Below are 288,358 nucleotides of genomic sequence, written 5' to 3' on the forward strand. Positions count from 1 at the left end.
CAAACAACAGTAGTGTGTTGGCGCTAGATGCCCATTGGCACTGTGTCTCCATGTGATGATGTCTGGCTGTAACCCCAATCCTTGTGTTGGGAATTGAAGTCCCCTGCATAGAAGGCAGGTGCAGGTACCAGTGGGAGTGAGTAAATTCACACCATCTTATGTCTTCTGCAGATCAGCTTCCACCACCTCATGGCAGGAGGTGGTGTTAGGAGGACGTGTTAGATGGACGTGGTATTATAAGGAGGTGGAAGCTGATCTGCAGCTCAGCTTACACCACCTCATGAAAGGAGGTGAAGTTAGGAGGAGGTGGAAGCTGACCTGCAGCTCAGCTTCCACCTCCTCCTCCTCCTTCAAATACCACGTCCTTCTAACACCACCTCCTAACACGACCTCCTTCCATGAGGTGGTGGATGCTGCAGAATCTGCAGAAGACGTAATGATGGTGTGAATTCACTCACTCCCACTGGTGCCTGCACTTGCCTTCTATGCAGGGGACTTCAATTCCCAACACAAGGATTGGGGTTACAGCCAAACATCACCACATGGAGACACAGTGCCAATGGGCATCTAGCACCAACACACTACTGTTGTTTGACCCAAAAGAGCCCCCAAGCTTCTTCTCTGCACGATGGAACACCCATACCAACCCACACCTGGCCTTTGCCGTGTGTCAGCAGTGGAAATACGTCAGCACCTCAATCCTGCAACTGGAACGGTTCACAAAGGAAGACTCGAATACACGCTGAAGGGTGAAAAAGTGCAGTCTTGTTGACTCGTTTTGGAAGAGATGGTTGAGTACCTGTCTCTGCCTTAAGAGCCACAAGCCTAAGCCGTTATATGCAAAGACATTACCCCATGTGTCGCCACATACCTAAGCACGCTATTACATCCACACACACACACAAAGACATTCCCCCATGTGTCGCCACATACCTATGCCGCTGCACGCTATTACACACACACGCAAAGACATTCCCCCATGTGTCGCCACATACCTATGCCGCTGCACGCTATTACACACACACACAAAGACATTCCCCCATGTGTCGCCACATACATATGCCTGCTAGGCTGCTACACGTGATGACATTCAGTGTATATGGTAAAACAATCATGTCAGATCATTGTTATAGTGGTATAATAATGTTAAGATACAATACAGTGTAGTGGTGTACTGTACAGCAGCAATCCATGGTCATGCTCTGAGAGGAGGCCTGGTCCACGACTCCATGGTCACACTCTTGATAGGCTCTGTGAAGAGGCCTGTCCACGGTCACACTCTTGATAGGCTCTGTGGAGAGGCCTGGTCCACAGTCACACTCTTGATAGGCTCTGTGGAGAGGCCTGGTCCACAGTCACACTCTTGATAGGCTCTGTGAAGAGGCCTGGTCCACAGTCACACTCTTGATAGGCTCTGTGAAGAGGCCTGGTCCACAGTCACACTCTTGATAGGCTCTGTGGAGAGGCCTGGTCCACAGTCACACTCTTGATAGGCTCTGTGGAGAGGCCTGGTCCACAGTCACACTCTTGATAGGCTCTGTGAAGAGGCCTGGTCCACAGTCACACTCTTGATAGGCTCTGTGGAGAGGCCTGGTCCACAGTCACACTCTTGATAGCCAGTTGGGGGTCCATAATAGAAGTCCATGGAACTGAGTGGGAGACAAAAAAGACTCCGGGGAGTGGCTCCCCGGATGATGAGTTAGTGGCAGGTTTTACTGGACCGTGAGTCTGTACAGTGTTAACAACAACCGCACCGATGGGAAATTAACCCACACAACCAAGGGGAGGAGAGGGGGTGAGAAAAGGGAGGAGGGGACGGGCAGGGGGAGATGGAGGGGGAGGAATGCAATCAACTTGCGACCGCAATGTACACCTGTATTGGAATGCAAACAAAGTTGCGAATAGCCCACATACCAATGCCGCTGCACGCTATTATTCTCACACACATACCTAAGCCGTTACATGCAATGACATTCAGCCACGTGACGCCACATACATATGCCTTGCTAGACGCGGTACCATTCTACCACAGAATAGACACATATTTATGCCACTGCACGCTATTTTCTCACACACATACCTATGCCGTTACGCGCAATGACATTCACCCACGTACGTGACGCCACATACATATGCCTGGGTAGACGGGTACCATTCTACCACAGAGTAGCCACATACCTATGCCGCGGCTGCACGCTATTACATTCACACACATACCTAAGCCGTTACGCGCAATGACATTCACCCACGCGGCGTCACGTGGGTGAATGTCGTAACAGGTTAGGTATGCCGCTGCACACTATTACATTCACACACATACGCCGTTACACGCAATGTACGCATGCAATCACAGTTGCGACCGCAATGTATTCCTATATAAGAGTGGGACTAGAGGCTAGCAGCCTTTGATACGCTCCTCGCGAGAGACTCCATCGCCTTCCGTACGAGAGAGGATATTTAGCCTTACAACCCAGATATTCTCAGTGATGTCTGGCCTTAAAATCCAGACATCGCATTGAGACACAGCTTGTAGATCGGCTATTTTCAAATGGCTGAAATGTATATTAGGGATAAGGTGGGTAATGTAAAGTTTTCAAATTAATGTTGCTCAAAATTTCAAACTAATGTAAAAATGTAAGTAAAAGTTCAATATTTGCCTCTGTGAAGGCTCCGTGAAGAGGCCTGGTCCACGGTCACACTCTTGATAGCCAGTTGGGGGTCCATGATAGAAGTCCATGGAACTGAGTGGGAAACAAAAAGACTCCGGGGAGTGGCTCCCCGGATGATTAGTGGCAGGCCTTACTGGACCGTGAGTCTGTACAGTGTTAACAACAACCGCACTGATGGGAAACGAACCCACACAACCAAGGGGAGGAGAGGGGATGAGAAAAGGGAGGAGGGGACGGGAAGAGGGAGACATGCAATCACAGTTGCGACCGCAGTGTACGTATGCATTCAGATTGCAATCACAGTTGCCCCTTACATAAATGTTGCTGGTGAATCATGATATTGACTGTCTCACGTTATAGGCTACTACACGGTGCATGATGATGCCTTGATCAAATGAGTTTGAGACGGTTCAAGGAATCATCCGGGAAGCTGGAGAAAAGACCCCCTCCCCCCCAATACTTACCTGATTTCTGAAATAACTTACATGAGCTACTCGCCTGATTTCAGGAAGAACAATTACGTGACAAATACTCACCTGATTTCAGGAAGAACAATTATGTGAGAAATACTTGCCTGATTTCAGGAAGAACAATTACGTGGAAAAATTCAGGAAGAACAATTACATGAGAAATACTCGCCTGATTTCAGGAAGAACAATTACATGAGAAATACTCGCCTGATTTCAGGAAGAACAATGACATGATAAATACTTGCCTGATTTCAGGAAGAACAATTACATGAGAAATACTCGCCTGATTTCAGGAAGAACAATGACATGATAAATACTCGCCTGATTTCAGGAAGAACAATTACGTGAAAAATACTCACCTGATTTCAGGAAGAACAATTACGTGAAAAATACTCACCTGATTTCAGGAAGAACAATTACATGAGAAATACTCGCCTGATTTCAGGAAGAACAACTACATGAGAAATACTCGCCTGATTTCAGGAAGAACAATTACATGAGAAATACTCGCCTGATTTCAGGAAGAACAATTACATGAGAAATACTCGCCTGATTTCAGGAAGAACTATTACGTGAGAAATACTTGCCTGCCACAGAAGAACTATTACGTGAGAAATACGTGCCTGCCTGCCACAGAAGAACCATGGCCAACCCTGAGACAACAACAACTTGTGTTGTGAGCTTGTAGATCTGCTATTTTCACAGAATATTTGTCTTTTACTACATGCTACATTTGTCCACGGATGCCGCATTAATCTTATATATCGATGACTAAACATTGTAAGAAGTGTAAGAACTAAATCTAAGTGTAAGAAACTGAATGCAGGAGAATGAGGGTGTGGTTGGAGGGGCATCGTGAACTACAGACCTTGGTGAAGATGCTCCATTTGAGCACAGAGCTGACGGACCTCAGAGATGAGACTGGACCTGTCTGCTGTGGGGACAGAACCTCTCTGTGCTGAGACTGGACCTGTCCGCTGTGTGGACAGAACCCATGGCCTCTCTGTGCTGGGCATCCTACAGAAGGAAACACAAAGGCACACAGTCTGTTTATTAGGGGAAATAAGACGTGTACTAAAATACCCATTAAGACCTGAGGCGAATTCTACAAATGCCTTCTTTCAAGATTTTTCGAAACTGTTCAAAAATAGCTCGCAGCGTGGCACGAAGTATTCGTCCTCGTTGTCATGGCGCTTCAGAAGCACTGAGAGAAAAAGTACCACTTAACACCAAACCTATAAAAATAGTAATTGAATCATACGTAAGGTAAGAACCTAACAGTGGAATATCTATATAATGAAACTACGGTATGTGTATATCTATATAATGAAACTATGTGTATACACTATATAGTGCTACGTCTACATGAAGTGTCATCTAAGTTACATAAGTTGAGCCTATGCATACGCCTGTAGGTCGTCGAGGCTAGGGCAAGTGCTACAGCAATTGCTATGGGCTAAGATGAGTCTGAACTCTGAAAGTGTTTTTTCCGACTATGGGGGAAGATTGGGAGTGAGTCTGCAGTTCTGATTGTAATGGGAAGTGCATTCCATAGTTTTGGAGCCAGAAGGGAGAAGAGTACAATACTTAAGTAAATGTACTTAAGCCTTTTGTATTTGATTTCAGCAATGGGTGACTTACCTGATGCCGTCTCTCTCCAGTGATAAACTACCACTGATGGCGAATAAATAGTGAAAATGTTTAACCCGTTTAGACTTGAGGACACATCTGTGTCACCTTATAGCTCTTAACCACTATTTTAAACGTCATCTGTATACTCTTTCGCAGCAAACGTTTTTAACTTATTTGCTTCTGGGGGGGGGGGGGGGAGGTTCCTGGCGTGCATTCACCCATTATGGACTGAAGCCCATTCTAAAAAGCCTTCTTAATCCTGACCTAAGTTTTCTTCCCACATTGTAACCAGGGTAGTGTTGGTATCAATATGCATTAGGTATAACGGTACATGTTCATGTTATGAACAACTAGAACTGCACTCTGTCGAGTGCCTACTTGCTTGTTGCACACTAGTAGGCCATAAATGGCCTACTAGTGCACAAGCAGAGCGCGCAAGTACTGTCGACCGCTACAAACTGTCAAATCTCAGCTTCTTAATGAAAATAAATGCCTCTACAGTATGTATATGTAATTTGTAAGTTGATTAGTGGTATAATGTGGTTACTTTGCGTATGCCCTGTTTGATGCGTATGTATCGTAGCAGCATATGACGTCAGGGTATAACTGGTATAACTAGCTCTCAATGATGACGTAATAAAGATGTGGATTAAAGGACCCAATGCCAGGGTGTAATTGGTTTTCGATGGTGACGTAATGACGATATGTTTTAGTGTCGGGAGGATTAAAGGTAATGCCCCCATGTATACATGTATGTAATCTGACACCACTGCCATATCAAGCACAAGTAGTCATTACATCATACGCTGGCACGGCGCATACACATCAAACGGCGACATACGCATCGAAGCACTGGACGAAAACTATTACTTGCGTGCTCTGCTTGCGCAAGTAAAGAGGGGAACTGTTATGATATAGCTGCATAAATTAAGCACATTGATAACCATGACATGATGATTGTCTACCACTATCAGAGGGACTGACTGTAAGTACAATATGAGATGCAAGCGTGTTCCTGCTCATTCTGTTCTTATCATGGTTTCCATAATCTACTAGAAGACATCTAGATTTACTGTCCTACTGTATATATTCCTGTTAGCATGTGTTAGCATGTGTTTTCCACGCCTGCGACTCGCAATGGATCTTCACTAGGGGTGTCAACAAAAAATCGATTCGAATTAGAATCGCGATTCCCGTTATGAACGATTCAAAATCGATCCATAATTTCCCCAAAAGAAACTGCTTACAGTTAGTTTTCACTACATGGTGTTTGTGATATGAAATGTAAGCTTACTTAATCACAGTAAACATCATGTCTTCAGTCATTTTCAAGTTACTGTAGTTCAGATCAGCACAGCTGTATTGTAGTATTGAATCGAGAATCATTTTGAATAGACAATCGTTTTTAATCTGGAAAAACAAATGCTTTAGAGTTTAGAATGAAAATAAAAAAGACTTCTAGATGCTTTAGAGATGGTCGCCCTTTGAATCCTTACAGTCAGTACCACCACAAGTGTCGCAAGAAACTAGCTAACTCAGCCAAGTAGTCAACTCACAATGCATATCTTAGAACTGTTCTTTTTCTTATTCAATTGGGTTGGTTTACTCACCATATTATGGCGTTCTTTTGTAAAGGGGTCCAAGGCCTGCATCCGCTCCCCATCACCATGCGTTGGCATTCCACCTAAATAAGATATATATTTTATAAACACCATTTTGCCAAATGAAAGGCTGACTATATGTACTATATCTGCTGTCGGGAGGACACCACCTAACTCCAAAATGATCATTTTTCAGGAAATTAAGAAAGTAAAAACGTATATTTTTTAAAGCAATTAATACCTCATCAAAGTTGGTGTTGTAACTTTATACATTGTCAATTACGGTTTCAGGGTCCAATGGAGTTAAGAGTTTTTGTCCAAAGCGTTTCTAACTACTTTCCATTGGTTCAATATTTTCGAAACAACACACAAGACGTAAAGGGTGTTACATTTTTATGATTTTTTTATGAAAACAAACAAAAAAAAACGACCTAAAAAAAATTGAGTTAGGCGATTTCCTCCCGACAGCAACGAAATTGTGATGTTTCACTTACCGAACGCTATCCGAACACAGCGAAGAGCAGCACTCGTAACCATCTGAGTGGGAGTGGCGGCAACCGCAGGCATCGCTGTCACAGTAGAGGTACTTTGTTACAAGGAAAAGTCCACTATTACAATTCAGTAAAAGTACAAAAATATTGGCATAAAAATTTACTTAAAGTAGCAAAAGTAAAAGTACTAATTATTTAGAATTATTTCAAGTTTTCAAAATGTATAACAATCTTTTGAAAATAGCCGATCTACAATCTCACAATGCATCTCATCGCGACACATTGTGAGGGGGGAGGGGGAGGAAAGAAGAACATTTCAGCGCTTTCTCCACATAAGGCACAAAAAGGGTTTCACATATTTGAAGCTTGTTTCACAAAAGCACAGTTGTTGGGTTTCTCCTAGCTTAAGAGAGGTTATTCTGAACTTCTAAAATGCAAGTTCAAGCTAGCCAAGAACTTCGACAGTGATCTCCAAACCCAACTAAACAAGCTAAGAAACATTCTAACTACCATAACAGTACAAGTAAAAGGTTTCACATATTTGAAGCTTGTTTCACAAAAGCACAGTTGTTGGGTTTCTCCTAGCTTAAGAGAGGTTATTCTGAACTTCTAAAATGCAAGGCCAAGCTAGCCAAGCACTTCGACAGTGATCTCCAAACCCAACGAAACATTCTAAAAGGTGGTTGCACACCAGCCGCATTTTTCGGAAAACCGATGGAGAAACGCCGCTAAAAATCTACACTTTAGAAACAAGACCAAATAAAACAACTACACTTTAGAAACAAGGCCAAATAAACAACTACACTTTAGAAACAAGGACAAATAAACAACTACACTTTAGAAACAAGGCCAAATAAACTACACTTTAGAAACAAGGCCAAATAAACAACTACACTTTAGAAACAAGACCAAATAAACAACTACACTTTAGAAACAAGGCCAAATAAACAACTACACTTTAGAAACAAGGCCAAATAAACAACTACACTTTAGAAACAAGCCCAAATAAACAACTACACTTTAGAAACAAGCCCAAATAAACAACTACACTTTAGAAACAAGGCCAAATAAACAACTACACTTTAGAAACAAGACCAAATAAACAACTACACTTTAGAAACAAGGCCAAATAAACAACTACACTTTAGAAACAAGGCCAAATAAACAACTACACTTTAGAAACAAGGCCAAATAAACAACTACACTTTAGAAACAAGCCCAAATAAACAACTACACTTTAGAAACAAGGCCAAATAAACAACTACACTTTAGAAACAATCCCAAACAAATGACACTTTAGAAACAAGACCAAATAAAACTACACTTTAGAAACAAGACCAAATAAAACTACACTTTAGAAACAAGACCAAATAAAACTACACTTTAGAAACAAGACCAAATAAACAACTACTCTTTAGAAACAAGCCCAAATAAAACAATTACACTTTAGAAACAAGCCCAAATAAAACAACTACACTTTAGAAACAAGCCCAAATAAACAACTACACTTTAGAAACAAGCCCAAATAAACAACTACACTTTAGAAACAAGCCCAAATAAACAACTACACTTTAGAAACAAGCCCAAATAAACAACTACACTTTAGAAACAAGGCCAAATAAACAACTACACTTTAGAAACAATCCCAAACAAATGACACTTTAGAAACAAGACCAAATAAAACTACACTTTAGAAACAAGACCAAATAAACAACTACTCTTTAGAAACAAGCCCAAATAAACAACTACACTTTAGAAACAAGCCCAAATAAACAACTACACTTTAGAAACAAGCCCAAATAAACAACTACACTTTAGAAACAAGCCCAAATAAACAACTACACTTTAGAAACAAGCCCAAATAAACAACTACACTTTAGAAACAAGGCCAAATAAACAACTACACTTTAGAAACAAGCCCAAATAAACAACTACACTTTAGAAACAAGCCCAAATAAACAACTACACTTTAGAAACAAGCCCAAATAAACAACTACACTTTAGAAACAAGCCCAAATAAACGACACTTTAGAAACAAGACCAAATAAACAACTACTCTTTAGAAACAAGACCAAATAAACAACTACACTTTAGAAACAAGACAAAATAAACAACTACACTTTAGAAACAAGGCCAAATAAACAACTACACTTTAGAAACAAGCCCAAATAAACAACTACACTTTAGAAACAAGCCCAAATAAACAACTACACTTTAGAAACAAGGCCAAATAAACAACTACACTTTAGAAACAAGCCCAAATAAACGACACTTTAGAAACAAGACCAAATAAACAACTACTCTTTAGAAACAAGACCAAATAAACAACTACACTTTAGAAACAAGCCCAAATAAACGACACTTTAGAAACAAGACCAAATAAACAACTACTCTTTAGAAACAAGACCAAATAAACAACTACACTTTAGAAACAAGACAAAATAAACAACTACACTTTAGAAACAAGGCCAAATAAACAACTACACTTTAGAAACAAGGCCAAATAAACAACTACACTTTAGAAACAAGCCCAAATAAACGACACTTTAGAAACAAGACCAAAATAATCAAGTAGAATAGTTGACCAACCAAACCGACCAAACATTTAGTTGTTGTATGTGTTAATTACAACAACTGACAGGAAATAAGTGACGAACGAAGGACTGTCTTACCCGTTATATGTTGTCAACTGGAGAACAGCATAATTCGACCAACAGGCCATTGGTAGAAAGTCTAGAAACTCTTCATCTCAACTTAATTCTTCTCACCCAACTAACAAAGGCCAAAGCTATATTATATTATATATATGTTCTGCAAAGAAAATACCTTTTAATGTAATGTTTGTTTCTCCTCCTCAAATCCTTGCAGTGTCCTGTGTTGTTGTTTTCTGTTTGTGTTTGTAGCTACTTTCCCGCGCTAGCCAGGTGAAATCACTACACTCATGCGCGAGTGTCTCTGACGTAAAGTGTGTGTGTGTGTGTGTGTGTGTGTGTGTGTGTGTGTGTGTGTCACTCACTGCACATGCGCCAGTCGCGCTAAGCATTCTGGGCGTAGCAGTCCTACAATACTACTGCTCAGTGTTGCCATGTCAGCTTATTATAAGCGACTTTGGGCTTGTTTTTCCAGTAAAGTTGCTTAAGTTGTAAATATTGGGTGGTTGCGGTTTTGGGGGGTTTTGTTTCTAAAGTGTCGTTTATTTAAATCAATGTTTAAACATGTTCATGTCCGCAGACCCCATCTGAAAATATTGTCTGCCAGGCAGGAGCCAGGGACCAGTGGCGTTTCCAGGAATTACAGTTTGGCCAGGCAAGATTTGTTAATACTCGTGCAGCTAGCCTAGTAGCCAAAAAGTGAACCCGGACATGTTGAGTACACCAACGTTTTATGTTAGAAATGTTTAGTATGGGTCCCCAGACTCCCCACTCCCAGCATGTAGAAACTGCCGGATGCTAACTTAACCATTAACTTAACCATTAACCTATAGAAGGCAAAATATTCAAAATTTCATCATGCTTTATCTAGCATGTGATGTGTAAAACTAGGGGGTTTTCATGATGCTGAATCCATTCCAAGCATTAGTTTTGAAAAAAAAACACTCATTGGGCTTAAATGTGCTGACATCATCAATTTGTGATGATGGCATTGGTCACATATTATGCCAATTATGAAAATTGCCCATTATGCAAGTTAGCATCCGCCAGTTTCTACATGCTGGGGACCCATACTAAACATTTCTAACACTAGAAAAAGTGCCCTTCTGAGCACAGGTCTCCACCAGGAGGATAGGAGTGTGTGTGATGTTTGGCAAAATGTTTAGGAGTAATATAATCATGTTGTGTGTGTGTGTGTGTGTGTGTGTGTGTGTGTGTGGGTGGAGCCCAGACTGTCAATCAAGGACTCACCTGGTGGGGACGGGGCTAGCAGACTGCAGAAGGGTGAAATCATCTCACCCCGTGCGAGCAGACAAGTGGTAGGACAGGGAAGGGGTTGGGAACAGACCCAAGACATGACATGTTTTTTACCACTCTCATTAATTGACCGGGGTCTCCCAGGGTCTAGATACTCTGTCCCCTCCTAACCTTTTCCCCTACACCAAATGTCTGTGCCGAAAGTTGGAGATCTGCCATTATGCCAGAATGTTTCCCTATTACGCCATGCCCATAAAAGGGATGCTAGGGTTCATGAGGTTAAACTGATTTAGAGGCCAGGATCAGCACAGATTACAAACTCCTTTATGTGAAGCTGGGAATGACTATGACTAGTGCATGGACAGCTGCAATGTAGCCATATAGCATAGGCTACATGCTCAACAGCTCATTTGTGGATGGCTATGTTTTAGGATTTTCAAAAGTTCACATGAATTCTTCATGTTTATCATTTGGAATCTTGAGATTCAAGACGTGCGTATGACTACAGAGGACAATGCCCTTTCAGTTATTTCATTGAACGAATGATAGTAATATGCATGTCTCTAGTGTCAGGAACTTTTCCAGCACATAAATTCCTCAATAAAATATACTCAACGGTCAGGGGATCTTAGTATAATCTGATCGACAGGAGGAATTGACTTTAAAGAAACAGGTTTTTTATGTTTGTTTGTTTCTGAACAAATATCCAATATTGGAAATTTTTTCTAATATTCTAGCCCACCAAAGAAATCAGGACAATGCTTAAAATTTCGGACCGCGTCCTTGGTATTTTGGCATAACCTGATCAACAGTAGGAATTGAATTAAAAAACAAAAAACACCTTTTTTCTGTTTTTTTCTGTTTGTTTCTGAACAAATATAAAATATTGGTTCGTTTTCCTAATTTTCTAGCCCACAAAAGAAATCAGGACAATGCGTCAATTTTCTATTAAAAATAAATAAAAATAAACTGTTGTATATCTTGTATATATCTTGTATGTATGTATGTATGTATGTATGTATGTATGTATGTATGTATGTATGTATGTATGTATGTATGTATGTATGTATGTATGTATTGTATGTATTATATCTAGTAACTTGTATATCTAGTTTATCACCCTTTCATCAGTATTTTTTCACGCCAGGGTCAAATGAAGCACTGTGCAGCATGAAATCCTGAATCGTGTCTTATGTGAAGTTTTGTCTTGAGGCAACACTGGGACCATAGAGTTTATAAGACTGGGACTGACTGCAACCCCTATGAAATATTCCCCAGTGACCCTACTGGAGTGAATTTCACTGAACGTTTCAATTCAGATGCTCAAACATGTGGAGGAGGTGCGTGCGTGCGTGCGTGCGTGCGTGCGTGCGTATGTGTGTGTGTGTGTGTGTGTGCATGTTTAGAATCTGGTACTTATTTCTGTAATTGTCTATGCATGGTTGTTTCAGAAACTCCTCCACATTCAATTCCTCTCTGCATCCCTCCTCATCTCTCTCATTCTCCATCCACCCTTTATGTTCCACTCTATTCCCTCCCCGATTATTACACCCTCCCATCAATCCTCTGTCCCTACAGTTTCTCCTTCTACCGCTCTTATCTCACTCTCTTCCTCATTTATTTATCCCTTCCCTCCCACTCAATCTTTCTTTCCCACTGTACATCCTTGTCTCCCGCTATGTTCTGTGTATCTGTCCCTCCCTCTCTCCATCCATCCCTGTTTTTCTCTCTCGTTCCTTCTATACGGACAGGATCTGGATGATTTCAGAGAAGCGGGGCATCTGTTTTCAGTGTTTAGCCCGTCTCAGCAGATGTGTAATTGCTAATAAGGGTGGAGTAAGTGGAGAAAAGAGGCTTTGCCCCTGTAAGCTGCTGCCATAAGCATCCGCCTGGCAGCCAGACGGCTTCCTTAAAAACCACACAGAGAGGGATCCATCAGTGGCTCCAGACCCCAGCCCAGGAGGACGCCTCTGCACTGGGATGGATAATGAGGTTTCCCAACTGGGGCCTCATTTCCCCGATTCTTTTCATCTTCTTTTCTCCTACGTCTCACAATTTAGTCATTCTTTCAATTCTGAAGACCCCCTTGTTCTGAGCGGCCATCAGCTGGGTGAAGATCATGTAATGAATTTCCCTGCTGAATTATAGGTCCCCTCCCACCTCCTTGTTCTGTAGTTCCTTATCGCTGCTATCCCCTACTCGTTGGTCTTACTCTTGTGAGGGTATAGGAGTGTCTACTCTGATGCACGTGTCACCCCACTGACCAAGTTCCTTGACCAACCTAGCAGTTGCGACTATGGTGCCGTGACAGAGAATGCACTCCCCACCTGGCTTGAGGCTTCACAGTTCATACCCTCAAATACGGGCGATTGTGTTTGTTGGGACACACAGTTATAAGGCTGTGAATGATTCAAAGCCCTATAGTCTCTGCAGTGGTGGGAAGGATCAGAGTGCCCGACAAACTGGAGCCTCATTTCTTTCAAAATAATTTAGAGATTTATTTTAGAAACTCGAATCTGAAACAATTATGAACAAAAAAATATATATATTTTTACTTACGACCCATAAAAACATAGTTTGGGAAACACGGAGCATCGTGATGCATCATGCATCATGAAGCTGTTATGCAGTTATGCAGAGCAGTTTAAAATGAGTGAGCAGATAAGCCCCCTGCTCCAGGACACCTGGCTGCATGGCTCACGCATGCATGTGAACATTCAGGTGCGGGTGGTCTCATTAACCGCTAGACCTCTGGAAACCGCCTATCGCACAGAATAATAAATGAACATTCCAATGTTAACTTCACCCATTTAAAACACAATTACACTAAAATCCAATTACTCATGTGCGTCATATTTTGGAATTTAAAGTCATTGTAGTATGGAAAGTGGCTAATTCTGGACTGCAGGATTAGGGGCCTGCCAAACGCACGCAACTCTGTTTGGCAGGAGAGACCTTCAGGGCTACGGCACTCCAGCGGTCCAGCCAACAGAGATAAGACTTTTTTATTTAAAAGGAGAGAGGGCAGTTGCCGTCATATTATACAGACAGATTAGTAGGAAAGCTGAACAAATTAAGACAGTAGAGGAGGCACAGGGGGAAGGCTTTGGGGATGGGGGGAGGGGGGGTGTAGTACAATTGGTTCCAGAGACAGCGAGCAGAGGGGTCTTCTTTCATTTACAGTTCAGTGTTGAGCCTGGCTTTGCCATAACATATTGGTGCAAGATAAGAGTGTGCGGTGCGCGTGTGTGTAGCGTGTGTGTGTGTGTGTGTGTGTGTGTGTGTGTGTGTGTGTGTGTGTGTGTGTGTGTGTGTGTGTGAGAAATAAAAAGAGGTTAGGAGAGTCGGTGTCGGTGAGGCAGTGAAATAGGAGCGAAAGAGAATTAGAGGGAAGGATGGAAAAGAGAGGGAATGTGAAAGGAAGAATGAAAGACGACAGTGGGGAGACTTTACAAGAGTTTTCTAGCAAAGTATAAATGAATTGCATTTTTATAGAGCTTTTCCAAGTGCTCAAAGCGCTTTACAATGGTTCATTCATTCATACATTGGGAGGTGAAGCGGCGAACAGTCAACGCCAGCGTCCTCACTTCCCACATTCACACACCAATGGTGGCAAGCTCACACCGACCGACTCATTGGAGGCAGTGTAGGGTTCAGTGTCTTGCCCAAGGACACTTCGACATGTAGACAGGAGGAGCTGGGATTCGAACCTCCGACCTGCGGATCATTGGACGACCTGCTCTACCTCCTGAGCCACAGCCGCCCCAGTATAAAGAAATGCCTGCATCTTTTCCCTGATGCACACACGTAAGCGCACGTACGCACGCACAAACACACACACACACACACACACACACACACACACACACACACACACACACACACACACACGCGCACGGCTGTCTCTCCACACATGCAGCTTGTGCCTGGAGAGATATGGAGATGATTACAAGGGTGGAAATGAAAAATAACCCGTGGTTTGTGCATCTCGCTGATGAATGGACCGCACATCCTAAGTTCCTAACATCATCAACGATGAGTTTGGCAGAAAGTACAAAGAGTTTATTTCCATTCATACTGTTTTGAGATCCGAGCCATATTTAAAAACGGTTGCACAAAGTTGCACATAGTCCAATGTGTCAAAGTATCCAAGATTATGACACACGCGAGACAAACTCGCTTGATCCGAGTTCTGTCTGTTCTGTCATTGAGAACAGACAGATATATTTTAATGAGATATTTTTATCTCGTTAAAATAATTTGAAGTCACACTGATGATTCACATCATCAGTGATTTTCCCCAGCTGTGAGATGAACCGATGAACTCTCGCTGTGTTTAGAAACCTCCTTAACTCCATCCAACCATATCCATTTGTGACTCAGAGAGTGTGCAGATGTTGTTCACTCTCTGAGTTAAATGAACACTCAGGTTTATAGAGTGCACGGTTTGGAGCAGGCATGCAGGATGCAGACTGCAGAGTGTGTTTGAGGACACATCTGAGCCACATATTGCTATTGGCAGCTCTCCCCTCCATCATTCAATCCCCCACTGTCAGATCTCCACATCCTAAACAGGTGACAAGTTCGATTATTATCAAACTACACTGCAATATGGCACATCGCTTAGTTGGAGGTGCTGCCATCGTTTTCCTGCATCCAGGATATATATATAAACAGTATTCCCACAAACTTGAGTAAGAGGAAAATTTGTGTCTGTGAAGAGCTTTGTAAAGTGTTTTTTGAAAAGTGCTATATAAAGTTGATTTGTATCTCTCTCTCTCACACACACACACACACACACACACACACACACACACACACACACTATGCATAACCCACAATCAAGGTGAAACAAGACAGCGCCAGCCCACTACAGTAACGGTTATGGCCACCACACACTCACAGAGACAACCCAGCGCTGCATCCAAACTGTAACCATACAGTTGGAGACTCCGCCTAACAACCACATCTGGGAAGAACACAACATCAGAGCCATCAGACACAGGCACTAATGGAACACAGCAGGCTGGAAGTTACCGGAGTCATTTCTGCACAATATCGCCCCCCTCTGGTCTTCCTATGTAATGTTAGTGCCATCACTGCTTTGTCAATGCTGTCCTCTTGAGGCAAATTGGTGAATTAACTCTGTCCCTTGGTTAAAAAGAAAAAAATCTTAATTTTGTTTGGCAAAAAATATGCCATCTCCCCCTAAACCTGTGCCAGTCCAGCTAACTTATTTCAAGTCGTTCTGAATAAGCATGTGGCAATTAATGATGAAAAAAAGTTAAATGATGAGAATAACATTCTTTCGTGAATATTGTAAAACTTTAATATACAGTGCTTTGTATATCATTACTAAAAACACAGGTGGTAAAAATCAAATTGAAAACAAATAACTTACATTGTAGTAAAAAGCTTGAGATTCCGTTCCATTTTCATCATTTAGTTGAACCCCATAGGAAAATAGCATAGAAAGTATGCAAACATAGAATTAATATATATATATTTCATATTCTTTAACTAAATAAACCTTTTTTTCTCCTCTGCAAATTCCCTTAATATGTCCAGATGAAATGAGGAAGGTTACAGCTAGGCTTGTCGTGGCAATTTCAATTTCATCCGTAATTATGTCAAGCAGCATGAAAACCATTTCTGAACAATGGCCCCCCTGACAATCTGGCAACACAAGAACTTCCAAATATAAATTATAACATAAAAAAAATGTTTTTTGTTTTCTCTCGATTGGATGACTATTTTTTAAAGTTCTGACCTCGAAGCACGCTCATAAACACACACACAGTGCATAGACCCAGTAATATGTGAGGATTTAATGGGTAATAGGATAGCCGTTTCTATTATGCTCTCTCTCCAACTTCCCATTGTAATAGTTTATAAAAAACAAAACACCTTCAGCCCTTTTTGCTGCCATGGCGACAGAATGTGACTTAAGGTTAATGGGGTCTTAAAAGTGATATGCTGATAGGCATCAGACCAGTCAGTGAAATTATAGGTTGGACAACTTGACTCTGAGAAAACCATAGATGCACCTTGGGGTCCTTGTGACCCACAAGGAACTGTTGCCTTTGTCTTTCTGCATCATTACAGTCATTAACATTCATTCTAATGATTCTACAGGCTACTGACAGCACACAAATAGACGTTCGTAAGGTAATGGCACAACAAACTCAACATCAAAATAAACACTCCAGATTTGACCATGATGTGTAATGAAAACACAAAATAAATACTTAAGATTTAGTTTAGTCACAAATTGAAAATACATATTTTGCGGTTAACCTTGCGGTTTGCAAGGTTAACACTATATGAGTGTTAACCTTGCTCAGTTATCATTTTGTTTGTATAGTTACCCACATTACAACAGACCCACATCAGTGCTTCCAGTGAATGTCAGGGCAACCACAGAGAACATGGTAACATGGGTCAAGTTGTTCTATTGCACATAATCTCTGCTTTTATCTCTCACTTTGTTCTGGCTTCTCACAGTTACAAAACAGGCAACAAGGAGCAAAAACAATAAAAAACTTGTATAAAGCTGCAAATCTTTTTTTGCAGTTGAAAACCATGTTGTAATAATAAACAATATGAATATTCACAAAAAAACAATTATAGATACACTGGCAGATTAAAATAATAATAATATAATAATAATTAAAATAAACAACGCTGTAAAATTGATTGTCATTTCAAGATGAAACGCGCTGAAAACATTACAGGCATCAACACAGAAACAAAATGTAGAAGGGGATGTTTAAAAATAAAAAATAAAAGTGACAAACGGGGCATTTCACAGAACGCAAGCCGAGTGAACGGCACATAGAATGATAGGAACCCATTTGGTGTGCATCATGCTTTCATAGTGAGCTTTTGGCAGCCATGTGGGTGGAAGGGATCCGACCAGAAGGCGACAGCTTGCAGGGCCTATAGGCCCGGCTGTGTCTGAAGTGATCCTTCACATGGAGAGAAACTGTGACAACAGCCTGTCTTTATAAGTCTCCCCACCAGGTTTCTGCTGTTATGTATTCGTTTCAACATTGCACTGCTCCTGTCGCCAATTGCACCCTATTCACAATAACGATCATATGTCAAAATGAGTGCAAATGAATGCATACTGTGGCTCATCATGAGAAAGGTAGGTGGGTGGGGGTACTGTCTAACAATTCCCAATGTTGGCTGAGCAGGATGAGGCTCAGAAAGTGCAGAGAGCGGGCGGGGTTGCAGACTGCGTTGGGTATGTGAAGTCTGGATGGCGGCGCAGTGGCGTTGCTTTGACATCATAGAGCCATGTGTGTATACGCAGTAACTCTTGAAAGCTTTTCAAGCACGGTAAAGAGAGAAAGGGAGCTTCTGGGAAGCACACACAACGTACCTACACAGTACACACAGACACACACCTACACCCAGGCTCAACAGCACAGGTCTGTGAACGGTTCAAGCTGGGCGGATCCCATTGTGCCATTAAAAAAAAAGACACAACGCTGTCCACGAGAGACTCTCTCAACCCCTACGTGAGTACTTCTTCCATGTCCCTGCAGAGACAAATGGAGTGTGGGCTGCTGCTCACCCAGCTTTAGCCTTGGATATGCAGCAGAGGGATCCTCCTCTGAAGGAGATCATAGATGCAGGACTGCTGGCCCGTTTTGTAGAGTTCCCGGATATGGATGACCAGCTCCTCTTGCAGTTCACAGCAGCTAAGCATCCGGCGCAGAAGACTCAGTCCAAGTTGAGTCTCTCAGGCACATAATCCCCATCACGCACCCTTTTTCTCCCGAACGGGAAGGGACGTCTTACATCTCAGTGCCAGTCCACGTCGTCCTCCTCGTCCTCCGACGAGTCGTCGCTGGAGCTTTCACCCCTGGCAACCTGCCGTGTCCCGTTCTGCTGCCGTGCGGCCAACGCGGCCTCCGCTGCAGTAGCGGCGGCTTGGGCCACCGCCCGCTCCTCGGCCTCCTTCTGCCGCAGCGCTGCTGCTTTCTTCTCTTGCTCGGCGTGGCTCTTCATGTGGGCACTGCGGCTCTTCACTTTCAGGAAGATTCTGCATGGAGGGAAGGGGAGAGGGGGGTTAAAGGTCAGAGCGGGCCTGCTAGTCATTTAGTGGTTGGCTAGCTTTGGGCACCGTGGTGGGAAACTAAGTATTGGAGGAATTAACTTCCTGGGAGGGTAGAAGGGACATTGGATACTTTTATCTAAGAAGTAATGACATCTGCTCCGACCAAATAACTACCTAGAACAGAGTAAGTCTCTTGCTTTGGAATCTTGTGATATATTTAATTAAAATGTGTACAGGTGCCTGGTGGTTCAGCCAGTTGGTGCACAGACTACACTACAGTATATGCTCCTAGTGCGCATGAGGACCTGGGTTCGAATCCAGCCGCCGTCTCATCTGGCATGCCTCTCCTCTCTCTCTCTCTCTCTGACCATGGTTTCCTGTCTTTCTACATTCAATAAATCATAAAATGCCTCAAAATAAATAAATAAGAATTGTGAACACACCATGAGAAGTACATCAAGATAAGAAGGCGTGTTCAGATCATGTACACAGTCGCTGGGCAGAGTTGCATTGGCAGGGGGCACGGCATGCCATATCCGCTGCTCTGTGTTTCAGTTGCTAGGAGACGGCTGGCAATAACAGGCCTGGCGTTGCCATGGGAGATCTGGCTAGTTAATCAGAGCAAGTCAGGCAGGTATTATTGTGTCCTGCACATACACACCAAGAGACACTTGGCGCTATTTACTGACACCTTGTCCAATCGCTGGAAGAGTGTCACTAGTAATACCCGGGTGCCTGCTCGGGCTGGGGGATATGACCTCAACTCAATATCACAATTATATTCAACTTTTGCCTCGATTACGAGTAATGCGCAATAAAAAGAAAGCAGTTCTACAAGCTCAAACAGCGGGTTTTGCTAATTTTGCACGCCACCATTGTATATCAAAGTATAGATAGAGCACCAAAGTCAAAGTCTGACATCACTGCCGCTAGAGGGTGCTCTCTCCCTGGGCCACAGCGTTATTTTTTGGTATTGGAATTTCCGTAAGGGAATCTTAGATTGCGTCAAGTAATAACTGTTTTCCAGAAATAAACAAATCACTGCAGCCATTTTACTCATATTGATGAAGCATCAACTGACGGTGAGAAGATACTAATTTATCTGACGTTATCAAATGGAACTGAATATCATAAACGTCACAGTCACATACCTGACAAAATCGCCACGGTGGTTTGTTTATTTTGGAACACAGTTTTTATATGACGCTATCTAGGATTTGCCTATGCTATGGGGATTCCAATACAATAAATAGCCCTGTGACACAGGGGTAGTGGGAGTGACGTCAGGACTTCGGTACTCTAAAATAAAAATACAGGGCTTTAGTTGTTAATCAGACAAATCTGTCTCTAATTATGAGATTTTTCTAAGGGAAAATTATACCAAACTAGGGCTGCAACTATCGATTATTTTCTTATTGCTCGTTTGAATTCATTTGAAAACTTTTGGCTTTAATGAGTAATGCTGTGCCTAAAATAAGGATTTGTTGTTCTTTTGAATGGAAATGATTGATTATTTTGTATGCTCCTAGAATACCACCTGCCAAACACTGCTAGATTCAAAGTGAGTTGCATTGCATGCAATCCCAGCAATTAGCCACACTTAATGTGTCCTATTGCATTAGGAAGGTTAGTTTTGCATAAGTAAGCAGAGTCCCCTAAGCAACAGGACGACAGTGAGATGTTGTGTTTATTCAGATCCCCATTAGCCAGGACCCAGCTGACACACAAAGCCTTTTTTGAGCAGCAGAGCACTTTGGAAATCATGTCCAGAGCTCTACACATGCACTGTCAGCAAGACGCTTGTGGTTGTGTCAATCCAACTCTTTGCATAGGAAAGTGATGAGCAGCGATACTCTCCAAAAGTTGAACTATTTTCTACTTGAGGCACCCAGTGCGCTTCACAAATGCACGCTGGTAAGAGGAGGACATCTAGCTTGTCTTTACCATAGAAATGCATGGCAGGAAGGTGCGCTTTCTGTGGACACAGCCCTTAAAACCATAAGACAATAGCATGCATGGCTATGTTCACAATGTATAATGGCATGCAATTCCACCCTGCACAGTAAAATCCTCAGCGTTGATTTGTAGAGTGTACAAATGTAATGTAGTTCAAATGGATTAATGGACAAAGAAGTTTACTGTGCATTCACTGCAACTATAAACTATAACTCTGTTGCTTAAATGCACTGTTGCATGATTGCTGACTCAGTGCTCAAATGCACTGTTGCATGAGTGCTGCCTCAAAGCTCAAATGCACTGTTGCATGCTTGCTGACTCAGTGTTCAAATGCACTGTTGCATGTTTGCTGACTCGGTGTTCAAATGCACTGTCGCATGCTTGCATCCTGTGATTGAATGCTGAATGTATGCATAGTATATCTGCATATTTTCATCTTATGTTACCAAGTCTGCATCGATATTTTTAGACAAATATTTCCAAGACAAATTCCTATACAGCTATAGATAGGGAGGACATTCAATATCACTGATTTATTTAATCCTCCCTAATGCACAAATTAAGTGCATTAGGTATTATGTAAGCAAGTTATGCAATGCAAATTTCTGGTGCTGTGTCGTAATGGGATTATCATACAATTTGGAAGCAAATACACATTTACTGATTTCTTGAACATTGCAGCTTTTCTTGTTTCACACATCATTTATTTGTTTAAATACCATTAATTTAAGGAGAGCGACTCATGTTTTGTGTAACTTAATTATATTAAGTAGAACTAGGTGTCACTGTCTACACATTGAAATCCATACCTTATCTTAACTCAGTGAGTTACAACAACAGAACTGAATTTGCATGGCGTGTGATTCAAATACTGACCTGCCACATTTCTTGCAGGGGAACTCTCCCTCTTGGTTGGGAGGGGCTTTACTGGCCGCAGGAGGGCCGGGCTTGCGTGGTTTGGGTATGGAGCTGGGAGGTGGTTTGGGTATGGAGCTGGGAGGTGGTTTGGGTATGGAGCTGGGAGGTGGTTTGGGTATGGAGCTGGGAGGCGGGGGTTGAGGAGGTTGGATGACCCGGGCAAGAAGCTGCTCCCTCCCTACATCCTCTTGGCCTTTCCGAACCAGCAACGCTACAGCCTGCACACACACATTGAGTGAAACTAAATTTAAATTGTATCGAGTGTCAATCATACCAGTCGTCACAAATAAATACAGTCACATCATGTAAAGGTGTTACAATACGTCATTTTTTGATAATGCAAGTGCTTGCAAGTGCAAGAGCAAGTGATTGACATACACGCTGGGTCCAGATACAATTTTAACGTGCACTGTCTTCTTACTTTGAACTTTCTTTGCACTCACTGTATTGAACATAGTATTTTCAAAATGTGTTGTATTATTGGATTTTATGCTATACTGAGGGAGGCTGTGATGCTTTTCTTTTCAAGGTTCAGAATGGTTAGAGGAATGTGTTTTGTCAACGAGATGGTACATCTCAAGGGGTTTATCCTAATAAAGAAACTTGATATCAAAATTCCCAAACTAACATGAACCCTATTGAAATCTAATGCCAATGCTGCTCAATGTCAGCTGAAATGGGGCACAGCTGACGAGCCAAATCAACTAAGAACCTGAGCACTTTTGTCAACAGCTTATTATGGACGCTAATCGAGTTCATGTGCAATCTGAAAAATGGGATAAAGGTTTCTTGCGGGTCATTGTTTGCTGACAGACATGTTGAGGTTACACAATCCAGTCCAGGAACGTGGACGGCAGCCAAAACAACAACTAATAATAATGACCAGTAGAGGGCAGCAAACCTATGACCTCTCTTAACTGTGACATTCTTGTTGAGTCAGACTAGGTTCAGCATGGCAGAGCAGAGCAGGCTTAAAGCAGGCTAGTACATGCCATGGATGGGCTTGTTCCAAAATGAGTTCAAAACAGTGGGTTGCGCACATCCAGTTCGTTGCTGGTGCTGGACAAAGAGTGATAGTTCAAAAGAATAAAAGTCTACACAACAAGAAACAATTACATGATGTTTCATCATGTAATTCTTTCTGTGTTTTTTAAGTAAACACTTGAGGAGCAATGCTGTTGTGCAGACTTTTGTTCTTTTGTTCCTAAATGAAAAAATGTGAAAAATATGAAAAAAGGGAGATACCAGTATGAAAGCATAGACAGGATCAGATTAAAACTATGGTACTTATTAAAACATATAAGGGGATTCCGTAAAGAGATGGCACTCCCCTTAGTAGAGTGAATGATGAATGTAAGGAATATACAGTTTAAATCATGTCCCTTGCAATAAGCATCCTGTTAAATGAAACGTTAATGTGTGTCTTAATAGCTGATATTTTGACCGCATTCTCTGCTGTCGGGCAGAAACCAGAACATTTTCAAATTATTCAGGAAATGAAAAAGAAGGAAAAAACAAAAACATGTTTTTAGAACAACACAATACTGCCCCATCAACTTGTCACAGTGACTGTATACATAGTCAGATACTTGAATGTGTCCTTAAGTTATAATATAATAATCACTTTACCCAAAAACAGCTCAAGTGGAGTTAGGAGGCTTTTGACAATTTTCTCTACCTGACTTCATCATTCTCATCGATGATGGAAAAAAAACAACTATCTCCAGAGTTGGAGTGGTTTGACCAACAGTTTGAGGATCCAATGGAGTTAGTCTTGCGCATTTAATACTTTTCAATGGTTCAATATTTGCACCAAACCCAAAATCCATGCACAGGGTGGTCAATAGCACTGATTTATAAAAATAAAAAAAAGTTGAAAAATGGAGCTGGTTTCTGCCCGACAGCGACGATGTATAGAAAGAATCATTCATATATTCATTCCACATGCATGGCTTGTGAGTGCCCTCCCACTCACATTCTCAGTGGCCTGAAGGTTCTGTGTCACTCTGTTGGGACCGACTTCCGGCTTCCTGTCAGCTGACCCCTCCCACTTCCTGCTGTCCTCCTCCAGCCTCCGACACTCTAATCTCTGAGAACCCTGTTGGGCCAAAGGAGCACAAATCTTATTATTATAAATATATATATAAGTTTGTCTCATTTTGAGGAGAAAAAGGACTATTAAGCGTGCATGCGGCCGTGTGCACGTCGGATCCGCGTGGAGGCTGTCTAACATGTGAGTAAAAGCAAAGAATAATAATAATTAAAGAAAGACGAGTTCCCTCGTTTTGGCACAGGCGGGTCGTGGAGAGAAGAACGAGGTCCCGCGTTCTTGGCATACATTCGGTTAAGGTGGTTTTTCATTTTTAGTTATAGCAGCGCGGCAGTTTTTGCGGCTTCTATGGAACCCAAATGACTGAAATCAGTCGTGGCGACTGAGAACTCTGAATCCACGTGAATGTGATTGGTTGTTGCCTAACCTTGTGGTCCAGGTCCTCTTCAGTGGTCCTGGTCTCTGGGACCTCGGCCTCGCCGTACTGCAACGTTCCGCTACGACCGATCTTCACATGCTTCTTATAGGTGTAGTAAAACTCCACACACTGAGACACCGTCTTAGTGCTCACCTGTGAACACAAACACTTATTACTATTGAGTTCGTCATTATGTAAATTGTTTATATAATTACACAAAAGAAAAACACTGACACAAATGCCAGGGAATGGAGTTTAAATAGTGTTATTATTTTTTACATCATGTTCCAAAGGAAGGTTTACTGAACATACAGTATGTTATACCAGTAAGACGCCCTGAGGGTGAGAAGCGACCTCGCCCTTTAGGGCGAGGTCGCTTCTGGCGTGCACGCATCTGCCTGGGTGACGGCAGACTGCTGGGCTGGTGCTTTGGCATGGAGAGTCAGATCCACATATGGAATGAATTCTGTACTGGCCATTTAAGGAGCGTGTCTTGAGTGTACAGGGTTTGATACGGTCAGATCAACATATGGAATGTCAGAATAGGTCAGCTCCATATATGGAGATCTAAGGGTGGCAGCGGGGGGCAGCGTCTTGAGTGTACAGTGTTTGATGATGGCACAGGTAGGGCCAAACCTTAATTTTCGGGCCAGTTGAATGGACGGATGGGTGGGGAGGGTCAGAACAGGTCAGCTCCATATAAGGAGATCTAAGGGTTTGAGGTCAAATGTAGAGTTGCTGGCCGGCTCCATATATGCAGATCTAGGTGGTGATCCAGTCTTCTCCATGTATGGCTATCCAGGGTTTGATGAGGTCAGTGTCGTGATCTTCATATAATGGAGGCGGCCATATATGGAGCGTCGACCATATATGGTGGCGTGACATGTCACAAGGCGGAACAGGCTGACGGCCATATATGGTGGCGTGACGTGTCACGAGGTGCAACGGGCTGACGGCCATATATGGTGGCGTGACGTGTCACGAGGCGCAACGGGCTGACGGCCATATACATATGGTGGCGTGAGCTGACGGACAGGTTTTCATAGTAATCTGAGACCTACGGTCGCAATAAGCAACATGGCAGTGATGATATAATGTATACATTACACACATACATTCACATCTGGGAGCAGAACAGCCTTCTACTTATTGGCCACCTGAGCTAGTCAAAGACAAAGACGATGATTTTTTGGTTTTGTTTTTTAGATCAAAGTTCCTTCAAGGACATGAATAATGGCTAGAGGCCTTTAATCCATTGACTTGTTTAATAAACAGGATGAAGCCTTTAAACGGCAACACGTTTTCACATTCTACCTCTATTACAGAGTATGATGGCTTGTGAAAATACCCAACAGTCTCCCATCAGAAAACCCATTAGGTTGACCACTCTAAGCAAGCTGCTACCCCCGTGTAAACCTGCTAATGTGTTTATAATCTACAGGGTAGGGAACTTGCACTATTCACCAGCTAAATTCTAGCAAGTGACTCTATTGTACCAGAGAATTTAGCAGGAAGCAAACACTACTTCCCATCGCATTTTAGTTGGTCTCTCCATCTAGGTTTCCAACTTCAGTTCCCAAACAAGATATCTTGAAAACGTCTGCCTTGTTTATCTTTGTAGGTTGGAAAGAATACAGCTCAATTCCATGGCAAGTTATGGGATGAACTGACAATTTGGTTGAAAATGTTTAACCTTCTTGTACTGCATCCATCTATCTTTTATCAGCCATTTGTCCTTGCAGAAACAAACAAATACAGGCTAAACAACATGTCAGCTGCCAGCCAGCTTTACTACTACAAACTGTTAATATTTCCTCTGGTCTGGGGCCACACATACCACTTTCTGCACCATGAAGAAATCTTTCTTGTAGGTTGTGATGCCTTTGTTAAAGTGGCGTCTCTCAGCTGGGGTCCAGCTGTCTGATCCTGAGGAGCAGAGAGACACACACAGGACACAGAGAGAGAGAGAGAGAGAGAGAGAGAGAGAGAGAGAGAGAGAGAGAGAGAGAGAGAGAGAGAGAGTGTCAGATAGAAGAAGAGAGAGAGGAGGGAGTTGAGAGAAACTGCATTAGTTAGGCATTAGAAAAACTTGACCGGTCCAAGTGTGTGTCAGAGCGTGTGCAGACACCGATTACCCCCCACTCTCACATAAACACACACAGAGTCCACATGCACATGGCTGGATAAACAAAGGCTCCCCTGTTTTCTGCTTGGGATTAACCACATGCTGGAAACGCACCCCTCCCTCTCTTTGTCTCCCTCGCTCTCCATTTCCTCCCATCTATCCCTCATCGTGGTGACCCTGACAATCCTCCAGTCACCGCCCCATGTCCCCTCCGTTCCTCATCATCACACCAAAGCCTACTGTCCTCCCTGCCCACACACAAGCTGTCTCCTACCACCCCAGCTGTACTCTCGCTGCTGCAGTTGCTTTTGTACAGATACAGGGTAACAGAAGGGGGGTGGGGGCTGCACAATATCCAGCTAGGTTGCAATGTAGGAGGGCAGCACACAAACTAGATAACAGAACAGAACACACCCACGATGAAATAATAACACCACACGAGATGAAGTAATAACACCCACGCACACAGGCGCACACACACAGGCGCACACACACAGGCGCACACACACACACACACACACACACACACACACACACACACACACACACACACACACACACACTTGCAGAGACATGCGTGAAGTGATACAGGGATCAGCCTTGGGTTAAACAGTATTTGCAAAGAAATATTTCTGTTTGTTTTAACATGTTTGCTGTACCAGATGGGTGGGGTCTACTGCTTAGATAGAACATAAGCAGTGCCTTCCAAGTTTAGAAAGTATTTGAAAGTCAACTCAATCTGCTCTTCTGTGACTGACGCTATTCGACGTGCCCATATGTAGTCACTCAACACCCCACTCATCTGCTGTTCCATGCAGCTTTTAACAAACGCTTTGAAGTAGTTACATATACAGTACACAAACAATATATTGTTGCTGTCGGGAAGAAGCCTTATAGGTCCATATTTCGTCTGTTTATATATTCTTTAAATAAATGAATGCAATATTTTATACTATGACAATTATGTTGCGTAAAAAGTACCAAGAATTGCTGATCTACGACGCATCACATCGCAATTATTATTAATTATTATTTTGCTTTGAAAGTAGTTAAGTCTGTGAGTTTTATAAATATTTAGCCAATTAAAAGTATTAACAAGCGCTTCGTGTGACTAAATAAATAATAACTACATTGTATCCATCTGAACACAGGGTAAAAAAAAATCCATTTCCGAAAATCCAACGGTTTTGGACATTCACGTTTTCCATCCAACAGCAACAATACAGTATATAGGCTACTGTACTTACACACACATAGTATTTCATTAGTAGTGACCAATACAGTGGGTGCTTGCTTACCTGAGTAGTGGTATTCTGATAAGTGATGAGGCTTTGGGAATATGGGGTTCTTCAGCATTAGGAGAGACAGGGCAGCCTGAAAAAGCAAAACAATGCATAATGTCAGTTTTCATCACATTGAAACTGTACAGAGACTGCACACAAAATACACTGCAATAACTCCCATTGTGTGCCTTATGAGTCTTTATGTAATGGGTAGTTGCAACCAAGTCATCTGATTGGACTAACAGGCACTCCAGCCCTAGTTTATGAGCTTGTAAAGCACCACTCTGCAATGCTGTCAAACGGATGCTGAACAAAGCGACTGGTAACTAGGAAATTAAGTTTCATGTTAGCATTGTGAACACCCTGTACCCTGCACGCACGCACGCGCACACGCACACACACACACACACACAAATACCGTTGCGATAAGGGAAAACTTTAACATTCTCATTAAAGCTATTTTGTCTTAGTTGACTGTGTGTGGATGCTAAAAGAAAAACGGTGAGGCTGTCGACTGCAGAAGAGTGGGAGCTTTGACAGACCCCCCCCCCCCCCACACACACACACACATCACCCCTACCTCACACACCCCCACACAGTTTCCTTGACAACTCTGGACCAGTTGCTGGTTGCTAAGGCCTGCAACCAACAACCACTTCTACACTTGTCCGGGGGCTCGTATACATTAGGGATTTAATAACAGAAGTATGATCTAGGAAGTATCGGTTATATGAAGCACATATGAATGAACTTGCTTCTAAGGTATTGTGTTTTGGTTTGACTTGCACCAGTCTGAGCACCTACTGCAAAGCCTGTAAGTGAGGATGGCGACAGGTGTAAGAGAAGAGATAACAAGCTAGTTACAAACAACTAGCCCCCCCCCCCCCCCCCCCCCCCCCCCCAAACACCATTGTAAGGCTTTGTGCCATTAAAGGAACTTGACGTCTCTCATCCAGCAGTCATTAGAACACAACTTTGTGAAAGAAATGTCTTTATGTATATTTATAATAGCCATGTTTTTGTCTGATTACTGAACAGCACAGCACACACTGAACTTTTGTCCTACTCCTAGTCATAAATATTCATAGGAAACCCTGTAGACTAAGCAGAATTATATCACATAGACCTTGCACACAGAAATGCGTGCTATTTTGTTTGTATGCATTCCTTGCTAATCCTATTAGTTTCCCTGATATATAAGTAAATGTGTATTAACCAGATAGTGACCATGTGATGAAAGAAAGAAAGAAAGAAAGTAAGAAAGAAAGAAAGATCACCTGAAGCAACGCCTGGCAAAGAAATGGGAGCAGTAGTCACAAAAAAGAAGCAAAACAACAAATCATAGCTTGACATTGATCGCATCTCCCCACCCGCTTTCCTTACAGACTGAAATCTTTCCCCTTGCCAACTTGGTTGAAACGAGCCTCTGTGGATACAAACCCTGCCCTTTACTCGGCAGTGTTCAGACAGAGAGGGAGCTTTCTTGTGTGTGCTAGGGACAGCGTTGAGAATATCAGATAACAAAACAAGTCAAACCGTCCGGGAAAACATGGCTACCAGTGAAAACCCAATAGCCCCCTTGTACCACAACTGCCTGGACTGTGCAGCTGGTGTGCACTTCTTAACCACTTAAATCTCAAACCAAATATGTTGCTGTTCGGGGTCCAACAGGGCTCTATACTAGGTACCCTCTACTCTCAAAATCCCTTCACCGAAAATTGCCCATCTCAATGCATGTCTGAGTTGCAAGACTCAAGGCGGGAGCTTGTAAACCTGGTACTATTGCAGAATGTTCACCCATTTTCAGTGAATGTTTGACTATTATGACATGCCCAGAGATCCAGAATTGGGATGCTAGGGTTCAAGTGGTGGTTAAGTGCTGCCACTATCCATTCCACTTCACCACTGGACCATTCGGTCATCTCAGTCTGCCACAGAGTTTCACTGAAACTCTAGCTACAACTCATGTCCTTTGTATAAAAAGGCTCACAGATGAGGCCTGTATAAGGTGCATTGTGCTAATCTCCTTTTGATGAAATAAAAAAGAAAAAAAGCTCCCAGTGAATTCTATCAACTGTGAATTCACTGGATTGCTTCTGGGTTATCATGCGCTACATCAACATACAGTACATTTGTTTTACAAAACTGCCAAAGTCCAACAGAAACAACATAAATTCATGTCATCTAGGGTAGATACAGTACTTCCAGTAAGGTATGTTACAACCCCCAACCCCCCCCCCCCCTTTCCCCTCACTGTATATGTTTCTTTTCCCTTTTTACCTCCATTATGATGAATTCCTGTTCTGTTCTTTGTCTATATAGAAGTGTCTATTTGTACGTCTCTAAATGTTTTGATGAATTGAACATGGTGGACCCTGTTGTAAACAAGTGTAATGCTTAATTGGGTCGTCCACTCACAGTTAACAGCCTTTGTATTGAGTTTGTGCTTGAAATGTACTGTAATTCTGCAAACTGTTCAATCAATCAATCAATCAAAAGGTATGTTAGTGAAACAGTAGAAAACCATTAAACTTTGCACACTCACTGTTATATGGATCACTGCCATGTTCTGTTACTGAAATGCTGCCATGTTTTGTCTCAATTAATGGTGGAAAGATAGTGTGCTGGTCTTAAGAACGTATTATTCCCTCATAATTGTACCAGCTAAATTACCCTTTACAGTACCTAGGGACATTTTAGCAGCGGAAGGATCGTGCTATTGACAGCGATCAAATGTGCAGATATTTCCACTGATTCACAGAACATGCCTCCTGTAAGAAACCTTAGCAGATGTTTTAAAGATCAGTGAAACTACACACATGTCTGCATGATCACTGTGTTCAGTGCTGTTCAAACTAAAACAATACGATTTTGTCATGCCCATCATAAATGCACACGCTAATATCAAGACATTTTATATCAAGACCAGCAAGAACAGGGAAAGAACATCTTCAACCACAACAACTTGTGAGGAAACAAATTCAGCTAGGCCGAAGGACTCTAAAAGAAGCATTTGGAGCCCCACTTCGCCGTAACAGCATGAGAGCTCAGATGAATAAATAACAAGATGCATCAGTGAATATAAAGTCACTAAGGTACATTTTTCCTCCTAAACGATGGATAGTGGCTCGGAGGCTGCGTACTTCTCCTAGAGGTACACGTTTCCCCATTTGAGGAAACACTGCTTTAGTCAGACAGTACTACGAGCTCTGTGCCAAAAGCTTAAGTTTCACTAAAACAAGCAGAGTGCATCTCATTAACCACAGATGGGTGGATTTTGCAAGAGCTCAGAGCTATATACTGTAACAGTCAAAGCTCATGTTATGACACGCAAATGGGAAATGGAATTATTATATAATGATTTTAATAAATATTGTTTTTATATTGTGATAGATATCGTATCGTAGACTTGTTGTAGTGATATTATCGTATCATGAGGGTTTGTTATTGTTACATCCTTAACAGTAAAGTTAATATTTGCATATATTTGGTCAATAGACCAATCAGTCAGTTCGGGAATTTCCCATAATGCCTACCATGATATCACCGCCGCACTCGTACAGACAATGAAGCGCTAACTCCTGGTTTGTCCCGCCGCCACTCACTGCACTGGAGCAGGCCAGGTGCATAAGGTCCTCCACTGAGAGAGAGGAGCGGAGAGAGAGAGAGAGAGAGAGAGAGAGAGAGAGAGAGAGAGAGAGAGAGAGAGAGAGAGAGAAAAGCATGACTACAGAAGAACATCACAAAGCACTTATAGATGTGATGAATAGTGCAGCATTGTCCTGAGTGGATGTTCTGGGCTGCTATATACAATCAACACGTGACATGCATCACTGCAAAATGAAATGGAGTTGGAGACACCCCTCAATGGCCTTAGACGTCTTCCAGACACAAATCAGAACAAACAATCTAAGCAAAAAAGGAAATGTTTTGTTTTGAGATTATTATTATTTTATGGCATTTCCGCTTTATTCGATAATATAGTTGAGAGAGACAGGAAAGAGAAGAGAAGGGAAGCATAGGATTATTTACCCTTCTGCCGGAAGTCTGGTTTTTCCTCAAGATCGTGTAGTGGAGCCCAGACCAGTTCAGCCTTGTGCTGGTCCAGGTGGACATCTGATCGCTGCCTCTGATCTGGAATCTCTGCCTGGTACCGAGGCCCAATGTTGATCCGCCTGGGGGACATGACATGACATCAATGAGTGACAGACAGTGTGGAAGTATGTGACAGTGTGAAATTATGACTCACTAATGTCGGTTTGAGATAACACACACATAGTATTTCATGGCAATCTTGTTACGGGCAAAATGTTTATTTAAAAAACAAGAATCCACTTTCTGAATTAAGGTACTTTCAGACGGGCATCGATTAACACAGACGTTGTCACCTGGATCAACGAGGGGTCTGCTCATGAGGGGCGCGTTAATCGCTGCCCATCTGAAAGTACCTAGAAATAGTGAAATGGGAATGTAGAATAATAAGCTAAAGCCATGTGCCTTTTTGGTTATGCAGAAATTAAGGTCTGTGGTTAATGTACTAGTAAACGATATTAGTAAATACGATATTTTATCGTATGCTTTCGTATTTAGTTCTAAGACATAAATGTCAACTGAGAATTTTTTATCGATAAAACAATTGTTACGAACTCAAAAGTTGACTCTGTGATTCTGCAATCACAAGTCTTTCAAAAGCAATTCAGAGCTAAAATGGAAACTGGAAATGGAAAATAAGCTGTAATCATGTTGCATCATGTTGGCAAACTATTCCTATCCAAGGATGTTACTTTCCTCCCACCCTCCCTTGCCCCTCTCAGGCCTCATAGCCTGCAGTATTTCCAGCTGAGTATATGTGTATTCTGGCAGCCTACCCCCAGGGTGAGTGGGTGGGCTGGGGTAAGCTAAGCCTGTATGGCTGGGTGCATGTATGGGAGCAGCAGCAGGCTGGGCCGAAAGTCTGATTTATGGGGCGCTGGCTGCTTCTTGTCCCCGCCTGACTGTTCAACAGCTGGTACCAGTCAGTGAACGGCTCCCACAATGCATCCTGGTTTCTCCCAGTCCCTTTCCCCACCCTAGCACACTGATTTTGCTGGTAAATTGACTCTATCTGGGTCAAATCCAATGGGATCCAACTCTGTTCCTTTCAAGCCCACGGGAATCAGCACACACTCTTCTGCCATTCCAACTTTCCAAACAAAATAATGTTCATGCTATCATTGGGAGCAGACACACAGACAGTTGTGGCACTAGCTAGTTTTGAGGCTGAGTCAGCTTTTAGGCTTTCATTCAGTAGTTAATAACGGGGGCCTGTTCTGACAAGAGGCACTTTATTATCGAAGGGGAGATTGGACAGTGTGGTGAGAATAGAGGGAAAAATGTCTATGGCTATAGCTAGATGCTTGACAGGGAAGGAGATACCAGTGGCAACAGTGGTAGATTGCAAGCTTCTTTGGAAGGGCGGGTTATGGTTTTTCAGAAGTCACCGTTATTCATTCCGGGACTCCTTTCAAGACTTTTCAAGTCTTGATCCCAGTGTGTACAGTTTGAGAAACCGAGCAGAGCTGCTGTTGATGATTCATAGCAATGCTACTGCAAGTTTCACTATTTCACAATTCGTTTCACCGAGGAATGACAGCCACAGCTCTGGTCTTTTGTAAACAGAGGAGGGTTTGGTGGAGGGTAATGTGGATATGCAGACTTGCAGAGTACTCACGGCTCTATGCTGACTGGAGTGGCCTCGCCCATGGCTGATAGGATAGGAGGTGTGATGTCACAGCTGTCTAAAGGAGCAGAAAAATAAAATATCCACTCAATAATATCATCAAACCATATTTCTTGTAAACAGTGGTAATAGATGTCTATTACAGGTACAAGACTTGTCACCTTTGAGAGGGAGTACGCCATTCAGTTACCGTTCCATTTTCACATTACAGTCAAATATTCTGACTTTTCACTTGTAACACTAAGCTAATCATTAGATTGCTACTCCAGAAAATAATGAACATTTATATTCCTGACTAGATAATAGATATACACTGATATTCATGGGCAGGAGGAAATAATTGTTTCCTGTGATTGTTAAATTATGATTCAACTTGTCTTCCAGAGGCTAGATGTCTGAGAAGAACCAGCAAGTGAACAATGCAATCTAGATCCAGGAAGACCGGAGGGCTTTTTTTAGACTCACTGGAGCGTAGCAGGCTGCGTGTGGCTGACTTGGGAGTGGCGGGCGGAGGCAGACCCTGGCTGCTGGCAGCAGCAGAAGACAGGAAGGTGGAGAAGTAGAGACCGGAGCCCTCGCGGACAGGGCTGAGGATGGGCGGCGGGGTGTAAGGGGGCATGGTGAGGGGGTTGTCGGCCATGCAGCGGACTGGGGAACGCAGGTGGCTCTGGTAAGGAGTGATGGTGGAGTAGACAGACGGGGCGATGAAGGTGCCGGGTTTAGGGGGCGGGATGAAGAGAGGCTCGGGTCGTGGTCGGCGCTTGGACTTCTTGCCGTCGTCTTCTTTCTCGCCCTCTGTCCCGCCATTCTGGGGAGAGGTACAGTGATGTCAGGGTTTTGTTTTGGACATCCATTATAAATGTATTTTAGGCTGTTTTTGTTTACATGAGACAGTGTAGACAGGAAGCCGACTACAATGTTAAATGTAAAGAAAAGACACTGATGCAGTATAGGTAGTGTGCGCGCGCACACAGTACACACACACACACACACACACACACACACACACACACACACACACACACACACACACACACACACACACACACACACACACACACACACACACACACACACACACACACACACACACACACACACACACACACACACACACACAACAGCACTCCCTGGATTATTTATCCAGGGAAATCCTTGAGAGAGCAAGATATCTGTGCAGTGCAGTACATACAGTAATGTACCAGTACCATATAGTCCACTCTATCCTGTACTATGGATAAGCCCTGTTAATCTTCCTGATCTGGGACAGGGCACCCAGTTCACTAAATCTACCTCAGCTGAAAGAGAGTAGGGGACAAAGGGTGGGGGGCTGAAATGGGGGCAGACGGATTCAGGAACATACTGGGGTGGGGTGCCGTTGATCGGGAGAGGGAAGCTAAGCTAAAAATAAAAAATAAAAAAGGAAGGATGGATGGAGATTGTGGCAAAGATTATAGAAGAATAAAGTGTCACACAACAAAATGTACTTTCACTTCCATTTAAAAACAGAAATGTACTGAAGGCAAAATCCCACTACTTCCCCTAGTCTCACTGCCACCAGAAAGGCATTGAAAGTAAAAATGTAACACTGGACTCACCTGGCCTGAGCTTTCTGACAAGTTGTTTCTGTGCGAGCGTCGCCGGGTGACGATGACAGAGGGCTTATGGTCGGCTCTGCCCAGGTCCTGGAAGTTCTGGGGTCTCGGGGGCCAACCGGTGGAGTCGAGAGCTGCCCCGTCCTCCCTGTTTGGGGATGAGGGGTCGGGTCTCCGCACTGGTACAGACACAGGGATGACAAGAGGCAGGAGGCTGTCATCTCTTGGCCGCTTGACATTCAGACCCTCTGCTTCAGCGGGGCTCCATGGCCTATGTGGCTCCTAAGGAAGATACAGGAAGGGGATGGGGGGGGGGGGGGGTCACCTGTTAGGTTACAGTGTCTGTAGTTTTGTAAACTATACATAGGGTGGAAACCTCTATGATGTTGTGGATGATCTGTGTTTTTAAATTCCACTGATAGATTTCCAAACCAATCTGGATGAGTAATCAGCAGCTAAATGTGGGTATTATGATGAATTCCTGCTTTGTTTTGTCTATATAGAAGTGTCTATTTGTACTTCTCTAAATGTTTTGATGAATTGAACATGGTGGACCCTCTTGTAAACAAGTGTAATGCTTAATTGGGTCGTCCACTCACAGTTAACAGCCTTTGTATTGAGTTTGTGCTTGAAATGTACTGTAATTCTGCAAACTGTTAATAAATATTTCAATCAATTCAATCAATCAATCAATCAATATGTGTACCCCTAGGGGTAAGCAGAAATACTACAGGTACATGAGAGGCAGTGGGATTTTAAATTTAATGGTAAAATATTGATAACCTTTATGTGAACCTGCTGATCTGTAAACCAAATTACATAAAAACTTGACTTAAGCCCTAACCACACCAAAGGGTCGAGACGGTTTTAGCGTTGTCCCAGTGGTGTGATATGAGTCCTGTTGCACGTTGACGTGCGTTGTCCCTAGTGGTTCAACGCATGGACATCAATGGCCCAAACCACACCAAAGGGTCACCATGCAACTCCTTGCAACTGTTTGGACCCAAGGAGTTGCATGGCGACCCTTTGGTGTGGTTAGGGCTTAACACAACTGTTATTGAATAGGAAGCTATTGTGCACAATATTTTAATATAGTGACATCAAAACTGGTTATGCTGCTTATTGTTTCAAGTAAATCTGCTAAGGAGGTACTCAATTTCTTTGTAATGTTATATTCTTCAAAAGTTTTTTATCAATCATTGATAGTCTCATATGCTAGCTATGAGTTTCACTTGTATTTCATTGCCATTACTATTTTAATCTTGATGAGCTAGGCACTTCAGATGATTCTGCATTCGCATTCACATTATAAGAACAATTTAAATGAACACAGGCTAAATAAGGGCTAAAGCACAAAGCCCCCCCCCCCCCCCCCCAATATAATAATTATAATAATAATAATAATAGGGCTTGCTCATTGTCCAACCAAGCTGACGGTAAAACTACTGAGAATCAGCAAGCAAATGCGGTATGAATCAGAGAAGTCAATACAACATCATGAGACTGATTTATGCATGCATTATTAATAGGAAGAAACCCTAAATAGAAAATATACTTCTGAAAATGCATTAAGACAAGGGTTTGGGTGGTATATTGCACTCATTATCTGTAAGATTTCCACAACAAGATATGATGACATCCAAAATAATTCTGCCAGCTGAAACTCAATACTTTATTGAAAGATAAGCTGCTCTGGATCTTGTCAAAGGGTATGCCTGCAATGGCATTCTTCACATTGCTGCATGCAGTAACCATAATGATTGGGCATGAGTTGCACCAGCGTGCGTATGCATTTGAGTAATCATCAACTTTGAAGAACACTCTGAAGCCATGAAAACCAAGACCACATTGTGTGTCAGATGAGGACTGTTGCACGATGTGGCCATACTGCGCCAACGCATTTAGCAGCGGAAGGAGAAGCGTGCATATTTAGGACTGTGGTTGCGAACTTGCGCTGGGTCCCTTGTTCATTATTCCCAATGGAAAACTCCAGCCCCTACACCACGGCTAGGGAGAAAGCAGTATTCTGCTGAGCATTGCAAGCAGAGCAGGCCAGCCCCCCACCCCTGTATGAAGGGGGAGGGTGCTGCCAGGGTGGAGTTTCACTCTACCGTGGGGGGGATGGGGGATGGGGGGTGTACACTACAGGCATGTAACCGACACAGTCACACAGCCTCTCTCTGTATGTTTCGGTCAACTTGTGGGGCGAACCCAGGGCATGGCCATGCTAAAGCAACAGCTAGTCTAAAAGCTAACCTAAAACTACAGCCATATGACATTTCAAGCCATTTTGGGGGAAATCATAAAAACGCAGCAGTCTGCAGGGACCGTTACTCAGTATACTGATTGCACTGTGTACAAAGAGAGATACAGACAGAACGATCTACATAGACAGAGTGGACTGTACCATTCAGCTGTGGTTTGTTGTGTTCACAGGGTGTTGACAGTATTTTTTTACTGAAAAAGCATTAATTACAAACAACACAAATCCTGGCAGGCTTTACCTGCCACTAGATGTATTAGACCTAGTTTGTTCCCATACCCGTATTTGCTTGGGGAGCTAAAAATCCCATTGCAATTATACCCTGACTTACCATAATCAAAATGGATTCTTAGCTCTCACAAAGTGGCCCTGAAGCTATAGTAAAGGCATTTAGCTTACAGTGATAGATATACACTAGCGTAAATACTATATGCTCTGTCACACAGCCTACAACTTAGTCAAGTTTTTTTTTAATACGTAGATTTTCAGGTTTATTAACAGTTGAAAGCATAAGTAATGATTTAGAAAGAGAGAAAATAGGACAGGGACAGAGAGACACAGATAGCAGCAATATCCGATATACAGATTTGGACTAGAGTACTAAAGCTAGACTAAACATTCACAACCTTACAAACGCACCATGAGAGTGCCTTAACCCACTGACCCACTGCTGCTGACATCCAGCTTACTCACCTTAACCACATGAGATGGCAGAGACTCCATTTCTGAGGCCTTCTGTGCGAGTGTTTCCAGGTTCACTTCCTGAGAGACCCTGCGCTTCCTGCGTGTGCTTTGGATGACCCCTGTCGGCGCCGCCTGGATCTCCACTGCACCGTTCTGGGAGGAGCCTGGCGGCCCCGGGCCCAACTGATCAGAGGAAGAGATGAGGAAGGGGTTGTCGGACGGTGCCCCACCTTCCTTGGAGAGCCGCCTGGATCTGCGAGGCTGTAGCTGGGGCTGCGACTGAGGCTGGAGAGAAGGTTGCAGGGACTCACTAGGTTCCTGTGGTTCTGGCGTGATGTCCTGGATGATGGGCTCCTGGACCTTTGGTGGGGCAGGTACAGTAGTCTCCTGGGAGTGTACCACCACGGGAGGCTGTGCGTGTGGGTGAGGGTGTGTGTTTTGTGAGCTGGGGTAATAGTCAAGCACATGAGGGTTTTGTTGTGGCAACTGCTGATGTTGCATTTGCTGCTGCATTTGGTGCTGCTGCTGTTGCTGTTGTATTTGCTGCTGCTCATGGTGTATGTGTTGTTGCTGTTGCATTTGTTGCTGCTGTAGTTGTTGCTGTACATGTCGTTGATGGAGGATCTGCTGTTGCTGCATCTGATGGTGTTGCTGCTGCTGTTGCATTTGCTGCTGCTGGATAATGTGGTGTTGCTGTTGCCGATGTATTTGCTCTTGCTTCTGTTGCTGCTGCAACTGGTGTGGGGGCTTTGCCTGTGTTGAGTAATTCAGGTTGGGTAAGGTTGTTCTGTTGCCCTGGAAGGTCTGGTAGTAGCCTGCTAGGTGCTGTTTGGGCTGGCCAAAGGCTAACTGAAACGGCTGTAGGACTGAGCTGCCCCCTGGGTTGGACACATTGTGTTGCTGAGCATTGAGTGCCCCTGGTTTAAGAGGTTGCTGAAACGCCTGGGATTGCTGCTGCTGTTGCTGCTGTTGCTGCTGCTGTTGCTGCTGCTGCTGTTGTTGTTGTTGTTGTTGTTGTTGTTGTTGTTGTTGCTGCTGCTGCTGCTGGTCCCACTCCAGGTCCCTGGCCTTGGCCACATCTCTGTAGACCTCACCAGCAGGGTTGGCCCCTACTGGCTTGTCTGGAGCCCTGGTAGGTGGTTGTTGCTGCTGCTGTTGTGGCTGCTGCAAGCCAGGGGTCTCGTGCAGCGCTTTTGAAAACGTCCCAGCCTGGGGCCTTGAGTCAGTCACATTAACACCTCCCAGGTAATTAGCAAAGTTCTGTCCCCAGTTAGCCATTGCAGTCCAAGCTACGGCTCTCTGTTGCTGGGGCTGAGGCGGCTGTTGTGGCTGGCCAGGCTCCTGGGGAGCCCATTTCAGAGGCACTGTTTGCTGATAGTGACCCCGGCTCTGGTCACCCTTATCCGGGCTGAAGATGACCGAATTGAGATACATGTGAGGGGCCTCTGGGTTGGAGGACACAGTGCTAGCAGCCTCGCTTTGTCCGGGCTCTGAGGCAGGGCCACTCAGACCATAGTATGGGCCCTCTGGGTGCTGAGATGTTTCCTTCATCGTTAAGCCTTGGTCGGTGAAAAAAGTGATGCGCTTTCCTGTTCTCTTAGTGCTGGGCTTCTGCTGGGCCGGTACGCTCATGGCCAGCATGAATGAAAATGTGTGCAGGTTTATGGACTGGGGGGGGTTACAACTGCAAGCAAAAGATATTCCCTGCCCCAACAAGTCCACCAGCTATTATTTATCTATTTATTTATTGAAGCTAATTATTATTTGTATAAGTCCACTATACAATGAAACAGCAAGGAAAAAAATGCTTGCGTATAGCCCTTAACAGGGTACATACAATAGCATAAAAAAGGTGGTAAGAGCAGTTGTCTGGGTCAAACAAGGTACTCTTCTCTTCCCTCTGCTGTTGTACGTGATCTACTCAGTGGCCGGCTTGAAGGAGTCCATGTGTTCTGCTGATTCATGTACAGCTCCCTGTGAAATGAGAATGGGAGAGGGGGGAGGTCAAGCAGGGTGCACTCAAACTAAAGAGGTCCCCTGCAGGGGGCTTCCATTGTCAGCCCCGCCTCAGCGATGTCAAAACCTGCCGTTTGCCTTTTCAACAATAGACCTCGGCTGAAAGGTACTGGGTGGGAGAATAGGAGGGGCGGAGAGATAAGAGGGGGTGGGCGGGCTAAGCTATGTCATTATTAGCTAAACTCACATGACACTGGGATATGGGCCTGCAAACAGTCGATTGTACAGATAGATGATCTAGCTCTTTAGGGACCCGGGTGGGAGTTTGGAGAGATGTCTCAATCGATGGTTCCTGAAAATTATGTTGTGGGGTGATATTACGGCAGAGTTTATGACAGCCTGGGCGTAGCACTGAAGCTCATGCAGGAAACACTGACACTGCACATAATTGGACAGACTAAAATAAATCTTGCACTTCTATCCTTGTGAAGCCGTTTGAATGGTTTCCATTGACAACGTCAAGCTCCCTAACCAGAACCCTAACATCACTTATACATGACTACATCTGACCTTAACCTAAATCTAATTATAAGCTGAAAACTATGTCCCAACACTAAAACATTCCCATGACAAGTGTCCTCACTTCCCAATTCCCATTATTTTAAGCTCTGTATATCCTTCTGAGGACATTTTGGTTCTCACAACGATTATCAGGCTACAAAAGAACACATGGGTGCATGGGTGTGTCAACTCAGGTTCAATATGTGGAGTTAATTGGTAACTGGAGCACTTTCTCCCTGTGCACTCTAAAAACATTAATTACTACAGCTCACAGAAACCTTCTGCACTTTTCTTGAAGCCCCCCTGTGGTTTTTGTCGACACCAACATAGAAAGAAATGGGTCAAAAGCAGTTGTTGAAACGCTACACAAATTACTCTTTACAACAGCCTCTGACTCATCAGTCACAGAAATAAAGGGAAGCCAGTGCCCTTTGAACCATGCATGCATCCTCAAAAGGGAAGGGCAAATGAAAACTGAGCACGGCTGAGTCATTACAAAAGGAAAATGTAAAAAATGAAAAGTGAGTGCTGAATAGTCTTGTAAGTCAAAGCAGCTTTACATGCCTTGCAAGAACTGGTACTCAGAGAGACATTTGCACTGCCATGGCAACAGATTGCAGAATATAAAAAATATCTGGGGAAATTATTGTTAAGAGTTTCAGAAAGATTACGACACAATTGCATTTGCCTAGTGATACGATGCATAGCTTAACTCAATATCTCTTAACATTTGAAACACTGCCTGTGGCAATATTTTGTATCAGATAACATTAGAATGCTTGTGTGGCATTAGCAATACTTGAAGCTTTCCTGCAAAGGCAAAAATGGGCAAACCTTAACCTTGCCTACTGCAGAATTTTACACAATGCAATTTGTCAGGATGACATGCATAAATATAGGAATCTAAGATATATGCGGGGTACACTGAGGCTACCTCTGACATCTGAAGAAGAGATGTCACCCTTTACTCTGGTGCCCCACTAATGTAACAAGCGAGCATGCATGCGCACGCACACGCGCGCACACACACGCGCGCACACACACGCGCACACACACACACATGCACGCGCACACACACACACAAACACACACACACACACACACACACACACACACACACACACACACACCTTAAAATAGACAGCTGCAGCTGTTCAGATCCTGCACTGGCTCCGCTGTGGGGCAGCACACAGACTGAAGAACCTGACTGACCAGGGCAACAAAAACGTGGTGATCCAAACTGCTATGTCATGCATGCTTATAACGTGCTATATATGCATTGTGTAAAGGCCTACTTCGCCATAGTCTGAGGAGCAATTATATAGATTTTCTATATGTGTATAATGCTAAATCCCAAAATTGTAATGCACAAGGAATATCTTTCTGCAGAATGCATGCACCAACGAGCTGTGTTGAAGCAGTTATTTTAAATGAGACGCTCGGTGAGCATGCAGACAGTGTAGTGCACAATAGCCGCACACTGACTCTATCTGAGGTGAGGGATCATGACGCATCACAGGTACAGTATTACACAAGCATCATGGGTTTAACTCAATAAACAAGGCGACGCGTTAAATAGGCGTAAATCCATTACCGTTTCCCAATTTAAACCACCCCATGCCACCCCAAGTCGCGGCGAAAGTGAACATGCAAGAGTCAAGACAGACATGATCTTGTAGTTACTATAGTTAGTAGACTACAAGTGTGAATTGGGCTATCAGACAAATGGAGAAAGAGAGAGAGGGGAAAAACACCTACTACTATATAGACCTTTCCCGGACCCCCTCCTCTGTTGCCAGCTAACTCAGCGCTATTTACGAGAAGCCCTTTGTTGCAGAAAACGGATTATCCAGTTACTAATGCCACTGCAACCCAGGCAACAATGCGCCTAGAAGCAGTAGCATGAGTCCCGAGTTGAAGTATTGGAATACAATAATGGCATGGACTCACTTATTACTCATCTGTTACGCCACACGTCCAATATAATCCACTCTCTGTGCGGAAAATACCCTTTATTCCTATAGTGTATATACCAGTGATAATAAGCACATACAACGATGTGGTCGAACAATAAGTGAAGTGCAGAGGGGGTCCGTGGAAGGGAGAGAAGGTAAACAAACTTTGTCAACAAACTGTCGCCAAAATAATCACATGCTTGTCGATCACACTGCACTACAACCAGCAGCAACGATGAGGTTTTCAGCTCGGGTACTTACGGTGTCTGTCATAATAATAGCTGGTGTAAACAGCGTTGTTGGCCGCAGATCACCACCAACTACAGGTCCTCCAAGCAGCCAACAGGGCCGTGCAAGACTGAGCCCCGATGATGACTGCATACATCCCCAAGGTTGACTCATGCAACGCTGACCTCACGACTATTTTTCAAGTCAAGAAGCAGGGGTGGACTCTGGGTTTGCGGAACACCAGCGAGCTATCCGGTCCAAAACGAGGCGCCGATCTGCAGAATCGCGGAGGCCACTCCGCCTTCGTTGCACATTATTGCACTACGATTGCACGAAAACACTCGCTCGCCTCGCATTGGCAATGCGGCCTTTTCTCTTCGTAGCGAAACAACACATTTCTCCCCGTCTTGTGATCATCTCTCTCTCTCCCTCTCTAGCCTGTTCGCCACACCCACTTCCATGCCCATATATGGTCTTCCCCTTGCATGCAAACCGCTGTAATTTACGGAGCAAGCTCACTCTCAGTCCATGCGGGAAATTCCGACACAGTCAGTCAGTGGGGCAGAGAGGACCCCGCATTGTTGGCCCCATGCGTGGTTACGAGTTTCCAAACCGTTGAGAACACAAACACAAGTGTAGTTTTGTTTTGTCAGCGGGCTAAATATCCAGATACATAGCCCTAGAGTAGCCTACACTGATTTCCATTTTCTAAAATGCAGCCCACAGCATTCCAGTTTCTATTAAAGAGGAATCACACACATTACATCTATAGCTGTGAAATGACTATTTGCAGCATGTGGTTAAGTGGTTTCGCCTCAATCTGGTTTTGTGTCATGTAACTTATGTTTAATATGAGGCCTATATGTACAGTGTACATACAATGATCATAACATAATAATAAGTCTACTGCACATTTCTCTCTCTCTCTCCCCCTCTCTCTCTCTCTCACACACACACACACACACACACACACACACACACACACACACACAATTATATATATATATATATTATAAACTAACTAGTTTAATACGTTTTTTTATTTATGCACGCTTACTTACCTACCTTTTCAGACAGCATGGCTATGGGCATGACCAGGCATGTGCCTGACAACATGGTGATGGCGTGGTTGCTTAAAATAACAGACATTTACATGTCGAGTCAAATTAATACACCTGACCTGCCATTATTGTGTCCCTGTCCGTTATCGTTGCATCATTATACAAGCGCGACTCTTTTCCTGCCATTACCTGTGCCCAGAAATAAATGGCCAATCTTAGGATATCAATTCCGCGCATGCATGGTGGCCTGGCGGACATATTAACAGTACACTGTAAGATCCCGTGCATTTGTGCAGGATGGAGACATGGGTGATTTGATATGTAGGCCAATGAAGGCCATATACCCATATTGCACGAGGCTGTCGCTTGCCAAAAAGAACGGATCTACAAGCTAGGTTAGCTTGTGTGTAGTCGACTCGACACTGAGCTAAACAACTGTTACATTATAATTGCACATGAACAACATAAGGTATCGAGCTTTACCATACATATATTAAACCATGCATTTCCAGTACTTACATCATGTAATCGTAATAACGCGATGTCCTCTGCATGATACGACGCACACATGTTGTTGTCTTGTTTCACGCCATTATCCCCATTGTGCTGTAACATTTCCTCTGCTGCCTGCTGCAGCTGTGTGTTATAACGTTAGATGACAGAAGAAGAAACCCCCTGAAACTTTTACCCCCCCCCCCCCTTTTTTTCCTCAGCAAAGCGTCACTCACTTCCCAGTTCCACTTCTTTTAAGAAACGTCCATAAAATCTAAACTTCACTGGGACCAAAAAAAAGCAACGATTAACGAAATAATAATCCTCTATTGTTGTTAGGGAACGATCTGTTACAAAAGCACCCGGCCTGCTCGAGTGCAGTTAGCTGTTGTTGAATCAGTTCATCCGCTGCGCTCTGGATAAACTGGCCGATTATGCATGCGAGCCAGACAGACATAACAACAGTGCCAGAGCGAGGCCGCGTTCCATTTCTTCCCCTGCACGATGCTACCTTTGCGGCCTTGCGCCACCTTAGTCGATAGATGGCAGTGATGGTAGTGAACAGTAGTAAACACAACGGACACATACGGCTGTGTATTTTAGCAGCTAGTTGGCTACAGTGTGCACTGTGCTTGCTTATAACGGCTGTACCGTGTCTCCTGTCTTAAGAGTTTGGTGAATTGATTCTCAAGGACTCTCTCAGGCGTCGGTCGTTGCATATGTGAATATGTTGCAGGTGCAAAGAGTGGTGTTAAACTCTCGACCTGGTATGTATGTATGCATGCGGTATGTATGTAGAGTAGACCAGGTTGTTGTGTAGCCAACTTTTATAGAGTTATGTAACTCCTTCTCTTAATTAAGGTACAAATGGGGTGCCAGTTCCAGACAATTTCCGCCTTGAGGACGCTACTCTATCACGCGACGTGAAGCAGGGAGAGGTCCTCGTGCGAACATTTTATCTCTCTGTCGACCCTTACATGGTAAGTTCATTGGTAACTTTACATCTGCATTATTTTTTATGAAACAATCATAGGTTTGGGAGCAATAAGCAATATTAATAAATAATCCCCATTAGTGTTGAAATCCTGCAAGTCAGTCACACAAATGAATGGATTTACAATTATTGTCATCCGTAGTCAAAGCATGGCTGTCTCCAGCACTTGAAGGACCACTTAACCCATTTTCAACCACTAATCTTCAAATATTATAGGTCCTCAATAATGCTCATTAAAAGATAGCACCATTCTGTCTACTTTGCCTGTGTCTCTGAGGGCTGAACAGATTTGAATGGAAACAAGCCACAGTGCTTTTTTTGTTCTTTATTTACCGAGGGTAGTAGCTGAGCGCAAGTGCTAATTTCCAGCAACACATAGAAAGACACAGACAGACATTACACATTATATTAAAACCTGGGAGCTGCCCAGTACAACCACAGTCCTATACTATTGGCCACTAAAGCAGCTCCACTGGAGCAGTTGGGGTTCAGTGCCTTGCTCAATGGCACTATAGCAGCCGTTCAGGGAATCTAACCGACAACCTTCCTGCAACAAGGGGCTCAAAATGCATTGCAAAATGCAATCTGTGGGTTCTCAAAATGCACTTTGTGCTCAAACACGAAGATTTATGTATATTTCTGCACAGTAATGAGCAGGATAATATGTCTATACAGGTACTACCTTAGAATAGATGTAATGTAGACCTATTTGACAGTGCATAAACATAATTGCCTTGAGATTAACAACCGTCAACGAGCACCAGCTGGAAACACACACACACACACACACTCACACACACACACACACACACACACACACACACACACACCCTCTGCAGTGCTCTAGTCTATAGTCTAAGCTCTAAAGTGACTGAAGTTCTCTCCAAAAGCCCTTGAATATGATTAAGTATTACTGTCATTATGGTAATCTCTTCATATCGCACACACCTTTCACACAACTTTCATTAGCCCTCTTATTTTTCTCATATTTCTCATATTTTTGTATTAATGCAAATACAATGGCTTATATTTCAGCATTCTAACTTTCTAGGAAAATAAATGCTGTAGTTTATTTTAGCTTGGATTCCCCCTTGATGATGTCATTGGTAGGCAGGTTCTGAACTCGACTGTCCACAACCCACCACTGACACGTGAGTAGACGGAAGTTGTGGCATTAGGACCAATTATGAAGATAAGGTTGAAAATGGGGGTAGTGCTCCTTTAATTGTTCTGCAACTGATTTTCTTCACACCAGAAGCAGTTAGAGCTGTTGTTTGTCACAACAGTGTCGCACAGAAATAGTGAAAGTAGCTGATCTTCAAGATCACTTGATTAAAATTTGATTATAAGTGTTGCATCCCTGAAGCTAAACCATTCTATGACACCATTTGTATTGTGTGATTCTAGAGATGTCGTATGAATGAGGACACAGGTGCTGAATACCTGACACCTTGGGCCCTGTCTGAGTGTGTTGATGGTGGAGGTGTTGGGGTTGTGGAGTCCAGTTGCTGCGACACCTTTTCTGAGGGAGATACAGTGACTTCGTTTAACTGGCCTTTCCAGACCCATAATGTTATAAAAGCAAGTCTTTTACAGAAGGTAATATTAGTGTATGTATACAGTGCTTGGTTGTTGTTAGATCTAGGTTATACCATGTTGCTCTGCCGGTCTGCCGCTATGTAATACTCTGGATGTGTTCCATACCCATACCCCAAATTTACAGATCAATTTGATTGATTGATTGAAATATTTATTAACAGTTTGCAGAATTACAGTACATTTCAAGCACAAACTCAATACAAAGACTGTTAACTGTGAGTGGACGACCCAATTAAGCATTACACTTGTTTACAAGAGTGTCCACCATGTTCAATTCATCAAAACATTTAGAGACGTACAGATAGACACTACTATATAGTCAAAGAACAGAACAGGAATTTATCATAAAGGAGGTAAAAAGGGAAAAGAAACATATACAGTGAGGGGGAAAAGAAGGGGGGGGGGCGGTGGGGGGGGATTCAGATTTTACGGGGGCCCGTTTCGAATTGCAGCCGTCCGTAGGTGCCCTTTGAGAGCGGTTTTGAAGGAGTCAAGGGATTCACATGTCTTAATGACTGTTGGTAGGGCGTTCCACATTTCTGTGTAATTCTTCAAGAAAACATCGCAGCTTTGTGTGTTTGTGTGAATCATAGCGATGATTTGGCTGATCACCCCATAGCGATGATTTGATTGGCTGAGCAAAGTACATATTGAGGATAAAAATCACACCCGTGTGAAGTGAGGGGTGCTCTTATCATCGTAGACAGTGTCCTGATACATTTCAATGTTTGTGTCAGAGAATTTGTCATCATGACGTAACATGTCTATTTGTAAAGATTTGTTTTTGGCTTTTCTGCCTTTATTGATAGTGTCAACTGAAGACTGACAGGAAAGAGGGAGAGAGAGACATGCAGCAAAGATCATCATGAACAGGACTCGAACAGCGACGCGCTGTCAGGCCAAAGCCTATATGTGGCATGCGCCCGGACCACTGTCTATTGCTAAATTGTTATTTGTGTAAGACCGAAATAGCCATCCACATGATCTAAATTCTCCATTCATTGTCAATGGGAATTTAAAATTTGTGTAGAACAAAAATAGCTGATTTGCTCGTCTACATATGACGTAAATTCTCCATTCATTGTCAATGGCATTTAAAGTTTGTGTTAGGACAAAAATCTACACTATAGCTGAATATAGGAGGGGCTAGCGCCCCTGAAAAAGTGAGGATAGAAAAGTGAAGACACAAATTGCGATTGGCTGGAATGTGATGAGGTATGATGATGTATGATGACAAGAGCGCCCCTCACACGGGTGTGATTTTCTTTTGTTCAAATCTTTGCTTCTGGGGGTCCCTGGAACAACATATTTTGAGACATGAAAATGTTTTGAGAACCACTGAAAACAGAAAATTGTTGGGATTTAGAAGACATTAGAAACGGCATCAGGTTAAATTAACACTCAAGTTTTTGCCGTGCACTCAAACTGTCATAATCTTTCTACCACAGGTTGATCCCCAGCTCGTTGACGGACATTTGTCCCACTTGTTGGGTGCAGTTGGCATGACAGGCCTCACTGCATTTCTGGGCATGAGAGAGAAGGGTCATGTGGTCAAAGGGGCTAATCAGACCCTGGTGGTGAGCGGAGCAGCTGGGGCTTGTGGGTCCATAGCTGGGCAGGTAAATCCAAAGTGTACAATAATAATGCATTTTATATACAGTATACAAGTGAATATAACACTTTTTTGAGTGGTGTAAACCACTCCTACAACTGGCTTTTTTGTGCAGAAAGAATGAGCATGGTTGCTATGTTCACCCTGTTCATGTTCATCATGAAATCACACCCGGGTGAACAGGGTGAACATAGCAACCATGCTCATTTTTTCTGCACAGAAAAAAAACCCTGTTCACCCGGGTGTGATTTCATTACGTCAGACATGATTTCATTACGTCAGACAGGCTATAGAAAATCATTGTTTCACTGATGATGGTATACACGTGGCATTCTGCGGATACGTGCTGAGCACCGTACTTGAGTTTCTCAGAATCAAAAATGTTGCACAGCATTTTGGCCCTCTGTGCATATGCATCCTGTTCCACTCCCTTTGTTGCAATTGTCCTAACTAAATGAAACATTTCATTCCTGTGAACTTCTCCGTTGACATAATTGCAAAAAGTCGGACTGTCACAGAATGCACAACTGAGACACTGGCAAAATGAATCAAATGCACAGGTATTGGTCACTCCAACGTGTGTTTTTCCAACTGTTTTTCCAACTGGCTGGACTTTTGTGGTTACCATTTCTTAGCAGACCAATTTTAGTTTTTTTCCTTTTAACTGTCGAGTCTTCATGTAACCACTCAGGGCCAGGGATAAGATAAGTCAGGTTCCTCTTTTTTGGTGGAAGTCTGCCTTTTTTGGTGGAGGTCCTCTCCTGCTGCTCAGGCGAAACCACGTCTCTACACACAGGGAGGTGTGGAATGTCTGGGCAAAAGATACAATTAGACAGTAAGTATTGGCAATTTGGCATACAATATAGCCTATACTCTACCATTCAAAATGGAACAAATAAGGAGACTAACCAACATAATTAACCAGAACTAATCTCCACATAGAAGTTAGAACTCCCTCATAGGTAGTACACTCTAGGCTCTCAGTACTAAATCAACTTAACCAAAATGAACAAATTAAAGTCCACAAACCGGCTCTGTGTAATTTGATGTATGGTTTTAAAATCTTATCCAGGAGTCTGCGCTTGTGGTAAATTTCCTCCTTCAAATGGAAAGCTTCGTCCTCGTACTCTGTCAGAATGCTTCCAAAGGTCGAGAATAATTCTTCAGCGGCTGCAGACAGTCGCTCATTGACCAAGGACTTCAGTGTTTGCAGTAAAGCCATGTCTTATTTGTGACAATCCAAAATCAGCTCCCTCTTCAAATCAAGGACAGATAATGATCAGAACCATCTTCTGTTCATATAATGATGCTGAATGTTTACAAAAGATGGAGCAGCTGTGATTGTTCTATTGTTCTCCTCCTCGGCCAATCCCAAGCAGTTCTAGTGGTTCCACCTCAGGCTCTCTAGTATAAGAAGAGCGTGTAGTTGTCAGTTCTCCACAACTCCTCCAGGATATCAATCATTTCAAACAGAACTGACTGTGGACTCCAGACTTCTGCTGAAGATGAACTCTCTCAATCCCACCAGGAACAGTTCAGCTGACCACCTGGAACCCAGAGACCATCAAGATATCTGTAAGTTATAGTTTGTGTTTATTTGGTTTTATTATATTTTATCCTTTAGCTTTGTTGTAGGTTAGATTTATATCACCTTTAGTCGTCAGTCTTTCAATATCTGTTTTTATTGTATTGTGTTTATCTTGAGGTTATCTTGTAGGTAGGTAGTTTTAAATGAGTCTGGCCATACATTGAATGAACATTTAAAATGTTCATTCCTAGAAGTGTTCATTCCTAAATGATTTAATCGTTCAACTTCTCAACTATCTTCCTTTTGTCTTGTTTCCAATCCAGTGTTGGATATTCCTTCTAGCTTCCCCGTCCTACCAGCAGTCAACGAACAAAGAAGCTTGACCAAACCCAAACAGCGCAGCTGTGACCAGTGTGGAAAACACTTCCGTAGAAAGTCCAGTGTGTGTGTTGCGTGTTGCGTCATGATGATGTACAATGATAATAGCGCCCCTCACTTCACACGAGTGTGATCTTTTATTACAGATTGTGCCTTAACTGTTGAACCGCTGTTCTTTAAACCAATTGGTTTTTGAGGGGCATATATTTTATTTTAAATTATATTTTGCTATAGTGTAGATTTTTGTCCTAAGGTCCTAACATTAAATGCCATTGACAATGTATGGAGAATTGAGGGGAACAGAGTGGCATTCCGACACACTGCTATTCCGACTACGTGGCTACGGCGTGCGGTTAAGGTTGGGTTAGGGTTAGAGACAGGGTTAGAAACAAAAGCAGACTTAGTTAGTCACCAGATAATGCACACCCTATGGTGTGAATAGAGAAACCCTATGGATGTGATCTGTGTGGGAGAAGACGCACCTTAACAATCACCAGAAAATTCACACAGTAGAGAGACCATACCACCAGTTTTGGAGATGCCTTGTACTATGCACACAAAGTTTGTACACACATGGTCTAAATCCATGATGTAGTCAATGTGGAAGTTGTTTTACTGTATGAAGCAGGCCAGATCATGTGAAGAGCTTCACACTGCGCACTCGATTGCAAGTGTTGATCATGCGGTGTATCATTTCTGCATATTTTTATTATCACGATTTTTCTTGTTTTCTCTTCCCATGTTACTTTTTGAGTGGTGTAAACCACTCCTACAACTGGCTTTTTTGTGCAGAAAAAATGAGCATGGTTGCTATGTTCACCCTGTTCATGTTCATCATGAAATCACACCCGGGTGAACAGGGTGAACATAGCAACCATGCTCATTTTTTCTGCACAGAAAAAAAACCCTGTTCACCCGGGTGTGATTTCATTACGTCAGACATGATTTCATTACGTCAGACAGGCTATATAAAACCTTACACCACTCAGTTCACACGGGTGTGATTTTTTATTTAATACACATATGCTTTACACATGCAGGGTTTTAATCTAAAATGTGACATCTTTCTTACTGTACCCAGGCCAAATGTCTTCTGAATGTTACTAATGTTAATAAACCATTTACTTAAAAGAATGTACTTTGTTTTTACAATATTGAGTAAAGAGCATCTGCGTTCCAACTTTGTTACAAGTTTCCATAGAAACTTGAGAGACCTGCAATAATTTGGAAAGAGAACCAGGCATTTGTATTTTTATTTTAATGTACTATTTACTATGAACTTCTCATGATTTGGGGAGATTTCTATATTTATCCCTCTCCCCCCCATAAATTGCTTTGGCAGCATTATTAACAGTCCTCCTGAGTCCTTGTAAGCATTTACTTGGCAATACTAAGCATATCTATATTATTTAATAGGACCGTGGACAATACTAGCAAGCCATTTTCACCTAACATCAAGTGTTAACACAAAATATGGGCCTAGCCTGACACTCCGCCTAAATTTTCATTTCGTTTCACTTCATTATACATCGCACAGAACAGAATTTTTATAATGCGTGTGGCTAGCGATTCAGGGCTGGGAAAATCATTAAAATGTCAATTGAATAGAGTTAATCCTAGTGCAAGATAACCTTTGGAGGCCTGGGCCAGCCGAGTGGTCCAGGCACCTAGGCTGGTAAGTCCCGATCCTGACAACCTTTGCTGCGTCTTCCTCCCCATCTCTTTCCACCTTTCCTGTCAAACTACTGTTAATCTATCAATAAAGGCAAAAAGCCCCAAAAATATCTTTAAAAAAATATATATATAACTTAGTTGAGATATCTGGTGCCTCAATGTGCATGTGACAAGAAATTATCTTGAAATTGAAGTGAAACCCTAATAATATAAAAAAAAATCTCATCCTTCTCTTTTCAAGATAGGGCGTCTGGATGGCTGTGCGAGGGTGGTGGGGATCTGTGGTTCCAATGAGAAATGTAAAGTTCTCGTAGAGGATCTGGGTTTCTCTGCAGCAGTCAACTATCGTCAGGAAGACATTTCCACCAGGCTCAGGACGTGCTGCCCTGACGGGATAGATGTTTACTTTGACAATGTGGGAGGCCCCATTAGTGATACTATAATAGCACAGGTACAGTTATGGACACACTACACCTACTTGGATCAGAGCCCTGATCCAAGAACTTCCTTATAATAATCATTTCAAGTATAGCTTTTACTGCAGGAAATAGATGACATATGGGAGTTGGAAGATTTCACTGAACTGCATATTCCTCATGCATCTGCACGTCAGTCAGTTGTGTAGAAGTGCTGGACACTCATCTTTCCCCACTTCCCCTCCACCTACAGATGAATGTTGGTGGTCATGTGGTCCTGTGCGGTCAGATATCTCAATACAACAAGGATGTACCTTACCCTCCGCCTCTGAGCAAGGAGACACAGGAAGTTCTACAGAGCAGGAATATCACTAGGGAGCGATTCATGGTGTTGAACTACATGGATCAAATTCAGGCTGCCCTCATTCAGCTCAGCCACTGGGTTAAATCTGGACAATTGAAGGTGAGGGCTGTGTGTGTGTGTGTGTGTGTGTGTGTGTGTGTGTGTGTGTGTGTGTGTGTGTGTGTGTGTGTGTGTGTGTGCGAGTGTGTGTCTGTGTCTGTGTGTGTGTGTGTGCATGCGGACTTGCCCAACATTAATAATTGTCTGCATTTATCAGGTCTTGGAAACAGTGGTGGATGGCATTGAGAATACAGGAGGTAATGTGTGATCATTTATTACCTTATGATCACCCAGCAGAATATCTGTAACATTACTGTTGAAATTATTATTTTGGTGTATTCACTCGTACGAAAAAAAGATATGCAGTCAATTTTCTTCCTTTACTGTACATCAAGTGACTATTTTCAAAGCGGTAACTTTTGGAAATTAATTTAATTCAAATCAATACAGAAATATTCTCTTGTTCTTTTGCAGAGGCGTTTTGCTCCATGATGAAAGGTGGAAACATTGGCAAGCAGATCATTAAGATGTGATTGAAGCACCCACACTATGAAGAGATTCTGTCATATTTCCTAACATTTCTGGGGGGGGGGGGGGGGGGGGGGGGGGTACAGTATATGATTGAATTCAGAATGTTTTTAACTAGCTGAAAATTTGGAAGTTTATGCAATCACTGATTTAGAATTTGAACTTGCACTGTACTTACACGTAAAATAAAAACAAGTATGAATTGTAAATCAGTCGTATAGCAGTAGTTACAGTTTACATAGGCCTAATTGATATACTTTAGTGGCCAAAGTATTGTGGTAATGGCAAAGGATTATAGTAGCACTTTCATGTTATGAAGAAAAAAACTGGACATCTGATTTATCATAATGAACAATTTATTCCACAGCACTATAAACCATTAATGAAATCAAATTGTGGTTTCCTCTCATTTGTCACAATTAAAACATGTGGCATGTGTAAAATCATTGATTTCTTAATATATATTGAAGTAGTAGTTTTTACCACAGAAGAGGATGTGGAAAAAGTCTGATTTACATCAGTCCGTACAGTCAAAGTGAACTTTTCTGGTGGTTAATCCTCAATGTACAGTACAAAACAATTGTCTCTATTTATGATTGGTGGCATTTCGTGCTGATGACAGTAGAGCTGTGAGGCGTATCCCTTTTAGACAAGGCATTGGTGCTTATGATGATGCTGAAAAATAACAGTCCCATGCATAAAAATGGGGAAACTGAGCTGAACTAAAAGAAAGGATGTCCGGGTCACCGGGTGGCGCAAGGATACATTTCCTCCCCACCACCGTGGAGGGACTGGGGTTTGAATCTTCCACAGTGCATTCGGCTTGGGCCGGGCACTCCAATGAACACAGTTGGTCGTGTTTTCAATGGGAACCCGGGCGGGGATGGCAATCTCTGTCACTACAGGTTTGTCGGGGTGCCTGTTCAGCAGGGAGTGGAACTGAGAACGTATTCCTCTGAATGGGTTATGCCCTCCCAATGAAACTCCTCACTGTCAGGTGAAAAGAAGCAGCTAGCAACATCCGGTGTATTGCAGGAAGGCTGTGGTTGTCTCTACATTAAAACGCCTGGGTCCATGAGGCTATCTTTTCACCCTCTCCAAGACCAACCAGTAGGGGTCAGCAGTGACAGACTACGGGGGATTTGGAATTAGCATAATGACCAAATTGGAAAAGAAAGTGAAAAAAAACATTGATCTGAGAATACTGCCCCCCAGAGGATTTGTCAGATAACTTTTGAGAGGTACCGAATGAGCATCTATACAGATTTTAAAAAGTTTTCTCAAAACAGAAATATAATCAAGAGATCTGTGAGAAACAGGTGGAAAACATGCCATAATTGAAGGCATGGTCCCTTTCACATGGCTTTAAAAAAAATACAGTGGTCCAGTGGTATATAAGCTGTGATGGGCCACATCATTCCCAGTAGCTTCCAATGTCCTTGCAGATTCGAATTAGGATGTATAAGTTAAACATTTGTCTTATTACAGCTTTGAATACAAAATAAAATACATTTTAAACTAATATAGACCGAGAGTTATGGATGCAACTATGAATTCTGGATGACTGCCAGAATACTGTCACTCTGAAGGCTAGCAAAAATTAGTTTTTTGTAAACAGACATTAGGTTTTTATACTGGCCGTGGTGACTTTGTCTTTGTCAACCAGCCCATGCACGAGATGGAAGCATCCAGTGCTAGAAACACTGCCTCTGATGGTCACCCATAATAGATCCGTAGTTGCATACATAACTGTTGCTTGCTCTCACACACTCACAAAAGGAAGTTACATTCTGAACAAGGATGATTTCACAAACAAAGCTGGAACATTTTACTTCATATTCTTTGCTTAACTTCAGACTTCAGACTGATTGCAAGGGAGGACAATCCTCCTAGATTAAGATCCCCACCAAGTGCAGTGATACAGACATGGGATCACACAGTAGTACAAACAAAATAAATAAACGGCATAAATACAAGTGCATCTCATTTCACCACAGCTATAATCACATTCATCATTTCTTAAACTTCTTTTTAGCCACCACACGTCTACATTGTTCAACATGGTTTATATCACTGAGCTACTGAAGTATAAAAACATCAGTTACTGGAAAAACTACTGGGTCCAGCCTAATGTTCAAGTGCTCACTTTCCTGAGAAACGCACAGCTGATGTAGTGTGACATTTAGCAAGGAGTATGAGGAGTCAGGCCAGCCTCTGTGTCGTCATGTTTGGCATTACAACAATACAGTAGTCCAGAAATTAAACGGCAGGACATTTTTGCCCAGGCAGGCAAAAAGGTTTGCACACACACCATATTTTAAATATTCATAGATTAATGAAGTACTGTTTTGATCTGTGTGTAGGCGTACTAAATATGTACTAGTAGTAATAAACATTTTGTATAAAATGTAACCACTTGAACCCTAGCATCCCATTCTGGGGGGGCGGGGGTGGATAAGCCCACAATGTGTACATTTTCAGCCAAGAGATTGATGACGAGGGAAAAGTAAAGAACATAACCCCGGTCAACTACGTACCAGTTGGTGTTGATACAATATACTCCTTGCTCATTGAGGGTTACCAATGTGTCAGTAAACACAGGGGGGGATCAGTGCTTTGGCACATTCAGCCTTCAACAGTGAGGAGAATGGGTTTGAATCAAAAACTTAATTTCGCTCTTATTCATCCTTTGGCAGAGGTAAGGTGGCAGTTGGCCAAGGCAACCCTTCCAAAAAAGTGCTAGATCTAGAGTCAACGAGTCAGCTTATTTTTGTCTGAGACCATGGCAGAACACAGCTCTCATATAGTAGTATCATCTGCTGTATACAGAAGACCAGTTCCCATACAGCAAAACGCTATCCTCCTTCATTATATCCAAGTTTATAGTTTTTCTTTTTACACTGTACACATGCTATGAACATGGCCAGAAACAATAACATGCATATTAAAACAATACTACCTAGAAACAGGATAGTGATATAAAGTGACTTTGGAAGGAGGTGAAAGACAGGTGAAGGGAGTACAAATGCTGTGTGTGGAATGGGGGTGGCATGTGGGTAGTGCAATGACAAAATATATAACCGTGAGGAGAGGAAAAATAGATTTTTAGACTTGTTTCACACTGCTGTTGTGTGGCGATCCTCACCCACAGTGTCCACACTCCACAAAGATGAAATAATAGTTACAGTTGGAGGCCATCGATATTGTCCTTTTCTTTTTGCTGAGGTTTGCGTGATCTGCGCAAAAGGACAGTTAACCCATTTTGGGCGGGAACCCCTTTTGGTGTTTTAAACATTATGTTATAATTTAGCTGCTACGAGCTTGTAGGTCTGCTATTTTTGAAAAATCGTGAAAATTTAGAAGGATTTTTTCAGGATTTAGAAGGATTTTTAAAAGTTTTGAGGTCAGGCCTAAATGGGTCAAATGATAAGGGACAATATCGGTGGCACCCAACTGTATGTTGATGTGTCATGCATTTCCCCTGTGAGCTTCTGTGTTGTTGTGCACTTAAATTGTGCGTGCTCCTGTTTGAGATTGTCTATGACAAAGCTGCTATGCTCTGATGACTGTGACTAAGCAATTTGTACATGCAACTCTGTGGTTTTGTACAGTATGTCGCACATAGTTACAGATATAAACAAATGAGACGAACTCTACAGCTTGTGTATTCACTAAACTGTATATTCCGTCAACTAGGATGGATGAATGTTCGGTTTGCTTTGCTGGGTGAACCGCCAGTGCCGCACAGACTCACTGGAAGCAGTCTTTTGAGCTTTCTGTAATGGCTCTCGATTTCACCGGAATCAGCGCAGCACAGAAACGTGCAAAGCAGTACAATAATAATAAATTAAAAAAATAAAAAATCCAATGGCGCTAAGGCCACAAATACAGCGTGCGATTTTATAATGATTCACTGGTTGCTGATGTTTTTTTGTTTGTTTTTTTAACATAGCTGTAGAAATATATTAATGTTTATATTTATTTATTATGTCTTCGTGTGTCCACACTCCTCAGGTTCTACAGGACCTGTGTTGGAGCTGAAACGGTTTGTAAAAGGACAGTGGTTTTCAAAGTGGGGGCTGTCATAGGGGCAGTGCTAATTGGAAAGGAGAGGAAATATAAAAGGTTTTATCAATTCAAATTCAATTAAACCTAGCATCCCTATTTTGCATTCATAATATTTTAGGGAAGTAATTCTCCAAATTTTGACAAACATTTCCTTTGTTTTTGTGATTACGCAATAGGGGCCACAGCCAGAGAGGCCATGGTTATTTGGGGGTCCTTGGCATGGAATAGTTTGGGAAACCCTGTAATTAGACAAAGGAAATATCATTCATGATAAGTTGGTCTGCTTTACTTGTCTTGTACAGACCAGTGTTGGGGAATACAAATAAAAGCCTGCCCACCATGGCAACCCATTTCATTTGAAACGGTTGATACAGCTAAACGTAAGTGAGGCTCAAGGAGAACTGGGCTGGCACAGTGCAACAAAATAAAATAAAAATAAAAACAAATGTTACTGTCAAGAGGGAGAGGTGGTCTTGCTGTTGTCACGGAGATGAGGTGCCGGGCCCGACCAGGCACGGTAGACCAGAAACAGGCTGAGGCCCAGCGCCCACGTGCGGACCGGAGACAGGAAGAAGGCCAACAGGCCGTAAGTCTCAAACAGGAAGTAGCAGGAGTAGGCCTGCCAGGTCAGGAGGAGCAGCATGGCCGCGTGCACCGTGAGGGTCCGCCAGCGGCAGCCTGGCCGCAGGAAGTGGGAACGAAAGGTGTTGCCGCGGCAGCGCTGGTTCAGGCTCCAGCACAGGTAGCAGGTTAGAGGCATGTTGAAGAAGAGCAGCTGGACACGAAGCAGGGAGGAAGGAATTCATCTTTATAACTGCACACCATGAATGAGTCCTTTTTTGAACAAGTCTATCCGCATACATTTAAATTCATTGCACAAGCCGACGAAGCAACCAGCGACATAGTGGCGCCCACTGCTTCCCCCCCTCTTTCTTTTAGAACACTCCTTTACGGCCTTTACCACACCGACTGAGGTCCTACACCCAGATTAACTCTTTTGGTGGCGAGTATTAATGATTTAATTCAATAGCCAGTGCTTTCAACATTTTAAGAGCCACTGCAGGCACGATGTGCCCAGGATGTAAACAAAAGCACATGTGGTATAGTCAGAGCAACCTCTCTCCTTTCACATGGAGAGAAAAAAGATCTACTGCAACAATTGGTTCCTCGGTTAGGAGGGAAGAGAGAGGGGGGGGGGGCTTGTTTTGACCAAAAACAGCCTGGGGGGGAAAAAAATCCCTTTTTCTTGATCTAGACTAGGGCAGCGCCATTCTTTTCCCCACTGCTGGTGCATGTCCAGTAGTGTGTGTGAGAGGACATGGTGGTGTTACAGTAAGTACCCTCTATTGGTTAACCCTGACAAACAACAAAAGCCCATTCTCGTTTTCTCGCTTTTGGCTACAGGAGAGTTAAGTAGGACCGCCCTCCATCCTTTGCATTGGTTCCGCAATGCAGGTTTTTGTTTTAATGTCCGAACTGTTACCATCCACCTCTAGTCCACACAGAAATAGAACGTCACCAGACTTATCAGTGGGCGGAAATCTCGGAAAGTCTGGCTACGCAAGATTATCCCCAGCCTGCTTCTCACCTGTGAACACGGCATATCAGGGCATATCTGGCAAAGCTAGAGGCACCGCTGAGGTCTCCACTGTCTCCATGGTGGTAGGCAGGAACCTAACCCCTGCACTACACAGACGCCTCATCTTATTTTATTTCTTTTTTGCCTGGTGAGCCCATTATCTTTTGTTTCAGCATAAGCAGGAAATGTTATACATTAGATGCTGTCAACACACGCCATCTATAGAAAGGTCTACTTACTTGAATGACGCCAACAACGTAAGTGAGACTGCCCTCCAGGAAGTGGCCATCGATGAATACTCCAAATGCGAAGCAGGCACCACCATGCCCATCTATCATTTCTCCTATGAACCACGGGCCTGTGGGAGGACAGAACAAGCCCACGACAGCCGTCATGACAGAAGAAGGAGAACTTTTACAATATCAAAATGTATTGTACACCCTATAGTACTACTCTTGTCTGACCGACACAAAGGACTCACCCAATGCCGTACACAGGTTGAAGAGCAGTAGAGAATAGTAGAAGGTGTTCATCTTACTGACCAGGTGCAGGGAGAAGCAAGCTTGAGAGGACAGCCCTGTAGATGCTGGAGAGGAATGGCAGTAAATGAGATAATTATAGTGACTCAATGACGTAATGAACAAAATGACTATTTTGATTAAGTTCTTTCATCATTCTTTATTGGGATCCCCATTAGCTTCCGCTGCTGCGGTCACTAGTCTTCCTGGGGTCCACAAGTCATGGTTGAGAAGACGGAAAAAGCATGGTTTATACATTTTGCAGCTCAAGCTAGAGGTGAGACAATTCTCTGTCAGCTCACTCTCACTGGCTACTGCAGGTTTCTGCTCAATATGCCATGGCTGTTTAGAAAGGGATCTATGATATCAAATCAAAGAAAAGTGTCCTGCACACTATCTGAAACTTGCAAAAAAAGATGCTATTTATTAATTCAACATGTGTGTGCGCACTGTGCGGGACCTTTTTCTTTGATTTGAAAACATGTTGTAAATATTACAGACTCTGTCCCAGTGATGTGGTTGACGTACAGTAGCAGCATCAGCTGAGCTGTGTGGTTCGTTCAATGCATGTGGCACACAGCTGTGCTGTGAATGGTCTACTTATGTGCGGACAGATACACATATAGAAACAGAGATAGCTATAGAGACAGACAGTGTTTGGATGGGAGGTGTAACTGACCTCTGCCAGAGGGAACAGGGAGGAACCTGAAGAGCAGCAGTGTAATGACATTCAGCAGCATGATGATGATGAAGGCCACGCGGCCCAGGATGTAGTGGTCCGTGAGGAGGATGAAGGACTGAAAGAGGCCGAAGCTGGGCGACAGGTCCTCCTCCAAGGTGAACTCCTGCTCCCGCACTGTTGACCGTCCTGCAGAGTCCTGACACACACACACACACACACACACACACACACACACACACACACACACACACACACACACACAAAATATATATCATAGTCATGATTCCATTGCACAGAACATATACACACACACACACACACACACACACACACACACACACACACACACACACACACACACACACACACACACACACACAGAACATATACGTCAAACACAAATAAACAAACCATTCCAGAGTCTCAGCATGTGTAGTAGAACAGTACCAACCTCCACTTTGACCTGGATGCTGTGTAGTCCAGTGAGGTAGAGAGAGGGGTCCCACAGCACCACATACAGAGGGCCCCCAGCAGGACGACCCGCTCCTACCGGCTCCCCGTCCACATTCACATGCACTGCTGTGACCTGAGCGTCAGAAAAGGCCAGAATTCTGGTGGAAAACAGGAGGAACAGAAGTTAGAATAGTAGTGAAAGCGGTTGCCGCCTTTGAGTGGAGTATGCATGGGTCTGCTCTTATTGTAATGATTTGGTGCCTATGATAACTGTATTGTCTGCCTTTTTAATATATGTATTTATATACTGTATGGATGTATTTCCTGAATGGGAGTCTATCAAAATTCAAAAGCCACTTATTGTCATTATGGTTCATTGTTCTTGCCATGTCTTTGTATATTCAATCTTTTTATTTATAATAGTGTTGTGCCTGAGCTGTTTTTCTTTTCTTTTCTTTCTTTTCTTTTGTTGTTTGTTATTATGTTCTTGTTGTGTAATGTCTGTTTGTTCTTAAATTTGTTAAAACCAATAAATATACTTTATAAAAAAAAGAATAGTAGTGAAAGCTGATGTAAACCACACAAGAAAGCTGTACTGGGGTGGCAGGGTAACAGGAAACGAAGAAAATCAATGTCAATGTACTGTCTAGAAAACTGAACTTTAAAGCAAAGATCCTGAATACTCACATCCCTATACAATATTTTTACTGTCATTCAGATGAACAGGTGGTCAAATATAATTATGATAAACAATAACACTGGCTGAAAATTTTAGACGGGCGTTACATAAATCAACAGATAATGCATAGTTTGAAGAAGATGGAGAGGGCAGTAGTGTGGGAGTCTGTCACAGTTCAGGATGACACACACACAGAGGGGAGACCTGATGTGCGTTGATCTCTGTATTCGACCCAGAGGCTCCAGGCCAGGGTGCAGGTACTGTGCCTCCTTTGGGTTGGTGATGATCACAGCAGGCCACTGCTCAAACGTCAGGTCAGAGAAACTCAGCATGTCATGGTCAAAGGCTAGAACTCTATACCTGCAGCAAGGCATTCAAACAGGAATGAACCATGAAATAAGGGGTGTGAAACAGTTCGGTCGATTTATAAAACAAATAGGTCGATTTATAAAACAAATAGGTCGATTTATAAAACAAATAGGTCGATTTATAAAATATTCAATTAATAATCAATCGTTATTTAAGGCTACACGTTTAAAAAAAAAAGTCAATACAAAACAAAATAAGCAAGACTATTTCTGCATGACACTGTTGCCTGACAAAGTTAAAAATAACACTTAAAAACGATTCTCAATTATTCGATGAATTACAAAAGTAATCAACAAAATAATCATTAAGAAAATAATCGAGCCTATATGAAATGTACCAAATTGAGATGCAAAGAACGTGAAAATGACAAATAGAAGGAAAGAACCAAAGAAAGAAAAAAGGAATAATGAATGTCATGCTCAATATGATATCCTGTATTACCTGCGGTTGTCCATCCAGTCCCCCAGCTCCAGCTCCAGGGTACCTTGGGGGTGTCGGCTGTGCAAGACTGGCATCAAACCTCCCAGAGTGTGCAGGTGTCCACACAGATAAGCGACAGCTGAGCTGTGGGGGGGGGGGGGGGGGGGTATACTTAACTACAGTACTGTATATACTGTACACCACATGAAGCAAACTATGTGTCAGTAGATATGTAACAGTAGCAACAGTAGAACAACAGCCTTATGTTTGCAAATAGCGGAGGTATACCGATTCATTAATGCATTCCACTGTTAGTTACCTCATCACGTCCCTGACTCCAGGAGAGGGAGAGATGACAGTAGAGGTGGTGTAGTGACCAAACCAGATGGACTGGTTGCTGCTAAGACTCTCAGCCCTAAACGATGCAAGCAAGTTCATCTGGGTCTGGGGGCCGTTGGCAGGGGTAAAACATAGGTGAGGAGCTTTTGTCACTCTGTGCTGGTTGGTAAATGGTAAATGGTGCATTTATATAGCACCTTTATCCAAGGCGCTTTACAGAGATTGTGCATTACATTCACCCATTCAAACGCACATTCATACACCGATGGCAGCGGAAACCATGCAAGGCACCAACCAGCACATCAGGAGCAATTAGGGGTTCAGAGTCTTGCTCAAGGACACTTCGACAGTAACTCTGGGGGAGCCCAGGTTCGAACTGGCAACCTTGCGGTTACCATCCAGCCACTCTACCCCTGAGCCACCGCCGCACCTACGTTGTTGTACAGTAAGTGATGCATTTTCACAGAGGAGCACTCAACCATCTCACCATAGTACACACTGTAGTTACAGCAGGTATACAATTATTTGCATACCTTTCTAAGCCACACACAGACACACACGTATAGAAAAAGCATTTTACCAGACAGATCAGAGTGCAGGGATTAAAACAGATCCAAACTGAATAAACGAGGGAGTAAATTACTTATGATGCCTACAGCTTATATATTATTCACTGATTGCATTTTATTGTGTTATTCTTCCTGCATACTCTGCTCCACTCTCCCACCCAGCAGGCCTACCTGGTTAAGAATCCCAAAGAAATTATATGGCCTCTTGGGTCCTGGTGTGAGGGTAGCATCAGCACAGATGAAGGAATAGTTTCCAAAGGGAGTTTTGTGAACATAATGGAAGGAGCCAACTTTCTGATTAGCCGAGTACTTTCTAGAGAAACATCAAAGTAAAGAAAGTCAAAGTAGTAAACAAAAGCACAGTTTGGAACTGAGCCAGCGGCTGGCTTCCAGAATGATCTCAGGGATAATCTAATTCACGAAGCTATAGAGATGAATGAATGAGGGAATTTGTCTTGCAGGAGATGACCACAACATTAGAAACATTAATGAAACATGACATCAATCAGCTTCAAGAGCAACAGAACAATTGAGGCATGAAATATTGTTCATGTCAAAAGGACAGGAGCAGCAGTCTGTCCACGTAGGCTGTTGCTTCTATTTCTGTCTTTCAGATAGCTCAGATAGCTTGGATTAAAGTCAATAAAGGGGCCTGCTACCACTCATGTTTCAAAGACAGGCAACACAGTACAGAGATGTGCACTACTAACAGTCAGATAGACTAGACGAATCATACTTTCAGTTTAGGGGTTCAACATTAAAAACTAACGTTTTTAATAAATTCAATTAAATAATCGTCTAACGTTAACTACTTTAACCTGGCATCCTTTTTAGGTATGTTTACATTTCCGACTAATAAAGTATTCAATCAATCAATCAATCAATCAATCAATCAATCATATATGTCATTATAGACTGAATAGTTCAGAAATAGTGAAAATAGCCAAGCTCACAATGTGTTTTCTATTTTTTCAATATTGCACAACATTGCAGAAGGAGGAGAGGACACTGGAGCGTATAGAAAACAACCTATGCGACATTTTCTATACTAGCACCCAATAAAAAGGCTTAAAATGCCTGTGCTGCGCCAGTGTCCTCTCCTTCTGCAACATGTGTCCTTGTTCCTGTGATGCATCGGAACAGGCGGACCAGCCGTTCCGCGTTGGTAGACTCTCTTTGTTCTGTGTGTGTGTGTGTGTGTGTGTGTGTGTGTGTGTATATATATTAGAGGTGTGCACTGCCTTCACGATTCAATTCGATTACGATTCACGATTCAATTCTACGATCCATCGCGATGCATCACACTTTTCTATATTACTGTCAATACAAGAAGTCAAATATACTGAACATATTTTATTTAGAATTATATAATATTACCGTATATATATTATTGTATTTACAGTATAATATGCTATAATCGATTATGTCATGTTGCTGCATCGATGCAGAATCGTGAATGGCCGAATCGTGATGCATTGTTGAATCAATTATTTGACACCACTAATATATATAATTTAGATATAGTTGCATGCATCCCTACTTCAGTTAATGCCTAGGCCCTCTTCTAGACCATGGTGTAATGGTGTATTGACCACACCATATTACAGACCTGTAATAGTTGTTGACGCTGTCCAACGAGATTATGTTGAAGGCATCTGTTGGGAGAACGGAAATGGGGTAAGACACTGAACAGTGAGCTCCAAGCACATCAGAGACAACATGAAAGCCCAGTGACATTTAACCGTTATGAACACCAACAGGACAGACCAGACCAATTATAAAAATGACAGAGGGCAGTTCTTTTTAGTTCCCTTGCCGTTTATAGGAAAACAGAGGGTAACAGCACAAAGGAGGGAATGTAGCCTACTAGAATTCAATCCCAGGGCAGGAGGGCTATGTGTGTGTCCAGAGGGACAGTGGATGGGGGTGTCTTAACCAAAGAACAACAGTCCAATATTCACATGAAGAATTTCCTTCGAGACAATGGATGTTTAATTCCAGGACTACATTTCCTCGTGTTACTCTGAGTCTGAGATATCGATCGACATCATTCCCTCGTCGTTACCAGAGAAGAAGAAGAAGAAGAAGAAGAAAAAAAACCATGACAAACTGACAGGACATTTGTTAAACAGATGTGATCAATAGTATAAGAATATCTGTCAGGAAAAGAAATGCCTCCGCAGATACAATACCATGGATTTTTCTAGTCTGTACCAAAGTGGGGATATCTTGTTTCGCATCTAATAGCCCACGATCCAATAATGGGGGGGGGGGGGGGGGGCTTTTTTCATATGATGCTACAATAAACAGCTGAATGGACAATGGACTCTTCCCATTCTCCAATATGCTGTATCTGTTTCTCTGATGCTAGTTCAGTTCAAGGAACAGCATCATGCAGAGCAAAGTTACAAATTGCTGTGTTGGTTTAGACTGATGAAAAACTGGGCTAGAGATTTGCAGAATAATGCTTTCATTTTCAGCACTCAAATAAACGCTCCAAAATATGTGGGTGGTCAGTGGAAAAAATGACATGCTAATTAAGTTCAAGATCAACATAACAACGGAAATATCAACATAACAAAGGATATTCTCTGACATGCAGCTTCATTATGTAGGCAAGAGATTCATTCTGATGAAGCAAGAAAACTTGTTAGAAATCTAGTGTTCAGAGATGCTTGTAATTTAAAAATCAACATTTTGTGATTTATTCCCCCCTACAGATTATTTACATACAGTAGCTCTAGCGGTAATCACCATGATTTCCACGGATGTCGATCCATTTTGTGCGCTCCATCACTCTGGACCTCTTCAGTACATTGTAATAGGCCTGCCACTCCACCTCATGCTGAAGAGACCCAACCTTACTCTCTGTCTTAGCATCTGTCAGATCTCCTGTCATACACAAAGAGAGAGAAATATTGATGTTTGACGATACAAGGTCAGGGATAAAGCACATTCAGTACTACTGTCAGACAGATCTATGACTAAGAGTCAGAACAATTAGGACCCCACCCACTCCGGTAAGGCAAGGTGCAGCCACAGTGCATACAAGACTCTTCCTATAGGCATCTGATTATGTGAAAAGCATCAAGTTTCCATGTGTAAAAACATGTCAAAATAAGTTACTTAACAAGCAGGAGAGAATGATCAATTACCCGTTGCAAGCACCAGAGCTGGTTTGATAATGTCAATGGTTTTGGTGCAGAACTTTTCAAAGTCTGGAATGCGTCTTGGGTCACGGAATCGGCTAATGTGAATGTCAGAAACCTTGAATCAAAAAACAAAACAAAACAACAACACCAAAATATGGGTGAATTAACAAGGCCTGATATTAGATGAAATATCATAGCAGAGTGACAATAAGGAATTATCTCAGATCCGCCTTGCTTGTCCTCCTTGTATAATAACCAGGTTACTATGTACACAGTGCGAGTATACCAGCAGAGTTCAAAGTCTTCACTACTGTGGTCGACTCGTGCTGATTTATTTTTTAAATGATAGCTCGAGTCTCCGGTCAGTGACCCAGTTTGTCAGGAGTTAAAATAGGTTGGCAGGGCATCAAATCCAGCTATAGCCAGCAATTCACTGTTAGATCATGTCCTACTTAATTCATAGCTTTGACAATGTTAGTCAATAAATACTCGATACGAAGTCAATGCTCTGTCAAGTCAATTTGACAGTCCATATAGCTATAACAAGACATGAATAACGCCTCCCTCACCTGTATGAACCAGAATATATTGTCCAATTCGCCATCGGGATAAGGTGGCAGAGCCCCCCCGGACACATCTCGGGCAGAGGGGCGCTGGATGCTCCGCTTGGGGTGCCAAGCCGTGTCGTAGCTGTCCAGCACCCAGGAAGTGATGCACGCCAGGGCCAGTCCAAGCAGAACCAACAACCCGAACAGCCTCAGCATCCTCCTCCTGTAGTGGCGAGAGGTTCGGCTAACTGCTGCTGCTTGTCCTGGACACAATAGCTAGCTAGTTACTTACTGGTGGTTGTGGTGGTGGGGACTAACTACTATACAAAGCACACGAACATTAACTAGCTACATGGCTAGAAGCCGAGGCTCACACCGCTGTCGCTGTGTCCATCGCAGCCCGGAGGGTGGCATCGAGGCTCAACGTTCATCCAGAGCTCCGTTCAGGTGTCTTCTTGTCAGTGGGGAGGGGTAGAGGAGGAGGTGGTGCTGGAGGAGGAGGAGGAGGAGGAGGTAGCCTGCTGCTAGCTCGCTAAGCTACCAGAGCCACCACACTGACCGGCTGGACTCGGAGTCGTCATAGCTAGAGTCGTCATAGCTGCATCCTCCCACAAGTCTTTGCGGGAAGTGTCATTTTTTTGGGGTCGCGTTCCAAACAGATCACTCCCATCTCTGATCCATCCTCTGCCCAACTCCTAGACAGCTCCGCTTTGAAGCTCTTCTGCATCTCATGGTCAGGAATACAGGCATGCACCCACTGCCTCGTGTGTTTACATTATATAACATGCTATATTTTACTCACACTCAAGTCAACACATAAATAATTGCTCAACACTTGACTTTAATGAGTGGGCTAAAACTAAAAAAGACGCGTTCACGCGCTCTCCGATTGGAAGGCTCCGTGAGTCCGTGCACGAGCTTTAAAGACCCACTGCGCGTGCACGCGAGGCTGTTGCGAGGGGCGATCGAGTCGTGAGCGCGCGCGCAGGAAGGTTGATCTTCAGAGAGAGAGAGAGGGAGAGATTGTCGTCAACGTCACGGATCTGCAGCGATCGAGAGAGAGAGAGAGATGCTGAGGTGACAGGGCGAAGGAGAAAAGGGGACGATCATATATAGCCTAAACACATTTAGTGCCCTCCCTTATTTATAATAATCACACGCACGCAGCAGTCACCATTGTGCTGGACGTCCATTCGCCATGGGATTCCGCTCCTCGACGTCGCTGCGGTCACATCAGCCTCCGAACGTATAGAGGATTTGTTGTAAGCAAGCAACCAACCACACCCGGCACGGCCCGGCCCGGCCCGGCTCCGCTCGGATCAAGGACCAAGGTAAGGAGGAGGAGGAGGAGGATACACAGCGGCCATGCAGTAGGAATGACAGGCAAACGGCCCTAATATTATTTATGATTTATCATAGACCGCAGCGATACTCTTTCTTGTCTCGACTCTCGACACAATATTGCACGAAAATAGTCAGTCGGGTCTGCAAGCGCACACACCGCGTCGTGGTTGGATGCAATGCGTGCGTGGTGACTGGTGCGTGAGGCTTGTGTAGACTATAATTCTATTTTTGGCACGCGACACCCTCGTACGACGGATAATACGTTATAAGCATCATTCGGACTAGTAGCTAAAGAGTAGCTAAATAGCCCGTCGGCACTCTGGAGACTAGATAATCTGATGCGTTGAGTTTGTTATGAGCTGGCGTTGGCCTGTGCTGTGCGTGTACGCGCATCAGCAAATCTGCTGTGCTGTAGCTATGCAACAGCTCCCACACACACACACACACACACACACACACACACCATGCAGACAGACTGTCCAAGGGACAAAAATGTGATGTTTTTTTGTTTTTTTTTGCTGAATAGCAGCATGACAGCTGGCTCAAACGATACTGCAGTCTGCTATCTGCCATGCAGAGTCCATCGAAAATCGACCTCGTCACAGCTGTGTGCGTATAGGCATTTATATTTATATTTGTCCAGGCATTTATTAATTTATTTTTGTACTAGACCTACATACACAGGTGTTCATAATCTATAGGCTATTATAGCGACTGCATTTGTTTAATTTGAAAGCACTCAAATTAACTTAACCATCTATCTTGATACCCGGCTAACATTTCACCTACTCAGACAGTCACTCTTCCATTATTATGTATGCACTGACGCGGGTTTATTTACTGCCGCATTACCATGTTATGTAGCCTACAGGGCTTTCCCTGGCTGTAAAGTATGCATCGCAATCATGCTGTGAGTTGGATGGAGCCAGAGATGAGGGCCTCCACTCTTTGGCACCTCTCCAGACTTCAGAGGGGGGCTGTCATTGTCAGGCGGCAGGCCATCGCCACCACCAGCAATCCATCCATCTAGCAAGTCTACTCTCTTCAGTTCTGTACAGGGTGGGGGTGTAATTAATCACATTGGCATATAGAGATGTATGTGACATTGCAACAAATTAACAATATACTGTACTGTATATATACGGTAGGCTATAGATAGATAAAGATACGTACATTTTAAATAAAAAAAATGCCAACACCATTTATCTCTCAAATGAATAAAGGTATCTGCAGTGCTCTGTATTTATGTTCTATGTATGAGCAGCTATAGGGTACAGTCAGTACAGAAATACACAGATGACTGGCAGTCTTTTATGATGGTCCATGGTTGTATTCCATAATTGAATTCCATAATGGAATACAACCTCTCTCTCTCTCTCTCTCTCTCTCTCTCTCTCTCTCTCTCTCTCTCTCTCTCTCTCACACACACACACACACACACACACACACACTCAGATGACATAGCTCTCTGACTCTGACATATTGTATAGCTAATGAATTAGATCATAGTGAACAGGAAAGCTGTTTAGATGATTTGAATGAGTTGATATGCTATAGGCCTATTTACAGTCAAACTTTGTGGGCGCATGCATAAGTGTGTAATGTGTATCCACATGTGTGTCTGCATGCAGATTTTCAGAATTGACAAAAGTTGAACCTTGTTATGTCACGACATAATAAGTAGTTCCAAATCAAACTTCAGATCAAAGTAGTTGTTTTTCTCCTTTTTTGCTTAATATTTACTGACAAAACATCTCTCTGGGCTGGTTTTAAAAAGCACAGATCTTTGGATGTGCTCTGTCACTGCATGACGTTTCATGGCTTTATAAAGCCATGTTTCCTGCAGAGCAAAAGGCCAGAGGATAGGACAAGCTGCAGTCAGCAAATGAAAATGGCATTGCACAGTACAGTCAGCATGTGATTCACTGTGAGAGAGGAGCGCTTGTTATTGATAATGGGTCTAATTACTGAAACAAAGCCTGGCTGTTACTGGGGTTTTTTTCTGTTAGTTTTCTTTTTTTATGATGATTTGTATGGAGGAGAAGGAAGAGGTTGAAGAAGAACAACAGTATACCATGCGTCTGTGAGGTGTGAGATTATATCTGTGTGTATGCGTGTGTGTGTGCGCGCGCGTGTGTGCGCGCAGGCGTGCGTGCGTGTCATGGTGAGGTGGCTATAGCCTGCTGAATTCCACACATTGGATGATTGTCTCTTATGCTTTAATTCCTGTCTAACTCAGGGCTGATTTGCAGAAGAGAAGTAGAGTAACCTTCTTTCGCACAAACACAACAAATCCAATGGGGGGGAAACATGACACCCCACCCCACCCCTCACCCAGCACCCACCCTTATTTGTATTCTTTATAAATGTTGACAAAACACCCACCATCTGTGTTGGTCTACCTTGAAAGAGCCAGAGAGATAGCAAGCGCTTTGGATAAAAGCTATAAATGCACCATTTAATGATTTTTCTGCCTTTATTGATATTATCAAGTGAAGACTGACAGGAAAGAGGGAGAGAGAGAAGGGGAGAGACATGCAGCAAAGGGCATCATGAACGGGACTCGAACACCTATACGTGGCATGCGCCTGGACAGCGGGCCAGCGGGCGCCCATAAATGCACCATTTAGTTTAGTTTTAAGTTAGTTTAAGTTTAGTTAGTTTAACATGCAAATCCCTACAGAGTAGTGGTCAAATCCCAGTGTTTACAGCAAGCTACAGATCATTGGGATTGAATGGAGTTGAATCATATCACTGCATGTTTCATTTTCTTGTTTGGCTCAAAAGCCTTGTTTTGTCTCGTCCATGTCAACACCGATTCAAATGGATTTTTTTGGCTCATCACTTTACACACATGTCCCAAAAGTTTATTTAACCTTATCTACTAAGACACACAGACCATCAGAATCAGAAGACTCTGGATCTGTTTTTTGTCCAAGTATGTTTACATACTAGGAAAGTAGAAAGTAAGGCATATTAGTACATTAAAATCACACCCTTGTGAAGTGAGGGGCGCTCTTATCATTGTACATCATCCATTCATTGTCAATGAGAATTTTGTGTAGGACCAAAATAACCCATTTGCTCGTCCACATATGACGTAAATTCTCCATTCATTGTCAATGGGAATTTAATGTTTGTGTAAGATGAAAATCTACACTATAGCTAAACATATACATTGGAATATAAGAGTATAGTTAAGACTAGTGGTGGTCTAGAAAATACGTATATAGCTTGTGAATAGGTCCTCAGTTACAGCATCTCTTATGGTCTTATCTGAAATGTAATTTAATAAAATATTGAGTTCATCACCGTTTAGTACGCGTCCGAGCGATTCCCAAGCGCAAGTTGAATTTGGAGCGCTGTGATTGGTTGTAGGAAGTAGGAAGCGCTGGGCTGTGTTTTGGACCGCACACAAGTGTTTATGCCTACTAGTACTCTATGACTAGTACTAACCCTATCTCTAACTCTAACCTAAACATAACCGCAAGCAGGGGAGCAACGCATCCCTCACCAACCTTAATCCAATCTTTTTAATGCACCCCTCACCAACCTTAATCCAAAAACTATTAACGTACCCCTCACCAACCTTAATCCAAAAACTATTAACGTACCCCTCACCAACCTTAATCCAAAAACTATTAACGTACCCCTCACCAACCTTAATCCAAAAACTATTAACGTACCCCTCACCAACCTTAATCCAAAAACTATTAACGTACCCCTCACCAACCTTAATCCAAAAATTATTAACGTACCCCTCACCAACCTTAATCCAAAAACTATTAACGTACCCCTCACCAACCTTAATCCAAAAACTATTAACAAACCCCTCACCAACCTTAATCCAAAAACTATTAAAAAGTCCACGGTAGTAAAAGAGGTGGTGGCAGTGGGGCGCGAACGCGTGAAGCATGGTATTACAAGTCAGTGTAGTAATCCACTAGGCTAGCGAGGCAGCTGGCAGAATGGGGTTTTGTGTTTATTAGAAGGTGAGGTTCCGCCCGTGCGGGCGGCGCTTTCCTTGGCTACTAGTAGTAGGGCGGGGCGGTGGCCGGCGTGGTACAACGAGCGCTCCTTCCCTGAGAACCTGCTTGGGAATCGCTCGGACGCGTTTAGTACCTACCACAGCATTGTTCTACTACCTGCAACAATGCTAGATGCTTCCAGGCCACCTCTCACCCGAGTGTCACCCTCTGAGTCAGTTTTCACAGTCTTCTTCATTTCCGTGTTATGTAGTCAGCTTGTCCTTATGGCTCCCAATGCATGATGACGGGATTGATTTCATCCTTGATGTCATTTCACTGTAACTGAATAGTGTTGTAAACACTTGTTGCATAACCCTAGATCTAGATGTCTGTAGAATGATTGATTGGAAGCTTGTTTTTTACCGGATCCACTGTGGATTGTTTGTCTGAAACCAGACCAGAGGAAGTTGAAATTGACAGCGTGTTGTTCACCTGAGAGACATGGTTATCTATCTCTGAGGTGACTGTTGGATAATAAACGTCCCCAGACAGTGCTTTCACAGGGGGTCTCTCATTTCAACCTGATTAAGGCAAGACAATATCTTTGGGAGGAAAGCAATGTGCAGAGTGTAATAATTTCATCACTAGTTGTGTTCCTCAGTTCCAGCAAGTGAGAATCAGAGAACTACTCTAGCAAGCACTTCACCGTGGACCATATTCCCATTTCCCAGTCGCCATTTTGCTATCTTATGTCTGTCGCATCAGGGTGGGGTTTCACACCCCCAAGTTAGTATGATGTAAAGGAAAATGGTCATGTGAATATGGTCAGTGGGTGGGGTTGGGACCATAAACTGTAAAAAGGTTGGGACACAGAAATGGGTCAATGTGTTTTGGAGAAAAACAATGTCAGTGAATAGTGTGTTATCTGAAACTTTGGGTCACTGAAGCATGAAAATTGTAATGAGTAAAACACTGATCCATGCTTTGCAGAAACCAACGTGGCAAGGTGACATATTGCTTATATTAGCCTAATGCCAATTTGGCTATGCATACAGTAGCTTGTACTTGTTTGTATACTTTCAGAATTTTGCCTCTGGGCTACTTCCAGACAAGACGTAGCCTACTTCTTATCATGGCGTCAGTTGGCGAGTTGGCTGACTGACTTGTCTGAGGGAGAGCTTGTCTAGAAAGACAGCTGCAACCAGCAGGTGTAACAGCTGTAGCTAAGGCAATGCATTACAAACCACTCACTCCTAATCCAACAGATTCATTTTCACCCATTGAAGATAAACTTTCATTCTCTCTTTCATGCAGCATACAACCTTGCCTACTAATATTACTTTAGTCACACTTAAGGCTATGGTTAGGAGCTTTCATTCTTCATGCTATGGCAATTTGTAACACTAGTTATTTCACTAGATTTCACTAGACTTTTTATGAATAAGCCATGTCTCCAAAACATATTGAGATTTTTTTCAAAGGTTCTATTTTCTTCACATTCAGGGGTTATGGAATGTGTTCATAAGTGACAATTTATTTTATGATTAACCAGAGAGATTATTGTGTTTCCCATGGGCTTCTCCTGTAGGATTCTCCAGCCCAGATGACCAGCCCAGTCTAAGGCTGTAATAGGTTGCAGCAGAAGCACTGAGAACAACGGTCCTGGTCCACTGACGGGATGAGCGGGGGAGCGGAGCAAACTGACATCCTAAGTGTGCTCGCTCTGGTTAAAGAACGATGGAAAGTGGTAAGTTGTATCTGCTGTGTGTGTGTGTGTGTGTGTGTGTACTGTGTGTGTGTGTGTACTGTGTGTGTGTGTGTGTGTGTGTGTGTGTGTGTGTGTGTGTGTGTGTGTGTGTGTGTGTGTGTGTGTGTGTGTGTGTGTGTGTGTGTGTGTGTGTGTGTGTGTGTGTGTGTGTGTGTGTGTGCGGGAGATATGACAATGGGTGGTCTGTCTCTCTGACACGGTCACAGCCTGTCCCTAACCCATCCTCACCAGCCTCCCTTCATCCCCACAAATTACGATTGAGGTCCACAACACAGTACTCCCTCTGTCCCCCACTTAACAATCAAGGTTCAAGGTTGTACTTTATTGTTACATCTTGTGTGCAGGTACATAAGAGCAAAACCTATTTTTGTTTGGCTTCCTTTAGTTCAAACAATGCAGCAGCATAGCTAATAACAACAACAACAACAACAAAACAATGCCTATCACTGCATATAAGAAGTCCTTCACCTTCCCCTTGTCTTCACTCGCGGCCTGGGACAGTATGGGATCACGCCTCTGTTGTACAGGTAGTGCTGGCGCAGCATTGGAAGGGAGATACTTAAAATAAACTGTGTTGAGCTATTTGTGGCAGTGCAGTGTGCTACAGGCAGAATAAGAAGCGGCTGCAGCAGCAGTGAGTCTGCCCCAGCCCCCAGGGTCCCCAAGTCTCCTGCTGCGCTGCAAGCCTGGATGCCATGTGAGGCTGCTATTCCTCTCTTTGGCAATTCAGCTCAGCTCCACTTCCTGTCTACTTCATTGAGGAGCGCACGCAGTTACGTAACAGTCCTGCAGCTAATCCCTTGACTTGACTTGAGAGAGTGAGGGAGAGAGAGAGAGAGAGAGAGAGAGAGAGAGAGAGAGTGTGTGAGTGTGTGTGTGTGTGTGTGTGTGTGTGTGTGTGTGTGTGTGTGTGTGTGTGTGTGTGTGTGTGTGTGTGCGTGTGTGTGCAACTTATAACATAACATGTACTAGGACAGTGAAGGACACGTAGTGAGCTGTTAATGCGCTACTTGCTACTACTTTCTTCGGAAAACCGATGGAGAAACGCCGCTAGAAATCCAAAAAACGCGCTCGGTGTGTGGGGACCTTAAGGCACTCTTCTGGCAAGAAAGTTGAAACGCCTTTATTCTTTATAATAGGAAAAGCGATATTAGAAAACAAGGGGATAGAACCCATACACAGCAATACAACAGGCTGTTGCGTGGGTTGTATCCCCTATTGTTTTTAATATTTCCATCATGAAAATAAAGGCTTTAAATAAATGCTTTTTGACTGAGTGCCTTGTATTGTTTCGCCTAAGCCATCTGGTACTATTAATTATTAAAATGGCCAGTATGATTTTTATTTTAATGAATGATACTTTCATCACTGTAACAGAAACCAAAATCATGCTATTTATAAATTAGATTTTTATTTAGCAACCACATGAACGCTAGTGTCCTGATTCCAGGAATAGGTGAACATTCACCAAAAAAGTTGAATATTTGTCAAAAAGTTGCAGGTCTACATGCTCACAATGCATCAAGTTGGGATAACTTGTGAGGTGTTGTGAGCTTTTAATTAGTTCGGCTATTCTTGGCAAAGAGATTTCGTGTAGAGAGGAAACAAAAGGGAAGGGGCCAAGTACAGACACCTGTGAAATCCCGGATCAACGAAGTATAGAGGGGTTTATATAGTTCAAAACATTGTGATAATACCACTGTTGAATTGGGGAAAGGGAAAACATGGCCGTACAAATCAGATTTTCCCGTAATGTTTCATCCTCCTCTTCCTCCAGGCGAAGAAGATCGGAGGAGGTGGATTCGGGGAGATCTACGAGGCTTTGGACCTGCTGACCCGGGTCAGCGTGGCGCTGAAGGTGGAGTCAGCCCAGCAACCCAAACAGGTTCTGAAGATGGAGGTGGCCGTGTTAAAGAAACTCCAGGGTCAGTCCAAACAAAGGAAAGCACAAATGAATGCATTTAGCGAGCGGCCCACTCTCCTTTTGTACCATGCTTTTTTAAATTAAAATATTATTTATTTTAAATTATTGTAAGCATTCCTGAAATCCATATAATAATTTAGTCGCCACTCCCTTGGAGTATTTTATGGAGTCACTGTACATTTGCACATATGTGAAATTTGTCCTCTGTTTTTACCCATCCATCCTAACTGGGCGCTATTAATACAGTGCCTGGGGAGCAGTTACTGTAGGTGTTAAGTATCCCAGGGACACATAGACTGGGTGAGCCGGGGGTGAACTGGGGACCTTCCTATTTCCCAGGCGGCCTCTCTTCCCATCCAGCTATGGCTGCCCAAACACGTTGCATGCAATGGGAGCATTGTAAGCTTATTTACAGCGAAGAGATATGGTGTAGAAGGAAAAAAGGAGGAAACGAACCGAATATAGACAAAGGGTTTAACTGGTTAGACTTTGGACATCGTGTTTATGTTGATACAGAGACATCGGGTGAAGATTAATTATGAACACTAACCAAATGAACTTCCAGGACAACCCGTACTCTTTTATTGTAGAGGGACAGTGTAGGATTAAGACGCTCAAGGGGAGATATTGAGCAGGACTTACAGGAGGAAGAGACTGGGGTATTTGACCCTGGGCCAGGCATTTGTGCCAGAATTCCAAGGAGGCAGACTTTCTAACTATACTCAACCATCGATGGATTCAAATTACATTTCTGGGCTTGATTGATCTCGACCTGACACGGTATAACCTATTGAGTTGTCCCTGCTTGGCATGCTTTTCTTGCCTTCCTGGTAGACAAAAGCAAAAAGATTTTCAATAAAAATGCTGAATGGAATGGAAGGGTTTTTCCGTCGGTACAAGAAGACTGTCATGCACAGTAAAATCTTGAGTGTTCATTTATCCATTTTGTAGACTCAAGGCCCTATCTTCTGCCGGGCTCAAGTTGCCACAAACAGGCAGAGCAATTGTCATTGCTATGTGTATCTTCTGACCGACGCAGTTGTAATCTTTATGCCTGGTGCCCATGTTGTCTAGATACATGATCTTGCTCCTATCCTATTTAGTGTCCATGGTGCGTCTGGTCTGGCACAATCAGGGTGCACTGCTACCTTATTCCCAGATTCAAGGTGGTCTTATGGTGCAGATATTTCCTTATTATTTAGACATTTTATTGTTCATAGAAATATGTTCAAATACCTCTCATCATGTAAGAATCCAAATTGTGACTCCATAGCCTCCAGGCATTCTTTACCTGTCTATCTGTAACTACAAATGGAGTTCCCAGGGCACACAATGACACAGAGCGCATTCTTGCTGTGACTCTGTCAAAAATGACCTAGTTGAGAATGAGCATGTGAATATTAAGCTTCAAGACATCATGTATGTCTCTTGGACATGAAGAGAGCAGGTCAGGAGACATTAGGCTAACGTGATTCTGACCGCAGTGATTCTGACTGCAGATGCATGTTCACTGTGTTTGGTTTACCTCTCCTTTCCAGATGAAGTTCTGGGGCCTATTTCACGAAACTTGGATTAGCGATTAAACCTGGATTTAACAGATATCCTGGTTTATTATAGCCTGGATCAGCGATTAACCGGTTTCATGAAAACTGGTTAATCTTGCCAGATTAATTTGGCCAGTTAACCTGGATATGTTGAGGCTTGATTCGGTTTCATGAAAGCAATGCCACATTAGTTTCCATGGAAACTAATGCTTTGGACTTAACCTGCTCCGGACCAGGCTAACAGGTTTAACCTAATCCTGATGTCTTTACTGTTCATTAAGCAGTCAAACTGATTACAAACCAATGATGTTTTCCACACTTATTCAATTATTATGGGTTTATGTTGCCTTATTTTTATCGGTCTGCATTAAAGGACTAATTTAAGCACTATATAAAATCAAAGAACCAAAATATATAGGCTGCACAACATCATGACAGCTTATGAGCTTGTAGATCAGCTACTTTTGGTGAATGTTCCCCAGAATAGGTTTGCTGTCGTTCAAGTGGTTAAGAAGAATTATTATATTATATTATTTTTTTTTTTTTTTGTAAAAGTGAAAACCACTAAATATTACCATTACGCATTGTTTTACAACATATTACCATTGTAACGTTTCACCCACTATTGAACCCATGACCCACAGTTCACCTGTCTGGACAACAACCCCCTTCCCCAAAGGTAGCTCCCTCAGAGGAGGGAGTTATGGCCAAATATCACAATGCGACAATATCATTATGCTTACAATATTAAGAATTCTGTTTTAAGTTAATAGTAGTGGTAAAATGTAAACTATATTTTTGGGGTAGTTAATCATTCAGTCTATCCACTATTGAGAGTATGTTCTCTCTTTAATTACAGCAGCAGTATTTATTTTAGAAGCTTAAGTCCTTGTATCAGTAAATCTTGAATAGATTAGTAAAGATACTGAGATATACAGAAGGGGGCAGTAATGCAACTATTAAGGATGCAAACTGCCATAATACTCCATGAAGAAGAAGGATCAGTAAATCTGTGTTCCACCAAATGGGTCTAGAGACAAAAAGCCAGGCTGTCTTTAGTGGAACGGAATAAACCAGGCTGTACAGAACAGGATTTAACAAGCCTGGTTTTGGCTTAAATCCTGGATTAGTTAATCCAAATTTCGTGAAATAGGCCCCTGGTGAGCAGAGAGCTTTTGTTTACTAACATCTACTAACGTAGAGGCTCAGAAGTACTAATGTAACGCCCAAAACAAACCAAACTCTGAACTAATTCAGAGAAGCACTGTGCAGCTATAGCACTAGAAGTTTTCCGACATACTATTGGTCCGACTGTCATTAGACAAGCACGGGAGCAGCGCATGTTCGACCGCATGTCAGACCTTTGGTGTGTCGGATCTGTGTGTGCATCCCTATCTAAATACCCTCAGAGTTAAATTGACACTCAGGATTTTACAATGTAGATTACAATAACAACCTCCTCTGGGATCTGGACAGGACTGACCTGACTCATAGCACACTTGCGTACAGTGCTGCTTTTCTATTCTGTGGTCATAGCCTCAGCCACTCAGCTCAGTTTGTTTCAGTCTCTGCGATGCGAAACAAACCATGATTCATCAAAAAATGAGGAAATGCTGATATATATCCTTGTCACGTATCCCATTCGATTTAAGGATTATATTCCATAAAAGGCGTCATATCCTTTATAATACTTTATATATTATTTTGGGGTGGGAAACCATCATTATCTTCAGTTTACATTTACATATATCAAATGTAGATACAATAGTTATACATTTGTCAATCAAGCACTTAATTTGCTCACAATGTAATGTCTGTTTTTCCTTTTCTTGTATACCTGTTAAGGGCCTTCAAATGTTTTGATGACTGGTATCAGGGAAAAGGGGTAGATTTAAGTCCTCAAACAATGTCAAAGGTGTGGTACTGTGGTTTCATGACATCTTTAGGGATGTCTATGCCAGTATCAGTATCAGTATCACGTGCGTGCATGCGTGTGTGCACGCCCGGGTGTGTGTGTGCGTGCGGACACTCCCAATCCTTCATAACGAGCAAAGGATCAACTTTTGTTTGCTGTGTTTATCTTTTCCGTTCTTTCTTCTTAACCTTGTCTTTTTACCTCTCCTCCTCCTTCCTGCCTTTTACCACTGCCTCTTTTTCTTCTCTCTCTCAACCCTCCCTTTCCCCCTCTCTTGCTCTTACTGTCTCTCTCTCTCTCTATTCTCTCTGTGGGGAAAATCAATGTGTAGGGATCATGTTTTCCATCCTAATGGCAAGCTGAAGCATTATGGTTCTGTTGCATCCTGAGGGAACCAGGATGTAACCTGAGACAAGCTGAACCCCATCCCCCAAACACTGTGTACCCACCCCCACAATAAGACAATAAACATTGACCCAGAATCGCATAAACAGGAATATGGGTGGTTTTATGTCGGGCTAATAATAAACGTTTCTTCTTCCTATGAGCTGTTTAACCCCTAAACAATAGAAGGTTATGGTGATTTTCTTTTTGTTGCCACAGTTCAGAGGTGTATTGAAGGGATTGATTGATTAAATCAGACATGCATGTCAAAGTTAGAACATGTGTTCCAATATGGTCCAAATGTGTTAAAAGACAACGAAAAAACAAACGACAGACATTACACTTAAAACCCAGCTTCTATAGGCCCCTCTTATATTTTAAAATATGTGTGTGATGTGTAATTTAATATGCCCATATTGCTCAAATGCTGCAAGGGTCAGGAATTTTGGTTTCAAATGGTGTGTTCGTAAAAGGTGCCTTGGATGGGGTGCGCTGACCATAATCACACCCAGTTTGATTCTGGCTGTCCCTTCTCCTCTCTACGTTCTGCCTCTCTACTATCTTTAAAGAAAAAAACAAAACCTACCTTGCCTGTACAATATATACATTCTGTACTGTGTATACAGTATATTACAGTATATACACAGTGTTCTGAGTTGTTCCTCTGTGGTGTATCAGTGTGAAAGACATTTGGGTGTGGCTGCCCGTCAGGCTGGCAGTACAGTGTCCCCCAGAGACAACACAGTATACTGTAGGTACACATACATACTGACACTGTTACACCAGAGTAGGTACATGCACATCTGATACACGCACATGCAGTCAAGACACGCACGCACACACACGTACACGCATGCAAACCCCCCCCCACACACACACACATACATCACACGCGCCCATTGACAGGCATACACATTGCGATGCAGACACACTTAGTGTTATACATTCACTTACAGTATGTAGTCATGCACACACACACACACACACACATGTGCACGCTCGTGCGCAGGTCGTCATGCAGTCACGCACTATAAATCTGCAGGTAGTCATGTAGGGACGCTGAGCTCAGGTTGATCGAGGGAGGGCGATATACTGTAGTCTGTAATGACGGGGAAAGGGCAGGAGAAATATGGCCCCACGCCCAAAGTGACTCATACAGCAGGTCATCTTCTGATGACACTGTACTGCTGATCCTGTTAAGTGTCCGTCATTGAACCCCCTGTTCTCCCAGGAGAGCCTACTTTGCAAACCTAATGTTCTCCTTCCACCTCTCTTAGGTAAAGACCACGTGTGCCGCTTTGTGGGATGTGGGCGAAACGACCGCTTTAACTACGTTGTGATGGAGCTTCAGGTGAGTCTAAGTTGAAATAAATAAGATAAGATAATGTGAAGCTTTCTAATAATAAATATAGTAAATAATAATATAAATATTTGGTTTATGCAGATATACAGTACACAACAACAGGCTGGTAATCAATCACCCCCCCCCCCCCCCCCCCCCCCGCTCCCCCGGATTATTATCGTTATTATCACCACTAATCAGACACATTTCAAATCCTCTGCTGTGCAAGAACTCTCTCTCTCTCTCTCTCTCTCTCTCTCTCTCTCTCTCTCTCTCTCTCTCTCTCTCTCTCTCTCTCTATTATATTATATAATGTATCTGGGTACACCGTGTGCCAACTCATCATCACCATGTCACTGAAACTAATGGAGAGTTTGTCACAGTCGAGTGTCCTTGATCCTTAGCTCAGGAGGTCACATGTGGCCCTGTGGGAATTAGTTGTCTGTCCTGTAACACTGTCACTGATGGATGAAAATTGCACCTGTTTTATTGCGAAATGTTTGGGTACTGTTTTATGTACTGTAGGACTTCTTCTTGATTAAAAAAACATTTAATTGGTCCTATAGACTCAATGTTTATTAGGGTTCTTTTGATAGTGGATGAGTATTAGCCAATGACCTGTAAGTTTTCCCTCAGTAACTGGTTTCAAGAAATGGTTGATTTCTGGGTAATGGCTGCCTATGGATCTGACAATTGTAGTTACAATAGAAATTGGAACTTTGACCTTGCACTGTGACTTTGACCCATGACCAATTTGTACAATTGCACGCACCACTACTGACTACTGTAGTGGACTTTTATTTTATTTTATTTTTTTATGTTTTTTTGTGGCTTTCGCCTTTATTTGATATTTTTTATGGAGGGATAGAAAGTAGGCTGACAGGAAATGGGGAGAGAGATGGGGGGGGGGGGGGTGACATGCAGTAAAGGCCGTCGGGATCAGGAGTCAAGACTGGACCACCAGCCAAGGTGCCTGGACCGCTGAGCCACGGCCCAGGCTTGTAGTGGACACTTTTTCATGATTTGCCGCCTCTAAGCTGCCTCTAAGCCAATGGGAGACTTACCCATGAAACCCATAGTCTAAACAACATAAAAACTCATACTCTGAATGCCGCAACGCAACAGAAGCTAATGTTATGAGCTAACTGGAACTAGAGGAAAGCCGTAACAAAACACAATGAGTGAACCAACAAAAGAACGTCGGAAACAAACAAAAACGGGTGCTGCAAGAGCTTGTTGCACCTGGCAGTTATGACTGAGTCATTCTTATTTTTATACTGCAGCTCTGACTCCGATCCCTATCCTGAACTCATCTGCAAGTTTGATCCAAATTAGTTTTACTGTCAGAGCAAACGCAGTAATTACGATACCAACAAAAATCAAGATTTCTACAGGTACCAGATAGGATTGTGCTATTCTGACTTGTATATTCCAGGGCCGTAACCTGGCTGACCTGAGAAGGAGTATGACCCGGGGAACCTTCAGTGTTAGCACCACCCTCAGGCTTGGGCGTCAGATCCTGGAGGCCATTGAGAGCATCCACTCTGTGGGCTTCCTGCATCGTGACATCAAACCAGTGAGATAAATATTTATAATCAATATAATAATAATGATAATACTGTAGCAGCCTAAACCTGGCCATGGCAGTGGAGAATTTGACTTTTGTTTATCTGGCACTTTTTCCTGCATTGTGGCTTTGACCGTCATCACCTTACTTTTGGCCAGTGTATATGTTTCTGATTCAGGAATTATTGATCTCATTCTAAGTTGCACTTACTGTAAAATGCTCTGAATAAGAGAGTCAGCTAAGTGCCTGAAAGGTAACATAATGTAAATGTGTTGTCTTCTGAGCTGCCATGCTATTATCTCCCCGCATGGAAATGTAATTGATTCTCTCAGGGATACATTAATATAATTATAATGTATAAATCATTCAATCATGAATCATAATACAAATTTAAAAAAAAAAAAGTCTGGGTAATCTGTTTTATTCAACTGTCGTCTCATCACTTCTGTGACATTATCTGCCTTGGTTTCAGTCCAACTTTGCCATGGGCCGATTTCCCAGCACCTGTCGAACGTGCTACATGCTTGACTTCGGCCTGGCTCGACAGTTCACCAACTCCTGCCAGGAGGTCCGACCAGTGAGTAAACATCAACTATATATATGTGAAGAATATGATAGTGTACGCCTGCCGTCCCTATTTTGGGCATGTCATTCTAGGTGAAGACCTCCACATAGCCTACTGTATATGGTTAAAGTTATTAAAATAAATAAATAAAAGCAAAGGTTTTGGGTTTCTGCGGCTTCTGTTTGAATGTCTTTATTGGTTTAGCACACTGCATCAGCAACTGTGTTTGATTTCCGTTTCCCTTTTCCTGTCAGCCCCGTCCAGTTGCAGGGTTCAGAGGGACGGTCCGGTACGCATCTGTCAATGCACACAAGAATAAGGTCAGTACAAGCAGGGCTTGTGTGTATGTGGTCACTGTTATCCATCCATGTTCCTCCAAACGTTATTCCAGATTGAAGATAAATCTAAAATTATTTATTCATCCTTCATCTGCATGTATCGTTACAATACATTAACTTATAGCCTATTATAGGCTGTTAATATAGTAGGTAGCAAGGGGCCAAGGTTCATGAACCCCCCTAAATCATTCTAAATTATGAAAATGTGAGTTAACAACAAAACAGACTACATGACCGCTGCGTTTTTGGTTGCTGTCTGTATTCCCAGTCCTGTTTGTCTGGTGTCCCATCACCACGTTTCACGTTTGTGTTGCAATTCTACAGGAAATGGGTCGTCATGATGATCTCTGGTCGCTCTTCTACATGCTGGTGGAGTTCCTGGTTGGCCAGTTGCCATGGAGAAAGATCAAGGACAAAGTAAGGACGGCCAATCTTCTCTCCCTTCTGGAAACTAATCAGCCATGACTACGTAGCTGTGTGATAAGTGATAAAATATGACATATGATGTGTGTGTGTGTGTGTGTGTGTGTGTGTGTGTGTGTGTGCGTGCGTGCGTGTGTGTCTGCGTGTGTGCGTTTTCTCAGGAGCATGTTGGGAAACTGAAGGAGACCTACGACCATCGGCTAATGCTCAAACACTTGCCTGCAGAGTTCAGTGTGTTTCTGGACCACATCGCCAATCTGGATTACTTCACCAAACCTGACTACCAGGTGACTTGCTCTTGGCCAGTCTTATTTAAATAGCACATTTAAAAACAACAGCCAAAGTGATTTCCAATCAAGAATGACCAGCAACAATATGATAGCCATATAAAAGCAAAAATTAAAATATGTAAGTACATTTACTTACAGTAAAAACAGTAAGTACAACTTAGAGTGAGATCAATTCCTGAATGAGAAACATATACACTGGCTAAAAGTAACCTGTAACCCACCGGTCAAAGCCACAATGCAGAAAACACAAGTAAGAAGTAGGAAATAGCCCAGGGTCCAAAACGATTTTGGGTATTAACTGAGTTAACTGGGTTAATTCATTCATGAAATTAATTAGATTTTTCAACGCAATTAAGGCTTACAAATTGAGTTTATTGATAGGTTACTGTATCTCAAAGTGTCTTATGTGGACCAACAATTGTTGACAGAATGTAATCATCATATAGCTCAAGTAACTGAGTATGTGCTGCTGTTCTTTCCTTTGGCTTTGTTAACAGTTGCTGATGTCAGTCTTTGACAACAGCATGAAAACGTACAACGTAGTGGAGAACGACCCTTACGACTGGGAGAGGACCGGCACAGATGGCACTCTGACTATCAATGCCAGTGCCACTACACCACAGCACCACACACGCCTCACGCCAGCACACATGGGGTGAGTTCAGAGGAAACTGTTGGGGTTTTATGTCAGGATTCATGAAGTCTGATAATTTAGGAAGTAGTTCTTCTAAGCTGGAGATAAGAACCTTTTTGTATTTATTTCATAATTATCTCTCATTAATACATCAGCTGAGAACTATGCCATTTTTATATTGCTTAAAGTTCCAGTTTTTGCATAGTTTTATGCAAAAAAGGAAAAAAAAGTAACATTGAATGAACGTTTTAACCTCAATCCCTAGTCTGTTTAAATGTACATGTCACCAAAACATTGCTGTTTGCATTCATTGTGCTCCAGTATGGCAAATGCTTCTGTGATTCCTGGGGACCTGATGAGGGAGAACACAGACGATGTCCTGCAAGACCATCAGCTCAGTGATGGGGAGAACAACCCGGCTCCAGACCGCCTGCATGGTTCCCCCGTTCCTCCTCTCCGCAATCAGGAGGCCGATGTATGGGAGGAACTGGATCGCAACCGCAACCGAATCAGGACTGCTGTATGGAAGGTACATAAAACATATGTATGAACCTACAATCTCCACAGGTGGGAGGGGAAGGAGGATTACTTATTGAGTATAGAGAGTGCTTTTTATAACCAAACAAGGCAACCAAGGCATATAAACTGCATGGCTGTGCTTTAGCCCAAGTTTGTTTTGGGCGTTTGCAGCAGCACCCTCTGGTGGACAGATTTGTGGACAGAACGACATACATAGGCTGCTACACAAGTCAAACAGTCTTATTAGAATAGTTTCACACATGGTGCCTCTGGCTCCAACAAACATAATTGCCCGTGTTTGTGGGTGGGAGGCCGGTTGTGGAGGGAATAGCGAATCCTAAGGGTTGTTCTTCAGGGAGCGGAACTGGCACGGACACTCCCCCAGAATTCCTCACTGGACACATGGTTGTACAGCCTAGCTCCCAAAGACCAAACAGTATGGGTCAGCAGTGACAGGGATTTGGAATTTTGTCTCATTTTGCCAAATGAGAATCAACATTGAGTCATAGAAAATAGCACATACAGTATATGTTTGTGATATAAAACATATATGATGTTTTATACCTGATGATAAATAATAAATATAGAACAGTTATAAATACCTCATCCACACTACAGTTATGGCTTTTTTTAGGCTGCCACAGAGGAGGAGCACAGTAACAACCAGGGTCCTTACGCAGGACCCAGCTTGGGTTCGCCCATCAAGGGCCAATCTGAGTTGGTGGCCTCTGACCGTGACGCCCCCCTGCTGAGGAAGCTCCGCAACATCCACAGCTTTGAGCTGGAGAGGAGGATGGGTCTGGAGTCCAAACCCAGCCCAGAGCGTTTCCTGGAGGCCTGGTGAGTCCACCTTCTATCCTCCCATGCTCATGCTTACTTGTAAATTATAGTTACAGCAGTGTTATTTTTTATTGTGATTTATTTGTGTATTTATTATTATTATTATTATTATTATTGCACCATCGAAAGGGGGTCACTCTGTCCCTCACTGTATTTCCAAGTTTGACTTTCTAGAATTTGTTCAATCAAGACTTGACCTTGACCTAATTCATGCCCAAATACAATACAACAGAACAAATAAATACAGTGTCACCCCACCCCCCATTGTGTGTGTCTGTGTGTGTGTGTGTGTGTGTGTGCGTGTGCGTGTGCGTGTGCGTGTGCGTGCGCGTGTGCGTCTCGTGTGTGTGTGTGTGTGTGTGTGTGTGCGTGTTTGACTCCAGCTCGGTGAAGCAGCACGTGGGGCACAAGCAGCAGGTGACGGAGGTGGTTGAGGGGACTGCGGTGGTGCCTGTAACCCAGGGTGAAGCTCTGCCCACTGGGGAGCGACCTGAGAGAGTCTGGCATTATGATGAGGAGTTCATGTCTGGTGGAGGCTCTCCTAAGCCAGTTTCCCCCGGTACCCCAGAGCAGGGTGAGGGGGCTGCCAGCAGCGGGGGCTTTGTGGCTCTCAATCTGAGCTCTGGCAAGCAGGATGTGGACTCTAGGGAGTGGGTGATGGTGGAAAGGCCTAGTGGCTCGCCGGGGGCAAAGGCCGCCACCACCTGCCCCTCGGAAGAGGACGAGGAGGAGCCGGAGGTGCTCCAACCAGAGGAACAGTCTCCTGGTTGGGAGAGGGGCAGCCCCAGCTCTGGCAAAGCTAAACAGGACACATTAGTGTCTTCCACGACAGGAGCCCCCAAGGTGGACAGGCTGGAGCTGAGTGTCGACCATCCAGGGAACCTGCCCCCCATCACTCCCACCAGTCCAGCTGATGCTTTGGCTGAGGGAGTTATCACTCAGGTAAGGCCCTTTGAACTTGACTTGAGTTCCATTTCATGACATAACATACGTTATACTGACCACATTCAGCATTTTACTAAGTTAAAAAGCTGCAGTCAGAGTTCTAGCCATAGAACGTCAGTGGTCAATATCATATAAGTAGTTTTCCACCAGCTGCATCTTGCTCTAAGTTGAAGCAAAATGTTAACTGCTTTCTGTGTGCTTGCTTCTGTGCTTCTGTGTGTTTGTTAGCTAAATATACTACTGAGACAGCTCCACAGCTTTAACCAGATGGAAGGTAAAGGGAGAGAGCCCAATGGCTTATGCATTTTGATTTGCATTTGATGTCACACATTCAATTGGTCTTATTTGCATTCACTCATTTGCGATGCATTTGGTTGAATTTATTTAAGATTTGCTTTAGTTTGATTTCAAAGTCAGTGGTTTATTTCTGGAATTACAATTACCAATGACTTGCTCCTTTTGCTATTCATAACCTTCAGTATTCAGCCAGTCCAGATTCCAGCTCAACAACGTCTAATGCCATGCACCTTTCATTCAAATGTCGAGCTGGTCTTTTTATACAAGAGGAATGAATGACTGTGACCTGACCCTGCTCACCATCATCACCACCAACACCACTACCACCAGAGCCACTCCCTCTAAGTTCCATATGTACACTACCTCACTAATCCCCTTTACATCCCCCTCTTCCCACCCCATCAGTGCCCTTTTAATCTTTCTGTCCCCGTTTGGCCAAAACCCAAAACACCCTACCTACTCTCAAGCGTCTCAGCACTGCGCTACCCCACCTACTGCTGTCCTCACTGTCCTGCCCCTAAGAAATCCCAGTCCCTCACCTATCTCACCACCCTCCTACTTCCTCTCTCCATCTCTCCACCTTTCTCCACTCCCCAACCCCACCGTCTCTCTTAGTTCCCCACCTCTCCTCCGTCTCCGCTGCCCGAGGAGCTCGCGGCCCGGACCTCCAGCCCCATCCTTCTGCGCTCTCCCAGCCCGCACACCCTACTGACCACCCTGTCGGACCCCCTGCATCAGCGGCAGCCACTGGGCATGCGGCGCAGCCAGTCTGCTGATCAGCAGCAGCCAGAGCGCCCGTCCTCTTCCTCCTCCTGCCATGCCTCCTTACCGCTGCCACCTTCTCCCGCCCCTGGTGCCCGCTCGCCCGGACGCAGGAAGCTGCCTGCGATCCCAGCGGGGGCCGCCAACACCAAGTTCCCCTCTGTCATACGCATCACCCGAGCCCAGCTGCAGCAGGTGAACGGCCAGCCGCCATCCCTGCATAGTCAGAGAGGGAACCTTTTCATCCAGTCAGCTTCTTATCTCTCTCACTCACTCTCATCACTCGCCATACACCGGCTGTCAGCTGCTTTCCAATGTTTTTTCTTTCCTCATTCTTTTTGGTTGCTTTTAGTTTGGGCTTTTTTCTTCTTTTCGTTCAGCTTTGTTTGGTTTTGTTGACTTGGTTGTTGTTTTGGTTGTCAGGCGGCTCTCTCCAGAAACCAGGAAAGGGCATTATGCAGGCCAGGCAGAGCATGCTCAGATGTGCCCTTGTGTCTGGACATGCTGTTGTTGTTGTTGTTGTTGTTGTTGTTGAATTAGTAGGCGTGTGTCAGTCTGATTGTTGGCATGTGTGTTTGGAATGTGGAGTCATGACTACAGGTTGCATGGTCTCTTTTGTTTCAGATCGTCTTTGTCTTCTCGCTCCTTCTCTTCCTCTCTCTCTCCCTCTATTTGTTTCTCACCCTCTCTTCGTTGAAGCCCCCTGCGAAGTTGCGTGAACGTTTCCTGTCCTACTTGCCGGTTTAGTACTCACAGCTTGACTGACACTGCCATAGCACTTGTGTGTGTCAGTCCGATAATGGTAGCTATGGCATTGCATGCGGTTGCCAAACTAATCTCCATTTTCAATACCCCATAATATAAAAATTCCTCTTTTTTTGACACATCACTATCAGGCTCTTGCTGCAGAACTACAGCACAACTCGACATGTTGTAGTCGGTCAGCAACAGGCCATTGACAATTAGAATATTACTCCCATTTTATAGTGTGGCTCTACATTTATACTGAAACCTGTGTCTCCTTCTCTTCCCTTCCTCTTCTATCCCTCTACCTCTCCCCTCCCCTCTTCCAGCTGACGGCCCAGCGACCCTCTGGGCTGTCCTCGCAGTCGGGATCAGACACCGTTCCCCAGTGCCTCCTGCTGGAGAGGCGTGGCGATGTTGAGACCCAGCAGGCCCTGGAACACACCGCCGACATCCACTCACCCCAGGACCATGTGCCCACCCAGCCGGGCACGCCCACTGACCCACTGGCAGAGACCCTGGTCAACGGAGACAGCCATACCAAAGTCCAAAGCCCCGTGCCAAGCCGAGTGTCCTCCCCTCGCTCACCCCATTCCCCTCACTCTCCACGTTCTCCTCGCTCGCCCTCCTCTCCACACTCTCCCCTCTCCCCTCACAGCCCTGTGTTTGCAAACGGCCACCTGTCCCCTCCTGTTCATGGCCAGGGGGACATTAGCAGCAGAGCCTTCTTCTCCAAACCAAAAGACAATGGGAATGACTCTGGCTCCCCCAGCTGTGCCACCGAGCCCCAAGTAGTGGAGGAGATTGGAAGAGAACAGAGATGGGCTCTAGAGGAAACCAATGGCCCAGCCTCCTCAGCCTCCTCCCCCATCGCCCCCCGTAAGAACCCCAGCCGCAGGCAGAGCCGCATCCCCGTGCTGGAGCCCTCCAGCTTGCTGGAGCCTCCTCCTCCAGGCTCTGCTAAAGAGAAGCTCCTGCAGAAGAGAGCGAGCCTCCATGGCCCTGCTCCTTCTCCCACTGCCTCTCCGTCCTTGTCCACTGACCGGCGTGGCCCCATGGCAGCCTCCCTTCCCAGGGACCAGCTGTCCTCCGCCTCTGACCGCTCCCAGGATGAGGACTCCCTCCTGGGCTCCCATTCTGACCGACAGGGAGATGATGCGCCCTCTTTGTCCTCCTCCTCTAGTCCTCTGTCCCGCAAGAGCAGGATCCCTCGTCCGGTCAATCCCACCCCTGCTCCAGAGCAGCTGGCTGCCCACTTCCTGCCCCGCCCACCGCCTGGGAAGCCACCAAGCCGCCCCACAGCAGAAAACAGGTTGGTTCTTGTATGATTTCATTAAAATAATCATGAATGAATGACTAATCACTTAGAGGTAGCTTCATTAAGACCATAGTTCAGACCAAAGAAGTTGAAACTTGCAGCCATTTGCAACAAAATATCAATACAAATGAATACTACCATTATACCAAGACGAGACCCAATTCCTCAGTCACTCCAACGTTGAAACACAGTTAATTTGTTTTGTCTTATATTGTCCCACGACTCCCACCCAGACTCAGGCGTTTCCGTATCCGAGCAGGCAGCAACAGCGACTCAGACCTGCTCAGCTGCCTGGCACAGCTGATGCATGGCTCCCGCGGCTCGCCCCTTCACCACCGTTCCTCGGCCCAACATGGAGGCTCTAGGATGGGCATCTGCAGCCTGACCAGCTCCCCTCACCACCACCACCATCACCGCAGCTCCAGCGCCTCTCCACGCAGCTCCTCCTCCCTGCAGCGCTCCGTCAGCTCCTCGCCCTCCCGCCACGAGCACCGTGGGGGCGGGGGAGGTGGCTGCAGCCGCTCGCCGCCCAGTTTCTCTGGCTCGCCCCCTCCCCGGCGTTCTCACCCCCACCACCAGGAGACCTGCTGCAGCCGTCAGACCCGTGTGGGGCCCTTCCACCTGTCCAGGGGGAAAGGCTGTTTAAGCCGGGAGGGCAAATGCTCCAGCAAGCTCAGCAGATAGTCAGCCACCCGACCGCCCGGACGCTAATGCCGCAATAGCCAACAGCAGAGGAGAGGAAGACAACAATCGGGATGGGGAAAGAAGGGGCTCCCTAAAACTATAGGTGTTTCGTCTGGGGACTGCCCCTTACACCCTGCGTCACACACGCAGTGTTGTGTGCGTGATTCGCATTCTCGTCGGCTCGCACAGGGTCGTCTTGTCAAGCTAAGCTAAACTAAGCTAGGTACTTTGAATGTTAAGGTTTCTGAACCAAAACGATGTTTCATATCAAGTACTATATGCAATTTCAAAATAGATAATAACTGATTCCCACCCTATCGGTATGCAACTCAGACAGTGCACTGGTCAACGCCAGAGGCTGCTTGGCGGGGGCACTCGTTGGGGTTTGCCTCTAAATGCCTCACTGTCGGCCCGCCTGCCTTGTTCAAAAGCATGCACTGCTATGTCCTGCTATACCACTCCCATCTGAGTGAAACACCTATCGTTTTAGTGAGTCCCTGGGAAAGAAGGCCACAATCAGGATGATGAATGTCCAAGTCTTCCTGTTAGAGTGTAGTTGGTCACACAAGAGAATTATCACTTCCCTCCTCGCCTTGGATCCTCACCCACTTCTCCTACCCTCACATTGTCTTTCCATTTTGCACACTGTTTTGACTCTCCTTTATGTTCCCGGTTCGATGGTACCTAATCGAAAGGGGTGGGAGGGACGTTTTTGGGTACTTAGTTAAGATTGTCCACCATGTTGTAGAGTAAAAGTAGTATAGCTGTAAAACTAAACCAATTGCTTTCCTAATAAAAGGAAGTACATATTGTTTATCAACCAACGGACAGATCAGTGGCCATAACTATATAAGTCAGCTCTGGTTATTCAGTCTGTACCACAGTAAGCAGTAACTCATTTAACCCCATTATTAATGCACTTGTCTTATACTGATGGTATATCAGTATAGCTGATCACTACTTATAATTGAATACTAGTGCAATGTCAACCCAATTATCTCCTTTGCATTGGAGAATGCAGGCAGGGTATCACTTTTACTGTACAGTATGAGATAGATGCATTAAGCCAGAGTAAATGTACAGTACTATTTATTGAAATGTTATTATTTATTATAACTCTTAGCAGTGGTTAAGGCTTCCCACCCCGCCTCAGATCGTAGATGTATGGTCCTGTGTCCCTGGCATTAATATTAAAGGTTTATCAGGAGTTGCTTTGAGGTGACCCTTTATAACAATCATGTAAAGCTTTGTGGGGGACACACACCTACCTGTGCCTACTGACTGATGTATACTTGTTTGCGTGTGGTGGTGTTGTGCACCGAACATAGCAGATCTAAAAGCTCACAAGCGCAATGTGTTATGTGCTTGTAGATCGGCGGTTTTCAGTGCACGATACCCACGCGCAACTATGTATAACTCAGGCTTACCGTGTTGCTAAGTTAACACTGATTGAGTCACAATTACTTTAGCTTTACTCCTTTACGGAGATTGCTTAGAGACTGACCCCATCGACGTACTGTAACATGTTTCTCAATACTCTTCTTACAGTAGTGGTAGGCCTAAAGAACACAGGCACATTTATTATGAAACAGAAACACTAATTTATTATTAATGTCTAGACACAGATGTGTCTCAGCGTGTGCCTTGGCACTTTGGGCAGCTTTTGGGTTCACTGCGGTATGTTTGTAATTAGAACAAAAGGGAGCCAAAAACAAATAGACTTAGCATTAATTTGTGCCAGTTTGTTAAGACAACCCTTTTCACCTTGATGTAACAGTATTGTTTTTGCCAAAAAAAAAAGTGAGTGTTGCAAAGGTTTGTAAATCAAATCTCAGTTTGAGCAAGAGTTTACTTGAATAATGAGTATTTACTATTTGTGATGATGAAAAGGGAAACTTTTGAGCAAAGCCAACTTTAACTGTCGTGTGATATTTATAAAGGACCAATGACTACTTTTCCGATAACATTATTGGAAGAAATGTGAATTTTAAACGGCAAGAAATAGTCATGTCATGCAATGTCATTATTAAGTACTGGTTTTCCACATGTATGCTACTGTATGCCATACCAAATTATGTTCCATGCCTCTGAAGTGAAGGAGAACGTGTTTTGTTTTTATCCATTTACCTTGCGCCAGAGAATGTCTTTTATACAAAAACGACAAAGTAGCTCTAGTATTGTTTTGAGAGCCACTTACACTATTTATTTCATGTTCCTTACTCAAAAGCACCCTTCTTGCCACTCCTCTGCTTGTATGATACTGTAATATAGCTCCCAAGCTTCCAATTCTACGCTTTGCATGCTCCAAAGAGAAAAGATTGTGGGGAAAACCTCATCAGAACAATCTTCTGCGATAAAATGCCATGCCTGGTTCCATCAACCTCCATTTAACTTATGAAGATTTGTGCTGTCAAAGAGATTTCTTCAACATATTACATGTGTATTTTAATTGCAATATACTGGTATTATTTGACCCGGCCCCCCCTTCATTTTCTTCCACTTTCTGCAAAATTTCAGTTTGCTACTTTGCTCTTAGTCTCCTCTCCTCATCTGATCTTAAACACTATTTAAAAGCGTTTCAAAACTAGAATGTCGCTTGAACACGACTGCCTGTATATTTTCATCAGTGCATTTGCCTGAAGACCATCTTGCATACATAATGCATACAGTTATCCAGAGAAGGCTTTTGTTTTTGTTGTGTTTTAAGAACATGCATTTTAGGAGACTACAGTATACCTGGGATGAGAGCCACAGTATGGTATGGCTGCACATATAGATAAGAACAATGATATTACAGTTATTTTGATTGATATTGAACATGTGAGTATTAAACTTTCTAATATACGTATGCTCTAGTATCTTAACTAGGCATTGCACTGTAGACACGCGTTCTCTCTGATTTGTTGGGCTCGTGTGGATCGCGCAGGTACCTGCACCAATCTCCTCGAGCAGATAATGATGACTCATCCTGAGGTCAGACAGTGTTCAGTCAGTCAGCCGCCTTAATGTTTCTTCTGTCCCCCTCCGTGCATAGCGAGGGATGACTGAGCCTTGTCTGTCTGTGCTGGAGATCATTCCAGTGATTGGTCAGCTGACCCTTCGGTCAACTGTCCCTTGTCTTTGGAATGGCATGTGTGGTCTGTCGCTATGGCTGCCTATGGCTACATTTGAAATCAAGGCAGGATTTTGCTGTTGACGCTTTCAGATTCAATAGCATTGTTGCTCATTTGTGATTGCTATGGCTATACTGGAGAGTGCTCTGTTTCTGTGAGAATTGAATGATTTAATAGCAAACTTGTGGGAAACAAGAGCACAGTGTGATGACAGATACTTTAATACAGGTGCTTGCTAATTTCCATATATTGCCAATGATCAATCTTTGAATTCATCCTCTTTGATTGATTTTAAGCTTAGAACTTTCAAGGTATTTCAAGCTTACAACCTTCCGAACACAGTTGCTCAGACCTTTCAATATATACCTGTAAATGTTTAAAGTATTTATTTAAACAGAATCACTATTGTAAACGATAACTTATTTGCTAAAAAGCTTTGGTTAAAGTGAGAAACGGACACTTAAACAGTTCTGTTTTAGGAAAGGATAATCGTATTTCCTCTCTTTGTTTTTAATCTTTATTATGATTATTGCACAAAGTGGTGTGTAATTGTAGTACTAGTGTTACCTTACCAATCAGATGAGTATTTTGTCACTTTTTTGAGTGGCTTGCTGATGGCAAGGGAGTCATACACAGTAGCTTGCCAGTATCTCTCTAATGTGCGTCTAATCCAGTGGTTCTCAACTGGTTTCACAATTGCACTCACATTTTGTGTTGACCATGAAGTAAATTAAGGACCGAATATATTAAATAATACAATATTCCTCTGTTAAACTTGCCCTGTCAGAACATCTTCCGTTGCAGGTCAGACAATTAACACAGCAAGGCAATGTTTTTGAACAAATAGTCAAGGTGCAACTAATCAAAGTTTTGGAGTGTACTGTCACACTCCAAAACTGATATTGGAATACTTGTTTATAAATAATACTGACAACAATTATTTGATAATAATTTGATCAGATTTGATAATTTCCCCAACCACCGGTATGACTTCAACTGTTGAATGTTTATTTATTTTTTATCTTATTAATATTTTGTTTTGTTTCTGAATGGTTGATATTGTTTGTGTTTAATGCAATGTATGTTAGTTATGGTTTTGAAATGTAACTGTACAGTCGCAAGGAAAGAATGTATAAGTGGAAGTTTTGCATTGTACATAACTGTAATTATTTATGTTTATTCTATCATTTGTATCATATCAATGCCTTGTACAGTGTTTCTTTCTGTTGGTTTCAAATTATTTTGTATTTTATTTTTATAAACTGGTTATAAATAAAATACTCATTCGGCATGCAAACACAACTTGTTCAAGCATTTTATGCATTGACCAAAATGACCACAAAGTGATAATTATAGTTCAAATATATATATATAAACTATGGCGATGCCCATTGGGTATGCATACCCTGTTCTCTGATGAAATGGTTCCTCCTTCAGGAAGCCTTAGGGTTGAGAAGAGCAGAGCGTGAAGAAAATGTTTGGACATTAGATTACTTTCAATGGCCAGCCATGGAAACTAAAATGGCTTGGTTTCATTCTTGAGGAGGATTATATTTCAAAAATTATAGACCAATCAGACAAATACAGGTATACTTGTGGACATACCTGGCTCTGAAAGGCCATATATGCCATACAAAGCTGTTTTCCTCCTGCCAAAAAGTGATTGCAGCACCTACCTGGTAACTGATAGCATGTTTCTGCCTCAAAATTACTTGGTTTCTTTCTTCAGTGTTATATTTCAAACATTATAGCCCAGCCAGACCAATATAAGAATGGACATTAAATGCAGTATACGCCAGTATTACTCCTGACAAAAAGTCATGGCAGCTCCTACCCGTTTACTGAGAGATTGTCTGCCTCACAATAGTTTGGCCGGTTTCATTCTTGAGGGTTAATTTCATTAACATTATAGTAGGCCAATCAGGCATAACAGTGGACATCCTTATTTTATAAGTGAGTGAGTTTGATACGCCCGTGGACATATTCCTGGGGTTATATTTAAAGCATTATAGCCCAATCATACTTTACCAGCCATAGGCTATATGCATGCCATAAAAAGCTGTTTTCCTCTTGCAAAGTGACTGCATGCAGCACCCACGACTGGAATCATGTTTCTGCCTCAAAATGATCGACTTGGTTTCTTTTTCTTTCTTGAGTGTTATATTTCAAACATTATAGCCCAATCAGACCTATATAGGCTACATATATAATATGTACCCTAATATTATGTAATAATAATATAATGCTACAAATCACTGTTCCCCCCCAGTACAAATGCTCATTATGCTCTCAGGTGTCATGATGTGACCGTCAAACAAATATTCTTTATTGTTGTTAGATTAGATTCACAATATTGTAGCTGACTATAGCTGTGGTCTGTTTCTTACAAAAATGGCAAACCATCATTCCCAAACTGGAATCCCTTGTTGAGGGGCCTCCAAAGGTGCTTTCACTTCTGCAGGGGGCGCAGTCGCAGAAACGCCCAAAGTTGCACCATCTGTCATACAAAGTGTTAGGGTTAGGGCTAGATCTACAAAGTAGAGTTTGTAGATCTGCTATTTTCAAAAAGTTGTGTTTCTATTGTATACATTTTAAAACTTGTGAAATGGGACAATTTCAGGCATTAAATTCATATTTTATATAGAATAATATAACAATGTGTTTATTTTACTCAAGATGGCTACTACTCTACCTGTGGTGATTAATAGGAGACCACATGGCATGCACGAGATTAAGAAATCAGATAGCTATTGTTGAAATAACAAACAATTCATGTTGGTGATGTCACTAAAGGGCCAGTTCATTATTGTTATGGAGGGGAGAATGACTTGTGTAATGGGGTCGATTGCGACTGTTATTGTTATATGATGCTATTTTAATGATTAATCATCTATTTATTCACAAACTGTGAGTTAATAGAAACTTTGGCCATTTAAAAATACTTTACACTTTTGAGGGTGAGTTGGAAAAGGGGTGAGTTATCCAGTTACCGTCCTTGATGACTGCACTCCTGACTGACAGAGGCGAGCCCTGGGAAGACAACCCAGTCTTATCTGGCGAAGATCATATTTCTAGTTAAATAAGTTTAGTTAAACAGCTTTGGCATCGTGTTGATTCTAGGCCTACTTGGGAACTTGCGCAAAACCATTACAGACTGACATATGGGCAAATCAGAGTGGTGGGGAAACATACCCAACTATAAAAAGTGCCCCTCGGGACACAGGTCTCCACCAGGATATGATCGTTTGTGACACAGTACAACATATACAAACAGTATATTACTATATTCATAATGCTTAGTAATGTTATAAAGATGAATGCATGCTGTGGCTGGCATACATTACATGACATATCCGGCGTGATTACATGACTATAAAGATCACTTGTGTGATATTTTGATAAAATCTGAAGCACTAATAATGAAATGCACCACCTTCCTAATTGTAATAAATAGATCTATTTATAGCAGCACTATGTTTGTATGTTTGCTTACTTACTATCGTGTGTGTGTGTGTGTGTGTGTGTGTGGGGGGGGGGGGGGTCTGCTAGGGTCTTAACTGTATTACTTTGTATATTAGAGACAGAGTTTAATTGCCAGTCAAAGCAAAGACTGGAGGATGGCACGTCCTTGCCAAGCTTTTCTGAAGTTCGGACACGCTTACCCCAGGGTCCCTGAGTGCTTATTCCACTCTCCATGGGAGGCAGATACATACCCTCCGTTCACGCCGTGCAGCGCTCCGCTTAAGTGTTGGTGAGATGTTTCAAAGATGCATAAAGCGGCTATAGGAGACAACGAAAACGTGGGAGAAATCGCTGTGCTGATGCCGTTAAGTATTTTTAATCTTTTTTTGAAGTTTTGGCTGCTCTGAAATTCTCTCTTGCTCACTTCCTTGACTTTCTTGTTGACTTCCCATTGTACCGCCTCCCGAGCGGCGACTGGCTAGCTGCACGTCCTAGTTACTGCCTCTGATTGGCCGACTGCGTACATGCAGGATGTTTATAATGCTGTTGTGTCATGGGAGGTGGGACATGGGAAGTGAGGAAGAGAGAATTTCAGAGCAGCCAAAACTTCAAAAAAAGATTACAAATACTTAACGGCACTTAATGCGATTTCTCCCACATTTCCGTTGTCTCCTATAGCCGTTTTATGCATCTTTGAAACATCTCACCAACACTTAAGCGGAGCGCCGCACGGCGTGAACGGAGGGTATGTAGCCTACATCTGCCTCCCATGGAGATTGGAATAAGCACTCAGGGTCCATGGGGTAAGCGACGTCCGAACTTCAGAAAAGCTTAAACGAGGGTTCCGAAAGGGGCTTGGGTAAACCAAGGCCCTTTCGGCAATATAAGCAATATATACTTCAAAACGTGCGGCTAGGCCGGGAATGACGTGCACACACACACCCTTACTTGTCTGTAACTCTGAGTGTGCACATGGAACCAAATGGACCCTTACAGGTCCAACACTGTTTTTGAGTGGTGCAAGTGCAACCACTCCAAGGAACAGCTTTGTCCCTATGTCAGACTGGTCTGATTTTTTGTTAATCATCAAATTAAATGTGGGAGGTCGGCAAGAGAACGTTTAAAAAAATCATAGCAAAATATATTCCTCAGCCTAATAGGAAAGTCTGTGAAAGATTTCACGTAAATTGCATGCTCCGTTCATGATTTGAGGCTTTTTATTCAAAACGGGCCAATCCTGCAAACTTTGAAAGCCAATGTTAGCCAATTAGGATGGAATCTGAAATATCGGACAGATCCGTCTTGAACACATGACTATAGAGGTACTGTGTAACGATTTGCGGGATTTTTGGACAGAATCTGGAGGAGTAATATCAAAAATTGTGTTTTTCAAAAGTCGGCCTCCTCGTGGCGCTATAACAGGCCGTTCTGGAAAATTTGGGGCAGAGGTTCATCGTTGGCATTGATTGATTGATTGATTGAAGTATTTATTAACAGTTAGCAGAATTACAGTACATTTCAAGCACAAACTCAATACAAAGACCCAATTAAGCATTACACTTGTTTACAAGAGGGTCCACCTTGTTCAATAATTAATTCATAAAAAATCCATCGACCGGGTTAACGGTGCCAGAGATTAGCTGTACACAGACGGACCGTCGGACGGACGTACACAATCACACACACACACACACACACACACACAAACACACGCACACACACGGACGGAGTGCAAAACATACTCTCTCCCCATGCCTTCGGCCTGGTGGAGAGCTAAGTGAGTCGTGACGTACGTCATTCCCCTTTCCCATCAGTCCTGCAGCCACGCACCTCTTCGCCAGAATGGCGGCTCTTTTGGAATCGCTTCTTCTAAAGAAAGTGGAGCTTAACAGGGCCTTGTATTGGCTGAAAAATACAGAGGTGAGTACACAGTAATTAAAAGACGCACGGGTGTAATGTTCGACATAAGGTGGCCTTAGCATTATCCGAGATATGAGATGACATCACCCACAACCGATGTAAACAAAACTTTTAGCTAGCATGCTAACTGGCTATGCTATTCGTAACGTTGGCTGGTTGACTACTACGTTCGTTGGCAAATTACTTTGCTTCAAGTCACTAAAATTCAAGAATTCTAAATGAACCTAAAACGCTCATGATACCTGTTCGCTATCAACATATAAGTTACAACTCCCCAAGCATGCAGGGCTTTAACGCTAGTCTAGAGTATATTCAAGTTCAACCTAGCCCAAGCAACTTCCATTCAACCCGTGTCCTTCTGTGAGCGAACAGGGTACTATCGGAAAGATACAGATGTTCAAGTTGGGTTGGACTATGAGTCTATATGAGTTATACCCTGTACAGTGTATAACATGTATATAACGATGCAATGAGACATAGCTCTGTTTATAAAATGCTGTGCCCCCTCCAAATATACTTTCCCCATTTTCAACTGTTCTTTTGAATTACATTGAATTGAATTAAATTACATTGAATTGAGTCGACATAGTATTTTAAAATGACCAATGTTGATTATATGATGAATTTGATTAGTATTGTCTTACATATTGTCATCCAGCAGACGTAAACATACAGACTTGTTGTTTTTTCCAACAGGAGGGTGAGTGCTTGTCACTCAGTGAACATGTGGCGACAGTCCATAGGCAAGAGTTTGTCCCTTTCCTCTTGAACTTCCTGAGAGAGCAAAGCAGCCGAGCCCTGACCCATGGCCCTGCAACACCTGCTAAGACCCCCAGCTGTCCCAGGTCGGATGCATCTCAGGGCTTCTCCAGCGAGCGCAGGGGTGGAAGGTCTGCAGGAGGAGGTTCTCGTAATGCCAGCAGGGTTCAGCTCTTTTCCCCTGCTCCCTCTGCGTCTCCAGGAGCAGAGTGGGAGCCTGTTGGCCAATCTGGGTCCCACCAGTGGCTCAGTGGGGTCAGCGACTTAAGCAGCCCCTCGTTCAGTTCGGCGTGGAGTCCCACCTGCAGGCCCCCAGGTTCAGAGCGCCGGCCAGCCCAGAGGATCAGTCTCGGGGACTACTTGGTTTCCCCTCCCGAGGTGCAGCACAGCCCCGGCCTGCAGCAACCAAAGGGTCGCAGGAAGGGTGGTGGGGGTACAGGGACAGGAGGACAGGGGAGACATGGAGGGGGACGTGCCGGACACCAGAGTGAGGACACGGGACGATGGGAGAGTAGTGGGAGGAGATCGGGTGGTAGAGGGGGAGGAGGACTAGGGTACAGTAGGGTCAGTGAGCAGGTTTCACCTTCTCAGACGCCAGGTCAACTCAACTTCAACAATTTGGAGGAATTCCCCCCTGTTGGCTCATCACCCGTTTCAACCCCGTAAGTAGCGTACACAGTGATAACAATTTCATATCAGGAATCAGGATAATTTCGATGCCATTCATGTGTTAATACAAAATCACACCCGTGCGAACTGAGTGGTGCAAGGTCTTATATAGCCTGATCAGCTGTGGTCTGACGTAATGTCAGTGACCATAGTAACCATGCTCATTCTTTTGAGGGACAGGTACACAAACACACACACACACGGGTACTAACAAAGCCAGTTGTTGGAGTGGTTTGCACCACTCAAAAATATGAATCGTCTTTAATACATGTTTAACGATATTCATAAATCTGACTATATACAGTATATATATTTGGACAGCAGATTGTCTTTGAAGTGTAGTCCACTGACTATTTATTTATTAGTAACTAGACCTAAACAATTAATTCAGTCTGATTTCACGGGACATGCTTGCTTGGCTCCCTGCATATTTCCTTTACTGTCTCTAATGTGACCTCCAGAATGACCAAGCCATCTCGAAGAATAAACCCAACACCGGTCAGTGCTGAGAGGCCACATTCCAAACCAAAGAGTTGTTTCACCTCCACCCCATTCAGCAAGCCCTCCACCCCTCCGTCAAGTGGAGAAGCCCCAGTGCTGGAGGGGCCACTGTCGGTAGGCAGCCCTCTCAGTCTGCAGGAGGAAAGGGAACTACTCAAGAGGGAGAAGTAAGTGGACATAACCCACCATCTTTTTTTTATTCTTTAACTCATTAAGAGCTGAGGCCAATTCTACAAATGCCTTCAAAATCAGAATTTCTCAAACGTTTTCCTGCCAAAGACCCCCAAATTAATATTTAGCCACGGACCCCCATCTGGAAATGTCTTGTGCCAGGGACCCCCAGAATCTAAATGATTATTTTGATTTAATCCCAAATAGCGTTACGTTACATTTTACCCACTGTACTAAGTTAGTTTATCTACTTCCAGCAGGTAGACTGATCATATTACAAGTTGCTTAAACACTAAGTGGCTCTTATTTTGAAATCTGCCCAGTTTTTAGAGGAGATTCTATTTTTATTGCATTTTGATGCTGGTCAAAAGTAAATAAACTAATGGATAGGTTGGACAGTAAATTGCAGGAAATTCGTAGGAGTGGGAACTGGGATATACATAAATACTACTACATACGTTCAATCAATAACACTGATCGCCTACATGGGTATGCAGTGCACACAGTCAAGCCATGTTGTTTTATCATCACTTGTCTCCAGGTCTAAGCGTGCTCAGCAGTCCCCTCTGCCCTCCTCTCTGGAGCTGTCCACCCCTACCAAGTCAGGGCTGAGAATGAGTTCTAAGGTTACCCCAGACACACATGCGCAGAGTCCAGAACCCACCAAAGTCACCCTTACTTCTGAACTGGACCTCCTTGCAGAGCTGTACTGCATCTGCATTTCTGGTAAATAACCACAAGGGGGGGCTAAACTTTATTAATCACTTTGTGATGTTAGAATATTTTCATCCAGTGTTTAGTTTAAATAGGATAATGTTAGTAAGATAATGAAAAAGCTGTATGATTTAAAAGTCAGGCATGAATTAAAAATACAAATACAAGATTAGATACAGATTTTAAGAAGGGATGTAACTCGCAACACTTTTTTCTTTGAAATGCCTTTTATAATCCCTGCCTCCCTTGTGTATTTATCCTTTTGAATCTTTTTTCAATAAAGTGCTCAATCAATCAATCACTCAATCAATCAAACCTGATATTATTTCTGTCTTAAAGAAAACCTGGTGCCAAATATATTCCTGGAGCTTTTCTTTGTGGTGCAGTTGCTTACATCCCGATCCCCACCCACGTCTGAGGAAGATGAAGAAAGTCTCTGTGGTGCGGTCAGCCCAGGTTAGTATTGAATTGCCTTTTTGAGGGGCACTAGCCCCTCCTATATACAGCGTTTGTCCCCAAACGTCTCAATATTTGCCATTGACAATGAAAAGAAATTAAGTCAAATGTCTGCCAAATATGACGTAAATCTTGTCCCCACACATTTCATATTTGCCATTGACAATGAAAGGAGAAATTAGGTCAAATGTCTGCCAAATATGACGTAAATTTGTGGCAACACAAACCACCCCTCACTTCACACTGGTGTGATTTTTGTTTTGTTTTAAATGATCTGTTTGAATGAATGTACATTGGCCTATAATATGATTTTATATTAAGTTCTGAATGAATGCAGTACTGTCAATGATTACCCAGGCCATTTTTCTTTCTTTTTTCAGGTGTTCTGGAAAGAGGTTATCTCAGGCGCATACACAACTGTGTGTATTTTGCAGTGAGGGTGCTGGAGAACCAGTTTCAGTGAGTCATAGAATTATCTTGTTTTCAGTGTTTATGGCGTTTGTCCCATATGCACAAGTCCTTATATTTAAGTGTTTGTTGTTGATCCACACGTTTGGCCCATGTAGTCTCACACACAAATGCAGAAGTCAAGGCCTTTTAGCTTATTGTAATGTGTTCGTTCGTATCTGTATTTGCATCCTTTATTGCTCCACAAAGTCTGTTGAAAAAAAAGCTTGCTAAATGTACAGTACATTATAGATAAAAGCAGAAAATATCAGCTTGCCAGGGTTATTGCGCTGACAATGTGTCGATTGTTAATTGCCGTGTTCAGGTTTCGGTATCCAGCAATGGTTCCTGTTGTGTAGACCAGAGCTTGATCAGTTAGAGTGAGAGCGTCACAGAGACACTGCTAGGCACGGAAATGTGAACACGCTGAGCGACATGTTGTGAACGGCTGTGTGCAAGCTGATAATGCGGCTTGAAGCGCACATTTTCTGCTTGTTAAAAATTTGACTTGAGTAGTAGGCTATTTGACTACATCACAACGTTTTCCATTGCGATATTTGTTCGATTACTAGGGTCACATTCCTAACTAGTTTTCTTCATGTGACAGCTTGGTAGCTCAGCTAGACAAGTGCACATTACGGCTGCTGGCTGAGAACGAGAGGGTGGCCTGTTTCTCTCCAGCTCTCAGGGACCGCCTGACACAGGCTCAGGACACCAGCACAGCCAAGGTACAACACATACATGCTACTTTTACATAGAATTCGGCATGTAATGAAAATTACAATTGAAATAGCAAGGTTGGTATTGTAATAATAATTACAGTAACAACCTACCATTGTTGTTTTTGGAATTTATCCAACATGCCATTCATGTTTTTCCCTTCCAGCTCTCTCCTTCAGTTTCCACATTCATCCATTCAGTCCCATTCCAGCCTGCCACTGACAATAGGTCCAATTTCACCAATGATAAGTCCTTCCACATCTTTAAAAAGCAGAGGTAATGTACTAGTATATACTTTATTTATACTTTGATGTGCATTCTATTTCTAGTAGTACTAGTAGTAGTATAAGCATTTGTTACATATTCTAGTTTAAAGACATGGAGAGTGACATGTAAAATGCATGGGTGAATTCCTGTCTGTGCATAAGACATTTTTTATCTTTTTGCATTATAGGGATATTTTCTATGCAATCTTACGAGAGTGGGAGGACTGTCACAAAGAACCTGGGTGGAACTTTGAGGTGGTTTTAGGCAACAGGATCAGGTAAGCCTAGTGAGCCATAAAGTTCCACATTCTTTGTGATAAGACTTGCTAGCTGCAAGCCACCTGATGCTAAAATGACACAATCTTTCCTTTCAGAGCAATGGTGAGTCAACTGACGTCTGCAGGAAACCACTCACATTTTGCCCGGCTTTTCCTCAAGCAGCTGGAGCAGGTAAACCGTTTGTTGGAAGGTCACTCACTTGTTGGTTGAAGCACTAAGCATTCGGGAAACCCCAGCAAAGTCACAGGCATTATTTTCCCAGTACATTCTAAAAGGGATTGGGATTGGGATAAAAAAGAAATACAAAAAAACGTGACAATTTCCTTGGTTCCTTTCCTCCAGATGTGTAAGGATCCCCGTGTGAACAGCTCTCCCGGGGACCCCCCCGACGCTGACCTACTGGGCATGCTTGGAGCTGACAGCCTGGGACGACTGAAGCGTCTGGAGGAGCGTCTGATTCAGCCCCAGGGCATCACTGGACCCTGTCCCCCACCGTCGTTTCCTGGCCACCAGGAGTTCTTCAGGGACTTCCTTCAGATGGCCAGCTGGTGAGAGATGAGAGATCTCAAAGTATAAAGTTGGAGCTATTGCGAAGATCAAATATATTGTCACAGTCTAATTCAAGTAGTGTTATTGTCTGGCCAGAAGTAGATTCCCGCTTGAGGGGCAGGCAGGGGGGGGGGGGGGGGGGGGGGGGGGGGGTTAAGATACAGTGAGGTCATGGCCTACATAACTTTGTGTCACAGTACTGCGAGCTTGTATATTGCGGTCTCCAAACAAAGTATGTATAATACAAGTGGCTCAAACTGGAGACCCCAGCATAAGGAAAGACATCACAAAAGTGGACAAGTTTAAACGGTTTTTATTAACCACTTCCCCACATAAGTATTAAATCAACAAACAAAATATCAAACAAAACACATACTGTTAGGTACTTTACCAAATCAGGAGAAAGAAAGGAGACCTGGAGATGCCGGCCAAAACAGGAGAATGAGGGGGGCCCAGGCCACCCCCTATAGGGACGTCGAAGCCGTTTCCCCCCTCCCCTAACTTAAACCAAATAACTAATGAGAACGAAAACTATAACTGCCGGCCATCCCCAGGCCAAACTAAACTAAATAAAGTTTAACTGCAAAGTATTGGCATGGATTGTGACTGAGCTGTTGCTGGGTCTGTGTCTCCCTTGACACTGAGCTGGCATGGCTTTTATAGCAGAGGGCTGCAGCAGAGGGTGATTGGGGAATCTGCTGCAGGTGTGCCAGCCTGGGTGTGTCAGTCTGAGTGGGGAGGAGAGACAAGATTAGGCACAGACAATGATTGAATGACTTGAGTGTGTGTGTGTGTGTGAGTGATGTCATGGCCACACGCAACACCCCCACCATATGATGGTGAATACCGGGAGTGCAACGTGAGGTGATTCACTCATCAGAAAAAGAGCGTGACAATGTGTCGGCCAGGACATTATCCTTGCCACGGATATGCCTGATCTCCACATTGAAATACTGCATGAAAATAGACCACCTCATTAACCTTCGATTTGTGTTCCGCATCTGGTTCAGGAAAACGAGAGGGTTGTGATCAGTAAAAACGAGGGTAGGCTCACTGGAGGAACCCACATAAACCTCGAAATGCTTTAGGGCCAAAATAAGCGCTAGCGCTTCTTTTTCCACTGTGGAATACACACGTTGATGCCGATTGAATTTTTTGGAGTAATACGAGACCGGGTGCTCAATCCCATCATCCCCATCTTGAAGTAGGACCGCACCCGCCCCCGCATCACATGCATCCACAGCGAGTTTAAATGGCCGCTCGAACGCCGGTGCAGCAAGAACTGGAGCATTAGTTAGCAAGGCTTTAATACAATCAAAAGAATGCTGACAGCTCGGAGACCATTTGTAGCGTACTTTCGGGCTCAACAAGTCGGTTAACGGGGCTGCAACGGCAGAAAAGTTTTTGCAGAAACTTCGATAATATCCTGCCATTCCTAGAAACCGCATTAGACCACGGCGAGTGACAGGATGAGGAAACGAGAGGATGGCTTCCACCTTAGAATGGACAGGCTTAACTTGACCTCGACCCACAATTTTGCCGAGGTATGTCACTGTAGCCTGCCCGAACTCACATTTGGCAAGATTTAAAGTGAGATTGGCCTCACTCAACCTGCCAAATACTTCACGAAGTTGTTGGATGTGTTCGTCCCACGTTGTGGAATAAATGCAAATGTCATCCAAATAAGCCTCGCAGCCCGATAAACCCGACAAAACTGTGTTGACCAAACGCTGGAACGTTGCTGGAGCGTTTCGAACACCAAACGGCATTACAGTGTACTCTAGAAAAGCGTCAGGGGTCACAAAGGCAGATATAGCTTGAGCCCTAGGTGTTAACGGCACCTGCCAATATCCTTTTAGTAGATCGAGTTTAGTGACATATTTGGCACAACCAACTTTATCAACACAGTCATCTATCCTAGGCAGAGGATAACAGTCAGGTTTTGTGACCCCGTTCACCTTTCGATAATCGGTGCAAAAGCGATCCGAGCCATCAGACTTTGCAGCCAAAAGGCAAGGTGAACTCCAAGCACTTGTGCTAGGTACAGCTATGCCATTTTCCAGCATGTAGTTCACCTGCTTTTGGAGACGAAGCCTTTTTTCGGGATTAACGCGATATGAGTGTTGTTTAATTGGCGGGGAATTACCAACATCAATGTCATGCTGCAACACATGCGTACGGGTCGGCACGTCTGAAAAGAGAGTTGCATTAGAGCCAATTAAGCTGATCACATCCTCACGTTGAGACTGAACCAAATTTGGAAGACAATCATGAAGTTTAGTAAGCATTTCTGAATTCCTAAGTCGTCCATGAGTAACATCAGTGGAGATACCTACAATATCATCTTGGTCGTCCTGAGATTCAGAGGGAGGAACACTGGCATTGCTAGACAGTGCCAGAGTTACCTTGTCAGGATCACCATCTCCACTTGACAACTCGGGTGGCACATTGACCTCTGTGCCATCAGAAGGGTTGGAATCAGGCTGAGACTTTCTGTCAAAATAAGGCTTCAACATATTAATATGACACAGCCTACTCCGTCGCCGACGTTCAGGGGTGTCAATGATGTAGTCTCGATCGCCAACCTTCTTTTTGACCAGATAAGGGCCACCATAACGTGCCTGCAAAGCAGAGCCAGGAATGGGCAACAAAACCAGAACTTTATCACCGGGACTAAAACTCCTGCTTTTTGCATCCTTGTCAAACCACCTTTTCATTTTTCCCTGGGCAACGGTCATGTTTTCTTTAGCCAATTCACAAGCACGGTGAAGTTTGAAACGGAATTTGGACACATAGTCAAGCAGATTTTGAGGTTTGCTGTCGCCCAGCCACTTCTCCTGCAAAAGCCTCAGGGGCCCTCTGACTGTGTGTGCAAACACCAGTTCGGCGGGACTAAAGCCGAGGGATTCTTGTACCACCTCACGAGCGGCAAAGAGGAGGAGATGAACACCGTCATCCCAGTCTTTTTCGTACTCAAAGCAGTAGGTACGCAACATAGACTTTAATGTCCTATGGAAACGCTCGATGGCTCCCTGACTTTCTGGGTGATAAGCACTCGAACACACATGAGTGATGTTAAGTTGTTTCATGACCTGCGCAAAAACTCGTGACATGAAGTTTGAACCCTGGTCAGACTGGGCCACCCTAGGTAAACCGAAAATAGAGAAGAATTTGACCAAGGCCTTAACAACAGCTGGGGCTGTAATGGAACGCAACGGGATGGCCTCAGGAAAACGAGTCGCTGTGCACATTATAGTTAAGAGGAATTTGTTACCACTCTTAGTGCGAGGCAAAGGCCCAACACAATCAATTTGCACATGCTCGAACGGTTCACCAATAACAGGGATTGGATAAAGTGGGTATGGAGAGATGAACTGCTTTTTAGCCACCTGGCATACATGACACGTTTTGCAATGTTGACGCACATCACCCTTTAGGCCTGGCCAGAAAAAGTACCGCAAGATACGATCAAAAGTCTTGTTAATCCCCAGGTGACCAGAAAGCGGGTTATCATGTGCTAGTTTCAACACCTCACCTCGGTATGTCTGAGGGATAACAATCTGTTCCACCACCCCCCAAACATCATGGCCAGACAGCCGCGGAGGTGTCCACTTACGCATGAGCACCTCGCTTTTCAGGAAAAGCCCCGTTGACAAATCTTCCAACGCCTCTCCTGAAACAACGCTTTCAAAGAGAGGAGCTAGTGTCGCATCCCGTTTTTGATCAGCAACTAGCTGCTCACGTGACATGCATATTTTCGAGTCAATTTGAGGCAAAACAACAGAACGGGTAGGGGCCCCTGGAGAGGCAGGTGGAGCAGCTGAACAGTCCACCAGAAAACTGTCAGACAGCTCCACCTCAGCCTCCAGCTTCTGACGCTCAGCCATTGCCCGTGTCATAGCACAGACTGAAAACACTTTGGGAAATTTCAATGCCAAATCGTCAGAGTTCTCCGGCAGAGGAACAGCAATTACCTCTGGAGTAATGAGCATTTTACCACCAGCCAAATCATTGCCCAAGAGAAGAGTGACCCCCTCGATCGGGAGTTGAGCACGGAGCCCAACCTTAACACACCCCTTGACCAAATCAGAATCAAGAAAAATGTTATGGAGCGGCAGGCCCACGAACTGCATATCAAACCCCCTCACCAGCACATCAGATTTAACTGCAGACTTTTCTGAAAATGGCAACACGTGCTCTAGAATTACAGACTGATTGGACGCAGTGTCCCTGATGATATCAACAGGTACCTTAGGGCCCCCCTCTGTCAGAGAGACAAAACCTTTCATCAGAAAAGGCTGAAATTCAGGGTCAGGAATGCGCACCGGCTCTACTGCAACAGGTGGCACTGAGGAACACTGACTTTTAATCAAAGCAACAGTTTTAGGTGGCTGATTCTTGTTTTTGAGAGCATAGCATTTATTTATGGTGTGGCCAACTTTTTTGCAATAGTTACAAGTAGGCCTTTCTGTAGCCCCCTCCCCACCCTCTGACTTGTCTGGCTTCCCCTCACCCTCCCGTTTAGCAAAGAATTTTGCTGAGACTATGTGAGAAGAATCTGATTTGTCTGAGTGGGAACAGTTAGGCTTCCGCCATGGAGGATTGGAACTACGCTCCGAAGACACATTAGTCTTGTCAAAACTGTCCTTGTGGGTGAGCACATACTCGTCCGCAAGGACAGTTGCAGCAGAAAGAGTAGTAGCCTTTTGCTCATTAACATAGGTTGCAATCCTATCTGATAGGCAGTTCTTAAACTCTTCTAGTAAGATGAGCTCACGCAGCTGATCAAACTCTGTGACCTTTGATGACTGACACCATCGGTCAAATAGGGCCTCCTTCTCTCGGCCAAACTCTGCAAATGTATGATTGTCAGTTTTCTTAAACCTGCGGAACTTCTGCCTGTAGGCTTCGGGGACCAACTCAAAAGCCCTGAGTACCGCACCTTTAACCTTCTCATAATCAAGAGAGTCATCTGGTGATAACGAGGCATAGGCCTCCTGGGCTTTCCCAGTTAGCACACATTGCAACAATAATGGCCAAAACTTCTTGGGCCATTTCAAAGCATCAGCTGTACGTTCGAAAAGAGTAAAGTACTTGTCCACATCTTTAACATTGAATGGAGGAATCATACGGATGCATTTGTTAACATCAAAATCAGGGGCACCAATGACACGAGGAGAGGCATGCTTAAGCTCTAACTCTTTCAACTGTATTTCTCGTTTGGTCTGCTCCTCCAACTCCATCTGCCTAATTTGAACATTGAGCCTTAGCTCCTGCTCTTTAAGCTTGGCTGAATTTTCCTGCTCCTTAAACTGCAGGTCTAGGCGGCGCATTTCTAGCTCCAATTCCAACCTCCTAATGCTGTCATCAGAATCAGCTGGTTTTCCAGCTGATTCAGCAGCACCAGGGTCAGGCAAAACCCCTTGTTCAAACAATGCTGCCCATAACTCAGGCTTTAGTGTCTTTTTTGCTTTAGTACTTTGGACTTTGATATTGTAGTGATCAGCAATATCAATTAAATCCCCCTTTGTGCATTTATGGAAAACATCAAGGGAAGGCTGCTTAACAAAATCCGCCAACTTAAACTCCATTTTGGATTATGGCTTTTACCAATTGTATGGAAAATTTCACCGCAAAGCGACAAAAAGAGCACAAAAGTTTGCAAAAGTAGTGTAGGCTTAAGGTCAAAGACCACCACAAAAACCACTCGCAATACAATATAAGGCAAATAAGCCAAAACGATGAGACACAGACCAGCAAGAAAATAAAACCTGCTCAAACCAGTTCTCAATAAGTGATGTCCTAATTAGGGGTGTGCACAAACCTAGGCAAGTTACAAATTTCAGAAACTCAGTATACTTAAGTTAAATACTGAAAATAATTACTGAAAATAATTTGCAAACAAAAGATAGCCTAAAGCCGATTAATTAAGGTGGACAAAATAAATCCAAACCTTAAAAAAAAAAAAAAAATCAAATATGCACACCAACAAATTCAATTAATTTCAAAGTTTAAGGAAATATAACAGATCTATAGTTTCGGCGAGCCCCCATTATGTTGCGGTCTCCAAACAAAGTATGTATAATACAAGTGGCTCAAACTGGAGACCCCAGCATAAGGAAAGACATCACAAAAGTGGACAAGTTTAAACGGTTTTTATTAACCACTTCCCCACATAAGTATTAAATCAACAAACAAAATATCAAACAAAACACATACTGTTAGGTACTTTACCAAATCAGGAGAAAGAAAGGAGACCTGGAGATGCCGGCCAAAACAGGAGAATGAGGGGGGCCCAGGCCACCCCCTATAGGGACGTCGAAGCCGTTTCCCCCCTCCCCTAACTTAAACCAAATAACTAATGAGAACGAAAACTATAACTGCCGGCCATCCCCAGGCCAAACTAAACTAAATAAAGTTTAACTGCAAAGTATTGGCATGGATTGTGACTGAGCTGTTGCTGGGTCTGTGTCTCCCTTGACACTGAGCTGGCATGGCTTTTATAGCAGAGGGCTGCAGCAGAGGGTGATTGGGGAATCTGCTGCAGGTGTGCCAGCCTGGGTGTGTCAGTCTGAGTGGGGAGGAGAGACAAGATTAGGCACAGACAATGATTGAATGACTTGAGTGTGTGTGTGTGTGTGAGTGATGTCATGGCCACACGCAACATACGCACAAATCTAAAATTAATTACACAGATGCTTTCCCGGTTTTCATTTTTACATCATTTGATACCTTATCAATTATCAGTTACTAGTCTAGAATGTGATGTTTCTTTATCTATTCCAGAGACTTCTATTGGAGATTAGTGTAAATGAGCGGGCAGAAACTGCGGCAGGTTCATGTAACTCAGTGTAACTCACTTAATTCTCACATAGACTCCAGTGCATTCTGTAAACTTCTGGTTAAGGGCTTTGTCACTATTTGCCAATAGAATGCTCTGTAGAAGACTGGCCCGATGAATGGTGACACAACTCTCCTTATAATATGGTTGTATATAATAGGAGTTTGTGCATTGTGAATGTGATGGACTATTTATCATAATTCAGAAGGTACACGGTGAGATCTTTAGTGTGAATTCACCATAATGGTCACTTACAGGCCAAATGGACCATTTGGTTACGTTTGTATTGTGTTAAAATTTAATTAACGCTGATCTTTTTACTGTGTATGGCTACTAGCAAGTAGCAACAAGGCTACAACAACAAACTGCCTCACTGGACCACTCATACGATGTACCTTATGTTGGCCTTGACCTGTATGTGACCTAACATCATCATGTGTTGCATGCCAGCTGCCAGCTGAACCAGCACCTGAAAGACAGCTTGTGTCAGCAGCTTCTCCAGCTGGATGAGGTGTCCATCCTGGGCCCGACTGCCTCCACTGGGGAGGGAGAAGAGGAGGCAGAGGGAGACATAGAGCAGCAGGTGCATCATGGATACTGAAAAACAAACAAATAAATTAAACAAAAAAGTTTATTAATATTTTTGTAATGGCTCAAGAAGAATGAATTCCTAAAATATCAATCACACTTCTTCATCTATTCTAACTCATCATGTATCTGTGTACTACTACTCCTCATTCAGGACGAAAAGCAGAGGTTCTCTTCAGTTCTGCTCCTGGCCCGTCTCCTGGCCAAGTTCCTGGGGTTAATCTCCTTCCTGCCTTACCAGACACCTGAGAGGCCGTCGAGAGAGATACAAGAGAGTGCGGTGGCCCTCCGCAGCAAAGTAGGAAAGCAGTGACACAAAATATCTCTGAAGCAGCATTTTTCTGGTTCAAATGTCGTGTGGATGTACCGAATGTAATCAAATCCACTGTCAAAAAAGTGCCTACATTTTTTGTTGTCCCTTGTGTGTCCCTTGACACAAGCTAGACATTTTAGTTTCTTCTTAGGTTATATGCGTTTAATTTTGTGAACGTAATTGTTTTGGCAGTTACACAGTGCATTTCAATTGTATTCAATTAATATCTCACTCATCTTCTGTCCTTGGTGTCTCAGAGTGCTCCAGTGCTAGATGTGTGTGCCGTGCTGCGTAACAGTGTGCAGAGAGGGAGGACCATTCTAACTGTTCCCTGGCTGGTGGAGTTCCTGTCCATGATGGACTTCACTGGACCCCTGCTGCTGTGCTACAGGACTGCACTGGGCATGCTCCTGCTCCTTTATAGGTCTGTTTGCATGTTCTGTAGCCTCCTTAAATTGTTATTTATGCTTCAATGCACAGCATTTCCGCTCATGGGAAAATTACACACTGTATTTTTGGTTTTTGGGGTGTCCTTACTACTGTATATCACTCACTCCAGTTTTAAAAAATCCTTACACTGGCTCGCTGTGTGTTTATAACACTTTGCATGGTTTAGGGCCAAAATCTATTTCTGATCTTGTGCGATATTATGAACCACACAGTTCTCTCAGGGCATCTGGAGGTCTGATTTCGGTCCCTAAAACCAAAAATGAACATTGGGGGAAGCAGCATTTTGTTTTTATGCACCACATATCTGGAACTAACTCCCAGAAAACTGCAAGTCTGCTACCACTCTTATTTATTTTAAATCACAACTAAAGAGAAAGGCCTTTCTGTTTGCCGCTGCCTTTGATTAAGTTAAATGTATTTTTCTTTCTCTTCTGCACTGTAATTGTATTTGTTATTTTTTACTTCTTTTGTTTTATGCATCCTAATGACATGTTTCCTTTGATTGATGTTTTGTGTAAACCACATTGAATTGCCCTTGCCTTGCCATATCTGCAATGTCCTGGCTTTGATTCCTATTTATTTTCTTTCTATTCAGGCAGATGGTCCTGGGCAAGAGCAGTGAAGTTTGTTACCTAAACCAGCTCCTCATGGTGGCTGTTTTGGGTTGGCTCTTCCAGGTGAGTCTTGTACAGGGTACAGGACCATGCAGTTGTATTGAACCATCCAAATACTTAATGTTTTCCTTGTACCCCTTATTTTTGGCGCTATAGACCACTTAGATTCATAATGATCACTTTAAAGGCTAATTCATACAGCATAGCACAACCCTTTTGCTTGACAAATACATTATCTGTTGAACCTCTGATGTCATATATTCAACAGAAGCCTTTTTGAGTGGTGTAAACCACTCCTACAACTGGCTTTGTTAGTTTATGTGTCTGTCTGTCTGTGCTCAAAAAATGAGCACGTTTGCTATGGTCACCCAGTTCACACGGGTGTGATTTCATTACGTCAAACATTACGTCAGACCACAGCTGATCAGTCTATATAAGACCTTACACCACTCAGTTCACATGGGTGTGATCTTTTGATGATACATTGGCAATAGGACATTTTTGTCAAGTGACACCTTGACAAAAATGTAATTAGTGTAATTATACCATATGTCTATTTTATTTGTATCTTCCAGATCCCAGTGATACCGGAGGACATTTTCTTTACTAGCGACTTCACTGCCGTTGCTAAGCTGGAGGACAGCAGTCCAAGTACTCAGGGACTTGTAAGTGATTTATTTTAATGAGATATCTGTAAAACACACTGTAACCCCATTGAATTGATCTCTGTTTCATTTCTACTGAATCATCCTCCTGCTTGTTGGGGTTTCCACTCCATTTCCCAGGACTGCATTCCCCTCGTGGACCAGCAACTTCTCTATACTTGCTGTCCATTTCTGGGTAAGTGTTTTATTATTGCTAATTGCATTTCATACCTTGATACTAATAATATATATTATACATTAAACATTCCTCTGTATTGAATTCTGTCTAGTTATTATTCATTCTATCAATTAATATTATATTGTATAATATATATTTTCAACAGTATTTATATATATATATTCTTTTATATATTTTCAACAGTATTTATATATTATTTTTTAACCTTATCAGGTGAGTTCCGTAAGCTGCTGGCTGCTTTTGTGTCTGGAAGCGCAGCAAAAAGTGGAGGAATTATCCGCAAAATCACTCCGACGTCTGCTGAGCCCAAAGATAAGCCCATTATTAACAGGTTACAGCAGAAACTAGAGGCAAGTCACTGAGAGAGGCAGCAAATAAAGCTATGAGATGGACTGAATTGTTTGCATGTTACTATACCCAAAATGAGAATCCATTAAATCGTGATTCGTTGTCTTAAAATCAAGGACCAGATTCCTGAAATACCCTTAAGAAGCCATTTCTAAGGATGTCATACTGTCTAAATGTAAGAAAAAGGATAACCATAGTTTATATTATCAGACATTCATGTATTTTCTTAAGAACCCTTTTCATTAAATTCCTCCTATAGCCTCCTAATGGTACACCGTCCACAACTTTAGAAGAGCATGGTTTCCATTGTATTTCTGAAGCTGTTAATATGATTGTTTTCTTCTTAAACAAGTTCTTAAGATTTTGTGAATCCGACCTCGTAAGTTTAATTGTATATGTTTTTTTTTGTCTTAATGAAGATCGACCTTGAACAAGCTTTCTTTCACAACCAGCCTCCATCTCTGCGGCGCACTGTGGAGTTTGTTGCTGAGAGGGTTGGGTCCAATTGTGTCAAGCATATGAAGTTAGTATCACTGTGCACATGCATGTGTCCACGACATGAACCTGACTTTGCTTTTGTCCACTATCCTTAGCGTATCTTCAATTCCAAAGTATCAGCGAATCTGTCGTTAACTATCAACGGGAAACCTTAATCCATTCATCACAGTCGGGAACCCCTTTTGGTGTTTTAAGCATTATGTTATACTTTAGCTATTGAAAAATAGCAGATCTACAAGCTCATGCCGCACTACAAGCTTGTAGATCTGCTATTTTTTAAAACTCGTGAAAATGTGGGGAAATCTTTGAATATATATTCTTTCACAGCGAGGGGGGGGGGGTCCCTGGAACAACATATTTTCAGATGGGGTTCCGTGGCCAAATACAGATAATTCTGGGGTCCTTGACATGGAAAGGTTGAGAACCACTGGCATAGAAACAGGTTTTTCAGAAAACTGTTAGGATTTAGAAGCCTTTTTTTTATCGGCCTCAGGTCTAAATGGGTTAAACAACAATTGATTGAAGTTGCTGCTAACATAGGCAAACTTTGCATTCATAATCTACATTCTAAGCACTTGTTGGCAAACTTGATTTTTTGTATGTGAATTAAGTTCTAAACTTTTAACCACACTGAGCACGAGTGTACATGTATGTAATTTTTATATATGGTCGGGTTGTTTCAGGGCTACGTATGTGAATGAGCTGGTCCAGAGAGGAGAGAAGATGCTGAGAGATAGACTGGAGTCACCTACCCTCAATGCTCCGAGTCCTATACTTAAAGACTCCATCTGCGTTCAGCTGTGTGATGGAGGAATGGAGGCCCTGAAAAGAGCCACCAGGTACCACAGCTCATTATAGTAGTGAACAGTCTCTCTCTCTCTCTCTCTCACACACACACACACACAACTGTTATTTTGCTGCTGTCAGTTTATATGTGTGTTACTGTTTTTATCAGTTTATCAAAGTGTATGCAGCTTGAAAAAAGGTATTTGGGACAGCCCTATAGAATTGCCATAATGATTTCCTCCTATTCGAGTATGATTAAATGTTTCTTTTCGTCATATTCTAATTTGTGTCGATAGATTCTGCAGCAAGAAGAGCCCAGAAGCCATAAGAATGCTGCTACCGGAAGAGACCTCCCCTGCTGTAAGTTCTATAATGCTCGTAACCTTCCTAAATAACCAAACACCTCGCCAGATTGTGTGTTATGTGTGTTGGTCAATGGACAACTCATGGCTGTGTCTCCCTGCCAGGTCCTGACCACAGCTGAAAACGTCACCAAACGGCTGGCCACTGAAAAGGCCTGCACCTGGCTCTCTGCCAACATCACAGGTAGTTGTAGAACGAGAATTAATGCACGCTTAGAAGTATATTGCTGCCCCTTGGCTTACATTGAAGTTATTTCTATTGTCTTTTTCAACCTAATTGCCATGTATCGTGTATGGATAGGGAAGAATATTTAAAATCAGGCACATCTATTTGCATCATGCATTGAATTTTCACGATACCCTTGATTGATCATCCAATCCATTTTATTTCCTTTCCTCACTGTCAGCCCTTATAAAGCGTGAATGGAAGAGCAGGTTTGATCGCGTGATGAAGTCTCAGGCCAATCCTCCAGGGTCGGATTCAGTGGATGTGGAGGGGGTTGGAGTTGGCATGGCTAGTTTGTCCACCCAGGAACAGCCCATCACCCCCAAGAAAAGACAAGATGTTGAGACCTCCTGTCCTGCAGACTGCAGCCACGGTGCCCCTCTGCCCTCTGATGTCCTCATAGATATTAAGGTACACTAATGTGGAGAGGATAAGTTGCTAAACATTTTATTTACATTAATTTAATTACAGTTAATTTATTAGGGAGGGAGATGTGTTGTGATGTATGAAATGTAACTACATAGTTTGATGTAAAATATGTAAATAAATATACATCTTAGTTCCACACAATGTAACTAAGATATTTCCCTGTTTTTGTTTTTCCCAGGTGAATTTTTAGCTCACAACATTAATCTCGTATTATATTGCCTAGACTAGGGTAGGAAACATAATTCACAAATGATAATCTAACCTCCAAGGCTCCAAATAGTAACTAGAGTGCCTGTTGGGCACTGGCCTACTTGGAACAATGCAAGTTGGAAATGCATGCCCCACCCAGTTATAATGTCTGACTGTGTCCATATGGAGTTTTTTGTCAAACATGCCCAAATATGGAGTCTGACTCTATGCAGATGTCAGAACATTATTATGATGTCAGAACAAGCATTGTGATGTCAGAACAGGCCAGCTCCATATATGGAGATATAGGGGTGATCAGGTCCAGAGCCCGGCTTTTGTGATGGTTCTGGACAACCGGCTATCCGACGGACACGACACTGGGCACTGCACTCTCTGTGGGGGTGTGGAACACGTGTGTCAGTGTGGTGAACGGTTCTCGAGTGGATTACAGACAAACGTATACACATGCGTACACACAGAGGCTTGGTGCATTTATAGATCGATATATGGTATCGGTCCAAATTTAATTCTGCTTATTTCTGGGTTTCTCTGGGTTATGTTTAGGAGGTTCTGAGCATCGCAGTAGGACCCAGGACAGACAAGGAAATGCTTTCTGGCTGCCAACTCAGAACTTTACTGGGGAGACTTGGAGACACACTGACCTGCAGAAAGGTACAAGAGGGAACACGATATGAGAGAGAAATACAACAGCACTAATAGTCACACATAGGATTATTATTCCTTTGCCGTTTCTTTATAGTTTGTAAATAAAAATCATATTTAACTTGGTGTCTCTGAGCTTGGATACATCTTTGAGCTGGTTTGTGACAAATGTGGTCTTGTCTGGGATTCTTGTAGCGTGTTTATTTACTGTTATTTGTAATTGGATATTACTGTTTATCTGTCTTTCGCCTTTGTGCTTCTAATCACATTCCCATATATAAAGGCTGATCTACAGCAGTATGATCAAAGCTTTGATCCTTTAGTCAGTTTAGTGGACTCTGTCACTCATTATCTTGTCTTTCCTCAAAGTTCTTAACTCCAGTGTCGGAGCAGATGCTGCTTCGCTCCACTGTCCTTCTAGCCTGCAAACTAGGTGAGTGAGCCAAGCCAGGACTAAACAATGTGCGTTTAGGGAAAACAAATATTATGTTCCGTTATTCTATAATTGTATGTTATGTTTTGGCTTATGTGTAAACTATTGAACAAGTTTGTGTCCCATGTGTGTCACTGTCTCCTTATGTCCTTTTGTAACTTTGGAGAAATTCTGTATATTTCTCGACTCATTCTAACGCTTGCAAAGCCATATCACACCTGTTTCATTTGACTTTTAATCTATAACACTGTAAACTGCCATGCGCTTACTCAGTGTCTGGAGAGCTGCCAATGTCCTGTCTCCAAGAGTGCAGTAGTGGCGGTCGGGTTGCTGCTGTAAGCACTGGTGCAGAGTCTGTTCCGCATGTCAGAGGTGTGCTGGAGCAGCTGGCTGCACTTTGGGAGAGAGATTGCTGCTCATCTGCACCGCTCCACCTGCTTCTCACCCAGCTCACTGTCACTGCTGTGCTGAAGGCCAGTGACGTAGAGGTAGGAAGATCACACAGCATTTCATTTTCAAAAATTATACTTTGGCGTTTGTTGTGATTGAAACGTATGTTGTCATGTGGTGTACATAGCAGTGGATCCCAACTTTTTGCAACCCCTGGGTTTCCTTAATTGCATTCACCTGGTGTGCTCTTCTTGTCCTGATAGCATATGAAACCATATGCTCCCCACACACTATTATTGGTATTGTCTAATAATTTCACGTTTCCATATGTGATCAGTGGAACAACTACCTGTTCCTGGTAAGACGGCTGGTGGACAAAGGCTTGCTGAAGGAGGAAGAGGTTATGACTCAATGGAGGAAGCTGTCCAATTTACCATTACCAGTGGTGAGGGTATTTCTTTGCTGTTGTTGTTTTCCATAGTACTTATCATTATGCTCTCATTGTAAAATCATTCTCGTCTCCTCCTGTCTTTCCTTTTGTTTTCCCATTTCTCTCTTTTTGTTTGTCTTTTTGTTCTTTTATCTGTTTTACTGTATGTCCGGCCTCAACCCTCTCTCATGTTCTCTCTCTCCCCCTCCTCCCCCTCCCTCCACAGGAGTTTATAAAGAACCTTCAGCTGCGGTCAGAGTCTGCTAGCCCCTCAGAGGTGCAGAGTGGCATGGACATGCTGCAGGTCTCGCAACAAACAGTAGAGGGAGCAACTTGACTGAGATACCGTCCTCCCTGGATCCCATTGTATTGCATCTCAGAGTGATCACCACAGCCTTGTAACTGACAGGCATTATTACTGTGCTGTGAAAGACACATCAGTGATCTGTTATTGTTAACTGGCCCCTCTTCAGGCCAGACTTTGTGCATAGGTTTGTATATCCCCACACTCGGGCACAGGTGGCTGTGCAAGCTACTGGCCATTGTTCTGTACCTGCTATGCGACAATTGCGACATCCACCTATTCACAACACCCTCTGCTCCTTTGTAAAGGTGCAAATAAACCATGAAGTCCTGCCACTCAGGATTAGAAGATGGGGGCATATGTGGATGATCTGTGGAAAACACGAAAACGGTGTATCCCATTAATGACTGTAACAGTGTCCTGATTTCTAAATGGAAGAAAGGAGGGTTTATGGCACAGCTAGAGCCTAGAATTAAAACATTCTCTGTATCTGGGGACCCAACAGAATCATAAACCATGAAATACTGTAGTGGGCAGTTATTTACTCTTTCAGGCAACACAGAAAAAGGGTAATTGTTTTAGTCCAGCACTTTTTACATAATTCCTTTGACTGGCAGCATTGTTTCTTGAATGCTGCATTTGTGACACTTTTTTAGTTCATGTTGAACGTGTTATACTTTGCTTCTAAATTACTGAAATTTTATGTCGACGTCGCACAATTAAATAATAAAGATGTATTCTATTAAAAGCTAATTGTGCTTTATTGAATAGCAATTAGCAACCATCTAGTTTATTAGTAGAAAAAGCATGGCTTTAAAACCTTTATACAAAATGTAAATGTATACTTTTGTTTGTGGGCCGTTTTAAAATGATTATAGGCTACATCATGCAACCAATGGCCCCAAAATAATATTACAGCCAGGAGGAGTAGCCATAATCAGCATCTGCGCTCCGCCTCACCCTATCTTGCCATCAGGCAGGAAGTTTCAGTGAACAGTTGAGCGTTGGGGAGGAGGGGGCTCGGTTGCCGGGAGAAATGGCTTGAATGTGATTGACGGTTGCCAACGAGCCGCCTTTCGGACGTTTTCACCGGATAACTACAGAAAGAGAGAGATGTCTTCACATGGGTAGCTTGAAGTTCCGAGCCTGTCTACGGAGTTACACGAAAACTCTTCGCATGGCAACATGGCAAATGTTAAAGTTGCCATTCGAGTTCGTCCCCTCACTGCAAGGTAAGCCAATGTTCCGATGTTCTTACTCTAACATTGTTATTTTGTATTGAAACTAATTATATATAAATGGGCGACGGGACGTCAACAATAAGCCTGCGTATTCGGTTCTATTCCTCTGGATCTGTTGTGTGACAGTGGTGTTACCAATACCAACCAACTAACTTCCAAGGGAATTGTCAAGTTGTGAGCGCTGCGCTGACGATGAAGTCCGCTTCCGAACGACTCACTAGTCCCATGCATTCTTTTTTGTCTTGTCGTGCAGAAGATAATTGTTATTGTAGGCAAAACTGCTACAGCATAAGCATAATGGATTGTAAACACACTTTCCAACTCTTTGAGTTTGAAGAGCGGGCCTTTATAATAAAGAGGCACATGGTGATTGGTGAAACAGACAGCAACTGTAGCTGTCAGTATAGAGAGGGAGGGGAGGAGGGCAGTGTGGTTACTAATGTGGAGTAAAAATCATATTACGGGTAATCCTACGTGGAAAGCAATTTTAGGTCTACCTCTAATAGTAATACTAATCTAATAAAGCTGCACACATCTAATCTTACAGACGCTTGCTGTAGTCTATGCGGTAGAGAATTAAAGTGATTACCTAACATTTGACTATAATGTCTTTATTAGCCTACTTTTGGTTGACTACTACCTTTTGTTTAACAACACAAACTTGAGGAGAAAAAGACCCCATTTTACAGTGCTGTAAAATTCAATGTTGAAGTAGCACAATAACACCGGGAGGCAGTAAAGTCAGCAAGTCTCACTAGAGCACCCCCACTACTGCCACTAGGTTTAGGCCAAATTACTACAGCATGTTGAGTTTAAGGTATTTTAGGGGAGCCAGAGTTTGGAGATATTACATACTGTACTTGCTGGTTATTTTTGCTCATGTAATTCATCTAAAAGCTACTACAGCATGCCATAAATGTTCAAGCTACAGTGCTACACTATGAAGGACAGGGAAATATTATAATAGACCGTCTTCATGACATTTTGCAATTCAAAAGTACTCTTAGTGGTGGAAAAAGTACTCACATTTTTTACTTGGCATTACATTATTCAGAAAACGACCTTCTGTGTCACTGAGATAACGTTATAAAGAGAGCCCAGTCAGCCAGCCAGCCGTGTTTGTCAATAGGCCTGGCATAAGTATGCAGTCTTTTGTTTCAGACTTCAGCTGACCAATAGCCTACAGTGGCCATAACTGAATGGGTAGTGTGGCCATGTGGGGAAACAGAAGGCCCTAGCTGGTTTGTGTCCAGGCCCCGGCTATGTGTGTGTGTCCCTGAGCAATACAGTACACTACTGAATACTTAACCACTAACTGCTCATCCCTCAGCACTCATCATGACCAGCTGAGCAGTCAGCAGCTGGGCAAAGCTGAAATTGAACATCCCCTGTTAAGAACGATCTCCCTTCCCTTTACTGTATGGAATAGGAGGATTATGGGCCCCTCAGAAGAGCAGGCAGTATGTTACTATGTTCCACATGAGCTAAAAACATGTCAAAACAATATTGTCAAAGTGCTCTATTTTGGTTTGTAATCAAAACAGAGTTTTAGGGGTTTTACCCAATTTCCATGGAAAATAGTAAAACCAGAGAATGCAAGGGGGTTGATGCACCAACCACCCCCTTGCATTTCTCTTCTCTCCATGTTGATGAGCCTGGTTAGAGATTGAAAGGCTGTGGTTTAGGGCAGGGCCGGTGGCAAAAAGAAACCCGCGGGGAAAGGCACACGATTACGACAGCCTCCTCGTCTGCTGCGTGCTGCAAACGGAGGCCATCAAAGTGCTGAGTATTGCGTGATGTTGCACGGCATGGTAGCATTTCTCCATTATTATTATCACCCTTGGACATTTAAATTCACTCCGCTTCACCCTGAGAGGCTTCTTCCAGTTTCACTCTGTTGCATCAGATTGTGTCTTATTCAGCAGCTGGGGTGCACACAGCTGGCCCTGTTCCTCTCTCTCTCACACATGCATGTGCATTCTCTCTCTCTCACACACACACACAGACACACACACACACACACACACACCTCGCTCTCTCATACACACACACACACGCACGCGCGCGCGCGCACATTTTTGTTCTGGAAAGGGTTCAAACTGCCTCATGAGTGTGTGGGGCTGTTTTCATTTGAATCTGAACTGGTCAACACTGCACACAACTCTCGATTCGCCGGTTTAATGGACACACACACACACACACACACACACACACACACAAAAGACACATTGTTGCAACTGTCATATGATGGCCCAATGTCATATTCTCAAATGAGCTCGAATTGATCTGAACTTTTCTGCACACTCCCATAACCAGAAGAACAGTAACAAACTAGAAAAAGTGCCCTTCTGGGCACAGGTCTCCACCAGGAGACTGTGTGAGATGTTTGGCAAAATGTTTAGGATTAATATAAACATGTTTTTGAGGCATTTTGTTCCAAAAATGTGTTTTGCAAAAATCAACCTGTTGGTGGCGCTATAACAGGCCAATGTGAAAAGGGTGGGATATATTCCTCAGCCCAGTAAGAAAATGTGTGAAAGATTTCACGTAAATTGCATGCTGCGTTCATGATTTGAGGCTTTTGTTCAAAACGGGGCAATCTTGCAAACTTTGAAAGCCAATTATAGCCAATTAGGATGGAATATGAAATATGGGACAGATCCGACTTGAGCACATGACTATAGAGATACTGTGTAACGATTTGTGAGTTTTTTGGACAGAATCTGGAGGAGTAATATCAAAAAATGTGTTTTACAAAAGTCGGCCTCCTGGTGGCGCTATAAAAGGCAGATGCGGAAAATGCAGGTCAAAGGTTTGTCCTTGGCCTCTAGGGAGTGTGCATGCAACGTTTCACGCAGATCGGTGCAGTTTTAGGTAAAACATGTGAAAAGCTGCCTCATGGTGGCGCTATAACAGGCCGTTCTGGAAAATGTGGGGCAGAGGTTCATCGTTGGCATCCAGGGAGTGTGTGTGCAAAGTTTGGCATCGACCGGGTTAACGGTGCCGGAGATTAGCTGTACACAGACGGACGGAAGGACGGACGGACACACACACACACACACACGGACGGAGTGCAAAACATACTCTCTCCCCATGCCTTCGGCCTGGTGGAGACAATGATACGTAGCCTAATCTTTTTTAGTGTAGATAAGGTAGTACTTTCAAGACAAATCGATCTACAATATGTGTTTATGGTATGTTTTCACTGGTCTTTCCTTTCACCAACATTCATCACTTGACATTACTTTTCCTAATATGGGTATGTTAACATGGATGCTTATAGAGCGTCGCAGTCCCGCCTCCTACCCTGGACCAGGAAATAAAACCCAATGCATTATTCTCATAGACATTTCTTAAAGTATTTATTTAAAGACGGTTACGCCGCGGACAAAGCCAACTCGAGTCGTGACAACTCATGACAACACAAACAATATTTTGGACCAAACAAATAATTACAAAGAAGAAAAACAACAAAAAAAGTGTTGTAACCTGCCGTTTTTTTCTTCTTTCTAATTATTTGTTTGGTCCAAAATATTGTTTGTGTTGTCATGAGTTGTCACGACTCGAGTTGGCTTTGTCCGCGGCGTAACCGTCTTTAAATAAATACTTTAAGAAATGTCTATGAGAATAATGCATTGGGTTTAATTTCCTGGTCCAGGGTAGGAGGCGGGACTGCGACGCTCTATTGAGAGATGAGTTAAGAAAAGCTGTCATTCCTTTCTTGTCCACAGGGAGAGTTTGGATGGAGGAAAGCTGGCTGTACAGGTGGAGGACAAGTTAGTTAGGATCCGAAATGTGAAGGTGAGTCCTTTTGCGGAATACAGACCAACAACACACACTTCCACTAGGGGGGGGGGGGGGGGTGTGCACGTCTGCGACTCTGCGTGCATGTGTTGCATGGGTGCATTCCCTTGTTTATGGGATGCGCCTGTGTCTGTGCGCAAACATCTGTGATTGAGTTTCAGTAAGAGTGAGTCTGTGATTGTGTGTTTACGATTTACATGTTTAGTTTTTTTTGGTGTGGGGTGTATAGGTCCCAGTGAGGTGGGTGCATTCAGACTATCTCACTGACAGGATGTTTACAGTCTTGGAGCGGCCACTTCCTGCTTGATTCCTCTGGCGTTTATTATAAAAGTGTTGAGCCTGCTCTCACATACACACTGTTGGACCGACGGACCCTCCCCGTCATACACAAGCACTGACACACTGACCACAGCACACACAAACAACAGCACTGACAAGATACTCCAGATACGTGAAATACGAGGCTCTGTTTGTAACAAAGGCCATTTTTAGTAAGGATCAAAAGATGATTATTAATGAGCTAAAACAATCCATAAAGCTAAATAAAGTTCACCACATTTGCAATACCATAAAGCATAGTCTAAGTCTTAAAGATAACCTTTGTTTCACAATGTGCTTTGTGCTTTTGAAGGTTATTTTTTATGTGATTCAAAAAATCATCTGTTACCAATTATCACAAGTGATGTGAAGTTATAAATTTTTTATTAACAAAGGCACACAATCTCAACGCTTTCACTGTATTCACTCAGTATTTAGAAATCAGTCAGCTTCAATAGATGAGTAGCTGTGATTTGTTGAAGCCACGTTGTTATAGTCTGTATGCTGCTGCAACAGAGTGGCGCCTGCTACCGTGTCTGAATCACTACCAGGGTGTTATTCTAAAGAAAGAAATATGTTATGATTTATACGAGGAAATAATTCCTTTGATAGTTTCTAGGATTGGAGTTTGAGCATACTCTGACAAATTCAATGCGGTTGCATTTGGCAATAAATGTATGCATGTATTTTGTTTGATCATATCATTTATGGATATATTTGTAAATGACGTATGCACATGTTCTGAGTGATTACAGAATAGTAGCATTGATCAGATAAAATTCACTTTTTTGTGTTTACCCCCCCAACACACACACACAAACTGGAAAAAGACCTGATTCTTGTATTGTTTACATTTGGCTCTTCTTTTACACGGTTGTATGAAGAGACGGCAGACAAAGGGACGAGCAGGAAGTCAATTCAAAATGATGGTGACAGAAGAGCCACATATGGCCTCATTCTGTCTGGGAGTGGGACGAACACACTGGTTCTGGTGGGACCCACTCCCATGGGAATCATTATTTATGGAAAATGGGACACTTTTGGAGTAATTCAAGACAGAGAGAAGAGGGATTTCTAGAGGACAATAAACTACAGGGATACTAACACCAAGACACATGTTATATTATAATTGAATTGAACTGAGCAAAAGGTGAAATGTGAAACGATAAGTGAGAGATTATACAAATCTTGCTGACTACGCTCAGGATGATTAGTTATTAGTATTAATTAGTATTATTAGTATAATACTATATTCACTTTTATGTTCTTTTCATTTGTATGTTCCAATTTAAGATTATATGCTAAAATCAACCAAAAGAGTTGGCTCTGCTGCCTTCTTCAGTGCTGTGTATCCGTGTCTTTTACTGAGAGCACTAACAGGGCATTGTTGCTCTTAGCGAAATCTGGGTGCCACAAGGCCATTGTTGAGTATCATAACAGTACTTAGGCGCTAAAGAAACAGGTTAAAAAGTCAGTTAATTGCGTGTGAGGAATTGCTACTAGGGCTGCAGACAGAAAAGTAAACGTTAACGTTGACAGGCATGCTGGGTGCAGACATCATTTGAGTCATCAGTTTATCCCAGTCAGTTTAATACGAGAGGGTGAACAGTGAACACAGATTATAAAGTGATGTGTAATGTTGTCCTAAACAACAGCTCTGTCTGGGCTTGTCTTGCGATGGTAGGCACCTATAGTGAACAGGATGTGATTAGTGTTAACCCAGTGAGGTCGATAATGTACTGAATGCTTCAATGCTTGTAATGAATGGAAAAAGGATTGTCTCAAATTCAAGTCCACACTCCACAGCAGTACCACAATGCTAGAAGAAGGCCTGTATAATATATCTAATGCAACTTTACTGTTTTATTTGTTTACCACATGGCATGCTGTTTGTCTAATGTCCATACTTCAGTACAATAGTAGCTACTAGCTACAGAATGCACACGGTATGGTATATTATATACTGTGTGTGCTATTGTGTTACTAAAGCTTGATTTAAGTGTTGTATGACATGTCACACAAAAATAATGTATTTTCAGCACCTTTTAAAAGTTTAAATACATTATGTTGAGCAGCAGAGTATGGCCTTGACCTGCTCTATTATGTAAAGAGATGGCACCCATCACAATAAATTACAATGACTTCACTTGACTTTGTCACCGGAGCATAAAACACTGTCCTTGGTGAGTCTCAGACACTGGTCACAGGTCATTACACAGGTCATTAACCCAATTCAACACAATGAAGAGTCTTAAAAACACAGCATTACAATGAATTGGGATTGATCCCTAATATTTCGTGTCTCTCTCCCCCAACTCTGCCTAGCTGGATGGACGGACAGACGGTGCTGTAGATTCCAGGGAGAAGCTTCTAGAGTTTGGTTTTGACTACTGCTACTGGTCAGCTGACCCCGCAGATCCCCGCTATGCCTCACAAGAGGAGGTAAGACACCTGTACTGTACATTATGGAGATCGTGTCCCTTTATTATAGATGGACGGGTGGAAAGGCGGATGGATAGGCAGATGGTTGGTTGGTTGGTTGGTTGGTTGGATGGATGGAAAGATTGATGCCAAATAGATTGGTGCACATAGCAACATTAGTATATATTATATTATATTATATTATATTATATTATATTATATTATATTATATTATATTATATTATATTATATTATATTATATTATATTTAAAATGTCAATCAATCAATCAATCAATCAAATATCTTACATACCTACATACTTTCAAAAGCACAAAGCTGGGGACAGTAGCAACTGCTGCTACAGGCGGCCACTTGTGTAGTGCCATCTAAGGATGTTTGCTGTCTATGGTCCATGCCCTGGACAGGGTGTAGGGCGTAGGCTGTGTGTATGTGCGTGCATGCTATGGTCCGTGCCCTGGACAGGGTGTAGGGCGTAGGCTGTGTGTATGTGCGTGCCAGGCCGAACTCTAAACACTGGTCAGGACTCTGCATTGGGCACAATGGGCAGTCACAATCTCCAGAGTACCAATGGACATTGAGCCAAAAGGAAATGCTGTCCTTGAAGACAAACCACAACAAGGAGGTTGTTTGTGCACGTGCGCTGCGCGCGTGTGTTTGTGTTTGTGTTTTTTTTTCCTTTACAGATGGTCTCTTAGGCCAGGGGATTGGATATCACTCCATCTGTTACCCAGAAGTCTCTGTGCCTCAGCCATGGCACGGCCATAGTCAGCTGCCTTTCATGTCTGTCCTGTGATTGGATTAGATCTCTTTGGTGATGTTCTGATTGGAGGTTGCTGCTGGAACCGGAGAGTAGGGGCCCTGGCTGCCCAAACCAAATCAAGAGAAAGTGTCCTGCCTATGATCAGTACTTTATTTGGATTTTTTTTAACAAAATAAACAGAAAGACGTACGCATACGTATGCATGGACATTATGTATGAGCACAAAAACATAATATAAAACAAGGATAGACAAAGATACAAATACAAATACAAATACAAATAAATCAAATTAACAATTTAAATTAGTTTACACGACCAAACACGCAGCATCATCAACCGTATCATATGTATACTAAGACAGTAAACAATCAAAAGGGCATTGCCTGACCATGGATCACATCAAGGACCTGCAACATGACTGAGGAACACGTTCCACTTCGAATCATATTTATCTAACTGATTATTCATATTAAAAGATAACTTCAACAAAGCAGCCACGATTCCAAGCTGAGTGAACCATACATGTGCTGGAGGCAAATCCTCAGACTTCCATTCCTTAACAATGATCTTCCTGCCCACCATTAATGCTGTATGAATCCAGTCAGCTAGAGGTGCGGGGAGATGTTTTAATGGCGATGGATCACCCAGAATAAACAGAGCAGGTGTATAAGGAATATCCTGGTTTGTGATTTGCATTATATTCTCATGAATAGCACACCATAGAGTCTGTACCCTAGGGCACTCCCACAATACATGAATAAGTGTACCGGGGTCCTCACCACACCTCCAGCAAACCGGACAAAGTGTCCTGCCTGATCATTATTATTGCAGGAATAACACAAATGTATTCATGTTGACAGGCCTATTTTTTAGGCCTAAAGTATCTCTCATTGTCTTTTCGTTCTTATTAATTTGACTGTACGACACAATAGCTGCCTCATTGGCTTTACATTATTTCTATGTTACTGTCTTTGTTTATGGAGATCCACTCCATGCCACTCCCGTCAGGACTGACCTTCCTCCTCTCTGAGCCGTTCTTTGTGTGTGTTGGTGAAAGACTGGGCTGTGACTACAGCCTACACACAAACACAGAGCAAGACACAGTACAGTACTTATCTTCTGTCTGTCTGTCTGTCTGTCTGTCTGTCTGTCTGTCTGTCTGTCTGTCTGTCTGTCTGTCTGTCTGTCTCTCTCTCTGGTTCTGCCCTGGTTCTCAGCCTCCATCCTTGGCTGAGTCCAGTCAGAATGGCCTGGCGGCCACAGACTGCACATTCCACTGGTGATGCAGGGTGGGCGACGAGGGTCAGTGTGTGTGTGTGTGTGTGTGTGTGTGTGTGTGTGTGTGTGTGTGTGTGTGTGTGTGTGTGTGTGTGTGTGTGTGTGTGTGTGTGTGTGTGTGTGTGTGTGTGTGTGTGTGTGTGTGTGTGTGTGTGTGTGTGTGTGTGTGTGTGTGTGTGTGTGTGTGTGTGTGTGTGTGTGTGTGTGTGTGTGTGTGTGAGAGAGAGAGAGAAAGAGAGAGATGTAGGCTATATATATTGGGGGAGGGGTTAATACAAACCAGAGCCACTCTGACCTATTTTTCCCAGCCCGGATGTCAATAAACTGGTCTCATGATTGAGGAATCTGGTCGATGGCCTCATCAGGCAACATGCGTGATTTAACATCACAGTTGAAAACATTTGGATGAACTGTTGGGTGAATGGGTGTCTGCACTGGGTTTGCACTGTCATCTGAAGAAAGGTCAGCTATGGAGCAACAGCCAATATCATCGCCAACACATGCTTTAGTTGTGTTAATTAGGACGTCACCTTTTCTCATACAAAGATAATGCCTTTTCGTACTATATTTGGCCTATCTTTTGTCTCAGAGCTGAGACAATTGATCTGGGTTCTCTTCCTGTAAAGTCCCTATGGGGCAGAGACAGTCAAGGCTGTGGTGGAACGAAACATGGGGATCTGGATCTTAACGTGTGCTTTTCCAGTCCAGTGCTTATCCCACCACACCCAGTACGCTCCTCAGAGACCATAGCCTCATAGCCCCCCATGCACTGTCTGTACTGTACCTCCCCTCCCAGCCCACTCCTTCCAGCTACGTGCTGTCTGGACAGATCACTGATACTGTATACACTATACAGTATGTTCTCCAGCAGGGAGACGTCTGCATATATGGTCGAGCCTTATTTAAACAGAAATAAGAAAGGGGTGTTTAACGTAGATGCTGGTGTCTTTAAACTATGGTTTGGTAGCCAAAATAGGGCTGTGTGTTACTGTTACTGGTGGGTCCCCCACATGACACGGTTTTTATGACTGTGGTTCCAGCCAGGGCTCAAAGATAGCTGTAATTTCTCACTCGGGAACGCAGGCTGAGCTAGTATCTCTGTTATGGGAGAGAGTAGATTATGAAAAGATAGAAGGCCGGGCGGGGAGAGCTGTGTTAGGTGAGACGAGGTACTCTTAAGATGTTGGAACAGGGCAGACGCACAGCCGGGGTCTATAATGGAAGCCAGCTGTTGAGTTAACTCGATGGAGAAGTGGGGGCTATTTGTCTAAACATGCTGCCTTTTTTGCCAGGCATAGATATCGTTTAATGTACTACAGTATTTTCCACTATTTAATCAACACAGTGTACATCTCTGCTGTCATTGGCTACGGGGGGAAAGGGAAATGAAAAAGAGGGGGAACGAGGATAGGGTTTAGATAGATGGAGAGAAAAGCGAATGGAGAGAGAGAGAGCGAGGGAATAAATGGAGACAAGGCGGAGAGAATTCCATGTTTGGAGGGGGTTGGGAAAGGCGAGGAGGTTCAGTGACCAGCCCCCTGGCCCCTCCCCACCACCACCCCAACCCTCGCCTGCCAAATTCACAGCTGCCTCACTTAAGTCATTTTTCGCCGTTACATTTCAGCGCAAAGACGTCACTGTCAGGGGTTCGGTTTGCAGCACAATGCTGGTGTTTTATTACCAAACGCATTCAGTCAGCTTGCTTCCCCCTTTTTTCTTTTTCTCCTCCTCCACACTTTCTCTCTCTCTCTCTCTCTCTCTTCCCTTGTTAATAACAGTGCGTGAGCATGATTTGATTATGCTCTGGGTGTATCTGGGTCTGTGTGTCAGCAGTGCTGTTCTGGATCTAGACTGACTGAGGGGGAAGAATAGTCTCTCTGTATGGGAAGGAATCCCCCAATCGCACACTCGGGAGCATTTCATCCCTTTCACACACATTGGTCAGGGCTTGTCTGAGACCCAGCCTGGGTCCCATTAGCTACAGTACAGACGGGACAGTGAGCCGCAGTGCTGTCAACACTGAAATATAGCCCATATGGGGCCAGGTAGGGCACCTGTGATTTACATGCGTGGTGAGGTGCTGCATAGCAGAGCATGGGAAAGGGGGGAATGTTACAAGATGTGAATGTTTGGGTAGACCTTACTGCATCAGGACAAATCAGGTACCATAGGCTCAATGAAGCTGTCAGTCACAGAAAAAATACTAATTGTCAAAATGTTCTGCCGCTCCTTATTTAAAGCCCATGTGACAAACAACCCCACCCATCTGGCATCAGAGTTAGCAAGAAATGTTTTCTCTTTGCATGATGCAACAAACAATGAACTGCATCTGCGGATAGTCCTACAAAGTCTGCTACAGTAGTATGCACTGATTTATGGCCTATACCGCTCTAGTACAGTGCCCTATGGATTCCAGATGAGAAGGCTGGAGAACTCATTCCCAGCCGTCCATAAAGACTGTAACATTCAGTCCTGTGTGTGTTTGTGTGTGCGCTCTGCCTTGGCTGCTTTAACTAGTATTGTGGGCGGAGAATCGAAAATCCTCCAAAGGCTCTTTCCAGATTTTTATTTTTTTATGTATTTGCTTAATGTCCAGTCGTTGCCCCCGGGGGAACCTTGGGACTGCACTGGAATCATGCCCCTTTATTCTCTATCACCCCCTCCCTCTACTAGTGCCCCCCCCCCCCCCCCCCCCCCCCACCGCTCTCTCTCCCATGTGTAGTCAGGCCCTGAATAATGAAGAGCGGCCTGTCTTTCTCTGCCCCCCCACCCAATACATCGACCTCTCTGGCCTTCCATGCAAATTTGACCTACAAATTCTGCAAATGTGTGACAAATGATTGCGCTGTTGAATTCCAGCCAAACAACTTTATGTCTGTCTGTCTGTCTGTCTGTCTCCCCCTGTTCCCCTCAGACTTCACATGTATCACTCCTTAGTCCTTTGACCCTGACTATTTCGCTTGTAGGACGAGTCGAGGATCTGTCCAATGACATTTCTAATTATTTCCCATCTGTAAACACATAAGCATGCAGCTTTGCTGAGGGACCGGCTCTAGTGTTTGTGTAGTCCAGTTGGAAAGCGTGGGATGGAAACTGGGTGACCTTAGGCTCCTTTTTCAGCTGTCCAGTCCTGGAGACAGAGAGGCAGAGAGGCTGAATGAGAAGGTTTTTTTTAGTAGCAGTCCAAAGACTGTTTCTTTCCAATCAATAATTCAATTCAGGAATTGCACCTTATTGGTGTAAAGTGCAATAAAATTAATTATAGATGTAGTGTCTTCCATTTGGAATGAGCGACGGAAAAAGAAAGATTTATTTTCTCTTTGGATTGAAGTCTTTGTGCAGCTGTTGTGTCTGTTCCACAGAGCAAGAAAGATATCAACTCCTCTGGAACTGCAAGGCTGTTTGCAGTCACTTTAAATCAGTAAGCTTCTTATACTGGCACTAAATACAAATCAAAATATCACAATCTCTAGTCCTGGCCTGGGACAGGGATGAAAAGAATGACAATGAGCAATCCTCTAGCTGTTTTTGCATGGCTGCTGGCTGTTTTTATTTTACAGTCGCATTGTATCCTCAATCATATTCTATTCCTGGACATAAAGGAGGAGAGACAAGTTTTGATGTTTTTGGTCAGAGAAACATTTCCACAGTATGACCATTGCCTTTGCAATCAATTCAATTTCAAGATTTATTGACACAATGTACTTTACACTTCAGCATAAATTCATTTAGTCTTGTTTTGAAAGAGAGAGAGAGAGAGAGAGAGCTTTGTAGTTATGTACATTAATGTCAGATGGAGCACAGAGAAGCAGATGAAGTTTATTTCTTGGCAGTCGCTACATTTCAATAAGCTTTATTGGCATGAAACACACTTCAGTGTATGTTGAAGTATATTCTCTTTGAACTGTTAAGAGGGAGGGAGAGCTAGAAAGAGTGCAGCTCTCTTTCTGCAAGGCCGTCTTCTTTTCCTTCTAAATATTCAGTGGCTGGGCCCTACAACAGATTTAGTCTAATCTTCAGAGACTCCCTCCCACCGAGTGAAGCTATGAATCTGGGGCCGTTGGGTGACGTCAAGGCTAGAGAATTAAGGCAGTCATGGAGAGCTGATGTTTTCAAATGTGGTCTTAACGCTGCCTGGCTTCAGCTTGCCTGCAGCAATTGTTCCTGATGACGTCACACAGGCACGCACGCACGGCGCACGTACATAGGCACACACACACGCGCGCGCATGCACGCACGCACACACATATACACACACACACACACGGCACGCACACACATATACACACACACACACACACACACACACACACACACACACACACACACACACACACACACACACACACACACACACAATTTTACAAGCAGACATACATTTACAGCACAACACAGACACACACACACACACACACACACACACACACACACACACACACACACACACACACACACACACACACACACACACACGTAAATATAGTCCTTCAGGGCTTAGTGTAGGGCAGGCCACATAAAACCAGCCCAGCAACTTAAGTCCTCAACAGCCAATGATTAGAGGCCTAAACCTATTACTGAGACATTAAACTCTCTCTCTCTCTCTCTCTCTCCCTTTCTCCCTCTGCCTCCTTTTATGTTTATTTTCTGTCCTAAGACCAGCCTCATTCTGTACAACCTGTATTTATCAGGGTCTCAATCAGATCTCTGGCACAGGACTCAGCTGTTTCCTTGTTTATCAGCAGACGTCATGGTCCTTGGAGAGTTCTGTTTAAAAAATGATCCACTTCTGCTACAACACAGACTGTCTGGACGAATGTCCTTGCTTTGACTCTCGAGTTTTGTATGCTAACTGCTTTTTCTGTCTGTCAGTTTATCTGTCTCTGTTTGTGGCTTTTCATAGTTCACCTCAAAATATATTGTTTCATGCCTTTTGCCTTTAGATGTGTCTACTCTCTACCATAATATGTCTGTCCCTCCCATCTGTCTGTGTGACTGACTGCAGTGCTCAGGTTTCTCATTGTAATTGAATTACTAGTCTACACCCGCATTTCCACCCACCGTCCGTCCGGGCTATTGGACAATGACGACAGATCCCATTGCCACCAGGCAATGCGACCACGACTGCAGATCGATTGGTCAACCCACTAAGGAGAAAGATGAACGAGGCCGGACTGACTGTTTTGTTCATCTAATAGTAGGATTAACAGTAGTATAGTAGAATGTTTAAAATGTTTTCCTTGTATGCAGTGAAAGGATCCAAACCCTCAACATTCTGATCCCATGGACCTAGTCCTACTTTAGAGTGTTGTTCTACTGCATTCTACACCCCCTAACCCCCCCTGGTTGGCCCTATGACTTTAACCTGTACTTCCTTGCCAAGTATGAAATCTATATTCTGCTTTCCTCTCTCTCATTGTATGACTGTTTGTGTGTTTTCTTTGTGAGGAAAAGCAAACTAGTGGGGCACTGGGGCCTTTGTCATTCTTTTAGATGGGATTTCCTCTGGGTTGGCTGGTTGGTCGTCGGAGAGCTATGCTCCTCACAGGATGGACATGCGAACATGAGCACATGCGCGTACGCACGCACGCACGCACGCACGCACGCACGCACGCACGCACGCACGCACGCACGCACACACACACACACACACACACACACACACACACACACAGTTTACAAAGGCATGCATATATGCAACTAAGTCAAAGGAATACTGTACACTAACACACACACACATACACAGCATTGCAGACGTTTGTGTGCAAGCGCAATAACGCACACATGCGCGAGCGCATATACGCATGCATACACGCATGCATTTCTCTCACATATAGACAAACCACATACTGTACGTGTGTGTGTGTGTGTGTCTGTGTGTGTGTGTGTGTGTGTGTGTGTGTGTGTGTGTGTGTGTGTGTGTGTGTGTGTGTGTGTGTGTGTGTGTGTGTGTGTGTGTGTGTGTGTGTGTGTGTGTGTGTGTGTGTGTGTGTGTGTGTGTGTGTGTGTGTGTGTGTGGGGCCCATCAGCCTGCAAGGCACACTATGTACTGTAGCAGTAAGTCTGCCCCCCCGTCTCTTTTATTACCGTACATCAGTGTTGCTCCTTCCTGCTCTGCTTGGCTCTCTACACTAGAACATCCATTTTCCTCCCCACAATGCACCTGGGCCCTTCCCCCATCTGCATTGTTCATCCAAAGTTTGTATGCTACTGTAATGTGTCAAAGTAGGTTGAGACAGTCAGTGAGGTCATGTTTAACACATGACCTCATCCTAAGGATGGGTATACTCTATAGGCTCGTCTTAAGGCGTTTGATATCGCTATAAGAAAGACCCGCTGTGTTATATCTTTGGAAACGCTCCGGTTGCTACGGAGGCTTGCTAAGGCCTCGCCACCACGGTTTCTGTTTTGCTTCTGTATTAGCCGCGGCCTTTGCACGCTCTTTTCTTGGAAACTATGGCGCTGTCTGTGGTTTTGAACAAATCGTCGATGTTCGGAGGTCATTTGTGATTATCCGGTGATCGCATTTGGAACATTGGTGTTTTCTAGAGCAAAGATTGGCCTATTTTAGCTCGCTAGCATTTACGCTAATAATTTAGCATCCAAAATGCTAAAAAAAAGATTCTGATCCGGTGGCACCCAAGCACCACCACTTTCGTCCACCAGGTGGCACTCAATGTGTTAAGTATAGTTTTTATAGAAGTTTCTACACAATGCACGATTACACTAATCAAAATAATCAAGTTAATTGTGCTCACGACCGAGGGTCACTCCCATAGCGTGTTGCAGAGCAATGTTGTTTAATAACCACTTTCAACTTGGTGTATTTTTCTCTTGAGATCTCCAAACTCACAACGCGTTGCAATGTGTTAACTTAAGAGTTTGTAGATTGCTGTTTTTGCTACTTTGTGTGACATTGTCATATGATTAAGTATAAAATGGAGCACTCATTGATGAATAAAACATTAAAGAATAAAGATGAATAAGGTCCAACAGTGACATACATTACCCGATCAGTACTGTGTCGGGGTAACCTATCTTGTCTAATTCATATTCAGTTGGACCAGCTTCTGCTTGGTTTGTGTTTCGCTCTTTTACTTCAAGAGGTTGAACTAAAGTTTACGCTCCCGCTTGGAGGCATTTTGCCGACTCATGGTTAAAAGGAACACTCTGGCGACAAATGAAAGCACGGATTAAAACAATAGAGATCCTGTACATGGGTGAAAGAGAAACGGGTTTGGGGAGCGAGGGAATGATTGAAGTGAAGTTCCTGCTCTTTAAGCATGGCCAGGAGGCACCCTCAGTCTTGTTTTGCCCCCACATGGAGCTTTTTAAGAGGGGCAACTTTAACAAGGGCTGTATTGATTCTGTCTGTTTAAGGAGGAGATGTCTGTCTGCCATTTTCTGTTTTTAAATGGTAGGACGAGGACAAGACGGGGCGGCGCTAGTCTTTGTCTCCATGTTTGAGCTCCCATTCAGACAAGAGGTAGGGGGCCAAATGTGGTGGTCTGGGGTCCACTTGCTTGGACTTGTGTCCATGTATGGGCCCAGTGCCATGCGTTGAGCAACAGATGTGTCTAATGTTCCCAAGCAGGTGCCGAAAAACTCTGAAAGACTGTATCTGAATCTGACTATTCCCACATCTTGGAACAATAAAACATTATATAAGAGCAAACCGTCTTCATTAGTGAGGATGTATGCACTGCAGTGCAACAGAAAACAGCCAGATTATTTATATATGACTTATATATGACTAGCCAACAATACAAAAAATAAAAAATCACACCCGTGTGAACTGAGTGGTGTAAGGTATTATATAGCCTGATCAGCTCTGACGTAATGAAATCAGCTCTGACGTAATGAAATCACACCCGGGTGAACTGGGTGACCGTAGCAACCATGCTCATTTTTTACGCACAGACTAACAAAGCCAGTTGTAGGAGTGGTTTACACCACTCAAAAATCAATAATGTGTAAACTAAGGACCATACCTTTTATACAAGAACACCCAATCCCAAATGTGTGGATTAATATATTCACCAGTTCACCAGCCTTTTTTTTCGAGCTTCTGGGCGCTAATATAAACATTAAAAGCTAATTTGCATAGAGATTACATTAAAATAAAAGCAAATTCATATTTTAGCTTGTCTTGATGTACATGGGACTTATGTATGTAGACACAGTATTTTGATACTGTAGCAACACCCTCTCTCTGTGCGATCTGCAAAGTCATCTTGGCTGGTGTAGTTAGGCCAGACACACACACACACACACACACACACATCATCATCATTTTTCGACCGCGGTCGAGATCATGAATTTCACAATTCCACGCCAGACTTCCCGGTCCTTCATTGCCATCCCCAGTTCCTGCCTACTGATGCATGTGTCCCTAGCGATGACATCAGGGAACGACAGGTTTCTACCTCTGGTCTGCTTTGAGGCAGGATTCCAGAGAAGAAGGGAAGATATAACCTCATGATCAGCTCTGTAGCAGTGGCCAGCAAACCGTGTTCTTCTGGATCGGACTAGTGAAGAAACACGGGGAAGGTTGGCGTATATTAGAGAAGTCGATGGGTGGCTCTTTCAAGAGAGATTTTGCACTCTCATTAGAAGGCGGTGTAAGTGCCATCCAGCACTTATGCATGTCATTGCAGGCTGACCAGCCCATACCCTTCATACACTTCCAAAGGAGTGTTTCACGCACACACACACACACACACACACACACACACACACACACACACACACACACACACACACACACACACACACACACACACACACACACTTCTGGACGTAAAAGAAGAACCATTTTGTTTCACAATGTTGAGGCCTCAGAACACTGAGAGGGTTCTTTCATCTACGTCCAACCTAAACCCATTCCCAGGGTTTGTAAGTCCACAGTAACCCAGGCTTAGATCCAGGTTCTGATACCTCCTGATGGTTGGTAGCGCACGCACGCACGTACACACGTACACACGCACGCACACACGCACGCACGCACGCACCTTAACCCTAACCTAAACATACATTTTATTCAAAGCCTATAACCCCAATACGCAAGTCCTAATCCTAAAACAGCCGCTTGAAATTTGAGGAAAGTGTCCTCACTTTCTGTATTTCTCCTCATCCATGTGAGGACACATTTTAGTTCCCACCAAAAATGGGGTGTTAGGTTGAAAGTGTTCCAGTGTTTGGACTTGTGAGATCCTGGAAGCTTGGGGTGCATTCCTCTCCTCTCCTGTCTACATGCCCACCGGTCTCCTTGGTCCAGAGGCCAGGGAGGGGAACCCTTCACTGATCCCAGGGTGTGTTATGGTTCTGGGGGAGAATGTGCTGCATCTGGGGTCTGCTTCGGATCAGGTTGCTGCTCCGAGGCCTGTGTTTGCTTGGGAGCGAGGCTGTGGGGGCCCCCCATGGACGATGGAGAGGCCATGTCCTTAATGTTGGGTGGGAACTGGTTCTGTGTTTTTATTGAATATCCAGGGTGAACAAAGCAGGAGAACACGATAGAGATCTTGTATCGCCCCCACCTTTAATCTTGCACCGACGAAAGTTTGTTCACACACTTCACACGCCTACAGAGTAAAACCAAGAGTGTTAATTTAACTACATACTGAACATCCACATCTTGCTCACTGTTAAAAAACTGTGTACAGCAAGGGCAACTGTGCCTTTACCAAGATTTCATTTCTATTGTCCATTTGCTCAACATATAACATTGATTACAGTACGCACGCACACACACTAGAGCTAAACGTTGCTTGCCAAGACATCATGCAATGTTGGTCATAAAAACATACGTAGGTGGTTGTGACTGGGTTAGGCACCCTGTGATGCCAACAGCCTCCCAGGCTCTGGCTCTCAGAGGCGGGCGATGACGGAAGGAAAACAAGGGTCCCGGTTAGATTGTTTTGTATGAGACCTCCTCTCACCACCACACTGCTTATTTTCCTGACGCAGTCACTTTGAAGGTTTCTCCACACACACTTTTTCTGTACTTGCACACACCATGCATACACACTGACTCATGTAGACTATGTACTATATACAGTAACAACATACAAACTCACAAGCATAACACACAAGTTTACACACATTTCTAAATACGTGCACAAATACGCACACTTGCTGGAAGTGTCACGCGACACGTCGTACAACAATAATTGGTGTTCCAAGCATAATTTGGCCTTTAGTGTGCGGTGTCAAATTAGTTTGTAGATTGCCTATTTTTGTTGCGTGACACAATGCTCGACCAAGTATACATCGAACGTTACACAGTACACACCACATACACATCCTCGCCCCACTAGGTGTTTACCCTGAGTATTAGCTGAAACCTCCCTGCTCCTTAGCCAAACACCTCAGCCAGGAAGGAGAGGTCCAGACTCCCTACTCCCAGTCCCTCCCCAATGCTGGCCTGGTGCCTCTTTATTGTGATTGTGAAGCCTTGGTTCCAATCTGCACGCATGATCTAACACAATGTGAATCTAAGTGTAAACACCTTCTCGGCTCATAACAGCAGCATACGTGTGGTCTTTTCTCACAACTTAAGCAGTTGCCACTGTTTTTATGTGACATCACAATTCATTTTAAGAGATGCGTCATTGTATCTGCCTTTTTGCCTGTCATCTTAAAAAAAGAAAAGAAAATCGATTATTCTTTTAATTTGAGAAAGTACATGCCATTCATAGCACTCTTTTATTTTTCGATTTTCTTTTATCAGCCTTTCACAATACTTTTTATATATATTTGTTATATATTTTATATATATTTATCAGTTGCTCATAGTGTTGGGGGCTTTGTCAGAGTGACATCAGAGATCTGCCCGCAGGGACGGCCGGCTCTCCCATTAGCCAATGTTTATATGGGACTCAGGTAGTGTCAAGTGTCAAAAGTTGGTTCTAGTGGCTGGATGCTACCGGTTCTATCATATGCGACCTGTAACTATTTGTATTGGTCAGCCTGGGTGTGTATGCAGGATTACATACATTACATGTATATGTGTATATTCAGGGTTCCGGGTGTAAATTAATCATTTATGTGTGTTTTGTTTTGTCTTAGGTGTTCCAGGACCTGGGTGCGTCTGTGTTGGCAGGAGCTTCTGAGGGCTACAATGTGTGTCTATTTGCCTACGGCCAGACTGGATCTGGGAAGACTTATACCATGATGGGAACGCCGGTGAGCATGGGGGAAATTAGGGTTACTGCATGGAATGGGCTATATGCACACAGAATAACTCTTCCTACTTCCGGGCCGCTTGCCTACATGATACTAATTAAGGCTCTGTTCCATTTAGTGTGCAGTGTTTCTCAAACATTTTAATTTCAAGGATCCCCATAACTCTGAGAGTTACACACTCGTACGGGGCCATTTGGAAACCACTGAAGGACACTTTGAGTGTTTCCAGTGAGCCAACACACACAATAGCAGCACCCTGACTCTGTTTGACCAGAATGGAACAGAGCCTTCATTCGTATCAGCGGTAACACCTGTGAAGGAAGTAGGGAAGGGGCCCAAGTTATTTCCAAAATGGCGTGTGTGCAACTGTGCATAGAGCCTATTAGTAAAAAAGAGGATTCATGTGAGGGCAGATAACCAATAGTGATTAGAGTGCATACCATATGGACGCAAAGGGCTCCATTTTCATCACCGCTAAACCCCTTATCCCTAAACTTCTTTGCCTTTTTTTTTACTATTTTGCAAAACATTTTTCAATAGTTAAAATGGCCAGTCTACAAGCTCACAGTGTGTCAATGTAGATTGGCTAGTTGAACTATTCAAAAATGTTTTTCAAAATAGTAAAAAAATGCAAAGAAGTTTAGGGATAAGGGGTTTAGCGGTGACGAAAATGGAGCCCAAAATCTCTTGATCAGTGAGTGTCAGGTTCGATTCCCAGCTGGGTATCATTCCCCTACTGCATTTTCTGTCTCTCTCAACTGTCACTATCAAATGGTTAACAACAAAAAAAGTAGCTGATTGGATAATATTTCTGCCACATAATTGTAAAGTCCACACTTTGATTGTTGACCACTCCAGCAATTTGGTGGCTCCGCGTGATCTCTGCCGACTAAAAGTCTGGGGAAGTCTAAATTCAATATATTACGCGCTGCTAACAAACCTACGGCCACTGCTTAGAAAACGGATCATATGAGCATCATAATAGAAATATTTCCAAATTGTTTCCACACAGCTTTAGTGCATTTCTTGAATGTAGATGTCACTAGGCACACAAGCAGGCAGAGATCTCTCTGTACTTCCTTGGTGGAGGTAATAATATAATAATAATAATAATAATAAATGTCTTCTACATCCTGACAGTTTTCTGAAAAAAGTTTCTATGTCAGTCGTTCTTCGATTTTTCAAAAATAGCAGACCTACAAGCTATGAGCTTGTAGATCTGATATTTTTCAATAGCAGAAGCATAACATAATGCTAACACCAAAAGGGGTTCCCGCCCCAAAATGGGTTAAAGAAGAAAAAGAAAGAAAATAAGTTTATGATATCAGTTGATCACTACATGTTCCTCCACGGTACCATGGAGGAACATGTAGTGAATCCACTTCATCAGTCTTGCAGTGCCAGCCAGGCTAAGGTCATCTTACCAGGAACATGTAGTGAACTTCATCAGTCTTGCAGTGCCAGCCAGGCTAAGGTCATCTTACCAGGCACAACAGAGCTGATCACACAGAAAATGACAAATCTCTCCCATCATGCTTGCTAGTAGCCTGATTATCAGACTGTAGCTTTCTTGAAGCTTCAGTCTGACATTGTCTCCTGTCTGAGCGATTTCAAGGGGGAGGGGATTAGAATTTCCCTCAACCAGTAGCCATTGGTGTTGTTTTCCCTCCTTCCTCTGTGTGTTGCGCTGCGTGATGACGCTGAAAACGGGACTCGGCGCTGATTGGTTGTTCGTTAGACCCACCCCCACCACCGATTCTCATTGGATAATACATTTTTGTACCGAAGAAATTATAGGTTCACAGTAGGTGCTGCCAGACGGTCAAAAGAGCTGCGCGCGTTCTCGGCTGCGCGCAGCTTAAAGCTTGAGTTTTTAGACAGCTGGTGGATGGAAATTAAGCTCCACCTCCGCTGAATTCTTGCGCGACGGCCAGATTCCCGGAAACGCTCTCCTCCGCTCAAGTCTTCCGCGGAGGTGGAGCTTCTTTTCCATCCACCAGCTGTCTAAAAACTCAAGCTTTAAGCTGCGCGCAGCTTGAGAAGTGCGCAGCTTAAGAAAGTTTTGCGCTATGGTGTGGAGACGGTGAGTGCAACACCAGACCAAGATCAGAGAGTGGGCGGGGTCTTTGGGCTGGATCCAGGCTAGCTTGCTAGTGCATGATAGTATCCTTTCCATTGATGTTGTAAGATTTTTATTTAGTTTCCATTTGTTTTTTTTGTCTATGATTGCAGGAGTCCAGTGGCTTGACACCCAGGATTTGCCAGGTAAGACGGTTATGTTTTAGCCATAAAAAAAATCCATACCTTTTTGATATGTGTTGTCTCCATGTGATATGCAACAGTATATAATCCATTAAGTATTGTATTAGTAAGGTGGTATAATCAATTAACCATCCTTCTTCCTGTCATGTTAGGGACTCTTCAGGTCTGACGACATCTCCCCAGATGGGCAGAACACAAGCAGAGTGGAGATCAGGTATGAACCAGATATCGGTTGTCTTATTAGGAAAGTGTCCCTGATGTTGAATGTGATGGTTGGAGTCAAATAACTTCAGTTATTAACTTCAGTTCAGCATGCAAACGTATCAGTTACGATAAAATAATAGTTGATTTCATTTAACATTACAAAGTTTATACTAATTCCAGTGTTATCCAATTAATTGCCCTTTCCCAATTTATCATTTAGCTGATTCCATAAATGTTGTCACTGACCCTCTCCTGACTTCATGTCTGGTATGTTTCTAATTTCAATATATAATATCTTACCTTCCTACCCCTGCAGCTTCCTGGAGATCTATAATGAGAGAGTGAGAGACCTGCTGAGTGGTGGAGAGCAGAAGAAGAAAACCTCTCTGAGGGTCAGGGAACATCCTGAGAAAGGACCCTACGTACAAGGTAAGGCAGCTGTCCGAACTGGGCACAATATATGAGTCACAATATAAGGACCATTTTATACAGCTTGGAGTAGATACACATTATAAAGTCATAAATATACACATTAGTGATGGATTTAAACCAAAGTCCTGCACAATGCTCTTGGAAAGCTTCAAATTGAATACGATACTAACTTTTAGATCTAACGAAGATCCAGCGGGATCAAAACATTAGTACCTTAAAAACCATGACTTCATATCATTACGTTCATGTTCTTTAGCCATGGCCTTGTCTGAATATTTCATCGCTTACTTTTGTCTCCTATGTAACAATCCCCTGCTTTCACCACTTTAGCTTAATCCCTTTAAGTGGTAGCTCAGATCAGGACAATGTGTGTTTTAACGTCTTGAGGTTCACAGTTCAGGTCAAGCTGAGGACAACGTGGTAAATGGAGGTCCATTGTGGCCAAAAGACCATGGTTTCTACTCGGGCATAGTCTGGATTGATTGTGAAAGGAAGTATTCCCGGGTTGTGGTTCTGGGAGGTGAAGGGAGAACGGACACATGAGGCTAAATGTTTTTGTCCCTGAACACTAAATCTTTTATTTGTGATGTACACACAGCCTCTTATGGCCAATTATGGATTTGGACTTGGGACACAGTCTAGAGCATTTTGAGTAATGCTTGGTGTGTTGTATGTTTAGTTTGTAGGTCACTGTGGTGTGCGTGGTGAAACTGTGTTCAGAGTTGAACTGTTGATTACATCCACAATTGGTCTTAGTGGCTGTAGTGGCTGTACTCCAATACCTCCTTTTAGCTTTTCACTCTCACATTCTTTCTCCCCTGCCTCTCTCTTTCTCTTCATCGTTACCCACCCCCTTCTCTCTCTCTCTCTCTCTCGCTCTCTCTCTCTCTCTCTCTCTCTCTCTCTCTCACACGTTTTTTTTGTAATTTTTGAGTCGTGCAACCTCTCCAAAGAACAGCAATGTCCGTCCTAACCTATGTGACTATGTAAAGCAAAGCAATGTGACTATGTTTAGAGTACCAGTAGGGGTAAAAGTGGCACTGTTGTGCCAGAAACAGAGAGAGAGAGATAGTGTTGCCTGCTAATTACACAGAGAGAGAGAGAGAGAGAGAGAGAGGCAGGGGGAGAGGGGAGTTGCACCACTCAGTTCACACGGGTGTGATTTTTTAATAAATATTTGAAGTTTAAAAAAAAAACTTAGGTCAGGATTTAGAATGCATTTTTAGAATCGGCCTCAGGTATGAATGGGTTAAGGCCAAATTATACTTGTTGCATTCGCATATCCATGTTATCGCGTCATACTGTATGATGGAAAATTCGTCACCAGCTCGTGTACACGTGTATCTTAGATTTTGTGACCGCATGGCGCACGTACTACATGTGCATACAACTACGGTGATTGCGCATGTGCTAGAAGTTAGAACAGAAGCAAGGACGCTGTGTTTGAGGAGAGTTTGTGTGAGGAGATCTGTCGCTACCCACATCTTTACAAGTCACAATTGGAAGCCTATAAAGACCTCCCAATGTGCTCAAATTCTTGGAAAGAAATTACTGTTACTGTAGGAAGTCTCTCTTGATCTCCCTTTGCTTTCCCCTCCAGTCTCACTGCAGTGCAACCTTTCTCTGTTTCAAACCGTTACGCCACTTTGTTTCTCTCTCTGAAGTTCTCCTCCTCCCTTCTCCCCTCTCTGTATGACTTTAAAGTCCAACATCCACTCATTGTCTGTACCAGGAGAAATCCCAGCAGGCCCGGGGGAAGTGAGGTCACTTCCTCGTGGCTCCAAGGAGCGCACACACACACACACACACACACACACACACACACACACACACACACACACACACACACACACACACACACACACACACACACACACACACACACACACACACACACACACACACACACACACACACACACACACACACACACACACACACACACACACACACACACACACACACACACAGAGAGCACATTGTCATGTTTAATGCTCTCACTCTCCCTCCCTCCGTTCCCCCAGTCCTTGTCTGTCCACACATCACAGTCATCCAATCTCTCACTTCTGCAGAAATATTTAACTGAGATGCTCCACACACTAATGATATAAAGGCTAATATTACTGTACATGTTATAACTGGAAGTGGATGGTTATTAGACTGTTTCTGTGTGTGCAATCATGCACGTCTGTATGTGTGCCAGTGCACGCGTGTGTGTATGCGTACAACACTTTTAATTATTATGATTCACCCGGATGTGGACGTAGTTTCCGATGCGAGGGAATCCAGAGGGAAGACACATTCATACCATGTGCTGATGAGACACATTTCCTTTGCCTAAAGAAATGTCTCTATCACTTTGTCATTATGGATAATTCTCTACCTCCAACAATGTCTCTGTTAATTTGACTCTGAATGTACAAATTTAACCAAACGGATTTGGTTACATCTGTACACTCTCCGAGTTACAAATACCGGTAGATTAATTCACCACTTTCAACCTGGTGTCCCTAATTTGGGCATGTCATTAAGGCACTTATTGGCAAATATTTAGAAAATAGCCAATCTACGAGGTCACTGAGCTTGTGGATTGTCTATTTTTCCATTCATCGCATGCCGAAATATAGTGTGCACTGAGGATTTCAATATGCACTGCTTGGGTTTTGACTGTCTTACTTATCTCAGGGCCTGTCTGTGTCAAAGTGGGGCCCGACATAACGCAGACTCTCATATTCTCATTTGAATAGGATCTAATGGCTATTCTGTCATCAAAGCTTGGCCCTTGGTCAACCCAAACGTGTAGTCACTCATGGTCTGTCCATAAATCTGCCCCGTCAGACCTGTCCCAGCATGTGGTGTCTGGCAGCAAAGAGGCCATGAGTCTGCTGGAGGAAGGTATCGCCAACCGCATCACTGCAGCGACCCACAACCATGACGCCAGCAGCAGATCCCATGCCATCTTCTCCATCCAGTACACACAGGTAAGGGTGAAACAGTTGAATCAATTTAATTTATTAGGGGAAAATGTATTTGAAAATACTGAAAATATAGCCTATTTTCACAGCGTGTCACATTGCGATGTGAGTTGTGATCTTTGCACGCCGGCATTGTATAACAAAGTATTAAAAAAGCTTAAGTGGATAATCAGACAGTATTTAGTCGAGTATAAAAACCCAATCCGATTGTTTCCCCCTTTGATTCATTGACAACAGTCAAGAAGGAAAAAGAAAATATGAGAAAACACGCTTCAAAATTATTCGATTGATTAATTGCTTGAATAATCGCTCAGAAAATAATCAATAGCAGCCCTACTGTACATTATCACTGCTACGTGTCAAATCTGATAGTTGTATCTTACCTTATCGCTTGCATCTAATATTTATTTGTATTATGTTTTATAATCATGTACAAACCACAACTTTTGTTGTGAACCTCTATCACAGTCTGACCTGTGTTAGTTTGCATGGCTCTATCTGATTATGTTTGCTTCCCTCTGCAGGCTATCCTAGAGAATAATCTTCCTTCAGAAATTGTCAGTAAAATCAACCTGGTTGACCTGGCTGGCAGGTGAGGTCTTTCTTACTCTCACTCTTTTCAGTACTTTTTGACATATACACATTTGGTGTGGTTATTTTTAAATAATTGTATCCTCAATTAGAGTTGCCCTAGCAAAGGGTAATGTGTTATTAGTCTTAATTGAATGAGTAGATGTTATTGTCAAAGCTGCCCCCTAGTGGTCTGTTACTGCAATGCTGGGGTTTACTGCATGTTGTTCATAGATGACTGTTTCACAATATTATGGACATTCATTTTGATATTTTATTTGTGTTGGGTGTAACAGTGAGAGGGCTGACCCCCACTACTGCAGAGACAGACTGACAGAAGGCTCCAACATCAACAAGTCTCTAGTCACTCTTGGCATTGTCATCTCTGCTCTTGGTAAATAAAACAAATTATTCTTATCTGAACTTTTGCAATTGATTTAATTTGCTGTGTTTATTATTATTGTCTGTAATAATAATCTAATAATAATCTGTACTCTAGTTATTCTTGAAATTTCGGAACTTTTGCAATTGATTGAATTTGAAGTCTTGGCTATCGTCTGTACACTGGTTATTCTGACATTCATTACATAAAGTACGTACTTGTCGTAGCATGCTGTATATGCTGGCTTACTACAGGGGTTCTCAATGTTTTTGGCTGGGGAGCCCCGGAAATGCTTTGGCCATGTCTCGCGATAAACAACACAAGTCTCCCCAAAATAATTTGGCGATCCCCCGAGGGGTCACGACCCACGGGTTGAGAACCCCTGCCTTACTATACTAAAGCCTGAGTTATACGCAGTGTCATGCACGCAACTAAGCATAAATCAGGCATGACTCTACTTTACCTCCCCCATCTTTCACTCTATCGCTGCTGCCCCTACCATACTGTTTGATTCATCATCATCATCTCATCTCTCTGCTCCTTTTCCATGCCTCCCTCAGCCCAGAACTCCCAGATGTCCAGCAGCTGCCAGAGTATCAACAGTGTAGCCAGCGAGGGTGATGGGACTGGGAGCACGGTGGGCAGCCACAGCAGCTCCCTGTCTGGAGGGAGGAGGCACTGCTTCATCCCCTACAGAGACTCCGTTCTCACCTGGCTCCTCAAGGACAGCCTGGGAGGCAACTCCAAGACCATCATGATCGCAAGTGAGTCCTGGACGTGTCCGTTGTGGAGAAATATGCAGTATATGATGCTTTTTAAGTACTAGTTTTAAATGTAGTTAGTGTTTGTCTTTTTAATCACTGCACAAAAGAAGTTCTGAAAGGAAAATAAAGTACTTTAAAGATGAACAATACCACTGGTCCTTTAACTTGTGTTGTTTATCCTGAAACGAAGGCTGGTGGCATTAGGTGATTACATCTTTATGATTAAACTGCTGTATCTTTTGCAGCTGTGTCCCCCTCTGGCAGCAGTTACAATGAGACCCTCAGCACCTTGCGCTATGCCGCGCACGCCAGGAACATTGTCAACAAACCTCGCGTTAATGAGGTCTGTGCTATTGTCTTCTTCACGTTTGTTCTCCAGCTGGCTTGTAGGGGGAGGAGGGTCACATCACATCAGTCTTGTATTGTTCATTATCTATTACACGGCTTCTCTTGTCTGCGTTTAGTCGGCGCGGCAGTGGCCTGATTAAATGGGGGGTTGTTTTACTTCATTATCTGCATGAGAAATGAAATATGAGACGGTCCGCTGACTATTCATATGTCTCTACAGGATGCCAGTGTCAAGCTGATCAGGGAACTGAGAGAAGAGATTGACAGGCTGAAAAGCATGCTTCTAAGCTTCAAAATGGTATGGTGGCCCTGAATAGTTAAATAGGCAGAACATTGCATTAATACCAACAAGGTTAGAGGCTTCCAGTGTTGTAAAGCAGGGGTTCTCAATGTTTTTTGGCTCAGTACCCCAAAGAAATGCTGTGGCCATGTCTCGCCTGGTGTAAAGTAACTAAGTACTGTACTTAAGTACAATTTTGAGGTATTTTCTTTTTTAATTTACGGGAGTATTTCAAAATTTCAGTACTTTTACTTCTGCTCCACTAGATCTCAGAGGCAAATGTTGTATTTTTACTCCACACTAATTATTTGAAAACTTTATTTGCTAGTTATTACAAAACACATCAACCACTTCAGCCCTATATACATTTTGGCCATTTACTTGTAACAGAGAACATTGCAGTATTGATACTTTTACTTAAAAATGTGAGTACTTTTTCCACCACTGGAGGCTACATTCTCTCTGTTCTAACCTATGTTGGAAATGTTGTTGGTAGAGAGATTTTACTGAAGTGTCATTTGTCTCTCATTCACAGCAGCGTAATACCAGCCCCTCCCTGAGCGATGAGAGGGATGGAAATCTCTCTGACATTGTGTTCCAGAATGAACTGAAGGTAACACAGTGCAGAGATCCGATCTTATCTATTGACAACACCAGACAGTACTGAATTGATCTCGCCAGTACATTATTATGTAAATTAGTTATGTAAATTAGGGGGAAAGAGGGTGACATTGCCACTCATTCTGCACAATTATGCTCCTTCTAACCTCCTAAACTATTTGGAAAACCCTCTTGAATATTAATGGGAGTAGTCACAGATACTGCTGTTTGGACTGCAAAGTTTGCCTTCTATAATGTTTCTGTTTTCCAGTCTCTGAGCAGCCTTCGGTGTGTCTCTAAAACGAGTTTGATTGGATTGATTTATTACCAGGTGTGTTAGCAGTACAGGTAGTACAGTCAAAGGTTATTATAAAAGAATAGCCCCAGGGGGCTTGTTTCCATTGTGGTCCATATGGCATAACATTTATGGAAAACTAGTGATCTTGGCTTCCCAAAAATGTGAATTAGGTTATAGACCGTAAGGGTTGTGCTAGCTAGGCTCATGTCTGTGCCCACAAAATGCAATCATGGGAATTGTAGGAGCCATAGGAACACCAAAAACAGCCAAACCAGACAGTATTCTCTCTGTCAATATAGGTTGTATCTTAAATATTGTTGTTCACTATGATCATCAATGATGATCATAGTGAACAACAATATTTATAAACAATTAACTGAAATGCTCATCAACAGCACTATACACAGTATAATAAAGTCATTCTTACACTCAAGTTAAAACTCTGAATATTCCGTCAGGTGGAAGAGCTGACCAAGGACTGGTCAGAGAGCTGGAGAGACAAGAAGGCCCTACTGGAGCAGTACAGTGTTGATATCAACAGAGACAGAGCAGGCTTCCTCATCAACTCTTTACAACCACACCTACTCACTGTGGACACAGATGTCCTCAGCACCGGGGTCGTCTTCTATCACCTCAGGGTACGCAGATTGGCACTATTGCTTTTAGTGTGTTACAGCTCATGTTATTAGCATAACCATTAGTATCATTATTAATATTAGTATTGTTGTTTGTTGAATTTAATGACTATTTCTTACTTTTACTATTTCTCTTTTCCCTCTTTTCCCTCTTATCTAAGATGCACATCACATGCTTTGTATATGCCCACACATACTTGCATCACACACGCACGCACATACATTTGCATACACATTCGCATGAACCACATGATGAAATCTCATAAAATCCAACCTGTAGAGTTGCTTCGTCATCGTCACAACTATCTGCTTACCTTTCAGCTGTCTCGACTAAAACCCACCTTTTATCTTTTGTGTCTACTAGATTCTCCCTCCCTGCTTTTCCTTCTATCTATCTCTGTTCCGCTTGCCAAAAACTCTCGATACAAGGTGCGTTTCTATTCTCTCTCTCTCACTCTCGCTCGTTTTTCTTTTTCGCTCTGCCCTTCAACTGTCCTGTAGATTTCGCTGCGTGTCTTGTTCTGAAATGCGTAAAAGCCAAGATGGTTGGATCAGAGGCTCTTAGCTCCGAGGCTGGGAGGGGGCGGGTTAAGCCCGGCTGATTCTGACAATGACATGTATGCCCTTAGGCCTGACAGGGTCTTGACAATACACTTCTTCCTGCATAAGAAGAGCCAAGGCCACCTGGGAACGCATGTGTTTCTGACATTAAGAAGATAAAATAAGCTTAGAAAGCCTTTTATCCCTGCTGGATTGGGCTTCACTGTAAATAAATGATCAGTTTCCTGACAGCTTCTGTAAGTGGTAGAGAAGTAGGAAGAAAGTTCTTTGCAGAGAACACAACATGATGCTGTTTTCATTTTCATCTGTTGTGGAATGTATGCTCGGGGCCTGCCTGGGTAATATATGTTTGATGTTTGTTTTCATTCTCATTTTGTGTGAATGAAATGCACAGCATGGTTTCCATGTTTAAATCTCTGTTCTCCGTTATAGGAAGGAGTCACCAGCATCGGACCTCAAGGCCAATTAGAAGAACCGCAGATAGGTATAAATGATAGATGCTCTCCCAACATTATAAAGCACCACAATGAATAAATGATGAAGCCACATTTGGAGACAGTACTTCAACATAAACCAAATTTTTTTATGACTGTGTATCTGTTGTGTCTCTCCAGTCCTGCAGGGCAGTGCCAGCTGTGAAATAGAGAACCAGGGCGGGGTGGTGACCCTCAGGCCATTACCAGGGTGTGTCTGTCTGGTCAACGACAGGGAGGTCACCGAGCCATGCAGACTGGCACAAGGTGAGGTTTCATCCTCAAATCAAATCATGTTATTATTATTATTAACCCATTCAGGCCTGACGTCGAAATTAAAAAAATAAAAGTTTTCTAAATCATGACAATTTTCGGAAAGATTTGAGGCACATTTTAACGATTTTTCAAAAATAGCAGACCTACAAGTTCATAGCGCGCCACTCGGTGGCGCGCTATGAGCTTGTAGATCTGCTATTTTTCAATAGCTAAATTATAACAATGTTTAAAACACCAAAAGGGGTTCCCGCCCCAAAATGGGTTAATGGTTAATGTGGTTAAACGCTAACGTGACATGGATGCGTTCCAGGTCTCAATGGATTAACTCACACACACACATGATTATGCACAAATCGACCAAAAAGCACACAAATAGAAGACACACATAAAATATTAACGGGTGCACGTGCATGCACCTGTGAACACACACATTTCAAACAGACAGTGATGCATATTTATGCTCTCACCCCTCTTTTTCGACTTGAAATGCATCACACACTCTGACCTACATGCTGCTTTTCTCTACCAAAACACGGACACTCTCACTACACAGCAGGTGGTGATTTCAATATCTATTTCTTGCATAAACACGCCGCCAGCATGCATCCACTGGTAAACACGTAGACACAACTATATGTACTCAACACCAGGGGCGAAAGTACCTGGCAACGGGCCCCGCTGCACATATTTAGTTTAGGCCCCCTAAAATATTACTGTGGCTGCGGGGGGGCACACCAAACGCGTCTTTGAACTGTACCCAAGCGTTCTGATAGTAAAATATTCATTCAATCTGTATGTATGTTTACATCAATTTGCATGTTTCACTTTCAATCAATCTGTATCTGTAGGACTAGGACTGCAGGGCTGCAGCCTGCAGGCTATCAGAAATGACTTTGGACAGATGGAAAAAACTTTAGTTAAACTTGCAGAGTGACAACATGCAGTAATCCTGGTCTCTAAACTACCTCCCCCTGGCCAGCCGGGGCGCCTGATGGAGGGGAAAGGAACTGGTCGGAATAACATGTTCCTTCCACGCGCTACGTCCGGCCAGGGAAACTCCCCCCTGTCATGTGAAAAGAAGCAGCTTGGACTCCTCATGCATAGAAGGAAGCATGAGGTCAGTCCGCTGCTCCCCCAGGTTGGCAGAGGAAGCCCAGGATTAGATAATTGACACTGGGTGAAAAAATGGGTTGCAAAATCGTGGGATAAAAACATTTAAGTTAAAAAGTATGTGACATGTCTGATTGGATGGGCTGTGCTATGGTATGACAGTTACAAAAGATTTTTTGATTAATTGAGTACAAAAGGACCCCAATGGAAACAAGACAATAGGCTTTCTTGGATTCATCCTTTTAGCAGACATTGTATTGTATTGTACTTCCCTGTGCTTGTCCATGCAAACTGTTAATAAAGTATTCAATCAATCAAGTCAATTCTGTGGAATAAAGGTTAAATAAATGAAAAACACAACTCATTTTCTACAACCTATACACGTAAGATCATCTCATCTGCAATATGTTAAGTTCAGACTCTATCCTTCTCTCTCTCTCTCTCTCTGTGTCTGTCTCCAGGGACACTGATCACCTTGGGAGGAGTCCACAGATTCCGCTTCAACCATCCTGCTGAGGCAGCCATCCTCATGGAGCGCAGACGGGTGAGTGCAGCTCACAGTTTAAAGATGATGACGTTGGTGATGATAATGATCTAGCAGAGTGAATAGTGATCATTATCTGGTGGATGGGAGGAGAGTTTATGATAATGGTAATGGAGAGATTTCCTTTTCTTTTACTGTATTCTGAAAATGATCAACATGAAAATGAGTTTGTGGTTGAAAGAAATCATGGCGACGATAGGGAGAATAACTTACAGTATATAGAAGCAGAATTACTTATATCAGCCAAGTAAGTTTGCACATGAACTGAAATTTAACTTTGCTTTGAATAAAGTGACAATGTTGATGAAAAATGTAAAGAAAAATTACAGGTACAGAATTAAATTTGGGCTGTGATGATTATATGGCTTTTTGATGATATTTAATTCATATTTCTCTTCTGTTCTCAGGCCAGTGAAGGTGTGCTGACCTGCATATACACTGACCTCAGCCCTCTCAGCCATGGTTCCAGGTTAGATACTATCATACTAAGATATTAAATATAAAGATATTCATGTTTTTCGTGTGCGTGCGTGCGTGCGTGCGTGCGTGCGTGTGGTGGGGGGGCTTTTTAACCCTGTCTGTGTGTGCCTGATTGAGCTTGTTCTGTCAACTCACATTATGCATATTTGATGCAAAGTACAAGTGTGCCACTTGGTGTACATTCAATAGAAATAGACTAATGCTGAATACTTGTTTCCTTCCATTGGATGGAGACAGTATGTGCTTATATGAGCAGTCACAGCTTGTTTACAGGACAGGCTGGGCCGTTGCTCGGCTACAGTCCAGACACACTGCACTTAACCCAACAACAGTAGCTACCACTCACACCCTGTGCCAAGAACTCACTCAGTGGTTGCAGTGGTGTGCTGCCCTGTAACCTTTTAGGTAAAATGACTGGTACAGTAGGATATGTTTACTGTAGATGTTTGAAGAGGGGTGGACCGTGGAGGATGTGTTTTTCCTTATTCTTTTTGCTTACAGTATCCTCTGTGATTTGTTTTGTCTTGTTGTTTCTCACCCTAAACTCTTAATTCTGTCTCCCAGCGTTGTAGGCGAGGAGGATCTCCAGGGGAAGCCCGGTGCCTCTCTCTCCCCCAGCGAGGAGCCTCCTCCCAGGCAGCGCGTGGCAGAGCAGCAGCAGTACGTGGAGGGTCTGCGGAGGGAGATCCAGGCTGAGCAGAGACAGGCTGAGAGGGAGCTGGAGAGAGAGCAGGCCCTCCTCCGACAGCAGCACACTGAGAGTAAGTTCACTTTCTAAACACAAATTGAAATAACCAGAATTCATGTCATTTACATTGTGCAGAAGCATTCAATGAACCGTTCCCAAAGTATGCATCTTTGAAAAATATCATTACCTGAAGTTCATTATAAAGTATATTGATACAAAAACATCACCATGCTAGCATGTTCAAACAATCATTTAGCCTAATAATACCAGTAGTAGTAGTAAAGAAGTAGTTCTTCTTTCAGCTTGGTACCAAACTCTTCATTTGACATTTGACTGGCAGAGTAATTTATTGAATTGTAAATCATTTATGTGGGATTATTATCTGCTACGTTTGATCTTTCTACAGTCCATCAGTGGATCTTGCAGGAGAAGCAGCGCCTGGCAGCTGTAGAGCATAGAGGGACCCAGGAGTTTGGAGTTCAGACCGACCTCATCCCCGCTCCTCTCCTAGAGAGACTGACAGCCCAGGGGTCGGAGGACCAGGGTGGTCCCGCCACAGCCCCTCTGTCCAAGGTGCTTAGAGCCAGGAAGAAGGCGGTACAGGAGGAGCTGCTGAGGCACCACGCTCTGCGCCGCGCTGAGAGCCGCGTCCGACGGAAACGGTTGCACTACCAGCTGCAGAGGATCGCTCGCAAGCGCCATCTCTTGGAGGCCAAGAGGGAGCTGCAGAGACTGGAGAAGGCCCTGCCGCCAGGGTTGGAGAGCCCCGAGTCCCCCGAGTCTCCTCCTCAGCCTAGGGGAGGAACACCAGCCCGCCTACGTAGACACTCATTCTCATCAGACCTTCTCTCCCGGCTCTACCCCCAAAACACCCCTATCTTCAGGTCAGCATGTGATATCAAGTTACACTGATAGCTATTCATATATACCTTTTATTATGTCACATTTTAAGGAGGGTGGCCACAGTGGGAAGCAGTCCATATAAACATAATCATTCTCAACATCAATGTCTCATAAATGTCTCAATGTTGAGTGAATTGTTCATGACATTGCTTTTTAAAATCACTTACTACAGTTTTTCTTAACTGTTCCCAACAGCCATTTCCTGAAGAGAAACAAATCTACTGAGCTGACTTCGGATTTCTTGACAAGTTCTGATATCAGCGGGAGCAGGAAGTGGGTTTCTGATGAGTGTCTTCCACAAGAGAGGACCAGAAGTCGCTCCAGTACCGTCTCCTCTGGGCACAGTCAGGGTCTCAGGAGCCACGCAGCATCCATTGTGAACCTCAAACAGACAGACGCCAAGGAGGAGCCCCCTGCTCAACCCTGCCGGGAAAGACCAGAGAGAAAACCTCTGCTTCCGAATAGAGGCCTGACCTTCAAGACAAACCAGAGTCAATCAGTTAGTCTTAAGGCCCCATACAGACGTGCCTTACAGCCAATCAGCAACAAGAACATAAAGGCACCTCCAGATAAAGACACATCAATTTGTCAGAGTGTTGCTGATAAGAATGTCAGGACTCCATCCCAAGGAGGTATCAAAGGACTTGAAACAATCAAGAAGGTTTTCTCGCGTTCCGTCGCTCCTGGGTTAAAGATAGCCCTGTCCAGAGTGTTTAGAAAACCCCCATCAGGTGTAAGCGGAGAACAAGGCTCCAAACCTTCAGTGAAGATAACGAGCAAATTTCACTGGAGGCAAGCCAGAAACAGGAACCTAAAAGACACAAAAATGAACCGAAACAAAAGCTCACTAAATACGAGCGCCTCTTGCGAGGAACTCAGTCAGTGTACTTTCTCTCGTGATGGAAGGAACCGGCGGTGGCACAGTACAGAAGCCCTGATGAGCAAGACCATCAGGTGGGTGGAGAAGCAGCAGGGGTTTGTTGGGTGGTACGAAGACGACGAGGAAGATGAACAAGAAAGGGATGACGGTTCCTCTGATGGCGACAGCCTCTTGTCCCTGGACTCCCTGTCCTCTGCCTATGCCACAGCCCTGACAGTGCAACTGAGACACGAGGAGGAAGCACAGAGTGAGGGGGAGAGCGAAGCCAGCCACATGTCCAAAGACTCCTTGGGAACAGAATTCTGTTCGAAACACTCAACAGTAGAGACACCGAGTCGGACACTGGTGCCCACATACTCAGTAGTGAGGGATTCCTTATGTTTCTCTGTAGGGCAGAGCAGGATACCTGAAATCAGTCCTGTTTCAGTGAGGAACGACAATCAGAAAACCCACGAGTTCCCTGCAGAGGCATACTGGAGCCAACATGCCTGCTCCAGAACACGGGTGAGTGGGGAAGCTGAAACAGGAACAAGCGAGCAAACCTGTCATAAAGCACCGGATTTCGGAGGGAGAGATGCAGTGATGTCTAAAGCGGATGAAGAATTAGGAAGCACTCAGACCATATCGACAAGTAGCCCTCGCTCTCTCAGCAGCTGTAGTGTTCAGGAACTGGTTCTCACTGATGCATGGTCCTCCACGGATGCAGCGGACAGCCCCAGGATTCAGAGGGATGTTCTTCTCCAGAAGAGAATGGTGTCCAGAGCAACAGTGAGCTGCAACAGTCCTAGTCCCAGCAGCATAGATCTGTCAGAGTGTCAACCCATATCTAGAAGCTACAGCTCTACATCCAGCAGCACCGAGGCTGTAAATATAACGGTGGAGGAGCAGAGCGCTCAGGTGTCAGGTGACATGTCAGACACACTGGCTCTCCAAGACTCCAAGGTGCTATCATCACAACCAGAGGATGCAATCACTAGAGCGACGGCGGAAATGACACAGGATGGCTTAGAGTGTAGTGCAGACCGCCATGAGATGCAATCAGAAAATATGAGTGAGACGTCTATGGATGAACGAAGCAGCAGCGACGCATGTATAGGCTTTCTGTCCAAGTTTCCCTCAGACGGAAGTGTTTATGTGACGTACGTTGACTGTGAGACTCGGCATACCACACCTGCAGTACCGGAGCCAATGCAATTACATCAGTCCTTCACAGATGTGCTGCATGTGACTAATTCCTCTGCTATTGGTATTTGCAACACCGGTTATGAATCAGAAGCCTTTATGGCTTCAAATTCTAACAAGAGTGAAATATCTAGTGACATGTCTGACATTAGAAGTGCCTTCCAGCATAACGGTGAAGATGCTGCACTATGCAATGAATTTGGCCACTCAGAAAATATACAGGACAAACTCTGTTGGGCCAACGGCACCAAAGATGTGTCACCTAGAAGTGACAAAACAATGCAGGGGCTTGACACCAAAGGCCCCAGGCAGGACAGCATACACACAGAGCAGGAACATATTAAATCCGCCTGTAAAAATTCCAGAAAGAGGAACAAAGACCAACAGGATGCTTTCATGGGTAGCTTGAAAATTCCAAAAAGAAGCAACAGTGGGGAGTCTGTAACATTCTGCTCCAAACCAATGAACAGCACAGGATTTATTGGACCCGATGGCAATAATTACACCAGTGATGTAAATGGCAAACAATCTGAACTGGAAACTGATAGCTCTACATATGACTCAAACAGCACCGATGTCAGCTTCAAACGAGAAGATGCGGTTGCAGTGTCATTACCAATGTATGACTGCATCTGTGAGACGCTCAAACTGCCCTGTAACATAACTGACCAGTCTAAATGTGCTCATAAAAGCGCTTATGTAAGCTCTCAGGAAGGTGTCTGTGTCAGCGAGAGCAAAGAATGTGAAAAGGGTGATGTAAAAGGGGCGAAAAGGTTTGTAGAAATGCAGGCTGGGAACTCTCCCAAAGAAAACCAGAGAAAACATGGTAGAACAAACACGTGCCAGTGGGGTGCTATCTGTAATGCCATAGACCTCAAGATCTCTGAAGTGGTGAACGAGCACTTGAAAATGTCATCGATGGACACAGGCGGCATCAGTGAGAGCAGGAGACAAAGCCTGGGTGCCCTGTCTTCCAACATGCAACAAAACACTGCCTCTACATTTGATGTTGGCCATAACAGTGAAGTGAGAGGGAGAGATGGGCCACTGAGAAATGAGACAAGTGAACAGAAACGGATGGACTTTGAAAGATGTCCTTCTGTGGAGCAGGGAGAGGTTCCAAGTGAAAACTCACTAGACCAAAGCGACAACACGATGTCAGATATGCTAATCTGCAAGGGTGCTGGCAAGTTGCCCATGCACACTGATACCACACACAATAAAGAGCATGCTCACAGCTTCACCAAAAGCACGTCAGAAGAGCCAGTGAATAATCATTCCATTTCCCTGTCCTCGTCTGCTGAGTGCCGAACGATCAAATTAAATCTGACACCAAACAACCAAGCGCAGTGTGAGTTCTCTGACAGCCCCTCGTTCCAAACTATTAGAGGCTGCTCAGAAAATGATTCCCTTTCACCCAATCAGTGCGTTGTTTTTCAGGGAAAGCCTGAAGACAAAGGTGACTCTCTGTTGCTCTCTCATCCTACTTTTAGACATCATGGTGTTTGCTCTAAACAGTCTGATTGCCAGGCCTGTTTGACTGGCCCAGCAATGAAACCTGATACCCCACAACCTCACAAAAGCCTAGCAAACACATCATCCTCCATGGTTAACACAGAATATAATATGAATAGTACCCATACAATGGATGTTAGCCTGGAATTGGCAGCTTGGGTTGAGGATACATATAAACTGAATTCAGCAAGGATGATTGGACTACATTCCCAAGATGGCATTCATGTGCCTGTTGCTGTAAAATCCTTGTTGAACGGAGGATTTCAGCAAACCATTCCTGACGAGTGCCCAGACAGCCAAAGAACTGTCAATGTTGAGAATCGTACTGTTGCTTGTAGGCATCTGGCTGATCACAGCATCGATGATACAGGAATAAAAACAAGAGACAAACAACCTATGATATCACAGTGTCCACCTAGGGGTTCACAACCCCACTCGAACAACGTGGCAGAGACCTGTGTGGTTAATATGAATTATAACAATAAAAGCCACATGGAAACGTGGCTCAGTGCACAGCACATTGTTGACAGCTATATGCAGAACAATACCAAAGGAAGTGATGTGATCAAAAATGAAGGTGGCACAATAACATGCAAAACCCTGACGCAAAGTCCTGTGATTTTATCAGCAACACCAAAAGGAACAGGAAACTCTACGTCTCGTATATCCAAAATACATCAAGGAAATGGCAAGACAAATATAGCTGATGGGAGTGCCAATCACATGCCTAGAGAAGGAAACACAATGACCCATGTTGGTAAACAGTGTCATTCTATTGTTAAGCCTAGAAGTGGAAAATCGAAACGGTTCAGAAGATCTCAGGCTCAGGAACACCTTGGCTCCTCCTCTGACTCAATAGTGAAGTCGTCATCAGAGGAAGAAGATAATATGTCGTCCAGGGTACACCGTAGCAGGCCCTCATCAACACAAATTAAGCCCAGAACTCAGAGTTGTGGCAAACAAGAAGTTTCCACCTTGAAGTCCGAGGTAAACTCCACGAGGGAGGCTTGTTCTATTGAAACGCCACATGGAAATGTGAGTCAAGCTGGAGGTTCTAAACAGCAGAGTCCCAAACGTTACACATTACCATCTCAAACAACACAGAAAAGGCTAAATAGAGAGATAATATTATCTTGCGCAAAAGACGGTGAACCACAACATTCGCTAAAGCCTCGGGACTCCCCAATGCATTTTGCCTCGAGCGATATTAACCCCTATGTTCACCAGTGGCAAGATAGTGAAACGAGTCAAAGGTGTTACAGGAGCCCAGCTTTTGGGAGTGCAGCCGACCTAACCTGCAAATCTCCACTGTTGAACTGTGCTGAAAAGCACATAACAAGATGCTGTAGTGTCGACATTTTAAACAGCCATAACTCGCCTTTCAACTCCCACCTCAGCACTTATGCCAACAACAAGGGGCTCTCTAGCACTCTCAGCAGCATTGAGGATTACAAAGACAGAGTGACTCCCACATCTCACCATACACCGTGTCACCAGTCCTCTGGTATTGACGGTCACCTGGCTAACCTAACAATGCACAGCGATTCTTCAAGTAGTGATGCTCCTGGAGGCCATAGCTCTGGTCAGGTGGACGAGATCATGTTGGTTTACTCCTCTGAGCAGGAGTCACGAGCAATTAAGACCCAGGCTCGCAGCAGAACAACATGTGAACATGGCACTCAGACTGAACGTGGCCTTCAGTGCGCCCTGAAAAGTACTGTGGTTGACAGTGATCCAAAAAGAAAGGAACGCCACCAAAGGAGCAGCACTCATGTACCCACAACAAGGAAGACAATGGAGGACATTAAAGATTCTCCCACGTGGGCCAGTTTGGAGAACATGTCCGCTCACCTCTCCCAGCTCATTCACAGCACTTCAGACCTGCTGGGGGACGTCCAGGGGATGAGGACAGGGGAGGGGCTCAAATCCAGCCCAAGAAGGAATGCTAACATCTCGAACGTCAGTCTCTCCTACAGCTATTCTAAAGACTGGACCAAGACAGATTGTTCAAGCCAAACAGCTGTAGATATTGGCATCCAGACAGAATTGTCCTCAACACCTGTTGAGAAGGAAATTACTCTCAAACATCAAACAACATGCAGTGAAATGTCCAGATCGCATGAGATCAATGTAATTGTCAAAGTTATTGGTTCTGAAGTGCTCAGTATCTCCCAAGTGGGGGACTTGCTCAAAATGGAGAAGTTTGAAGCTGAGACAAGTGAAAGGAGGAACCTGATGATGAACACCTCTCCTGTAACAGAAAGAACTGGTATACAATCAGAAAGCATACATCATGAAATAAACTCCCCAGAGACTGTAGCTGAAGGTCAGAAGCGTATAAGATCAGCTTGTTCCAGAATCTCAAAACAGAGCACAGCTAAGACGCTGTCTCCCAGAAGTGTTGGAGTGTCTGAAAATACAGGCAGATCATCAAAAAGTAGCTGCCAGAAACAATTGAATGGCTTCAAGCAACAGGCTAAATTCACAGACCGAGCGTCATCTCCCATTCTCACTTTCGGAGCACGGACATGCACAAAGCCAAGAGGCACACAATCTACGCCATGTCATCAAAAACATCAAACATCTAAGATGCCAGATGAAAACCAATGCCCAATGTCTGCACATTGCCTTCACTCCAGTAGACAATCACCAACCACCTCTGCTTCTGTCACTGATGAAATGTCCAGGACATCATGCAATAACACCTCCGTTAAATCAAAGGAATCTTTATCACTCGAGAATATGAGTGAAATTAGTTTTTCAAGTCCCAGGGGATCAGACAAAATCCTTGTTTCATCATTGGATAGATCAATGGATAAGGATAGGAAAAACATCACTCGAAAAGAGAAGGCTACCAGCCCAAACTGTACCAAATGGCAAAGTCCTCAATGGAGCAGTCCTACTAATGAAATAACTATGCATAATCAGGCCTCTCCTAAATTCAGGAATGCTGATGTGTGCAAACACGAAGGAAGATCAAAACAGGAAAATTCTCAACACTGTAGAACACAAATGATGGACTCAGACCAACTCGGAGTGACAGATGGTTCCATAGACTACTGTAATGACCCTTCCCCTCTCAGCGAGAAGACTGCCAAGGGTCAAGAGGATGACATAGCGTCTGTTTCTCCCAGTGAGTGCAATACAGATATCCTCGTCAATATTCAACCCATCGTGACCAGTCCCTCCCGACAACCTGATCCCCATTGGGTCCCCGAGGACCTTCCCATGCACAATAAATTCAACAACTGGTCAGGCATCAGTCGGCAGCAGCAGGAACGACAGTCCAGTTACCATGACAATGGCCGCGACAAGAGGAGAAACTGTCAAGACTGGGTTGTGCTGGAAAGTTACGGTTCAAATGCAGAGTTGGCGGCGCGGAGGGAGAGGAAGACGAGGGAGATAGAGAGGCTGAGACAGGAGAGGGAGCAGGTGATGGCTACGGTTCATCTGAACATGAACCCTCCACCATTGACTATTGAACTGACTGAGGCCAAGATGCATTATGGCCTGGGAGAGACAGACACGTTGCTGAAGATGCTCTCTGTCGGGGCCAGGCACGGGCAGCTGGAGCAAGATGGCGCTGTTCCTACCAAACAGCTGCTCTATGACAGGTAAAGATGAAATCTACCTTCCACGTTTGACTGTTATATAAGGACGTGTTTGAAAAATAACAGATTTACATACAAATTAAGCAAGTACAAAATCTTAAAAGCCCAACTAATGCCAAAATGTGAATGGTCCTGAAAACACATACCACTCTATCTGCGCTTATAATTATAAAGTATGTAGAAGTGTGTGAATGCAATAAGGTGATGATTAACTTGTTTATTTCTCTTTCTTCTGCTTTCTGCCCCTTTCCTCTCAGGCACAGGAGGAGTATTGAGGGCTTGAGGCAGGAAAGGGAGGAGCGTATCCAGGATTTTCAGAGAGCTCGTAGCCTGAGCCCCAGCAAGCTCCCTCCCTCCCCTCCTCCCCCTCCTCCTCAGGAGGCCACTTGTTCCACCTCCAGGGCCTTGGCTATGCCTAGCCACCGTAGGGACTATCTGCTGCAGCCCCGACAAGAGGTGGTCGACTGCACCAGGTAATATACTCTACAGGCCAGGACACTAAGTCTTTCCTATTTTTATTAATATTATTATCCTTATTTGTGTTATTATGTAGCTGAGTATACCCCTTGAGGATGAATTAAGTGTCTATATACTGTAAAGTGTAAATGAATGCCCCTTTTCAAGCCCACAATGTGTCGCAACACGTTGTGAGCTTGCAGATTTTCTGTTTGCGCTGTTTTGGAAAATGTTTCACAAATTGTCCAAAATATGGGAGCCAGTATTAATGTGGTTAACATAAATTTGTAATAAAATGTTGATATTATCAAACATAAATAAAATGTATCAGACAGTCTACATGTTCGACAGTACAAAGGAATGACCAGAGCAGCAAAGGTATGGATCTCCCCCAGCAAATCGAACCCTGATCAAATCTCACTGAAGTGTTCTTCTATATTTTCAGAACCCAAAACCCTCCCAGGGGAGAAGGCCTTTACCCATCTGAGATTGAGCAGCTCTTGCGCGACTACGGCCGCGCCCGAGAGGAGGCCAGGACGGAGATTGCCAAGGCGCGGGAACGGCTCCGAGAGAGGACAGAGCAGGAGAAGAGAAGGCTTCAGCAACAGGCTCTGTCACAGGTTGTCAAGGTGACTGCATCCTGGATCACAGCAGCACACTTCATTGTCATGCTGATAATCTGATGAGTTATAACATGGTTTCATTTTAGACAAGACATTGCCTGATGGGCCATATGCTCCTTGTGAGTGCGGGGACCAGGGACCTGGGTTCGAATCTGACCCCCATCTTGTCGCGCGTGTCTGTCCTCTCTGCAAAACGTTTACAAAGGCACGCACAATCGCACATCCACAATGATAAAATACTAGGTGCTGGACAGAAGAACACTGGATCATGCTCACATGCAAAAATAATAAAATAAATGTATTATATTACCACCATTTATTTAATATATTACCACCAAAGGTCTAGCTCTTCCTCAGACAAGGAACTCAGACTGAGGAAGAGCCAGATGCTTGAAATGTCACCTTGGTGGTAATATCATAAATATACATGGGAGGATGATCCAGTGTACAGACTATTTTTCTGTCTCCTCTCTGTCTGCCCTTGGTTTCCTGTCTCTGTACTGACCTATGGTACTGACCTATCTGAAATAACGCATAAAATGTTCTTCAGAAAACAGACATTTTATTTTCAGATTGGCACCTATTTTATACAACCAGGAGAGAGAACTCGTCCAGGATACAGGATTAATGGAATTGATGGATAGAAGAAGCAGAAAGAATTGCAACTACAAAACTTTAAATTTGAAGCTGATACATTAAAAACCTTTTTTTACTGTTTACTAAAGAGCTAAAGAGATGTGGAAATGTTAATTAACAAACACTATAACAATGATTGAAATCGGAATACAGAGCTTAAACTTTGTAACTAATTAATATATTTGCAACAAAAAATATCACTCACAGCCCCTTTAAGGTATTTGTAGTACCATACTGGAGATCCTTTGCCCAGAACTAGATATACTGCAGCCTGTTGTAATTGCTTGGTGCCACATGCCGCCTCAGGATAATTTATAGAGAAGGCTTTCAATACCTGACAAGTCTAATGAGTTTCCTCCACGGCTCAATCTAATATTGTAGTGATTTGTTCTCCTATTACCGTAGAAGTTATTGTGCCGTTTCCCTCTCCTGTGTGATGTAGGACGACCCACGTTATGGAACCAGGGTGAGTAACAGCACCCTGTGCACTGGCTCCAGCCTCAGCCTGTCTTCTGGACCTACCTCAGGCTACAACAGTGGCAACACTACTCAGCTACAAGACAGCATTGGGCCCACACTGAACGGACAGGTAGGAAGATGTTACACATGAAAACATTTATAGTTCAATATGTATATTGCAGAAAAAGGTATGCCCTCATGGGTATTGTAATGTGCTGTGGATAATCGCATCCTCTAAGTTAAGTGAGGTTGTTTTTGTTTTGTTTATAATTAATATATTGATGGGCAGAAACCTTGTATTGTTGTGTTATGTTCTTTTCATAAATTAATGTTAGTCAAGTTAACAACACTGATGAGATACATCTGATGAGATACATTTTGAGGTTGTAAATCAGCTATTTTTTGCTATTTTCAAAACTTTTCGTCTATAGTGAGAGTGACATGCTCAAAAATAGGGTCGTGTCTGTGGGTTTTATTAATATTTACTAATCAAAAAGTATTAAAGGAGAATTCCATACTAGAAGGCTTTCTTACCTTTATTTCTAGTCGTTATGTCCCCACCAAAGAGGTCCAGGTGTTATTTTGTGCAAAAGTGCATTATTGGCTATTTCCCCTACCATAAGCCCTCAATGGGGGTTGGGTTTTTGTGCTAATGTGCTTATTTCCATCGAAATAGGTAGTAAAGTGTGCCGCTTGGGATACTATTTACATTTTGAAGAGAGGATTATATTAAAAAAGATTTTTGAGTGATGGAAATGTGTTTATTCAATATACTGTACATAATTAATACCAAACGTATGGAGGACATCACATCACCTTATAACCACTTCCTGGATGAGAGTGTGTCTTTGAACTGCATGGGACTCTGCTGTTTTCGTTCAGACCGCCAGCTTCCAGGATGAAGTGCTGAAGGTCAAGACGCGTCCCCCAATATGTGGCCCTCAGAGTGTGAGGACCCAGAGAGCCTGGCTGTCTGCCCACGGTAATGACTAGAGTCTAGTCAGCGTGTGACTGAGGTTTGTGTACCGCCGTCTAGTCACTAGACGGCGGTACACAAACCTCAGTCACATGTTTTATGATGTCCTGTGCTGTAAAGCACTGCAATTTGTCTGCTTGATTGTGGAAATGGCTTTATATAGTATATGAATTTCTGTTGACGTGTCTAAACAGTGGTTAGTTAAGCCATATGCACTTTATAGTGTAACGACTAGCCTGAGAAATATTTGTCTAAATGTCTATAACAACCAAAATGGGTTTTTGTCTGTACTGCTCTGTTTGCAAGAGAGCAGCCCTGTTTTGAAGTAAATTCTCCTCATGAATTAAAGCTCTGCGCTTTCGTGCAGCCTCTCTCTGCAGTGAATTTATGCTATCTGTGTGTTTGATCTACTGCAGATGTCCGCCTGGAGCCTCCCGCCGCAGGAGGGTTTGAGCCCCAGATGACCTCATCACCGTTGTCCCCCAACTGCCTACGCCAGCGCACCGCCTCGTTCGGCTCCTCCTCCTCGTCCGTATCGACAGCCTATCAGGACATCACCTCCACTCTTCTGGGACGAGCTCTGGCAGAGGTAAAAACAAATGAGAACTGAAGAGAAGCTTGTACACTACAGTAGGGTATTTGTTAGTGATTATTCTATATAATCACATATTCTATCAGTGACTTCAATTAATCAAACTATTTTTTATATCATTTGTTTTATTTTGTGTATATCAACGAGCCAACCTGAAAAATGTATCTAATAGATTCTTTTTATAATTTACTAAATTGATTAGTCTGATAAACCCTATTTTATAGTAGTCTCGCAAACATTTTGAAACATTTTGAGAAAAGGTTTAAAATCTTTCCCCAAAAAATCTATTATTTAATTAAAATCTTATATAATCTATGAGATTAACTGTTCTCCTCAAACATAACACTGCAGTATAAGCAGCTTTACACAATGTATTCTTTCAACCCAGCAGTACATTGACAATTTAATACAGTATAGTCTGAAATAAATCTGAAATAAATCTTAAAAAAAGAAAAAGAAAGAAAGAATGGAACTGCTTGCTTATGTAAACCGTGGTGTAATCCAGGATTGTAACAGATGCTATGTTTGATGTTTGCCTGGTATCCTAGTTTCTTTGAAGCAGTACATTGTATTATTTCCACTGTATTAATTTGTCATTCATACAGGTACAAGCAGAAAATGTTTAGTTAAATGAGTCTGAACATTTACTCTGTAGTAGGTTGACTAGGGTTCGTGCTATTTATACTCTTTTTTTCTCTTATTTATACTTGAAGTAAACTTTTCTGACAATACACACATAGTGAAGCCGTAATATGGGTCATTATTATCCACACCACATCATCATAATTATTCTCACTCACTCATTTATTTCATAACATGAATAATAGATGAGGGATAAAAGCAAGCTCTTGTGTCCACACAGGTGCGACTAGCTGCTGCTGGAGACATGGCCAACCTGATCATGGGCAGGAGCTCTGCTGGCTGGAGGTGAGTGCATTCTACTTAAAGCTTGAGTTATTTCATACCATGGTTACTCGCCGAATATACCGTTTTTGTGTGCAAGGAGATGACATTCGGCACAGGTCTTCAGTACGAATTGAACCTGTTACATATACGTCTCCTTCTGTGTGTTTACCACAGGTACCAGGGTACAGAGCGAGGTATCCAGGCTTACTATAAGCCCTCTTCCAGCCCGTCTGTCCATGGCTTCCTGGGGGCCGGGGAGCTGAGCAGACCCTTGGCCAGCCTGTGGAATATGGTCCGACAGCCATCCAAGGCCAACCTGTACCACCAGTCCATACGCTCTGCCTGGACCCGACCACTAGATGACAGCACTCAGCTGGGTGAGCTAACACACCTGTCTGGGTGGCTGGCAGGCAGTCTGCCAGCACTTAAAGGACGGCATTCTCTTACTGAACCATACCTATCTATAGACTCTCATTTATCATTGGTGAATAGCACCTCAACATACTCACAGTTTCAATGCCACATGCTATATATGAATATGGCCTAATCTAATTTTGCCAACCCCCCAATGCACGTCTCATATGTGTATTATTCTTGTGCAGTATGCTTTTTTGTCGTTTCTCTATAGTTTAATACATCATTCTTGACGTAACTGACCTTAAAGTGATGCCAAAGGCAATTTTCCAACTAACAACGTCCTCTATTTTGTTTTCAATTTTATTCTATATTCTGTTTAATGCTCCTTTTTTTTTTTTATATGTTTTGCTTCTATTCTATTCTGTCTGCCTGTCTAACTCTTCCACTCTCTGCCTGTCTGCCTCTCTCTGTGTCCTTGTTCAGTCTACCTATTGACAGACCCGTCTGTCTGTCACCTCAGCCAGCCGCGGGATTTCTGCTGCATCAGCGTCGAGTCCAAGCAGGTCAGTACCGCACAGTGCAGTCCCACAACAATCATCCCCCAGCACCAAACACATAATTACAGGCAGCCCGTCAGTCATTGTGTCTGTGGTTCAGTGAGCTTCCGCTGAATGACATCAAGTGGCAAGGTCACACTGCAATAAAAGAGTTTCTTTATAGTCTGGCATGAAACCAGGAAGTACGTTGTCAGCATGAATTTTGTAGTGCTTTTGTAATCGATACCTATTTTACAGCAAGTCCTCAGTGTGGCAAAAAAAATATCTGTTGTTAACTTTTAACTTTTAACCACATGAACACTAATGTCCTGGTTTTGGGCATGAAGATAGAAGAACATTTGGCAACAATAGGCAAAAATTCGGTGAAAATATATAGATGAACATGATTTTTGATTGATTCTTTATTTAAGTGTCATGCTTCCGAAGAAGCCCAGCCCATATGGATTTACAGGACACTGTACCATATGGACTTACAGGACACTGAACATTTAGCAAAAATGCATCGCACCATGACGCATTGTGAGCTTGTTGATTGTCTATTTTTTTACAATGTAGCATACAGTACTGCATGGTATATGTTTAGGTGGTTAAGTGCAGCTCTCCTTACCGTAATTGAATCATATTGAGACAGAGGAAAGCTGAGACAGAGTGTACAATTGCCTCTTGGCCAAGCAGAGGGCACACTCTCCAATGTTAAGTTGTATGCATGCATGTACCTCCTCCCCTCTCCCCCAGGCTGGCCTGTGTGTGCTGGCCATGCAGTCTGTGTTTGAGGAGTCTCTTCCTCGTCCCAGTGTGGATGCTGTGCGAGGGGAGTTGATGCCCAGTGCCTGGGTCCTTCAACCTGTCAGACGGAATGGGCAGGAGGTGGTCCGTGTCATCTGCCTGCTGCAGGTGAGATTATGCTTAACACATTGTTGGTTGTCTGAAATGCATTGCAGAAAGTATATGACTAATCCCCACAGCTGTAACTGTAATTACACTACATAATGGTGTACTGACAGTCCACCTGTCCTGTTCCTCTCCTCTCCTATGCTTATAGTGAGGGCATGAGGCTGCATTTTTGTATTTACTGTATATATTGTGTAGCATCACTGTTGGGCGGAAACCTTATACTGAATTTAGTGGAAAACTGGTTCTAATTATTTTAAGGAAAATTATTAGAACCATTTTTCCACTAAATCTAATAACTACATTAGATTTAGTGGAAAACAAAAAGCATGGCATACATCACATATATAATAAAATCACACCCGTGTGAACTGAGTGGTGTAAGGTCTGTCTGACGTAATGAAATCATGTCTGACGTAATGAAATCACACCCGGGTGTGATTTCATTACCTGGCTTTGTTTGTGCAGAAAAAATGAGCATGGTTGCTATGTTCACCCTGTTCACCCGGGTGTGATTTCATTACGTCATTACAACAGGGTGAACATAGCAACCATGCTCATTTTTTCTTCACAAAAAAGCCAGTTGTAGGAGTGGTTTACACCACTCAAAAAGTAGTTTCATGATAACTACTTTTTATATATGTGATGTATGCCATGCTTTTTGTTATTGCTTAATGTAAATCGCTCTGGATTAAGAGCGTCTGCTAAATGCCTAAATTGTAAATTGTACTGTATATCCAAAACCATTTATTTTAAGGAAAATGATTAGAACCAGTTTTCCACTAAATCTAATGTAGTTATTATTTAGTCACAAGCTCTTGTAAATGACATGTAATATATTTTCATATTGTCAATAAAGAATTTAAATCACTCTTCTTCCCTTCTCTCCTCACCAAATGAAGATGGATGTAGGAACTCCATCTTTTCCTCAGAGACTGTTGCAGACTGTGGCTCGAAGGCAGGCAGCTGTCATCGCTGATCTTGATGCTGCCCTTGCCCAGTGAAACCACCGGACACATGAAGACACATGTAGCAGTGAGCACTTCTTAGAAAAACTGTCCCTGCCCTGGGATGGACTATAGTTGAATTTGCACCTGAATATGATTTTACTTGACTTTCTTTTATTCAAAAGCACTGATATTATGTTGATATAAGATACAATGTATCAAGCAGCTTTTTATACATTGTTTTTTTTTTTTTTTTTTAATCATAACTGTAAATATAAAGCTTATAACTGTACATGTTTGTGCATTGATGTACGTGAATCCATTTCACCATTGTAAAGCTGTTTTACCAAAGATGTATGTGACTCATTTTAGGGCTTCTGGGGCATGGCCCACTGTGCACAACTAGTGCTACTGCACATTGCATTCACCTTTAGACTACGGTACACTGTGAAATCCTGAGTGTTCATTCAACTCTGAGAGTGTAACATTCAGGTCCATTTGGTTCCATTTGTACACTCTCCGAGTTATAAATGGATACATGAACACTGAGGATGTTACTGTGTATCGTTTGGATGTCCAGTCCTGTAAAGCTCTCCTGTCCACATACTGTAATCAATTCACTTATTCAGTGAAACAACTTGTAAAGTAGTATTTATTAACACAAATCTGACAGAAGTGCACATGTTATTTATGTCCATAGGGTTTACCACACATCACAGGAGGGGTAATTGGGGCAATCTGACAAGTTATTGTGGAGTCTATTGATAATGATGCTGATGCAGTAAAACCCCACACAGTAATTTACTCTTACCCTGAGAGAATGTTACTGTGCATCTCTTAGTGTGCATCTGTTAGCTTAAAGCTGCAATCCATAAGGCTTTATTTGTCCAAACTGTGTCTGCTATGTGAGCACCAACATTTCTACTCCTGAGCTAAGATTCTGTTTTGTCAGGGGAGATATTGCATGTTGGGTTTCATGCAATACTTCTTGTCAACGACAACCAGTACTAGTCTTACCCAACCACAGGATCTGAACTTTGAAGTTCTCAAAAAAACAGTGTGAGACCTCCTCCAACCACTGAATGCAGTTGTGGTAGTGATATAATGTGTTAACATACTGTACCATACAGATTGGATAGTTTATTTCACACACTATTGATTGTAGCTTTAAAACAAACTCGATGAAGGGTTCTTTACCACCACCATTTAAGTCTGTGTGACACCTTCCATTTGTATTCTTGTCCCTCGGAGTCGGCACTGCTTGTTTCTTAGCACTCAACGGCCCTCTGTCTGCACAATATATTCTATGAAATGTGCTCTGTTGCAACAGAGGGAAACTAATATGTAGAGTTTGAAGAGTGTCATTCCACAACCCTCTGGGTCCAGTTTGGGAGTGTTGTTGGTATTTACAGCATGGCTCTGTATAGGGCAGGGCCTGGCAGGCCAGCCAGAAATGGGTCTGTCTGTGCGTCTGTCCAGTGTAAGAGATCAGCCAGAAATGGGTCTGTCTGTGCGTCTGTCCAGTGTTAGTCTCGAGAACCACTGGATCAATCAGCGGCAAATTTCATGTACTGCCAGTATAGGTCATATTTTTTTGTTTTAATAATTTATTTTAGTATAGTCAATAGCGGTCAGATAATCCTCGCCAAAATATGGAGTCATTCTTCATACTAAGTCTATGGACTGGCTGTATTGTAATGCTCACTGCAGGGCCGTGATTTTGTGTCCTGCAGGGGATGGCAATTGCCAGTTGCCACCCCTAGCTTTCGCATTTAACCTCAAATTCAGTTATTTTATGCATATATTCTCCTACTGAACGTTTATGTAGATTAATCTAGATTCATCTCATTCCACGCCCGTCCATCTATGTGACACACATAAACAGCTGTTTTATTGTCTGCAACACTACATTAGCCACTTACACCTTGGCGCCCCTTTGGGTGTCATTATAGACATTTTTTAAATTAAAACAGACAATCTAAAAACTCACAACTTGATGGGTTGTTAGTTTGTAGATTATGTTTGTAGATTAGTTATGTCATTGTGGAATGACACTCTTCATAATTAGCTTAGAACTGCAAGGTACCCCTCGAGGGCCTCTGTATAAGCTGAATACGGTCTTGTGTTCTCATCTGATTATGAAGTCTGTAATATTTATTGTCATTGTTATTGTGATTTTTGTTTTTTATTATGTCATAATTATGTCTGATTGTTTTTAAAATTTGCAGTAGAGATCATTACTACTTCCCCCACGCAGCTGTTGCTTGCACAGTACGGCACATGCATTTCTGATGAAACACATAGGAAAAACTAAGTTGTTTGTACAATTTTGATACTGTGCAGAAGCTGATCAAAGACCTGACTGTTCTCAAGACTTCAGTGCGTTGTGTGGATCCAGAGCTTAAGCCATATTATTTACTGCAGTATGAAGGCTGCAGCTGCACTGCTCATAGTTTGTGAGTGATGGAGACTCCCCGGGGAACCAAAGAATAAGATGCAACAAAAAGATGAAGGTTCGATTCCCCCAGGACAGAGTATGGAGGAGCTGAATGCCTTTCTCTTTTAATATTTTTTTTATTTAATTTTACTTTTTATTATTTTTGTATCAGAATTTGTATAGGCCACGTGCTTATTTCACCCTGTACAAAGTGTTGTTATTTATGTTTTTTTATCTATTGGTAATATTTTCTAAAATGTATTTTATTACATGACTGTCTCTATTACTAATAAGATGCAAGTTATCCCTTATGCTTGTTATTTTTTTAAATACACTTGACATTTTGAAATGACTTATGTGCAGTAATTTTTTTGCTCAACAGTTGGCCCATCAACCATATCCAATCAACAGAAGAGTGAGCTTTTGCTATTGATATTCAAGCTTAATTTGCTTGCACAATAAAATCCTGAGTGTAAAAAAGAAAAAACTTAATTCCATGTATATTGGAACTGAATGCACTTTTATCGTTGCAGTTAGTTCCCACTCTCAGAGTTAAGATACTTTTTTTCTGAGCTCAATTGCACCCCAAAAAACCCCTGAACTTTTAACATTCAGTAGATTTTCTGTGGTCTGCGGTTTTCTGGCTCAAACAAGTGCTCTGATTTGCCTGTGGACTGTGAGGTAAGAGTCCACAAATCCCATATATGACATAACAATTTGCCAGCAGATGTCACTGTTGAGGCCTGTTTGCTGTTTTCATTGCAGCTCAAAAGGCTTCAGAACACACAGAGAAAATCCCAACCCACAGACAATATTCAAAGTTCAGGTTGTGTGGGTGCAATTCAGGTCATGAAACCTAAAAGAAAAACGAAAAAGAAATGAAAATTAATATCATGAAACCTTTAAAACTCGTATATAGCCTACAGTCTATTAGGTGCAGTTGAAGCTTACAATGAGTGGGCTGTACTAGTACTCGTGTTCCTTACAGTGGGCCTACGGTAGACTTATATCAATGGAATACGTGGTGGCTGTGTGTTGCAGAGGTGACATTTCTGAGGGGCGGGGGGTGTTTGGTCGATGAGAGCGACAGACGGGCCACGGGTGGGGGGGAGAGTAAAGTGCGTCTGCCATTTAGAGTCACCCTCTCTTGTCAGGAATGTGCGTCCCCTGCGCGCACAGATCATGTACTCGGTGCGCCCACTTTATTTTTAACACACAGGGTGGGTCAGAAGCTGGCTTTCGGGAATGACCGTGGTGTGCGTGGCGCCTACACACTCCCTTTCCCAAGTCCCCTGTCCCAGGACCACCAGTCCCTCCACGTGTGGACCCCGCTACTCTGACCAGGACCAGGCGGTTTCGATGGGATTATAATTGGTTTATTGGCAGGGAAAAGTGTCAAGATAAACAGCCCTTCGGACAGGACAACATCCAGAACCAAGTAAGTGTAAATTGAAAGTAGCTGCGGGCCTAATGCGCTAGACAAATGGAATTATTGATCATTGGCCAAATAGTTTTTATCATTGGTCACGGGATAACAAACGTTCCGTTTGATTTGCAATGTAGTTTTCCTCCAAACCACCTGTTGTTGCTCATTGGCACTGCCATGTGAGAGAGGAGTCAGAGGACATGTAGTTATTTTAATGTAATTTAATGACAACGCTCAAAGTTCAAATATGTTTCATAAATATATGCATTCATATGTTTGCCAGTTGATAACTTGTGTAAAAACATTTAATCAACATATATGAACTTTGATGAACTTTTGTTTTGCGAGACACAATCGCCTGAATGCGCGCCTGCGCACAGAACAGTGCGCTTCTCGTTATCATTCAATAGCCTCTGCGTTGTTGGTTTTTGTAGGCTAAGTTGTAGCCTACAGTACTGTATCTAGCCCTAAAGTTACTTCTCAACGCTGTTAATTGTTGTGTTCTCTTCATGACTGTGTTGCCATGCCATGCTAAACCCCAAGGCCTGTCTCATCCATCATGGCTGAATGAAAACAACTGTGGTGCCCAAGCTGAAATGACAATGACATGAATGCACCCGGTGCAAATAACAATTCACCTTAAAAGGAGAAGTGTGTGGTGCGCCGCCTAACCAGTCGAACGGTCTGGATGTCTACAGACTACAGATGTAGTGTAAACACTCCAGGACAAGTTTATTATCGATTCCTCATGAGTCATGACCCCTAGTCAATCCCAGTCAAAACAAGTTTGAGCGTAACAATAGCAGATTTTAGATGGCAACGTCCAATATCAATTCATTGTTTAGGTCATGATGTGTAGGCCTACTTGTATGTTCATTACAGCAATGTAGGCCTGCCATATTCCTTCCTCGTCAGTGATGGATATTTATAGAATTGATTTTGTGTATTGTTCATTATTGGCATAATAGGCTAAAGCAAGCCAGCCTGTGAGATATCCACTCCACTACTAGACCATGATGGACATTCAATCCTGTAGCTAGCCAGGCTCATCGATTTCTTTGTACTCTGTGTTTATGTCTCAGATTTACACTGTCAGTCTGCACTGGACATCACCCCCTCTCCCTTTTCCTCCCACTACGCCCAATCTTTCTCTGGTCCAGTTGCCCAATCTTTCTCTGGTCCTTGTGTGTGTGTGCACATGTGCACACACACACACACACACGCACGCGCGCGCGCGCGCGCACGCGTGCGTCTTGACTACACCCATCTCTTATTTCATCTTCTCTTTTGACTTGTTGCGCTCCTCAAAATAATGCACCCTCTCCCCTAGACAGTAGCCAGCTAATGCGTTGCATTCTTCTGGGTAGAAACAAACATCAGCACAGATTTAGTTACAGCAGTGGGAATTCCTGCCAGTGAGCCATAATTCTACTCAAGTGGTGATTTGAAGGGAAGAAAAGATTGGTATCTTACTCGTAAGCATAAATTTGCAACCCTATTTTACGGGGGTACTTGGGCTGCAAATAGATTTTTCAGAATGCAAGAGGATGCAATTTTTCATCAGCGGCAAAGGGTGTTTCATCTCCCCTCATAAACAATTAAGGTATTCTGATGCTCTGCAAAATCTTTGGATGCACAAGCGACTAGAATGTACAGTTCTTCGTGGAAAGTTGAAACAGAACATATTTTAATTTCAATGTTAGTATTTCATCCTCACCTCATAATATTTCATATAGGTCAGTTACTGTATTCTTCAAAACAACTAGTTTATTTTATTTTTCATCAGTAACGATGAACTTTCCCCCATTCATCTTTTAAGAAATGTGAGAGCAATTGTTCAAACATATTGTGTCCCATTCACATCTGTTGACATCTACTGGAACATGTTAAGAGAGAGCTCCATCAATGACAGACATGCACATGATGATGACACCAACAGGTGTTTTACACAGAAACAGCTCACAGTGCCACAATATCCTAGAGGCACTGTTTAGCCAAGAACAAGTTTCTCAACACGGTCATCTGCCAGCACTTCACTAACATGTGTCTGTCTTAATTATGTTGGGGGTCTTTTAACAGCTCATTTGAGATGAGAAAAGAAACCTAATTTAATGTCCTATCAGCTTGAGCTACAGTGTGTCTGTTGCACCTGCAGCTATATGTTGTTGTCTCAGCTCTGTGGATTAAGTTGAACACTTGCTTAATCCCCCAGACATAATTAGAGTTGTAGGTATTGTAGGTATCGCTTACAGTGCAGTTGCATGCTGACAGCTTGTGGATATTGGTTTTGTGGTTATGGGTCTATAATGGTGTCTGCATGGAGAAGCAGCGTGGCCGTTCAGTCTCCAGGTTGTGTGTGAGTTGATAAGGGGTTCCCCAGTGGAGGGTGGAGCATCCCGGGGGCTGATAACATCCCCCTGCAGGACTCTGATACTGAGTCGGAGGGGGCAGACCTGCTGGATGTCCTTCACTGGAGTGTCACCCAGGGCCCCTCTTCTCTGAGCACTCAGACAGACACACACAGAACCTCTTCCGTTTGTCTCACTGCAGACTGTGAAACTCTCATATAGAGTAGTCCTTGTTGCTTGGTTTCCACCAAATACCACCACTGGTTTCACCAGTACAGTACCTTGATGGATTTTGGATAACCTGCCCCAGTCCACAAACTAAATGCAGAGTTGAGCTGTTGATTACATTTGAAGAAGTTGGAGTTACCCCCCCCCCCACACACACACACACACTCTAAAGCATCAAGGCAAGAAACATCTAGTTATTATAGTGTATTAGTAACACAAAAACCTGACTATAAATCTGCTCTGAGGAAGGCTGAGGCCGAAACGCGTAAGCGTTCTCAATAAATGAGAATTTGTATCCGAGCCAGTCTTTTTCCACCTTGGTGTTATTTCATTTAAATGTAGTGCTGCTATTTGTATTATTGCTTTGATCATTCTAAACTCTAACGAGATAGCTAAGACAGTCTTCTTTGATGATAAGTAATTAATGCATGCACTTCTAATGAGCCCCACAGGAGGACACTCTATTGCAGTGGTTCCAAAACGGTGTGCCATGAGACAAGTCCAGGTGTGCCTTGGGACTTACTTACAATCACATTATTATTATTTATTATTATTATTATTATTATTATTCCAAAATACAACCATACAAAAAGTAATTCAAGATGGAGTGCCATGATTATTTTCCACCCTAAAACATGATCATCAGGTATTATTATAATATAAGGAGGAAGAAGTTTTTCCAAAAAGTGTACAGTATTAGTTAAAATCATGCTTTTATGTGGACACGCCCACCAGTTCATTAAGTATGCCTGGTTTGCCTGGTGGGTGGTGATGGGTGGTGAATGGTGATCCACCTGAACTGAAGCCGCACCCGCAGCTGTAGTTGTATGATAAAGGGGGAGGGGTTAGGGGAGGGGCTGATAGTGAGCTGTCACTATATTACTGTTTATTTCATTGGCCCGTTTGACTGTCAAGGGTTCAGCCTCCAGGAAGAAACCCTAAATACAAAGTTAATACACCATTGCACATGAAAACGACTCCAGGGTGTCTAATGAAGTACTGTCACCTCATAGACACATGAAAAACTGGAAAAATAAAAAAATTGTGGCACTCCAGCTTTAACTTTTTAATTTTACTTTAACCCAATACAGAAGCACCTAAGCCACTTTCAACCTGGCATCCATTATTTTTCGGCATGTCATTAGGCAAAAAGTAGTGAACTATGAAATAGGGCTTTAAGTCTTTAAACTTTTTATTTGTTGTTATTGTTACTAAATATAATTTACTAGTGATAACATGTGTTATAGATGCTATTTTGCACAGCTACGAATACTAGATTTTGACCTGCCCTTTAGTGTGGCTTGGGCTCTACTTGTGTTCACTCAACATTATGCAATTGTGCACCACCGTCATTCTCCCACCAACAGCAACTCAGGGGAACATGCAACAGATGCCTCCAGAGTTCAAGGGAAACACGTACATTCACAAACACGCTCATTATTCAAAGCTCAAACTACATGAGCTGCATCTTTTGAACACAGCCAGTTTGAGCGGCTTTCGTCATGTACTCCGCTAAGGAGGGATTGCCCTCCCCATGTGGGAGATGATAAGAGAAGCATGCTGTGAGCAGATAGAGCTATCTTAGTGGCTAACCTTCACCCGCCATTCCATGCAGAGAATACACAGACACGCTAACGCACGGTGACAGTTGGACAACGTGTTGTGCACAAAATGGAGCTCATGGGGTAGAGGCAGGAGGGGTTGGATATGGTTTTATTGTTTTGACCGTGTGATACATTCTTTAAATTGAATTGAATGGTGGTTTTAATATTGAAAGTCAAATTCAATTGTGGATTTGGAGAATTGTGACACCCCTAGTTTGTGTGTGTGTGTGTGTGTGTGTGTGTGTGTGTGTGTGTCACAAGGGGATGAGAGCTGCATTTGTGGTTGATTAGTCTATTTTGGACAGAGATATTTCTGTGACCCGGGCCGTATGTACTGTACAGTATGTTTTGTTTGAATAGGTTTGGGCGGGTAACACCAAGGCCTACTGGGGGCTCTCTTTCTTATCTCAGCAGTCCCTCCCACATAAGTCTATTCTTGACATTGTCATATGCGTATTGCAGTTGTCCTTTTTATTTAATTATTCAATTTGTATTGTTGCTTCCATTATTGTTATAAATACCCTCCCTGATCTGAACCACTCCAGTGACTCTGACGCAGGTGTTTGTGCGATGCTATATTCAGCGTCCGGAGCATGATGAACTGAACGCCATTTGTTGACAGAGAGGAACATTAATCACACGAAAATCGTTAGTCTTAATGACACCCCCCCCCCCACCTCTCCACCTGTGTTCCAGACTCCCCCCTCCTGTAATATTCCGGCTCCATCGTACCATTTCCCGGCCCATCTTCACTTCGCCTCCTTCCTCCTCCACCTGAGGACGCGCTCGCGGCGCTCCCCACCCCGAACCGAGCTGCCACGCTGGCCTCCGCCATGACGACCGCCGCCATGACGTCCACCACGGACTTTGACAACGTGGAGATCACGCAGCAGTACAGCCGCATCAACACCCGCTTTGACCTGCCCGACGCCGGGGAGCTGGACAACGACAACAGCTCCGCCCGGCTGTTTGAGCGCTCGCGCATCAAGGCCCTCGCAGGTGAGTCACCTACAGTATAGAGGCACTGGTTCCCAAACACTGGGCCGGGACCCATTTGTGGGCCGTGGGCACATTGTTATGGGTCCCCTTAGTTTATGTTTCCTACATTTAGTTTTTAATTATTATTATTTCAAAACATTACAAATAAATAAAAAAAGCAAAACGTTTCATGAATTAACAACAAAATCCAATTATGTTTTTTTCAGTAATGTCATGAAGAAATGAAAGAAAAATCTAAGAAATGTCTTTAATAAGTAAAGGACCCAATCTAGTGAAGAGAAGATTTGTGTCAGAATTATTCAAGGCTTACAACACTTTCAAGATTTTTCAAAGATTTTCAAAAATAGCAGATGTACAAGCTGTGACCTTGTACTGTAGATCTTCTATTTTTTAATAGCCAACTCTAAAATGACACAGATGCTTCCCAGTTTCAATGGGTTAACCTCTTTCAACCGTGCGTGCGTGCGTGCGTGCGTGCGTGCGTGCGTGCGTGCGTGCGTCATTACATGACACATCACAGATGTAAAAAGGAGCACTTCAACCTCCATCTACTCGCTCCCTGTCTCAGAGGCAGGCTGTGGATGCTCTCCAAAATGTTCCTGCCAATGACATCACTGGCAAGCTCTGTCTCTCTTCCTGGAATACTGGAAAGCTAAAATAGTAGCCACTGTTGTTGTTTTTTTTGTTTTTTTTAATGTTTGAAATCTAGGCATGTCAATCTAGATTGACATGCCTGCCGGTGATGTCATCATCAGCAGATCATTGAGTGAAAAAGTGACAATTGCGAAAAGGCATCCCAAAATGTTTCATCATTATTTTGCACTACATTGTCGTGTGTGGGTCAAAACCTACTACAGACTCAAGATTCAGGCCTTGTGTTGTGTCTTGTGTGTGTGTGTTTGTGTTTGTGTGTCCCGTTTGCATCTCGTGGTCCCAGACACACCCCCCAGCAGCTGAGCCCTGTCACCCCTTCCGTGCCCTACTACTTTACTGGGATCGCTTGCACATTCTCAGAATGCCGTGTGTCTGACCGAACTGGACAGCTGCCCTGCCTGCCTCTCATAGGACACATTTCAGGGATTTCTCCCTAAGCTTGTAAGCTGTGACCCACCTGTGAAGGCTGCATCCCTTTTCGTTCAGTGTGGCGTTTTTTAAATAGCAGCAGTTCTGGAACGGAGGTAAATATCACAGAAGTTTAAGGGAAGGTGAGGGTCATACCATGTACATACATAGCGCTCTTAAAGCCATAAGGGGTCAGAGATGTCATGGTCCTACGTTGACTATGTCGATATGACACTTCTGGGAGGCCAGATTTGAAGGGTCAGAGCAGTCTCCAGACTCAGTAACTCTCTCTGGATGCCTTCTCCCTCTCTGTCTCTTTAAGTGAGGAGAGTGCTGGCTGTGTGGGTGCTGTTGGTGCTGTTGTGTTTGAGTGCTTCTGCACTGATGTTTCGGTAATGCAATCAGAGTTTCCTGTCAGCAGAGGAAAGGAGAGAGGGAGCAAAGAGAAAGACAGGGAGGGAGAGAGACAGAAGGAAAAGGGGGAAGGAGAGAGAGAGAGTGAAGAAGAGAGAGAGTGAAGAAGAGAGAGAGCGCTCTGACACCTAGTCGGGATTTATTGCTTGTGAACTCCCAGGCATGCGTCTCACCATGCCTTTGAGGCACAACCATATTAGATGTAAATGGCATTTGCACTGTACACGGCTCCTTGCATGAGCACACAAACACACAGTCCTCTGAGGTATTTACTGTATGTACCCCCCTTTCCCCTGGCAAAGACGTGTGCCTGTTCGATTACTTGCACATTACATCGCTACAGTACTTACTTGAATGTTGTTGACTTTGTCAAGTCACATCTGACTTGCATCGCCACTTCCCAGTGTGGTGACGTCATGTGGGAGTGTTGTTTAGAAGGGGGAGGGAGTCTCCCAGCCCTCGCTGGGAGCACGTGGACCTGTGCAGCCGGGATCATATTGTATGCATGGCTGGGGCGCTGCTGGAGAAACCACTCTGAGCTGAACCGAAGGCTGTCTGAGCCTCGGAGAGCAGCAGCAGCATCGTCGCAGCAGCGGAGGTAGAGAAAATGGAGAGAGAGAGAGAGTGAGGGAAGTGGCAAGGAGGGAGGGAAGGACGAGGAGGGAGCGAGCATGAGGCGGTAAGCGGGAAAGGAGGACACAGTGAGAGGAGAGGAGAGAGAAGAGGAGAGACGTTGAGAGAGCCCAGCTCCTTTCCCAGACACCACAGGCCGTGTGTTGTTGTTGTTGACTGGGGTCAGGATGAGTAGCCCCTGCCTGCTGCGCGCCACCTCCATCAGCCAGCCGCGGCTTAGAGAGGTCAAGCTCACCCTGAAAGCCAGGAGCAGGGAGACCACATCCAACGTCCGTAGCGGGGCGGTGACCAAGGAGGCATCCACCGGCCGCCCCGCGCCCGCTGAGAAGGAGGCGGCTCCGGTACGGGTGGGTCTGAGCACCAGCCGGAGCAAGAGCACCCCGCCGGCTCACCGTGGACCCCAGGACCCCAAGAGGACGGCCTTGCACAAGGGGGACGGTGGCTCGCGTAAGCAGCGCTGCCCCGAGCCCGAGCATCACCTGGAGAAGAATGGGACACCCCTGCACCTCCCCGAGTCTGGGGGCCCCGCGGGACTCACCCCCGCGGTGTGCTCTTCATCCACCACGTCCTCCTCCAGACGGCAGCGACCCTCTCCCTCCTCCGCCTCACACCCTCGTCCTCATCCTCCCCCTGCCACCCCATCTTCCAACTCCTCCTCTTCCTCGGCCAAGAGCATGAAACGGGCACGCTGGCTAAGCTACAGCGCCTCCAACATCTGCTTCAACTCCATCCTGGATGGACGCTTCAGACAGTTGCAAGGTACAAAGTTGGGGGTGGAAGTTCTTGAAGTTGTGTGTGTGTCATTGTGTGTGTGTGTGTGTGTGTGTGTGTGTGTGTGTGTGTGTGTGTGTGTGTGTGTGTGTGTGTGTGTGTGTGCGTGTGCGTGTGTGTGTGCGTGTGCCCGTGCGTGTGTGTCAACATTTGCCAATTCCTTTGCTCTGAGCTGGGAGGAGAAGAGGCAGCGGGGTTGGGCTGTGATGCAACATTTGTGGGAGGTTAGTGTAGTGAGAACCAGGGAAGACAGAAGAAAGTAAAAGTGGAGGCCTGTGTGTGTGTGTGTGTGTGTGTGTGTGTGTGTGTGTGTGTGTGTGTGTGTGTGTGTGTGTGTGTGTGTGTGTGTGTGTGTGTGTGTGTGTGTGTGTGTGTGTGTGTGTGTGTGTGTGTGTGTGTGTGCACATACATACAGTGTATATATTATATAATTCGGTGTTTATTTATTAATATTTCCGGATCCCACCGCCATGCCCCAATTGTTTGCTGACTTGCCTTTGAATATTTCATGAAGCAAACTCCTAAAAAGGTTGTGCTGTTTCCCCTTCACTGCCATTCATTGTCAGCATGCCATGTGTTACATGCTTTACAAGCTAGAAAATTCCTCATTTCATTACTTATTCTCCATTCTGTGCGTCTTACTTTATTAAAAATGTATGTAGCCTACCAAAAATGGAATCTCTTGCTCTAGAATCCTTTTTTGACAGTTTTTTATTCTTCGATTTTTCGCGTTTGACTCTGTGGACTCTGTGTAAAACAACATAAACAAAACTTTAGGACTTTAGTGGAGTGGTTGTCCATCCATCACTGTGGTTTTTCTGTTGGCTTTCACTACTGCTGTCCAACTCCCCCAATGACAGGAATGCATTAGTGAGCATAGGAAGATGGAGGCCAGAGCGCGAGAGAAACCCTGTTTCCCCGTGCCTCAGTCTGGTAGATTTCAAGTATTGACCGATTCTGAAGAGTGCAGTGGAAACTGATACGCGGGAAAGCTCTGAAAGTGGTTCCCCTAGTCTCTGGAAATGATCAAGGACATTGCTAAGTCGCACACAATACTACTCGAGGATCTGTTCTACCTGGCAGATGCTGAGGTGAAGTCCAGAGCAGCACCTGTAGTTATACACATGATACATGCTAAAAGAAAGAAAGAAAGAAAGAAAGAAAGAGCCTGTGAGAGGGGGGGGGATTACAATTTACATTGAGTGGCTGTCTCTTACTGTACTTAAGTCTTTGGCTCATTTCCTGATGTCCATCAGGTATTGTCAGTGTTGACTTGGTTTCTGTTGACTCCACACACTACTTAGTACTACTGCATACTGCACATCTCCATTCGATTGAGACCTTAATCTTGCTCTAGAGTAGGGGTTTTCTATGTGTTTCTGGCTAAGGACCTCTTAGCTGAGAGACATGCAAAGCAGAGACCCCCCACTATTTGCAATTGTGTTGCAGATCAAACTTGTTCATATATTCCATAGATAGCTTCATAGACTTGTTTGACAGCACCATCATCTGTGTTTTGTAAATTAATATATTTTGTTTGTTTGTCTGTTTACACATATCCTTTCTGTTAATATGTTGGATTCATGTTCATGTGTATTTTCAGACATTTAAACCCTCAATACTGACCTTTGACTCTTGGTCTGCTCTTTTTCTCCTATACACCAAACCTTCGCTGAAAAAAATCCAATCTTGCAACGTGTGGTGAATGTTCCCACAGAATAGGGATGCTACACTTCAAGTGGTGAATATATTTAAAAACAAAAGTTCTTATCGCATAAAGATGTGACCCCCCTGTAGTAATTTTGAGGATTCCCTAGGGGTCCCTGTTGAAGATCCAAGCTCGTCTAAAGTGTTTGGGTCCTGCATTTGTTTTTTTGTAGAGTTTACATATGTACACTAAAGTTAAAGTGTTAATTATCACTAAGGATTTTTACTGTGTACAAGGAAAGCAATTACAACTTTCCATAACCCATCATAACAACGATACATATTTGCTATCCCTTAAATAATTTTAGATTTCACATTTAAGCTGTCACATTAACTGAGTTCAAAAACCAATTTAATGAACTCAACCCAAATCTTGGAGGTAACAGTCGCCTCACAGCTAGAAGTTCCTGGGTTCGATTCCCACTGAGGACGCTGTGGGCGCTGTGGGCGCTGGGGGCGTGTTCTCACCTCCGCGTCATCAGTGCCCATACCCGAGGCGGGGTTGGCGAAAGGGCGTTTCTGTGTGGAGTTTGCATGTTCTCCTCGTGTCCCCTAGGGTAGGTACCCTCACAAAAAACATGCAGTAATAAAAAAGTAATAATCCTGGTCTCTAAACTACCGGTACCTCCCCCTGGCCAGCCGGGGCGCCTGATGGAGGGGAAAGGTTGAAACTGGTTGAAATAACGTGTTCCTTCCACGCACTACGTCCGGCCGGGGAAACTCTCCCCTGTCAGGTGAAAAGAAGCAGCTTGGACTCCTCATGCATAGAAGGAAGCATGAGGTCAGTCCGCTGCCCCCCAGGTTAGCAGAGGAAGTGTAGCGCCCAGGATTACATTCGATAATTGACACTGGGTGAAAAAATGGGTTGCAAAATCGTGGGATAAAACATTATTTTGAAATAGAAAAAAGGAGGTAACAGTGGTGCGTGACGTGCCATGACTCAGGAATACTGGGTCACACTGTGCGACTGGGAACACTGGGCCAGCTGACTATGGGGGGGGGAAGGAAAAGGGCATGCAGCCTGTATACAGGAGAAATCCATCAGCGTGAATAAGTCATGGGTCTGTCGCTGGAGTCAAAGCGGTGGACGAGAGATCACTAAGTAAAAGCATGTGAAACAGAACAGTGTTTAGTAAGACTTGTACCTACCATAACGCAGGCAGGCACGCTGGAGAGAGAGAAGCCTGGAACAGCCATCACATTTACAGGAATGATTTGAAAGTAAAATAGTTGGTTTCTGTAAAACAAAAAAAGAGAGAGAGAGTCATTTATTGACAAGGTCAAGAGTCACATCTGTTGGGTATGCAAAAACAACTTGTTTTTGTTTACATCTTATTATAAGCTCCAGCAATGTGCCATACAGACTGTAATTGACTGTTAAAATGCATTTTCACTATTATGTTGACAGTATTATTATTATTATTTCACACTGCTAAAGTTAATTCCTGCTTGCACGTTGTGTGTAATGTTCCTAAAAAATTGGGGTGAGACTGAACAGGAATTATTCACAGAGAACATGGAAGTCTTTGTTAAGCAGCTCGTGTATTAGACTAAAGTGCTGTTACTTCGAGTAGAGTAGTGTTCAACTCCCCCCCCCACACACACATACACACACACACATACATACTCCTGACCTGTTTCCCATCCAATGTTCTCTACTTGACCATACGACTCTTAAAAGACACCCGCATGCACACGCGCGCGCACGCGCGCGTGCACGCACGCACGCACGCACGCACGCACGCACGCACGCACGCACACACACACACACACACACACACACACACACACACACACACACACACACACACACACACACACACACACACACACACACACACACACACACACACGTACGTATACACACAGCGATAAGACCAGTAGTACTGGTCTTATCGGTCTTCTTCCTCAATCCCATAATTCTTCTGTCTTTTGGTTTTCCTCAGTAAGGGCTCCAATTTTGTCGCAGCCTTTACCCGCAGCTCTTAAAGGGATCTCTTAAAGCCAAGACTGGTGATTGGTTAAATCTGCTTTAATTATTGCAACACCCAAACCACACCTATGCATAAAATAACGGGTAACGGAGGTGTTTAAGGGATTTAGACAGGTAACCAAAATACCAACTTTAGTGGGGGAACACCCTTTCCCCACTCCTAAAACCCCAAATAGTGGCTTTAGAGAGATGAGACAAAAATGGAGCCCTAAGTCTCTCTACTCTCCCATAACAGATAGCATCCCAAATATCTCACACCACATTTGTCATGGGTTTCTAACTAGGTCCATGCGTGCAAACACACGCTCTCTGTCACACACTACACAAGTACTGGTTCCACCTTAAGGTGGGTATTGTAATTGTATTATTCTCTTGCCTGCCATTGGTACATACACTAGGCTTTGTGATACCACCTTAAGGTTGGTCGTGTTATGTGTTACCTCTTATTCCCCTTTCCCATACTGCTGACATAATGTGACGCGAGTGTTTCTGAATTGCTGATGCAAAGGCGCGTCTGATGCTCTTAATGGGGCTTTTAGCCCCACAGAGCCCAAGGTACATGACTATAGCATGTTTTAACCGCTATTACTATTGCATAGGATGGTTACCTTCATGGTGATTCTTGCACGTGCTGTTGTTTTGCTTTTGCGAGTAGGGAGGAGCATGATTTATTTAATGGACTTAATGGCTAAGTAAACAGTAAACACAGCTATAGGCTCACTTTGACTGTCTAGGAGGCCAAGGATGGTATCAGTGGGTACTGAGTTGTTCAGGGGACAGCTAATGATTCTTTACTGTTCTTTATTTTCGATTTTTTTTCTTCTCCTGGATTGGTAAAAGCATGTGCCTCTCTATCTGTCTCTCTGTCTGTCTGTTGGCCTCTCTCTCTCTCTCTCTCTCTCTCTCTCTCTCTTGCTCTCTCGTTCTCTCTCTCCTTCATCACTTTTCCCCTCTTATGTCTGTGTCTGCCCCCCCCAAACAACTTTACTTCTCTGTTTTATCTTTACCCTCTCTCTCTCTCTCTCTCTCTCTCTCTCTCTCTCCCTCCCTCATTTCTTCTTTCTCCCTCTCTTTCTCCCTCTGTTTCCTCTCCCCTGCTCTGGTTTGTCTTTTCCTCCTCTGCCTCTATTTCTGTGCATGTTTTCCCTCTCTTTCCTTCTCCTCGTGTTTCTTCTCTCAGGCTGTTCCTTGCACTGGGGTCTAAATCATTTATTACAAGAGTCATTAAGGATGCGGTCCTTTGCACTCATATCTGGGAGTTGGAATAAACATGGTGTAGAGGGGAGATGAGGCGACCACATGCATGCACGCACGCACGTCACGCACACACGTCACGCACGCACGCACGTCACGCACGTCACACACGTACGTCACGCACGCACGTCACGCACGCACGCACGTCACGCACGTACGTCACGCACGCACGCACACACACACACACACACACACACACACACACACACACACACACACACACACACACACACACACACACACACACACACACACACACACACACACACACACATCCCCTTCTTCATGTGTTCCACATCCTAGTCCATGTAATTCTACATAATTTAGTGGATGTATTCCACATACTCTATTCGCTGTATTTTCCCAAACTCCCCATTGCTTCCTGCATCTTGTTTAATTGAGTTATTGCCATGTTAATACATTAGATTGCTTGTTTGGTGAGTATCTATACCTCGGCTCCAACCTGAAGGCAGTGGCTGGAACTCCCCTGAAAGTGGATAACATGTTGTACATGCTATCCACTATCCTGGTCAGCCTGTACCTGACCAGGCTGACTGCATTCTCAGTCAGCCTGGTCAGGTACAGATGGTACATGATTTTTTTTTTTTTTTTACTTTTTGTCCCTGTCATTGCCAACCCCTACTGTTTGGTCTGGGGAGGGTGTAGACAAGCATGTCTTCTACGTTATACATGGAGTCACCAGCTGCTTCTTTTTATCTGACAGTGAGGAGTTTCTCCCAAAGGGCATATTGTGTGCGGACTGCGGAGGAACATGCTATCCCTCCCAATTGTGCTCTCTACTGAACCGTGCCTGACCACTGACCAGACTATAGGAGAAGGCAGTGTCGAGACAGAAATCACCCACCCTTGGCCAGAATTACGTTATCAATGTTACAAATATTCAGTTTTCTAAGAATGTACCTGCGCTGTTGGCCCTTCTTAAAAATAGCATCAGCACATTTGTCCCAGCATACTGTAGTTTGTGATCTATAATAAGACCGAACTATTTATACTCTCTGCCACCACCTCATACTCCTCTCCTCTGATAATAGACAGAGTGGGGGTTGGAGCATTCTGTCTAAAATTTAAAATGTGCTTTTTGCTCTTTGATGTATTCAGATACAAATGTGAGGCCTCAAACCAGTCGATGATGTCATTTAGAACTGGACCCTGTTTGACAATGTCCTTGGTAACTTCTATGACAACAGTTTGTGTATAAAATATAACAAAGGTGACAGCACACTGCCCTAGTGTGCCCTAGTGTGCCCATATGGAAATGCCCTAGTGTGCCCATACGGAAATACACAGTTTTTGAGTCCAGCTCAAATGTGTGTCAATGCTGAGGGATTGGTGTGCAATCAACTATAAGCAAGTTGGTATTGTTCCACAAGGAAAACCACCCCACCGCTGTCCTAGTTTCTTATAATGTCACCCCCATATTATTTCTGTTCTTGCCCAGCTTTCATCTGAAATATGACATTTGTATATGGGGCAGTGCTTTAAGCGAAAAACTTTCACTTTTTTGTCATAGAAGATAGCTTCACAGGTTTCCTTATCAGTGTGTTATGAAAACCTGAATCTCCTGTCTGTTAGTTAGTCACCCACGTCTCCATATATGGTATTGCTTCTCATGACATCTCGTGACATCATGGAGACACTTAGATCTCCATATATGGTTGTCAGTCCATCAACCATAATACAGAAGACTGGATCATCACCTAGATCTGTATGGAGCCGGCCAGCAACTCTACATCTGACCTCAAACCTCAAACCCTTAGATCTCCATATATGGAGCTGACCTGTTCTGACATTCCATATGTTGATCCTACCCCACCCGTCCTTCCTGTTCTGACATTCCATATGTTCCATATGGAATGTGTACAGGGTTTGATGAGGTCAGATCAACATATGGAATGTAAGAACAGGTCAGCTCCATGGAGATCTAAGGGTGGCAGTGGGGGCAGTGTCTTGAGTGTACAGGGTTTAATGAGAGCTCAGGTAGGACCGGGCCTTAATTTTCGGGCCTGTTGAGAACTCTAGTTTTTGCCAGCTGCCGGGCGTGGCTGCAATAATAACTTCGGGGAGGGCCTGTCTAGAGTTTAAAGTCAAAGTCAGTCAAAAGGGAGACATCGAAGAGGAACGGGTGGGGAGGATCAACATATGGAATGTCAGAACAGGTCAGCTCCATATATGGAGATCTATGGGTTTGAGGTTTTAGGTCAGATGTAGAGTTGCTGGCCGGCTCCATATATGCAGATCTAGGTGATGATCCAGTCTTCTCCTATCCAGGGTTTGATGAGGTCAGTGTCATGATCTTCATATATGGAGGCGTGATGTCACGAGGCGTGACCATATATGGAGGCATGATGTCATGAGGTGTGACTGGGACCATATATGGAGGCGTGATGTCATGAGGCGTGACCATATATGGAGGAGTGACCGACCGACTGACGGGAGATACAGGTTTTCATATCAAAATAGCAGATTCTGGGGACGAGCAATGGGTGACATGCTTCAAGAAAACCGCTGAGGTCCTGCTGGGTCACAACGTAGTCACTGGCAGAACTCTGATGAGACTGAATTCGAAAAAGTCTTCCAAAAAGTGACCAGTCATTTCTTTATAAACAGAGTCTGGAGACATACAATGGTGACAATCAAGCGGACACCACAGTAATGGAAATCCTACCAGTGGACCAGCTGCCCGACGCCTGGCAGCCGGAAAAAAATAGAGTTCTCGACAGGCCCGAAAATTAAGGCCCTGCCCTACCTGGGCCCTACCTGGGCCCTAACTGGGCCCTAACTGGGCCCTACCTGGGCCATAACTGGGCCCTAACTGGGTCCTACCTGGGCCCTACCTGGGCCCTAACTGGGCTGGCCCGAGGCCCCGTCTGGCCTTACTAATTAGCACACATTTTACGCCCTCCCTGGCCCGAAAACATATTGTGTGAGTCTCATGATAACCAGTGTGGTTGCCACGACGCGAGTCACACTTGCAAATGAATCAAGTTGGTACAACACATGGATCTCCATATGTGGAGCTAACTATCATCACCTGGATCTCCATAACTGAATACCTTTAACTGAAGCAGTATTAACCGTATTAAGAAGCTCTGTTGTTTCAGCCCTCAGTGCGTCTTATTGGTTGTTATTACTACTACTATATAATTTTTGAGTGGTGTAAACCACTCCTACAACTGGCTTTGTTAGTGCAGAAAAAATGAGCATGGTTGCTATGTTCACCCTGTTCACCCGGGTGTGATTTCATTACGTCAGACATGATTTCATTACGTCAGACAGGCTATGTAAGACCTTACACCACTCAATTCACACGGGTGTGATTTTTTATTCTAATAATGGGAGTAAACTACCCTCAAAACTCACATTTTTAGACTGTTTATTGTGCTTTTTGTTAAACATGTTTTTATCCCTGCCAGGCGAGAACAGGCAAAGCTGAAGGATTTTTTATTTGTTTCACTCCTGTGGGTCTGTCTGTCCCTCCGTCCATCTTTCAGCTAATTACCTGTACAATCTAGGGCACTGTGGATTCAAACATGGATTTCATACCCTTTGGCTGCAATTGCCTTCACAAAGTTATGGGCCAATTCCAATTGTGTTCGTGTAGATGCTTGACAATGCCGGATGCACCACAGTGGATGGAGGGCACTTTTCTAGTTTGTTTTTCTTTTTTGTTGCTTTTATTTTACCACTTTTATTTATTTTCATTCAGAGTTGTTGTTTCTTTAGTTTATTTAAAGCATCTTTGAGTACCAAGAATAGCGATCTCCAAAGTCTGATGTATCATTAATATTATAAATGTGTATTAGCATTACATATTTACATTGCTTGACCCTGCGCCTAACCGTTTTACAGAAAACGATAATTTATCTGCTCAGCATCAATATTAGTACATTTAATCAATCCCCATGCCCACCCACACAGCAACTGCTACCGCCCACATCACCCACCTCCACAGACACGCAGCATTCAGAACAGAGAACAGTGGGTCATATGCACATATGGTACGGCGGCATAATTATCACTTCTGAGTAGGTGTCACATCTGCCTGCGTTTTAATGTGTCAGTCTGGCCAAATGGTGCTGTTCACTCTCTTTGGACCTTTGTACGTTTTCATACCAAATTTGCACTACAGGTGCCGAGATATTTACATATGTACACCTACGCGGCTCCACAGTTATTATGTTTTCTAAGCATAATTACAACAGCGCTTTATCAGCCATATCGGGGGTACAGTATAAGTAGAGATGTAAAAGGAACGCTAATCTGTGCTATGGGAATATTCATTGGTAATATTGATGATATTAATAAGTGTGCTGATATGCAGGGATGGAAAGACTAGAATGTCATAGAAATACTGTTACATAACATAGATAGATAGTACTCAAGTAGAAGTAAGGTTACCTGTGTGTGTAGTTCTTTTGAAGACTGAGTAACAGATACTTGTTACAAGGATCAATGTGGCATTCTGACTGTAGGTTTGTTTATAAGAAAGCTTATTCAAAGACTGACCTATGAGGGAAAATAGGTTCAACGCAAACCTCAACGGAATCTCCGCATAACTGGAGGCTACTCTGTAATCCATACCTTTCCAAAAGTAGTGGAATGCAATACTTCATCAGAAGTCTACTCAAGTGAAAGTAGAATTAGATTTATAATGTTTACAAAAACCCTAAATGAATAAGCTGCTCAATTACACTAACGAGAGCACAATTAATTATTGTGTTACTTTCCAACCCTGTTGATACGTACAGTATGTTCTGCAGTGTTCTATTGCATTAGAGTGAGTATGAAATGTCCTTTCATGTCCTTGCTACAATCATGTCAGTTGTAATTCTATATAATTATGCGTGCCAACTTTGTTGGCTAATTGTTGTTGCAAATTGTTGCAAATCATGTCCTACTAATGTGGTTATACATAGTTAGGGGCCTCCTCTTGGGACTTTTCCCTCCTTTATTATTTTGTGTACTGTTTTTGTATTGTTTTAAAAATGTGAGGAAAATTAAATGTATGTGCAGTATACATTGCAAAATTGTTTCCATTGTCATCTGCCTCTCAGCAAAATCTTTGTTTAATTTTATTTTGTTGCTATTCTCTATTGGTTAATTTAGCTAAATTGCGATGAGCAGTAAAGAAAGATATTAGGGTTAGGAGATCATGTTTTTAATTTCTATTATTCTTAACATCATCAGATGAGCGTGAGGCTGTCCAGAAGAAGACCTTCACCAAGTGGGTCAACTCCATCCTATCTCGGGTTGGCTGTCGGATCTCTGACCTCTATCTGGATCTGAGAGATGGACGCATGCTCATCAAACTACTGGAGGTCCTCTCTGGGGAACGACTGGTACGATGCTGCTGTTAGACCAGACAATCTGAAAAACCAAGGTGATGGATCGTACACAGTGGCAAGAGTCAATTTAAATTCAGTGTGCCGAAACGTCTGCCTCATCTGCTATGTAGAAAATACAAAGAATTTAAATTGACTCTTGCCACTTTCTGCAATCCATTTTTCATGATGTTATTTTGAGTGGGTAACGCACCAGAAGTCAGAGCACGGTGGTCACAAGAAGAGACCAGACTAGCTTGAAAACAGTCCTGTCTAATGTGTGCTTACTGTACATGCGTGTGTGTGTGTGTGTGTGTGTGTGTGTGCGTGCGTGCGTGCGTGCGTGCGTGCGTGCGTGCGTGCGTGCGTGCGTGCGTGCGTGCGTGCGTGCAGGTGTTCTTGCTCTGAGGTCCTACACAATAACTATAATCCCCAGCTTTATATGGTTGCATCTGACTCTTTTCTTGTCCTTGTCTTCTTTCCCCCTTTCTCTTCTCTCTCTCCCAGCCAAGGCCTACTAAGGGTCGCATGCGCATCCACTGTTTGGAGAATGTGGATAAGGCCCTGCAGTTCCTCAAGGAGCAGCGAGTCCACCTGGAAAACATGGGGTCCCATGACATTGTGGATGGCAACCACCGCCTCATCCTGGGTCTCATCTGGACCATCATCCTGCGCTTCCAGGTAAACCCAGTTCTGCTGTTGTTAGAATGAATGCCTTTCAGTCTGAATATCCTGAATATCAATTATGATTAGTGAAGATAATTGTGCATCGCTCCTTCAGAGGAATTTGAATTGGGCGATGATGTCAAATAACTCATCTCTGAGTTTAACTTAATCCCTACTGTATACCCCCCAAAGCTTTATACTTGGTCCAGTCCGGCGCTACGCATGAGCTTGTAGATCTATTTCCGCGGTATGTTTGTCCCAGAATAGAGGCACTAGTGTTCATGTGGTTACAGTCCACCATTACTACACACACGTCACCTTTGGAAGAACTCTATATTCTGGTCATGTTCACATTCAACAGATAATCTAGTGCAGTGATTCCCAAAATGCTTTGCTCGATACTCAAAAGAGAAAATTCATGTCTCCCTGGGAACCAAAGTACTGAAAATAGATAGATTGTTAGCAGCTCACAGAGAATATCAGAACATGTCAGTTTGATTCGCTTCATCTACTAGTTGAAAAATAGTGTATTTATTTTTAATTTGACAGCAGCAGCCCTGTTATTTTTAGTCGGCGCTGGTTCAAACAGTATGCATTATTCAACCCTTTTACACACCAAAAAGAAAAGAAAAGACAAACTTAAAGCAAGTCACTCACTCCTGTCTCCTTCTTTATGATATGAACACAGCCGGAGAACCAAAGCAGGCTAAATTTAGTCTTCTCCGTGGGCCCTGTCTCTCAGATCACATCACCGCTCTAATTACTATCCCACTGTGTGGGAAAATAAGAAGAACCTTGATAATGAAAGGGCCCCCACCTCCTCGCACTCCTATCAATTTGACTACGCTTTCAATTGGCACAGATCCAGACTGTGAAATAACTATGCCAATGTATAACAACTGACATTGCAGTCTTGTTTTACAAAAATGAAACACACAAATTACGGCCAAGCTACACCAGGCTTTTCTCGCGCGTTTACCCTAAACGCGCGGCCCGCGCGTGCGTTTTTGAGTGGTGTAAACCACTCCTACGACTGGCTTTGTTAGTCTGTCTGTCTGTGCTCAAAAAATGAGCATGGTTGCTACGGTCACCCAGTTCACACGGGTGTGATTTCATTACGTCAGACATTACGTCAGACCACAGCTGATCAGTCTATATAAGACCTTACACCACTCAGTTCACACGGGTGTGATTTTTTTAAAATAGGACTGGACCTAAATTAAACGCACGCGTTTAACCGCACGCGGTTAAACGTGCGCGTTTTGTGCGAGAAAAGCCTGGTGTAGCTTGGCCGTTAAACACAAATTTAGTCTCATGATGTAAATAAATTATGTATTTCGAAGATATGTTTATATGTCACTTGAACATGAAATGCTCCCTGTTTGTGCCCGTTTCTCAAATGTTTTCATGTCAAGGACTCCCAGCTTGATTAGCTGGCTGCAGACCCTCATTTGCAGAACATTTGTGTTAAAAAAAGCTCAACGCTAACCCTGTGAGCTACTAGCTCACAACGGTGAGCTATGTGACACGTCGTGAGCATGTACTGTAGATTGGCTATTTTTAAATAGCTGGGTCGGAAGTGGTTCAAATGATTTTTATGCTATTTGAAATTGATTTTGCTTGGGACCCTCTGGAAGCTCCTCAGGAACCCCTGGGGGTCTCCAGACACCACTTGGAGATACACTGCCCTAAATAACATGTTTTGGAATGTATGAGTGATGTGCTTGTTGTGAATCACTCTTCTTGATATCAACCTCCTGACAGTCATTAGTTAAGCCTTTTTCCCCACTTATCTTCTCCTGCTCTGGCTCCTTTCAACTCATCTTCTCCTGCTCTGGGCCTCTGGCTCCTTTCAGATCCAGGACATCATCGTGGAGACCGGTCAGGCTGACCAGAAGGAGACCCGCTCGGCCAAGGATGCTCTTCTCCTGTGGTGCCAGATGAAGACGGCAGGGTGAGTGGGAGGGAATATGGCAGGAGTACAAGAAGTAGTTGTTTTGTGAAACAGAACGTCATCTCACAAAACTACATTGAACTTTGTTCACTATGGAACAAAGGAAGAAATAGTACCATGGAGTGCACTGTTCAAAGTAACAGCAGGTTTCGGGCAGCAGGAATTAACGGGCTGAGTGACAGAGGACTACAGTGTAGGCACAGACACACAAAAAACAAAAAAACATCAATCCTACACAATTCACACATCAATACTAAACAAAGGGGGAAGCAATACCCACATTCAGAATACTCAAAAATACCAATGGTATAGTAATCCAACTTTATCGCATGTACTCTGTAAACACATACTTGTCATGATATATTACCTTAGCTGATGAAGACTTCTAGAGACCTTATAGAAGGTCATTCCAAATCACAACACTACTGAACAGGACTAAAGGTTTATTAGCTGCCAGCAAAAGGCAGGAAAGCTGTTATGAGTAAAGATTATATTGGTCACACACGACTTCACGCTTAGATCAAACTGTTTAAATTACTGCTATTTTTCATTCTGCAAGATTTATAGTAAGTAACTTTTAATAGGGAATGAACTTCGCTGGAGTCTAACACATTTTATACAATATGTGTGTTCCCTGCCTCCCTGGGAGTCCGCACTCTGCAGCCAAATATATTTGGGGGTCCTTGACAAGGAAGAGAACCACTGATCTAAGGGGCCCTCGGCCTGAAAAATGTTGCAAACCCCCAATTGACTCTATGCTGGATAGTTCTGCAGATTTCACATTCTGTCTAACAGGATTCCCAAGGATTGGTTTTAAAATGTATTGCAACTGCGTCTGGGTCCAGCTCTAGTTCAAGTAAAAAGTTAAGGTGAAATATTGATTGCCCCACAAGGGAAACTTGGCTGGCCGGACTGTACAAACACTACATGAAAGAAAGTCTGATAGAAATACCCTCTCACAGAAAGGTTAAAGCCGAACAATGGAAAGAGCAGCAGAAAGAATGACATGAAATGTGAGCTCATGGTTTGCAGAGTATCCTTTACATTTCTACAGGTTTATGGGATGTGGGATCGATGCAAATCAATCGTCAAGCCTTAAAGCTACAGGATCAATAGCTCTTGTTTAGCCATGGTGGCTAATGCTAACATAATGGAACTTGGCAACGGATCTGCACCAGAAGCTTCTCAGAAATGTTACCGCTGCACAGCCAGTGACAGCCCCCTGGCTTTCTTTTCACAGATATCCCAACGTCAACATCACCAACTTCACCACTTGCTGGAAAGACGGCATGGCCTTCAACGCCCTCATACACAAACACCGGTAAGCAGAGATGAATCGCCCAATCCACTCTCGCAGGTCCTGTCTCCATCAATGTAAACACGCTGCAAAACCTTTCTGCTCAATGTCTCTCGTCTTCATTCTCCACTCATCGTTCATCTCTTTCACTCTTCTCTTTTTGTCTTGTTCTTTTGCGCTCTCCCACTCTCCCATTCTCTCTCTCTCTCTGTCTCCTATTTCCATTTCCATCTTTCTCCGTCTCTCCCAGGCCAGATCTAGTGGATTATAACAGTCTGAAGAGGTCCAACCAAACCCACAACCTTCACAACGCCTTCAACGTAGCGGAGCAGAAGCTTGGGGTGACCAAACTGCTGGACCCAGAAGGCAAGTTGACGGGTCTTCTTTTAGAACTTATATTATTTATGAGCCTAAACCCTGGAGAAAAGAGTCCTGGGTTGGGTTACTGTGTTCACTGCTTTGGCTCTCAGTGCTTAACTGACTGTTGTGTTGTTGTGTTTCTTGCAGATGTGTATACAGAGAACCCTGATGAAAAGTCTATCATCACGTACGTTGTGGCGTTCTACCACTACTTCTCAAAGATGAAGCAACTTGCTGTTGAGGGCAAGAGAGTTGGCAAGGTGAATATACTGTATGTGGACATATGGTGCTGTGTGTGTGTGTGTGTGTGTGTGTGTGTGCGTGTGCGTGCGTGCGCGCGCGCGCGCGCGCGCGCGTGCGTGCGTGCGTGCGTGCGTGCGTGCGTGCGTGCGTGCGTGCGTGCGTGCGTGCGTGCGTGCGTGCGTGCGTGCGTGCGTGCGTGCGTGCGTGCGTGCGTGCGTGCGTGCGTGCCTGCGCGCATGCTTGCACAGCGGATCATTGTGTTTTGTACATGTGTTGCTATATATAAATGTCTGTGTGCATTTGTTTCTGTGACTTTTGGCTCATCTAATCGTTACATTTTAGGTTCTGGAACATGCTATTGAGACTGAGCAGATGGTTGACAAATATGAGACGCTGGCCTCAGATCTGCTCACGTGGATCGAGCAAACCATCATTGTGTTGAACAACCGGAAGCTAGCCAACTCCCTGACAGGAGTCCAGCAGCAGCTACAGGCCTTCAACTCCTACCGCACTGTAGAGAAGCCACCCAAGTGAGTTCACAGTACACTAGCATTGATGTGTTCTGCTTTACACTTAGGTAAATTAAGGTTGTGTGAAAGATGCTCTATAAAAGTTTGATTTGATTTGAAGTTTTTTAAGTTAGCATATATATATAATGCATATTACACATTATTTTTCATTCATGTCACCATTGATATTAATGTAACTAACATTGGTGTAACTTTCACATTTGTTTTATGACAGTGATTTATGTTGTGCTGTTTTCTAGAATAATTAGAATGTTTTTTTTATTAGATTTCTCCACTGAGTTTTGATTTGATTGCTTTGTTTGAATTTCATTGTTTGCAGATTTCAGGAGAAGGGCAACCTGGAAGTGCTGCTATTCACCATCCATAGTCGAATGCGGGCCAACAACCAGAGGGTCTACACCCCTAAAGAAGGAGCCTTGGTGGCAGATATCAACAGGGTGAGACTCCACACTGAGAAAGAATAGTTCATATAAATGAATTAACTCTGCTGCTAACTACTTAAACCCAATCTAACGGGGGTCCCCCAGGGGTCTATTGGTCCCCTCCTTTTCACCCTATAAAAACAAATCCCTATTCCTAAAATAGCTGATCCACAGGTAATATGGCACATTGTGAGCTTGTAGATCTGCTGTTTTCGTTGTGGAATGTTCGCTTAGTATGCCCAGTCCAGAATAGGGATGCTAAGGTTCATGTGGTTAAAAAAGAAAAGCAATTGTTGTATCCTTTTCTGGAAAGTTAACATATAGTCTCACAACTGAGAATAAAGTCATACTGTGGAACATTCATTTTTCACCTTTTTTTATTTTATATTTTTTATGGAGGGGCAGACAGTAGGCTGACAGGAAATGGGGAGAGAGATGGGGGGATGACATGCAGTAAAGGCCGTCGGGATCGGGAGTCGAACCCGCGGCACACTGCCAGACTGGATTACCAGCCAAGGTGCCTGGACCGCTGAGCCACGGCCCAGGCCGGAACATTCATTTTAATGACCATCCTGGTCATTACAGCGTTTGTCTTTACAGAACCTGCCGCTCAAAAGGGAATGGTGCCGTTTCCATAGCACCGACTATTTTTCAATGCAACTACAAGTTGTCAGAAATTGTATTTATGAATTGTAAAATACATAAGTCAATACATAAGTCAGTAAAATACATTGAGTAGGAAGGTCCCATTTAGCAAGTTTTCAACTGTATAAAAATGAAAATAGCAGATCTAGAAGTATATAAAGGGCTGAAGTGGTTTTGTTATAATAAGGAGTAGAAGTAAAATTATTGAAAATTGTAAGTACTCCAGTAAAGTAAAAAATCACACCCGTGTGAACTGAGTGGTGTAAGGTATTATATAGCCTGATCAGCTCTGATCTGACATGAAATCACACCCGGGTGAACTGGGTGACCGTAGCAACCATGCTCATTTTTTGAGCACAGACAGACAGACAGACACGTAAACTAACAAAGCCAGTCGTAGGAGTGGTTTACACCACTCAAAAACATACCTCAGAATTGTACTTACTAGACCGGTTCTCAGCTGTAGAGCACAGAGTCGGTAACGATGGAAGTTGAAGACCCATGCCCCACTCGGCTATGCAATACCCGTTGTACCCGTCTCAGAGTACCCGTTCACCCATCTGTCTGTGTCCCTTTTATTCCCATATTTCTGTATCTGTCTCTCTGTGTCCCTTTATGAAGTGGTGTGATGTCAGAGCAGGCCAGCTCCATATATGGAGATATAAGGGTGATCAGGTCCAGAGCCCGGGCAGAGGCTTTTGTGCTGGTTCTGGACAACCGGCTATCCAACGGACTCGACACAGGGCACTGCACTCCCTGTTGGGTTGTGGAACGCGTGTGTTGAATTTGAAGTTGGTGGGGCGAACGGTTCTCGAGTTTAGTGAATTACAGACGTACACACGTACGTACAGAGACTTGGTGCATTTATAGATAGAAGAGAGAAGTACAGTACTAAATGTACTTAGTTACACCACTGGTTACTCCAGTAAAGTAAAACAAATAAACTCAGAATTGTACTTAAGTACAGTATTAAATGTACGTATTGCTTGACAATAACCAGTTAGTTACACCACTGGTTATTGTCAAGCAATTTTGTTTTTAAAGCATCCTAAACCAAAACTCTGCTGAGACTTCCTGTGATTTTGTTTCATGCACAGGCCTGGGAGCGTCTGGAGAGGGCGGAGCACGAGCGGGAGCGTGTCCTGAGGGACGAGCTGATCAGACAGGAGAAACTGGAGCAGATGGCCCGGCGCTTTGACAGGAAGGCTGCCATGAGAGAGACCTGGCTCCTGGAGAACCAGAGGCTTGTCGCTCAGGTACACAACAACAACAGCAACAACACAACTACAATTTTTTCACACTTTTAGCATGATATGTACTACTACCTCTACCTAGACTCCTAGAGTATCAATTACTCTTCCGCATGGAGTTATGATTATTTATGACATAACCAGCCCCTGTTTCACTAGGAAATTCTTCACACTATGGTCATGAAAAGCCATTTCAGCTGGTCTTTAAGCCATTCTGTATGTACTACTACGGTGAACAGCGATTTTGTTTTTGCTATTTTTAAAACATTTGATCAACATTGTTGCAAAATAAGGAAGCTATGTTGAAAGTGGAAAATACATAAACCTTGTCAAGTGACTGACTGCGACAGTGATACGATTAAGTCTTGCCATTTTAATATACTTTGGACACCATCCTTAGCTTAGATCAGTGATACGGAATACGAGTTCCGGGTACCTGTGCCGAAAGTCCTGGCCTTTTCACTTTGCACTGTAAATGTCTTAAAACTATAGAAATAAAATAGAAAGGGCTTTTTCATTCATAGCAATGCTGTGCTGAAAATAATCAATTTGTGGGCGCCTCCATGACGTATTATTTGTTTTGATATCCTTAAAAGAATTTAAAAAAATAGGAGAATGGGTGATTACATCCTTGAGACGAATAACAGTCTAAATCCATAATTTATTCTGACCCCTCCCAGAAAAGGCCTATCTGTCCTGACTCCTAATCCATCATTTATACATTATGGATAATTAGGATTTAGGACCGTTATTCGTCTATAGCACTGTTATGTCATCCTCAAAGGATATTTCAGAACTAATTTAAATTATACAAACATGCAAAACACGCCGGTACATAACCATGAAGAACAAATCATTTGATCATCAGTTTATCTTGCCTGTAAACCACAACAAACCCTTTGCATTTAAGGTCATTCAGATTTCCTCTGCCCTGAAAGACTCTCCACCCTCCAATTTGTCTCCTCAGGATAACTTTGGCTACGACCTGCCGGCTGTAGAAGCAGCGAAGAAGAAGCACGACGCTATAGAGACGGACATCGCCGCGTACGAGGAGCGCGTCCAAGCGCTGGTGGCCATCTCCAAGGAGCTGGAGTCTGAGCGCTACCACGACGCCAAGCGCATCGACGTGCGCAAAGACAACGTCCTGCGCCTGTGGGACTACCTGCAGGAGCTGCTGAAGGCCCGTAGGGCCCGCCTGGAGAAAACCCTCACACTGCAGAGGATCTTTCAGGAGATGTTGTACATCATCAGCTGGATGGATGAAATGAAGGTGATGTATAGTAGGGAGGTGATGGATAGTACTAATACTAGTACTAGTACTACTAATAATAATAATAATAATATATTGGTATAGCCAAAAAAAACAAATTAATATGTGCTGAACAAGAGAAAGGCCAAATAGATACAAATAAATAAATAACTTTATATAAGTAAAGAAATAAAAATGTGCCCTGGCATTGTCATTTTCATGTTAGACATTCAGCTGATGTTTTTTATCCTGATACAGTTTGTGAGCAGGCAGGTTGAGACATTTTGACAGGACACATTGCAGTTGCAGGGATCAACTCTGTGACATTACTGTCTCTATTCTCTAACCAACTGTCCAACCTGCTAAAGCCATGAATGTGCATCTTTAGGGTTTTGTATTTTCACAACAGGCTATTTGCATTATATCGTAATAGTAATAAGTAATAAGTAAGTAATAGAAATAGTAGTAGTAACTAATTCTAGCATAGCATGTGAGCCCAAGAAAACAAAACCATAATGCTTTGAGTTCATAGATTTTATAATCAGATCTGTAACCACTTCATTTAAACACTACTCATTACAGCAATATCACTGACTAGTACTACATAGTACAGGCATGTATATTACCATCACTACCTGCTATCTACTGTATTCTGGACACTGTGCTGATCTATGCTCCATACACAGCAGCAACCATATTGCAGCTTGAATGTACATATTTAAAAAGATGTGATATGTCTCTACTGTATTTCATAAGCCATTAATTTTCACTGTATATTAAGTGAAGGAATGCTGTCCTTGTAATGTGTGTGTCAGCATGAACTTCAAAACCTACACTGTGAAACTGAATAGATGTTGGTCAGCACTGAAGGTTACTGCACACTTATAGCATCTAAAGTGATTAAAGCCACTCTGACACACCTTTGGTTTCTCCCTCAGGCTCGCCTGCTGTCTCCTGACTTCGGAAAGCACTTGTTAGAAGTTGAGGACCTGTTACAGAAACATGCCCTAGTAGAAAATGACATTGCCCTACAGGCAGAGAGGGTAGAAAATGCCAATGCTGCAGCACTGGAATTTTCCAATGGAGACTCATTAAGTAAGTGTAAATATTAATAATATTTTATCTTTCAAATATTTTATTTAGCTTTTTTTATTACGTAGTAGATTGTAGAGAAACAGCAAACCAATGTCAAAGCGAAGGGATACATGTGAAACATGAGTTGGATTTGCTCTCATATGGAGCGTGTGATCCCCCACTCTGGGTCAGGGTGATGTAAAATGGATTTTGTCTCTTGTTGGGCATTACATTACAAAGTAATTTTTTTTCTCAAATGCCTCAGCTAAGAATAAAGACTCACAAGGACTACAGATATTTGTCACTTGGGTTGAAGAAATCTCCCAAAACAAAATAGCCAATCAACAAAAATCACCACATCATTAGCAGCATAATGTCCTGGCATGCATTGTACTGCTGCCTTTTGTTACTCTAAAATAATTATAATCTTACCCTTTCAGGCTACAAGCCCTGTGACCCCCAGGTGATCCGCGACCGGGTACAGCACTTGGACCTGTGTTACAAGGAGCTGTGCTCTCTGGCAGCCCAGCGCAGGGCCCGTCTGGAGCAGTCACGGCGCTTCTGGAACTTCCTGTGGGAGATGGCGGAGTTGGAGGGCTGGATTAAGGAGAAGGAGCACATCTTCTCCACCCTGGACTATGGCAAGGACCTCACCAGTGTGCGTATCCTCCTGAGCAAGCACAGCGCCTTTGAGGACGAGCTGGGGGCTCGACGCGCTCACCTCCAGCAGGTCATGGACGAGGGCGACAAGATGATCCAGGCCAAGCACTTTGGCTCCCCCAAGGTCCAGGAGCGCATGGACGACGTCAGACGACAGTGGGAGCAGCTAGAGGAGCTGGCGGCGTTCCGGAAGCAGAACCTCCAGGACACCCAAGGTTTCTTCCAGTTCCAGGGAGATGCGGATGACCTCAAGGCCTGGTTGGTGGACACCAAGCGGATGATGAGTAGCGAGGACGTGGGCCATGACGAGTACACCACCCAGCGGCTTCTGAAGAAGCACAACGACCTCAAGAACGAGGTGATCAAGAACGGAGCCACCATCGATGCCCTGGTGAAGCAAGCCAACGCGCTGCCGGAGGAGCTCCGCAACACCCCGGACATCCAGAGACGCCTGAAGGATATTAAGGACTTGTACATGGAGCTCATGTCTCTGGCTGACCTGAGGCAGAAGAAGCTGGATGACACCATGGCCCTGTACACCATCTTCAGTGAGACGGACGCCTGTGAGTTGTGGATGGGTCAGAAGGAGACGTGGCTGGTTGGCCTGGACGTGCCTAAGAACCTGGAGGACTTGGAAGTTGTACAGAATAGGTATGTGGAAATAGGCTACATGATATGTATCAGATCTATCTCTTTTTCTGGTTCGTTTTAGTCATCTCAGGTCTCAGGTGGGTGGGGGTGCTGCATAATCATTGCAGTCCCAGTCCGGTCATGTACTGTAATGTAATAAAGTTGCCTGACAATATGAATTCCAATATATGCCATAACCGCACCCATCTTAATCTCTATTCAGGGCAGGCTAAAAAACAAACGTAATACTTGTTTATGAATACTAGTTCGGTTTTCATCATGTATCAGTTTGCATTGTGCATTTGTTGTGGCTAATGATTGTTTATTCATAGGTTGAGCATTCTGGCTCAAGAGATGGTGGGTGTTCAGTCACGGGTCGATGATGTCAACAAAGCAGTAAAACAGCTTGAGGACAGCAGACACCCACAAATGAAAGAGGTCAAGGAATGTCAGATGCGCTTGAATAAGAGGTGAGTTTTCTACAGTATTTTAGATTTTTGGACAGACAATGATTCCAGAGGATGGGAAAGGAAAAACAAAGAAACAAGAAACATATCTGCACATTCAGGACCACAGAAGCCTAGCTTTTCAATTGACAGTTTAGTCCACATACTGTAAATAATCTCAGTTAATCTTACAAAGGTGTTTTCCTCTATTTTGTTGTCTATAGATTATGTGCAATAATTTGATAATATCTGCATTTTCGCAGATATTACATGTATCAATAACACTCAGTTATGGTGCATTTGAGTGATCAATCTTCTGTGTTTCAGGTGGGAGGCCTTCAAGGCAATGGTGGAGGACAAGAAAATGAAAGTGGATTCTGCTGTCAGCCTGCACAACTACAGACTTGAGTGCGACGAGACAGAGACCTGGATCAAAGAAAAGACCTTGCTGATCGAGTCCACGCAAGACCTGGGAAATGACCTGGCAGCAGTCATGACCATCCAGAGGAAACTGTTTGGCATAGAGAGAGACCTGGACGCCATCAACACTAAAATGACCTTCTTAAGAAGAGAGGCAGACCAGCTCGCCAAGGATCACCCAGAGAATGTGGACAATATCCTGGCCCGCAGGGGAGAACTGGATGAGGCCTGGAATACTTTGAAGAAGACCCTGAAGGACAGAGAGGACTCACTGGGTGAGGTCAGCAAGCTGCAGACCTTCCTCCAGGACATGGATGACTTGGAGTCCTGGCTCTTCAAGACCCAGAAGGCTGTAGCCTCGGAAGAGCTGCCCACTACACTGCAGGAGGCAGAGCAGCAGCTGAGTCTCCACGACGCAGTGCGTGAAGACATTAACAACCACGAGGAGGACTTCCTCCGTGTGAAGGACACTGGTGCCCAGGTCGTCCAGGGCCAGGAGGACGACCCTCAGTACCAGCAGCTGGAGAAGAGGCTTCAGGGTCTGGACCGTGGCTTGGATGAGCTCCAGAAGTTGTGGGACAGTCACAAGAACCTCTTGGACCAGGGTCTGGGCTTCCAGCAGTTCATGAGGGATGCCAAGGCTGCAGAAGCCATTCTCAACAACCAGGTAAATATAATAATACAGACTGGATACTCACCATGACCTGACTCTTCTTAAGTCTGTGTGTCCAGGGCTAACATCATAAATCACAAGACCGATCAGCGGCCATGGAAGTAACTCCCTCCTTTTCTCTCGCTCTCTTTCTTTTCATATTGTAAATATCGGGTAACACTTTCTATGCATCCCATGTCTATAATGTGTTAGAAACATACTTATAATGCATTTTAATCTGCTTCGAACACTGTATAATTATAGTTTTATAAGCACTCATAAATGACATATATGGTCAAGTTGGTCAAATTCATAGTAATATGCTTATAACACTGTATAATCATTACTCTTATAATCACTGTTAAAGTGCATTATGCTGAAACCTTGCCCAAACATGGAGTCATATGGCATAGATATGCCCTACAGTAGTAACTAGTTCACCGGCGTAATTGACTGGCCACACAAAGTCAAAGCTCTACATGGGAGCCACGACATTATTAGATCACGTCTTGTTGATCTAATAATGTCTTTAGAAAGCCTTTATTCTATTGCTTTGATCTTTGAACAAGATGAGAAGGTAAACAAGACAATTCACTGCATAATTATTGTTAATTACAACATTGGCTACATCCTCCATCAGCAAGTACAACCTGAACAACATCACGCAGTCCAATGCTTGGTAAAAGAATGCGATGTGAAAGAATGTCGCCACACTGCATTTCTTTCAAATAATATTGTGTTTTTAACCCCATGATTCAAGAGGAGTGCTTTTGGAGTTCCCTCCGCTGTTCAACACCCCGGGACAAACATGTCACTGTGTCTGTGTTTCAGGAGTACACTTTGGCCCACATAGACCTAACTGACACCCTGGACGGGGCAGAGATGGCTCTGAAGAAGCACGAGGACTTTGTGAGCACCATGGAGGCCAATGAGGAGAAGATTGAGAGCACGCTACAGGGAGGACAACGGCTGCTGGACAGTGGCAACCTCAACTCTGGGAAAGTTCAAAACAAAATGGACTCCATCCGAGACAGGTCCGTCACGTGGTTTTATTCATCACATTGGATACTAAATTACACTGAGGGAGAAAAACAACAAAAGTGTGGTCAATTTGAATTAGAATTGGAATGTGTTTATATTCAGTCAATGAAGTGAACCTGTTAGTACTTTTGGCTACTAGTCTCATATTGAACTTGGTCTTAACCAGCAGTGTTGGTGAAGTTACTAAAATGTAACACATTACATGTTCAATTAAAGGTTATATTTTAGGTTATAAGTAAATGTGTACATTATACAGCATGTTGTGTTACTTTCATACATGCCCTCAAACAAAGCACAAAACGACTAGGCATATAGAGCTAAATAAAATAGAGACAAATGTCACAATAAAATTATAATATAATTGGTCTTAAAATGCTATTTTCCAGCCTAATTCAAATAATTAGGGTGTGCAAATGAGACTGCAATCTGCATTTGTGTCCTTGAGTTCATTACAAGCTTAAAAATCTATAAATAACAATATCTTGAATGTGTTAGTTAATATAGAAACTGTAATATTAATACCTATTAGGCCTGTTTTAACCGTTACACTTGTTTCTTTTATTTCTCTAATTATCCACATAACATCTGAGCTGAACTTCTGTGAAGAAAAGTTAGCTGCGTATACTCCAAACGTATTTCAGTCAATGTGAATTTACTCAGTTTGTTGTTTACCCCAAAACACTGAGACAGCTTGTTAAGCACTGCATCATTTGTGTCAATTGAAAGCAGGGGCAGAATAAACCAAATGTTTTTGGACATCTGTAGCCTAATACTACTGTATTTGATTTCTGTAAATACCCAAATAGCCAAGATGTGCAGGTTCTAATGAGGAAAAGTTAAAACTGTTAGCTACTCCCAGTCCTCACACACTCTTTGACGATTGTTAATGATGCTAGCTCAGCCAGCTGAGCTACGAGTCATCCTTAACACCTGCACTCCGGGTTGCAGATGCACAATGTGTTGTAATGTTTTTTTGTGCCAACTATTCCACATCACCTGAAAAGTTCTCTATTCCTCTTACAAACTTAGCTATATATTGGTGTTAACCAAGATAGCTAAGCCCACTACCAGTGAGGCAGCTTTCTATACGCAGCATCATTACTGTCAATAGGAGGCTGTGGAGAGGGCCCAGGTACTCCCATTAATAGTAGGCTGTGGAGAGGGCCCAGGTACTCCCATGAATAACCACCATCCGGACTGGGAGACAGACGCCGGCAATGATGGTTATTGATCTCAAAGAGCTACTTTTCACTCTGCAGCAGAAAGCTGCCTAAGAGGGCTGATTTGGCTAACCGTGTCAGGTATTTCTCTGTTTCTCTGAGAAGGGAGAGGCTCGGTGCTACTGTACAATGCATGGGATTTATGGATTTACTTCTGATGGTCGAAACCATCAATTTTTATGGCACGGGAGAATGATGGTCAGAGTAAAAGTCAGTGGAAAGACGGCGAGATGGGCAATATGTCTGAGCTATATTGATGATGCTGTTTCTTTTGTGTGTGTGTGTTTGCCTTGCAGGCATAACAGTAATAAAGACAGAGCCAAGGAAGTGTCAGAGAAGCTCAAAGATAACCGTGATCTCCAGCACTTCCTGCAAAACACTCAAGATGTGAGTTCAGTCTATTTGCATTTAAGGTGTAATGCCATGCATTTTAATCTTGATGTCTCTTTGAATGTTACCTTTCTTTGTGTACAACAGTATTGTATATTTATTTACTGTATCTGTGTATCTGTCTGTCTGTCTGTCTGTGTCATTTTGCTAAGTGGTACAGTAGGCGCTTGATTTTTAAGTTAGAAGGGCAGGTCTTGAGTCATTTTCATCCAATGTAATGTGTCTCTCCATGGTGCAGCTGACTCTGTGGATCAATGAGAAGATGTTGACAGCTCAGGACACCTCGTACGACGAGGCCAGGAACCTCCACACCAAGTGGCTCAAACACCAAGCCTTCATGGCTGAACTGGCCTCCAACAAAGACTGGCTCAACAAAATAGATCAGGTCAATGGAAAGTGTGTGTGTGTGTGTGTGTGTGTGTGTGTGTGTGTGTGTGTGTGTGTGTGTGTGTGTGTGTGTGTGTGTGTGTGTGTGTGTGTGTGTGTGTGTGTGTGTGTGTGTGTGTGTGTGTGTGTGTGTGTGTGTGTGTGTGTGTGTGTGTGTGTGTGTGTGTGTGTGTGTGTGTGTGCGCGGTGGTATTATTACTCTGAAACATAAATTAGAAGTGATTACATCTTTTCATTTGAATGAAAAGGGCGTGTCTTTGTCACAATACATACGGGCAACATGTCCTCTGCATTTAACCCATCCTAACTACTAGCATTGAGAAGTGGAATTTGAGCTATTATGGATCAAGAAACACGTTGGCTTGACTTGTGCTGATGGTGTGCTTACAGCCATACTAAAAGGGAAGTAATTCTACATAAAAACAAGTCTAAGAGAGCCCAGCTAGCAAGTCTATGCTTCTCATTACATGCAGTGGCCATAGGGGGCATTAGAGCATAGTAGGTCATGGGGTTACTCACTTATGGGTCATCTTCCAGGCAGCATAAATGCACTCTGCAAGTTTCATAACAATCTTCACTTTATATTCAGATAACTAATAAGTTCAAGTTCAAACTTGCAGAAAAGGCCATGGGTTCACCAAAATCAATAGGATTATTCCGTGCTAAGCACAATGGTAATCTGCCAATTCGATTTTGAGATATTGTGTGCATTTGTCAATTTTGGCTTAGAGCCAAGTAAGTAAGTAGCCTTGCCGAGCCATGAGCCTATCTCCTGTTTCTGTAGCGTGAGGCAGCTTGATGTACAGTGCCTCCCTGCTTGAGTGCCAAGCAGGGAGGCACTGGGTCCCATTTATTAGAGTCTTTGGTATGACCCGACTGGGGCTTGAACCCCAGCCTCCCAGTCCCAGCGCAGACACTCAACCACAAGGCCACTGATCTGAAGGCCAGTGGGGTAATTTCACATTGGGCCAATTTGAAATTGTGTGAAATCATGGCGCAAGAGCAAAGGCCATTAGGTACGGTAACTAAAATTAGCACAGGCTGCTTTCTTCGGTTGCAGAGAAGATTCCATGGCATTTCAGCCAGTAGTTTTCCAGACATGTTGTTTGAGATCAAAGTTGCGGATGGACAGACAAACTGACCAACAGAGCTAAAAACGTGATATCGAATTTGAGTTCCGTCTTTAAAATGATCAACAAAGTTGCGATAATGAAAAAAAAAATCTATAGGAAATTTCAGATAATTAAAGTGCATTAATGTAAACGAGAGCACTGGTGCTCCAGAACACTGCAGCACCAGTGCTCCAGTATTTCCGGGAGTCTCCAGCCACAAACAAGGTGTAACCTTCTAAACATTCCTGTCCTTCTCCATACAGGAAGGCCAGGAGCTGATGGAGTCCAAGCCTGAGTTTGAGCCCATTGTTATGGAACGTCTGGCCAAGCTGCACGAGCTGTGGAACAAGCTGGAGTCCACCACCGAGGAGAAGGCACGCTTGCTGTTTGATGCCAACCGCTCTGAGCTGTTCGACCAGAGCCTGGCCGACATGAAAACGTGGCTGAGAGAGCTGAAACTGCAGCTACAAGGTGGTGAGGAGGAAGTCAAAGACCTGACCATCGGCAACATCCTTCTTAAGAAGCACCAGGTGTGTGGGTGATGCGCACGTGAGGGATACTGTTTATTACTACTATTTGTATTTAACTGTATTATTAAAGTATTTAAAGGTTTATAGCTGAAAATATTTGCACCTACTCCATCTAACAAAAAAAGAAAAAGAATAAAAAAAGAAAAAGAGAGACAGATACTTTGTGTTAAGTCGGATTACCACCTGCTACATCTTTGATTGCATTCTGACGGTCATTCATCATCTTCCCTAATCTCCCTTCCCATGTCAGATGACAGAGAACCAGGTGCGGGACCGGGCGAGGGAGCTGGAAGAGCTCCAGCAGGCTGTGGAGAAGCATGGTGGGGTTAGGGAGGACCAGCCCGAGCTGGAGGCTGAGCAGCAGGCTCTCCAAGCCGAGTTCCAGCAACTGCTCACTCCCTTGGCGATGCGCAAGGGTCATCTGGAGGCAGCTAAGGCTGTCCATCAGTTCTACAGAGACCTGGCCGATGAGATGGTGAGGATGGATCTGCTAGTGCAGAGTTTTGATTTTGTAATGTGATGAAAACACCTGCCTCGGTGCAAATTTCACAGAGGAGAAGAATTAGATGAAGGGGATGAGAGATGGGTCAGGCAAATGCGGCGGCCGCTCAGCTTTGGAAAGATGAGAATATTAACACCCCAATCGCCCAGGACGAAGTTCACCGTCGTTTCTATTAGTTACACCCAGCGCCCAGGGCGAAGTTTTATCCAAAAGACAAAGTTTATTGATATGAAAACCAATCGCATCGCTCCACAGCCTAGGAGCGCCTGTTGCACAATCCTCGATGTTGCACAACAGTGGGACGTCATCGAAAATGTCCCCCCCCTGTTTAGCCGACGACAACGAAAATCTTAAAACGTTAATAACTCGCGATCTAAATCATCCCGTCCAATTCTAAGATCACACAAAGATCATGTGCTAGTCGTGTTAGATTTAATCATGCCTCCCGTTGTTGTCGATCGCCATTTAGCTGCTCCACCCACATCTGGTATAACTTTCGGTCCGTCGGTAAAAGTGCTCAGTTGCTATAAATCGATTGGGCGCTATGATTTAATGGATTAAATAACCCCAGGCAATTGGAGTGTTAATGTAGTACTGCTTAATTAAGGATGCTGGTTTTAACAGTTTTGTCCCGGTTTCTGTTCTCTGTCTCTCTGTCTTTATCTCTCTGTCTTTGTCTCTCTCTCTCTCTCTCTCTCTCTCTCTCTCTCTCACACACACACTCTTCCTACCTGTCTCTCAGCTGTGGATAGAGGAGAGGATGCCACTGGCCATGTCAGAGGAGCATGGCCACAATCTCCAAACAGTCCAAATGCTGTTGAAAAAGAACCAGGTGACTAATTCCAATGTGGAACACAGTGGGAGTTCTCTCTTTGGCTGTGAACCACTGCACTTGTGTTTCTATGGTGATGTAGTGTTGAAATGAAAGGCAATCAAAGAGCCGGCAACCGGGCCTCAGATGACAAGACAGCTGGCAGCTAGATATGATTCACAGATGTCATCCAAACAGAATACAAATACTATTTATATACCTTATGCCACAAGTTGATGTAAGACACATTTTAACAAGCCTTTAAATGGTTAGTTTACTAGTATTCTCAAGCAAAAAACACAACCACCACCCCCACCCCCCCACCCCCCTTGGTGCTTTTAGTGAGATGTACTAGACTGCATACCATATTCATATGCACTTCTGACCTACCTTGTTCTGTCCTCGTCACCCGTTAGACATTGCAGAGGGAGATCGAGGGCCACCAGCCCCGTGTCGACGAGGTCCTGGAGCGGGGGCGGAGGATGGCACCCGCAGCCGAGGCGGAGGGCCGGCCGGAGGCCGAGCGCATCGCAGAGCAGGTGAAGGACCTGGAGGAGACCTGGTCACGGCTGCAGGACGAGAACGCCAAGCGCAGGGAGAGGCTGAGCGGCTCAGACATGGCGCAGCAGTACTACAACGATGCGGACGAAGCAGAGGCCTGGATAGGAGAGCAGGAACTGTACATGATCGCTGACGAGAAGGCCAAGGTATGGGGCACGAGCGTGCACGTCGTGGGGGCCACATTTACATGAGTCAGAGACTGGGAAGTGCATATTACTGTATTTCAGGCTCTTATTGCACATGGTTCATGGCTGGGTGGTGGCAGGCTTTTGATGTTCAAATTATGCATTTGCAGCCTCCACTAGCTGGACGCCTTGGGGGGTTGCGTATGAAGTCATGCACAGCTCATTGATTTCAGTGGAATAATTATTTTTCATTCTTTGAGTTGTTTGGAGTGTAGATTCAAATGTCAAGCAGCAGGTGCATGGAGCATGAACAAACAGGCTGTCAGACACAAACTTTTGGAAACCATGAACTGACCTTCAGTGTTAGCAAAGAAGCATCAAAGGAAACTGTGTGCCGGGGGCAGAGGGTTAGGCTATTTCTAAGGATGAGTTAAAAAGGAGGCACAGCATAATGTTTATGGATCAGAAGTTAGAACAAAGATCTAAGGATGAAAGACAGCAGTGTATGCTAACTATGAGTTAGGAAAATATAATGGGTTGAGACATCTACTGTATATGTGTGAAGAAAAAACACATTTTATAAGCCAGCAACATAAATCAAAGAGTCAAAGTGAAGTAGCATAAATCAGAGGTGAGAGGTTGTGTGAGGATACCCGTCACTATCTATATCTTTATAACTTGTTATTAAAAGTCAATAAACACAACCCAATTCTTAGCAAGATAATACTGTTTACTGTCAAAAGAGATTAAAGTGTGTGAGAAGGCAGAAGTGGAAGTATCTGTGAGACCGTGACACTTTTGAATCACATGCACATCTGCTGACAAATTGTGATATAAACAGAAATGAAATACGTATTGTACGTGTCTGCTGTCCGGTTACGCACGCAGACATGGCAAATATAATCAGGTCTTACTGTAAGTGTGAGAGACGGCAAAGTAGCCTGAACCACTCAAGGCAGCAGGTGCAGATGCCAAGATGTAGCACGTGAAAATTGAATTTGTTTGGATCATTAACCCTAAACAAGGCGTGTGTTGTTGCGCCAAGATCAAGCAGGATTGCATGCATTAGCATAATTTCACTGGCACATTTTACTTCATTCTAAACTGTTTTGCTTCCCACGCAGCCTGGTTCAACTTTGAGAGCTCAAAGTGTTTCATTACTGTATGTCTTGGAGAGTTAACAGTTTTTGTTACAAGCTGCTCCTACTTTTTCCATATGCGTCTCTTCTTTTTCTCTTTCTCTGCCTCTTTCCCCTTTCCTCTTGCCCCCCGATCATCTCTCCATGTCCTCAAACCACCTCTGCTCCCTTGGATCTCTCCAGGATGAGCAGAGTGCCATGCTGCTGTTGAAGCGTCACCTGATCCTGAAGCAGGCGGTGGATGACTACACTGACTCCATGCAAGCCTTGGCTGATCGCGCCCAGAAGATGCTGGCCGACGACCATCCTGATGGGTGAGTGCTTTGATGTTCCATGTTTTTTTTTTACTTTGCTTTTATTTCAGTTTGGGCAACTTCACAGAATTATATTAATTATTTATATAATTCTTATATATAAATAATTATAATTATAATATAATATATAATTTATATATTATATTATATTATATAATTATTATTATTATATTTATTTTTTCACACAACCTAAGCTGTTTCACACTTTCATAGAATATATATATATATACTCATACACACAAACAAGTAAAGAAATAAAAACAACAGAGCGTCAACACCAATGGGAAGTGAACAAGGAACAATAATGAGAGCTTTACTGAATACATACATGACTGGGGACAGAGGCAAGCATATTATGAACGCACCGGAAGGTCTGGGGAGAAGTGTATTTGACACGCTTTTCTATGCCCAATATCCTATCATTAATTCACCCACTTCTTTCTCTCCTTTCATCTTGCCTTCCCCCATAATCTTCCTTCCCTTTCTTTCTTTGCTCCCCTTCCTTCCTCCGCTCTTTGTCTCCTTCCTTCTCTCCCTCCACAGTGAGGTCATCATCAGGCGTCAAGGCCAGGTAGACAAACAGTACGCAGGGCTGAAGGAGCTGGCGGAGGACCGCAGGAAGAAGCTGGACCACACCTACCATCACTTCCTGCTGAGCCGCGAGGTGGAGGACCTGGAGCTGTGGATCTCACAGAGGGACGTGGTGGCCTCCTCCCAGGAGATGGGCCAGGACCTGGACCATGTCACGGTGAGACACTGTGGGCAGGCAGGCAGATAGACCGACGCGCACGTCCGTGCGCACGCACGCACGCACGCACGCACGCACGCGCGCACGCGCACACACACACACACACACACACACACACACACACACACACACACACACACACACACACACACATCAAACACAATGGGATGACAGACGGACACACATACAGGCATATGTACTGTACATGCAAACAGTACATGCATGATGCACATCACATTATGGTGCACTAGTGCAATTATTTCTAGTGGTCACCAAAAGTTTCTTTGCAAAGGCGCACAGTGCAGTATATGCATAAAAAAGAATATTCAAATTTCAGCCTACATACTGTACTTCTAATCTATTTTAAATGTCACGCATCCCTTTGCTGAAATGACTTCTCTTTTTTCCCCTTCAAACCGGCACAGCTTCTGAGGGACAAGTTCCGGGATTTTGCTCGGGAGACTGGGATGGCAGGTCAGGAGCGTGTGGACTTTGTCAACCAGACCATAGACGAACTGATCGAGGCGGGACACACCGAAGCGGCGACCATGGCCGAGTGGAAGGACAGCATCAATGAGAGCTGGGCTGACCTCCTTGAGCTCATCGACACTCGAGCCCAGCTCCTCACTGCCTCCTACGACCTGCTCAAGTACGACCGGCTCATCCACCGTAATGGGCCTTGTGGGATTGACCGATATAATACTGATAAAGACAAGCGCATGTGTAAAGATTCTGGGTTCATCCAGAAGGAGTTACACAGTGATATCAAGCTAGGTAACACAGTGATAGCAAGCTAGCTAGAGTGATGCTGATGTTTGGAAGGTTTGTGTTTGTTGGTGAGTACATTTTGATCCACAAGGCTCAAGGTTATCTTTATAGTCCTACTAGGGAGAAAATGTAGATTAGAATGACTCAGATTTTTCCCCCCTATGCAGTAAAATGTGAGGATGGTATATGGTTTTAAATATAACTAATCCGTAGAATGTGAGGTGGTGATTGTAGATGATGAGGATGATGATAACCGCTACAGGGATTGATAAATAAAATAAATTACCTTAATGGTAAAATCTGTAATGATATGATAATGTGAACCAATGATAAGCCCATCCCTTGTGGGGGATTTGTCTGTTCAGGTACTTTGACGACGGGAAGGAGCTTGTGGCACAGATCCATGACAAGCAGAGTGAACTCCCTGATGATGTGGGAGAGGACTTCAGCAAGGCCGAGTCCTTCCACCGCATGCATGCTGCCTTCGAGAGGGACATCACTGCACTGGGAAAACAGGTAACAACTCACAGACTTACGTTACCATTATTTAAGGCGTGTGAGAAATCACAGCAGGTAGAGGGGAAAAAAACATCTTCCCGCACTTTAAAGATACTACGCAAAGTATCATCGAGGATAGGGGTTATTGAAGTTGTTTTTTCTTTTGCCTAAGGCACAATTTGAGAGAATTTAGTCATGCCTGCAGTCCGTGCCCGCTGAAACAAACACTTCACCTCGCAAAGAACTAGAATCATCAAAGTTCGACAGTAAAATCTTTATCTACTCCTTGTTCAGTTCAGCAGCTTCTTACACAGCCACAGCTAAGCAGGGGTCAAAGCCACAGTGCCTCTACTGTATAATAGATGGAGGAAATATCCCCTTGATCCCAGAATTCTCATTTATAATAGAAATGTGTGCAGTAAACAAACAAGGCCTGAACAGAAAAGGGAAATATTGTTTTTCCTAACAAACCCCAGGCCCAGTCATGGTGGATCTCTTTGTAATTTTGTTTTTTTTAGGCAGCATTTGGCTTGATGTAGATAGGAACATGTACAGAAACAGGGCGCTGAGGCCAGAGAGTAGGAACGACATTCAACACAGGCCTTATGCTGGAATTATACTGGGGGATTGGATTGGATCACCAACGTTCAATTTGTTAGGGGGATGGGGGGGAAACTCCATGTTGCTTTTGATACTCCCCCCTCTGGTCATTCATTTGTATCACTGGTGGGGACATGTTTTATCCCTGGTCCTGGACAGACTGAATTAAATACATCCTTTTGGGAAATGTACTGTATTTGTATTGTCTGATATGTTTGCTATTTACGTTTGATAACATCACAATTTAACTGAATTTAATTAAATAAATAAAAAGTATGTAAACCACATTAACCACTGGCATCCTTATATTTTGGGATTTCTTAATTAATAATGTAAAATACAAAAAACAGTCCTACATCTACAAGTTCACAACATGTTGCAATTCGACTCATTGTGACCTCGCAGAGGCTATTTTTTGCTATTTCTCAAATGAAGAATGACTATATGGTACGTTGTTTTTAATAATCCCCAACTCTGTCCCATGGCCAGGTTCAACAGTTCCAGGAGACAGCCACGCGGCTACAGGCCCAGTATGCAGGGGACAAGGCTGTGGACATCCAGGCCACGGAGAAGGAGGTGGTGGACGCCTGGAAGGGTCTGCTGGACGCCTGCGACGGCCGCAGGAAGCGCCTGCTGGACACGGCGGAGAAGTTCCGCTTCTTCACCATGGTCAAGGACCTGATGGCTTGGATGGAGAGCACCATCCAGCAGATTGAGACGCAGGAGAAGCCCAGGTGAGTGGGCGTGGGCTTGGAAAGGACAGAGGGTCAGTTTTCACACATTCAAGATTTTTCAGAAATAGCAGATCTACAAACGCGTCACTTCGTGCCACGCTATGAGCTTGTATATCTGCTATTTTTTTAATAGCCAAAGTGAATAGCCAAAGTATAAAATTATAAAGTGACACAGATGCTTTATTGGTTTTATGGGTGTCATTGATCAAGAATTGGACAACAGGCTCCTGTGTTCAGCTAGGAAGACCAATGCTAAAAATGTAAGCATTCATTTAAATTAACTGTAAATCCCTTTGGACAAAAGCATCCATCAAGTGGCAAATTATAATTTATGGGCATTCAGAATCAGGAGCATGTTCTGATTCACCAAGCCGCAGTGATAAATGCTTCTTGGTGCAGATCCATCTATTCAGTGTGGAGTGGATACGTTTGAACGAATAAGACCTGAAGTAAAGCGTGAGAGAGGCTTGAATACATTTCTCTAAATTTCTGAGCCATGTCTCACAAAGCAGTCAAACAATCTTTTATCAGCCATGCGAGAGACACTTCTAGGATACAGTAGGCATGCGGCTGCCAGCCGCATGCCTCTCCTAGTTCTGTTCAGTTCAGTTTTTAAGAGATTTTCAGACCTTTTCAATGGTTACTGATGAGTGATCACAGTGGAAAATCTGCCTCATCACAAGATATGCTTCATAAAAGGATCTCTTTTTCAACTTGTTTTAATTGCCTATTTTTTGTCAAAGAGAGAAGAGATGTGCTATCATTTTTAGGGATGTTGCAGTGGTTCTCAAAGTGGGGTCCAGGGACCCTCTCTGGGTTCCTTGAGGGGATTCTAAATGGACCCTTTCAGGTCTGTAAATCAGAGAGTATTCACATGGAACCAAATCCATTTGGTTCCATTTGTATACTCAAATAGTTGTGGGGGTCAAGTTTTGAGACCCACTGATATTGGGTATTGGGCACTGGTATTATGTAATAATTATTACATTATTGCAATTATTGTAATAATAACTCATCCTGGCTTTCCTGCAGGGATGTGTCATCGGTGGAGCTCCTACAGAAATACCACCAAGGGATCCGCTCTGAGATCGAGACCAGAGAACCCAAGTTCACAGAATGTGTGGACCTGGGTCAGGCCATGTTGGCTCGCAAGCACAGAGACTCCTCTGAGGTGAGGTCTCAGCCACTATACAATTATACCACATTATACCCTAGCATCTGGGCATGTCATAAATCATAAATAGACATGCATTCAATAGCCAAACATTCAGCAAAAATGGATGAGCATTCGTCAAAAATGGATTAAGATTCAGCAAAAATGGATGAACATTCATATTTGGCGAACATTCTGTGAAAATAGCAGATCTACAAGCTTGTAGATCAACTATTTTCGCTGTTTTACATAATAATGAAGTACAAGGGTTTAAGTGGTAAATTATTTTCTAGGGGTTGATTGTTTTTGTTTAACCCAGTGGAAACAATTTATTTCTTACACAAAAGATCAAATCCATACTCAGCTCATGCTCATTAAGACAGATTGCTGTACAAAGAAAACAGCGTTTTATAAATTATTACAAATGGGAAAATGACATCAAAAGAATTTAAATGAGCAACTGGCCCCATGCAGCCAGGACTGAATTTAACATGGACTGATATTTTTCACTCTTCACTTTATTGGTAATTCTTAAGATAATGATAGGCCAGTTACAATCGTGCTGTCTAATTATGAGTGTGTGACTGTCTCCATCAGATCAAAGAGAAGCTGGTGCAGCTGCTGGAGAAAAGAAAGGAGATGATGTTCAAATGGGACGACCGATGGGATTGGCTCAGGCTCTGTGAGTTACTCTAAGCTATCATCGTGCATACAAAATCCACCTTTTTTCAGTATGATCTCATATTCACAATTAATTAGCCATCATAGGCCAGTGATGACATCCATAAATGATGTTTTGCGTAGTTAATTGTACGTGCATTTAGCTAACATCATGCTTCTAAATACCATCTTTGTTTTTTTAAGACATCCTTTTATAAAATTAACACATTAGGTACCTTTACTGTCTGTATGTTAATCACTTGAACCATAGCGTACCTATTCTGAGTTGAACATTCATCAAAAACCACACCCGTGTGAAGTGAGTGTGCAACTCCGTGTGGCGGTCCCCGGTGGTCCCTGTACTGTACTGTACTGTACTGTACTGTACTGTACTGTACTGTACTGTACTGTACTGTACTGTACTGTACTGTAACACCCCAAATCATCATATATACAGTTGTGTGTGTGTGTGTGTGTGTGTGTGTGTGTGTGTGTGTGTGTGTGTGTGTGTGTGTGTGTGTGTGTGTGTGTGTGTGTGTGTGTGTGTGTGTGTGTTAGGCTGCACTACAGTGACACTTGGTTGTGAAAACCAACTATAAGCTATTTTCGTGCTCGGACAGACAGACCCAGACACACACATAGCTGTCTATAGAAGTGGTTGCACCACTCAAAAATAGCAGTCCTACAAGCTATCGACTATTTTCGGTGAAGAGAGTTGGGGTCACCCAGGGGCCTAGTATACAGTATACACCCATGGGGGACTCCGGTCAAAGCAATATAGTCTTTACTGTAAAGGCGGCTGCATGCTACTTTTTTAGGCGATGACCCTTTCACAGTTTTTGGTGGAAACGTTTCTTCTCGATTTTGATACTTGGTTGGCCCTCATAGAGCGGTGACTTGCTTATCACTGTGGCTCAGCGACACCATGTTGTAGTTTTCCAACCACCACGGTGAGAGGGTGATCACCTAAAAGTGGTATGTGTCCAGCTTTTAACCAAGTGGCTAAAAGCGCCCCCCCCCCCCCCCCCCCCCCCCCCCCCCCCCCCCCCCCCCCCCACACACACACACACACATTTTTTTAAACCTGTACTTACCTAGTATACTATAATATGATTCAGGTTTCATTTTTGTATTCTGCAGATTAATTAGAAATTCATCAGATGAACATCTTGTTTAGTCGTGTCACATAACTCACATTCTCTTAAATTAAACACACTGTAGAGAGAATGAAGTTTCCAAGCAGACGCCGCAAGCTGTCTACTTACTGATGTTCTTAATTGTGCTGTGCACACATATACAGCTGTACATCTGTAAAGCAGCTGCTTGTATTTATTTAATTATTCATTATTTGGCTTTTTCTCTTGACATTATACTTTAAGCTGTGCAGCTAAAAACCTTTTTATTTTGTTTTTTGTGTGTTGCAGGCTTTCTGTTCTCCGCCCCAAATTCTTCTATTCATCCTGTTATAGCGCCACCAGGAGGCCGATTTTTCTAAACACTTTTTTTCCCTACTATTCCTACTGATTATGCACTGATTTCAGGCAATTCAGTACACCTTATCTCTGTAGTCATGTGATCAAGACGTATCTGTCTGATTTCTCATATTCCATTTAAATTGGCGAGTTTGGAAGGCAATCAGAAGTGCCTCGTTTCGAACAAAATGCCACAAATCATGAAAGCAGCTGCCAATTGCTGTGAAACTGCACGCACATTAGTGAGTAATTTTCCCACACCATTCGGTATTGACCACCTGTCTTCTTCTGCCTAGTGCTGGAGGTGTGCCAGTTTGCGCGGGACGCTTCAGTGGCAGAGGCGTGGCTGGTAGCCCAGGAGCCCTATGTGGTCAGCAAGGACCTGGGCCAGACAGTGGACGAGGTGGAGAAACTCATCAAGAGGCACGAAGCCTTTGAGAAGTCCACCGCCACCTGGGAGGAGCGTTTCTCAGCCCTGGAGCGCCTTACCACTGTAAGTATAGCAGCGTACGTACTGTACATACTATATATATAATCTTTATTTCAGACAGTAGTCCATATCACATAAGACCAACGTAGACAAAAACATGGGAAAAGGATAAAAGCGAGCAATTAATACAAAACAGTACAGTAGTGCATATAAAAGTACTGACCTACCTAATCAGCAGCAGGCTGCTGAGCCAGTGCTTGCGCAGCCTGGATGTGACCCGGTAACAGCTCTTCATAGTGTTCGTTAGTGCCACTATGATACTGTTACTAGACACCTCCAGGTAACAGCTCTTCATAGGGTTCGTTAGTGCCACTATGATACTAGACACTTCCAGGTAACAGCTCTTCATAGGGTTCGTTAGTGCCACTATGATACTGTTACTAGACACCTCCAGGTAACAGCTCTTCATAGGGTTCGTTAGTGCCACTATGATACTGTTACTAGACACCTCCAGGTAACAGCTCTTCATAGGGTTCGTTAGTGCCACTATGATACTGTTACTAGACACCTCCAGGTAACAGCTCTTCATAGGGTTCGTTAGTGCCACTATGATACTGTTACTAGACACCTCCAGGTAACAGCTCTTCATAGGGTTCGTTAGTGCCACTATGATACTGTTACTAGACACCTCCAGGTAACAGCTCTTCATAGGGTTCGTTAGTGCCACTATGATACTGTTACTAGACACCTCCAGGTAACAGCTCTTCATAGGGTTCGTTAGTGCCACTATGATACTGTTACTAGACACCTCCAGGTAACAGCTCTTCATAGGGTTCGTTAGTGCCACTATGATACTGTTACTAGACACCTCCAGGTAACAGCTCTTCATAGGGTTCGTTAGTGCCACTATGATACTGTTACTAGACACCTCCAGGTAACAGCTCTTCATAGGGTTCGTTAGTGCCACTATGATACTGTTACTAGACACCTCCAGGTAACAGCTCTTCATAGGGTTCGTTAGTGCCACTATGATACTGTTACTAGACACCTCCAGGCAACAGCTCTTCATAGGGTTCGTTAGTGCCACTATGATACTGTTACTAGACACCTCCAGGCGTTGCATAAAGTTATACATCAGTTGTATTAACAAAGCATCACATGTGTGACACCAACAGAGGTAAACAACTGACTGGCACTGTGCCACCTAGGAACACGTAGATGTAACCTCATGGCATCGTTATATGCCACTCTGAGCCGTTGCATGCTTTTTACTCTGTACGAGGACCATAGATGGGCTGTATACAGAGGGGTGACATAAGATCTGAACAGTGCACATTTTACATCTACTGAGCACATAAAAACATTTCTTAAAAGCATATTGGCCTGAGCATATATTTTGCGACACTGTCGCTGGATGTCACTATCATCCCTGAGATCCTCAGAGAGGATATGTCTAGGTATTTTAATTCCTTGGACACAGCTAGAGCGGCATCTGAGAGACAGAATGCTGGAAAGGTGGATTTCCTGTCCTCTCTAGATCGAACAATAATAATGCAACTTTTTTTGGCATTATAAGTAATATCATTCTTCACTCTTTGCCATACTGTGAGCATATTTTCAATAATTGTTGTAACCCTGCAGTATATGGGCTAAGTATAACCAGATCATCTGCGTACATGAGATGATTAATAACACTTTCCCCACAACCTGTTTTACAAGCATTTAGCTGCCTTGAGAGGTCATCCATATAAACATTAAATAAAAACGGGGATAAAATCCCACCTTGACGGACCCCATTGCCAACGTGAAATGGGGTGGAGACAGCATTATCCCATTTTACCTGGAAGGTTTGCTGGGCATACCAATAAATAAGAATTCTGACTATGTATTTGGGGACACTTCTTGCAATTAGTTTTTCATGGTTGATTTTATCAAATGCTTTCGATAGGTCTATAAAACATAAAAATACAGAGGAGTTATGACTTTCATACTTAGCGATCAACTCTTTTAGAGCATAGATACAAAGGTCTGTACTGTGTTTTTTTCTTAAAACCAAACTGATTGTCAGTAGTTAAAACATACATTTCAATCCTGGTTAAAATTATTCTTTCTAACACCTTTGACAGGATACTGGCAAGGGCAATGGGCCTGTAATTGTCCATGCTGTTTAACTTCCCAGCCTTGTCTTTAAGAACAGGGACCAGTAAAACAGACAGGATTAAATTAGGAAGGACACCATGTACCATAAAACCAGTGAAGCACATAGATAGCAATGGACTAAGTCTATTGCTGGCATACTTAAGATGCTCAGCTGTGATATGGTCCAGGCCACAGGCTTTGTTATTAACACGCAGGTTAATAGCATCAGATACCTCACTTGACCTAATAACCACATTACTGTCTAGATCGATATTGTCAACGGCAACAACATTACTTTTGACACAGTTGAAAAGTTTGAGGTAATGTTCACGCCATACTTACGCAATTTTGTCTGCGCCACAGACCCCCTCAATGTCTGATGTCTATCATCACTGTCGGGCAGAAGCCTTGTATCTTCGTATTTCATCTTTGTATGTTTTTTGTATGTATGTTGTGCAAGAGCAGCGAAAATAGCTGTCCTACAAGCTCACTATGCGTCACAATATGACACTTCAGGAAAATAGGGAAAGTGGTTAAGGAGGGTTTTATGGATTAGCACAGGTTCTTTATTCTATTTCTTGAAAATAAATGGTTTTGGACATTGTTTGAACCGTGACTATGACTCCAGTGTTAAAATGTACCCAAATGGATTAATCCATTTGTAACACAGAGGAGATGCAATGGCCGAGGAAAAAAGAAAGGAAATGATTGTTTGTGTTTACGCAACATTAATGAGAAACTAACTGCAGCATGTGACTGAAATATGTCTGAATGTATGACCTACAGTACCATGTCTTGGGTTGAGGAGGAAATCCAAAATGTGATACGTCACCTTTCAGAACAAATATATTCCTTAAAGGTCATTAGTTAATATATCTTTAAAATAGAGTTAGCAGCAAAGCACCCTGTACATTTTTAATTGTTGACCAATTTATACTACCTACAGTAAGTTCTACTATTCTTCACAATAAGAATAAGACATTTCAAAATGTTGTGTTATCAGTCATTTTGTAACCGTAAGTGTCATTTTTGTAAACATGATTGATGTCTCATTTTGAGCTATCAATCATAGACATTTTGTAATATCGTGTCATTTTTGTATACATGATTGATGTGTCATTTTGGAATTAAACTCAGTTGTACTATGAAAAGAAAAGTCATGGGAAAACAAAACCTGTAATTTATCTGTAATCTTGTTGATCATTCGATTATATAGATTCAACCATAACAGAACATAATAGTAATTCATAGTTGAAGACAATAGTCTTTTAGTGAAGACTAGAAAATAATTCATATTACAGTATATATATCTGTGATTCTGTGAATTTGAAGGCAAGGCTATTCAAAACGAATGGAATGTTATAACTCACTGAGATGGAGTTGTTCCATCGCCTAATTTTAGTGTGATTTATGCTTGGTGATGTGCTAAAATAGCAGATCAACAAACTCACAATGTGTCGCCGTCTCTCCGCGTTGTGAGCTTGTAGATCGGTTATTATTATCAGTGTGCTACACTGACCGACTGAAGTATAAATCACTAATCCTAAATTGAATCTGTGGTCCAGCTGGAGTTATTAGAGCTGAGGAACCAACAGCAGGAAATGGAGCGCTTCATCACGGAGGAGAGTCGCTCAGACAAGGACAGCAGGTAATGTGCACGCACACACCCACACACACACACGCACACGCGGTCACGCGCACACACAAACACACACACACACACACATACACACACACACACACACACACACACACACATGCCCACGCACACACACACACACACACAAACGCACACAAACGCACACACTCACGCACACACTCACGCACGCACACTCGCTCACGCACGCACGCACGCACGCACGCACGCACGCACGCACGCACGCACACACACACACACACACACACACACACACACACTTAAAGATGTACTATGTAACTTTTTTGCGTGATTAAACTTTTATGTGGTCAAATCTGTATGTCTAGTAAGAGTATGTCAATACAATACAACAAGTGGTACTGCCTCTGAAGGTCAGTCTCCCCTGAGCAAGCGGTCAGGTCAGCGGTCAGGCTCATTGGTTAAAATTAAAACCCGGGTTCGAATACGGGCTAGAACAGGAAAGAGGAAGAGGGTAGCTTTAAGTATAATTATCAATACCTTAAAATATTCTTACAAAATTACAAAAGAATGGGTATTGAAATATACTTACAGTACCATACTGTAAGTAGTACTTTAATGTTACTGTTTGCAGCCGGTAAAGTTAGGGTTGACTTAAATTACTTTCTGTGCTGGGAAACTGGGTAGTTTAATTTATAATTCACCGTAATTTAATCCTTTAATTATGTTTTGTAATAATCAATCTGCACAGTAACCAAATTAGTAACTAAAGCCGTCAAATCATTATATTGGAGTAAAATAATACATATTTGATATGTTGTGGGTGTTAAGTAGTAAAAAATGGAAAAAGTACCTCAAAATTGTACTTAAGTACAGTACATAAGTAATTGTAGATACATTGTACATACTGTAGTTACTTTCCTCCATGGCGTGCGCACAGACACACACACAGACGCACGCACGCACGCACGCACGCACACACACACACACACACACACACACACACACACACACACACACACACACACACACACACACACACACACACACACACACACACACACACACACACACAGAGAAAAACTACAGAGAAAGCTCTTCTTTGAAGCCTCCGCCAGTGCTGATCCCATGCCGCCCTCTGCCCCTCTGCCCTCCAGGAAAGAAGACACAGGCTTTGTAGAGGACTCTTCGCAGCTTTACACTGTGGAGGAACAGACTCTGGTCAGTATCTGAGCTGTCTCAGCCCTCCAGCCCGCTGCTGCTTATCTCCTATGACCTGTCTCTCCATAACCATATCAAAGTAAAATGTTAATTTAATCTGGGAATGTACAAATGTAACCAAAGGGACCCATAAGGTTCCATTCAGTTGCATTTGTGCACTCTTTGGATAAACAAATGGACTCTTTGTGCACTACAAATGGATAAATTAACACTGAGGATTTTAGTGCGGATCACAGCGTTAGAGGACAAAAGGCAAGGTCGCTCTTTGGCATATAAAGGCTTTTAAAATGTTCCACATGAAAGATCGCATTGGCTTTCTTTCCAGACTTTAAAATAGACTGACTAATGAGCACCTTTTATTGCAAGTGGTTTTAAAAATAGTCACTCAAGCGTAAAGCAGACACTCTGATGGAGCAACCCCCCCCCCACACACACACACACACACCTCCACTCCCTCCCTCCCCCAAACTGGCAAGGAATTATCACTGTGTGTAATTATTTATTTTGCAGATGAATGTTTGAATTTATTCACTCCTATGTCACACTCTATTTGTCTGTTCCAAAAAATATGTTTATCTCTTCTTCCTGTCTATGTGTCTCTCTCTCTCATGTTTGCTGCCTCTCCCCTCCTCCCTCAGTCTGGTTCTGTAGCAGTGGAGCCCAGTTCAGGCCTGCTGGAGGGAACCGCAGGCGATTCCACAGCACTCATGGTGTCGGAGATGAAAGAGAGCGCTTCCCTGGAGTTGGACTCCTCTGTGCAGGCACAGATCCCCAGGGAAGCGGAGAGGGCCGCCACCATGCCCGCAGATCCTCTCAGAACACAGGTCACGCTACAGGAAGGCACACTGGGTCGTAAACAAGACACAGAAAGTGCTGGGAAGAAGGCCTCCAACAGGTAGAGTTTAATTAACTGAATAAATTTACATGCTGACACGAAGAGGTGAGTGATAGCTTTAAGAGTTCACCCTGGAAGACGTGTTGTCTTGCACATCTTCTTAGAAAGTGTCTAAAAGCCTTGATGCTCTTGGTGATTCGTTATAATTTGTGCAATTCGTTCATCTTTTTTTATTTGTACTTTCTTTACGGGAAAGAAAATCGGTAATGTCAACACCCACTTTTCGCACTAATTTATTCATGCGAACGCTGCCTGATGGTGTTTAACTGTTAACTAAATCTGCAACCACAAGCAACTTGCAGTCCTCTAAAAGATCTGACCTAATTTCCAGATAGCATGCTGTTGAGTTAGCTGTGCTATTTACTGTTATTACAGAGGAAACACTTCAGCAGCTCTTTGTTTCCAGTTAACTTAATTAATTAATCAATGAGTGGTGCTGTAGTTGTTCTGAAGCTCCTCTTTTTAATGTGATTAAATTAAATTGATTTTGCATTATTGCCTCCAGTTAGGAAACGGGCAAGATCGATATTATGATTCTTGTCTTGTCTCAATATCTTGAGTTGTCTCCTCTCCTCTCCTCTCCTCTCCTCTCCTCTCCTCTCCTCTCCTCTCCTCTCCTCTCCTCTCCTCTCCTCTCCTCTCCTCTCCTCTCCTCCCAGGTCGTGGAACAACTTGTACTGTGTACTTAAGCCTGGCCAGCTCTCCTTCTACAAGGATGCCAAGAGTTTTGGCCATAGTGTGACCTTTCACGGAGAGGACCCCTTGTCTCTCAACAATGCCAGCTGGGAGATCCTCAGCAACTACAAGAAAAAGAAGCAAGTCTTCAAATTGCGGTGAGTATGCTGTTCATGTCCAGATAATGTTATTGCTACCAAGGGCACATCCTGTTGAAACACCTTACAGCTGGCTTGGCAGAGTTCTCTTTTAAAATGTTAGACAAAATAATGTTATCACACTCAAATTGATTTTGATACAAGACTGATTGAATGTGAAATAGGTAATTGTATTTTGAGGATGTCACAGGTTTGTTTGTTTGTTTGTTTGTTTGTAAATTAGATTTTCCATCTACAAGAGAAAAAAAAGAAAAACCAATTTTTTAACCAGTTATTTAAAATGGATTCTATACTAGATTGTTGATTTTGTTTTTGTACACTATCTTAAAATGACAAAATAAATTTGTTGTAGTACGGACATGCCTAGAATTTCCAGTTTGTTATCCAATTTAACACTAACCAAGGTTCCTTTCATGACAGCAAGAAAAGAAGGTTTCTTTATGCTTGTGGTTTTTGTGTAATTGGTGGTACTGTAGCTGTGTTTGTTATTGATTCTGTCATAAGTTGAAGGGAAATAACGCAAAACAAATGTTCTTAAAATCACATGCAATATTTTCTGTTTATTTCCTAAAGTTGATATAAGAATGTAAGAATGTAAGAAAAATATTAAGTAATGGTGCTGTTTGGATAGTCTTACATTACTGTGAAGAAAATTGTTGCCAAGACATTGTAACAGGATACCAACAAGTAACAGGGAAACAAACAAACAAACAAACAACCTGACACAACTATTTTATTGTATTTATGTCTTGAAAGGAGTGTAAGTAAGTGTAGCACAAGTTTTGAAAACGTCTGAAGAGACTTCAAGATACTTTTTGGGGAAAACAAGTCCTGACAGGTTTGCCTAGTCTTCATTTTACTGTAATAGTCAACTTGAAACCTTAAACTAACAAACAATGGTGAGGTTTTTCTACTCAGTGAATTCTAACTCATGCCACAATTGTTTTATTTTCCACAGTCTTGGAGACGGAAGTGAATATCTGTTACAGTGTAAAGATGAGGTAAGTTTTAACCCCTATGTAACGATAAGTCACTTCTATATTGTGTATACCGCTTCACAGACACACACACACACACACACACACACACACACACACACACACACACACACACGCACACACGCGCACGCACACGCACACACACACACACACACACACACACACATACACATCTTTGAATGTCTTGTTACATATGTGAATCATTCCACTTCACTACCATACTTTATACTTGATCCAAGACCACTGGTTCTGAACGAGTGTACAAATGGGACCACATTGTGGAGTTAAATAAGCACTGAGTGAAGATTGGGGTCGTATAATTTATTTCAGTGATTCTTAACATTTTTATTTCAAGGACCCCTAGTTTGATATACATTAGACCACAAACCCCTATTGATTGATACCAGGATGGCTTTTTGTTAGAGCCTTTGGCTAATGCTTGTGCTCATTTGATTACTTTTGTTTTAAATGGAAATTGATTGTGTTATACTCATGTGTTTTTTGCCTTTGTGATTTGTTGTTAGTTGTGTTGTGAAGCACTTTGTAAACTTGCTTTTGAAAGGTGCTACTGTATAAATAAAGTTTAATATTATTATATGTTATTATTATTTATTTTAATCTTTGGGACCCCAATCTACACTGTGAAATCCTCTGCATTCATTTAACTCTGAGATTGTACAAACAGAATCAAAACGTTCAGTCTAAGAGCATTGTGATGTGCTTGTGATTTCAGGAGGAGCTCCAGCGCTGGACCCAAGCCATGGAGAAGGCTATTCAGACCGTAGCAGCAGACGAGCCCGCAGGGCCCTCGGGGGCCAGGGCTCAGACCTTGCCCCCTCCTTCCTCCTCCACTGGCCTCCCGGAGCCCAAGAAAGACAAGGAGAAGAAGTTCAGTCGTTTCGCTAAGAAGAAGTAAGAGAAGAACATAGCAAGCCATTTTGGGGACGTTGCCCTAGGCGACCTGGAAGGAGGAAGTTGTGTACAATCGGTGGAGAACAATCAGAGAGCTTTTTAATCACTATGTTGTTTTTTTCTTTTCTTTTTTTTTTTACGTTCGTTTGTGAGGTTTAACATAGATGAGATATGGTTGTTTAGATTCAAGCCTGTATTCAAGCCAATATATCGTTGCTAGGTCTACCTATTTTTGTTCTATAACGTGTCCTTTTGAACAAAACCGCCAAGTTCAAAGCATTAAATAAAAGCACAGGAACCTCTTTTTCACACTCAACCAAAGAATATTTGTAAAATGAACTTTTTACCCCCTGACTTTTTTTTTGTGAACTTTGCTTTAGTCCAGCATGCTTTGATGTTGCTATGTATGAAATGTAGGCCTGTTATGAAACAGTATGACTCAAGAGTATTTGACTCCCACGAGTACTTCTATTCATCTGCCTTATAAAAATGGTTATAATACTGTGCTGATTGATCTTGGAGCGCTTAAAACAAAACACAGAACGTATGGCAGGCTCTAAAATGCTTTGTAAAAAGTTATCTGAGGAATCGGTGTGATGCAAACCACAGTGCAATGCTTTCTACTGCACGTACACACACACACCATAAAATCCTGAGTGTTCATTTAACTCTGAGAGTGTACAAATAGAACCAACTCGACCCATGGGTCCATTTGGTTCTATTTGCACAGGATTGTACTGTGCACCACATGAATTTGCAGGTATATAATATAAATGCTCTATGCACTGTGAAAGTAATGCTATTTTGTCAAAATTAGCAGGTATTGACTGTTCAGACGTCCTCACAGATGACTATTATTGTAGTTTGATAAGCTATCACTTTCCGTACAAGCAGACAATATATTACAGCACAATCAAACAGTATGGTCGGTTTTGAATATAGTTGTATTTGCTATATTTTTAAACTGTGGCGATATTTATTTCTCTGAGAATATACCCACCATTTCTGTATTGACCCCCTAAATTTATCTAACAATATATATATATCAACAGATGCATGAAGTAAAATATTTTATGTTTGTTTGACATGGTGCTATGGTGATATTCTTAACCCTTCAAAACAAGACCAAGTTGACCTGCCTTACTTGTCTTTTACATTGGCTTGTAGTTACTTACATGCACGTGGAAATGCATTTTGTTATTAAAACTGTAGTTTCACTATTTAGATTCAGTGCCCCGTAAAACATTTAATAATTGCCAAGTGTATATCCAAGTGCCAGGTGCTTTCAGTTGTAAAAGCAAATAAACGCCTGGGCCAATATTGGACATTTTATGGTACTCAGATTAGCTACATTCAAGGACAAAGCGTGGGTCAGACAGATCTTGACTGCTTTTCTAAACCACACAGCAGGACCAGGCACACAATTGTACTGAGGCAAGGGTCACACAGTAGTATTATGGAGATGTGGGAATGTTTCTTTATTTTCTATGAATGTAAGGGAAGAACAGAATGATAGGAAAGGAGGAGAATTAGAGTTTTAATTAACAGTTGGTGAATCTACAAGTGTCAAGCGAAAAGCCATTCAAATCCATCTAAACATACATACAGTATGTAAAGTAAACTATGGAAATGATAAGTTGTGTTCTACACAGAGATTTGCAGGCACACGTACATACAGTACACACACATACACACCACTTTCCCACACTGCCTTTTTTGCCTTGTACTGTGGGCTCTGTCTCGTCTATGAACGATGACATAACTAAAGTGACCTCATCTAGGCTAGATTGCAGACATTTGTATAGTACAAAGATAACACCAAGACTGTGCAGCTCCCAGGTTTCTAGAAAGTTGCTATGATGATTGCCCTGATGATCATGGGGTTAATCACATAACCCCAATTTATACATATTATAGAAAATAGATGATTTTGCAATGCGTTGCGAATCTTGCGATGCAACGCACTGTGATCTTGTAGATCTGGTATTCTCCAAACATCTTTGAAATTCTCATTTTTCTTTATTTTATTTTCGCCTATAATAACATGTATAAAATTGGCACACGTTAAAGTGGTTAATGGCTGCATTTACATGACAACTGAACACCCGATTCTAACTAAAATGTCTATGTATTATGTTTTTAGAATTTACCCTATTGCCATGGTGAAATATTTAAAATGTATTTAATTTTATTTTTTGATCAGATGTGATCTTGACTTGGCTGTTGTCATTTTAAAATGTGTCATATGTTAAAATATTCTGCTCTGAAGTTTAAAGGTACAGTAGCCATACTTTTTTTCTCCATCCAATCCCTTTTTTGTGTATACCTACATGCAGATGCTTTTGAGAAACTAGGGACCTATATTGTCATGTTGTATCAGTCAAAATATATATTTAACCAGATGAAGTGTTCTTCAGCTTCGTCTGGTTTTACACTTCCTGCCTTCTCACAGCCATCCACTTCCCTTTTTCCTGTGCTCCTACCTGCCCTTTCTGTTCGGTGGTTTTTATCCGCATTTTCTACTCTCCTAGCTATGTAAAATATCCAGAATGTTTACAGGAAATGTCAAATACATTTTGAGAGAATAAACTTGAAAATGAACTCAGAATATGTGGGATTTAAGCTCTCTTTACTTTTGGATGTTCTACTTTGTGACCTTGATTGTGTTGCAAGTACTTGCTCCTCTACTGTAGGTCCACGAGATAAATGTATCCTAACTGGTCTTTTACAGGTTGTCTGGACTAGCTTGCACTTGTGCAATGGACTCGGCTCATGAACTTTACTAAAGAATGTTATTTGAGTGTTATTTGACTCTGGTTGGCTCAGTCGAATGAGCTCTTGAGTCTTGACTCAAGAGCTCATTCAATAACTATATGGCCATTGCACTATATTTCTAAAACTATGAAAAAAGGACATACTAAAGTTCATGGTTTCGGAAGACATACTATAGTATGTCGTTTTTCATGTTTTTGAATGATTTAAAAAATATATGAAAATAAGAAAAAACGACGTACTATAGTATGTCGTTTTTCATGATTTTGGAGGATTCAAAAAATGATGAAAATCATGAAAAAATTACATACTATAGTTCATGGTTTCGGAAGACATACTATAACAAAAAAAAACATCGCATGGATGCACATGGGACGTATCCTCAGTGATGTATACCAGGGTCATCAGGGTTTCGGGTCTCTTGAACATCATACCCCTCACTCAGGTGACCCAGCCGGGGTGATCAAGTCCCGATTTACGTCCCAGTAGCTACCCTCAATCAGTCCCATTAGGGAAAAACCAGGGCCACACAATCCGGTGCTCCGGAAGTTCCGGAACTACTCTGCCAGGACTGGCGTGGAAGGACTAGGCTCTGTGGGTTGACTCCTGTCCGGGCCCGTCCTACGTCTCACCAGGTCCACTCCTGCTCTCTCCAGGCCCAGGACCTGTGCGTTGCACCAGACTCCCAGCACCCGGCACTATAATCCACCACACAGACAGTGGTGGATTATAATGGCCCTCCTAAAGGCCTCACCAAGGCCATACTGCTAACCCGGGTGCCGTCTGCATTCCGGCTGTCACCCGTCTCTCCGGTGGTCATACTATAGTATGTCGTTTTTCATGATTTTGGAGGATTAAAAAAAAGATAAAAATCATGAAATAAATGACATACTATAGACCTAGTATGTTGTTTTTCATGATTTTGGAGGATTTTAAGAAAATCGTGAAAAAAAGGCATATTGTAGTTAACGGTTTCAGAACACATTAGGGTTTGGAAAAAATGACATAGGCCTACTATAGTTCAGGGGTTCTCAACCTGTGGGTGGGGGTCGCCAAATAATTTTGGGGAGTCCCCAAATTATAAAAAAAAATGCTTTGACACGGCCAAAGCATTTCCGGGGGTCCCCAGCCAAAAACGTTGAGAACCCCTGTGCTAAGTCACTGACCTACTTGCTCACAATACAGTCTGCTTTTCCCTAACAACATTGATACAAATATAAAATACAAAAAATAAAATAACAGGAGATTTGTCTATTGTTTCTTTTGCTGTTGTTTATCTCTAGACGTTCGAATGTTTATGAACCACAATGGAAACACGTCTCTGGCTCTTCTGTCATTATCTATTCGGCCTTTTAAGAACAGCATGTACAATGGCTCACTAGGTGCAGAGCCTGCCTGGGAATCAGGAGGGTGCAGGTTCAAGTCCTGGCTCTGTCCCAAAATCATGAAAGTATGACATAATATATTATGCCGTCCCAAACCATGGACTATAGTATGTCGTTTTTTCATGATTTTCATATTTTTTTCAAATCCTCCAAAATCACGAAAAACGACATGCTATAGTATGCCGTCCGAAACCATGAACTATAGTATGTCGTTTTTTCATGATTTTCATCTTTTTTTCAAATAGTCCAAAATCACGAAAAACGACATGCTATAGTATGCCGTCCGAAAAAAATTATAACTTTGGCATGCTACTAGTCCTACATACTTACACCTAGAAACCCCATTCAAACCTATTTAGGTTCATCTTACGGTGGACATGTTTGCCTGAAAAGGAATCTTTGAAATGTTTCATAGTTTTAGAATAGTGCTTTAAATTTGAGAAATGTATAATGGCAGATAGTGGCACGTCAAAAAATCACTTTCACCTAGAAACTCCATTCACACGTTTTGTAATTCAGCTTACTGTGGAGACACATGCTGGAACTTTTTACTTTGAAATGTTTTGTAGTTTCTGAGTTATTTAAGTTAAACGCCCAATGCATTCCCAATGGCAATAGCACAAACTTTGGCATGCTACTAGTCCTACATACTTACACCTAGAAACCCCATTCAAACCTATTTAGGTTCATCTTACGGTGGACATGTTTGCCTGAAAAGGAATCTTTGAAATGTTTCATCGTTTTAGAAATATAGTGCTTTCAAATTTGAGACATTTACAATGGGGCTCAATGGCAGATATTGGCACGTCAAAAAAGCACTTTCACCTAGAAACTCCATTCACACTTTTTATAATTCAGCTTTCTGTGGAGACACATGCTGGAACTTTTTACTTTGAAATGTTTTGTAGTTTCTGAGTTATTTAAGTTAAACGCCCAATACATTCCCAATGGCAATAGCACAAACTTTGGCATGCTACTAGTCCTACATACTTACACCTAGAAACCCCATTCAAACCTATTTAGGTTCATCTTACGGTGGACATGTTTGCCTGAAAAGGAATCTTTGAAATGTTTCATCGTTTTAGAAATATAGTGCTTTCAAATTTGAGACATTTACAATGGGGCTCAATGGCAGATATTGGCACATCAAAAAAGCACTTTCACCTAGAAACTCCATTCACACTTTTTATAATTCAGCTTTCTGTGGAGACACATGCTGGAACTTTTTACTTTGAAATGTTTTGTAGTTTCTGAGTTATTTAAGTTAAACGCCCAATACATTCCCAATGGCAATAGCACAAACTTTGGCATGCTACTAGTCCTACATACTTACACCTAGAAACCCCATTCAAACCTATTTAGGTTCATCTTACGGTGGACATGTTTGCCTGAAAAGGAATCTTTGAAATGTTTCATCGTTTTAGAAATATAGTGCTTTCAAATTTGAGACATTTACAATGGGGCTCAATGGCAGATATTGGCACGTCAAAAAAGCACTTTCACCTAGAAACTCCATTCACACTTTTTATAATTCAGCTTTCTGTGGAGACACATGCTGGAACTTTTTACTTTGAAATGTTTTGTAGTTTCTGAGTTATTTAAGTTAAACGCCCAATGCATTCCCAATGGCAATAGCACAAACTTTGGCATGCTACTAGTCCTACATACTTACACCTAGAAACCCCATTCAAACCTATTTAGGTTCATCTTACGGTGGACATGTTTGCCTGAAAAGGAATCTTTGAAATGTTTCATCGTTTTAGAAATATAGTGCTTTCAAATTTGAGACATTTACAATGGGGCTCAATGGCAGATATTGGCACGTCAAAAAAGCACTTTCACCTAGAAACTCCATTCACACTTTTTATAATTTAGCTTTCTGTGGAGACACATGCTGGAACTTTTTACTTTGAAATGTTTTGTAGTTTCTGAGTTATTTAAGTTAAACGCCCAATGCATTCCCAATGGCAATAGCACAAACTTTGGCATGCTACTAGTCCTACATACTTACACCTAGAAACGGTCAGGGGACCTTAGTATAATTGCCTTATTTGAATCTGAATCCAACATATAAAAAACATATTTGTGATTTTTGTTCGTTTAATTTGATTCCAGCAAACAGAAATTTGCTAGTTTTTCCTTTTTTTGTTCAGAATTGAAAAATGGGAAAACGCTAAACGAAAAATAACAAAAACTGGTCAAGGGACCTTAGTATAAGTATGTTTGTTCAATTTAATCCAGCAAAAAGAAAATTGCTATTTTTTTCCTTTTTTTGTTCAGAATTGAAAAATGGGAAAACACTAACCGAAAAATCACAAAAATGGTGGTGCCTTAGTATAATTCTGTTTGAGTCCAGCAAATAGAAATTTGATATTTTTTTCCTTTTTTTTGTTCAGATTTGAAAAATGTGAAAACTCGAAGCCAAAACCCAGCTTTTAAAATCTGCCTCAAAGTTGAGTTTTCAGGAGAAAAAAAGCACGCAAAAAAAAGCTGTTCATTCCAAGCTTCAAAACGAAAAAGCTGGTATACATAGAGATAACATGGGAGAACGAAGCAAAAAGCTGCTTGATTATGCCTTTGGCTTTTTTTGCACTACTGATTGTTACCCGTTTCCTTTCTTGTCAGTTAAAATTATCATTCATCATCACTTCCATCTTGTCCATCACCTAACCCTAATCCTAACCCTAACCCTAACCCTAGTTGTCTGGTACCAGATTGGTTACCATATGGTACCAGAACAAAACCAACAAAAAAGCAGTTGACTTGTGCAGTGTCTTAGGACACTGCCACATGATCGGTAGATGGTGAGTTCAAACCCCACTCAAGTTTTTACTTTCAAGACCGATTTCAGAAGAAGAAAACCAACAAAAAAGCAGTTGAGTTGTCTGGAACCAGTGGCGCAGTGTTAGGACGCTGCCACATGATCGGGAGATGGTGAGTTCAAACCCCACTCAAGTCATTACTTTCAACACCGATTTCAGAAGAAGAAAACCAACGACCTATCAACCAACACATTCAAAAGCATATCAATCCCATTAATCCGTTTTCTTAAGTTGAAGGCATCCCGGATTTTGTTGAGGGTGGGTTGGGTGTTTCACGGTTTCTCATCAACTCCATGTTAAATCACCCAATTACCCGCCAACGGACACTAGCCCTAACCCTAGTTGTCTGTTACCAGATTGGTTACCATAAGTTACCAGAACAAAACAAACAAGAAAGCACTGTGAATTGTCTGGAACCAGTGGCGCAGTGTGTTAGAACGCTCCCACATTATCGGGAGATGGTGAGTTCAAACCCCAATTAAGTCTTTACTTTCAAGACCGATTTCAGAAGAAGAAAACCAACAAAAAAGCAGTGTGAATTGTCTGGAACCAGTGGCGCAGTGTGTTAGGAAGCTGCCACATGATCGGGAGATGGTGAGTTCAAACCCCACTCAAGTCTTTACTTTCATGACCGATTTCAGAAAAAGAAAACCAACAAAAAAGCAGTTGATTTGTCTGGAACCAGTGGTGCAGTGTGTTAGGACGCTCCCACATGATCGGGATATGGTGAGTTCAAACCCCACTCAAGTCTTTACTTTCAAGACCGATTTCAGAAGAAGAAAACCAACGACCTATCAACCAACACATTCAAAGGCATATCAATCCCATTAATCCATTTTTTTATCAAGTTGAAGTCATCCCGGATTTTGTTGAGGGTGGGTTGGGTGTTTCACGGTTTCTCATCAACTCCATGTTAAATCACACAATTACCCCCCAACGGACACTAGCCCTAACCCTAACCCTAACCCTAACCCTAACCCTAACCCTAGTTGTTTGTTACCAGATTGGTTACCATATGGTACCAGAACAAAACAAACAAGAAAGCAGTGTGAATTGTCTGGTACCAGTGGCGCAGTGTGTTAGAACGCTGCCACATGATTGGGAGATGGTGAGTTCAAACCCCACTCAAGTCTTTACTTTAGAGGCTGATTTCAGAAGAAGAAAACCAACAAAAAAGCAGTGTGAATTGTCTGGAACCAGTTGCGCAGTGTGTTAAAACGCTCCCACATGACCTGGAGATGGTGAGTTCAAACCCCACTCAAGTCTTTACTTTCAAGACCGATTTCAGAAGAAGAAAACCAACAAAAAAGCTGTTGAATTGTCTGGAACCAGTGGCGCAGTGTGTTAGGACACTGCCACATGATCGGGAGTTGGTCAGTTCAAACTCCACTCAAGTTTTTACTTTCAAGATCGATTTCAGAAGAAGAAAACCAACAAAAAAGCACTTGAGTTGTCTGGAACCAGTGGCGCAGTGTGTTAGGACGCTGCCACATGATCGGGAGATGGTGAGTTCAAACCCCACTCAAGTCTTTACTTTCAAGACCGATTTCAGAAGAAGAAAACCAACGACCTATCAACCAACACATTCAAAGGCATATCAATCCCATTAATCCATTTTCTTATCAAGGTGAAGGCATCCCGGATTTTGTTGAGGGTGGGTTGGGTGTTTCACGGTTTCTCATCAACTCCATGTTAAATCACACAATTACCCCCCAACGGACACTAGCCCTAACCCTAACCCTAACCCTAACCCTAACCCTAACCCTAGTTGTCTGTTACCAGATTGGTTACCATATGGTACCAGAACAAAACAAACAAGAAAGCAGTGTGAATTGTCTGGAACCAGTGGTGCAGTGTGTTAGAACGCTGCCACATGATTGGGAGATGGTGAGTTCAAACCCCATTCAAGTCTTTACTTTAGAGGCCGATTTCAGAAGAAGAAAACCAACAAAAAAGCAGTGTGAATTGTCTGGAACCAGTGGCGCAGTGTGTTAGAACGCTCCCACATGACCTGGAGATGGTGAGTTCAAACCCCACTCAAGTCTTTACTTTCAAGACCGATTTCAGAAGAAGAAAACCAACAAAAAAGCACTTGAGTTGTCTGGAACCAGTGGCGCAGTGTGTTAGGACGCTGCCACATGATCGGGAGATGGTGAGTTCAAACCCCACTCAAGTCTTTACTTTCAAGACTGATTTCAGAAGAAGAAAACCAACGACCTATCAACCAACACATTCAAAGGCATATCAATCCCATTAATCCATTTTCTTATCAAGTTGAAGGCATCCCGGATTTTGTTGAGGGTGGGTTGGGTGTTTCACGGTTTCTCATCAACTCCATGTTAAATCACACAATTACCCCCCAACGGACACTAGCCCTAACCCTAACCCTAACCCTAACCCTAACCCTAACCCTAACCCTAACCCTAGTTGTCTGTTACCAGATTGGTTACCATATGGTACCAGAACAAAACAAACAAGAAAGCAGTGTGAATTGTCTGGAACCAGTGGCGCAGTGTGTTAGAACCCTGCCACATGATCGGGAGATGGTGAGTTCAAACCCCGCTCATGTCTTTACTTTCAAGACCGATTTCAGAAGAAGAAAACCAACAAAAAAGCAGTTGAATTGTCTGGAACCAGTGGCGCAGTGTGTTAGGACGCTGCCACATGATCGTTAGATGGTGAGTTCAAACCCCACTCAAGTCTTTACTTTCAAGACCGATTTCAGAATAAGAAAACCAACAAAAAAGCACTGTGAATTGTCTGGAACCAGTGGCGCAGTGTGATAGAACGCTCCCACATGATCGAGAGATGGTGAGTTCAAACCCCACTCAAGTCTTTACTTTCAAGACCGATTTCAGAAGAAGAAAACCAACAAAAAAGCAATCGAGTTGTCTGGAACCAGTGGTGCAGTGTGTTAGGACGCTGCCACATTATCGCGAGATGGTGAGTTCAAACCCCACTCAAGTCTTTACTTTCAAGACCGATTTCAGAAGAAGAAAACCAACAAAAAGGCAGTGTGAATTGTCTGGACCCAGTGGCACAGTGTGTTAGGAAGCTGCCACAAGATTGGGAGATGGTGAGTTCAAACCCCACTCATGTCTTTACTTTCAAGACCGATTTCAGAAGAAGAAAACCAACAAAAAAGCAGTTGGATTGTCTGGAACCAGTGGCGCAGTGTGTTACGACGCTGCCACATGATCGGGAGATGGTGAGTTCAAACCCCACTCAAGTCTTTACTTTCAAGACCGATTTCAGAAGAGGAAAACCAACAAAAAAGCACTGTGAATTGTCTGGAACCAGTGGCGCAGTGTGATAGAACGCTCCCACATGATCGAGAGATGGTGAGTTCAAACCCCACTCAAGTCTTTACTTTCAAGACCGATTTCAGAAGAAGAAAACCAACAAAAAAGCAATCGAGTTGTCTGGAACCAGTGGTGCAGTGTGTTAGGACGCTGCCACATGATCGCGAGATGGTGAGTTCAAACCCCACTCAAGTCTTTACTTTCAAGACCGATTTCAGAAGAAGAAAACCAACAAAAAGGCAGTGTGAATTGTCTGCACCCAGTGGCACAGTGTGTTAGGACGCTGCCACAAGATCGGGAGATGGTGAGTTCAAACCCCACTAAAGTCTTTACTTTCAAGACCGATTTCAGAAGAAGAAAACCAACAATAAAGCAGTGTGAATTGTCTGGACCCAGTGGCTCAGTGTGTTAGGACGCTGCCACATGATCAGGAGATGGTGGGTTCAAACACCACTCAATTTCAAACAAAAAAATAAAGTTCCAGTGTGCAATCCCACCCTAGTATTTACTGTGACACTTTGCTTTCCACACTGACATCAAGTAGCACAGAAAAGCTGTGTTGTAGTAACCATCAGTTAGCTCAGTCTGATGAGAGGCTGTCCTTGGGAGCCACAGGTCCAGGGTTCAAATCCCACATTAGTCATAATTGTGACACTTTGCTTTGCACACTGATTTCCAGAAGGACAACTTTAAAGCAGCCCAGAAATTCACCATGATTGTGTGCCGGTAAGTGGCCCAGCGGATAAGTCAGATGATATCCGTAGTATACCTAGTAGAAGTGTGCCGGTTCAAACCCGACATACTCCTAGTAGGCAGTGATAAATCACTGACACCTAGAGTAGGAGTGGCCCAGTGGATACATCAGATGATATCTGTAGAATACCTAGTAGAAGTATGCCGGCCGACATACTCCTAGTAGGATGGTGCTAGTTCAAATCACCAACACCTACAGTAAGTAGGAGTGTGTGCAGTTAAGTGGCCTGGTGGATAAATCAGATAATATCCATAGAATACCTAGTAGAAGTCTGCCGGTTCAAACCCGACATAGGATGGTGCTGGTTCAAATCACCATCACCTAGTAGGTAGGACCGTGTGCCGTTAATTGGCCCGGTGGATAAATCAGATAATATCTGTAGAATACCTTGTGGGATGGTACTGGTTCAAATCACCATCACCTAGAGTAGGTAGGACCGTGTGCCGTTAATTGGCCCGGTGGATAAATCAGATAATATCCGTAGAATACCTAGTGGGATGGTGCTGGTTCAAATCACCATCACCTAGAGTAGGTAGGACTGTGTGCCGTTAATTGGCCCGGTGGATAAATCAGATAATAGCTGTAGAATACCTAGTAGGATGGTGCTGGTTCAAATCACCATCACCTAGAGTAGGTAGGTGGTCAGGTAAGAGTATGTAGGGGCAGAGGATGTAGGGGCAGAGTAGGTTGAGGTGTAGATAGGGGGAGAGTAGGCGAGGGTTGGTCAGTTAGGGGGAGGAGTAGGTGAGGGGGGTAAGGTAGGGGGGGGGGGCAGGCGAGGTGGAGAGTAGGCGAGGGGGGAGGCCAGGCAAGGGGAGAGTAGGAGAGGGGGGAGGCCAGGCAGGGGGAGAGTAGGAGAGGGGGGAGGCCAGGCAAGGGGAGAGGAGGAGAGGGGGGAGGCCAGGCAGGGGGAGAGTAGGTGAGGGGGAGGCCAGGCAGGGGGAGAGTAGGTGAGGGGGGTGGCAGGCAGGGGGAGAGTAGTAGAGGAGGGAGGCCAGGCAAGGGGAGAGTAGGAGAGGGGGGAGGCCAGGCAGGGGGAGAGTAGGAGAGAGGGGAGGCCAGGCAAGGGGAGAGGGGGGAGGCCAGGCAGGGGGAGAGTAGGTGAGGGGGAGGCCAGGCAGGGGGAGAGGAGGAGAGGGGGGAGGCCAGGCAAGGGGAGAGGAGGAGAGGGGGGAGGCCAGGCAGGGGGAGAGTAGGTGAGGGGGAGGCCAGGCAGGGGGAGAGTAGGTGAGGGGGTGGCAGGCAGGGGGAGAGTAGTAGAGGAGGGAGGCCAGGCAAGGGGAGAGTAGGAGAGGGGGGAGGCCAGGCAGGGGGAGAGTAGGAGAGAGGGGAGGCCAGGCAAGGGGAGAGGGGGGAGGCCAGGCAGGGGGAGAGTAGGTGAGGGGGAGGCCAGGCAGGGGGAGAGTAGGTAAGGGGGAGGCCAGGCAGGGGGAGAGTAGGAGAGGGGAAGGCCAGGAAGAGTAGGCGAGGGGGGCCAGGCAGGGGTCTTCCTGACTATTTTTTAAATAATTAATAAATAAGTTAAAACAAATCTTTTTTTATAAAAATATTATAAATATTTTATTATAAATTTTTATTTTTTTCTAAAATTATTGAAAAAAAAAAATAGGAAGAGCCCCCGTGCCTACTCTCTCCCCGCCTGGCCTCCCCCCTCTCCTACTCTACCCCTGCCTGGCCTCCCTCCTCTCCTACTCTCCCCTGCCTGGCCTCTCCCCTCTCCTACTCTCCCCCTGCCTGGCCTTCCCCCTCTCCTACTCTACCCCTGCCTGGCCTTCCCCCTCTCCTACTCTACCCCTGCCTGGCCCCCCCCCTCTCCTACTCTGCCCCTGCCTGGCCTCCCCCCTCTCCCCCTGCCTGGCCTCCCCCCTCGCCTACTCTCCCCCTGCCTGGCCTCCCCCCTTACCTACTCTCCCACTGGCTGCCCTCCCCCCTCGCCTACTCTCCCCCTGCCTGGCCCCCCTCTCACCTACTCACCACCTCGCCTGCCCCCCCCCTCGCCTAATCTCCCCCTACCTGACCCCCCTCACCTACTCCTCCACCTAACTGACCAACCCTCACCTACTCTCCCCCTATCTACACCTCAACCTACTCTGCCACTACATACTCTTACCTGACCCCCTACCTACTCTAGGTGATGGTGATTTGAAACAGCACCATCCTACTAGGTATTCTATGGATATTATGTGATTTATCCACCGGGCCCATTAACGGCACACGGTCCTACCTACTCTAGGTGATGGTGATTTGAACCAGCACCATCCCACTAGGTATTCTACAGATATTATCTGATTTAACCACCGGGCCAATTAACGGCACACGGTCCTACCTACTCTAGGTGATGGTGATTTGAACCAGCACCATCCCACTAGGTATTCTACGGATATTATCTGATTTAACCACCGGGCCAATTAACGGCACACGGTCCTACCTACTCTAGGTGATGGTGATTTGAACCAGCACCATCCCACTAGGTATTCTATGGATATTATCTGATTTATCCACCAGGCCTCTTAACTGCACACACTCCTACTTACTGTAGGTGTTGCTGATTTGAACTAGCACCATCCTAGTAGGAGTATGTCGGCCGGCATACTTCTACTAGATATTCTACGGATATCATCTGATTTATCCACAGGGCCACTCCTACTCTAGGTGTCATTGATTTGAACCATCACCGCCTACTAGGAGTATGTCGGGTTTGAACCGGCACACTTCTACTAGGTATACTACGGATATCTGACTTATCCGCTGGGCCACTTACCGGCACACAATCATGGTGAATTTCTGGGCTGCTTTAAAGTTGTCCTTCAGGAAATCAGTGTGCAAAGCAAAGTGTCACAGTTATGCCTAATGTGGGATTTGAACCCTGGACCTGTGGCTCCCAAGGACAGCATCTCATCACACTGAGCTAACTGATGGTTACTACAACACAGCTTTTCTGTGCTACTTGATGTTAGTGTGGAAAGCAAAGTGTCACAGTAAAGACTTGGGTGGGATTGCACCCTGGACCTTTATTCCAGGGTGCCAGGGAACTCATCATCATCATCTCTTTTTTGTTTGAACTTGAGTGGGGTTTGAACCCACCATCTCCTGATCATGTGGCAGCATCCTAACCCACTGAGCCACTGGGTCCAGACAATTCACACTGCTTTTTTGTTGGTTTTCTTCTTCTGAAATCGGTCTTGAAAGTAAAGACTTGAGTGGGGTTTGAACTCACCATCTCCCGATCATGTGGCAGGGTCCTAACACACTGCGCCACTGGTTCCAGACAATTCAACTGCTTTTTTGTTGGTTTTCTTCTTCTGAAATCGGTCTTGAAAGTAAAGACTTGCGTGGGGTTTGAACTCACCATCTCCCGATCACGTGGCAGCTTCCTAACACACTGCACCACTGGTTCCAGACAATTCAACTGCTTTTTTGTTGGTTTTCTTCTTCTGAAATCGGTCTTGAAATTAAAGACTTGAGTAGGGTTTGAACTCACCATCTCCCGATCATTTGGCAGCATCCTAACACACTGCGCCACTGGGTCCAGACAATTCACACTGCTTTTCGTTGGTTTTCTTCTTCTGAAATCGGTCTTGAAAGTAAAGACTTGAGTGGGGTTTGAACTCACCATCTCCCGATCATGTGGCAGGGTCCTAACACACTGCGCCACTGGTTCCAGACAATACAACTTCTTTTTTGTTGGTTTTCTTCTTCTGAAATCGGTCTTGAAAGTAAAGACTTGCGTGGGGTTTGAACTCACCATCTCCCGATCATTTGGCAGCGTCCTAACACACTGCGCCACTGGTTCCAGACAAATCAACTGCTTTTTTGTTGGTTTTCTTCTTCTGAAATCGGTCTTGAAAGTAAAGACTTGAGTGGGGTTTGAACTCACCATCTCCCGATCATTTGGCAGCGTCCTAACACACTGCGCCACTGGGTCCAGACAATTCACACAGCTTTATTGTTGGTTTTCTTCTTCTGAAATCGGTCTTGAAAGTAAAGACTTGAGTGGGGTTTGAACTCACCATCTCCCGATCATGTGGCAGGGTCCTAACACACTGCCCCACTGGTTCCAGACAATTCACACTGCTTTTTTGTTGGTTTTCTTCATCTGAAATCGGTCTTGAAAGTAAAGACTTGAGTGGGGTTTGAACTCACCATCTCCCGATCATGTGGCAGCGTCCTAACACACTGCGCCACTGGTTCCAGACAATTCAACTGCTTTTTTGTTGGTTTTCTTCTTCTGAAATCGGTCTTGAAAGTAAAGACTTGAGTGGGGTTTGAACTCACCATCTCCCGATCATGTGGGAGGGTTCTATCATACTGCGCCACTCGTTCCAGACAATTCACACTGCTTTTTTGTTGGTTTTCTTCATCTGAAATCGGTCTTGAAAGTAAAGACTTGAGTGGGGTTTGAACTCACCATCTCCCGATCATGTGGCAGTGTCCTAACACACTGCGCCACTAGTTCCAGACAATTCAACTGCTTTTTTGTTGGTTTTCTTCTTCTGAAATCGGTCTTGAAAGTAAAGACTTAAGCGGTGTTTGAACTCACCATCTCCCGATCATGTGGCAGCGTTCTAACACACTGCGCCACTGGTTCTAGACAATTCACACTGCTTTCTTGTTTGTTTTGTTCTGGTACTATATGGTAACCAATCTGGTACCAGACAACTAGGGTTAGGGCTAGGGTTAGGGTTAGGGTTAGGGTTAGGGTTATGGCTAGTGTCCGTTGGGGGGTAATTGTGTGATTTAACATGGAGTTGATGAGAAACCGTGAAACACCCAAACCACCCTCAACAAAATCCGGGATGCCTTCAACTTGATAAGAAAACGGATTAATGGGATTGATATGCCTTTGAATGTGTTGGTTGATAGGTCGTTGGTTTTCTTCTTCTGAAATCGGTCTTGAAAGTAAAGACTTGAGTGGGGTTTGAACTCACCATCTCCCGATCATGTGGCAGTGTCCTAACACACTGTGCCACTGGTTCCAGACAATTCAACTGCTTTTTTGTTGGTTTTCTTCTTCTGAAATCGGTCTTGAAAGTAAAGACTTGAGTGGGGTTTGAACTCATCATCTCCCGATCATGTGGGAGCGTTCTAACACACTGCTCCACTGGTTCCAGACAATTCACACTGCTTTTTTGTTGGTTTTCTTCTTCTGAAATCGGTCTTGAAAGTAAAGACTTAAGCGGTGTTTGAACTCACCATCTCCCGATCATGTGGCAGCGTTCTAACACACTGCGCCACTGGTTCCAGACAATTCACACTGCTTTCTTGTTTGTTTTGTTCTGGTACTATATGGTAACCAATCTGGTACCAGACAACTAGGGTTAGGGTTAGGGTTAGGGTTAGGGTTAGGGTTAGGGTTAGGGTTAGGGTTAGGGTTATGGCTAGTGTCCGTTGGGGGGTAATTGTGTGATTTAACATGGAGTTGATGAGAAACCGTGAAACACCCAACCCACCCTCAACAAAATCCGGGATGCCTTCAACTTGATAAGAAAACGGTTTAATGGGATTGATATGCCTTTGAATGTGTTGGTTGATAGGTCGTTGGTTTTCTTCTTCTGAAATCGGTCTTGAAAGTAAAGACTTGAGTGGGGTTTGAACTCACCATCTCCCAATCATGTGGGAGGGTTCTATCACACTGCGCCACTGGTTCCAGACAATTCACACTGCTTTCTTGTTTGTTTTGTTCTGGTACTATATGGTAACCAATCTGGTACCAGACAACTAGGGTTAGGGTTAGGGTTAGGGTTAGGGTTAGGGTTAGGGTTAGGGTTATGGCTAGTGTCCGTTGGGGGGTAATTGTGTGATTTAACATGGAGTTGATGAGAAACCGTGAAACACCCAAACCACCCTCAACAAAATCCGGGATGCCTTCAACTTGATAAGAAAACGGATTAATGGGATTGATATGCCTTTGAATGTGTTGGTTGATAGGTTGTTGGTTTTCTTCTTCTGAAATCGGTCTTGAAAGTAAAGACTTGAGTGGGGTTTGAACTCACCATCTCCCGATCATGTGGCAGTGTCCTAACACACTGTGCCACTGGTTCCAGACAATTCAACTGCTTTTTTGTTGGTTTTCTTCTTCTGAAATCGGTCTTGAAAGTAAAGACTTGAGTGGGATTTCATCTCCCGATCATGTGGGAGCGTTCTAACACACTGCTCCACGATAATTCACACTGCTTTTGTGTTGCTTTTCTTCTTCTGAAATCGGTCTTGAAAGTAAAGACTTGAGTGGGGTTTGAACTCACCATCTCCCGATCATGTGGCAGGGTCCTAATTGTTCCAGACAATTCAACTTCTTTTTTGTTGGTTTTCTTCTTCTGAAATCGGTCTTGAAAGTAAAGACTTGCGTGGTGTTTGAACTCACCATCTCCCGATCATTTGGCAGCGTCCTAACACACTGCGCCACTGGTTCCAGACAATTCAACTGCTTTTTTGTTGGTTTTCTTCTTCTGAAATCGGTCTTGAAAGTAAAGACTTCAGTGGGGTTTGAACTCACCATCCCCCGATCATTTGGCAGCGTCCTAACACACTGCGCCACTGGGTCCAGACAATTCACACTGCTTTTTTGTTGGTTTTCTTCTTCTGAAATCGGTCTTGAAAGTAAAGACTTGAGTGGGGTTTGAACTCACCATCTCCCAATCATGTGGCAGGGTCCTAACACACTGCGCCACTGGTTCCAGACAATTCAACTTCTTTTTTGTTGGTTTTCTTCTTCTGAAATCGGTCTTGAAAGTAAAGACTTGCGTGGGGTTTGAACTCACCATCTCCCGATCATTTGGCAGCGTCTTAACACACTGCGCCACTGGTTCCAGACAATTCAACTGCTTTTTTGTTGGTTTTCTTCTTCTGAAATCGGTCTTGAAAGTAAAGACTTGAGTGGGGTTTGAACTCACCATCTCCCGATCATGTGGGAGGGTTCTATCACACTGCGCCACTCGTTCCAGACAATTCACACTGCTTTTTTGTTGGTTTTCTTCATCTGAAATCGGTCTTGAAAGTAAAGACTTGAGTGGGGTTTGAACTCACCATCTCCCGATCATGTGGCAGTGTCCTAACACACTGCGCCACTAGTTCCAGACAATTCAACTGCTTTTTTGTTGGTTTTCTTCTTCTGAAATCGGTCTTGAAAGTAAAGACTTGAGTGGGGTTTGAACTCATCATCTCCCGATCATGTGGGAGCGTTCTAACACACTGCGCCACTGGTTCCAGACAATTCACACTGCTTTTTTGTTGGTTTTCTTCTTCTGAAATCGGTCTTGAAAGTAAAGACTTAGGCAGTGTTTGAACTCACCATCTCCCGATCATGTGGCAGCGTTCTAACACACTGCGCCACTGGTTCCAGACAATTCACACTGCTTTCTTGTTTGTTTTGTTCTGGTACTATATGGTAACCAATCTGGTACCAGACAACTAGGGTTAGGGTTAGGGTTAGGGTTATGGCTAGTGTCTGTTGGGGGGTAATTGTGTGATTTAACATGGAGTTGATGAGAAACCGTGAAACACCCAACCCACCCTCAACAAAATCCGGGATGCCTTCAACTTGATAAGAAAACGGATTAATGGGATTGATATGCCTTTGAATGTGTTGGTTGATAGGTCGTTGGTTTTCTTCTTCTGAAATCGGTCTTGAAAGTAAAGACTTGAGTGGGGTTTGAACTCACCATCTCCCAATCATGTGGGAGGGTTCTATCACACTGCGCCACTGGTTCCAGACAATTCACACTGCTTTCTTGTTTGTTTTGTTCTGGTACTATATGGTAACCAATCTGGTACCAGACAACTAGGGTTAGGGTTAGGGTTAGGGTTAGGGTTAGGCTTAGGGTTAGGGTTATGGCTAGTGTCCGTTGGGGGGTAATTGTGTGATTTAACATGGAGTTGATGAGAAGCCGTGAAACACCCAACCCACCCTCAACAAAATCCGGGATGCCTTCAACTTGATAAGAAAACGGATTAATGGGATTGATATGCCTTTGAATGTGTTGGTTGATAGGTCGTTGGTTTTCTTCTTCTGAAATCGGTATAGATAGTAAAGACTTGAGTGGGGTTTGAACTCACCATCTCCCGATCATGTGGCAGTGTCCTAACACACTGTGCCACTGGTTCCAGACAATTCAACTGCTTTTTTGTTGGTTTTCTTCTTCTGAAATCGGTCTTGAAAGTAAAGACTTGAGTGGGATTTCATCTCCCGATCATGTGGGAGGGTTCTAACACACTGCTCCACGATAATTCACACTGCTTTTGTGTTGCTTTTCTTCTTCTGAAATCGGTCTTGAAAGTAAAGACTTGAGTGGGGTTTGAACTCACCATCTCCCGATCATGTGGCAGGGTCCTAACACACTGCGCCACTGGTTCCAGACAATTCAACTTCTTTTTTGTTGGTTTTCTTCTTCTGAAATCGGTCTTGAAAGTAAAGACTTGCATGGTGTTTGAACTCACCATCTCCCGATCATTTGGCAGCGTCCTAACCCACTGCGCCACTGGTTCCAGACAATTCAACTGCTTTTTTGTTGGTTTTCTTCTTCTGAAATCGGTCTTGAAAGTAAAGACTTGAGTGGGGTTTGACCTCACCATCCCCCGATCATTTGGCAGCGTCCTAACACACTGCGCCACTGGGTCCAGACAATTCACACTGCTTTTTTGTTGGTTTTCTTCTTCTGAAATCGGTCTTGAAAGTAAAGACTTGAGTGGGGTTTGAACTCACCATCTCCCAATCATGTGGCAGGGTCCTAACACACTGCGCCACTGGTTCCAGACAATTCAACTTCTTTTTTGTTGGTTTTCTTCTTCTGAAATCGGTCTTGAAAGTAAAGACTTGCGTGGGGTTTGAACTCACCATCTCCCGATCATTTGGCAGCGTCCTAACACACTGCGCCACTGGTTCCAGACAATTCAACTGCTTTTTTGTTGGTTTTCTTCTTCTGAAATCGGTCTTGAAAGTAAAGACTTGAGTGGGGTTTGAACTCACCATCTCCCGATCATGTGGGAGGGTTCTATCACACTGCGCCACTCGTTCCAGACAATTCACACTGCTTTTTTGTTGGTTTTCTTCATCTGAAATCGGTCTTGAAAGTAAAGACTTGAGTGGGGTTTGAACTCACCATCTCCCGATCATGTGGCAGTGTCCTAACACACTGCGCCACTAGTTCCAGACAATTCAACTGCTTTTTTGTTGGTTTTCTTCTTCTGAAATCGGTCTTGAAAGTAAAGACTTGAGTGGGGTTTGAACTCATCATCTCCCGATCATGTGGGAGCGTTCTAACACACTGCGCCACTGGTTCCAGACAATTCACACTGCTTTTTTGTTGGTTTTCTTCTTCTGAAATCGGTCTTGAAAGTAAAGACTTAAGCGGTGTTTGAACTCACCATCTCCCAATCATGTGGCAGCGTTCTAACACACTGCGCCACTGGTTCCAGACAATTCACACTGCTTTCTTGTTTGTTTTGTTCTGGTACTATATGGTAACCAATCTGGTACCAGACAACTAGGGTTAGGGTTAGGGTTAGGGTTAGGGTTATGGCTAGTGTCCGTTGGGGGGTAATTGTGTGATTTAACATGGAGTTGATGAGAAACCGTGAAACACCTAACCCACCCTCAACAAAATCCGGGATGCCTTCAACTTGATAAGAAAACGGATTAATGGGATTGATATGCCTTTGAATGTGTTGGTTGATAGGTCGTTGGTTTTCTTCTTCTGAAATCGGTCTTGAAAGTAAAGACTTGAGTGGGGTTTGAACTCACCATCTCCCAATCATGTGGGAGGGTTCTATCACACTGCGCCACTGGTTCCAGACAATTCACACTGCTTTCTTGTTTGTTTTGTTCTGGTACTATATGGTAACCAATCTGGTACCAGACAACTAGGGTTAGGGTTAGGGTTAGGGTTAGGGTTATGGCTAGTGTCCGTTGGGGGGTAATTGTGTGATTTAACATGGAGTTGATGAGAAACCGTGAAACACCCAACCCACCCTCAACAAAATCCGGGATGCCTTCAACTTGATAAGAAAACGGATTAATGGGATTGATATGCCTTTGAATGTGTTGGTTGATAGGTCGTTGGTTTTCTTCTTCTGAAATCGGTCTTGAAAGTAAAGACTTGAGTGGGGTTTGAACTCACCATCTCCCGATCATGTGGCAGTGTCCTAACACACTGTGCCACTGGTTCCAGACAATTCAACTGCTTTTTTGTTGGTTTTCTTCTTCTGAAATCGGTCTTGAAAGTAAAGACTTGAGTGGGATTTCATCTCCCGATCATGTGGGAGCGTTCTAACACACTGCTCCACGATAATTCACACTGCTTTTGTGTTGCTTTTCTTCTTCTGAAATCGGTCTTGAAAGTAAAGACTTGAGTGGGGTTTGAACTCACCATCTCCCGATTATGTGGCAGCGTTCTAACACACTGTGCCAATGGTTCCAGACAATTCACACTGCTTTTGTTTTAATTTTCTTCTTCTGAAATCCGTCTTGAAAGTAAAGACTTGAGTGGGGTTTGAACTCACCATCTCCCGATCATGTGGCAGCGTTCTAACACACTGCGCCACTGGTTCCAGACAATTCACGCTGCTTTTTTTTTGTTTTGTTCTGGTACCATATGGTAACCAATCTGGTTAGGGTTAAGGTTAGGAGATGGACAAGATGGAAGTGATGATGAATGATAATTTTAACTGACAAGAAAGGAAACGGGTAACAATCAGTAGTGCAAAAAAACCAAAGGCATAATCAGACTTTAGCCGCGTTAACACCAAGGAAGCTAGAAGCAGCTTCTTGCTTCGTGCTCCCATGTTATCTCTATGTATACCAGCTTTTTCGTTTTGAAGCTTGGAATGAACAGCTTTTTTGCGTGCTTTTTTTCTCCTGAAAACTCAACTTTGACGCAGCTTTTAAAAGCTGGGTTTTGGCTTCGAGTTTTCACATTTTTCAAATCTGAACAAAAAAAAGGAAAAAAATAGCAATTTTCTTTTTGCTGGATTAAATTGAACAAACATACTTATACTAAGGTCCCTTGACCAGTTTTTGTGATTTTTCGTTTAGCGTTTTCCCATTTTTCAATTCTGAACAAAAAAAGGAAAAACTAGCAAATTAAACGAACAAAAATCACAAATATGTTTTTTATATGTTGGATTCAGATTCAAATAAGGCAATTATACTAAGGTCCCCTGACCGAAACCCCATTCAAACCTATTTAGGTTCATCTTACGGTGGACATGTTTGCCTGAAAAGGAATCTTTTAAATGTTTCATCGTTTTAGAAATATAGTGCTTTCAAATTTGAGACATTTACAATGGGGCTCAATGGCAGATATTGGCACGTCAAAAAAGCACTTTCACCTAGAAACTCCATTCACACTTTTTATAATTCAGCTTTCTGTGGAGACACATGCTGGAACTTTTTACTTTGAAATGTTTTGTAGTTTCTGAGTTATTTAAGTTAAACGCCCAATGCATTCCCAATGGCAATAGCACAAACTTTGGAATGCTACTAGTCCTACATACTTACACCTAGAAACCCCATTCAAACCTATTTAGGTTCATCTTACGGTGGACATGTTTGCCTGAAAAGGAATCTTTGAAATGTTTCATCGTTTTGGAAATATAGTGCTTTCAAATTTGAGACATTTACAATGGGGCTCAATGGCAGATATTGGCACGTCAAAAAAGCACTTTCACCTAGAAACTCCATTCACACTTTTTATAATTCAGCTTTCTGTGGAGACACATGCTGGAACTTTTTACTTTGAAATGTTTTGTAGTTTCTCAGTTATTTAACTTAAACGCCCAATGCATTCCCAATGGCAATAGCCAAACTTTGGCATGCTACTAGTCCTACATACGTACACATAGAAACCCCATTCAAACCTATTTAGGTTCATCTTACGGTGGACATGTTTGCCTGAAAAGGAATCTTTGAAATGTTTCATCGTTTTAGAGATATAGTGATTACAAATTTGAGACATTTACAATGGGGCTCAATGGCAGATATTGGCACGTCAAAAAAGCACTTTCACCTAGAAACTCCATTCACACTTTTTATAATTCAGCTTTCTGTGGAGACACATGCTGGAACTTTTTACTTTGAAATGTTTTGTAGTTTCTCAGTTATTTAACTTAAACGCCCAATGCATTCCCAATGGCAATAGCCAAACTTTGGCATGCTACTAGTCCTACATACGTACACATAGAAACCCCATTCAAAGCTCTTTAGGTTCATCTTATGGTGGACATGTTTGCCTGAAAAGGAATCTTTGAAATGTTTCATAGTTTTAGAAATATAGTGCTTTTAAATTTGAGAAATTCAGAATGGGGGTCAATGGCAGATTTTGGCAAGTAAAGATTTGAGTGGGGTTTGAACCCACAACCTCCAGATCATGGTGCCAGTGTGCTAAGTCTCTGACCTACTTGCTACCTGTCACAACGCAGTCTGCTTTTCCCTTTGAGTAACAACATTGATACAAATATCAAATACAAAAAATAAAATAACAGGAGATTTGTCTATTGTTTCTTTTGCTGTTGTTTATCTCTAGACGTTCGAATGTTTATGAACCACAATGGAAACAAGTCTCTGGCTCATCTGTCATTATCTATTCGGCCTTTTGAGAACAAGTGGCTCACTGGGTACAGAGCCTGCCTGGAAATCAGGAGGCTGCAGGTTCAAGTCCTGGCTCTGACATAGTGTCCCAAAATCATGAAAATATTATATACTATAGTATGCCGTCTGAAACAGTGGACTATAGTATGCCGCTTTTTCATGATTTTCATCTTTTTTTCAAATCCTCCAAAATCACGAAAAATGACATGCTATAGTATGCCGTCCGAAACCAAACATACATATATACATGAGAAATGTATAACTTTGGCATGCTACTAGTCCTACATACTTACACCTAGAAACCCCATTCAAACCTATTTAGGTTCATCTTACTGTGGACATTTGCCTGAAAAGGATTCTTTGAAATGTTTCATAGTTTTAGAAATATAGGCTAGTGCTTTCAAATTTGAGAAATTTATAATGGCAGATAGTGGCACGTCAAAAAATCACTTTCACCTAGAAACTCCATTCACACTTTGTATAATTCAGCTTACTGTGCAGACACATGCTGGAAAAATTGGCAATAGCACAAACTTTGGCATGCTACTAGTCCTACATACGTACACATAGAAACCCCATTCAAAGCTATTTAGGTTCATCTTATGGTGGACATGTTTGCCTGAAAAGGAATCTTTGAAATGTTTCATAGTTTTAGAAATATAGTGCTTTTAAATTTGAGAAATTCAGAATGGGTGTCAATGGCAGATTTTTGCAAGTAAAGATTTGAGTGGGGTTTGAAGCCACAACCTCCAGATCATGCAGCCAGAGTCACTGACCTACTTGCTATATGCCACAAGACAGTCTGCCGTTCCCTTTGAGTAACAACATTGATAAAAAAATGTTCATCTTCTGAAACCGTCTGAAACCATGAACTATAGCATAGTTCATGGTTTCGGAACTATACTTTAGTATGTCATTTTTCATGATTGAGGAGGATTTAAAATAATTATGAAAATCATGAAAAAACGACATACTATAGTTCATGGTTTCGAAAAACATACTATAGTATGTCGTTTTTCATGATCTTGGAGGATTTAAAAAAATCATGAAAATCATGAAAAAACGACATACTATATAGTTCATGGTTTCGGAAGACATACTATAACAAAAGAAAACATCGCATGGATGCACCTGGGACGTTTCCTCAGTGATGTATCCCAAGGTCATCAGGGTTTCGGGTCTCTCAAACATCACACCCCTCACTCAGGTGACCCAGCCGGGGTGATCAAGTCCCGATTTACGTCCCAGTAGCTACCCTCAATCAGTCCCATTTAGGAAAAACCAGGGCCACACAATCCGGTGCTCCGGAACTACTCTGCCAGGACTGGGAGAACAAGATTCTGGCGCGTGGAAGGACTAGGCTCTGTGGGTTGACTCCTGTCCGGGCCCCTCCTACGTCTCACCAGGTCCACTCGGGCTCTCACCAGGCCTAGGACCTGTGCGTTGCACCAGACTCCCAGCACCAGGCACTTCATTCAGGAGTGGTGGCCCCCAACCCTGAAAAGCACTTAATATTAATATTGTGAAAATAGCAAATCTAGATTGGCTATTTCAAATGTTTTGCCTCTTCCTTTTAGTCACTTAGTCAATAGTCATTTGGCCAATGACTATTTTTTATGGTATAGTTTGATTACTTTTGATGCAGCAATGGTATTTTTATTTAAAATAAATGTAGATATTAAAAGGTTTTAAGTTCTTAAATTGTCAAAGAATCCCGACACACAGGTTGAGAACCACTGCAAGATGACAGTAACCTTCATAACCCACCTCAATGGACAACTGGTTTAAATTAAACCACCATTAAGAATTTACAGTTTGTATTTAATGTTACAAAGGTGAAGAACCACATCAACATTTTTACAAGCCTTTTATTGAATATAAACAATTTCACTTTCAAAAAGAGTTAAGGATGAAACATTTTTAGGTGTGAAGTAAAGGCACTTTTACTATGTTAAATAAAAGAATCATCCATTAACCAAACCGGGTACAAACAGGGGCAAGTTGCACATGTCAACATATTCCAAATAGGCCAAATTGTTGCAGTATACATTCCAGTGGGCTTCAGGTCTCATTCACACGTACCAAACACCAATCAAGCAATGTTTGGTTGTTTTTTTGGGCCACCACAATGCTTTTCCAATGGGAGTCACATGGTTTGATCAAACATTTGTGTTTGATTGCTGATTGCTCCCCCCTCATCAAACAAAAATGTTTGGTCAAACCATGTGACTCCCATTGAAAATGAATTGGAGCAGCAATCAAATAGCAATCAGACATCACACACGGACCGAACATTTGTTGTGTAGGTGTGTACGAAGCCTCAGAACAAGAGAAGAGAACTCTGGGTTCAGCTAATTAGATTAAGTGACAGGTTGCAGGCTGAAGATGATCACTGTGCAGAACAAGGTTCTGAATAGCAGTTAATTTAGGTAGGTGTTTGGCCTGTGGCAGCAGTGGATGGGCAATTAGCATTTGTCATGAAATGCATACTGTAGCCTACATGAAATATATCCAGCATATTGTGTTGCCTCATCATTAGACACATTTCCACAGCGAGGCCTAATAAGACCAGGCAGGCTTGATTACATTGCACAATTTACCGCCTCAACAAAATCAGATTTATTTTTGCACTTTTGCCACCAGAAATAATGTTTTCCACAATCTGCTGTAAACATTTTACATTGGGCTCGCTGTGGGAAAAAAATGTATTCATGCAATTCAGCGGTGCCGTTGACACTGGCTGTTACAACACAACCATGGAACTAATACAACACATTACGAGGTTCCTACACAATTTCTATTTTCAAAACTCAGTTATTTCCCCATGACTGAATTACAGTTTTTATTTGGTCAGTGTTAAAATATATTTTAGACTGAATTATACAACTGAAGCTCACTCTTCAAAAACAGAATATATGAAATGACAATTGAGTCTATGGTTGCATAAAATGCATAGTTAATGTTTGCATGTGCAGCAGAACTGCATAACCTCTTTGCATTGTTATTCCAACTTGTCTGTGCAACTCCCAAACCTTTTATCAAATAATGTATTTATGAAGCATTTGTGTTCAGACATGTGTAGGAACCCTCTACAAACTAGAAAAGAGGTAAGAATGAGTTTCATAATATAGTATGTAGGCTATGGATAACAAAGCCATAATTAAGTATTTACACCAGTATCACACGTAGGATAAAATTAAGGGTTTCCTTCCAAAATGCCATAAATCCACTTAGAACAAAATATCCACACATTTTGAAAATGTGTGTATGTGTATGTGCATGTTATCTATATCTATATATATATAGATAACATGCACAAATATTTCAAATTTTCAAAATGTGTGGATATTGTGTTCCACACACACACACACGGTATCAAGGTAACTAAGAACTGTAAAGATATACCATTTTGTTTTACGTTCACTGGCAGCATTTATTTAGCTACAATTAAAAATCCTAGCTCAAAACATTCTTCAAAATAAAAAAAGTCTGGATCTCTCATTTTGGAACAGAACTCTTCGAAAACCTCATGAAAGGCATAACATGGTTACATGGCAGTGAAATACAGCATTTGATCCAACAGTGGCAAAGGAAAATCTAACCATTAAACATATTCAAACAACGGCCAGGGTTGGGTTTACCACCCTCCCTAGAGTATGACGAGCAAAATGGCCACCGTGTGAATATGGTACACCTATAAAATTAGCGACAATCTATTGCATCACATTTGATATTGTGCGTTTGTTACGTGCTCTCACATTTCAACCTTAGTGTAAACTCAACAAGTTGCTTTACCCTAAGGCTGTAGCAAGTATTGAAATTCTCTCATATTGGATTATAATAGTCTCTTGCTAGGAGGTATTTGGATTGGTTTTCATATAAATTAGTTTCTCACAAGGCAATCAGAACCACACAAGTATCTTGAAGGCAATCAGCATAGTTTATAGGCTTGCTATAAGTTAGAAAATAAAGAAACTGCATTCCTATAAAGTTGCTTATTACCTGGGGGTATTTGCTAAAATCTAGTCAATATAAAAGTGTGTGTGTGTGTGTGTGTGTGTGTGTGTACAAACAAACGAGTCAAAGTAAAACAAACTGGTTAATTACAGCTTTTACATAAATGACAAATGGGTGTGTTAAAAAAAATGCTAACTTTATTCGCAAGTCATTTTAGCTTCATAGAGTAATTAAATAAGCAAGTAATCTCAAAACAATCACTTATAATAACAATTACAAGAGGAACAAAAGTACAAGAGGAACAAAAGTATTCCCATAGCTTTGTAGCTGAAGCACCCACAGCCATGTGAAGGTAGGACCAACAGGGGGCGATATACAAATGCCTGGGGGTATATCGCAACAACATTGCTATGGATCACTGAATTTATCCATGCATATAAGAGATAGACAGGACTGCGAGCGAGGCCAGAAACAGCAACAAACAACAAGTGTGTCCAAATGGAAAAGTTCCGGACTACATTGTTTCACTCTGGTTTGTTATTTAAAAAAAACAAGTCAGAGAAACAGAAAGGTGAGATAGAAAGCGGCAGCATAACTCTGCCACAACTCTTCCGGTTAAGGCTAAGATATGATCCCGACAGGCCCTGTGGATTTGGTATTGATACAGCAGCAGTTACCGATTGCCTTACTGCTTCTTCTGAATGTTCATCTCACTGTGAATAGAGGTTCAGAGTAGATGGTTGCAGATGGAAGCAGGTTCTCTTTGTCTACTTGATGAGCTTGTTGGCTCTCTGGTTTGCTTCGTCGATGCGGGACTTGTTCATGTCCGCCTGAAAGAGAAAAAGATGAGGCAGGTGAGGGACAGGGAAAACCCCAAACTACATCTGCTAATACTTTCAAAGGAAACAGCACGACCGCATCCAGTAACCATCTGTTGATAAATCTGTTTTCCTGTTTACACTTTGCTTGCTTTTTAACAGTGATACAAAAATTGTTCACATACACTGCAAAAATCATAGTATACGAGCATATAAGAAATGATCTAATAAGGCAGGTGGTAGATAAGTAAAGCTGGGTCACAGCGTATCACAGGTACAGCACATTTCCACAACCCCCTCCCACACGCACTTATTGCCAGAAGGACCATGACCTCTGATGAAGAGCATATCTTATGTCTCACCTTGTCTGTGATGCGGTCAATCGATTTATTCTGCTTGTCGATCTCGCCGCCCATGTCAATGGCCATGGACTTCAGGTTGCCAATGATGCTGCCCACCACATCCAAGTTCTCCTCCATCTCATCCTCCCGTGCATCGTTGGTTATCCTGCACGACGGAGACAGTAGACGTTCATTTATCCATGTGTGACTCTTGAGAACGTTACAAATTATGCTACGGTAACCAAAAGGACCCGTAAGAGTATGTCCCAACGGTGCGGTGGGTAACACCCTCTTTTTCTGGTGGCCCACAATTAAGTCCCAACAGAACTTCACCTTTCCTACAGTCTTTAAAAAAAGATACAAAAATGACTACTGTTCCCTTTAATAAACCCTCCGCCTGTATATAATCTTTAATGAGTCTGAGGGGAGAGGACATTTGTTCAGGACTTACAAGCTTATCACAGCGTGCAACACTGTCAAATCCTCAGTGTTGATTTGACTACAAATGAAATTCCAAATGGATTCCATTTGTACACTCTTGAGTTACAAATAGATAAATTAACACAAAGGATTTTACTGTGTACATATTGAGCAGCTTCTGTCTCCCGCAGCAACAGTTAACTAGGCCGTGTATGATGCCCATGAAAACGCATTCACTATTCGTTTTAACATATGCATAGTCATGAACGAATTAGGGTGTTTTGGAGAGGGATTGAATATAAAGCAATCTGCCTGTTGGTGGTTAGTCTATGTCTGAGAAAGCATAACTAGAGGGCTCGCATTTGTCAAATATTTGTGCTGCCTGCATCACTGAGGTAACTGGCTGGAGTGTTTGTGGTGAAAAACTTTTCTGAGGGTGTTGACAGACGCAACTTCACAGAAAATGTACTTTATCCCCTTCTTAACTTTCATGACCTACCCAGGATTCAGACCCTGGTCTCCCTCATGAGATTAACACCTACCCAGGATTCAGACCCTGGTCTCCCTCATGAGATTAACACCTACCCAGGATTCAGACCCTGGTCTCCCTCATGAGATTAACACCTACCCAGGATTCAGACCCTGGTCTCCCTCATGAGATTAACACCTACCCAGGATTCAGACCCTGGTCTCCCTCATCAGATTAACACCTACCCAGGATTCAGACCCTGGTCTCCCTCATCAGATTAACACCTACCCAGAATTCAGACCCTGGTCTCCCTCATGAGATTAACAGTCTACCTGAACTTGTGATATGAGCCTCAGATCTTGACATTTGAATTGTGCGACAGCAGTTATCTAATTAAGGTAGGGCGCCGTTTCTCCTTTATTTGCCAATGTGTTCTCAGATTGAATTAAAGGTAGCCTCGGCGACCACAAGGGTGACTACTGACACTACTGATTGAGTAGTGTCCGTCTGATTTTTCATTTTGCCAATGAGTTCATTACAAAGTCCACTACACAAAACTCCCTATAAAAGAGAGTAGTGAATGATTTTGGACAAGCCTATCCAAACAAAAGTACTAAGATCTGAATAGGAGTCCCACCTCTTGATGTAGGGTCCTGAAGGCGCTGAGGTGTTGACCTGGGGAGCTTGGCCGTTACGAACCCCTGATGGCTGTCTGGAGATCACAGCTCCATCCCCCTCGCCTTTGCCGCCCTCGCCCCCTCCGATACCCCCTCCGATCCCCCAGGTACGCTTGTACTTTGAGTCGTGCTCTATGGACGATACCCTGAAGAGAGAAAACAGCCCATCAGTACAAAAGCAGGAAGTGGAAGTGCTTAGGTGAACGAACGTTACTATATTGTACGAGAGTTGAGATAAAGGCTTTTTACTACTACAGTACTAGATTAGTACTGTAGTACTGCTCTCAAAGCATGCTAATGGTTCCTTTACCTTATCTGTAGGTACTCATCATAGAATCCACTCCTCCATTGTGAAAGCATTTTAGAAAGATTGATTAAAACTTTAGAACAGGGTAATAAAACACACACCCATTAAAAATAGTGCATGTACAAGCTTGTGATCTTGTAGATCTGCAATAGTCTGCAAAGAAATATCTAAAATAGGGATGCTGGTTGAAAGTGGGTAATGCACACTCGAAAACGGATTCTCTATTGCTATGCATTATAGTTCAGTGAGGAAAAAAGAAAGTTGGCCAGATTGTAGCATTGCTTGACATAGTGAAAAGTGGGGAAAACTGTGTGTGGGGTTTGTTAAGTATGAGTCATGAAGATACTGTATGAATATAAATGCTGGAATTGGTAATGCCGCTATTGCAGAACTCCATGGCCACTAGGTTGCTGTCAGGTATAGCGCTAAATTTATTTCACTAAACCAGAGGCTGGTTCAGGACTATGTAGAAGCCAAGTACTTTGAATCTCCAGAACCCACAACTTTATAGTTTCACCTTCTTGCATGCAGAACAGTGTGTCTGTCTGTCTGTCTATGAGAAATGTTTTCTTTGCAGAGTGGAGGAGTCTGAAATGGCATTCAGGCCAGGCTGCTTTAAAACCCTTTGGTGAAACTGACGGGAGTGAAATTTCTTTTCAGCAGGGTTAGTTGTGCACAGTGGCCTAGCCTGATTATCAAACGGTAGAGCGGAGGTGCCACAACGATGTGCCAAAGGCTGTTTGAGTGGCTGCCGGTTTTCGTTCCAACCCACCGCTACACCGGGTGCTTCCACTAGTAATTAGTTCCTCCCTCTCTGCTTGAGGGTGTCCTAATTAGTGAAATCACCTGGTGTAGTGGTAGTGCACAGAAAAATCCTTTGTTGTTCATTTGACTCTGAGAGTTTACAAATGGAACCAAATCGACCCACAAGGGTCCATTTGGTTCCATTTGTACGCGGTCTGACTTTACCACCATGGATTTTAATGTGTGCACCCGCTCAGCCATCTGTGGAACATCCTGTACCACAGACCTCTGTGGTACAGGAAAGACTAACAATTTTTGCCGGGGAATTCTTCTAAATAATGGCACAAGAGTGCCAGCAGACGAGGCAGATTTTACTCTGAAAAGCCCCGCCTTCCGTTACCCAAAAGCCGGAGGCATAATCTTCCGTTCTTACGTACCTCACACTACCACGTCTTATGTCTCTCTAGAAGCGTTAATATTCCAAACGAGATGCATGGTGAAGTCAGAAATAAAGACATTGCCCTTTTGGTCAAAACCATGGAGAGCGCCATAGATTTAGAGTTATGAGCCTTTTTAGTCGGGCCGTAAACAAGGAAGTGAATGGCAGTGTGCATGCGTGAAACACACGGTGAAGAAGGAAAGGCCAAAAAATAAATAAAGTGGTTTGATATCAATAAAAAGGACCTATACACGTCCAAGGCACCCCGTGGTTTTGATTCTAAAGATGTGTATACACGTCATTAGCACGTCAAGTGTGTGTGTGTGTGGTTTATGCAGGCATGAAGTATACCTATCACAGGGGCAGACACATATGCCACAGCACTTTGAGAGGTCTGTGAGGTTTTTCTCAGCCTGTTTCATGTCCTGGTTGATCTGATCCATGCCATCCTCCACACGCCTCAGCTGTTCTGCAAACACACACACAAACAGACAAAACCAATATTGAACACTAGCTTTGAAATATGTTGCACGCAAACATATTTCCTGCAAAGCAGGAACATTGAATGTATTTGTGTAGTAAATGTGCTATATATGAATTAAGTTTGATTTGACACTGTCAATATTTTCTGTGTTATTTGTATGCTTCACAAGTTGCCTTACAATACACTGACTTGACGAGCCTATAACAAGACGTAAAAGCATTTAATTGATCATGTGCCTGAAGAGGTTGACCACGCCACTTCTTAGAACAATATACATTTGGTATGATTGTTTCTAGGTTCACGTCACATTTTTGTACACAATTTCAAAAGATGCCTATTTTATACAGTGTCACATTTGCATACTTTAATCAAGGAAATGGTCACATGCACACTCAAAGTTAAATTAAAACTGAGGATTTTGACTGTATTATGCAAGTGCCAAACTGAGTTGGTGCATCTCTCAAAAGTGGCAAACAGCTCAAACTGAGGCTGGCATCACTCTGCGAGTTAAAGCCTATCGCTGTCACGGTCATGACAGAATGGGAGCAATGAAAATCAGAGGCATCCTGGAGGCATCCTGTGCCACTGCTGTGGGTATGTCTGTGTACCTCCTTGTTGGTCCAACATCACCATGGTGTTGACGCCCGTCTGTTTGCTCTGGAATACACAACAAAAATATACATTTTTTCAGACAGTGATGTACATTTTGACTTTGGAAAGGAGGGTCTGAAGGACAGTCGACTTTGTTCATGAATCAAGATTTAGTAAACTCCTAGAGAAATATTGAAGCTGCACCGATATGCATGTTGGGAGTATGTTAATAAAATATAACACGGGCACATATGCAGGGGTTGGAGGCTCCATTATTGATCAATTTAGACCCTAGTGATGTGTCAGGTAGACCACCCATTGGTTCATGAGTAGTACTGCTTGAAGTTCATACGGTTAAGTTAAGTGCAATATCTCCCCTGGCCAAGCAGGGATTTGTTCTTAGAAACAGAGTCTCTCAACCCCGGTTCGAATCTCAGATAGCCCGAGATAAAATAAGACATAAAAGTTATGAACTGCAGCATTAAAAGATGTGAGAATGCTCAGTTATTCGCTATTGAATTATAGTTTACATTTGTCCGTCTCCCCTGTTTTAATGTTTTTTAAGTGAGATGGTTATAAAGAAGACCTTAGTTTCTCATCTCATTCTTCTCTGACAAATGTGTTAAATTCTCTGTGTTCTACTGTATACTTCATTTTGGTTTTAATACATCACTGTGTCGCAATAGAGCACCGAAGTCCTGACGTCACTGCCCTCTACTACCAGCAGAGGGCAGTGAGCGCCATGGTTCATGTATGTTTTTATAAGCATTGTACTCTCCATAGGGGGATTTTAGATCGCCTCATATAAGAACTGTGTTTGAAAAATAAACCGATCACCCGGGCCTTTTCACTCATATGGATATGAAGCATCGACTGAAGGTGGAAATGTACAAATATACCCAAAGAGTAACAAAATAAGCGTTAGAAACGAGCCAAACAACCCAGAGACTACATCGCCGTTTGGGGATCTCAATGCAAATAAACAAATACAAGAACCTGGCGATTGACGACCGCTACTGAAAGTGACGTCAGACTTCGGAGCTCTATACTTCCTCATGCAAATAAATCCAAAGTAAACACGAACGTACGTAAATTAACCATGCAAATGTTTTTACTCGTCAATTTACAGCAGCTTAAATTGACTGAAAAGTCCACTGAACTTAAGCCTAATTAATGCGTTTGCCAAACAGAACGGATCTACAAGCTAACAATGCATCTGTAAGCTTTTAGATCCGTTATTTTTTGGCAAGCTTCACTCCATTAACTGGCTTATGGCCAGCCTAATTAAACAGTGGATTGTGCCTTCTGCCTGCACTATTCATATGTTTAATTTGTCATTTTAATGTCAATAGAAAAATCCATGATATACACACTGCATCTCATTCTCACACGGCAATCCTATAGTAGACACTCAGTCCTGATGGTGGCGGTAGCGTCACCATTGTGCCGGTTTTGACCAAATAGAGCGAATTTGGCGATATCACTTCCGGTTTAAGGAATGACAACATCCGGGACTAGTTTGGACTGGTGCAGCACTATCAGATGTCCGGAATGCTAAGCGATCATTGTTTATTTTAATAACTAAGTAAAATTAAGCTCTAATCAAGCCCAAAATATCGCATTTTACGCAGCGATGCATGCGCAATCACACGCATGCGTGATCGACCGTGCATGCGCGGATTTCGGACGGTTTTAGGTAGATTACATCGGCCGTTAGCCAAACAAGCTAAAAGTTGCTACATTGTTATATTAAGCTCCCGATTACAGGGGATTAAACGATTACATCAATACGTCAAATGGCCATGAGGGATTTATTGATATCAATACGCATAATACGTCACTGGCCATAAGGGGGTTAAGAGCCATCCACACCTAAAGTGATGCATGCTTTGTGGTGGTTAACAATGGATGCGAGTGTAAAATGATCCAGAGCATGAAGAGTTGGAGCAGGACTCACCTCCTCCGCCATCTGCAGCATCCGTCGGGTGCTCTCCAGTGACTGGAAGGGGGAGGGGAGACAACAGGTGTGGTGTGGTGAGATTATGAACGCACGTGCACGCACACATTCAGAAACAAAGAAAAAGTTTGACAGAAAGAGATATGCAGTGAAAGAGGGACACAGGCAATGAGGAAATCAATAATAAAAGGCAGAAAAAATAGGGGACAAGTGAAAGTATTAAAGTAGAGAGGGATAATGAAGAGTGGACAGATCTATAGAGTGACTCTAAAAAGGATATATGACCGACAACACACAATACAGAAGGAATATGGAAAGTAATAATAAAGCAGAAGGAAAGAATAGGGGAGAGTGGTACAATTAATAGGGAAGGATATGGAAGAGTGGAATGATCTATAAGTGAACATAAAAAGGTGTACTACTACATGTTTGACTGACAAAACACATACAATATACATATTATTAAAACATCAACACCCAACTTTATTTATTCAGATTGACATCTGTGTAGTGAGCATTTACGAGGCAGACGCCTACGCACAGGTTGTTGTCACTGTGGCGCAGAACAACAAAATATATCAGCTTGGACTCTCCCTGATCAGGTGACAGATAAAGTTAACACAAGCGGCTAATAGGCCAGTCAATCTAAGCTAAAAAGGGGCGTGACCCAAAATAATTTGCAATAGTAATCATTCAAGGTTTTTTTATGATCCTTAGGGTCATCCAAATAACAAAATAAAATAAAAAGATACATTCAGTCATTCAGTAGATCTGAATCTGATCTCGTGATCTTTTGTGGCCAGATGTAATTTCTTGGGGTCTAGTAAGACTATAGTAAATTTAAAAAAAAATCGCTAGAAGGTTTTGTAAAAAATAAATAAATACATATTTAGCCCAATCATGCTCAAATGCCCCCACCAGCTAAAATCCCTAACGAAAGAAACCAGCAAATGAAAAAAAATGAACTCATCTTTTACTTTCTCTAATAACAACCTAAAACATGAACCTTGGTTGAAATAAACTAAAGTTATCCTTTAACATCTTATTTAAGGTAAAAGTCTAATTTTAATTATGCTTTAAGTAGCATTTAACGTCTCAAACTAGGGGTTATTCATGATTCTGAATCCATTGCAAGCATTAGTTTCACGAAAAACACTGTGCCCAAATGTGCCGACCTCATCACATTTGTGATGACGGCTATGGTCGTTTTTAGTCCAAGGAGTGTTTTTCGTGCAAAAGTAATGCTTGCAATGGATTCTGAATCATGAATAACCCCTAGTTTGAGACGTTAAATGCTACTTAAAGCATAATTAAAATTAGACATTTTTGCCATATATAGGATGTTAATGGCACCCAACTTTCAACCCCTGAATTTATCATGATCCAAAATGTATATAATTCACAGTTTATTTGGATGACCCTAAGGATCATGAAAAACCTTGAATGATTACTATTGCAATTTCTTTTGGGACAAATCCTAGATTGACTGGCCTATAACCACCACACGCACACGCTCCTGTATGTATTGGCCAGAACAGGGGCTGGGAGGGAGCCGTGTGAGATAAGATGGAGAGGCAGCATTGGTTGCCCTATGTGGAATAGACTACTCAGAAGGCCAGAGAAAAGTTTCAACTGGGATGTATCGATAAAAGGTGCCTGGGCAAGTGCAGTAGAGGATACACTTCTGAGAACTGGGGTTATGTGACAGTTTTCAAAATAACAGTATTATAAACATCTCTATGGTTAAAGACACACTTTATAGTTTATATCAAAACAAATGGTCACAGGATATTGCATAAACCAAAGCTGAGAACATTCGTTATGATAAAAAGCTGTTATGCTAAGGAAAAGTATGTTTGTGCTCCATTATCCAAAAGACAAAGATCTCTGTGTGCCCAAATTCGTTCTGGGATCTTGCCCCTGCAACTTGAGGCTGGTAGGTATAGAGGAGTAATAGAGGAAGAGCGGATTTGCACTTACTGTGATAAATTATATTGAATAGGAGTTCCATTTTAAGTTTTACTGCCCTTTCCTTTGAATCATGAATTACATCAAGAATTGTTTAATAGGAGTGGAAACCTGGATCTGATATGGTTAAGCAACCAGTGACACTGGTTTGCATTTTTGAACACAAGCGTGGGACACACACACACACACACACCACACACACACTATTCAAGCTATGCTCAATGCGTAGGCACATTGTGACCTTGCAGATGGGCTATTTTGCCACGCAACACCATCATAGAGTATAAAGCCTAGTGAGTCCAGTCAGTCCACACACAAATGATTTGTGATGCAATGAACTGTCGACACAGTTTTGGGATTCTGTTGCCAAGTGGTTACAAGTTGCAACTCGTTGCATTGCTATTTTGGTGTACTGTGGACTGGGCTGTAAACAGAGACTAAAGCATACAGTAGGCCGCCATGTGTAAGCACAGAAGAATAAGAAGAAACCCAAGTGGGGTAAAGCAAGTAGGTTAGGTAGGGACACATATGGACACCCCAGACACACACACATAAAGGTAGCAGTGTCTAAAGCAAGTAGGTTAGGTAGGGACACACATGGACACCCCAGACACACACACACATAAAGGCAGCAGTGTCTTGACAGCAGGGTGGAATGCAGTCATTCCAGGTATATGTGAAGCCTTCCTTCAAGCATCTATTAATACCAAGAAGCGGCTGTTGGGAGAGGTGGGTGGTGACATAAGAGTGCAGGCGTAAGGGAGAGAGAGAGACATGGACTCTCGTCACGATCTCATTGTCAGCATGTGTAATGAACTGTTAACAAGAGCGTGCCGGGTCCAGGTTGACTCATTCTCACTGTATTATGTTTGCTTGGAATCCATTAAAACTGCGAGAGTGAGAGGCGAAGGGTGATGAAAAGGATTTTTTTTTTTAATGACAGAAAATATGGTTGGAGAATGAAGAGATGTTGAGCATAAGCAGGCATCTATGTACTAAGCCATAACAACACCAGGGTGGATAAAGAAGACTACAGTACGTCTAGACTCTAGCGGATACCTCAGACTTGGTAATTTAGTGCCGAGGTGTCGCACAGCACACAAACATCCCAGCTCTGAGGTGCTCCGAGGAAAACGTTTGAGATGAAAACTAAACTTTGTGTTACCGGCTGTTTGGGGAGACTTAATTGGGCTTGGCAATGCTTAAACACCACCACACAACAACAACAACAAAATAACATTAAACCAGGTTTTTCCTGGCATGCTGTGAACATTTTTAGTATCAGTTGCAGTTACCCAAAAAGCCAGAGGCAAGCCCAGTAAACGCAGGGACCCATCTTATGCAAATTCCCACGTATCACCTCCGCCTCCTGACCGAGCGGTCACCAGAGGAAGCAGGAGAGAGAAGTACAAGAAAAAAGGAGAAGTAGTTCTGGTTAAGAGACAGAGATAAGAAGACAACCGAAACAAAGAAGCAGCATGAGATTTTAGTACAGTAACAGTTACAACAAGGTGAAAGCCACGCTCTACTCTGAGTGGACCCAAACGCGTCTACTTGGTTCCATTTGTAAACGAACATTTTACTTTGTAGGTTCAGGTTGGTATGATCTATTTGGCTCCATCTGAAGCAGCATGCTCAGTCATGAGATGCCTTGGGGTTCTGATTAAACCATGGGCCCAATAATACAACAAACCTGATGTAGCTGACAGAGCTCGATGTGTGAAAAGCGAAAACCACAGAGGCAAAGTGGGGATATCAAAATTCAAGATTTAAGTTGTTACATCTCATGTACAGGTACACAAGAGTCAAATTGATCGATATCAGCTTCTCGACATTTATCTGTACTAGGCTGATGTCGATTGGGAACGATTCCTGTTGGGAATGCATGCCCCTCCGGTAATGCAATACCCGTTGTCAGAGTACCCATTGCACCTCTCTGTGTCCCGATTATACCCATATTTGGAGATCTCTATCCGTCCGTCTTGTCTTTGGAGAATGAGATCCGTTGCCACACAGCACTTCTGGACAACCATCGACCCGACCGACTTCCCACTTGGCACAGCCCTCCCTGGGGTCCTCTGTGATACGCATGCCAAGTCTGAAGTTGATCGGTCAGATGGTTTTCGAGATTTGCGGGACACACACGGACAGACGGACGGACAGAGAGACGCATGCAGGCAGAGATTCTGTAACAATTATAGATTGATGTGCGTGTGTGTGTGGCATGTGTACAGTTATAAATATGAAGTGTCTGGTGCCTGTGTGTGTTGGGATGCGTTTAAATAATGTAGTTTGTAGTGTGTCGTGACAGTAAGGTGTGGTGTGTAGGTCCTGCGGCTTCTGCCTTAATAAAAGGATTAAAATAAAGGTTGTTTTCACATTGTGTGATTGTGTATGCACAGCAACCTCTGTGTGTGTAATAGGCAGACAGGCAACAAGCCTTTGGTGTCTATTGATACTAAAGGTATCATAGCCTTGATATATGGGGTAAATTAGGCATGAAGCACTATACGATTCCCATAAAGGCTTTGCCTAATAATCAACTCTGAAACAAACAGGTCTAATTACCCCAGCGTAACGCTATACTGCTTCCTCAACACTGTGTGTGTGTGTGTGTGTGTGTGTGTGTGTGTGTGTGTGTGTGTGTGTGTGTGTGTGTGTGTGTGTGTGTGTGTGTGCTCGCACGCGCATTTCAATTTGTGCGGCTTTTTTTTCCTCAAGAAGTTTTTTTTGTTTTAATCTGCAGTGCACTGTTGAATTTATTTATGCATGTCCAGAATATTTGAATAACAACACAGCTATAATGCTTCTGCAATAACAGTGTGTGCGTGCGTGCGTGCGTGTGAGGAGTGCACCAGTATGCTCATTTCAAATTTGTATAGCTACATATTTATTCTGAGATAAAAAGGTGTTGAGTCTATTATATCAGCACTGCTGATATTAATGGGGGATTCGAGGATAGTTATTAGCACTTTGGACATGAAGGAACAAAGAACAATGTTTGATGTCTCTGGTCTCTGTGGTGGGTGCATGCAATGGGCATGCTTGGGTTGAAGGTTATGGTTTTTCAATCAAGTGTGTTATGTTTGTTAGATCATAACAATATACCTATGCAAATCATTAGAGCCAGAACAACAGTTTGGACATTAATTCATTATTTTTCTCACCCATTGTGGTATGCATGTGCGTCTGTGCATGTTAGTGTGTGTGTGCGTGCGTGTGTGCGTGTATGTGTCTTAGCGTTCTGCAATGGAACAACTTTAGCAGCACATAAACGTATAAATAAATTCATGCTCCCTAGAAAATTGGAAATGGGGCATGCAAGCAATTTGAGATTCAAAAGTAGGCACAGACATTTTAGTTAATTCTGCTGATCAGGCACCCTGAAGTTCTCTCCCCAGTGATGCAAAAACTTTTCAATTTAGGATCACGTGGCCCCTGGGAGGAAATGCTACCACTTTTATGGCTGACTAGCATAATAAAAAAAAAGCCTGTATGACACCACAAGGAAAAAACAACACTGAGGATTATATGTATACACTGCTTCCTCAGTGTGTGTGTGTGTGTGTGTGTGTTCAACAGTACCTCATCAGTCACTTGGTTGGACCTCATGGTGATGTCCTCCACAGTCATGTCGTTGGTGTGCATGGTGCCGTCGTTCTTTTTGGAGGCTCCTCCAGTGCCACTGAGCTCGAAACTTGTAGTCCTAGGAGGACAGATGGACACGACGTTATCATCACATAGGAGGGCGACAGCCGAGACAATCAAGCCGTCTATGGATGAAAACTTGTCCAGAATAATAAAGATGCTGTGTGGAGGACATACTACTAGTTCACAGTCCAGAATAATAAAGATGCTGTGTGGAGGACACACTACTAGTTCCAGAATAATAAAGATGCTGTGTGGAGGACACACTACTAGTTCACAGTAAAGTCCTCAGCGTTCATTTAATGCTAACGTTAAATTACAAATAGGTGAACAACAGTGTGAGGATTGTATTATGTTCCTTATTTAATGGCAACACTTGATTGTTGCTTTAGGAACAATTAATTTTATACATGTTGGCTATTTTCTATTGCAACAGGTCATTAAACATGAAAAACTACAACCAACTGTAGAAACTAAGTCACTATATTACTCATGAATGACAACCTGCAACAACCTGAGCCACTTGTGATTTTCATTACATGCTTCTTCCACATGTCTGTGTCCATGTGGTTGAATTATGTAGCTCTTTGTCTACGCTGAAAACATAATTAAGGTGATAGAATCTAAAAGGTGCCCACGCAGCCTATTGTAAGATATCCAGTGTTTTTCTTCCACACGAGTAGACTACCAACAACATTAACAACATGTGAATTGTGAATTACCCCAACTGACATAATAACAAATCAATAGTACCGCGTGTGTTTTGCAGTCTTGTACGAATCAATTTCTGCTGGTGATAACTATCCAAACCTGCCTTCAAGACAAATAACCTCAGGACATATAGCATACCACTGATAATTGAATCTACACACAGCACAGTATAGGGAAGGAATACAATGCAAAACCTAAACAAATTGGGTTCTTTTCCTCCACCTGTGAGGGAATGTTTGGGGTCTGAACACAAGGAGCAGGTGTTGCATAGATTCCATTGCAAAGACCAGCAGCAGTTCCTTGTTGCTAGGGTTAAGTGGAGTATAGCTAACAAGGAAGCAGACTATGAGAGGGCAGTGATAATGAGATTGACATAGCAAAATGAGGGTCATGAGACCAAGCGGTGGTCGCAGGCGGAAGACCTTCATTTCAGTGTTTAATTATGATATGGAGTGTAATATTCCGTATGTCTTATTGCCTTCATACATGATATCCATCAAATAATCAAATGCATGTCTTTAACCATATGCAACTGAAATGTATTTTGATAAGGAGTTACCAAACTTCCATTCTAAGTTAGTTTTATTTCTAAAGCTTGGATAATTGGGCAAACTAGACTGTATAATTATAGTACATACATAGTACATACAATATGAATGAGATCAGTTTATTTTATGCATATCAAGTATGAAGGCATACAGAATATTATACTCAACATTTTTACCAGGATCCGTGATTGGGTTCAACTTGCTTTAAAGACACTTGTTCAAAGAAAGAATTAAACTGTAATTCACATAAGAATGATAAAGCCTTCATTCACAACTAATGGCTGACTTAGTAGGATTTGGGCCTTAGCCTACAGTTTTACAATTATGAAAGCACTGGAAACTTAACCTGCTAGAAAAAATACCAACTAAAAGGTTAGTGTTTAATCCAAATGTTCTAATATGGTCAAGGTCCCGGTTTTACAATGTCAGTCACAGGGCTGTGTGCTGACGGGAAGGTTTTGATATGGCTGGAACATAAACAACTACAGTTGACAACGGACTGGCTTTGTAGTGACTGGCAACATGGTTTCAGGCCAGCGTTTCATCTGGCATTTTATATAGCAGTAGTGTTTGAGGATAATTTCAGTTCTAGTTCCATAATTGTTGCCATGGTCCAAGCTACTGTTCTTGTGTGGCCATAAAACCTGGACAACTTGATGGCCGATTAATCGGTCATCACATAAACATAAAAATAAAGTATAATCATATCGGTATCGGCCGATGTTAGCCTTAAAATGCAATATCGATGTCAAACCGATATAAAGCTTTCAGAAGTTTCAGTTTCTTTTCAAAATCTTTTTCTTTTCGTTTTATAACAGTATGGGTGTAAGTCACAGGTTCATAGAAAAAAATTAATAAAATCAGATTTTAGTATCAGTGACTGAGGTAAACAAACGTACTGTATCAATCACAGAGATCATGGGCAGACATAATGAAAAGACTATGTTATTGTGCAAAACATGCACTTTCAAGACTAAAGAAAAACATTTTCTCCCCTTCGAGTACCAATTTAGTAAAGCCAAATCCCAATTCCCCAGCCTCTCTACAAGTACTCCATCTCTGCTAACCCCCACAATCAGTCATTGGGAGGGTGAAGAAAGCCTCAGGTCTCCTCCGATACCCGGGGCATCAAGCCAACATCTTCTTTCCACCAGAGTTTTTCTTTTAAATAAAAATACCACATTCAAGCTGTTTATGTTGGGATATGGGCCAACATGTCAATAACGGTGCATCCCTAGTTTGGGAATAAAGAGGCATTGATTTCGCAAATTCAGTGTTTTATATGCCCTTTTCAGAATGGACAAAATGATTGTGATTGTTGATTCACAAAACAATAGCAGTTAATGTTGCACAGAAGGAGACTGCAATGGAAAAGACAAAGCCGGTTATCTGTAAAGCATGTGTCACAGATGGTTTTCTAGTAAGGACGCAGCTTTATTTCCGCTCTCCTTCCCGTCTCCTCGCTCTCTTCCTTTGGAGTTCAAGTAACATTTTCCTGTTTTTGCAATAACCCCCTGAACTATGTTCACTTTCCAACTCATAAATCCACCCCATGCAAAAACAAATGGGAGGTTGGCAGACAGTCAGTCATGGGGTTGACTCTGGTTTTATTGGGTCCTATAGGCTCGCCTCAGGGCCTGTGTTTTCTGTCCGACCACCGCCACTCCTAGCCCTGCCTGGACTGATGGCTTTTTGCAACTCAAACATGGGAGTCTTTTTTTACAGCAGATACTGTTGTACTCCAATGACAACAAACAGTGTTTTGGTTGAGAATGTCAATACAGATACTGATTACTTGAACTGAAATGTTGCAATCCCAAATAATAGCTAGCATCCTTGTGTATACATGGACTTAACCCTACATGATCTGGACGACCCTTGTTGGGTAAATAAAACGTCATAGTTTGGTTTAAATTAAGCATCTATACAAATATGATATATTTAAATTTTAAACATAGGTTATCATCAGAATCCCTCTTACCGGTATACACCAAACATGAATATTGAATATATCCACAAGTGCTTGACACTGACCGATACTTACTCCCTCATCTATACATAGACCTACATTGTATGGTGGTTGTATGTAGAGCAGAACAACCTTAACATTAGCCCCTTTCGGGACCCTTGTTTACCTTTTCTACACCAAATACAGAAAAAGGTAAACAAGGGTCCCACAAGGGGCTACGGCTACCTTAACATCAACAGCCAAACCAGCCAGTGTTGGCTGGTGATAATTTCCCACCCTGGCTGAACAAACACACACACTATCATTTTACTGGGTACTCTGGGGTGATTTAAAAAGCCGTTGTAATACATACCCATTCATGTTGCCTTGACTGCAGTTCCCTCACAGTGCCAGGCCAATATAACTTGTCTAGCCCGTGTCTTCCTACTGGAAGTATGGGTCACACATTTCCTGCTAATCAACCCAAACCTGTTCCTCCAGGTCTGGCGACTACAAACTCTGACGTCTTTATCTTTGTGCATTTCTTCCTCCCCCTCCTCATTGGCCTAAAACACGTCAATTTCCGCTATACCACCACATGACAGGGCGTAGGTTGTCGATTTGTCACTCAGCTGCTGCTGGGTTAACCGTCCACATATTAACCCTATTATCTTGGGGGGGGAAACGTTCAGGGGTAAAATGCCAGATCTACAAGTTCACAGAGCTTGTCTGTGAAGAGATATGGCGCAAAGGCTAAGGGCCGATTCATACTCCTATTTTAGAGCCGAATAAAAGTCGGTTCGGCTCTGTAGAGCCTACAATGTGACGTCATTTGAGGTTCGGGGGGGCGGGTACCGTCCTAAAGTCGGCTCTTCTGTGCTGCTGAAAATGTCTGACGAGCCGAAATCATTTCGGCACTACAGCGCCGAAACAGCGGTAAACTAGAAAAAGTGCCCTTCTGGGCACAGGGCTCCACCAGGAGGATAGGAGTGTGTGTGATGTTTGGCAAAATGTTTAGGAGTAATATAAACATGTTTTTTTGTTTGTTTGTTTCTTGCAACAATTTTCTTCATTTTGTTGAGGAAATGCAGAGCCAGATCACTCATAGCATCTCTGAGGATAGAATTCTGGATGAGCATTGTACAAAACGGGCTACTCCTGAAAACTTTGGAAGGCAATCTTAGCTAATCAGTGTAGAATCTGAGAAATCCAACAGACTCGTCTTGATCACATGACTACAGAGATCATGTGTACCGATTTGCGTGAGATTTGGATGAAATCTGTGCGACTAACAAACAATGTGTTTTGCAGAAATCGTGGCGCTATAGTGTAGCAGAGCCTCTGCCTGATGGTGGCGCTATAGTGTAGCAGAGTGGCTCAGAGCCTGATGGTGGCGCTATAGTGTAGCAGAGTGGCTCAGAGCCTGATGGTGGCGATATAGTGTAGCAGAGTGGCTCAGACAGAGCCTCTGCCTGATGGTGGCGCTATAGTGTAGCAGAGTGGCTCACAGCCTGATGGTGGCGCTATAGTGTAGCAGAGTGGCTCAGAGCCTCAGCCTGATGGTGGCACTATATTGTAGCAGAGTGGCTCAGAGCATCAGCCTGATGGTGGCACTATAGTGTAGCAGAGTGGCTCAGAGCCTCTGCCTGATGGTGGCGCTATAGTGTAGCAGAGTGGCTCACAGCTTCAGCCTGATGGTGGCGCTATAGCCTCATGGTGGCGCTATAACCGGCAGATGTGGAGGGATGCAGGGAAAATGTTTTTCCATGGCCTCTAGGGAGTGCACATACATAAGTTGTCCATGCAGCTATAGGTAAAAACAGGAATTGACCTGTTATAGCGCCACCGTGAGGCTGATAAAATAGAAAAGCTGAAAAAAATAGTGGCATGTCGTCCTCGGCCTAGTGGAAATGTGCGTGTATAATTTCATGGAAATTGGACACTGTTTGTGATTTGTGGAATTTTGTTCGAAACGGACCAATCATGTGAGCTTTGGAAGCCAATCTTAGCCAATCAGGATGGAAGATGGGAAATTGTGCAGATCTGTGTTGATCACATGACTATGGAGATAGTGTATACCGAATTGTTAGCCCGTCTCCGGACCCCCCGGGTTGAGCTCCTTTGGACCCCAACCCATAGGGTCCGGTATCACCAAAGCAAAGCTACATGATAATTCTCAAACGCACAATGACACCGTTGCGTTTGATTTTGCTGCGCTGTTCGTGTGTGATGCTGACATATTCCAAAAGAAGCATATATCTGCTATAGGAGACAACGGAGACAACCGAACCCCCCGCGAACGGCGCAGAAGCCGTTAAGTATTTTTAATCTTTGTCAGACCGTTTTGGCAGCTCTGAAATTCTCTCTTGTTGACATCCCATTGTACCGCCTCCAGCATCGGGGTTGGCTACCTGCGCCTCCCTACGCGCCTCGTAGGCGCAGCTAGCCAACCGAGATGTCAACAAGGAGGGACCGAAGAGAGAATTTCAGAGCTGCCAAAATGGTCAAGCACAGTTTAAAAATACTTAACGGCTTCTGCGACAAAGGAAAGTTTCATTTATGTTTCCGTTGGCTCCTATAGCAGATATATGCTTCTTTTGGAACAAATAACTAGCACACCCACAGCGCAGCACAGGGGTAAATCAGGGTAAGTCAGATTGCGTCCCACGTCGCTGGAAGTCGACGAGAAGGAACCCTACGTAAAGTCATCAAAATGTCAGAAACTTTAACGTATGGTTCCGAAAGGAGCTACCGAATTGTGTGATGTATGGATACAATGTGTACGAGTTATCTACAGAAATGTGTTTTGCCTAAATCAGCCTCATGGTGGCGCTATAACAGGCCGTTGAGGAATATTTGGGGCAGAGGTTTGTCGTTGGCATCCAGGGAGTGTGTGTGCAAAGTTTGGCATGGATCGGGCCAACGGTGCCGGAGATTAGCTGATAACGGACGGACGGAAGGACGGAAGGAAGGACACACACACACGGACGGAGTGCAAAACATACTCTCTCCCCATGCCTTCGGCCTGGTGGAGACAATTAAGAGTATGAATCAGCCCTTACGGTCCTCCCGGGGGACACCAGTCAATGAATGAAGTATGTTTGGTTACGTTACGTTGTGACATCAAGTCAAGAGTTGTGGGCTCAACTAACTGCCATCTGTACACAGTCAACAGCCGGTGACATCATCCTATGTTGCAAAGCCGATGTCATTATACAAGTCGCATTTCTTACAAACCACGACTGTGCAAAAGTATTAAGTCAAAGTGTACCAGTAGACTGTTCAGGGAGATTGTAAACCATTTTGATCTCATTAGAAATCGGCTGACTGGGCTGTTGTGTTTACACCATAATTGCCTTGTTTACCGAGTTGACACGTTATTAAACAGATAACGTTAAACTGAGTGGCAAACTGAAAGAACACGATATGATCTACTACGCAAAGTACCATCATGCTAAATACATGTCTACAGAATAACAGCCGTATCAATCAACTGTAGTTAGTACAACTTTACAAACTTGACACATTGTTTGAAAAGTTGTCGTTGAGCAGGAGGATCCGGGTACCTCTCTCTCTCTCTCACGCACACACACACACAGCAGTTAGCTCATTTGCTAGCGCGCTAGTTAGTTCCGCTCTCTATTAACCAGGGAAATAAATATGCTGCGTGGCAACCAGAATGACACTGCGATTGTTATCAAGGTAAAGATAGAAAATACTTACAGGCAAGCTTCCTTGTTAGGAAATTCCTTTGGACTTCGTCTTATAGTTTAGGTATGTCAACTTGGCCGAGGCGACAGGATTCCTTCACTCAACTACTCCTCCGCCACTACGGAAGGGTAGGATATCCATATCTAAATCCCATAGCCAGAGAGGTACGGTGCGCTGTGATTGGCTGGATGGTTGTCAGGCAGCACTGTCTGTCTAGCAGCTGGTGCGGGGAGACATCATGGAGACATGAGAGATGCTCTGCCTCTTAGCCTCGGCTCTGAAACAACTCTTCATAATTTACATCAACTACTAAACTATAGCAAGGTTAGGATGTTTAGATCTTAAATAAGATAGTTTATTTTCTATGTCTGAATTATCTGCGCTATTCCAACGTTAACTATACTTTGAGACTGCACTTATGATGAATTGAACAAGGTGGACCCTCTTGTAAACAAGTGTAGTGTTTTATTGCGTTGTCCACTCACAGTTAACAGTTTTTTGTATTGAGTTGTGCTTGAAATGTACTGTAATTCTGCAAACTGTAAATAAATACTTAAATCAATCAAACTGACTGAAAACTGAGTTGTGCTTATGCCCAATTTAAATATTCTAGACTAGTTTACAGAATCGATGAGTAAATTATTTTTTCCTGAATGTCCCTAAACTTTGCTACAATAAATTACTATGACCAACTTGTAGCCAACCACAGCGTGACAGTCCGTCCTGGGCATGGGATTTGGGTCACTATGTCCTGTCATATGACTCCAATGGCAAAAAAAAGAAAAAAGGGGGGGGGGGGGGGGGCACCTTACCCATGTTCCCCTCACGGGGGCAGCATTCCCCCTTTACCCAGACCCCCCATTAATTTACATGAATAGGCTGCTAATATGGTCTACTCTACTGGGTAGGGCAAAGTGCATTATGAAATGAAATTCGAGCGATTATCAACAAATCTGCCTTGTAATTCAGCAAGTTTTATGTTTACAACCGCAGAGCCTGGCACAAGGTGAATTCAAAGACACATGCTGACTGGGCAAGGAGCCAGCTTACATATCAGCTGGAGGCAGTTGAGTCTCACAGGCAAACATTTTCCCTCACTGCAGCTAAGTTAATTTTTTTCCCTACAGGTCACCTACAGCAAAATACAGTACAAGCTGAACTGCTTATAATAACCCCAAGCTGCTGAAGGGATGGTCTAGAATTGCCCCAACAAACTGCCCACAGCACTTGGTGCCAAGCTCTCTCTGCCCATGTATCTTTAATAGAGTCTACACAGCATGCATTATTTAGCTATAACACATGGTACATCTGGACGTGTGTGTGTATATGTGTGTGTGTGTGTGTGTGTGTGTGTGTGTGTGTGTGTGTGTGTGTGTGTGTGTGTGTGTGCGTGCGCGCGCACGCGTGTGTGTGTGTGTGCATGTGAACACTTGTACTGTATGCATAGATGTTCAAACGTGTGTTCATACACATGCCCAACACATACCCATACAAATGTGTGCACACAAATGCGTGTGCACTCGTGCACACACACACACACACACACACACACACACACTTGTGTGGTCCTCACTTAACTTTATAATGCTGTGCAACATTTGACCATTTCACGCCACATCCAGCAGTCCTTGAAGAGCTAATAGTATTTCCTCTGTAATAATGTGTATATATGCCTGGAGCAGAAAATATAAGAGAAAAAGAGAGGGAGAAGGAAAAGAAGAGTGTAGTATTTGTGTATGTGTGTGCCGAGACGGGTATTGCTGTTGTGTGTGCCCGAGAAAGACACGGCAACTATAGAAAGGGCCGCACATTTCTCCACCAGGCTGGGTTGCCTAACCAGGGTTGTGTAAGTCACGGGTTGCAGCTGTTAGGGCAGAAGAAGCTTGGGGGGCATGTGGATTTCCACAACATATGGTGCATTTTTTGTGGCGCTCCAATACAGGAGTGAAAGTGCTTTTGGAGGCAGCCTCTACAAGTGCACCTCCAAAAGGCCCCTCAACATGCAATACTAATTTAGGTTTGATTGGATGTTTTGTTCAAGATATATGTTGTTAGTAAGAAATAGGACCCTCTTATAATTGTGGAAGCCAATGGCAGGCAATATACTCCCATGATCATATACTCCCGAGAAATTTGTACCTAATTTTGGTGAAAAGATTATGCTTCTGCAACAAACAGTGACTTTTGTAGCATTTTTTAATTATTAAACATAATCTCTGCCTCCTGGTCTTGGCAGAGATAATAAATCGAAACAAAAAGAAAAGGAGTCTGGTTTATACTTCGACGTACGCCAGATTAGTACAAAACAATGTGACTTTGTGAGCTTGTCGATCTGCTATTTTCGGTGCTCGACACTGATACAGTGTAAATGAAGCAGTAGGCCTACAGATGGCAGGTTCAGGATCAAGCTCTTTCATCATGTCGTTCCTCATTAATAGTGATGGGAGCGCGCTGCCCTAATTCCATAATTCTTAAATCATACCAGTTAACTGAACTGAACACGAGCAGACAAAAGTACAGAGGAGCGGAAAGGACAGATTAGCCCTATAGGCTAATAATTCCTATATGTGTGTCTGTGTGTGTGCGAGTGTGAGAAAGAGAGTGTGATAGAAGAAACAGAGGTGAGAGAAAGAGAGCGAGAGAGAGAGAGAGAGAGAGAGAGAGAGAGAGAGAGAGAGTTCTACTGAAAGGAAAAAACTAAAAGATGAAAAGTGAAAAAGGAGAAGTCATTTCTGGCTTTCATCATTGACTGTTGCCCAAAAAAACATCACAGGCCAAATTTATGCTAGCCATTGACTGTTCCATAAGTGGGCCAGCCAATGAAAATGGCTGAATTAATCAAATGATTAATTATCTGGAATGCCACAAGGGGATATACAGCTTGTCTGTGTGTGTGTGTGTGTGTGTGTGTGTGTGTGTGTGTGTGTGTGTGTGTGTGTGTGTGTGTGTGTGTGCGTGCGTGCGTGCGTGCGTGCGTGCGTGCGTGCGTGCGTGCACACACATGCACGTGTATATGTGTGACAGTGACATATGCCAGATCACTGCTTTCTCATGATTTCAAGGGGGCACATCTGTTCACATCTGGCCCCGTTCCAATTCTTCTATACATATCCACCCCTCACTTCCCCTCATGCAGGGTTGAGGGGAGGAAGACCTCAGGGGTCTCTCTTCATCAGCCTTCCTTTTACGCTAGGCTAATTCGGTTTGTACCCAATCGCACTTTACAGAAATAAATTTATACTAGAGCTGGGACTCGATTAAAATGTTTAATCTAATTAATTAGAAGCTTTGTGATGAATTAATCTCGATTAATCGCATTTTAATCGCATATCAATATTCAACCCGAGAACAGTGATAAACCTTTTTTTTTTCCAAATGTTTTTTGGTATCCCAGTGAATCAATGAATAGTGACTACAGGATACCACTCATTTTCAACATTTTACTGTCATTAATATACCTTAGAGCTGTTGTGTGGAAATAATAAAAAAGTCACCCCATTCTGTGTTGCCTAGAACTGGAGGTCTGAAAAAAATCAGTAACAGTAACAAGTACATCTCAGTGACATCACAAAGCTGTACTTCATAGTGTTACTGTTTTTTGTCAGACCTCCAGTTCTAGGCAACACAAAATGGGGTGACTTTTTATTATTTCCAGTTTTCCACACAACTCCATAGAAAAATGTTGAAAATGAGGGGTATTCCCCTTTAAGCAATACAACTTTCTTTTCTCCAACAGATAAACAAGTGCAGCAAGTGCCTATATAAAGTGTCTATGAATACTCAAATGTGCTTTACATGGTGGGGCATGAGAAAAAAAATAAAAAAACTTTATTAGGGGGTAAACACTTAGACAAAGGAACAAAATAAAAAACGGTGGAATGAACTAGCTGGGGAGTGCATTTCACATTGGGTTGGGGCAGACCATTGTCTGACCACGGACTTTCACACTTGCTGCTTCAGTATGTTTCGCATCGAGGACAGCTTGACAGCTTCGTGCTGTGGTGAAATCTCTGCGAGCCTCTGCAAGGCGTGCAAGCTTCTACTCTGCGAGACATGCTAAGCTGAAGCAGCTAGCATGGAAGCTAGCTCTGATCCATAGCTAGAATGGAAGCTAACATTGGTCATATGGCTTATGGATCCTTTCCCTCTGACATTGCACACAACCATGCTGCTATCCACGCGTCCATCCGATAGCTTTTAAATCTAAATGTCCCATCCACGGAGCAAACGTTTGGGTGTTGTAAGTTGGTGTCTGACGGAGCTGTAGTGTAGAGTGGACTGCTGCTGCTGCTCCTCCCCCTGCAAGCCGTGCAAGGAGTGCAGCAGCCTAATGAGCCTAGAAATGCGCCCAGTGAGAAACGTTCCGCCGTGAAAAAAAAGGTGCGATTAAATGCGTTAATTTTTTTAACGCGTTAATTTTTCTGTAGTTAATTAATCTCAATTAACGCGTTAAAGTCCCGGCCCTAATTTATACCCTTGTCTCCATTCACTGTAATCCCCCACCTCTTCTCATTTTGACTCAAGTTCTCATCTGGATCTGTTTGATGGAAACCAGATACTTTGATAGCCATTAGCCCCGTTTCCACAAAAGAGCCAAACATGGCTAGTCAAGACTCATCTATTATTCATGTACTTCAGTTTTTCCCCCAAAACAACATTGTGCTGTGCTTTTTTCCGTGTTGTGCTGCAGGAGGAGATGATGATTCAGTGAAACTGTGGTTTCAAATGATGCTTTCAATCCAGCGTTATTAATGCTTTAAGCTAGACCGTGCCCTAATAAGCCCCACTGGGGAGACGTGGATACACTCTATCTGTCTCTCTATCCATGTTGGGTCTCATGAAGACCAATTGAGGTCAACAGGAGAGGGAAACATTTTACATTCCATGCATTTAGCTAGGCTCAGAGGAGCAGTATAATGAGTGAACAGGTAGGAGTTTTGGTGTTTAGCTCAAGGGCATTTATAGATTATTCTTCTGCTGTCATTTCTGCTTTATTAGGTTGACTAGATAGACAGGACATTGGGAAGAATGAGGACATAGTACAGTATGTGTGACACAGGTCATCTGCGGAATATAAATCTATATGTCGCAATTACAGTATGTGCCATGTTCACAAACCGGTAGAGTCAACAGGGCACCTCACACCCAATAACAATTTGACAGGACAAAATGATGTAAATGGACATACTTGGCTGTTATGTTTGGTGGGAGGATAGCCAATGAGGCCATCCTGCTGAAAAACGGATGGATATGGGACAGGAAAGGTATTGTGTGTCTGTATTGTCAGCAGTGAAGATTAGCTGTCATTTTGCTGCAGGATGAAACATCTGAAGATCTGGGAGGGTGATTTCATCTGAATAATTTCATGTGTTGAACTCGGTTAGGTAGTCCCAGGTCTCTGGCGTCAAAGGGAGATAGACTTGGGAATGAAAATTACTTGAATAGACACATGATATGAATATCATCATCCCCCTTGAATATGAAAACAAACTGAGAGAAAATGCAAATAAACATTCATATAAAGAAAAAAGAAAATATCACTCACTTGAACTGCTTTTCCGGTAGACAAAAAGACAATCTTTATTTGTGTGTTTCTATCCTTGCTCCGATTTTCCATGTTTACTTTCGATTAACTGACTGAGGCTACATAATACGTTTTCATATTAAAAATGTTTTAAAACGAAAACGATCTCCATCCACATAAGCATTTTTGCAGAAATAATCTCTGTCCATGCAAATAAACGTCCATATAAAAGAAAAGAAAAGAATCACTCACTTGAACTGTTTTTTTCCCAGTAGACAAAAAGACAATCTTTATTTGTGTTTCTCTCCTCACTCCAACTTGTTTACTTTCGATTAACTGACTGAGGCTACATATAATACGTTTCCATTTTAAAAAGAACTTGAGAACAATCTCGCGTTTTTGCAGAAATTATCTCCGGCCCTTCTACACGCCTGAAAACGAATATCACATTTTACATTTGACAGCCATTTGACAATTATGTCCATGAATCAGTACATGAAGTCACACAATGCTTGTACATTCAAAGAATGTTTCCCCTTTCTGTTGATGTAGTCTGTGGATTTAGCTAGGGGTTGTTTTACTTTGATGTGTGTGCAGTCAATTATTGTTCCCAATCATTGTGGTATACTGTGTGTTTGGTAGAAGTTGATGACAAGATCCTTTACTTGGGGCTCTTTACTCTGTGTTTTGATGGTCTGGACCCAGGAAGATGGTGATGGTATTTCAGACGTTTGGAATGACTGAAAAACAACTAGTTAGGATTGTCCAAATGCATTAGCAAGTCTGAATTCACCACTGGCAAGGACATGTCATGTGACTGATATTAAGACCCAATCCAATCAGGAAGTGAAAGTCTGTGTTTGCGTTATCGTTTTAAAACATCTTTGTTCACGCCTGTCCAAACTAAAATGCAGTGCCAGAGTTTTTGAAACAGTAGCGTATTGAAAAGTGTCAGTTTTAGCGGTTACAAAATGTTTGGCATGTGGACGCTAAACACGAATGTAGAAAAAGTTGTGTTTTAAAACAAAAACGTATGAATGTACTGTAAATGTAGCCTCACTGACTAACTTTGACTGGCTTACTGACTGACTGACTGACTGACTGACTGACTGACTGACTGACTGACTGACTGACTGACTGACTGACTGACTGACTGACTGACTGACTGACTGACTGTCGGTGGACGGCTCAACAATGAAATCACCACAACAGAAAAGGAGACAAACTCATACATGACACTCAGACCCGGAAGCATCCTACTACTACCAACCATGGATCACAAACCAGAGAAGAATGATAAAAAGGACAGCATCAGTGGAGTTGAAGAAGAAGACTTATTTCTCTCTCTCTCTCTTTTTTTTGTGTGAATCATCCACAGCCTTTACTCCATCACTGCATCCCACACAGGAGTCCTTAACAGTGATTTTAAATGCTACAAAAATAAGATGAAACCAGGAAGAGAGTACTTCTTGTTTGTGTTTGCAAATGTCCTGTATGTGTGGGTGTGTATAAGTGAAGTGTATGCATAGGGGTTGTGTGTGTGTGTGTGTGTGTGTGTGTGTGTGTGTGTGTGTGTGTGTGTGTGCGTGCGTGCGTGCGTGCGTGCGTGCGTGCGTGCGTGCGTGCGTGCGTGCGTGCGTGCGTGCGTGCGTATTCATGTGTGAATGTGAGCATGTGGCTTCCAATGTTTGTACTGTATATGTTTATGTACTTGTGTCTTTGTGTACACTTGTGTGTGTGTGTGTGTGTGTGTGTGTGTGTGTGTGTGCGCGTGCGAGCGAGCGAGCACGTACGCGTGTGAGTTCTTGTTCACAGTGCTTAATCATAATGTTCACTTCCCAACATTAAAGAAGTTTCATTCCCCAGACACTCTCTCTCTTCCTCTGCTCCCTCTCTCTTTCTGCCGTTCCCTTTATGCCATGTCCATGGATGCACAAAAATCTCTGCGGACGAGTCGGAGGCTGTGTGTGGCAGTCTCGTTCGCACACAGTCACACGTGCATATGCGTTGTCTCATTTGCCATGGCCCATGTGCTTCCCCTATAGGTTTAACCGCAGACCCCAGGCCAGCTTCAGTCAGATTTTATGTCCATTTTAATCTAGCCCAGGCCCTGAGGGCTGATTTCCAGTCAGTTTCAGCCACAAGGTCCATTTATCTCCCAGACCAAACTAATCCATCAACGCCCACAAGGCAGACAGGAGCAAACAGCAGCGAGAAGAGAGGTTATTTATTCCTTTGATGTCCTGGAAGTCTCTGGGAGAGAGCAGGAGAGTGGGTCTCACTCGTAGACATCTAGTAATAGTAGTAAGGGTGTTTCTTTTTATCACCATGAAAAAATATATCATTGTTACAAACAGGATTGGATCAGAGGGTTTCACAGTGGTCATGCAACTGAGTGTCGCCTCCTTTTCTTACCTTTACCTTCTTCCTTTAAAGAATACTCCCCAGACTCACCTCCATCCTTTACCCCACCCTTTTATCCTGCCTGTCCGAGAGAAGGATCTGTAAGTGACCACAGTCATAATAATATACAGACAGACAAAAGGTGGGTGACCAGTGGTACATTCATACATGAGCAAAAGTCATAATTCCCCAGAAGTCACCCGGCCCCCTACCAACATTAGACAGTGCCATGGATGGCCGTGCAGGCTCTGCTGGCTGTGATAAATGCTTTAGTTTAGAAACATGAATAAGACAAACAACACATCCCTCCTGAAAATATACACCTCACCCCGATAACCCCACCCTCCACCCCAGCTACCCACACACATCTCAGACACCACTCCCCACATCATTAAAACCGGCTACGGTTACACTTTTGTGATTTTGATTAGATTTTAGAGACCCGATCGCAGAGATCGGATTTGAAGGATTTTATGATATCACGTTGCCGCATGCACTCAAAATGTCTGCCCCAAGTCGCGTCTCCTGTGGCCGCTTTCACTTTAACACGGTGTCTGTGTTATTTTTGCTTCACTCTCTGTGTCTTCGCGTTTCTTAAATGCACATTGTGGCTGGACTTTGTCTATATTATATATAATTCCAATCACAATGCAAGCCTGACCACTTCCAAATCTGGCTTTGACAAGCTGAGAGTAATGTGAGCTAAATCCAATTCTCATGCTCGCAGCCCTGTCACTTAATGCGTCCTGGCATGATCAGATGATAAGAATGATGAGATGATAAAAATGATCGGATGATAAAAGTTGCATTGAAATGACAAGTGCAACCGTAGCCACACCTAGATCTACCCCATTTGAGGGCGAAAGTCAATTCCAATGACCCCCACACCCCCCCCCCCAACTCCCCCCACCCCACCCCAACCCCCTTAAATGAGTGCAAAAAGATTTCCTCTGTGTTTTCCAGCTAAGAGGTGGGTGCAACATATCCGCTCAACCCAGGCTTGAAGGGATCACAGATCCAGGACAGCTCCCCAGACAGCTCTAGGCCAGGGATGCAACCCTCTCAGGCGAGCCAATAGGATGGGTGTCTGTGGCTGGGCCATGGAAAAAGCTGGCGCTGGCAGTGGCTGGTGGTAACACAGAGGTGGAGGGGAGTAGGGGTTATAGGGGATAGGGGATGGAGACTGAGGGGCTTCCCTGAGGGGTGATGGATTTGTAGGGACAGCCAGTCCAGCCAAGCGCAGCCCAGCCTCGCCCAGTCCAGCAGCCTCGGGTGGGAGCACCAGGGGGAGACAGGGAGTGGGGGTCACAGCCAACAGAGGAGTCCCAGTAGCAGTGAAGCCAGGGCAGGTAACAGAGCCAGAGAGCCTGTCCTCCAACACGGACCTCCACCAGTCAGGAAGGGCTCTGGAGAGTCATATCCTGATCCATCTGAAACAAATGAAAGAGAGAGAGAGAAAGAAAAAAGGACAAAAACAAACAACAAAACATTGGAACTGTGAGTGAGACACATAAGACAACAAAGACACGACAGTATGAAACAGAGTGACTGAACAACTGTTTTAGACAGAGACAAGAGTAAGACAATTGGAACAGTTGTTGGGGAAGGAAAAACACAGACTTGGAAAGTGATTGACAAAACATGAAACTCTCTTCCTCTTGTCCTTCCTCTTCCTCCTTTGCGGCAGCATCAGCCACAGAGGGGTAGAGAGAAAACGACAGAAGGGGAAGTGAGTAGGAAAGAGTGAAGGAGGAAGAGGGAGGAGTGGAGATGACAGCAACGGAGCTCTGCGGGGGGTTTAACCAACCTAATTACAGTTTAATCACAGAGACTTGGAATCTGGAGCAGCTGACGCACGCACGCACGCGCACACACACACACACACACCCACACACACACACACACACACACACACACACACACACACACACACACACACACACACACACACACACACACACACACACACACACACACACACACACACACACACACACACACACACACACACACACACACACACACACACACACACATCCAACGCACGTGCAGTGGCTCAGAGCTCATGGCCGAAAACAACATTTCACAGATGAGATGAAGGTTTTCAGTGCCAGATGGATTATTCAAACACTTGGCGCCAAAGAGCAGAATCAAAGAGTGGAGCTAAAGTAATGACACAATAAAACAATGAATGAATGTTGTTTCAGTAATTATGCAGGAGGAAGACAGCATTTCCCCACAACACCCACCCTCCCTCCCTCCACTCTCTGCCGGATATGGCATGTTTTAAGTCCTGGAAAACCATGACGGCTGACTCTGCTCCTTTTTCCAGAGAGCCTCAAAGCCGTGTCATCGTGGCAGTGAGACATTACTATACTATCTCCAATTTAATTCTGTAGCGATGCCTGCTTGCAGTTTAATACTCAGGAGGCTAAAATCTGCCTTGGGAAACCACTTAAGATAGATTTCAAGACAAATTATCTGTGCGTGCGCGCGTGCGTGCGTGCGTGCGTGCGTGCGTGCGTGCGTGCGTGCGTGCGTGCGTGCCTGCGTGCGTGCCTGCGATGACGTTTAAATAATATATTACGTTCACAAATTAGTTAATAGTATTATGTCAAGCACCACATTATTTTCAGAAACATTGGTATATTTTATATTCATGCACACTAATGACTTTTTCTACCATTAGCTATTTAGACCTTTATTAGATTTTTCTCAAAAAAGATATACTCGATGACAAATAAGGATGTTTTGTGAAAGTAACACAAACATAACAAAAAAATAATAATCTTCTAACATAACTTTTACTATTAATTAAAAGTAAAACAAATTAACCATTTTCATCTAGTAGCCTATTTACAAAGTAGCTTCCCTAATACTATCATAGCCAGGATACTATCCCATGCACGTGCATAGGCAGTGCTCCTTCTACGACAGGGGTGGGCAACTTTGAAGATGGAGAGGGCCACTACATTTCCACACTCACTCCAGAGTGCCACATAAGCATATTTCGGACATGAATAGCCGATCTACAAGCTCAAAACGCATCGCACTGTAACGCGTTTTGAGCTTGTAGATCAGCTATTTTCGCTATATTTGAATTGAAATCCTGAATTATTTTTTTGCTATTTTTGAATTGTAATCCTGAAAAGTAAAAATTTTATTTAATTTCAAATGCATTTAGTTATACTTATGTTAACTTTATATGAACTTAAATGCAAATACATTGGACATACAAAAATACAATAAAATTCTAATACTAGTCATTCAGCTACTAATATAGACTGAAGTAATTAAAAGCGGGTCATTTTTGGAATTGTAACAAATTTTAATCAAATCAATAATATATCAGTATTCCGATATTAACCTGCGGGCCGCATTAAGTGAAGTTGGGGGCCGCATGTGGCCCCTGGGCCATCAGTTGCCCATGTATGTTCCTTTGGGCCCAGCTATTTTCAAAAGAATGTAGGCTACTGTCTTGCCTGAGTGCACACTGAATGATGAGGAAAGGAGGGAACACTTATGGGGCGAGTCTAATCCTACCTCATCTCTTTACACTGGACTGTGATGGCGGAAGAGGACGAGAATCTCACTGAAAACCGTGAATCTTATTACATTACATCTGTCCCTGATAGGTAGGTTATTAGATTCCTATCTGATTTTGTTATTATAAAATCAGCCCTGACAGAGTACTGGAATAGTGTCATATCATTTTAGATAGAACACTTTCCAAAACCATTCTGTTCATTTTGCGCAAGGACAGAAGGCCTGTCTCTCACTCCATATTGATGTGATGTGATTGGATGTGAAGTGTGTGTGTGTGTGTGTGTGTGTGTGTGTGTGTGTGTGTGTGTGTGTGTGTGTGTGTGTGTGTGTGTGTGTGTGTGTGTGCACGCGTGCGCGTCCACATGCGTGTGAGTGCCAGTTGGTGTGTGTGAGTGCCAGTTGGTTTGTGTGTGTGTGCGTGTGCGCGTGCGTGTGCGCGTGCGTGCGTGCGTGCGTGCGTGCGTGTGTGTGCGTGCGCGCACATGCGTCTGTGTGCCTCTGTCTGTGTATGTAGGTAAATGTGTACTTACAGGACTATGGGTGTGAATGTGTTGTAAGCGCATGTATGCTTGTGTCTGTGGGTGTGTGCATGTGACATTTTCTTTACGTCTGTGTCTTCGATTCCACTTGGAGGTGCACACAATGTGTGTGTCTGCGCGCGTGCGTGCGCGCGTACTTACGTGCGTGCGTGCGTGCGTGCGTGCGTGCGTGCGTGCGTGCGTGCGTGCGTGCGTGCGTGCGTGCGTGCGTGCGTGCGTTGCCTGGCTACCCAGTGAATCAGAGCAGAGAGTGTTGCCAGGGCATTCTATCAGACCTCTCATTCTCCCCTAATGTTACTGTGATATCCAATCTGGACGGTGCATGTGTGTTAAAGTGCATGTGTTTGTCTACGTGCCTGTGTACGTGCGTGAGTGCGTGCGCATGCATGCGTGTGTGTGTGTGTGTGTGTGTGTGTGTGTGTGTGTGTGTGTGTGTGTGGTTTGAGCGTGACTTACCTGGAGGTCTCACATACACCTTCAGCTTTAAACATGGCCGCCCCACATGGTTTGGGTGAGGAGATGCTGCAAGGAGAGGAAGCAGGAGATGAGACTGAAGGTCCAGATTAACTGCGAGAGAAAACGATTTGCCCTGTAGATTGCACCCGCCCTCCCC

At 43.2% G+C, this 288,358-nt stretch overlaps 9 protein-coding genes and 1 long non-coding RNA gene across 17 annotated transcripts in view; 6 read left to right on the forward strand and 4 right to left on the reverse strand.

Annotated features, from left to right (window-relative positions):
- Nucleotides 1-16,083: 16,083 nt before the first annotated feature.
- On the reverse strand, nt 16,084-44,491 carry mideasb (mitotic deacetylase associated SANT domain protein b). Of its 3 annotated transcripts, XM_079527664.1 has the most exons (14): nt 42,584-43,375; nt 41,498-41,570; nt 37,860-39,824; nt 34,907-35,185; nt 33,774-34,116; nt 33,300-33,366; nt 31,622-31,764; nt 31,126-31,229; nt 27,605-27,680; nt 26,019-26,107; nt 24,191-24,334; nt 23,689-23,811; nt 21,672-21,931; nt 16,084-18,824 (listed from the first exon to the last, which is right to left on the reverse strand). In XM_079527664.1, exons 3-14 carry the CDS (start codon nt 39,489-39,491, stop codon nt 18,584-18,586), a joined length of 3,501 nt encoding a protein of 1,166 aa, XP_079383790.1. In that variant the 5' UTR covers nt 39,492-39,824; nt 41,498-41,570; nt 42,584-43,375; the 3' UTR covers nt 16,084-18,583. The 3 variants fall into 3 exon arrangements, with proteins under 3 accessions (XP_079383790.1, XP_079383789.1, XP_079383791.1); XM_079527663.1 differs by lacking the exons at nt 41,498-41,570; nt 42,584-43,375 and adding an exon at nt 44,131-44,491; XM_079527665.1 differs by lacking the exon at nt 41,498-41,570.
- On the forward strand, nt 41,504-56,389 carry ptgr2 (prostaglandin reductase 2). Of its 3 annotated transcripts, none has more exons than XM_079527670.1 (8): nt 41,504-41,597; nt 44,965-45,083; nt 46,505-46,696; nt 48,145-48,315; nt 52,130-52,339; nt 52,558-52,767; nt 52,925-52,964; nt 53,182-56,386. In XM_079527670.1, exons 2-8 carry the CDS (start codon nt 45,081-45,083, stop codon nt 53,238-53,240), a joined length of 885 nt encoding a protein of 294 aa, XP_079383796.1. In that variant the 5' UTR covers nt 41,504-41,597; nt 44,965-45,080; the 3' UTR covers nt 53,241-56,386. The 3 variants fall into 3 exon arrangements, with proteins under 3 accessions (XP_079383796.1, XP_079383797.1, XP_079383795.1); XM_079527669.1 differs by lacking the exon at nt 41,504-41,597 and adding an exon at nt 44,678-44,870; XM_079527671.1 differs by lacking the exons at nt 41,504-41,597; nt 46,505-46,696 and adding an exon at nt 44,673-44,870 and having other exon boundaries at nt 53,182-56,389.
- Nucleotides 56,390-56,584: 195 nt separating this feature from the next.
- Nucleotides 56,585-67,156, reverse strand: tmem62 (transmembrane protein 62). 2 transcript variants are annotated; one of them, XM_079527668.1, is made up of 14 exons: nt 66,986-67,156; nt 66,633-66,874; nt 66,067-66,178; nt 65,666-65,803; nt 64,521-64,566; nt 63,083-63,224; nt 62,323-62,447; nt 62,025-62,147; nt 61,419-61,574; nt 60,534-60,693; nt 60,080-60,278; nt 59,364-59,468; nt 59,122-59,240; nt 56,585-58,078 (listed from the first exon to the last, which is right to left on the reverse strand). In XM_079527668.1, the coding sequence occupies exons 2-14, from the start codon at nt 66,825-66,827 to the stop codon at nt 57,758-57,760; spliced, it is 1,941 nt and encodes a 646-aa protein (XP_079383794.1). In that variant the 5' UTR covers nt 66,828-66,874; nt 66,986-67,156; the 3' UTR covers nt 56,585-57,757. The 2 variants fall into 2 exon arrangements, with proteins under 2 accessions (XP_079383794.1, XP_079383793.1); XM_079527667.1 differs by having other exon boundaries at nt 66,633-67,156.
- A 515-nt stretch (nt 67,157-67,671) lies between these two features.
- Nucleotides 67,672-95,130, forward strand: ttbk2a (tau tubulin kinase 2a). Of its 2 annotated transcripts, XM_079528138.1 has the most exons (16): nt 67,672-67,942; nt 73,512-73,670; nt 75,469-75,616; nt 80,736-80,809; nt 82,236-82,376; nt 82,840-82,944; nt 83,187-83,252; nt 83,595-83,687; nt 83,855-83,980; nt 84,481-84,638; nt 84,939-85,146; nt 85,771-85,976; nt 86,360-86,918; nt 87,834-88,175; nt 89,054-90,036; nt 90,276-95,130. In XM_079528138.1, the coding sequence occupies exons 2-16, from the start codon at nt 73,602-73,604 to the stop codon at nt 90,724-90,726; spliced, it is 3,729 nt and encodes a 1,242-aa protein (XP_079384264.1). In that variant the 5' UTR covers nt 67,672-67,942; nt 73,512-73,601; the 3' UTR covers nt 90,727-95,130. The 2 variants fall into 2 exon arrangements, with proteins under 2 accessions (XP_079384264.1, XP_079384265.1); XM_079528139.1 differs by lacking the exon at nt 87,834-88,175.
- Nucleotides 95,131-99,056: 3,926 nt separating this feature from the next.
- On the forward strand, nt 99,057-120,207 carry cdan1 (codanin 1). Its single transcript, XM_079528147.1, has 28 exons — nt 99,057-99,221; nt 99,918-100,642; nt 101,111-101,317; nt 101,863-102,047; nt 102,375-102,491; nt 102,872-102,950; nt 103,546-103,666; nt 103,825-103,934; nt 104,113-104,202; nt 104,299-104,374; nt 104,546-104,751; nt 112,044-112,176; nt 112,336-112,479; nt 112,752-112,918; nt 113,540-113,621; nt 114,134-114,223; nt 114,344-114,398; nt 114,615-114,751; nt 115,169-115,272; nt 115,931-116,086; nt 116,330-116,393; nt 116,501-116,579; nt 116,803-117,032; nt 117,804-117,911; nt 118,272-118,335; nt 118,609-118,823; nt 119,063-119,170; nt 119,382-120,207. The coding sequence occupies exons 1-28, from the start codon at nt 99,144-99,146 to the stop codon at nt 119,490-119,492; spliced, it is 4,041 nt and encodes a 1,346-aa protein (XP_079384273.1). The 5' UTR covers nt 99,057-99,143; the 3' UTR covers nt 119,493-120,207.
- A 320-nt stretch (nt 120,208-120,527) lies between these two features.
- On the forward strand, nt 120,528-172,595 carry stard9 (StAR-related lipid transfer (START) domain containing 9). Its single transcript, XM_079527457.1, has 32 exons — nt 120,528-120,691; nt 124,432-124,501; nt 127,148-127,264; nt 140,367-140,483; nt 142,716-142,748; nt 142,898-142,959; nt 143,266-143,378; nt 146,220-146,362; nt 146,881-146,948; nt 147,223-147,320; nt 147,869-148,072; nt 148,318-148,415; nt 148,641-148,718; nt 149,236-149,313; nt 150,057-150,236; nt 151,227-151,278; nt 151,409-151,534; nt 153,115-153,197; nt 153,605-153,666; nt 154,242-154,438; nt 154,772-155,249; nt 155,464-162,459; nt 162,714-162,929; nt 163,358-163,541; nt 164,614-164,760; nt 165,513-165,612; nt 166,023-166,195; nt 167,061-167,125; nt 167,279-167,481; nt 167,945-168,024; nt 168,754-168,912; nt 169,812-172,595. Exons 1-32 carry the CDS (start codon nt 120,645-120,647, stop codon nt 169,911-169,913), a joined length of 10,929 nt encoding a protein of 3,642 aa, XP_079383583.1. The 5' UTR covers nt 120,528-120,644; the 3' UTR covers nt 169,914-172,595.
- A 905-nt stretch (nt 172,596-173,500) lies between these two features.
- sptb (spectrin, beta, erythrocytic) lies at nt 173,501-230,988 on the forward strand. Its single transcript, XM_079528439.1, has 37 exons — nt 173,501-173,731; nt 178,596-178,898; nt 191,941-192,092; nt 192,582-192,755; nt 194,597-194,694; nt 195,935-196,015; nt 196,242-196,357; nt 196,499-196,611; nt 196,937-197,124; nt 197,444-197,561; nt 199,289-199,447; nt 200,409-200,711; nt 201,629-201,785; nt 202,205-203,075; nt 203,387-203,524; nt 203,828-204,587; nt 205,404-205,606; nt 207,130-207,220; nt 207,462-207,608; nt 208,986-209,252; nt 209,503-209,727; nt 210,497-210,586; nt 210,982-211,272; nt 212,574-212,704; nt 213,248-213,452; nt 213,878-214,101; nt 214,586-214,736; nt 215,808-216,052; nt 217,085-217,223; nt 217,803-217,887; nt 219,634-219,830; nt 223,472-223,554; nt 224,679-224,742; nt 225,381-225,637; nt 226,297-226,470; nt 227,429-227,471; nt 228,202-230,988. Exons 2-37 carry the CDS (start codon nt 178,733-178,735, stop codon nt 228,382-228,384), a joined length of 7,089 nt encoding a protein of 2,362 aa, XP_079384565.1. The 5' UTR covers nt 173,501-173,731; nt 178,596-178,732; the 3' UTR covers nt 228,385-230,988.
- A 22,867-nt stretch (nt 230,989-253,855) lies between these two features.
- Nucleotides 253,856-255,984, forward strand: LOC306942518. Its single transcript, XR_013792308.1, has 3 exons — nt 253,856-254,060; nt 254,320-254,850; nt 254,888-255,984. It is a non-coding gene; the product is annotated as an uncharacterized lncRNA (long non-coding RNA).
- Nucleotides 255,985-256,127: 143 nt separating this feature from the next.
- On the reverse strand, nt 256,128-275,894 carry snap23.1 (synaptosome associated protein 23.1). Of its 2 annotated transcripts, none has more exons than XM_079528454.1 (8): nt 275,746-275,894; nt 268,753-268,873; nt 263,200-263,241; nt 261,260-261,308; nt 260,519-260,636; nt 258,638-258,823; nt 257,133-257,277; nt 256,128-256,782 (listed from the first exon to the last, which is right to left on the reverse strand). In XM_079528454.1, the coding sequence occupies exons 2-8, from the start codon at nt 268,813-268,815 to the stop codon at nt 256,720-256,722; spliced, it is 666 nt and encodes a 221-aa protein (XP_079384580.1). In that variant the 5' UTR covers nt 268,816-268,873; nt 275,746-275,894; the 3' UTR covers nt 256,128-256,719. The 2 variants fall into 2 exon arrangements, with proteins under 2 accessions (XP_079384580.1, XP_079384579.1); XM_079528453.1 differs by lacking the exon at nt 275,746-275,894 and adding an exon at nt 272,396-272,522.
- An 8,129-nt stretch (nt 275,895-284,023) lies between these two features.
- efna2a (ephrin-A2a) overlaps nt 284,024-288,358 on the reverse strand; it is a 104,538-nt gene continuing 100,203 nt past the window's right edge. The window contains exons 3-4 of the mRNA XM_079528459.1: nt 288,202-288,267; nt 284,024-285,090 (exon numbers count right to left, since the gene is read on the reverse strand). Of these exons, the coding sequence (XP_079384585.1) occupies nt 284,966-285,090; nt 288,202-288,267 (191 nt within the window). The 3' untranslated portion in view covers nt 284,024-284,965. The remainder of the gene's footprint in view (nt 285,091-288,201; nt 288,268-288,358) is intronic.

This window comes from Electrona antarctica (genome assembly GCF_951216825.1).
Source record: "Electrona antarctica genome assembly, chromosome: 18".
Classification (NCBI taxonomy): Eukaryota; Metazoa; Chordata; class Actinopteri; order Myctophiformes; family Myctophidae; genus Electrona; species Electrona antarctica.

Excerpts from the sequence above, each read along its gene's own strand:
- mideasb (XM_079527663.1), bottom strand. The coding sequence starts at position 39,491 with ATGCTGGCCATGAGCGTACCGGCCCAGCAGAAGCCCAGCACTAAGAGA. Across the intron at positions 31,765-33,299 it reads ACTCCAGTCAGCATAGAGCC|GCGGATCAACATTGGGCCTC; the intron begins GTGAGTACTCTG and ends CATGTCCCCCAG. Across the intron at positions 24,335-26,018 it reads TCTTCATGGTGCAGAAAGTG|GTGAGCACTAAGACGGTGTC; the intron begins GTATGTGTGGCC and ends TTGTGTTCACAG.
- ptgr2 (XM_079527669.1), top strand. The coding sequence starts at position 44,831 with ATGTTGCAGGTGCAAAGAGTGGTGTTAAACTCTCGACCTG. Across the intron at positions 52,768-52,924 it reads TTAAATCTGGACAATTGAAG|GTCTTGGAAACAGTGGTGGA; the intron begins GTGAGGGCTGTG and ends TGCATTTATCAG. Across the intron at positions 52,965-53,181 it reads TGGCATTGAGAATACAGGAG|AGGCGTTTTGCTCCATGATG; the intron begins GTAATGTGTGAT and ends GTTCTTTTGCAG.
- tmem62 (XM_079527668.1), bottom strand. The coding sequence starts at position 66,827 with ATGCTGAGGCTGTTCGGGTTGTTGGTTCTGCTTGGACTGGCCCTGGCG. Across the intron at positions 63,225-64,520 it reads AGCGTCAACAACTATTACAG|AAAGTACTCGGCTAATCAGA; the intron begins GTCTGTAATATG and ends ATGTTTCTCTAG. Across the intron at positions 58,079-59,121 it reads ACGTTGTTGGCGTCATTCAA|CTGCTCTTCTTCAACATGCC; the intron begins GTAAGTAGACCT and ends CTTCGTGTCCAG.
- ttbk2a (XM_079528138.1), top strand. The coding sequence starts at position 73,602 with ATGAGCGGGGGAGCGGAGCAAACTGACATCCTAAGTGTGCTCGCTCTG. Across the intron at positions 73,671-75,468 it reads TTAAAGAACGATGGAAAGTG|GCGAAGAAGATCGGAGGAGG; the intron begins GTAAGTTGTATC and ends CTCTTCCTCCAG. Across the intron at positions 80,810-82,235 it reads ACGTTGTGATGGAGCTTCAG|GGCCGTAACCTGGCTGACCT; the intron begins GTGAGTCTAAGT and ends TGTATATTCCAG.
- cdan1 (XM_079528147.1), top strand. The coding sequence starts at position 99,144 with ATGGCGGCTCTTTTGGAATCGCTTCTTCTAAAGAAAGTGGAGCTTAAC. Across the intron at positions 102,951-103,545 it reads GTGCTGGAGAACCAGTTTCA|CTTGGTAGCTCAGCTAGACA; the intron begins GTGAGTCATAGA and ends TTCATGTGACAG. Across the intron at positions 112,177-112,335 it reads AGGGAGACATAGAGCAGCAG|GACGAAAAGCAGAGGTTCTC; the intron begins GTGCATCATGGA and ends CTCCTCATTCAG.
- stard9 (XM_079527457.1), top strand. The coding sequence starts at position 120,645 with ATGGCAAATGTTAAAGTTGCCATTCGAGTTCGTCCCCTCACTGCAAG. Across the intron at positions 162,460-162,713 it reads AAACAGCTGCTCTATGACAG|GCACAGGAGGAGTATTGAGG; the intron begins GTAAAGATGAAA and ends CTTTCCTCTCAG. Across the intron at positions 164,761-165,512 it reads GGCCCACACTGAACGGACAG|ACCGCCAGCTTCCAGGATGA; the intron begins GTAGGAAGATGT and ends GTTTTCGTTCAG.
- sptb (XM_079528439.1), top strand. The coding sequence starts at position 178,733 with ATGACGACCGCCGCCATGACGTCCACCACGGACTTTGACAACGTGGAG. Across the intron at positions 209,253-209,502 it reads TCCTTCTTAAGAAGCACCAG|ATGACAGAGAACCAGGTGCG; the intron begins GTGTGTGGGTGA and ends TTCCCATGTCAG. Across the intron at positions 213,453-213,877 it reads AGGACCTGGACCATGTCACG|CTTCTGAGGGACAAGTTCCG; the intron begins GTGAGACACTGT and ends AAACCGGCACAG.
- snap23.1 (XM_079528453.1), bottom strand. Across the intron at positions 261,309-263,199 it reads TGCTGCAGATGGCGGAGGAG|AGCAAACAGACGGGCGTCAA; the intron begins GTGAGTCCTGCT and ends TGTGTATTCCAG. Across the intron at positions 260,637-261,259 it reads GATGTTGGACCAACAAGGAG|AACAGCTGAGGCGTGTGGAG; the intron begins GTACACAGACAT and ends GTGTGTTTGCAG.